Source organism: Aotus nancymaae, unplaced genomic scaffold (assembly GCF_030222135.1).
Source record: "Aotus nancymaae isolate 86718 unplaced genomic scaffold, 86718_ANA_hifiasm-v0.15.2.pri h1tg000016l, whole genome shotgun sequence".
NCBI classification, from domain to species: domain Eukaryota; kingdom Metazoa; phylum Chordata; class Mammalia; order Primates; family Aotidae; genus Aotus; species Aotus nancymaae.
In genome coordinates, this window is record NW_026988428.1 from 30,795,393 (window position 1) to 31,081,319 (window position 285,927).

General features: G+C 38.5%; 2 protein-coding genes and 2 pseudogenes across 4 annotated transcripts; 2 read left to right on the top strand and 2 right to left on the bottom strand.

Annotated features, from left to right (window-relative positions):
* Positions 1-28,860: 28,860 nt before the first annotated feature.
* MYRFL (myelin regulatory factor like) lies at positions 28,861-151,598 on the bottom strand. Its single transcript, XM_012441352.2, has 25 exons — positions 150,582-151,598; positions 123,131-123,221; positions 104,333-104,400; positions 103,975-104,233; positions 103,135-103,226; positions 96,626-96,776; positions 92,458-92,653; positions 89,791-89,867; positions 88,160-88,270; positions 86,420-86,510; positions 79,310-79,510; positions 72,685-72,793; positions 71,833-71,942; positions 55,653-55,816; positions 54,964-55,027; positions 50,338-50,423; positions 46,755-46,829; positions 46,607-46,659; positions 46,314-46,493; positions 36,587-36,649; positions 35,876-35,963; positions 32,985-33,059; positions 30,301-30,421; positions 29,950-30,024; positions 28,861-29,832 (listed from the first exon to the last, which is right to left on the bottom strand). Exons 1-25 carry the CDS (start codon positions 150,625-150,627, stop codon positions 29,746-29,748), a joined length of 2,733 nt encoding a protein of 910 aa, XP_012296775.2. The 5' UTR covers positions 150,628-151,598; the 3' UTR covers positions 28,861-29,745.
* A 1,021-nt stretch (positions 151,599-152,619) lies between these two features.
* RAB3IP (RAB3A interacting protein) lies at positions 152,620-228,901 on the bottom strand. Of its 3 annotated transcripts, none has more exons than XM_012441351.2 (11): positions 228,883-228,901; positions 204,357-204,632; positions 203,354-203,612; positions 184,249-184,344; positions 173,284-173,361; positions 172,457-172,660; positions 169,358-169,486; positions 167,991-168,103; positions 162,534-162,633; positions 162,378-162,447; positions 152,620-160,055 (listed from the first exon to the last, which is right to left on the bottom strand). In XM_012441351.2, exons 2-11 carry the CDS (start codon positions 204,605-204,607, stop codon positions 159,973-159,975), a joined length of 1,383 nt encoding a protein of 460 aa, XP_012296774.1. In that variant the 5' UTR covers positions 204,608-204,632; positions 228,883-228,901; the 3' UTR covers positions 152,620-159,972. The 3 variants fall into 3 exon arrangements, with proteins under 3 accessions (XP_012296774.1, XP_012296773.1, XP_064233064.1); XM_012441350.3 differs by lacking the exon at positions 228,883-228,901 and adding an exon at positions 228,015-228,465; XM_064376994.1 differs by lacking the exons at positions 152,620-160,055; positions 162,534-162,633; positions 228,883-228,901 and having other exon boundaries at positions 162,390-162,447.
* A 12,248-nt stretch (positions 228,902-241,149) lies between these two features.
* LOC105709396 (melanoma inhibitory activity protein 2-like) lies at positions 241,150-244,139 on the top strand (annotated as a pseudogene).
* On the top strand, positions 241,951-243,114 carry LOC105709469 (actin, cytoplasmic 1-like; annotated as a pseudogene).
* Positions 244,140-285,927: the final 41,788 nt, after the last annotated feature.

Genomic DNA, 285,927 nt, shown 5'->3' on the forward strand with positions numbered 1-285,927 from the left:
GGTGGGTGCATTAGCACATAGAACAGTGCCTAGCACAAAAAGTGCTCAAAAAGTGTTAGCTATGATCCCACAAGTGTCTGCATGTTACAGATGAGGAAACTGGGACTTAGAGAAGTTAGGTAACTTGCCCAAATTCACACACCTAATAAGGGCAGAACCAGGAGCAAACACAATTTCAGCCTCCATCTTCTATGGCCAGAGTAATGCCAGGCACACAGCAGCCCTCAAAGCAGGAGAGCCTCTCCTCCCACTCACGCCTCTTCCCACCAACATCCCATCCCTTCCACCTCCCTCCCTTGAGGAGTAGTTAGCAATGAGAAGCTCCATAAGGGCCTTCAAGTGTGAATAGAATCGTTCATGAGAGAAGAAAGCATCTAAGTGTTCCTCTGTACCGTACACATTCACACACACACAAAACGAGGAGACAGTGAGAAGGAGAAAGAACCTATAGACATTTCTGTCAGATGTAGAGGGCAGGTCATAATTATTGTAACGGATCCTAAACAGACACCACAGAATGCATCCAGGTTACTGCTGGGCACTCTGAGCCTTGTAACAAATAGTAGCGGATTTCTTAAGCTTTGTTTAAAGTTACAGGTAATTTAAATGAAAAGATACTGAGTCACTCCTGACTTTCCCTTGAAGAAACAGGAAAACTCCATTATGGTGCCTGACAATTACTACCTACTTAATCTGAAATGAGACAGAATCTAGGGTGCTGAATTATGGGTAATCACTGGAATGTTATTTTAAACAAAATAAACCCTGGGAATAAAGCAGCTCAGGAATTCTGGGGAGATGATAAATCATTTGAAATACACATACGGGAGCTTGAAACTTTTTTTTTCCTTCTTCTCTCTTTGTGCAATTTATTTCCCAAGCAAGGAAGATTTTATTCAGATAGAGTAATCTGCTTCCTGAGAGAGTTCAGGAATTCTCCTGGGGTCTCCTGAGGCTCTGGTTGGTGGTAGAGTGATTAAGTAACTCAGCCCAGATGAGGAGCCAAACGTGTTCTATCCACTTTTCCCAAGCCCCCTTCCCTGTATCTCTCCTCCCCCGAGCACTTTGAATTTTTAACCCTAGGATTTCCTTGTAACACATGGATTTTCAGGGAGTATACTAACCAGAGATGGAAAGCATTTATTTTACCAGATAGTCTAAGCATCTTGGGCTTTCAGCCAGGCATAGAAAGTCTGACAGTGTGGAAACATGCAGACCCAGGGACGGAAAAGAAATCCTCAGACACAATCTAGAGTGATTCCTGACCAGATTTATGGAGATGCCATCCGTGCTCTCAGAAGAGGCTATAGGTTTGCATCTCTAAAGAAGACTCATGCTAAAGGGAAATTGCCAAGGACTCACACGCGGAATGAAGGAAAAGAAAATGGAGGAAAATAATGGAGATGATTTAGATTGAGCGTAGTTCATACTAATGAGACACTAGGAAGGACTGAAAGAATTGCATGGGGAGTTATGAAAATAAATTTAAAATAAGATAAATAAACATGAAAGCACAGAATCTAAGGAGCTTCCATTTTGTCATGAATAAAGGTATATTTCCAGCTAGAGACAATTTTATAGAACAACTTATCAAATGAATCCTTTCCATCTCTGGTTAGGACACTCCCTTTTCATCTGAATTGCAGCTCCACCAAAAATGAAAGGTGTAGGTGTGTGTGTGTGTGTGTGTGTGTGTGTGTGTGTGTGCGCGCGCGCGCGCGCACTGAATTACTATCTAGATAAGTGTAGGCTACGTGTCATATTGATTTTCTGGTAATTTAACACTAATTCCTGGCAAAGCATCCTGGGAAATTCCAGACCTATGAATGCCTCTCTGGAAGGTCACAATCAAGATCTGTTGAAATCCAACCATATTTCAAACAATTCCTATATTCCTTATAAAACCAAGAAACAGCTTCTGCATTGTTGTTCCTAGTCTTTGAGCAAATACATTTCATTAAAGTGCTAGTATTTTAAGAATTTGACCTAATCCTCAAAATACTTCAGTAGGAAATGTGGCAAATGCTACTGCTACAATTCTCCAGAGGTTAAAGAGATGCACTCAACAAATTAGCGGTGAAAGTGAACATAAATCCTGAATTTCATGACCCATAGTTTAGTGAGGAGTTCATCACATGTGATCATTTACTTGCCTCTAGAAATCAGAAATAAACTGATTTTGCTTCAGTTAACTTTGAAAAGTTTGCTTTGCTTAGTTTTCAAACCTGTTTTCTTTAACAAAAATGATAGGGCACTATACTTGTAGATTTTTTTTTCCCACACAGCACCAAATTATTCAGGCAATTCAGCAAAGAAAAAAGAGATAATCTAATTCAGCTGGCATTAAATAGGTAAAAATAACTTAAATTTCAGTCACTTGGGTGCAATAAAGGCTTCTTTCACCTGAGCACTCTCCTTTACGCCACGTCTCCAAATGCATGTTTTCGTTTTGTTCATTTAGGCCACAGTCAATAATAAATAATAGTACTAATACCACTGCTGAGAGGAAATAATAGTCATATGAGCATGTGCCCATTCAGACTCTTTGCTTATAGAAATTAGTGTTAATATCATCCCCACTTTGCAGATGAGGAAATGGGCTTAGAGCATTTAAGTAAATCATGCAATGTCACAACACTGCTAATAAAAGTGGAAGAGCAGAGTCCAAAATTCAAATCTTTATGGTAAGCTCACAAGCTGGCCACTTGCAAACACTTCCCTCTAAATAAACTGTTCATTGAACTATGACCCCTCATGGTTCTGCATTTCAGTAAGGACTTTGTAAGAGTGTAAACTCCACGAGGGTAGAGACTTGGTCTATGTTGTCCAGAACAGCATCCCCGTGCCTAGCAGGTAGGCGGTGTCCCATAATCAGGGCTGATTTCATGGGTCTGTGAGCAGCGCAATGACACAGGGCCTCCAGTCAGAAGGGCTTCCCACTTGGATTCAATGCTCCCACTTTGCTGTCTTAAGATTCTTAAAATTTTACCTTTGAATTGTGTTTAGATGAAGTCTGATGGGACAATGGAGCCCAGGTGGGCATTTGGAGCCTCCACTCATGTGGGCCCCACCTCCTGCCCATCATGACCTTAGGTTCTTGGCTGCTCACCCACCACCCTTGGTGCCCTGGGTGGCAACCAGGTCTTCTGGGGAGGGGGCAGGACTCTGACTCTGGCCAGAGTCTGGGCGTGGAGAGGGAAGGGCTGTGTGTTACCTGTGGCATCACAGGGAGGGAGGGGTGGCCACTGTCCCGCCCTGGATTGGCAGCTCCACAGTGCACTCAGTGGGCAGTTCAGGAAGTGCAAACCTCTCACCCATGCTTGAGCCAGATGCCAAGTGCATTCTAGTTTGGAAGTTGCAGGACATATCAAGCATGGTAAAAGCTTAATATTTTGTAGTTAGAATGACTAAAACCTAATATTTGATAACATAACAGGGTGACTACAGTTAATAATTGTACATTTAAAAATAACTAAAAGAGCATAATTGGATTGTTTCTGACACAAAGGATAAATGCTTGAGGGGACAGATACCCCATTTTCCATGAGGTGATTATTATACATTACATGCCTGTAGCAAAGTGTCTCCTGTACTCCATAAAAATATACATCTACTAGGTACCCACTATTATTTTTAATTTTTGAAAGTTTAATATTTTTGTACCAAAACAGTATTTTTTCCCCTGCTTTTTGGATGGGGAGGTGCACATATTTTAATTTTGCAAAGAACTCTACAAATTATGTAGTTGATCTTGTCAATAATCATGTATTAGATTAATAATTTGCACTCTTAGAGATCACAACTTGTAGGTCTCAAAGGAATAAGGCACTAAGATCCAGAATCTTGGACTGGAAAGTTTACCTTTAGACTATATTCCCAAGGAAAAATGTAGAAGAATACATTATACACCCAAGAACTTCTTGACAATCAGCACTAAAATGGGCCACCTAGGGACATCTAGATGAAATCTCCCACAAGAGAACTGTGGCTTCAATGGACAAAGTTGGCCTTTTTTTTGTTTAACCAATCAAGTTTTTAAAAGAATCAATCTGGTTGCTTTGGGTGTGGGCGCGCCACTTTCACTGGGCCCACTTCTAGAGCTCCCGCTTGTCTCGCCTTTGGCTGTTCTCCCATTGGCTCACACTTACACGTGTGAAAACTGGCCCCTGGACTATTTGTGTTGTACTCCTGTTCTGAGCATCACATGTAGGACAATCGGTCATCTCCCTTTCAGGGCTGTGGTTCTATGAATATGGCACCAAAGAGCATTTATTTATTTATTTATTTATTTATTTAATTGCATTTTAGGTTTTGGGGTACATGTGAAGAACATGCAAGATTGTTGCATAGGTGTATACGTGGCAGTGTGATTTGCTGCCTTCCTCCCCTTCACCTATATCTGGCATTTCTCCCCATGCTATCTCTCCCCAACTCCCCACCCCCCGCTGTCCCTCCCCTATTTCCCCCCAACAGACTCCAGTGTGTGATGCTCCCCTCCCTGTGCCCATGTGTTCTCATGGTTCAACACCTGCCTATGAGTGAGAACATGCGGTGTTTGATTTTGTGTTCTTGTGTCAGTTTGCTGAGAATGATGGTTTCCAGGTTCATCCATGTCCCTACAAAGGACGCGAACTCATCATTTTTGATGGCTGCATAATATTCCATGGTGTATATGTGCCACATTTTCCTTGTCCAGCCTATCATTGATGGGCATTTGGGTTGGTTCCAGGTCAACAAAGAGCATTTATAAATACCATAGCACCATGGTGTCTCTGAGAGGAGTAATTATTATGAGGTGTGATTTTTTTACATTCCTCTCTGCCCTACTGGACTGTGGACTGTTTTCTTTTTTTTTTTAATGACACATATATTAGTCATGTCAGTCTAACAGCTGAAACAAATAAGCCTAAAATCTCAGTGGCTTAGCCCAATGAAGATGTGTGTATGTGTGTTTTCACACATGTCATAGTCCAATGGGAGTCATTTACTCCACACAGTCATTCAGGGTTCCAGGTTTCCAGGCTCTTCCATTGGGTGATTTCCTCATCCCTGAGGGCACTGGACTCTTCCACTAGTTCATCAGCATTTGGCTGACAGATGAGGATAAAGAGAGCCCACAGAGGACTGTGAGAGGGATGTTTATAAGTCAAGACTGGAAACAACAGACATCATTCCTACCTCTGCTCTTCCGGTCCTGACTCTGCCATATCACCCAACATAATTGCAGGGGAGGTTGCCAGCCCTCATACACATTACCTTCCAGTGAAGTCTTTACTGAAATTCAGGTTGGCACAGAACTTACACAGGGAATGTCAGCTAATGGTATGCTTTTGATCCTACTACCTAATTTGAACTTTGTTCTACTGTAAGTGTGAATCCTGCTCTGCAACTTTACTAGCTATGAAACCTTGGCCAACTTAACCTTCTCTTAGCCTGTTTCTGTCTAGCTGTGAGCCTAGAAAGAACAGAAAACAGAGTTTGGTTCTATATGGATATTGTCTGTTGCATTAAAGATCATATGTTATTTTGTTGTATATGTAATGGCTGGCACCTAGGAAGTGTTCAATAAATATTTGCCATGTGAATAAAATAAATGAGGTAGGTAATTAGGATGGGCTCAATTCTTGTAGCAAAAAGAAAGGTCTAATCTGGGTAGATTTGAAATGAGAGAAGGAATCTTACTTGGAGAAAATGAGAATTGAAGAAGTTGACTGGAATTACTGATTTGTGTTTGTCCTCTTATTCAGTGACTAAGTGGATAAAGTGTGGGTAAAGTCAGTCTTCTCTACCTAATTTCCTTTTTATCTTTCATTGAATTTCTTCTTTCCCTATGTTCTGCTTATATTTGTCTATTTTCCAAAGAATGTGCTGAAGATTTTCCACATTCTGACTTTGCTTTTGCTGTGGTGTCATCAATTGCCTTAAAAACACTTCCACCCTGTAAGTCATTAGGGGCTTAGCAGAGTGTAATAAACTTCAGGTTGGCTTTAGAACAAAACAAATACCACACAGACATACACTTCAATGACATATCTTCCATAAAACAAGCAGTCCCCTAAACAGGGAGAATACAAATGCCATATCCATTATTTTAGTGGTAGATATTCATCTCCATTCACAAACTTCAGTGTGCCAGAATTATTCCCTTGGTGTTGTTTTATTTCCTTTAAGTCAACTTTATTTTCTTTAAGCTCTGTTTTGCCTGGCTGGTGGAAAGAGCCTGAATCTACTTGCAGGATAAGACCAGAAAGCAAGAGAATTCTTGGGACCCAGAACCAGGAGGAAAATCTCTAATCTCTAGTTTGTCCCAGTGCCTTCTGAGTTTCTTGTTGCCCCAAAATAAGTCCAGAGTCTCTGGGCTTCCCTGCCATGCCTGTGGGTAAGGTGTCTTTGCCTGCACTCAGCACTTCAGCGTTCTAGCCTCCCAAAGACACTACCTGGCCATCCCATCTGAGGTCTTGCCCTACACAGAGGTGTTCAGGGAGCCAAGGTTGGATGCTACTGGTGGTAAAGAGTATAATCAATGACTACTAGTGAGGTTTGGTGCCACTGGCTTGATTTGCGCTAAGATGCCATCAGTTTTATGCAGGTTGCTTTTGCAACATTGTTGTGAATGTCAACACAGTGACTCTATAGGAAGACCTCAGGTAATTAATCTTGCTGAAGGATATTTTAGGAAGACAAATTCAATAGCACCAAATTTAAGTTCACACCACGAGTAAAAGCTATATAATGTTAAAGCAGGGAAATCCAATGCTGACTAGAATGCAGTAAGCTCAAGCCCAACATACAACAATAAGCCTAAAAAACATTGAAGCCAACACCCAGATAGCTCCCTCCAGTTCAATACTCCCACTTGCTTTTCTACTTGCTTTTATGCTCTATTTCTTTAGTCTGTCGTAACAATTATATTTACATAGTTACATTACATTATTGTTACCTAATCTAATTATAGTTGTCAGGTCTAAACATGAAAGTAACAGCAGCAGATTTCAGAAACTCAGATCTTACTTCAACCACAAAATACAGGTGGCCAATTCACAAAGAGTTAAACTTGCATTTCTCCATGATGTTGGAGTTTAATCTTGACCACGTGTTGTGTAAAAGTCCCACTAAGAAGTTAGATTTCACACCCTAGATCACTTGGTAATAGTAATAATAGTAGCACCTTATCTATGTAGAAAGCAACTATACACCAGCCAGTTTGATCATCATCACAGTTCCGTGTAATAGAGATAGAATGGATTATTATTAATCCCATTTTGCAGAAGAGAACAATTTCTCATTTTGAGAAATTATGTGATTTACCAAAAGTCACATATTAAAGTGGCAGAAATGAAATCATAACCCAAGCTGTTGCCTAAAAGTCTTTAATCCTCCCTCTTCTCTGTTTATGCATCTTGACTCTATTAAATTATATTGTTTTATTTTTCCCATTTGCTCAAGTACTGTTGTCTAGTGGGAGTAGCTCTGGCTTTGAGCTGTTGTCTTTGAGCAAATGGGAAACTAAGATGTTTCTTAGATGAACATCTGCATATAATATCCTTTCCATAAACTTCAGCATTTGTTCATTTAAATGAAGGATTTTTGTCAACAGTTAACCCCTTGGACTGCCTCTCAGGAAAGAAAAGGCAGGACAGTAAAGGTTTTGAAAGGATAATTTTTAGTAGCCAGGGAATAGGGGTTACTTTACGTCATTCTGTAAAATAAATCATTTCGGTCAAGATAAACCACTGGAGCAAACTTAATCTGTCCAGAAAGGAGGAGTCTGTCACTTAGGTTGCATATTTATGTCATAATCTTGACTAGGCATCAACAGGATGAAGAAGACTTAGGAAGTCAAGGATCCCAATATATTTGCAAGGCCAGGCAAAGACCTAAAGTGTGAGTATAAGATGGAGGCCAAGGAAATAAGATGGAGGAGGGCAGAAGGGCAATGCATGAACTCAAAGGGAGGTCTAAACACAGCCTGTGTTCATGGGGACGGGACAACTGGATAACGAGATTGAGTGGCACAACAGAAAAATAGCTCAAGCCAAGATCTTTATCTTGAGCTCCTTATACTCTATTAGGGAAGACATAACATAGCTAGTACGTGTTGTAGCCAGGACTGCAGCCTCAGCAATCTGGCTCCAGAGTCCCCAGGCACTTAACAGTTCAAGGCATAATAGGTAAGGATCTTCTTCTTCTTTTTTTTTTTTTTTAGACGGAGTTTCACTCTTGTTATCCAGGCTGGAGTGCAATGGCGCGATCTCGGCTCACTGCAACCTCCGTCTCCTGGGTTCAGGCAATTCTCCTGCCTCAGCCTCCCGAGTAGCTGGGGACTACATGCCCAGATAATTTTTGTATTTTTAGTAGAGACGGGGTTTCACCATGTTGACCAGGATGGTCTTGATCTCTTGACATCGTGATCCACCCGCCTCGACCTCCCAAAGTGCTGGGATTATAGGCGTGAGCCACCGCGCCCGGCCATAGGTAAGGATCTTAATTGAGGAGCCAACTGAGTAGCTGATGGGAGTAGAGTAAAGGAGGGAGACAGACAGAAATCATTTTGCTGGTAGGGAATAAGGAAAGCTTCTGGGAATGACAAAGAAGAAAGGTGTATTTAAATTAGGTTTGGAGATTGAGAACATTTTTGATATATGGAGAATAGAATGTGAATGATGGGGACAAGACCTATCTGAAATGGTGAAGGCAAAATGGAAGTATTTTGGCTTATGTGCCTGAACAATCTAGTGGGAGTAGCTCTGGCTTTGAGCTGAGCTTGATTAGGGCTGTCAAACTGCATCTTCAGAATCTGGTTTCTCACTCTGTCTTAGATCTGCTTTTGGCCCTGTTGGTACCTCCTTCAGACCCATCCTCTCCTCCTAGCAGCAAGATGGGTGCTGCAGTCCAATGGCTGGGTGAACATCTCCAGGACTGCATTCTTAACCATTGCAACAGACTTCTCACTGTGCAAAAAAGCTTAGACTGTATCCTGAAAGGAGTTTTTTTCTTTGGGGAAATAATAAAGCAATTGCCTGTATGTTTCTGTACCTCAATATGAGAATATCTATATTCAGTAGTCTAAATTCCCCTTCATATTTGCCCCAAAGTCAAGCTACTATGGCCCCTATGGGTATGTGGGTTGGTAGGAACTGAACCTTTTTGACCAGGCATTAATCTACAAATGGCTCATCAACCCCAAATGTCTTCAACAACCCCTCTCCCAAGAGAAAAACACACTTAGAGCTGTTTAATGGGAAACCAAGGATCTGTCAATGAACTCTGGGAGTGGTCTATTTACAAGGGAAATGAACTAATGTGAACTTATAATAAAGTATGGGAAAAACAATAGAGCCAGTTTCTTGAGAATTTAGATTTGATGAATTACCAAAAAAAAAAAAAAAAAACTCTGTAAGGAAGAATTCTGTAACTAGTTTCAGAATTCTTGGAATTATTTTATATATACTGCTTATTTTATATATACTGCTTACTTTAAAAAGCCAACTTAGTCAACCTGGAGGTTTTTCAAGGCCCTAATTGTTTTTTTCCAGTTGTGTAGTAGATTTTGTTTCATCTACAGAGAGGAGCACCAATGTCCCAACATTTACTTAGTCCACAAATAGGGAGCCACATAAACGTACAAGGACGCGGCCAAGTGCCGGGAACAGTCCCCGACCTCTGGCGAGAAGAAACAAAGGAGGAAAGAATAACTGCTCACTATGGAACCACAGTCAAGAGTAGCTTCAGAGGCTTAGTTTAGAATTTCAGAACATGCCTTTCTTCTTATTGTAATAAAAGCCTGTCATCTGGCACTATAGGATGAGTTCCTTTAAATGATGACCAAACAGAAGCCAGGACCCAATTCCTGAACAAACTGGTATTCTCCTTAATCTAACAATTAGAATCAAAATTCACCTGTAATCCTGGCTGTTGCAGGATTTCTGCCACCATTTTGTCCATGAAGAGTTTCAGGGACAGTAATGGCTAGAATGCTGTCTCTGGAGACCTGGATTTGATTCCCAGCTCCTCCACCACTTACCAGTTGTATAAACATAACGAGTATCTTACCTCTCTGAGCCTCAGTTTATCCAAATATAAAATGGAGGTTGTGATAGTCCCCAATTTACAAGGTATTGTTTGAGGGTTATTAATTAACATGGAAGGACTCAGAATGTGCCATCTCAGAATCTGCCACTTCGGCATAAAGATTATTTTGAGCTGAAGGCAATTAAAAAACAGTAAATGAAGGAAAAAGTTTTCTATATTTGTCATTTGCCTAAGTGGGGAATAAATTTCCCTGCATGAAGATGTCCTCCTCTCCCTCTCTCATGCCAGGAAGGACAGAACAACTTTTAATCACCAGACAACTCTAGACTTCTGCCTGCTCTGAGACGTGGGAGAGGAATCTGCATCACCAACCTTACTAAGACAACCCCGTCTTTCATCGGCTTCCTCCACACGTTTGCCTTCCCCATATTTACTACCCAGAGAAGCACAAAGCCCTTTTCTTTCTTTGTTGTCACGTCTCCACAATGTATCACTCTTTTTAAAAATGATATTAATATATAAGCTTCCAGGTTTGACTGCCTCTTTGGAGTTTTCACCTCATTTCTGTGAGGCCCCCATATGCATATGAAATAAACCTTTTTCTCTGGTTAATCTGTATTTTGTCAGGTAATTTTGAAGGGTCCCAGCCTTAAACCTAGGACTAGAGGAGAAAACTTTTTTATCCTCCCTGACAAGTATCACATATTCAAAAATCTTTACTTGTATCTTTGCACAGTACCTGGTTAATAAATGTTGGTGGTTCCTTCATGCTAAAGAAAAGCAAAACATTGGAAGGTACAAACATTATCCTAAATTCACTTCTGGTAGATGTTACTTTTTCCCAAAGGGACCTCTAAATTATCTCTATCTGTCTATAAAGCAAATCTTTATCATATTTTTCATTATATTATTTATATTTAACATTTATTGGGAGCTTAGTGTTTCTCAAGCCACTAGCGTAAAGCAAGCACTATTACTATTTCTATTTTACAGATGAAGAAACCAAGACTCAGAAATATAAATAACTTCCCCAAGGTTACAAAGCTTGAGTGGTTAACTGTTATGTTATACTACCTCCCTAGTGATAGAACTGAAGATGAATAAAGAAGAGAAGATAAGAAAGGAGGTGAAGGAAAAGAATTTGCAGAAATGATCTCTTGTTGAATGATACCTTACATACAGCAGATATTTAAATATTGGTTGAATAAATGATTGAAATAAAATAAAATTGAATGAACAGCCAAGAAAGTCAGTCTTTCCCCTGACCACACATCTTCAGCCATTTCAATATTATCAGAAAGAGCCAACCTTTCATCTCACCCAGAACTCTGCAAATATTGATTTCCCATCCACTTATCTTTAAGGCATCTCCTGTCAAGGAATCACATGAAATTGCTCTGTGTCATTATGTTTTATGTTTTTCTCTTCCCGCCTCCAACCCTCCTGTATAATATATATGATAGGCCAGCTGGCTGCATAGATGAAAGTCCTTTTCTGCTCTACAGTTAATGCAGCTCTGTGGCTTTGTTCTGTAAGCAAGACCGAATGGAGTGTATGTGCAGAGAAATCTCTTGAAACAGAATGTGGTCGCTTTTGCAGCCATTTTGCCCCAAAGCATATTTATAAGCAAGTAAATTCCACTTTGTTCCTTTCAAATTCTTGTTTCCATGAACCAAGCACAGAACTCTGGAAGACTAGATTATTCTAAAGTCATTTGAATGTCATTTGCTGACACTGTGCACGAGTCTTCCTGGGCTAAATAGTTCAAGTTCATTCAGATTAAGGACTTTTATTAGCAGTTAAGTAAAGCCTTTTCTGTCTTTGACCCTGTAATTAAGACAAGCAAGGCTGTGACCCTGGACTGGCATCTGAGGAACCTATACAAATGTTAATAGAGAGCCCCCAAAATTGCTTTCAGTTATCCGGAGAGTGATTTCAAACAAGATATTTCTTTGCTTATGGTCCATAGGCCTGAGTCAGATCCCCCTTAGACCACAGTTTGGCAAAATAAGTTCTGTTAGCAACAATTTCAGTTTTTGATAGCAGAGATAGAAAGGTCATCCAAGAGGTAATATGGTCACTCCTGCATGTCTTTGGAGTGGGGAAAGGGCGATCAGGTGAGCAGTATCACCATTAGAGCTGAGCAACCAGGTCCCTTGCCTTGAGCCCCAACCTGGCTTTGCTCTGGCTAAACTCCTCTCCACAGGGTGAGAAGTCCATAAGGCCAAGGAGATTTGTCCACCCTGAGGTCAACCCCTCACCCCCAGACCATCCTTGTCAAATGGCCTGTAGTGAGTGCTAAGTCCTGTGTGGTTCTCGGGCACCCATTGCCATATAGGCACCCATAAAGCCAAGTGGTGGCAAATGGGTGGCTTTTGGGCAGGCAGGAACTAGGGCAGAGCTAGGACTTGGTTGCTGCAGATCTTTATGCATACTCACAAATCCCCAGATGTGAAGGTTAGAGCCATTGGTGGGAGGAGACAAACGGTAAGACACAGGCCTGAGCCTTCCATTTGTATTTTTGTCCAGGGCTTCTGCAAACGCAGAAACAGACCTGCAGGGAGAAAGGGAGTAAGTTAGTTGGATCACCTCAAATTTGAAAGCTAATTTGATTTTGTTAGTGCACCAGAACATGCCAGCTCTCTGATGGTTGGGCTTATGCAAGTCCATATCTCTAGAATGTGATACCCAAACCAAAATCCAGTTCATTCACAGTGAGAACCAAAGGTACCAAGCTGGTTGGGATGTTCATGTCAGTTGATCAATACCTGCCTTCTACAGAAACTCTATATGGAAAGCCAGATTATAATATGAAGTTTTCTTGACAAATACAGGTTAGGGGCAAGTGGAGTTACAAGCAAGATCCATGCATCAGACTGATATGCTGAGATACCAATCTCCAGGTTTATTGATAACGCCCGCTAAATGGACCCAATGCTTATAACGCCAGCTTATTAACACCTTCTCCTAAGGACAATGCCAAACACTCGCTGACAAACGTTTGATCTTTGGATTTTCTGTATACCATTTCCGTTTGGTTTATGGATCACAAATTCTGTTTTGAAATTTATTAATTCCAATAATTAGTCAAACATTTCTTTTTCCATTTATTCAAGATTTAAATACATTACTAGGCTTTGTTTTATCTAGTTTTATATCATCCCTTTAAAGTAAAAGTTTTAAGAAGAAAATTCTAATCCATGCTCTAATGGACTAAATACCAGTAACAAGTCTGGAAGAAAGTCTAGGAGTCTCCCTCGATTGACCATGAGAAGGCTGACAACGTTGTGACTATTTTGAGTATTAGTCCCATCCCTAGGGGCATAAAACAGGAAAACTGAAACAGGGACATTTTCAGTTTTTATTAAAATTATTTACCAGCATTTTTCTATTCATATTCTTGGCTTACGATCTATAGTAACTTGCTTTGATTATGATAAATGTTTTTTCCATATCCAGAGTTTGAAAGTAAAAATGCAACAGGATGGTCTTCTCCAAGTTTCCCATCATCCCTTCCCTGCCAATACTTTCATCTTTTATGATCTTTTCTGTTTTTCTAGCCACAAAGGATCAGAAAAAGGATTCTGAAGTAGTTCTCATTCTCATAGACAGGAATTAAAAATGAAGTCTGGCAAATAACATTTATCAAGCAAAGTCTTCTCATACATCCCCATCTCAAAGTTTAATATGCTCTGATGTGTGTACCCAAGGTCTTAATAGAATCAGAGATGGTTAAATAAAAATCCAGAGAAGACCGACGTATGTTTATGTTTGCACTTGCTTTGATTCCTTTCGTGCTTGGTTCTTGTGTGTGTGTGTGTGTGTGTGTGTGTGTGTACGTACATGCGTGCTTTGATTCCCTTTGAGCTCAAGTCTTCTAAAGATCTGCAATACAGGCTGGAGTGAAACTGCTGGCAGGCATTTGACTTGTCTCAACAGTGACAAGAAAAGCCAAGAGGAGGACACAGCCAAAGGGGGCCTGATGGCTAAACATGTGGTGGGTGATTCCACGTTTTGTGAGTCAAATGCCACATTTCTGAATGAAATCAAGTTTTAGGTTGCGCAAATGTTCATGGCCTATTTACAAAGAAAACAGAAACCTCAACTGTGATTCTAAAGCTATCACCTAACCTGATGCTTACATACACCCTATGGTAAGATTCTATAGCACACAACTTCTAAAGATGTCAGAAAATTCTTTCTAGACGATCCCATGCTCATGCTTGGCTCTTGCCTTTAGTTATATCACACTCTTCTTGCCCTCTCTAAACCTTACTTAGGAATCTTGGTCTATGGTGGAGCCTCACATTCTGCTGCTCAATGAGGTTGGGTAGACGCCAGAGGGAATCAATCTAGAAGAGCATGCTGCCAGAACAGGTGCAGGTAGTGGAGACGTCCACTAACCACGGTGCCTGGCAAATTCTAGTCATCAGCCTAGTGAAGTAAGTAATTGTGCCTGATGAAAAATGTTTCAACAGCTGCAGGAAACAGAGCCCAGAAAATGATAACAACAACAAGTATTTACAGAAAACATAATCGTACTGCTAAGCTCAGCTATGAATAACATTTATAAAGTCAGAATAATGAAAACATAAAATATGAATTGTTAGAAAATTTTCATATAACTATATTGGAGGATGGGGTAGGAGGTAGAAGAGCTATAATATTCATTTACTTAAATATCTAAAATTTATAAACAATAGCAGCATATGCATATTATTTAGACCTACGGAGCTAGTGCAAGAATAAAGAGCTAAAACAGTAGAAAATACCACTGGAGAGTGGAAGGGTATGCTGAGAGAACTATAGTTTCATCAATAAGATTACTAGTCCTATTCAACTTCTGAAACCATGTGCATGCATTGCTCTGAAAAAAACAACTTCTTAAAATTGAGCATTGTCCAACTCCATAAATTAATACATTGGGGCACCAGTATTACAAATGTCCCATTTCTTTTCTAAAAGCAAAGAATCATAATGTCTGCTATCTCGTATACCTTGCAATTTGGAGTCCTTTATCTCATGCAATCCCAAAACACTATCTGGGGCAGCAAATTACGATGGACTAGAGTAATCCAAAAGTTTCTTCTTAACATTTCTGGGTTTTCTGCACACACAGGCTTCACACATAGGAGGCATTATGAATAGTACTGTTGAAGGAAGAATTTGTGTAATAATATCAAAATAATTTGCAGTAAGAGACAAACACTGGCAATAAAAAGCTACTAGTAATTAAGAGAAGATATTCCTTAAATTGCCAGCAATGACGTTAAATTTAGTTTTTTTATCAAGACGAAAATACAAAGTAGCAAATGTTAGGCAACTCTTGGTTTTTAAAGATGGGTAATAGCCCCGTCAGGGCTTGCATAATTTCTCTCTTAAATTCATTTGCACATTTTATTATTTGCACATACCTCACTTCATATAGGTAATAAAAGATTTTTATTTCTCTCTGTGTTTATCCTTTAGTTACACACCAGATGTCTTACCTGAAACTAGAAGTACAAGAAGAGGCTGCTCCAAACAAAAGCACGAAATCTCAGAGCCAGGGAGTTCTCTGAAGACAAATGTTTTCAAGTCTAGTTGAAAGAGAGCCCTGTAATGAGCAGGAGAGGCAGCTGTTAACCAGCGCCCCACTCCCGGCCCAGGTAACCAAATTCCTTGCTGTTCTTGGGGACAGAAATGCAAATAACACTAACTTCAGCCAGGTAAACTATGCTGATTCTCAAGCCAACAATCTCTGGGTAGGGTTGAAAACTCATGCCTGGAAGAGCAATAGCAAGCCTTGACTCAGGTTTAAGAGCACTCCTGACCTCCACACCCAGACACCTCTTTAGCCAGTTCTAGGGCACTTAGGGCTCAGTTTAAGGCTCTTTGTCTTTTATTCCGCACTCCCAGGATCCTCCTGGGATGAATGGGAAAAGAAGATAAAGTTTGATGGCTACTAGAGTCAATGGAGTCAAACGCAATGCTGCCCTTGGAACTGTTGGAAATATCAAAGAATGACTGTAGATCAAGGGTGGTAGTGAGTATGGAGACATACACTCACACTCATCATAATAGGATAGAAACCAGAGGGTTTGTGTTCGGTTATTGGCTTTACCATTTCCTACTTAAAACGTTCGCCTGATCACCAACTAGTAAACAGCTGCTATGTGATGGAAGCTCCATAATTGTTGGTTAATGAATATTAAAATCACCTAAGCTTTATTCGGTCTTTCTGGCTCCATATTAAAAATAAGGAGATTGGCCAGGTGTAGTGGCTCACGCTTGTAATCCCAGCACTTTGGAAGGCTGAGGTGGGTGGATCATTTGAGTTTAGGAGTTCGATACCAGTCTGGGCAACTCGGTGAAACCCCATCTCTACCAAAATTACAAAATTAGCCAGCAAACACCTGTGGTCCCAGCTACTAAGGAGGCTGAGGTGGGAGAATCGCTGGAGCCCGGGAAGTCAAGGCTGCAGTAAGCCAAGATCCCACTACTGCACTCTAGCCTGGGTGACAGAGTGAGATCCTGTCTCAAAAAATAAAAATAAGGTAATAATGATAGGCACTAATGTTTATTGAACACTTAATATATTTGGGGGACCATTGTGAATTAATGAAATGTATTGTCACAAAAAACATGTTATCTCCTTTTAACATACAAGGAAATCAAAGCATAGAGAGGTTAGGTAACTAGCCCCACATCATACATTTGGTTGGGCAGAACCAAGATTCAAAACTCCAAAGTCCATGTGTTTTTCCACTATGTTTTTGTCAACTTCCAGCTTATGCTATTATAATTATTCCCACTTTCATTACCTGTTACGTTTTCACTATCAATAAGATGTTTGACCTCTTACTCTGACTCTATATAGGCTGCCTGTATTACTTCCCAGAGATTAGTCCTCTGTGTATCCATCAATACTTGAGCTTTCAAACATCAATGAAAAGCCTGTACTTATATTATTCAAATAAGAGAAACTAGACATTTTATATTTACTTGTGGATAGTATAAAGTGGAGAGGGATAGCAAGTATGTTGGATGACAATCACCCTCTAAACATGCTAACAAGCAACATAAAAGAACTGATCTAACAACATATGAGTAATGGGAATAAATGCAGTGGTATGCTGATGAACTAGCTCTCTGAAAACAAAAACCCTGATTTGGAGCATCTCCCTGAGAAACGTTATGGGCCAAGATGTACGCAGAGGAGCCCACAGTTGTGTGGGAGGAAAATCACAGGACTTGGATTTAGATGTCTGAGCATAAGTTGTACCTGCTGTACAAGCCTAAGCAAGTCTGTTTACCTCATGGAACCTGCCTCTACTGCTGGAAGTGGGGATGTGTCAAGTACCTCACAGACTTGTCATGAGGACTGAGTAAGATGATGTAGGGAAACACTTACCAAACTCTTTCCAAGAGCAAGCCCTGAGGTTTAAGAGCACTCCTGACCTCCACACCCAGACACCCCTTTAGCCGGTTCTATGGCACTTAGGGCTCAGCTTAAGGCTCTTTGTCTGTCATTCCACACTCCCAGGATCCTCCTGGGACAAATGGGAAGAAAAGATCAAGTGTGATGGCTACTAGAGTCTTGCTCCTCAAGGTGTGTTTCATGACAGCAGCATCAACAGCATCCAGGACTTTGTTGGAAAGGTACATTCTCAGGCTCCACCCCAGACCCACTGAAATAGAGTCTCCATTTCCACAAGACTGCCAGGTGATTGTGTGTACATTAACATTTGAGAAGCCCTGTTCTAAAGAACAAAACAAATGCAGTCTGTTGGAACTTTGGACTCTTTTCATATTCTGCCAAGGAAATACAACACGGCCAAATTTAAAGGACTGGGCCCCTCTCAGAATTTTTCATAATCCTCCTTCTCTGGGTCCTGATGACTTCCCTAGGTGTCAGGGAGCAGATGCCCATCATGTAGCTCAATGGGTTATTCTTGGAGAGCAGTTCCCTTTGCTCAGGAATGGACCACTTGAGTAAGACATTGCCATACAAAATCCCTTGTTGTTTTCAAGGGAGGAGAACCAGTAAAATGAAAACCTACTGATAGGTTTTGACTGTGTCCCCACCCAAATCTCATCTTGAATTGTAGTTTCCATAATTCCCACGTGTGGTGGGAGGGACCTGGTGGGAGCTAATTGAATCATGGGGGTGGTTACACTCATGCTGTTCTTGTGATGGGGGGTGAGTTCTTATGAAATCTGATAGTTTTTATAAGGGGCTTTTCCCCCTTTGCTTGGCACTTCTCTCTCCTGCCACCTTGTGAAGAAGGTCGTCTTGGCTTCCCCTTCCTCCATGATTGTAAGTTTCCTGAGGCCTCCCCAGCCATGCAAAACTGTGAGTCAATTAAACCTCTTTCCTTTATAAATTATCCAGTCTTGGGTATTTCCTTATAGCAGCATGAGAATGGACTAACACACCTACATATACAAAACTGTCTCAAGCCTGGGAAAGATTGTTAAATTTGAGACTGAATGTAAGTAACAGCTATATTAGTCCATTCTTGCATTGCTATAATGAAATACCCGAGACTGGGTAATTTATAAAGAAAAGAGGTTTAATGGGCTCACAATTTTTGCAGGCTGTACAAGAAGCATAGCAGTCTCTGCTTCCAGGAAGGCCTCAAAAAGCTTCCAATCATGGCAGAAGGTGAACAGAGACAGGCATCTCACATGGGAGGAAGAGAGGGGGTGGTGCCACATACTTTCAAATAACCAGACCTCATGAAAACTCTGTCACTAGTAGAGTACCAAGGGAATGGTGCTAAACCATTCATGAAGCACCACCCCACAATCCAATCACCTCCCACCAGGCCCCACCTCCAACACGGGGAATTATAATTTGACATGAGATTTAGGCAGGGACACCCAAACCATATCAGCAGCCAAAGTGGAGTTGAGATGAATTTTAATCTTTCCTGCTCAGAGTGCCGGGGATCAACAGCTAAAGGTAACAACTTAGAGTAGGAGAGTGCCTTATCATAAATTTGTCTTTTATTACATCCCTGTTTCATATGAGAGACACATCACAGATGCTTCACAAATACCCCTTAAACAGACTTGAACACTATCAGCTACCTAACTGCCCAAAGGCCCTTTTAATACAATTAGGAACCTGTTAGGGCACCAGGGATTGAATAGATAGAATGTAAGAACTCCTTGACTTTTGGCTGGCTCAATTTCATTTTACGTGTATAGACACAATACACACACACACACAATTATTGTTCCTTCTTTTCACCAGTTATCATTTTCTCCACTTTCCATTCTCCTGATCAAAAATTAACCATCTATCAACTAAACATATAGATTGCAATAACCTGTCAGTGTCATAATAGAAACAAAATGATTCCACCTAGAAATCACTATTTACAAAAAACTTTGCATTTCAAAAGTGCTTTAAGTAGATGTCCTAAATTTGGTTTAAGAAACAGTGTGTCCCAGAAAGTCCAAGACTAAGGTGTGAATGAAAAACTAAAACCCATTAATGAAGTATTAGTGCAAAGACTTAAATAATTGTGCATTGGTCTAAAACTTCAAAGGTCAGAGACTTTTACTGAGCAGAAATGTGTCAAGGGAGAGAGAAATCTTTTAGCTGGAGTGTGTCTCACTTGGGGAGTATTCCAGTTGGGTTTGTGTGTTCCTCAGAAATAGAGGTATTTTAAGTTTTTTATTGGTTGGTTTGGCTCTTGTCACAAAAGAAAAAAAAATGAGTCTATAAAAGGGCAGTAGCACTCTCTCCTTGAAAGTCTAGCTGCTGAGCACAGACTCTCTGAGTGTGAGACACAGCATTACCTGGGACGACCCTGATCACCAAGATTCCAAGCCCAGAAACACAGGAACTAAAGTAGAGCATATGTGTCCTTGGATACATTGCTTTTCCAATATGAATTAGTTTTACTCTACTTCAGAGGTGGGATTATATAAAACACTATTTGATAACCTTGAAAAATCTGTCAGAAATTGTCCCATATAGTCACATGTATTTGTTTATATTTGGTTCTAAAATCTATATTCACCTACAATTCAAGCATGTCTGAAAATGAGGTGAGTTCCCAGGATCTTTGTACATGAAAAACCAAAAGGCTCGTCCCAGGAGAAGCAAGTAGAGGCCAATAGCTTGGCTCTAGGACAAAAGCAGCTTCTGGGAGGGAGATATTTATAACACAGTAGAGCCCAACTTTCACGTCAAGCGGCATGAATTCAATTTAGGCTGAATCCTAGGAAGAGGAGGCTGCCAACAAGAACTGCCTCAGCACAGGCCCCCTTGAGGTAGAGGCCTGGCACCGTCAGACTCAGCCATCCAGTGGCAGCGAGAGCCCTCAACACTGGTTTGGCTAAGGCTGTCAAGGCACAGACGCTGATGACGAGAACAGCAGCACCTTGAGCAGCTTTGTGACATCTTCAGTAAGTGTCAATGGGTGAGCCACTAAGTTTGGTAAAGGTAGTTACCAAAGATAATTCCCCAAGGAGCCACAAAAGAGAAAAGGAGAATGGCGACTGTCACATCACAACTAAGGGCGGGCTGCTGGGGACATTGGAACTGTTTAAGGTGGGATTTGAGTGTGGCGGGATGAGCAGGTCACATTAGAGATGCGTTCTGCAATTTGTATTAATTAAAATTATAAAAATTATATAATTCTGTAATGGTATTAACGAACATTTGCTTTCCTCTAAGTCTAGTGAAATATGAGAAGTGAAGAATAGAGTAGGAAAGTCGAAGTTTGTGGGAGCATGAGCTATAAATCTGAGACTCAGCTCTCCATATTTATAGAAGACCCAGACAGAATACTTTATGACAAGATCCATCATTCAATTGGCAGCATTTACTACTCAAACCTATCAATTAGGAATTGAATCTCCAGCTGTCTTAACTACTGCCAAAACCCCTTCAGCATCGGTGATCCACACACATGCCCCCAGCACAGGCCCACCATTATCCAACTACTTTTTCCTTTGACCTTTTCCCAATGAGATTTTCATTCTCGTTCACCTCTTCATGAATGGATAACAGCGTTTCATCCAAGATATGGTTCAGATTTTCTTCTTCGACCTTTTCTTTCTGGATCACTACTAATGTTTGATTTAAAACCATATGTTAGTGCTATTAAAACAAATCCTTAAAAATCAGGACTGGATATGTTTGTGATGCTCAAGAAAGTGAGACCACATAATTTTGCATTGACAGAATAGTGCTGAGGAAACCACTTGCAATCTGAAGTAAAGAGTCTTGGGTTTAAAATCCTACATTTGTCACTTTCTAGTAGCATAGCCTCAAACAAGCCGCTTATCCTAAATCTTATGTAAAATATGGATAATAATAATTTCCGCCTCTCAGAAATATGAGGACCAAATGAGATAAAGTGTCTGTACTGATAAATGCTTAAAATTTTCTTCTCTACTTACAGAATCTCTATCCACCACCACCAACCGTAGCCTGAAAGGGGTAGCTTTATAGAACACATTTACCTCGCCACAGCTGCTTAAACCCCACATGGATAGCTGAGCAAAGTTAAACCAGTCAGATGCTCTTTCATGGGAATTTAAAACTTGAGATACTTAGTCATTTAGCCCTGAAGAACCAATCTGGAAGTTAATGGAGACTTGGGGTCCAATACTACATTTTAGGGTGGCCATGATGGGTGCAAGCAAATGAGAGAGCAGAAGAGCTAGTCTGAGGAAAGAAGAAGGAGGCAGGCAGCCTTGCAGAGAGAAGCAGGCAGGATGGCACGTGGACTCCTAAAGAGAAAGAGTTAGTGAGATTAGCCTCTGGTGACTGTCTAGTCCTCGTGAAGCTCAGCTATATGTCCTACATTTGGTGTGCAATCCCTCTATATTCTTACATAATAAACCCACTGTTTGTTAGTTACTTTTGAGTTTTTGTTCCTTGCCAAAAATAAAAATAAAATAGGAGAGAGAAATAACTGTAGAACTGTAAAATGAAAGCACTCTACAAATACAAGATTAACTTTGTCTTTGATATCCACTTAGGACTTAGCAGCCATTAGGGAATGGAGGAGAAGTAAATAACCTGGCCTTCCAGGCAAAAGCAGCTCAGTGAGGGCTGGACTTCACCTTCCAAACCCTGAATAATAACCAACACCCTCACAAACCAGGTATCAGCATTTGGAATCAGCCATTTGGGCATCCTGTGTGCAAAATGCTGAAGGAATCTTCATAAGGGCCGGTATTCATCAGAACTCTTTTGGCAACGTGGAAAGATCCAAATTCAGCCTAACTAAAGAGAAAAATGTGTTAGTCCACCTAACTGCTAAGTCCATGGAGGACTTTCATGGGAATTTAAATGTAAGGGGGTCATATCTGGCTTAGAAACCTGCCCTTCTCATATCTCAGATCTATTTTTCTTTCTGTTGGCTTCATTCTCTGGCAGGCTGCCCACCATGATGGCAAGGTGGTCCTCAGAAGCTCCAGGCTTATTCTTGCCAGCTGAATAATTTCCACAGAGAGTACCTCTTGCCTATGGTTTCAGTCAGACACTCAAGCATGAGTGTGATCGGCCTAACCTGGGTCATATGCTAAAGCAATCGCTGTAGCCAAAGGAATGAAATGTTTTCTTTGCCAAAGCCTGGGTCATGTCTGGAGCGATGGGATGGTATCAGCCTCACCTGATTCATAGAGACTGAGCACTAGGGCATGATAGTTCACTAAAAGAAAAATCAGGGTGCTGCTACCAAAGGAAGGGAAAAGGCATGCAGGGAGGACTTAGATTCTCCCAGCCCTTCCCACCATGAGCACCTGAGACTTAAAAATTAGAAGTCAACTTTCCGTAGGAAGGAAAACTTTTTTATTTATAAATGGGTAGAGTGACCGAAAGACTTGTGGCCTTGCTCACCACATAAATGTTATCTCTATGGTAGCACAGAGAGACAGCAGTACCTGTGGATGAATCAGGCACTGTCCCCGGCTCAGCCTCCCCACCCACAGTCTCATTGCCAGCTCACTGAGTCATCCCACGCCCCACCCAACATGTCTTGTTTTTCCCACAGTTTCCTTGAATCTCCTGGGACAGATGGCTGGATTTTGGAGCTGAGGAAAGGAAGTGCTGTCTTTCAGAAATAAGAGTGCCTCTCCTGTTAGTAAAGCTAACAGAAGAGCTGGCTTAAGATGGGAGGGGGTGGGAATTACTTTGCAGTTCCTGGTGCACTTAAAATCAGTCTCTTTCGTATAAAAAAGGGATTCATATGCAACGTCTGCCTTTCTCCATTTCTGTTTAACAAAAACCCCCAAACCCGTCTCATCCTTGCAGGCCCAGATAGCTCAGGTGCCTCTTACTGCTTGTCTTCCCTTTCCTGCTTCCTCTTTCTTACTTACCTGAGAAGCGGTGATAATGACCCCTTCCCTGTTCTCTCCCAGCACGATGTCAATGCCACAGTTTTAGGCTGTTGGTATTGTGTGATGGCTGTGTGGCTGCCTGGCTAGTCCACGATGCCTCAAAAAGGTCAGCAGTGATGGATGCCACGCTTCTGTTGTATCCTAGGACCTTGTACAAAGTCTGCGCACCAAAAGTCCTCCACAGACGTTTGATAAGTGAGCTAACGAGTGAATGAGTGAAAATGAATAAACCATTACAGAGCTCAGAAGCAGAATGAATATGTGCAGGCTCATCTAGGCTGAAGTTTTGTGTGTGTGTTGGGGGGGTTGTTTTGTTTTTGTTTTTTATCTCCAAGAAGTAAAAGCCTCTTTCTTTTTATGTAACTTTGAGTAGCTTCTCTACTGTAGATAATCCCTGATACTTCTCCTGAAAGCCAAGAGTGTCCACACTTAAAAGGAAAGGTTTTTCAGTAACTGAATACAATGACAGGCCTGCAATCTTACAACTCACATCAGGGCAAAGACTACAGCAGCCTAATTACTGACATATTGCATTCAATGTTTAGATATAATATGAAACATTTATTAAAAAGCTCTACAATTAATCTGAAACTAATTTAGATACTTATGCAGTTGTGCTGAACAGAATTAAGTGCAGCAGTATAAATATAAATAATGAATAATAAGCTGTAGTTGACTATCATGGTTCTGGAATCCTCTAACAGACAAATAATGAGCCATGTGATTTTTGTAGTTTCTATAGGAAGTCATTTAGAAGTGTTTTAAATGTACTTGGGCAAGAGAACAATAACCTATTATTCCAAATAATAGTAACATAATAATAATCCTATTGTTTTAAATGGTAGCAATTAAAAAGTCACAATAAGAGTGAGAGGAATTCAAATCTGTTTTAATATATCATCTTGCCGTGCTCTCTGGTAAATAAGAGGAAAATATTTTTTTACCGACTTTTTGCTTAATAAATGTTAATTGATTATCTACTATATGTTAAGCAACATGATTTAGAGGTGAAGAAGAGCTAGAAATGTAAGTAACTTACCCTAAGCATCATGGACTGAAACTCATTAAAATAAGAGAGAATTTCTAACATCTGATTTATTCATTCAAAATAATGTCTTCTCAGGGACAATGCTTAATGATTTCTCTATTCATACAGCATCTTCCACTATGCACTATAGTAGCTTCCACTTTGCAAAGAGGTTTCATATAAATATCTCATTTAGTGTTCACAAATACCCTTAGCAGTGGTCAAAACTATTACAAATCCAATTTTGCAATTGAGAAGGTGAAACTGATAGAAGTTAAGTGAATTATCCACGACAACACCAATGAAAAGTTTTTGAACCAGTGGCCCAAATCTCCTGGCTCTGAGTTCAGTTCTCTTTCCGGTTACTTTTGAATTTAAACAGCGGGTCAGTCTGGTACAGCTAAAAATGTCTCGAGAACTCAGCTCTGGCAAAGACATGTTATCAGGAGTCTTCCTAAAATAATGGTCTCATTTTATATTTGTGTAGAGCCATAAGGAACTTGAAGGACTGGGACTGTGATCTTTGGCACTCACTTCTGCTCCAATTATATATCTTAAGGGCTGAGAAAGACTTTCCCATTCGCAGAATCCAGCCCCCAAAAATATGGGGTAGTATACTCAACACTGTTGGTCATTTGGAAATCTCTGAAGCTGCGCTTCTTCAAGCTTTAAACAACCACTCATCAAAAATTCACTAGATTCTTAATCCTTAGATGCTTCCTAAGAGTTCAACTGGCTCTTTAGAATCAGTCACAAAAATCAATGACACATGTCCTTAAAGAAATGAAAGCCAAAACACTTTTAGCTTTGCCAAGGGAAGATTTCACTGAAGTGTTTCTCAAACAGAGGTTGATATTTAGCATTCTCAAGTGAGCTGTTAAGCTCTGGCACAATAGAAGATGTGACTTAGTGGCTGGTGATAGGAGACTCCACCCATCTAGGTCCCTCTGTTCTCTCCCTATTCTGTATTTTGACAAAATGGCCTGTTAATGACTTTTCAGTGCGTCAATATGTGAGTTGGTGGTCTCTCACAAGCTCCAAAGAGTCATGAAGAGAGGAAACAAATCTCAAAGGGGAAATTAAGTAATGGAGTGGAAAGGGATGAATTAACACCAGAAAACCTGGCTCACCTCTTATCTTGCTTAACCTCCCTATGCCTCAGTTTCCTTAACTATATAATGGAGAAACATGAATACTTCCCCTCACTCCCAACATCACAGGGTTATAAAAATTAAATGAGACGTTTTTGAAAATACCTGTAAACTGTTAACTGATTGCTTTTATTTTATTTTTTGCTTTTCTTTTGAAGATCTTTAGTTTCATGATTCAAACAATACATTGTTAAGAATCTGTCACTAATGTTGAAATCCAAAAATTATATAGGGAAAATATATTAAAATAAAAACAGGGCTTGTGTGGTGGCTCATGCCTGTAATACTTTGGGAGGCCCAGAAGGGCAGATCACAAGGTTAGGAGTTTGAGACCAGACTGGCCAATATGGTGAAACCCTGTATCTACTAAAAAATACAAAAATTAGCTGGGTGTGGTGGTGGCACATGCCTGTAGTCCCAGCTACTCAGGAGGCTGAGGCAGGAGAATCACTTGAACCTGGGAGGTGGAGGTTTGCAGTGAGCCAAGATCACGCCACTGCACTCAAGCCTGGGCAACAGAGTGAGACTCTGTCTCTAAATAAACAAACAAACAAACAAACAGAAAAAAAGATGGGTAATGAGCACTATAAAGTGTTTTTATTTTTTATATGCTGGGGGTTGAGCACATACATGGCAGTTGTTTGTTGTAAGTTAATTTTTATGGTTAAATTGTTTAAAAAATTTTTGACAGAGCTTTCAAATTCTCATTTGAGTAGGTTTATTAGAACTCTTGAAAATGTATTGTAATTCTTTATGCTATATAATTATCTTAGAATACTCTAATATTTGGGGGCTAATTAGATTGAAATACAGAATCTGAACTTAAATAATTGTCAAACCTGGCAACTAAGATATTTTGAGGATCTGGAGTTAAATATAGTACCCATTTTTCATGCTTGAACTTATCCTATGTTATTACAAATGGCACCTGGTGGCAGGATGTGATTTTTTAGCCCAGCTCCTATGAATCATTTTCCAAGTTTTTAAAAAATAACCTTTTTATTTTAGAGAAGTTTTAGATTTACAGTAAAATTGCAAGGATAATTGTACACAGAGTTCTCAAGGATAATTGTACACAGAGTTCTCATCAACCTCACGCCCAGCTTCCCCTATCGTTAACATCTCACATGAGTGTGGGACACTTGTCACAATTAAGGAGACAATATTGATACATGATTATTAACTAAAGTCCATGCTTTACTTAACACTTCATTCAGATTTCCTTAGTTTTTACCGAATGTCCTTTTCCAGTTCCAAGATCCCACCCAGGACACCACATTACATTTCATCATCATGTCTCCTTAAGCTCCTCTCGGCTGTGACAGTTTCTCAGACTTTCCTTGTTTTTGATGACCTTGATTGACACTTTAGAAGAATGCTCATCAGATATTTTGTAGAATATCCCTCAGCTGGGATTTGTCTGGTGTTTTTCTCATGATTAGACTCATGTTATAAGTTTCTGGGAGGAGACTCTTATAGACACTTTAATTTACTTGAGTTTGAGGATATTACAGTGGAAAGTAGAAAATTCTCTGGCATAAAAAGAAAGCCTTTTGGCCTGAAGTAGTGTGGTCTGCAGTGAATATCTCACAACTGGAAAAGTGCTGCAAATACAAAAAGAATCTTCCAGCAAAGTCTTTTCTCCCAATAGGCTTAACTAATCCTAGCATGTCACAGGTTGTCATAAATCCATTCTCTCTCTTAAATCCTTCCTTTCTGAAGGCTTTCAACACAATTTCCTATAGAAGTTTTTCTGTAGGAAAAATACTTCCAGTTTTTAAATATAATTTAATGAGAAAATGGCACTTATTTTATAGAAATCTCTTTACAGGCAATATTTCTGAACTATGTTAGATACCTGAAATCCCCCATATTATCCCAAACTTAAGTGCATGAATAAGAACATGGGATTTATTAGCCAAAAGATCACTTGAAATTCTGCTGCTGACAAACATTCCTTTACTAGGAGAAGAGTCAAATTAATGGAATCTCTTCCATATCAACCACTTGGGATCCCACTTGGGATCCTGTTTTAAAATGGTGTTACAACTATAGTATCTAGGCCTAAGTCATGCTAGGACAGGCTGATACTACAGCTTAGGAGAACCAAGTTTGAATCTGAATCTAAGAAACTGGTGGAATACTGAAATGCTCCTCCAAGAATTTAACTACCTTATTCCATTTTCAACAAAAGCTATGCTCTTAGTAGAAATAAGAAGGAGAATAATTTTCCAAATATAGGGGGCCAAGTGCACTGGTTCAGGCCTGTAATCCCAACACTTTGGGAGGCCAAGGAAGGAGGGGAATCACTTGAGGTCTGGAGTTTGAGACGAGACTGAGTAACATAGTGTGACCCTGTCTCTACCAAAAAAAAAAAAGTTAACTGGGCATTGGTGGCATGTACCTGTCATCCTAGCTACTTAGGAGGCTGAGGTAAAAGGATTTCTTGAGCCCAGGAGTTCAAGGCTGCAGTGAGATATGATCACTCCACTATACTCCAGCCTTGGCACCAGAGTGAGACCACGTTTTCTAAAAAAATAAAATAAAAATAAATTTAAAAGAAAAAATGTAAACATTATATAATATACATATGTATGGTTTTGTCTACAATTTAGTTTTTATAGTTGATGAAGATGCCTTGATTTGTGTGTATTTACTCAATCCCTTTATAATCCTACTGTAATCTTTATAATTATCCTGTTCTATGAAGATATAACAATAACAGCTCACATTTATTTAGACCTATCTGTGCTCTACATACATTATATATTTAATCCTGTCTGTTGTAGATATTCACTGTCTTCTATAAGTGAAGAAATTGCAACTTATGGAAATTAGACAACTTGCCTAAAGATACACAGATAAAGTCATGGTTTGAACTCAAGACTAAGCTAAGACCATCAGAATCTCAACTCTTAATAACTGGATAAATGACCTTTGTGTTAATATGTTTATTTTTAAATGTCTTCTGTGAGAGCAATGACCATATCTTTTCTTAATTGTTGGAGTCTTACATCTAATTTCCATCCATATGGCACCATATTTAATAATAGCTGGAAAGAAGGAAGAGGATGTTTTATTACTGCTGATTACCACTGTGACACACAAAAAAATCAAATTTCTTACCCTAATTGACCCAGAGACCAACAGTGAGATAAGGCAAGGCCAGCCGTTCAGCATCCCTGTTACCTGGAACTGCAGTGATGGTGGCTTGCATCTCCATTTTCTAAGAAATAGCATATTAATAGAAAATCTGAGGCATAAGACCAACAGATGAGGGGATAACTGCCCTCCAAAAGATAGTTTGTTACACATAGTTCAAAAGAAAAGAGGGCATGCCATGGCAGAGGGAGTCACCTGGGAAGGCGCTAGGATCAGTTGGGAGACTGAAGGAGAAGGAGGAACTGAGGAACTGTGGGCAAGAGCCTTGATTGCGGTAATCTGAGAGAAAGAACAGGAGAGGCAGAGTAAGCAGGCTTAGGATTGGCTAGTTTGATTCATTTCAGTGAGCTCTGGGGTATAGGAGTTTCCATTTTTAAAGGGGGCATATCACACCCACACAGAAAGTTTAGTGTCCATCAAGCATTACAAAGCAGAATTGCAACGATTTCTCTAAATCCATTTCATTAGCAAGCTACATTCTGTACTCAAGTGTATATGTGTATACAATACACACAAACACACACAGACACACAGACACACAGAGGACAATTTGCCTAAATGTGAGCTCAGCATCAGATACCACCCCCCACAACTCCTCCACATACCACACCACACATTCTCAAGAGTCTGTGTTTAGTGGGCCCAAGGTGACATGGCCCTTTTGGTTTTTCTCAAAAGTCTTAAAATACATTAAAACAAAGTAGAGCTAGACCTGCTTATTTTGAGCTCACAACTTCCTTAATACCAGAAACACTACTTTCAAATTCAACAGTACTGTTTACTCCAGGAAATATTTTCTTCATAGTCATGGCAAAATCAGACACCACATTATTTCAAGTTTCAGCAAACACTTTATTCCCCTCATCATCGTCTCAGAACTGTTGGAAGCTAAAGCCTGAAAAAGTCCTTCAGCAATGAACATAAATGTTTTACAAAAAAAGAAAAAAGAAGTTGCAAGACGATGTCAGTTTCTGTTAAATGGATTCCTATTTTTCCTTGGTAAAGTCCCCATATGTGAACAAATTAGGTACAGCGTCGATAGAAGTAAAAGAAGTAATCTGTGAAGAATATCCCAGCAAAATAAGGATCAGTTGAACAGTCAGCTAAATCCTGTCAGAACAGGAGAAAAAAAGAGGATGATTAATGTAAAAATTAACTGTAGTTAAAGTGTTTTTTTTATTGCTCAATTTCTTTCTCACTGAAAAGCAAAAGAAAAAGCAAGCTTACCGGTGCAGCTACACGGAAATGGAACATGCTCTCGGAAAATGGGGCTACAGGGAGGCTCCAAATGTGCTGATATCCCTGAATAATGAATAAAAGAGGATCCCTTTCATACCCACATTTGACAGTCAGTAGGAAAGAGTACAGGCTGAAAAGCATTTCCTCAATGACTGTATGAGAAGTATCGGGATCACAGCTTTTGATGGGTGTCACCGGAACAGTCTACAGCTTTGTAAGGACACAAGGAAGAGGCTGAGCCAAGCCCTGTGACTAAGGTTGGCCAGAGAAGGAAAACGCTGGCAATTTGCTCAATGTATCCCTCTCTCGGCAGAGAACAAAGGAGACAGAAAACATTACCTGTGTCATCTCCTGGGAGATTTCTCTGTGGTTTTCAATCCCTTTGGTTTCCCTTTTACTATGGAAACATATATTTCCAAGGGTGAATTTGCACTGGAAGACTATCAATGGCTCTGTTGTGCTTCAAGAGATGAAGAAAAGAAAGAGCACATGAAAAAGCTGTTACCAGCATCTATAGGATACTCCTTGATAAGAAGAGGGTCTAATGGGAACATAACTTGGAAATCCATTCAAAGTTCACAATAGGCATTGTATTAGGCGAAGCTCACTGATGCCAATAGGCCAGATCGCATCTCATTACGACAAAAAGAAATCCAGTCTCAGATGGCTACTGAAACAGTATATGATGGTTTCTTCTTTCTTTTCTTTTTATTTCATTTTTTTATAGAGACAAGGTCTCGCTATGTTGCCCAGGCTGGTTTCAAATTCCTGGGCTCAAGCAACCCTCCCGCCTCGGGCCTCCCAAAGTGCTGGGATTACAGACGTGAGCCTGGCTGTGTATGATGTTTTCTAAAACCTAATCTCATCACTTAAATCATCTCACATAAGAACTTATCTCCATAATATTTTTTCTAATTTTTGGATATATTCCTTCTTTTTCCACTGGCACTGAGTTTGCATTTATCTGAAGCTTTCAGGATTTTCAATTTTGCGAATTCCGGTTCTGGGTAGATATTGTTTAAAATAACAGGCAAATAAATACAGATAGGAGTTTGGGAGTGAGCCCCATCAGAAATCACTAGATTTTAAAGCTGTCAGAGTTGAAAGCCTGGAGGAAAGAATGGTTCTTCTTCTCTGGAGGTTAGTCCATTAATCATCATCAAGAGGATGAGATCTATTTGTCTTTGGGAACAATCCCTTTGCACAAGTTGGGGCAACTTACAATCTCAGTTGAGTATATGTGTTATTTATTTTTTTTTTTTTGAGACGGACTACAGGTGTGTACCACCATACCCAGTTAATTTTTGTATTTTTAGTAGAGACAGGGTTTCACCATGTTGACCAGGATGGTCTTGATCTCTTGACTTTGTGATCCACCTGCCTCAGCCTCCCAAAGTGCTGGGACTATAGGCATGAGCCACCATGCCCGGCCAATGTGTTATTTTTAAATCAACCATTTTACAAAAAATGGTTTTTAAAATAAAAGACCTGAGTTAACAGCTCAAAGTGATCTGCCACTTCAGGGGACATAGCATATAATCTTATTTCCTTCCACTAAAAGCTAGAAATGAATAAGAATATGTTATTTCAGGTTACTCAAGGCGTGCTAGATAATAGTACTTTCAGTTTATAAGAATAGTACATTTAGCTTTTGCTCTGCCTTGAAATATGGTAGGTTCTGAGTCACAAAATATTAGTTGCTTGAAAGAAACCTTTCCAAGGCAAGCAGTTGGGTTGAGTGGCATTGGTTCTCACAGAGGTGAAGTTGATGAGAAAAGGAGTATGAAGCCTGAGTAAGACAGAGGAAGAGGCAGAGGGCATGTGGTGAAGGATGGAGGAGGGAAACAGATCTGGGCAAGCAGAGGGAGAGAGGGGAGGACAGAGGGAAGGGAAAGAGTGAGAGAAAAGGAAGGGGAGAAAAAGGAAATGTGGAGGGGAATAGAAAGGAGAGACTAAGATCAGGAGACACAAAAAACCATTTATCTTCATGGAAAGTGGCTCATTACATAATTTTTTAGGGGAAAGTCTTTAAATGGCATAATCATTTAAAATATCTGATAAGAATAGGTTAGAGTTTTGTGATTCGGGAGGAAAGGTAGTGCTAATCTTTACTATGTGTGAGGAAAGGGCAGTGTCCTTGCACGTCTTCTCTCACTGGGGAGGCAGGACAGGATAGTGATGGCTCAGAGGATGGACTGAAGTTGAAGCCCAGCTCCATAACTTACTACCTGTGATTTTCAGAATGTGACTTGCCTTGCCTTCCCTTTTGCCCTCCCCTCCCCTCTCCTTCCCTTCCTGAAACTCTAAACCCAAGTGCCCCCATCTGAAAAATATAAACTAGAAAAAAAACACTGTGAGGATTTTATGACCCACTATTAAAGTCTGGCATCTAGTCTGTGCTCAGCAAATGGGAGTTATTAATTTCACCATTATTAATTCTTACAGCAGCCCTATGTGTTATGGTATAATATAATACTTATATTACAGATAAAGAAACAGTAGTTCAAAGAAGATAAGTGGCGTCGGGAAGATCGCATAAGTAAGTGACAGAATCCTTGGACCCTGTTCTGTCCAATTCCAAACTCTGGTTCCTTTTTTTTTTTCTGTCTTTTGGAAAATAGGGGTGATATCTGCATTAACATTGCTACCAGGAGCTCCCCAAAATGTGCATCTTTCCATCTGGGGGCCATGTTATTACTCTTCTTCCTATTCTAATTCTCTCTCTCCAAGTGAGAGAGTCAGGGGAAGTCCATAGCTTGTGAGCATCAAACCAAAATCACCCCCACTTTGTAGGCATGGGCGTAGAGTTTAGAGCCTTCCATTCCCTGAAGAAAGCCTGGATGATCACAGCACTCATTTTGAAAACCTTTCCCTCAAGTGGCCCACCTTTTAAACCATCATTAGTTAACACAAACTGATAGCTTTTTGCCTCTTCACTTACTGACAAAATTGTGAAGTAAATCTAGACTTGCTATTCAATTAATGATAAAAATAAAACTGTTTTTTTACAGCCATACACTTACTTTATTTCCAGAGAGAACTTGACATTGGTGGGTGTGTGCTTATTAACAGGAATATTATAATTGTAATTTCCAGATCTAATTATGGAAAAAAATACCACAAATCAAAATATGCAGCAAAGTCTTCAAAGCACTTTTTGATACTCATTATATACTATAAAAACTGTGAAATATTGTATAGTAAATAATAAATACAGAAAATTGAGTTCAACCTGGTATCATTTTTTTTCCTTATATACCTGTCCAATTTCAGAGTGATCTCTTTCAGGTCTTAATATAAAATGTACCACAAAAAGTTATAGTTTTTTAGAACACACAGAAAAAGAAATGATGGAAAGTCAACTCCCAGACCAAATGCACACAGGAAATGACTTTAGTCCCCTTTAAAGAAACACAAATTTCCGAAGACAAATGAGGCAAAGGCTCAAACTAACAATTCCCCTGGAAATCATAAATATGTTTTTTCTACCCTAAATCACTCCATTTTGAGCAACAGTAGGAGAAAATACCAGGTACTTTTAGAACCTGAATCTGCTAAATTGTTATGATGCTAATTACCATTTAGTAAGGGAGAAAACTGCAAGACAAGTGCTTATACGTAGATCCCCTCACACCTTTAGGAGAGATCCCTGGATGAAAGGGAAATTACTTTGATTTGTATTGTAATAAAAAACTCCAGCAAGAAGACATATTGTGTCTAAAACAATTTCTCCTTATGACCTGACCATCCCTTGAATTACATGGAAAAGCAACTTAAAATCAGATTGATGGGAAAAGAGTCAGTCATTTCCGATTATTTTTAAGCAATGCTAAACTAAGTCGCTAAAAAGGTAAAAGCAAAAGTACAGGAAATGGAAAGGTCTTGTGTTTTGCATTGAATAGGTATATTAAAACAAAACAAAACATTATAAACCTTGAATAGAAACAGTTTTTGCCGGTCAATTATACCTCAACAAAGCTGAAAAAACAAGACTGCATCTTGCATATCAAATTGAGAACAGTGTTATTTCAGGGAGTGAATGTATTTTTTAAAACAGAATGATGTGCATTGGGATTAGGAGCATCTTGTTTCACTGGGAGAAGCTTAGATAAATGGAATTCATTCCCTAAGATGTGTCTCCCATTAGCTGCATGCTTCACAGCAACCCAACTCAGTTTTGACAGTATCCCCACCTGAGAGCTGAGAAATGGGTATTTGGGGAGAATAAACATGTTATCAAAGTTCTAGGACTTGAACTTGAATCATCTGACTCTTCTCTATGTCATCCTACCACATTAATTAATATCTGTATCTGACACTTACGGGTGATCTTAGGCAAACTTTTTCAAGTTCACTGAAATTTAACTACAAAACAGGGATAAATTATACCAACCTCATAGGGATTTTGTGAGAATTCAAAGAGATAATGAACATAGAGGTCATAAACAAATCATAAAGCACCATACATGGCACTTTAATAACTCACAGCCATCAACTTAAAGCCCAAGTTATATCAGGTTGGAAAAGAAATGAGGCTGAAAACCCACAGGATTTGTGACACTAGTTCAAATTACAGACCTTGCCTTTAATCTAGCAGGTGCCCCAAAATTAGTTTTTTGTTTGTTTGTTTTTGAGACAGAGTCTCACTCTATCACCCAGGCTGGAGTGCAGTGGTGCGATCTTGGCTCACTGTAAACTCCACCTCCTGGGTTCAAGCGATTCTCCTGCCTCAGCCTCCCTAGTAGCTGGGACTATAGGCGTGCGCCACCATGCCTGGCTAATTTTTGTATTTTTAATAGAGACAGGGTTTCACCATGTTGGTCAGGCTAGTCTCAAACTCCTGACCTCATGATCCACCCTCCTTGGTCTCCCAAAGTGCTGGGATTACAGGCATGAGCCACTGAGCCCAGCCCAAGAAATAACTATCAAATTAAGAAAATAACTTCCCCTTTGTGTGTCTTTGTGTGTGTGTGTGTGTGTGTGTGTGTGTGTGTGTGTGTCAGGGTCATACTCTGTTACCCAGGCTGGAGTACAGTGGTTCAAACACAGAGCTCACTACAGCCTTGACCTCCCAGGTTCAAGAGATCCTCCTACCTTAGCCTCCCAATTAGCTGGGACCACAGGTGTGTGCCATCATACCCAGCTAATTTTTATGTTTTTATAAAGACAGTATCTCATCATGTTTCTATAAAGACAGTATCTCATCATGTTTCCCAGGCTGGTCTTGACCTTGAACTCCTAGGCTCAAGCAGTCCTCCTGCCTCGGCCTCCCAAAGTACTGCAATTACAGGTGTGAGATACCACACCCAACCCTCCCCATTCTTAATGCCTACAACTGGCTCATTGTACTCTTTGAAGTAACTTGTACTCTCTGCTTCTAGATGTATCATTACCTTGATACAAGTGATAAGGCATACACTGGAGCTGGATGTTGCTGATAACTTTTGCCATATCTGATTTTTTTCCTCTTAACTGAAAAGCTAAGTTACATTTTTTCAGCAATTAAAATAATGATATCCCTTGTTATTAAAATATACAAATGTCAGCTCACTTGTAACTTGGAGCCATCAGCAACAATGTCTTTCTTGGCTATAAAATTAACTGGCAACTCTGTGCCCTTGATGTATGCGCTCAGAGAGTCAGCCACAGAGCTACTCCCTTGGCTTTCTGCTTTGGACTTATCCATCAAACCAGGAGACTGGAATAACCGGGGTTATGGCTTATTGACATTTGCTAATACCAACCGTTTTATGATTCTTTCTCCCACCATGTAATAAAGAGGTTTTCACTTAAGGAGCGATGTAAGCGCACATTGATTTTATCATGTCGCTTTAGCTTTCACTGCAGTCTTAAAAACCCGGAGCCATGGGTAAATTCCAGAAACAACCAGAGCATGCTGGGGAGGCTTACCCACCTGCACTGGAGGCTTCGACTGCAATACTGATGATCTATTATTTGCTGGATTTCCATAATCTGAATAGAACTGATAGTTGTATCAATCCCTAAATTGAGAAGAAATAGAGAAGAGAAAATAAACTTGTCTATAAGGGAAAAGAATATTGTATTCCAGCCACACTCCCCAAATTACAGAATGGAAAGTAAGAGTTTCCTAAAGAGATTTTATTTGCATATAAATGGAAAAAAGGAGGTAGAGAAAGGGAAGAAGGCTTTTTGGGGGGGGGGGGGCGGTTATAATAAATTTTAGAAAAACTAATAAAAACTCAGGCTCCAATAAACATCTCCTATAACATCCAAAAGAATTTCTGGACCATGGAAGTCCTACTAAATCAAAATTTATTGAAAATGGAGGGTACAACATGAAACGCAATCTGTTTCAGAAAACAGACTAAAAACATAATCAGAATAGAAGAGGAGGGCAGGAAGTTCAAATAAATTATGAAAATCCATGGAGACCAACCACAAGTTGTCTGGTAGTGAGCGGCCATTTCTAATGCCTCATTAGGGGTTAGGGTGGCATAGAATATAACACGCAGTCCCATGAGTATATGTGGCAGGCAGGCCGTAGCCTTTGTCCCTTTTCCTCACTCCAGCGATGCTCTTACAACTTGTTAGTCTGCCTGGCCCCACAAAACCAAAGAATAGTTTCACTTAAATGTCAACTTACAGTCACTCCCCCATTCAGGGCTGGTAAGCGCATTTCTTGCCAGGAATGATTTGCTTCTGTCTTCTGAAGAGGAAACAAGCCTGTCAATCTTGAAGCCTTGCTCAGGAGAAGAGATGAAACCCCACGTGTGATCTAGTTCATCTCTGTGAGTTCAGTGTTCCTCCACCCTTTTTGTCTCCCATCCTTCAACCCATCTAATCTCTACCCTATTTCAATTGCATATGGCGAAGCCTGATTTCCCAGTACCTCAGAACGTGACTGTTTGTAGATAGGGCCTTTAAAGGAGTGATTAAGTTAAAATAGGCTGTTAGGGTGGGCCCCAATACAATCTGACTTGTGCTCATGTAAGAGCAGAAGATTAGAACACACAGGGAGACCCTAGAGCTACATGTACACAGAGGAAAGACCACGTGAAGACACAGCAAGTTGATAGTCATCTGCAGGCCCAAAGAGAGACGCCTCAGAAGAAAGACCTGCTGATACCTTGATCGTGGACTTCCAGCCACCAGAAATGTGAGAAAATAAATATCTGTCGTTTAAGCCACCCAGTCAGTGGTATTCTATTATGACGGCAAAGCAGACTAAGAAACCATCCCCAACTAGGTCTGCAGCTCACAGATCCCTCCTCTACAATGTCATAGCACTTATTACTGAACCATCTAGACAGTCATCAATCAGTGATATAACTGTCACCATACTGAAGGGCATATTACCTCTGCATTATTATTTAACTTTTCATGTATGTTTGCCCTTTCCTGACAATTCCAGAATAGGGAATGTCTATTAACATTCTTTGAATCCTCTGTAACCCCTGGCATAACATCTTGCTCAGTCTATGGAAACTATTTTTCTTTGATTAATGACAAGCTAATGATAGTTTTATTTCTTATCTAGTTTGTGAATGAACATTGTTAACTGAAAGTACTGTATTTAGATTATCTGGATTCTTTTTTCTCCATCTTAGTGTTGCTATCTCAGGATTACACCTGCTAATGTAAATAAAGAAATAAGTAACCACTGTTCAAACACCTCCAGTGACAGGGGACTCGCTGCACAGTCTTCTGCTGGGCAGTGCTAAATACCAGTTTTCCCTTTTATTGAGCTAGCATCTGCCCTCCTGTTGATCCCCTTTTAATCCTGATGTTACTTCCTGAGTGAGTCTAACAGGCCCTAAAGGCAACTTCTCTGACCAACTGAAACCTGCCTGGCTCATATGAAGTTGCAAAGAGTAGGGACATACTCATTAGTCATATTTATTTTCCTGAGTGAAAGCAAAGCCTATGAAAATATAACATTTAGAAACTAGCAAGGAGAAAGAACTATTCCTGGAGATCCCAGGAGAAAGCATGGAGATTTCACTGAATAATCCCTTTGGAGTTGAGTCCAGGTAGCACCAGGGCCTAGCATCAAATGTACACTGGTGCCTATAGGTTTTTCAATCCTGCCTACTTCTGTGATCTCTCTGCTGCTTGATACATCCTTTTAAAACAGAAAATAGGTTCAAAAGCAGTAAAGAGACTGGGTAAAAATGAAGCAAAATAGCACAACTATCCCTACAGTAAAATAACAAAACATTAACTTTCTTCATACAAATAGAGTTTGTATCTCTAAAGATAAGCAAAACTTATAAAACAAATTGAGCATGTCTTCCTAATTGCTTTAATGACTTGAATATGAAATGTTAGAGGAAATTCTGTGGGACATATATTTTTGCATTGAAAGATAACAATGATAATTACATCTACTATTTGTTGATGCCTACTTGATGGAACATTGTTCTGAGTGCCTTACAAAAGTCCAAGAGGGAGATTATCCCCCCTTGACAGATAAGCCAAGTGAGGTACTAAGGACTCGTCTTGTGGGTAGGAATAAAGAGATTCCAATTCACACCATCTGATTCCAGAGTCCACAATTTTGCTATTTTGGGAATATGTGAAATATGATCCACATAGGAAAAAACTGAGCTTAAAGTCTAAGGTAGGGATGTCCAATCTTTTGGCTTCCTTGGGCCACACTGGAAGAAGAAGAATTGTCTTGGGCCACACATAAAATACACTAACACTAATGATAGCTGAAGAGCTAAAGAAAAATTTTAAAGAAAACCTCTCATAATGTTTTAAGAGAGTTTACAAATTTGTGTTGGGCCCCATTCAAAGTCATCCTGGGCCATATGTGGCCCATGGGCCATGGGTTGGACAAGCTTGTTCTAAGGTAAGACTTGAGCTGCAGCCAGCTGAAGGGAGGAATCAGATTGCTGGTGTGAGGCCAGAGCAGGCTTGTGGGGAGGGAGACCAGGGAATGGCTAGGCTTCTGTCATCACCCAAAAGGCATTATAATGCAATTTTGAAAAGGTACCCAGTCAGATGAATGTTATTAAGGCTATTTTTTGATGTATCTTTTTAAAAATAGACAGTGAAAGCAATCATTTAGTGGGTTGCTAAACACATCTAATAAAATAACTTCATGAAGTTTTGGCAGTCTTTTTTTTTCCACTAAACCAATATTTTTATTACTTTTTTGTCCTGTGTCCTAATTTTTATTATGTTTAAAAAAACGAAGAAGAAGAAAGAGAGGGGGTTCTAAGGGGTAAAATCCTTTTATGGTGGGTCCTGTATCTTGCTGCAGTACTTGACTGGGACTTTGACCAACTCAGCCAGTCTCAGCACCCTTATTTCCAACATTTAAAGTATACATGAAAGAAATTAAAATTCTATGAAGATTCTATAGTTTAGAACTCGTTCCTTCCTTTAAAACCAGACAAGTTCTGGTCAGAAAAAAAGGGGAAACTTTCAAATGAATACACAGACAGTGAAAGAAATAAAAGGGATTCTCCTATAAATCCAAAATTGAAGGTAGAATTCAATTATTTTATTTCCAGCTTTGGAATACATGTTTTGGACTTGTGCTTGAAATATCTGTCTAAGACCTGGGAAATGGTCCCACCAACAAGTAGCATCATCTTTTGGAGCCTTTTGGCCTAAACTTTCCTGCAAAGTAAATGTATATATAAGTTTAAATAAAGAAAATGATTGCACCCATTAGAACTTTAATGGGACCAACATAGAGGTGATCTAATAAAAAGTTAAGACAGTCTCTTCATTGATGCATGAAATTGATGTCTAATATTTGCTTTGTTTTTCAGAATATTTTAATATTCAATTTTAGTTTTGCAGAATCCTGCTATAGGAAAAATGGAGCTGTTTGGCACATTTGTAAAGAAAATTATGCTGGACCTAACTGTGAAAGGTAAGCCAATAAAATGCTCTATTTTCTGTGTAGGTCAAAGGAAGCTTTCTGTTTCTTACACTCAACAGCTCTGCCATACTCCTATTCAGTTGGTATTAAAGGAGATGCTTAAGAGGGGTGGAGGGACCACATTTCAAAACCCCTTAGGGAAGGTTTTCCCAAATCTCATGCCCCAGATACAGCAAATAACAATATGCTTCCCAGGGCTCCAGGTCAAGGCCACATCTCAGGATAAGCACACAGGGAAAAAGGAAATTGAGGATGTGTATTTTGAAAAGATTTTCTAGGTAGTTTTGGTAACACTCTTTAATTTTTAATTTGCAGATTTAGATCTATGTTCAAGTTTCAGTATCCAATTTGAGGATAGAAAGCAAAAGCAATAGTACACAATACTTGGGGACAATCACTCCTAAACATCCCTGACCTGGTTATAACTCCTCTCACTAGGTGGAAGGATTAGTTTACTTACCCATTCTAACTGTGGGCTCCTTGAAGACTACATCCTATTTACTGTTGTATCTCAGATAGGGTAATTCTGGTCTCACGGTGGTACTCAATGAATATGGGTGAAAGGATGGAAGGAAGAGAGCCAGGGAAAGAGGAAAGAAAAGAAGAGGGAAGGGCCAATTTAACCTTTATGAAACTATCCTCTTACACATTCACAGAGAAAGTTCGCAGGGGAAGAGTGCAGAGGGATGCTGGGAATGAATGTGGGAAGCTAGGCTCCTTTACACTATTAGCAAAAGGAAGCAAGACACAACTGGAAGGCAGGGCAAGTTTCTGAGCCCAACATGACACTTTCTATTAAGAAGAAATGGGTCCTGATATATGAGAAGTTTCTAGAAAATGGAATATTTATTTTCCTTTACATGTAAACATATTTGCTGCCAAAATGGCCTCCAGATTTCTTAGATTCTAGCTATTCCAGTAATAATTTTCAAACACATCTTCTACTATTAGTTTTGCTTAAGACTGCTTCCACGGAAGGTTGTAAATTTACAAGGCAAATGAGGCATAAAGAGAAGTGAAAACCAGAATTTCTTTATCCTGTTTTCTTTTCCTATCTTGTGTTCTACTTGTCTGCTGAATTTGCAGAAAAAGAGCTCATTATATAATTCTGGCAATAGAACTACAGATTTGCCTTATTCCACAGAACTGTGGTTTCAGGTCCTGGAAACATAGATATGATTGAGTGGGGTAAAGTTTTTTTAAAAAACAGCAATAAATAGATGGGAATGAAGAAAGATAATCCTGCAGATCAGAATTATAAGCATGATTTTTCAAATACAAGAAATAAAATTTAAATTTCCCGTAAAACACCTCCAATTTATCACTTCTCTGAAACAAGACTATCTGACTCTGAAAGGCTGGCTATAGGAAACCCATAAATCTTCCAGGAATCATATAGGAAGTCACACAAGCATAGTTTCAGTACCTTCTAGAGTTGATCTCATTTTACAAATGCCTTCCAGTGATATTCACTATAAGCTTCATATAGTACATTTCCTGTAGTTTTCATTAAGTTGGAGACATATTTCACAATTGGTGGATGAGCTCTCCCAATAAACTAAATTAGAAACTTCTGGAGAGTAAGATTTAGGATGGTACCCAACAAAAGCATACTCTTGTCATGGCAGAAGGTGTATATTGCACTATTTGTAAGACTGTGTTGGCGTCTGAGTCCAGTACAGCATCTTGGATATGTTTCTCTTCCCTTCACTGAAACAGACCCATGTGTATGAAGAAGTCAATGAGCCCCACCAAATGGCTGAGTCCTTTAACACAGGGGACCATTTTCTTTTGGCCATTCACTTTTCTCAGAGTCATGGTCTCCAAAACAAAATGAGCATGAATCCCAGATATTTTTTAAATCTTCACCAACTCTAACATATTCTGTAGAATTCCACTGCGGCTTTTCTCCACAGGGTCTTTACTTTTTAATATCCAACTCTCCTATCTACTTAAATCTTTATTGGTTCCATAGTTTAAAATCTAATTCATCACATTCAGATGGTTCCTTAGAGTAGAAGTTCAATATTCCAAAATACTTACTTTCTACCTCCTGATTAGTCTTATCCAAACTTTTTATTAAGTGAAGGGGAGAGGGAGAGGTAACCTTTCTGAAAGATACTTTACACAGATATGATCAACTTTGGCCCAAAAGAAGGATAATGATTTGAGCTCAGCATGTCATAAAAATGCTGATTTCCCTTCACTTATTTTATTGTAGTCTTACTCCTAATGGAGGAGGCTCATAAATGTGTTTAGTCGGTTAGTGAACTGTTAGATATTACTCTGCACTTAGAGCTTTTATAAGTTTTTTTTTGTTACCCTTGAATTCCTTTTTTATTTTTATTCCTTAATTTTTACTTGGTCTTTAATGCCTTAGAAACATCTGGCTGAAAAGAATAGCTTCCTAGACTTCTCCTCTTTTGTATTTAGAAGGCCTGGTGTTATACAGTGCCCTGAACAGAGGGGAAGAGTAAACCAGCAGCAGAAGAGAAGAGGCTTTGCTCAGACTCCGAAATATCCCACGTCAGGGACGTTGCAATGGCCAGAGGCACTTGCCAGGAGGAGGCAGAAGAGGCCATCAAGTGGATACTTTCTGCACCTTCTAGAGTTGATCTCGGGTGCATGCACATCCCATGTCCAAATAAATGGACGCAGGATGGCAAATGGGAAGGAACCCAGGACAGGGATACAGGGGACCCAGATTTCAATTCCAACTTTTCTAGAAAGCTGAGGAAACTTAAGCAAGATCTAGTGCCTCCATTTCAACCGCTGCAAAATGGGTAATTTGGCATAAATCAGCAGTTCTGATATTGGGTCCTCGGAATCTTAGGTGATTGCACAAAGGGGTCTGTGGTGTTGTCTGTAGACTTGAAAAGCAACATCTCTCCTACAGATTTGTACTATTTTCCAAACGCCACTGTTGGAGTAACAAAAACAATTCAGTTAAAAACTTAACTGAATTTATAGTTACATTTGCCCTTTATGTGTTTTCTCAATCACATCATTGTAAAAGTATGCTTATAGTAGAATCTCACGGCCGAAAAGTCAGGTGCCACTCACGTAGCTGTTCTCTGAGATTCTGTGACTAAATCTCCAAGAGTTTTCGGGGTTTCCGAAGACAAAAGTGAATCAAACATTGGAATCCTTTCCATTTTTCTCCAGTTGACAAAAGGAAGAGTGAACGACTTTCCCAGTGTATCGCAGAGCCTAGCAAGGCAGAACTTAAGTTGCTTTTGTAGTCAAAGAACTTTTAGTTCTGTCTAGGTGGACACAGCCTGGCACCATGGAGCAAATTTTCTTTCCTTAGGAATCACTTCTTTCTTTAGGAGTTTACATAGCTGTAGAAACAAGATAAGCAGATACTCATCTTGTTTCTAGACTATTGTTTTTAGGAGAAAATTTCTAAAAACAATAATAAATTAGTATACATTTGGAAGAATTGTATATAATCTTATGGACATGATTACACTTGTAGCTCTTAAGTTTCTATAATTTTTTTAACATGAAAATTCTGTATTGTCACAAAGAGAGCACAAGACTTGATCTGGTTTAATAAGGGCTATTCTTCCCAATACAGACATGCATTGCTTAACTACACGATTCTGTGAAACATGTCATTAGGTAATTTCATTGTTGTACAAACATCACAAAGTGTACTTCACAAATCTAGATTGTACAGCCTACTACACACCTAGGCTATTTTGCTCCTTGGCTGCAAACCCGTACAGCATGTTACTGTAAATACTGTAGGCAATTGTAACACAATGGTAAATATTCATGTATCTAAATATATCTAAATATAGAAAGAATACAGTAAAAAACAGAGTATAAAAGATAAAAACTAGTCCACCTGTATCAGGAATTTACCATGAATGGAGCTTATAGGGTAGAAGTTGCTCTGAGTCAATCAGTGAGTGAGTGGTGAGTGAATGTGAAGGCCTGGGACACTACTGCACACTACTGTAGACTTTATAAACACAGTAATTTAGGCTATACTAAATTTATAATTAACTTTAGCTTACTGGAACTTTTTTACTTTTACATTTGAAAAAACTTTTTGACTCTTGTAATAACACTTAGCTTAAAACACAAATATATTGTACAGCTGTACGAAGATATTTTCGTTCTTTATATCTTTATTTTATAAGCTTTTTATATTTAATTTTTTTTTCCTTTTAAGCCTTTTCATTAAAAACTAAAGTACAAATACACACATTAGCCTGGCCTATACAAGGTCAGGATCATCAAGGCAATAAGAATTTTTCAGCTCAGTTATTGTCTTACGGGACCACTAGTGTGTATGTGGTCCACTGTTGACTGAAACGTCATTACGTGGCAATGACTATATTCCCTCAATGTGAACAGCTGGTTACTTCAGGAATGAACTTGCTCAGGGGTCAAGAAACCCTTGAAAATGCAGAGTGGACCAGTCTACGACCTCTTCCTATTCAGGATCTTTTATTAGTACATCTCTCACAGGTGAGACGGTCTCTTCTGAGGACTGCTTTCAGAAAAGAACATCAAGTGTCCCCAGCATGGACTCCCAAGGTAAGAAAAGTGTTTACCAGCCACAAGGTTCCATGTGCTTTCACAAGGGATAAAAGCTTAGGGGATTTTTGTGATAGTTCTAGATTGTTTCATATTTTAAAATATTGAGAATATGATGACTGAAATGAATTCCTTTAAAATGAACCTTTATTTTACTCTACAGTGATACATCTGCTCCTAAGTTCAATCAAAAATAGTTTTCAGGCCGGGCGCGGTGGCTCAAGCCTGTAATCCCAGCACTTTGGGAGGCCGAGGCGGGTGGATCACTAGGTCAAGAGATCGAGACCATCCTGGTCAACATGGTGAAACCCCGTCTCTACTAATACAAAAAATTAGCTGGGCATGGCGGCGCGTGCCTGTAATCCCAGCTACTCAGGAGGCTGAGGCAGGAGAATTGCCTGAACCCGGGAGGCGGAGGTTGCGGTGAGCCGAGATCGCGCCATTGCACTCCAGCCTGGGTAACGAGCGAAACTCCGTCTCAAAAAAAAAAAAAATAGTTTTCATGAGAAAAGCTCATTGCCTCCTATTGGTATAGGGAAAGAACTCTCTGAGTCTCAGCTTCCTGACTGGTAAAAACATTGGGATAATAATGGTACCCATCTTGAAGGCTTATGAAGATTAAATGATTTCTCATGTAAACTACTTATGACAGTACCTTGCATAGAGTAATACTTCATTACATCATATAATCATGATGATGATGACAATTTGTAAAAGTTATTTAACCAAGACTAGGATATGGAATAATGTCAAAAGGGAAAGGAAATTACATTGTACCCAACATTTCAACCGCTGACCATATTCTGTACAGGTCATTAGCACACTTATAAGTATTTTGGTTCATTTCTCCAGACTCGTTAGGTCTGTTCTTCTCCATTTGTTTTAAAATTAGACATGACCAACGTGATGTGACCGGCTGTGGCCAATAAAGTATAAGCAGAGGTGATATGTGTTAACCTAGGTGGACGCTATTAACAGTCAGTACATAATTTGCATTGTTCTTTTACCACTACTACAGAGACTGTGGAAATAAGTATTGTGATGGAGACTTCATCAGCCAGATCTTAAATGACATGATGACCAATAACCCACTTTTGAGTCACATTTGATATATACAGTGAGTCAGAATTAAATTTTTGCCATAGGAAGCCACTGTTATTTGAGAATTGTTGTTATGACAGCATCCTAATCAGTAAGCCACAGTAATATGTATCCTTGTTAGCATCATCATTAATACTACTTCAGATAGTTATTAATATGTGTATACAGAATAACATTTCTAAAAACAATAATAAATTAGTATATATTTGGAAGAATTGTATATAATCTTATGGATATGGTTACACTTGAAGTCCTTGATTAAGTTTCTATAATTTTTTAACATGAATATTCTGTTACTTGAAAAACATTATATTTGTGTATATGTGTGTGTGTCCCTAGGAAGAAGAAGAAAAAGTTATTCTGAAAGTGGAATGCCAACCTTGTGCTTTTTGCTGACTTAAATCTCACCCTGAACTCTAAATTAGAGTTTCCAAAGTCTCTTACATTTTGCCCTAGTTGGTTTGGGCAGAGAGCCCAGATACCATATCATTTTAAAAATCCTAAATGAGCCAAGAAAATCCACCCACATGCATGTAATTACTTCACTTGTGCTACTATTACTATCCTTGCTGGCAATGGACAAAAGTGAACCTTTCACTTGGTGAAAATTATAAGTACTTGAATCAACCAAAATTTCATTCCTGGGCAAGGAGCTCAACATTACAGATGATTGCCAGCTTATGTGTTTGTATTTTAAAAGATTTTCCCACCCCAAATAGAAGCATTATCTGGAACCATTAATGACCATCTAAGCAAACGGTGACAAGAAAAACCACCTCAAGTTCAAAGCTCTAGTTGCTTCTCTTCGAACATCATTTACCTGACCATTGCCCCTGATGGAATTCCTTGTCTTCAGATTGTCTCTGCACAGGACTTGAAAACGCTCTTTTCATTCCCCAGATGGGGCAGCAGTAAGTCTCCTGACATGGCAGGATTTCACAGAAAGTGATTTCAGGTACTCGTAAGGAGGCCGGTGTGGTTGCCAGGGATGTATTAGGTGCTGCAAGGCATTGGGCAGAGGGGAGGGAAGCAAGGTTAACCTGAAAGGCTGGTTTCTTCTGTTGACAGTTCACATGAAACCGGGTCTGAGGGTGAGCAATGTGAAGCCTTTACCTGAGGAGGTGGCTGTGGGCAGCAGAGCTGGCTCCTGAGAGCTTGTGATATTGCTGGATAAAAAGAATGAAATGATTAAAGAAAGATGCCTGCAAAAATCCTTCTCTCCAAAGGAATTTTAGGCCAGAAAATTGAACTGAACTCTCACCTTGGAGGGAGATTTGGGGCACGTCGGTTTTGATCTTTTAAGCTAAGTATATAAAGGACGACTATCGTCAAAGCACTGTCAAAAAAAAAAAAAAGCATTATGTGGCAGATTTGTTTCCAGATATATCTCACACATCCAGCTGGCCAGAGATGTACTCTCACAGGCCACACAGATGGGAGCAGCGGGGAGGGGGTGGCCACGGCTGACAGAAACACCATAGAAACCAGCACGGTTATGCTTTCTGCCCTGGAGAGAAAAAGCCCTCGGCTCCCTGCAGCTCAGAGGCTCCTGGGTTTCTCCATGCTGCTGGATTTTCCCACAGAGCAGCCCTCCAGCCCTGGCAAGCTGTCTCAGAGGCGCCTGTCACTAGTGGAAGATTACAAAAGGAAGCGTGTACGTTGCTGGAGGCAACTGCTCCTTGCAGGAAAGAGTCAGAGCAGTTTGTATCCCACCAGCGGAGGGCACTGGCACTGTCACCCTGGGAGATGGAAGGCGGCACAGGTCTAATCAGCCGTGGATGCCAAACCCTCTGGCTGCTGCTCTGACATCTTCCTTCCGGCTGCCTGTCTCTTCAGAGCACAATACACTGAATAGGTCAGAGGAAAAAAAGAACTACAAGGAAGTATTTGTTTCCACACTGCGAGACTTCAAAATAAGGAAGATGTCTTCTCCCCCATCATCGAAACTTCCATATCCTAATGGAAGTTTTCCTTAAGGGTTCTGAGCCTTGGGAAGCTATTCCCAAAAATCCTCATACTTAGTGTTCTCCTCTTTGGGGGGCATCTTTAGAACTCTCTCACGAGTCACACAGAAAGTCTGCTGATAGCTTTACAGCTCCATTTTGTGGTAGGCTTGAAAGAGTTACCTGACTTGACTTCTTGCCAGTTTCACGTCACACCTGGTTCTCCAAACTTGACTCCTCATTATTTTGCTCCCCATCAAAGGTGCTGGATTTACCATTAGGATACTTACACACACACACACACACACACACACACACACACACACACAGCACCATATGTTTGAATTCTGCTCATAAAAAACAAATTCCCAAAGTGTTCTCAGCAGCAGCTAGTTACTGCCCAGCAGGCACAACACTGCCTGGGAAAAGTGGTGCTGAACCCCAAAGATGCTGTCAGATAGAATTTATAGTGTCATCATGGTGATTGTTTGCTGTGGTCCAGTCAACAGAGGCGGGAGACAGATAAATCCTAGGCAGACAGGGGTGGGTCCCCAGTGAAAACCCACCTTCAAGCCAAAACAGCCTGAAACCCACAGCCCAGAGTGAGAACGTCTAGTCTTGTTTTCCTACTCTCTTCTGATTGGTTCTATCTGAATAATGCCTTTTAACCAATCGAATTTTTCTTTCTCCAATAATACCTAGGGCCTACCCCACTCCCATCCTGTGCCTATAAAAACCCCAGACTCTGTCAGTAGAGACAGAGCTAACCTGACTTTGGGGAAGAGATGACCTGACTTTAGGGAAGAGATAACCTGACTTCGAGGAAGACAACCTGACCTTTCCATCCCCTCTTCAGCTCCCTTCTCCGCTGAGAGCTGTTTTATTTGCTCAGTAAAATTCTCCGCTCTCATCACCCTTCAGTCATCAGTGTGACCTCATTCTTCTTGAATGCTGGACAAGAGATTGGGACCCACTGAGTGTGGGTGCCCAGAAAGGCTGTATCATTGGCCCTTTGCCCTCGCCAGTGGAGGGCAGCTGCCCCACACTACAAGACCAGGGGTCAACTGAGCTGCTAACACAATGCTGTGCATTGGGCTGCAGATGGCAGAGCTAAAACAGCTAATTAGCACACTAACACCTTCCTGGGGCTTCAGGGTCCCAGGCACCCTTGCCTGGGCACTGCCGTGTTCCCCTGGGAGTGACATGCCTGGTCTGGCCACAGGCCCTGCATGGAGCTTGCTCCTGTATCAGTGCCTGGAGTGGCTGCCCAAACCCCACATTCACTCGCTCATGTGCTCCCACTCAGCTGAGCACGGTGGGCCAAGTAGGCAGATCAACCCTGCTGCGAGTCCAGCAAAAAGGCTGAGAAAAGTCCTGTGTCACGGTCTCCCCTTCTTTGTTCTCCTATCTCTCCCACTCTCTGTCTCCCCATTCTAACTCTAAAATACTCTTTATGATTTGTGTCCAGCAACTGCCTCAATGCATACCCCAGAAAACTTCTAGGACCATAGAATGAAATGAAAATCTACTTCATTTTTGGGGGGCAAACCCTGGTTTTGACCCTGCTCAGGTATACCACAGGCCAGAAGCAAGATAATACACCTAATACCTTCCGTTGACGGTCTTAGTGGTAAACAATATTGGAAATCATAAGATCTAAGAAGCATGTTTAAAAAGCAGTCTCTTTACCTTAAAATTAGACTTCTTATAACCTTTCCACTGGGCTGGGAATCTGTGTCTCTAGAGAATGCTAAGTATGTCCACTAAGATAGAGGTTCACACTCTCCTGAGTTGGGAGTCCCAGCAAGAAAAGACAAGCACACTTAGGAGAAAGAGAAAAGTGCAAAGGCTTCTAATGGGAATTCTGGGTAGTGATGTCAAATCCTTGGGTATCTCCCTACAGTGGGCAGTAGCAAGTCAAAAGTGAAAACACTAAGGAATGAGAAAGGCACAGATAAAGCTACACTATTTTCTCTAGCTAGGACATTGCTTTAGGTCAAGAAACTGGAAGTACCTTGAGACCACAGCTTGCTTTGCCCATGAGAATAATTGTCTTCCCTAAGACAAGCCCCAGAAGCCGTTCTTTCCCATGCTAACAAAGCATTTTTTGAGTGACAGATAAATACCCTTTCACCATATGAATAGTCAGACTAAGGACAAAACAGGTGCATTCAAAGGCCCAGAGAAGATAGGCAAGAGAACACAGCAAGATGACCAGGTCTCAAAAGCCCAGTGTGGTGGGGGAGGGGAATCACAGCAGCAGAAGGCCAGAGGCCTGAGAAAGGGCCTTGCATTCTAGCAAAGGCTGCTTCCTGCCTTTGCAGGCTGCAAAGGAGGGATGGTGTCAAAAGTTCCCCAATTTGCATAGCAAATACTGTTGTCTTCACTGTATTGGTTTGGTTTAACTCCATCACATGGTACATCTTGGTGTCCCTTTGGTAAAAGGCCTTCACTGAAGAATCCAGAAGAGTTATCATAAATATGAGTGACCAGGGGAGAGTGGATTATACCTGATTGCCTATTTACTTCTTTCCCCTAAGTCAACAGAAAAGAAAACAGAGTTTGAGAAAACTCTTCGTTTTCAAAGCTAAGAAAGATACCACACACACATGCACACACACACACGCGCACGCGCACGCACGCAAAGCATAGTTCGCTGCTGAACATAGCAGTTAATTGAAAAAAAAAAAAAAGTCACATTTAAATGCAGAAAGCCAGTGATTTTCTTCAAAATATGAGTTTTCAAGAAGGGTTCCCTCATTTTTATACTATCAAAGTTCCTTGTCTAAAGGGCTTCTTGTCTTTAAAGTAAACAGGCCAGTCCCCAGTTCATATGTGATAAAAGAAACATGGGAAGGAAAAAAAGAGCTTGACATAGAATAACAGTGAACTTTTTCTTACCAAAATGCCATCACAGCAATCAGAGTTATAACCAAGGTCTGGAAAACCCAGTTCGGACATGCCTGTCTTTTTCCTGAAAGATAAACCTATAAAAAGGTTCAGTAATGAGCAGTGATAAATTAGCAACTCTGAGAGAAGGGAGCCTGGAGAATTACTCCCAGCAGGGGTATTTGCTGCTCTCTAGGGACGGTTTGAGTGCTTGCCTCAATTTACATCTCTTTCCTCCTCCCTGCCTCTCTGAAAACAACATTCTTTCAAAGTCTATCTCAAGTCCCTCCGTTTCCTTGAAATTTTATGTTACAGCAATCCCTCTTTCCCCTGACGTCCTGCAGACGATGGTCTATGCCACTCATTGGACACTTATCTTTGCAGTTTTATGAGAAAGGGGGACCTGAGACAAGGTATTGTCAGACCACAGATGTCCAACTCTTTGAGTAGGATAGTCTTGAAAATCAAAAGATCTTCAAGACATGAAGAGATGAATCCCAATGGAACGATTTCAGGTATCATGACAAATGATAAAAAAGGATTTTATAGAATGAAATCCCACTAAATACTCCTTAAATTACAACACCAGTATTCAATTTTTCACCTATATATACAGATATCTCTGGGCCTGTGTCTCATTTATTCTTATATCCATTCAATAAATATTTATTGAACAGTATTATGTACAACACTATAGGAGACATGAAAATGAGTAAATTATAGTCTCCAGAATGTAAATGAGACAAAGCTTTAGGACTGATAGATACTGGCATAAAAGCTTGCATATGGAGAACAGGCTAAGAGCTACAGATTGACAGCTGTGGAACTGCTGGGGAATCTGGCTGAAGAGATAGGAGAGGTTTTCTGCCATCTTAAATGAGGTGCTACTTAAATATGAGTTTCCTATAAATGCAATAAGCAGTATTATGTCTGCTCCCTTCTGCCGATATAGGACAGAGTTATGCTTTTGGTCATTAGGGTATTAAAAGGTGGTAATAGTTTTAAATTGGTTCTTGGTTTAATTTATTGGGCTGATATCTGACTAAAGAAAATGTTCTTCGATGTAATATAGGGTGGGGGACTAGATTCACTATACCGTTTTTTTACCACATACACAAACCCTTAGGGTTATAATAACTGAGTTATCCTTCTGATGACCAAGAGGTCTCACAGAAACTGTTCTGAGGACGTCCTAATAGTGTACTGTACAGAGAAGAAACTCAGTGAAATTTGTTGAATTGACTGGAGTTAAATAGCATAGTCTCCTTCAGTCTACCCCCACAGCTGCTGAATTATTTTAAGTCTCCATGCTTTTGCTCAAAATCCTTTGACCTAATATAAATGGCCTAAGACCTGGAGTCAAACTTGGTGTTGCATCTTCAAGTTATCTAAATGTCATTGATCCTCATTTTTTTGGAGCTGAGTCTTCAAGTTATGTAAATGTCATTGGTCCTCATTTTCTTTATCAATAAAATAGGAACAATAAAATAATGGCTACCTACTTTTCAGAGTTACTAGGTATAGCCAATGAACAGTGTAATGACTCTCAAATTAAGGTGTGCATAGAATTACCATGGTGCTTGATAAAACCCTAACTGCCCTAAATGTAAAATTCTGATTCAAGAGGTTTTATTTCAGGGAGACTGGGGGTTAGGAAACTGTAAGAAGTAGGATAATGAAAAGTATTTATCCATGTTCATTTTTTTTTCTTAGATAGGATCTTGCTCTGTCACCAAGGCTGGAGTGCAATGGCATGATTTTGCCTCATTGCAGCCTTTATCACCTGTGCTCAAGTGATCCTCCCACCACAGCCTCCCAGGTAACTGCAACTATAGCCACCAAATCCAGCTTATTTTTAAATTTTTTGTAGAGATGGGAGTCTCACTGTGTTGCCCAGGCTAGTCTTGAACTCCCGGGCTCAAGTGACCCACCTGCTCTGGCCTCCCAAAGCATTAGGATCATAGGCATGAGCCACCATGCCCAGCCATGTTCATTCTTTCTCTTTCCTTCTCCTCCTCCAAATAGTCAGTGAATTCTTACTTGAATCCTGGGGACCTTCCTATCTCACCGTGAGTCCTACTTATAGCAAGAATGACCCACAACTCTTGGAGGTAGAGAAAGAAGAGGAGCCCTATTGATTGAATGAGAGCTACATCAAGAGACCTCAATCTTCCTCCAGAATGAACACCATCTTGGTCAGCATTGGGATCTGTATTGAAGTAAAGGCAGGGCTCAGCCAGGCTTCTTACCATCTGGTAAGGCCCACTAACTGCCCACAGCAGCAATTTGCTAATTAACAAGACCCCCCACCCTACCCCAGAATACCACCACTCCCCACTTACACACAAGCATATCAATGACCTACAGAGGCCCCAAGGAACTGAGGACACCTAGGAGATGGGTGGTGACATGGAAGGAAAAGTAAACCTCATAGAAAGAGCTGAGATCTCTTAGCAGGTCAGCACAGAGGGAGAAAGTACTTCGGTTATTTGTATTTTATTGAGCCCTCTGGACAAATCTGAAATAAGAATCGTTGACATACTGAGTTTGAACACATTAATAACACTATTAAGCAGCACTTACCATGCGCCATGCACCCTTCTAAGGGCTTTACATATATCAATTTATTTAATCCTCACAATAATCCTCTACAACCCTACGAGGCCAGTACCTTTATCAATCCCATTTTAAAAACAAGACACAGGAAGGCTAAGTTTCTCACTCAAGATCACACAGCTGATAAATCACACAACCAGCAATTTGGACCCCCTCACAAAAAAATTGGCTCCAGAATCTATGCTCTTAACCACAATGCTATGCTGCCTCCTTTTTACTGTCTGTTAAAAAAAAAGGAAACTATACAACTTAGATATTGTTATATTCAAAAGGTCTTCATGCCTTCTTTGTTTTCAGCCTTATCTTCTACTATCTTCCCTAAACAACTCCCACCTGATCCTTCAAGGAAGCCAGTTCCAGCCACCAGACTTTCATTTATGGCATTCCATCTGTAACTTCTCCTTCAGTTTCATTGCTCTCTGGCCAAAGCTTACTCTTCCTTTAAGGTTTAACTCTCATAAACCTCCTGACACTCTGAGCCTTTGCAGCTTTGATGACATCCAGGTACAACTGTTCTTTATATTTTCCCTGGCTATAATGCCATTCCTTAGAAGAGATCTGACTCATCTTTTCTGCCTCCCACACGCCCTCTACAGTAACAGCAAGAGGTCTCTGAGTCGAATGGGTGCTCTTTAAGGCCTATATGAGTCCCTGACCCTGGGAACACACCCCAGCTCATACCCCACCCACATATCCAAGACACTGAACCACTTAAATGTTTTTTAATTTCATGCGTCTGGGAATATTTTCATACTGGGCTTCCCACTCATGTATTCATTTGACAAATATTTCTTGAGTGCCTACTATATGCTATAAAGACAATCTCTTTATTTTGCAAGATGGGTGCAAGATGGGAGCTATAGAGATTGCAGGTGAGCAAACTGCACCTATCAGGGCTGCCAGGGTGTGGATGCCATTCCTTCGATCCTACTGAAAATGGTTTAGTCCAAAGGGCACCTTTCCTACACGATATTTTTAGTGTTTTGTGTTGTCACCTACTGTGTGCTGGGTGCTGTGCAAAGAGCTTCAGCTCCTTCAATCCTAATTTAAATCCTATCAACCATCTTTGTAAATACTGTAATTGTCTCTGTTTCCCAGTGTGGTTGAGAAACTTGCCCCAGAGCACTTCTATGTATGTTTTTACCTGGGTATTTGTGAAGCTTGTCAGCTGCATAATACTTTACTCGTTTTTAGTAGAAGAATTTTGAATTCTTTCTGAATTCTTTTAGAATAATTCAACACAGTATAGCATGAGGAGTACAGAGTAAACTGAGGCAGTGGCACAAATATCAGGTCAACCTTTAACAGGGTGTCAGTTAAGATCACGAATATCTTCCCCAGGGAAGGGCCACCTTTGGGCCACTGCTGGATCAGAGGGAGCAAGCTGAGTTTTGTAGCTACTTACAAAGTGCTGCTAGGAAGGGTGTTTGTAGCTTCTCCCTTACTGATACTTCTCTGTGATGGAGAGGGTATCCTTCAAGTTAATAAATGATTACTCTTCACTTTATGAATATTATCCTACTTAATAAATGCTCTATTTATTCATTAAGAAAACCATCACATTTTAACCTTTGCCAGGAAGTGAATACCTATTCTTCCATTTGCATAGTTAGTACTAAATAGCAAAGGGAAAGGAGGGATTTGAGGATTAACTGAAGTCCCTTTGGGATCTCCTGAAGCCAAAGATAAGAGGGTGGGGGTCAAGGCATGTACACAGATCTGGCAGCACAAGGCCATCTGTATGTGGAAGCTGCTGAGCTTCGCCTGAAGGGGACAATGTAAACAAAACTTGCAGGTAATAATTCTAACATTGATATATTCTGTATTCGTTTCTCTAAACTTTGCTTCAAAAAGCTGGTTAATATCTACTAGAAGGCTAATATTTAAACATGTGCAGTACATAAGGATACAAATTATGGATTTTCTCAACAAACAAATGAGAAAAAAATTCTTGACCAATTTCGGTAAAGACTTTCTAAATAGAAAATACCATCTCCTTTTATTGTAAATTTGTCTGTTTACCTTGTTGGTTTTCTTGTGAATGGCTCTTCTTGGAGAAGATGCACTAACAGCTCTGCTACATTTGCTTTAAAAGAGAGAGAAAATTGGTTACTATTCAAATACCTCTCCAGGAGACATATGGCAAAGGCCCAGGCCATCACTAACACAGCAGTATGAATTTCTTTTGCAATATAGTGATGATTTGAAAAGGAAAAGTCAGGGCAATTGAGAGCTCCTTTTGTGAAAAGGAATGTTAGTAAGCATAACTGAATGAATTAAATACTGCATTTCTTTTTTTCTCAAAACTAAACCCCAGGAAACGTGCATTTACCTTCTTAAGCAATTAAAAAAAAGACAAAAACTTCTCCCCCTGAGGACCAAACATGGTTTTCTAAATTTAGAAATGACCACTTCTCCTCATTAAAGGAGAAGCCGCCCTCGTGCTAAAATTTAGCACTTCCTATAACAAATGCTATTAAACAGATGTCTCATGGTTTTTTTTCTACTTTTAAAACAGCAACAGAAAAAAAAAATAAGAAAGTTATCACTTAAGACAATTGTGCTTCAAAATATTCTAAAAAAATGCATACTTTATGATCAGAAAATAATGGTTGCTGTTTGATCAAAAAGATCATTTAGATTGATCTTATTCTGGAAAGAGCTCACTCTCTCCTTTCCCAAATTTCTGTGGCAATCCTGGCTGCATGTACCTGATTGAGCTTGCTTCACTGGCTGAAGACTTCCAACTACTGAGCCGCTTGAGCCGGGCCAGCTTTTTGTTCCATATTTCTAACTCTTCTATTCTTTCCTCAAGGTTATTAGTTAGTTTACACAGCTGCTTCACTGCACCTACATTTTCCATAAAGATCTGGTCCTAAAACAGAAAAATCAAACAGAGTGCATAGATTAACAATGTGAGATCACTACAGAGCTGTCCACAGACCATTCAAAGACTGTTGGAATATATCATTGAAAATGGTTATAAACACACACATCTTCAAGTTTATTCAAGATAAATCTGGAGAGGTTTGAAACTTAATGCGGTCTTCCTAACCTGTTGGCTGTGTAGTAAAACTGCTTCTGTTCAATTTGCAATAAAGTGAAAATATGACCTTGTAACTCAAAAATGGAGCTGAAGGACATTGGTAAGTCTGGAATCGGGCGATTTATTTTCAATGGCCATTATTCCATATTTACACCTCTGAGGCAGAAGAATTGCTTGAACCCAGGAGGCGGAGGTTGCAGTGAGCCAAGATCGTGCCATTGCACTCCAGCCTGGCCAATAAGAGTGAAACTCGATCTCAAAAAATAAATGAAAAGAGGAGGATAGAGAGGAGAGGGGAGGGGAAGGGAGGGGAGGGGAGGGGAGGTGAGGGGAGAAAAGAGGAGTCAGAACAGGCTTCTGAATGTTAATTTGTGTGTTCATCACCAAAGTCCCTTGAAAATGACTCCAGTTCTCCCTAGTAAAATGTGCATCAAATTGCTCATGTGAAGGAAGAAGGAACAAAGACCTGGGCTTTTCTCTGAGTTCTGCCACCTACTAGATGTGAGACTCCAGACAAAATGCAATAACCTCTTTGGGCTTCCTTTTCTTTATCTATGAATGAGAAAATAATTCTTGATGTGTCAATATCTGCTTCAACATCCAATGAACTATTGTGTACTGCTTATATTGTAACCTAACTTTGAAGCAATTTTTTTTTTAAAAAGCACATAGTTCTTTCTGTTCACAGAAAGTCACTGACACATCAGAAAAAGAAAGGGGAGACCAACAAAAGCCAGAGTCCAGGCCATCCCCTTCCCCACCCACAAACTTCACTTGTCATATGAACACATGTGCCCATCTCTCAGCCATAACTAAAAGCCTGGAAAGCTCTTATCTACTCACATCCCAACCCCATGACCTCTCCTCCTATCTCTCTCTCTCTGTTTACAAGTTCAAAATCCCACAGCACTTTCTGAATTGCAGAAAGGCTGGTCCACCATTGTAAAGTGATAAGTTCAAGGTGATAAGACTGTTTTGCAGTTGAGGGTCAAACTCAGGGCTACATGCCTTTGAGATTCTTATCATGCAAACTGAAGCTTTGAGGGTTTCAAACACTGTAGAGCAATCACTCAGAAAGAATCAAAAGCTGAACATTCCAGATTCAAGGCTTAATATATGTTCAAAGACAGATGTATCTCATGATACACTGGAGAACTCTCTTAAACTCCCACAGCAGCCACACAGATTTGATGAGGCCCCCTGAAGACTCTGTACTCTCCAGTGTTTGAGACCTCATTCCCATAGTTACCTATGATAAAAATGCCTTTCCTCAAGGCCAGTCCAAATCCCATCATACCCAGTATCTCCCTGAGAGAATACTGGTCAGAGAGCATCCCGCACTCTCCAATGTCCTCAAAGTATGTTCAATCCTATCACTTGGCCATTTGTCTTGTATCAGGTGTTACCTGTCTGTCTGCCATCTGGAGCATGAGTTTGTGGAGGGCAGAATTACGTTGATTCATTTGCATATCTCACCAGCATTTAGCACATGCCTTTGCCCACAAGAAATGCTCAGCAAGAACGGACATAAGTGAATTGAAAAGTGCCATGGGTAGCAGCTTAGGAAAGCAGAAAGCTTTTGCATTTGGGATGCAAAGCAACTAAAAGTTTGATTTCTGAGGCCTATGTTTGCTTTAAGAAAACCAAAAACACACACACACAAAAACCAACACCAACAACAACAACAAAAAATCATGCTTGTATCAGCTTCTCAAATGTCATCAGAAAACCCTACATTCTTACTGAAGTTTTACCATACATCCTTCAAAATCCATCCAAATAACACAAATTGATAAAACCACTATGGAGTAGAATTTAGCAATAATCTAGCAAAATTACATATATTTTTATTTTTGAGCCTGTAAACCCACTTCTAGGAGTTTATTCCATAGATTCCTAGAGAAAGGTAAGAAATAAAAGAGACCAAAATCAAACCAAATGTCCACTGATAGAGAATTGATAATAAACTGTGGTGCATTTGCATGGCAGTATACTATACAACTAAAAAATGAAGAATATCTCTATACACTGTTATAGAGCAAAGTCTGTAGTATAAGAAGACGACAAAACATATTTATATTTTCTTACATTAATAAAATGAAGAATAAACCAAAAATTAACTAAAAATTGTTACACATAATGAAAAGGAAGAAACAAGATGGGAGAAATGGATAGAACCAGACTCTCTGAATATAACTTATTTTATAAATTCACCTTTAGAATATGTGGGTATTTTAAATACATATAAAAAATAAACCAAAATTTTAAAAACATCCTAGAAATAGAAGGCAAAATAAAACAAATTAGGTATTGAGTTTCTGATTTAACCCTACAGAGAAGATTGATATTAAGTGACTTAAAAGCACAGTAATTTGACTGCCCATTCCCAGAAAGACAAAAAATAAAACAAGCAAAATCAACCAGAAAAGGAATCTTAAGCTTTTCAATCATCATATTGCCAGTAATAATAGTGATGGATTATATACACAGAGACAGCACACATATATGTTTGGATAAAACAAATATATAGTTAATAATGCTATAAACCAAGATTTTTAGCATTTAAGAAAAGAGATGTAAACATAAAATTAAAACATTTAGTAAAAGCCTAGCAAATCTAAATTTAAATTAGAAATATTACTATGAATTCCTGATATGTTTTATTTTTTAAAAGAAAAAGACATTTTCTAGCTACATCAACTAAAAAGGACTGGAAAAAACTTCCAACCTCTTAACGATGAACACTGTTCATTGTAGCCTCCAAATACCATTCCCAGTGAAAGGACCCAGAACTTTTCCAGATTTGGGGTAGGATATCTCTGAAGTAAACCTGGAATATATTACAATATAAGAAAATAAGGAACTTATCACAGAGTACTGTGGTTGGGTCGAAATGACCCAGGAGCTAACTAAAGAAGTGCTCATTGGCCAAAGACAGAACATCAAAGGACTAATTACCATGATAGATCAAAGAATCAAATGTGCTTTAAAAGCATCCAAAATGCTATTCAATTTTTAAAAATATTTTATTATCACCTTTGGGAGATATTAAGGATGTAACTCATTTTTCTGAAATGTTATAAATAAAGAAAAGAATAAAACTTTATCCTGCCTGTCTTATATAACATCTACATATTTGAAAGTTCATTTAAGAATTCCAGATAATAAATTCTGGAGAATAAAGAAAGAAGAAATGATAGAGTATCACTGTTTTCCAACCCCTAATGAAACAACAGATCTAGGCAATGATCCTCAAACTATTACATGTGTTTGTTTCTTTGTTTTATGCATACATATGTAAAAACAATTGGGGAAATTTCAACACCAACTGGATTTGATAATATTAGGAAATTACTGTACATTTTTAGGTGTCATCATGTTATAGTGGTTTTGGTTTTAAGAGGCCATCCTTCTTTTAGAAAAAAATATTGAAGAATATATAATAAAAGAGTATGATGCTGGAGGTTGCTTTAAATAATCTAGTTGGTAGGAGAGGGTAGTTGGTGAGTGATTTAAATAAAATAAGATTGGACAAGAATTGATATTAATAATTGGGAAATTTGAGTGAGACATACATGGGGTTTCATTATTCTTCTCTCTAGTGTTTTATACATTTGAAATTTTTCATTAATAGTGTGTTTTTTTAAATCACAAAACAAAAACAAAAATCTCCTGACAAAAGTCCTTCTAAATTTCCTAATCCTGGTACAGGTTTTCTTTTACTCCTAAATTTGTCGTAATAAGGCAGAAATTATGAAGCTGGAAACAGCATTCTGTGATTCTAAATCCTGAAAAATGTTATATCATTATTTACTATATTTACCCTGTAGAGAGCCTTATACTATAATTACAGCCGTATTATTTACAGTGGATCACATGGTCAGCTGAGGCGCACCAGCAGCCCAAAGCAGATTTCCAGCCGTCCTCTCTGACCCCTCCCTGCACCCTGCTCACTGGTGGCAACCTACCACTCCAGGCTGTCAGTTCTGCATCCTAAATCTCCCGAAGCTGCCCGCTTCTCTCCATCCTCACTGACACTACTGATGTTCTTTTTTCCCCCTTGGTAACCAACTTCTTCAATAAAAAAAATTTGCTTAATATATTAATTTATGATTTAGGTCAAGCCAAAGCAGACTACGGAGAATTATAATAAAGCCCCCTCTAAACCACAGTAAGTTCTTTCTGTAGTATTTTCCTCAACAGGACTTTCAACACTACCTCATAGGATATAAGCAATGGCTGCAATTGTCCAGTTACTTGTCAATAATGATAAAAGGCCAGCTTTAATTTCTCCAACTCAAATTTGCCAGTACCATATATCTTCCAGGTAGATCCAATAGGCAAGGAGATAATTCATATGCCTTCCTATTCAAGAGGAAGTAAACTCGGAGAGGAAATTTACTACCACTTTCCTGACTGTAATTGTGGCTGGCTCTAACTTTATGGATCCATCCAATAGAAAATTACTGAAAAGTAAATTTCCAATACATATTATAGGGATTGACATTTACCGAAATATTTGGAGTTCTGAGGCCAGTATAAATATGTTCAAAACTATAATCTAGAGTTTTTCTGAAAATGCTCTTTTCTATGCAAGTGATTAGGTCTACATGAACAGATTTTAACCAGGAAGCCATGTCACAGATGCTTGAGGAGATTTTTTTAAATACACATGTCTGGATCCCATGTAGAATCTTGGATTCATGGGCCAGACACATTAGCTCACGCTTGTAATCCCAGCACTTTGGGAGGCCAAGGTGGGAGGACCTCTTGAGGCCAGTAGTTCAAGATCAGCCTGGGCAACATAGTGAGACCCCATCTCTAAAAAAAAACTCCACATATTTTAAAGAAGCTTGAATTCATTATGGCTGAGGGGCATTTTGAAAAGTCTCCCCATTTGATCCCCACCCTTGATAAAGAACTATTTTGTAATTGAACTGAGGTAATTACTCTACTTTGTCCAGCTATTAACGGTTTTAAATGGGGTCCCTACCTCAGCTGAAACACAGTTTTACAGTTGTGATGTAGAAATGATTAAACCAACTTGCCACCAAAACTTGCCAATGCGACTGTGAAGGAAAAGGTGGCAACTGCTTCAAATCACCTGAGAATCTTCTACTCACTGTTTGAGATTTGCTATAGGGTTAGGGTTCATATGCACAGAATGAGCACGTTTTCTAAATGGCCACTAGAGGCAGTCTGGCAAGTATATGTGCACATGGAAACAACAGCGAGGCATTCGTGAAATCAGAGCTGTTAGTGAGCTCAGAGCAGGGGTCCCTTGTCTAAAACTCATCTTTCACTACAGCCCCCTGCATGCTCGATGCTCTCACTATATTGAAACATTTGCCATTCACTGAACATAGCAGGATTTCTCTAGCCTCTGGATCTAGCACATGTTGCTTCCTCTACCTGAATCACACCTGTCCTCCCTCCTCCCACCTTCCTTAAACTTGGTGTCAGATTTACCTGGAGAGTAAGCTCAACTGGACAGAACTTGCATCTCCTCCATAGCTGGCTCTCCAGCACAGACTAATAACTCAGTAAATATTTGAGGATTAAATGAATAAATATCTTACAGGTGGTTCATGCCATGAGGCACTGAGAGGCCACAGTGTTGCTCTCTAGAGAAATGAAGAGAGTACCAGCTTCTAGTTTATTCTTTTATCTGAAGTTTCTCTCAGAGAAGCAAAAACCAAACAAAACAAAAACAAAGAAATCACCTAAGGTCCAAATTCCTTTTTCATGTTGGGAAATGCCCATGGAAATGTGAGTGAATTAAACACACATTAGTGTTTATCTAGGGCAATGGGCTGGTGATTTGATTATACCTAACAAACCAGCTTCTACCCAGGTTAGGTCCTTTCCTGTTTGAGAGGGGATTCGCTCAGGAAACACACGAAAGCCCTTGAGTTCTCCCTCACCCGAACCCCTTCCAGGAAACCCCTGGACTCGGCAGAACACAGCTTGGAAGCTTCTGGGTCCATTGCAGGCCTAAAGATAATGTGCCCAAGATATTGGGGCACAGCCAGGCAGAGGAGTTGATTTCTCCTCTCTTCAGAAGCTACAATTTGTCCTTTATTTAACAACACTGAATGAGGGTAACAGCCTGATGGCAAAGCAAGCTTCAAGAAGTTGAAATAGGCCCTTATTTCTTTCCTCATAAGAGAGCATTGCAGGCTTGAAAATCCCTCTTTATGGTAAATGATGCCTCTGATGTTGCATGGACTGATGTTGTATAATAAAACCATGAGAATAAAAGAGCCTGTAATCAAGCATTGTAAAAATGATTGCCAAAGGGAGAAAAACTGTCTTTAGCCAATGGGTGTGTCTGGCAATTGTTTGAGCTTTAAATAAGCTCAGCTTTAGATTTTTGTCCAGGAGTTTATTTTGTGGAGAGCATACTGGGCCCTGATATGGATTTAAAAAAACAGAATCCTTAAACCAGAAAAGCAGGCTGCTGGGATGGTGTGGAAGCTCAGACTTCCAGGTGGCTTTTCAACAGGTCTCTGGAGGACAGGCTTCCCTAGCATGCACATTTCTCTTGCAAAGAGGACAAATCTTGGACTCATTTCTCTTCTGATTTACATGGAAAGAGCACAAGATTCATAAAAGTGTTTAAAATTGTGTGCAATATTGTTGCCCTTTGTTAGAATCCTCATTTAACTTTTGTTATTTTTATTTAAGTGCAATTTTCTGTGGAAAGGGCTTGAGTTCTTTGACTGAGACAAGTTCCCAGTTGAACTAGTAAATGTCATAGTTTGTTGTAATTCTTTGATTTCCTGTCTTACCAAGATGACTAACAAGCTCCTTTTGAAGGCAGTGACTTTGCCTTGTGACTCCTCAGGGACGACTCAGTACCTGACACATGCACCTCAATATTCAATTGATGAACACAATCAGTAGTTCTTTATTAGGCACCTAAATATGCTAGACACTCACCTGAGTGCAGGGATAAAACAATTAGATAAAACAGACAGGATCTCTGCCCTCACAGGGCATATTTTCTAGTGGGAGAGATTGACCAATAACAAGTAAACCACAAACAAATAATATAGTTCAAAGGTGTAATTAGCACTTGGAAGGAAGTTAACAAGGCATTGAAATAGAAAATAAGTGTTAGTATCTTAAACTATTATTATAGATTTGGTATATTAATTTTATTTTTGAAACTAGCAGGAAATAATAAAATAATAGTCAAGTGAAAAGTTATATTCTCATCCTGAAAAAGACAAGTTAATCCAATGAAACACTGAGTCAAACCATTCATGGGAAAACCTAATAGCCAACATAAGAAAGAGATACACAATTTTATTACTAATCAGAGAAAGGTAAATTATAACAATATGATGCCACTTTAACTCAAGCAGAATTGCAAAATTTAGAAAGTCTGATAATGTCAGGTGTTGAGGATACAGAGAAACAGTAAGCCTCACGTGTTGCTGTTATGAATTAGAACTGAGCAACGATAGGTGGTACTTTACAAAATTAAGTCTGTGTGTATCCTGCACCCCACTCCTTGTATTTGTTCCAGAGAGAGTCTCACATCTCGTCTCTCTCCTCCCCATTTCCTTATCGATCCTATTCATTCACTTGACTTGACACTGTGCTTGCCCCATGTTCTCCTCCTACTCTCATCCAATCCTCTCAGCCCTCACAGGTTCTCTTCTTCCTCTACAGGCCCCAACTGGGTATGTTCCTCAAGGTGTTGCTTTTGGTTCTTTGGTTCTTTTTGTTTTTCATTCCATATAAACTCAAAAGCTCATAGGGCCAAGAAGGTAACAGGTAGCAGTGATATGAGGGCACATGAAGCCTCACTGGGGGAGCCACTTCCCAGCACAAGTGCCCAGCTCGTATCTGATATTTTTATGAAGATCTCCTAACTTTTAAATGTAAGGAACAAATCTGAAATGTTTTAAAACGCTATGGGAGAAAAAATGTCTGCATGCCAGACTTAGCCACAAGTTTGTAACCTGTGACCTACACCCGTAATCGTTCCCTTCTTAATTAATATCTTCATCCATGGCTGCAGCTTCCTCTCTACCCTAACTGCCCTCCAAAGTTCTACACTCACAGTCACCTTCTGGACATTTTTTTTTTTCATCTGAATGTTCAGTTGACATCTCAAAGCCAAAATTGACTTTATCTTTTCCTCAGAAAATCACTTCTCCTTCAGATTTCCTTAAGTTAATAAAACGACTTCTCTTCCTTTCATGGAGATTTAAAAACTCGGGTATTAATATACACAAATTTTTATCAGGGATATCCACAAGTGTCAGATATTGTACTAATCAACACAGCATTGATGAGGCAGATTCTCTGACCTCAGGAGCCTCACAGTCTAGTGAAGGAGAAAGATAATGGAACGAGAATGGCAATACAGCATGGTAAATACTCTAGAAGATGTGCATGCAGAGGCCTAAGGCGGTACAGAAACAGGATCAACCAAGGCATCACAGAATTCATTAATTCATGTTACCAATATTTGTTGAATTCCTATAGAACTTGCAGTTCTGGGGTAAAAGCCACAACAAAGTGTTGAATACATAGTTTTAAAAAACACAAATTTCTGCTCTCATGTAACTAATAGGAGAGATTGGCAAAGAAAAATCAGTGAATAAAGAAGACAATTTCAGTTAGGGACAAATACCCTCCAGGCTGCCCTGAACAAGTCTGTGGTTTGTTTACAGCACAGAGGCCCAACTGAGGGGGTGGACAGAGTCTGCACCAGCCAGAGGAGGCATCTTTTTAAAAATTAGAGCAAAGGCACTACACATTCTCACAGCGGCCTGACTTTTATAAACAAAATGAAACCAAGTGATGCAGGGACTATTTTAGATGGGTGGTTAAGGGAGGCCTTGGCATTGAGGTCCAAATGATGAGATCATTTGAAGAGTCTTTAGGGCTGAGAACCACTCAACAAAACAGGTCTGAGGCAAAAACATAATTGGCAGGATTGAGGAACAGAGAGGAGGAGGAGCTGGCAAACAAAAGGTACCTGTGTCCGGGTAAGGGGAGCAGTGGAAGCTAGAGAGAGATAAAAAGTAGGCAGTACAGGGAAACTCTGGGCTTTTGAAGGAATATGTAGGAGTTTTCAGTGCAGAGTGTTGAGCAGTAGCAAAGGCTTCCAAGGTAATGACATAGACGCATCATATTCTGAAAGAGCCCAGCTTATTTGAGAAAAGGTGAGAAGGTCATTTAGGCTGGCTACACTGAAGGCATTTTTCATGGGATTAAAAGCTTAGTGGGAGCATTCGGAAATGAGTTAGAAAGAGAAGACGCCATCCAGATTGTGGAGGGGTTAGAACAGTCTGTAGCCAGTAATGAACCAGTGGGAAAGGAAGATTGTATGATCAGAGATTTGTTTTGCTTTGTTTTTAAGAAAGATAATTCTATTGGTGGCTAGCAGGTCAGTTAGGAGATCATTATAATAATGTGGGAGAAAAATGGAAAGAATAAGAGAACAAAGAAGAGAACTGATATACAAGAGATATTGCTAAAGGAAGAAAAATAGGACTTGGTGTTTAACTGCATATCATGGATGAGAAAAAGGAAGATTTGAGAGGTCATCTGTCCTCCCTCGGCCACACTTTCAGTCCCAAGGTCTGTCATGTCTTTTTTGCTCAAGTCTTCCCCCTTCCTTTCCATCTGGGAACCTCTGCCCAGTCTCCAGGTATCGTCTCTCCTTCCTCTGAGCTGATGTGGTGCTTTATTTATGCATCCCATCATATTTCTCACATTATAACTTAGAGCTATATTACACAATATGCTACTTGGAGGCAGGAACTAAGGGTTACTTATCATTGAGTCATTCAAATAGACAATTCCCGGTACATTATGACCAAAAACAACAGAATCAATGAGTAAAAAATAGCCACATACTAAGCCACCGTCGGGTGGTGTATAGCATGCAATCTTAAATTTAAAAAACTGAACTGTCCAAGGAATAATTATTCATGAGACATACATACCTCACCTATATAAATGTTCAGTTGTGAATTACTTTAAGGCAGTACTTATATGCACTGGGTATTTTTCTTATACCAAGCACATCTAATAGTAATGCTCAAAAAATGTGATCACCTACACCTAAAGAATCACAGAAACAAAGTTGCTAAATAAAGAGACAGATGAACAAACAAAAAAGGCCAACCGGCCACCAGTCTAACGCGGGGTTAGGCCACAGTGTCTACAAGTCCCCTTGCTCTCAGTGTCACTCTCAATCCCTCTCACTCCACCTCCTGCCACTGGGCCTTCACTAGGGCACAGGGAAACTATGGGGAATTTATGAGAAGAGGCAAGTTACCCCAAATAGGAAGTTTATCTTTTAAGGTCATCTCTCTTGAGAAGGGAGAAAGAAAAGCTGCTTGTACCAACTTTGACAAAGATCACCCACGTTGGTTGTTTGCATGGACAGTCTATAAAGATCCAGCCATTCTTTTTCCTATTTTGGCATCAAGTTGTGAGGTACTCAGGGAATATATTCTCTTTCTGGGTCCACAAGGGGGCGTAGTTTTAAGGGCAAGAACTTCTAGAGCCATGCCCTGCTCCAATCTCTCTCCATCTGGGAGATGTAACGGTTTATGTTTAAATTTCGCTGGCATGGGAAGAAACTAAGAGTCAATCACTCCAGCGGAAGTTCTAAGAACTCCTTTCATTGGCCTGGGGTCTTAGAGAAGGTGGGGGTTCCTCCCAGGTTAAAAGTCCCCTTCTTCCATGCCCCTTCCGACTCCATGTTTAAATTCCCTTCCACAAACACTCCCTTCGTGGAAGCCATCTTTCTCTCTCCTGGATTTCCTCTCTGGAGTCTCCTTCCACACTCTTTTGTGGAAGCCTGTCTTCCCCTCCTAAACTCCATCTCTCTCTATTCCCTTCCACTCAGTGTGGGAGCTGCTTTCCTCTCCTGGATTCCATCTTTCTGGATTCTGTCACTCAGTGTGAGAGGAGCTTTTCTTCTCTGGTTTTGCCCCTCTGAAGACCCTTCCCACTCCGTGTGAGAGCGGCTTTTCTTTCTCTCAGTGTGAGAGTTAGCTCTTTCTCTCTCCTTCTCCTTTTTCTCTCTTTAAATAAGTCACTTTCTACAAACACTTTTAAGTCCAGCATTTACTGCGCATTGCGCCATGGTTCCCTCTCTCATTCTTGAGAGGGCAGGAGACCAAAAACCTGGAGAAACGTCCTCTCAGGGGAACTGAGGGCACCCTGAACCCATGAACCCCAATTATAGTACACGCAGAAGTGACATAGCAATATTTCAACATTTTTGTAAGTTGCATTTGAACTTCAAAGAAAATTTCTTTACAAAAAAGGATCAGGTGGTGGGATAGAGAAGAATGGAGAGGCTGTACCTTCATCTGACCTCCTCCACTTATTACAGTACATGAAGCCCAGGATGTCCTAGAAAAGTTCCATAGTACAAGCAGCTCTGCGCATGGCAACCAAAGCCACACTGCTTACATGAATAGGTGGAAGGCCAGGAAAGCAAGAGTCTCACTGTACATCCTGCTATTTTACAATTAACGAAGAACATGGGACAAGAGGAGCCACATTACCTGTATTCTTAATAAGAAAGATAAAGGAGATGCTCTGTGAGGTTTTTATAAGGTAGGGAGGCATATCCCACCATGTTGAGGGTTAAACTAGCAAACAAAGTCTATATCCTCAGAAGAGAGCCAAAGAACATTGCCGCTGGGCTTCTCCTGCATCATCAGAGTGGGGAGATGTTCATTTGCTTGTGGTGTTACATATTCTGTGTGTGGCCTTAGTGACGTCTCCATAGATTGCATCACTACGAAGTCCTGTTTTGAATCACATTTCCATCCTGGACTCCTGTGAGTTTTATCAATTTCTAAACTGAGTACTGGCTTGGCATGGTTTTCTCTTCAGTTGACATATGAATGAGTTTGACTGCCTGGAACAGGAATGCTATCCCCTACCTCCCCAGACCTCTGAGTTTGTCTTCCTAGGAATGAGCTTAGGTTGTAGCCTCTCCTGGAAGAAGGAGGATGGACCTTGGAACTCCTGTTATAAAGAGAAGATTCTGTCTCAACTATTCCCATTCAACTCAACTAGGGAATGGGAAAATACTGGAAACAAAGGAGAGAACTCATTATTTGGCTGTCACAGGAAGACATTACCTACACACTGCCACTCAGGAACATTTCTTTTTGAGTGTTCTAGTGGAGGGCCACATCCAGAGGCTATATAGCTGCCTCCAGAGGGTAACCCCAGAAGCCCCCACCTTGGCAGCCTGGTGACATGCTCCCAAGGCTATACCCTGGGACTAATAGCTGTGCTTATACTCCATTCTTTTCATGACAGAAAACTTATGAAAATAAGCTTTAATTTTAATAATAAAACATGAAAGTTTTCTAATAATTTACTTCAAAAAATAAAACATCTAAATATGCCCTAAAAATAATAAAATAGTTTCTAAAAATAGGCCCTATTTTATTTTTTAAGTAACTTAATGGAAAACTTCAGTATTTTATTATTAAAAATAAATTTCTGAGCAAAGTAGCAGGATACAAAGTCAACATACAAAAATTAGCTCCATTTCTATACAATAATAATTAATCTGAAAAGAAAAATAACAAAAAAATTCAATTTATAATCACATCAAAAAGAATAAGACTTTTATGAATTAACTTACCAAGTTGGTAAAAGATTTGTACAATAAAAACTTTAAAACATGGCTGAAATAAATTAAAGAAGGTATAAATAAACAAATACATCCCATGTTCAGGGATTAGACATGTAAAAATGATTCACTTTATACTTATATTGAAAAAGTCAAACACAATTTTATAAAAAAAAACTATGCTCAAAAAAATTGCAAATTCAATGCAATCCCTATCAAAATCCTAATTTTTTTTTTTTCCAGAAATATAAAGGCCCATTCTAAAATTCATATGGGATCTTAAGAGAGCCTGAAAACAGACAAGGAAATCCCAAAAAATAAGAACAAAGGTATATGACTCATACTTTCTGATTTTAAAACTTACTACAGAGTTACAGTAATCAAAACAGTGTCATACTAGCATAAAGACAGACATACAAACCAATGGAATAAAATAAATAGCACAGAAATAAACTCTCACATATATGGTTAAATTTTTGACAAGGATGCCAAGACCATTCAATGGGAAAAGGATAGTCTTTTCAACAAATGGTGCTGGGAAAACAGGATATCCACATACAAAAGGATGAAGCTGGATTCTTACCTAACAGAAACGTTAACTCAAAATGGATCAAAAACATGAATGTAAAACCTAAAATCATAAAACTCTTAAAACAAAGGGCAAAATCTTTACAATATTGGCTTTGGCAATGATTTCCTGGATAGAACACCGCTGGCATAGGCAACAAAAGAGAAAACAGATAAATTGGATATCATTAAAATTGCAAACTTTTGTACATAAAGACACTATCAAGAAAGTGAAAAGACAACCCACAGAATGGGAGAAAATATTTGCAAATTATATATCTCATCAAGGATTAGTATCCAGAATAGAGAGAGAATTCCTAAAACCTAACAATAGTAAACAACCCAATGCAAAAATGGGCAAAGTACTTGAATAGACATTTTTCCAAAGAAGATGTATACAGGAACAATAAGCACATGAAACGATACTCAACATCACTAATGATTATAGAAATGTAAATCAAAACTAGAATGAGATATCACCTCAGACCCATTTGGATGGCTACTGTTCAAAAAAAAAAAAGAAAGAAAATTAAAAGTTTGGTGAGGACATGGATAAACTGGAATCTATAGGCACTGTTGGTGGGAATGTAAAACGATATAGTCACATGGGTAACAGTATGGCGGTTCTTCAAAAAATTGAAAATAGAATTGCTGTATGATATAGCAATTTCACTTCTGAGTAAATATTCCCTCCAAACTGAAAACAGAATCTTGAAGAGATATTATTATATACTCACAATCATAGCAGCATGATTCGCAATAGGTAAAACATGGAAGCAACCCAAAAGTTCAACAATGTATGAATGGATAAGCAAAATGTGAATAAAAGTGAAATTATTCAGCCTTAAAAAGAAAGGAAATTTTGACACATGCTATAACATAGATGAACCTCGAGGACATTAAGCTAAGTGAAATAAGCTGGCCACAAAACAAAAAAATGCTCTAATGCTCTATAATTTTGCTTATATGTAGTTAAAATCATAGAAACAGACAATAGAATTGTGATTGCCGGGGTTAGGGAAAGTGGATAATGGGGAGTTATGGTTTAACAGGTATAGAGTTTTTGTTTTACAAAATGAAAAAGAGTTCTGGAGATGGATGGTGGTGATGGCTGTACAACATGATGAACGCATCAAGTATCAATGGCCCGTATGCTTTAAAATGGTTAAGATAATACATGTCATGTTTTGTGTATTTCACCACAATAAAAAAAAAAACCCTGGGAAATAAATATATAAATAAGTGTTTCATGACATAGCTCTCAAGTGAAATGACAGTCTAGGTCTGGGAGAGAGACTGAAGAATTGCTTTAATCGAAGACATGTTCTTGGGAAGCAGGAGGTAGTAGGTCAACCACTCCAGTTCTGCCACTCTGCTCTTGCAGCCCTGGGCTAAGCAGGCCTCCCAGACCCTGTCATCTAAGTTGCCATATGATCCAGCAATTTTGTTAGGAAACCACCCTGTTTGTGGTACAGGAGCTGGTATGTGGCAGATGGTGGTGGGGCCTAACATGAAAAGGTATCCTCTGCTTTGCTGCTCCAAATGTGGCTTCTGACCAGCAAGGTTGGCAAGATTGGCATCACCTGGAGGCTGGTTGGACTGGTAGGCTCTCTGGCCTCACTCCAGTCTTGTAGAATCAGAATCTGCATTTTAATAAGATTCCCAGTGATGCATATGCACTTTGAAGTTCAGGGAGTATTGCCTCCATTAACTAACAAATTATAAATTAGTCTCCACTCAGGCATCTCTCCCCATGACTACAAAACTCTTAAATCAATTAGTATTTTCTCTCAGCATCAACTATACTAATGTAGCATAAAACAAATCAGCATCAGAGTGCATTTGCAAACCTTGCAAAAAATGCAAGATTTCGTAGAATCAATAGATGTGGTATTAGGGAACTCCTCAAATCATACACATAGCATAGACAAGCAAGAAACTGGCAGATTTAGACCCATTACCAAATGAAAAGGAGCTAATCTACAGGCATAATGGCATTCCTTCAAATGAGAATGATTTGAATATCAAAGAATTAAGAGAGGCCCTTGGGAAAAAATGATTAGGCCTATGAATATCTTTGTAAAAATGACCCACTTTATGATGATACTGTAAAAGTTAAACACAATTTTATTTAAAAAAAAAAACTATGCTCAAAAAAATTCAACACTTCACTTAATCTTTAATCATCCTAAGAAAAAGCACATTGTGTAATTATAATTTAAGTTGCATTACATAAAACATAATGCATTTTCATAAGTTTATTACCATTTTAAAAGATGAAGTCTAATTAAAACTTTTTCTCAGTATTTATCATGATGTTTGGCCCTTGTTTAAAGTGCATTCATGCTAAGTGTACTTTCCTAGTTCCAGCTTTTCTCCAACAATAAGACCTGCTGAACTGGAGTCCTTACTATTGCATGTGCATTTTTCTTTTTATCATACGGAACTTCTTTTTGGTGCTTATGATCAAATTGAGTATCAATTATAAGATAGTTAATACCAACTCACTCCACAACTCAGTGAAGAATTCTTTTAATGTCCCACTTCCTGGTTGGATGTTTCAGCCCATTGTACTACCACAGAAGGGGGTTTATCCCTAGAGCGATAGCGATAGCAGCTGATATCTTTTCAAGGTAATCACCTTATCAACCATGAGGAAGTTCTCCAAGGTCTCTCCATTGTCGCAGGTGACATCGCCAACCTCTTTTACTGCTCTGGGCAGGATTTCTTGCACCTCCTGGGCAATCATTCCTATAACAAAACACTCCAACAGGTTTAATCTTCAAAGAAAGATCTTTCTGGAGAAAATCCTCACTAAGCTTTTGCTTTGATCTACAATACATCAGTGGCAAAGAAGGAATTTTGAGCCAAGAACCACTATAGAATTAAAAGTGGGAGTGTTGTTTTCTCTGCTTTTTTTTTTTTTTTCCTTTTTGAGAGTCTGGGCCAAATGTTGGAAAGGGGGAGGTAAGTGCCTTAAAATCCCTGTCCATACAAGCAAAGGTGAGGCATTAGCTGGATTTCCTTTCTTTTCCCATATGAAGCCTTTGCCCCTAAAATACTTCTTTCTTCTTTAGGTTTCTTGGATTGGAGTATAAACACCACTTGGCTTACCCCTTCTCTTATCTAGATCCACTTACCCTGCCACCTTCTCCCTCCATCTCCCCACTGCCCAATGCCGGTCCTCATATAGGTTGAGCTGCCATCTGCCTTGAACCCTCAGCCCATGAGCAAGAGGACTCCAGTGAAAAAAACTATATATTCAACCCACCCCACCAGTACAGTACCTTGGGGTGGAGGAGTGGGACATTGAATAAAAAATGACACAGGAATTCTTTAACCTCTCCTGTTCTAGTGACTATGAGTTTCACAGAGCACAGGTTAGATCAACATAGTGTTGTCAAATGCCATAGTACAGAACCTCAAAATAAAAAGGAAATTAAAATTTTAACAGTTGACAATACAAAATTAAAAGGGGAATTTGTGTGTGTACCTGTTTGATGGGCAGTGTTTATTCCCATTGCAGATGCAAATTCAGGTTTGTAGTCATATTCAACAATTCTCATTTGGGCTATTCTTTTCAGCTGTTCAGTTGTGTCAACCTAATTTAATTAAAGAAGAGCAGATTTTACTAGCACAGATATTTGCTATTCAAATTTATGCCCAGAGTGACCCAGAGACATCACTGAATTGCTTTTGGATATTTTGCTGGAGATAATTTCTTCAAGTGGATTTCAAGCCAGGATTACCCAACTGCTGGCCCTTCAGGACCCAGCAATCCCCCTTCTCCTGGACACCCCTCCCTCACACCATCCCAGTCAGCCGGGTATCTTCCACCTGCAGTCACTGCTCTTACATAGTTAAAGCCTGTCCCAACTGTCACTACGGGGTTCCAGCAAAATGATAACAATCAAGACAGTACAGTGAACTTTCCCTAAAGCTAAATGTGTTTGATCCAAAGGATTCCTCTTTAAATTTAGAGATTTTATAAATGAATTGATGGTAATAGCAGAATCTATTTTTTTAATGTCTTTATCTGACAAGTAAAAAGTTGGCAGCCCTCTGTGGGTACCCTAAATTTTCTTTTGAACCATAATAGGATTGTGAAACCAGCGGTGTCTTGGCAGTTAAAAATAAACTTCCTGGGCATTCATCCATGTGATAGAGGAACCAAAAATGCTTTTTGTTGTTGTTGTTTTAAGAAAACTACCGTCATGGTCCTCAGCTCCTCCCTTGACAGTAGAGCCCCTCCACCATCGTTTAGGATTCTCAGCCCTTCACTAGTTGGGTTGGTTGTGAAAGATGGTGGCTAAACCGATGAGCTTTACTTCAGGAAGCTGTTCCAGAGCATAATTCTGAGCTTCCTGCTATCATTCATTCTTCGTTTTATTCAACTAACATTTACCAGTCACTTCCAACATATCATGCACTGCTAAGTGCTGGGACTTAAAAAGTAATTGCCTTGAGCTGGAGGCCATTAACCTTAGCAAACTAACACAGGAAGAGAAAACCAAATACTGCATGTTCTCACTTATAAGCGAGAGCTAAATGATGAGAACACATGGACACAGAGAGGGGAGCAACACACACTGGGGCCTTTTGGAAAGCGGAGGGTAGAGGGTGGGAGGAGGGAGAGGATCAGGAAAAATAACTAATGGGTACTAGGCTTAATATCTGGGTGATGAAACAATCTGTACAACAAACCCCAATGACACAAGTTTACCCATGTAACAAACCTGCACTTGTACCCCCGAACTTAAAAGTTAAAAAAAAAATGCCTTTTAAAAGCTTATGGTCTAGACAGGAAGAAACACCTGGTATATATATACGTAATCATATATGATTTTATTACAATGTGAGAAACACAGGGCAATGGTGGAATTACACACAGAGAATCATTACAGCTCTGAGGAAAGGTGCCTAAAATATTCTTAAGGAAATATAAAGGAAGGATTCCTAGAGAGGATGAAGCCCAAGCAAGATCTTGGCTTCTTCCAGTTCCTCAGACAAACTCTGCTCCTTTCACTTCCAAGCCTTTGCTCATGCTGTTTTCCCAGACTCGAAAGTTTCCTCCCACTCCCCTACCTTCTCCTTCTGCAATGTGAGCACTGTTCCTCAGAGAAGGTTCTCTTGACTTCCAAGTCTAGGCAAGGTTCCTCTGCTTCCTGGGCTCATAGCACCTGTTCTTCTTCATAGCATGCATCACATTTACCACAAGACAACTAATTGTGTCACCTTCATTCTTCTTCTTCCCCTACATAACATATACCCCGTGAGCATGAGGACATGTTTAAGGTCATGGTTCATCACCACGTCACCAGTTCCTAGTATAATTCCTTGCATGCTGTAGGTGCTTAACTAACAATCATTAAGTACATTACTAACCTTAAGATAAGAGTTAGGGAAAGATGTAAGGTAAGAAGGGAGGGAGAAAGGATGAGACTAAGGCATGAGTACTAAGCAGAGAGAACACCATGAACCAAGGCCCGAGGCAGCAAATGCCCTGAATGATATCTGCGCAACCAAGGCAGAGTTTGGCATTACTGGACTAGAATGGTTAAGGCCAGAGCAGGGAGGGCCTTGCAAGTCACACTGGGAAGAAAGTTAAAATCTCATTTTGCCCTGTTCATGTATCTATCACTGTGAGCACCTTCACTCAGTCACCAAATATGTATTGAGTAGCTACTATGTGCCAGATGCTCTCCTAAGCACTGGAGATTCAATGAGTGTTTCTTATTTGGAGCTTAAATTTTAGTAAAAGTCATTCTTGGGTCTTATTCATCTCAGGACCTGCACAGTACCGAGCAAAGTATCTGACATGTAATAGGCACCCCAAATTTTTGATGGAAAAAAGAAGAAATAAAAGAATGAAGGTATTGAAATGGGAGGACAATCCCTGATATGAACAGAATTGAAGCGAGAGGGTCAATCAGGAGCCAGCCTGGACTGGCCTTGCACTGCCTAGGCCCTACCCAGTTCCTCAGCCAGCTCTGGTTAGCATGCGCTCTTAAAGAATAAGAAATTGTAGCCAGGCGTGGTGGCTCATGACTGTAATCCCAGCACTTTGGGAGGCTGAGGCAGGTGGATCACAAGTCAAGAGTTCAAGACCAGCCTGACCAACATGGTGAAATCCCATCTCTACCAAAAATACAAAAAAATACATAGGTTCCTGGCAGTCCTGTGACCACTTCCTATAACCCCTTGGTTCCTGCCCCACCTGCAGGGCCCCCACTAAAGAAGGAAGCAGAGGCAGTGTTGGTTTCTTTGCTGCAGATGAAAAGCAGAGGAGAAGGTGCCCTCATGCAGGCTGTCCAGGTTGCAGAGAGGGAAATGGTCCCCGGTTTCTAAACTGGATCCTTGAATGTATTTCCCCAAGACATACTGCTAGACATAGCATTAGGTCCTCTAGTACTACTACCATCCTCTAGATAGATTTTCGGCCAAGAAAAATGTTGAGGGTTAACTTAGAGAAATAAACATTTTATATGACAAGATTTGTCAAACAAACTGCTCTTCCAATTTCTGGATCTGTAGACTTCTCAAAGCCAAATATAAATAGCAGCCTGTACTGAGTGAGCCCTATGTGTACACGTGGACCGGGGAAAACAATTGAGGCAAAGGCTGTGCCTTCTCTGAATCCTCCCCTGGGACCCTACATAGGCCAGCGCTTACTGCTGTACCTTGCTCTTCAATGCCTGTTGAGTAAGAAACTGAAAACTGGATTCGAGTGTCTACTTTGACCTTGCCCACAGCAGTTATTGAAAGTTTGGACCATGAATGCAAATTGCCATCAGCATCATGCTGCCTCACACCCAAGGTTTCTATATCACTAGCTCAAGAATTGCATCACAGAGAACACCTTCCAATCCGTGGGACTCAGTTTGTCCAGAGAAGGCTATCTGTCATCTGGTGATGGCCCATAGCCCAGGCACAGTCTGGAATAGGAGCAGCTTAAATGACACCTGCTCACCCTGAGCAGAGGAACTTCTGCATTTGGCTCCTGGCCCTGAGGGAGACTTTGCATGTTTGACTTTCTTGAGTTTTTCTCATGTCTACTTTTGTTTTCCACTAGCACACGGGTGGTGCGGTTAGGAGAAAATCAAAACAGCCTTTGATCATTTCATCGTCACGATTTTCTTTTCTGGCTGGAATTTTTAAATATCTTGCTGCCTTTTTTCAGCCTTCACCGCAGAATTTGACTGATGCATTTAACTCTCAACTTCCTCATGTTTTTGGCCATTGACACTGACGTTCTTCATGTGCCTCTGGTGTTCCTTTCCCCCCTAGTTTTGCTCAGTTTTCACTATCAGAGCTGCATTTCCTTCCGCAGTCTGCAGCCGCATCAGCAGACATGATGCCATTGGCTGGGCAAGTTAAGCTGCTCCTCTGCCCAGGACCTCAGTTGCAGAGGTTTCAGTCATATCTGCATCATCATCTCCATATCTTGGATCTGTGTCCCTGTGAGCATCAAAGGTCTCCCCTACCAGTACTTTGTAGATAATCATGTGCTTAATATCCACAAAGCAATCTGTGTCTCCTGAGTGAGGAAACACATAGCCAGGGCAAAGCAGCAACCTATATCCATTTTCCCCAACTGTAGTATTAGGCAACATATTTGACCACTGTATTTTGTAGAAGCTCATCCAACCAGAAGCCAGCTCTGGTTAGCATGCACTCTTAAAGAATAAGAAATTACAGCCAGGCAAGGTGGCTCATGCCTGTAATCCTAGCACTTTGGGAGGCCAAGGCAGGTGGATCACGGGTCAGGAGTTCGAGACCAGCCTGACTAATATGGTGAAGTCCTGTCTCTACTAAAAATACAAAAAAATTAGCCATGCATGGTGGCACATGCCTGTAGTCCCAGCTACTTGGGAGGCTGAGGCAGAAAAATCACTTGAACCTGGGAGGTGGAGGTTACAGTGAGCTGAGATTGCATCACTGCACTCCAGCCTGGGCAACGGAACAAGATTCCATCTCAAAAAAAAGGATAAGAAATTGCTTCCAGTCCTACATGTGCCATCAAATTGACCAAGGGTCAGATTCCCAGAGTATTTGAAAGAAAGGCTCTCTTTTTAAAAGTTGCAAAAACTAAGACAGAAAGAGGTGAAGATGAAATTCACAAATCAACATTACCATCATCTCCCTCATCTCAGTAATAAATAGTGGATTGGGACAGACAAGATTTCTAGGAATATATATCTCAAAACTGTACATAGACCTATTAAATCAATTAATATGAAATAATTTAATAAGTATCATCTAACTTTCATTTTGTATAAATAGAAAATAACATCTATTTGTTTAGACTTGTCTAGCTAAAAAAACACTTTACATATATGAGCTTAGAAGAATCTCTTAACCTGGGTAGAACAAATAAGAGCATTCCCTGTTCATGGACAGCAAAACAGAGTCTTAGATCACCTCTGGGCCAAAGTTCCTGGGCTGGCGGTTGCTGGAGTCAGGACTAAACTCAGTCTTCTAACCATGGACCAGGATTTTATTTTTATTCTATTATGCTGCTGTGAGCAGGAAGGGGATACAGAAATTTCACATTTAGAGCCTGGATTGAAGTGACATTTCATCTATACAGAGAAGGCTTTTTAGAAGGGATGTGAGAAGTTCTCCAGAAGCTTGTTATTTTAAGACACTATTTTCTTCAAACCAAGGAGCAATATTTGAAGATGTTTGGTAAACGAAGTTTTGTGTTTAGCCTGGTGGTAGCAGGAAAGATTGTACAGGACTCTTCTCACTTGTTATATTCAATTTACATTTTAATAAGACTTGGTAGTGAATTGTATAGTCAATCGCAAGGATAAATTGGAGTCGGTATGATCTGAAATGCAGACAGATGATCTCTCTCTAAAGTTCAAAGGCACAATATCTAGGACCGATATCTGGAAATGTATGTGAGAACTCTCTATCTCTGCATTCCCATCTGGCTAGTAGGTCATAGGTCTTCTATCATGAACCACAGCTTCACAATCAGTATAAAAGTCTACAATTACAACCATTCTTTGGAATCCTCTAAGCAAAGGACGACATTCCTTGGCTAGTTTAGAAAAACCAGTGCAGATTTGCACTGAGAAAGGAATGCAGTCTGGAAGAAGGGCTAATGGTGAATATATTAGGACTCCTATTAGCTTAAAAGGAATAAGGAAGGGAGGCAAAAGGAACTTTTAGAACATAGCCTCACAAATGCTGTCAAGAGAAGTAGTAGAGTGAGATGACTGGGGAAGTGGCAGAAGGAATGAATGGGAAATCATTAAATGGCAGAAGAGTTGGAATGAGGTGTTAATAGCTGGCTAATGGATTGGAATCTTAATCCTCATCTCCATGGTATACATAGAGTTGTAGCTTTCCAAGGTGATTCAGTTCAACTGGTTAAAAAATTAAAAAGAGCCAAGTGTGTTAGGCAGGCAGGCACCATTTTCATCTTATAGATGAAGACACTGAGTTCAGGGAGATTAAGCATTTTATTGAGGGTCACAATGCTGGGGAGAGCCCAGAGCGGAAGAGCCCTCTCCTGATGTCTAGGGCTTTTTTCTGGTTTTCTCTCCACAGAGGGAAAAGGTTTTCACCCAGAACTCTTGGTGATGAACTGACCAAGTAAGGGATAAGGAGGAGGAACTTCTCAAGAGTTCCTCAGAGAAAGATGATGCCTGGGGAAGATAATGGCCAGTAGGACTGGTGCCAGGGACCTAGGAGGAAGAGGCTAGAGACGTCCAAGAAAAACATGATCAGGAACTGGACTGAGACAGGGCTTGGAAGATGAGTGGGGAGATGGAAAGGAAAAGGCAAGCTCTGGAAGCAGACAAAGTGTGGAAGGAAGGGCAATGGCCTGTGGAAGATAACTGAGACTTGCTGCTTGTGAAGCCAATGACATGTTGTCCTTGCCCACTGCTCCTGTCAGGTAAATCCATTCTCTCAGGTAGGAACTGCTTTACAATTTCAGCAGAGATGCCCAGCAGCTCAGTCATCACGCTTAAGCAGTGTGTTCATCTCACACCAGTGGGTGACATGTAAAGATGCGTGGTGCAAGGTGTGGCAGAGGCCAGGAGCACTCAGCACATCCTACTGGGGTGTCAGAGGAGGGGCCCAGGACCTGACTCTGTACTCACCTCCTGGATATGCTGCTTTGCCCGGCTGTCAGAGGGATGCATGATGGTCCCCATCACTTTCATGTTGCCACAGACAACCAGGGCTTCGTCTGGCGCATCTGTGTTGATTCCTACTCGACCATGACAGACAACAGATTCTGGAACTTGTCCTCGCTGCCACAGTGCATCACTGTCATTTTCAAATTGCCCAGGGTTAGAGGCCTGGAAAAATACATAAATATTTTATAATTAAAGTTACAGTAACAGGAATAGATGATCATGTTAGTGTTCAGAGCAAAGGCAAACTGAATATTATCTAAATATTTTACAAGAGAATCCTGTATTGAGTGACATATCCAAGTAACTCTGGGGCCTAGGAGAGCCAGGGAGCCTTCCCTAACTGCTCTGCCTCCCCACTAGCAGGAGCTCTGTATGCCATGATTTGAAACATACATCTCTATTGCATCTATCTGGAATTAAGAATGTAATCAATTATATTAGGTGGGTGATAAAGAAGAAAACTAAAAATGACTATCATTTCAGGAATAATCATGATCATCATGATTTGAAATCAGAACATTACATCAGAAAATATTACAGGTGTACCAAAGTCAGGTAAATAAACATACCTTTATAGTTTCAAAATGCTTTTATATTTATGATTTCATACACAAGTGACAAGCAAATGATAAACAAATATATTTAATATACCTCAACTATTCCCTAACACAGAGGATGAGGATACAGAAGGAAGAATAATAACAGCTACATTTGTTGTGTGATAATTCACAGTGCAATTCTATGAGATATGTACTATTGTCCTCATTTTATTGACACTGACACCCTGAAAAGACAAATAAATTGCCCAAAGCCACAAAGCTAATAAATTCTGGAGCTGGAACTATAAGTCCTCTGATTATTAAATAGTGATTTGCCTACTTCATGCCATTGCTTAGAAGTAGTCCTGGCAATCTTCAAAGAAAATCCAAGTGAAACCATTGGACTAGACAAAGTTCTGGAGATTTTACTCTTAAATAAAATTATTTGCCAAAGAATGTTCCACTGCACTGCCTTCCTTCCTCCCTGCTTCCCTGTAGCCACTGAATTGATTCCCAAATACTTTAAAGTAGGCATCTCTAAAGCCCTCAAAATCCTCACAACAAAATTAATTTGTTTTTAAAATTATGACTTATTTTCATGATTGAGACAGGTTGTCACAACTTTAGGCAAACAGTCGTGATCCCGATTACCTAAAAAGTCAGTGCTAATACTTGACTTTTTGCCTTTCTGGTGGTATATGATACATTGCAAGCTCAGCACCTGAATATGCAGATTTTCTCAGAAGACTACTCAGGAAACCAGTAACAATGGTTTCCTCAAGGACAGAGTCTGGGAGATGGAGAAACAGTGGTGAAAGGGAGATTCACCTTTCACTGTATACTCTCTTGATATTGAGTGTTTTGCCATATGCATTTGTTACAATTTTTAAAATAATTAAAAGGAACTACAAAGTTTATTTCTTAGTTTGGGTTCAGTTAAAGAACTTTTTGATGACTTCAGTTTCCTAATTCAATCCCAAGTGTCTGAACCCTGAGCTGCTTGGAAGATTCAACCATTGACACTTGATGGACAAAAGCAGTGAAAGAGGCCGGGCGTGGTGGCTCACACCTGTAATCCCAGCACTTTGGGAGGCTGAGGTGTGTGGATCACTTGAGGTCAGGAGTTCAAGACCAGCCTGGCCAATATGGTAAAACCCCCATCTCTACTAAAAATACAAAAATCAGCCATGCGTGGTGGCATGCTCCTGTAGTCCTAGCTACTTGGGAGGCTGAGTCAGGAGAATCACTTTAACCTGGGAGGCAGAGGTTGCAGTGATCTGAGATCAGGCCACTGCACTCCAGCCTAGGCGACAGAGCAAGGCTCCATCTCAAAAAAAAAAAAAAAAGGCAGTGAAAGAATGTAATATAAAGTAATGGGGTGGGAGGCTAGTGGGGAGTGAGGGACGAATATAAAGTTAACAACTTTGAAGATTATTTTGTTCAAATTTACTTGAACAAAGGGCTTTTCTGCAAGGTCCCTAGAGCCCCTTGATTGTGAATGGCAAATTGGCTTTGACTCAAATCCTTTAAAGCAAGCAATCAACTAAATCCAAAGGTATGCCATGTAAGATGGTGATGTATTTTTCTCTATTTTGAAGATAATGAGCCATTTCAAGGAAACAAAATAAGACAGTGATGGATTTTTCTGTAATGAGCTTTGGGATAGTTATTATCATGTTGGTAACTTGATACTGAAACAGCAGATATAAGTGGATTTAATTTTTTGGAACAATTGCAACATTCTCATTTAGCTTTCATCAGATGAAAACTCAAATCCCTAAAATATGTTCACATTATTTTGGAAAGGGCCACAAATTCACAACGTTCTAAATATATAGCCCTAGGGAGAATTCCTCATCAGTAACGGAAATGTTCTCATAAGATCTGTGAACTTATTTCTCTTCTCTGGAATCCACAACCTTCACATGTCAAAGCAAGCCGAAATATACTACCTCTTTCTGGAATTATGAGTTTGTATTTACACGTGACCCAGTAGTGGATTATGGATACCAAACACCAAAATAAATGAATTAAAATGTCTAAAATACTTTTATTATTTGTCTCATAGCCTTTTATTTAGGGAAGAGACCTGAGTATTCTAGTCTATGTTATAACACAAACTAGCTGTGTGACCTTGGGGCAGTCCCTTAATCTTTCTGTACTGTGTCCTCCTCTGATAAATAAAGAATCATGTCTCCTTTACCGACCTCCAAGGGTGATTGTGGGATTAACTGAAATCATGTGTGCATGAACAGTTTGTAAAAATGAAGACGAAAAGCCTCAAAGTTATTCTCAACACACTCTCCTGGACACAGCAGCAGCTATTTACCCTATAATTGCTTCATCTGCTCTCCTCAGCAACACACCTGCAGAGTTGCAAGATTCCAGGGGACGCCTTTCATAAAAAATACAATGTAAATGCGCCCCCTGCAGGTTGCTGGAATAGAAAACAGCATCAGCAGTAATTTGAGGCCTACTCTTGAGTTGGAAATGAAAAGCTGGAATTTGTTTTACTATCGTTTGGGATTCAAAAGCAGCAGCCAAATAACAAATAGAAGAGCTTGACCTGAGGAAGGCAGCTCTTAGGAAATCCATTTTTGCACCTTTTGAAAGGGTTACAGAAAATGGACCTAGAAATACTCTGCTGGTGCTACTCAAAGCATGGTCTGCAGGCTAACAACATCAGCATCTCCTGGAAGCCTGTTAGAAATGCATATTCTCAGGCATCCTGACCTATTAAATAAAAAACACAGGTATCTGTGTTCTTACAAGCTCTCTGGGGATTCTTATTCATAATACAAGTTTGAGAACTACTTATTTATGCCATGTACTCTGGTCATAAGTTGCCCTTCTATAGTTGACAGAAAGATCTGTTGAGTCCAAAACAGGTATTACTCCATAAACTGTTTTTTTGTTTTTTTTTTTTTTTGAGACAGAGTCTTGCCCTGTCATCTAGGCTGGAGTGCAGTGGCGCAATCTCGGCTCACTGCAACCTCTGCCTCTCAGGTTCAAGTGATTCTCCTGCCTCAGCCTCCTGAGTAGCTGGGATTACAGGTGTGCAGCACCATGTCTGGCTAATTTTTGTATTTTTAGTAGAGACAGGGTTTCACCATGTTGGTCAGGCTGGTCTCAAACTCCTGACTTTGTGATCTGCCCACCTTGGCCTCCCAAAGTGCTGAAATTACAGGCATGAGCCACCATGCCCAGCCTCATAAACTGTTTTCTTTGAGTAAATAAAAATTCACCTGAACTCCAAAAGAGGGATGTGTGTTTGTGTGTGTGCGCGCGCGTGCATGTATGCACATATGCATTATTATATTATCTTCCCCAACCCTAGGTTTGGTTTCCCACCTCACACAGTGCGATTTGTAGAGCAGTAGAGGAAGAATTCTTGGGGACATGCCCATTTCTAGTCTTCTGGAAAAGAAACTGGAATAATTTATTACTTTCCAAAATGAAGAAACCCTAGAGTGTCTTTGAATGGCAGACAGAAGTAATCATCCCTCCTGCTTGCAACATTGCACTCCAAACCAGGTTTAATTAAGTATTTTATAAGGAAAGTGGGCCTGAAATAGAAGGGGAATCTGAAGGAATTCCACTGAGAAATTCTCCCAGAAACAAAGACTCAAGAAATAAATCTGTTCTTTGGAGTAAGCCTTAATTTCCATTGGTCAATTTATGCTAAAGGACCATAATATACTTCTTGAGCTGTTTTGATTGACAACCCAGATGAACAATTACTGGGTCCTTCCCACCATTCTCTCTCCAAGCAGAATTCTGACAAGCTTGGTCTCCTGGACCCTTCCTGGAGGCCTGGAACTCATCTAGGCCTCATACATTCACCCTTACCAAATAGTAAAATGTCAATCTCTGCCATTAGGAGGAGTCATTCTTAGGCCACAAAACAAGTCTGCATTTGTTTAAATGCAGTTTTCATTTCTCCATTTAATGTGGTCAGGGATTGTAGTATCTGTGTCAAATTTTTTTTCCCATTCTTCATTCTGGAGCTCAAACTAACAGAACCAGGCTATGACCTAAGTGGCCACATCTGGCTCTTTTGTAGAATGTTGGCTGGTCTGCCCTCTACCCAACCTATTTGTATGCACCATATAGACTCCTCTAGAATCTCAGGTGGCAGAAAATGTATTCTGTGGACATTTCTAAAACTCACTAATTCAAACAATAATGTCATTTCTTAAACAATTAAATGGACTGAAAAGTCTGCATTCATTTTCACTTCTGTGTTTTAGAGTTTGAGTGAAATAATATCAATAAGGTATTTCTAGTGCGGGGATGAACAGTTGATATTAGTAATCCTTTTCTTCTAATTGCTGTTAGGGTGACCTTTGTGTTATCCAGCACACTTGTAGAATAGGGTATTCTCTTTAACCAAAATCGTATCTGGCAGAAAACTATCAGATCTGGAATACAATATTTTTTTTAAATAAAAATTCAGTGAATAGCATGAAACTCAAACTATGCTGAGTAAATTTAATATTTTGGGTATTCATACTGAATCTGAATTATGGAACTTTCAGCTTCTCAAAGTCATCATTATGAGCTCATTATCATTGTGCTTGGGATTTAAGGAGGTGCCAATTAACAGAGAGTTTTTGGTAAACAGGAGGCTAGAGAGTGGAGCTCTCTCCCTCTCATGTTGCTGTTGTGTGGAATTGCATGGAAGCTGCGTATAGCTTTGCAGGAGCTGTCAGCAGCAAATGGAGAAATCTCATCACTAGGTAAATTATTCCAAGTATGCAGGTGGCTAGCAGACTATGTCTCAAGCAGAAGTTACACTGATCAGGAGAGTACTGTCATCATATCTAATCTATGCTAACTCTGAAAAGAATGGCATTATCTGTCTTTATTCCTTCCAAAGAGAAACAACATGCAACCTAGGTTTCTAGACTTGACTTTAAACCAGATTTGTTAGCATAGCAAGGCAATTCCAGATAACATCAAATGAGATGTCAAAGATGGCTCTGGCCCCTGCAGAGGGATGGACAGGTACCTCTGTGATTGGCTTATGATGCAAGGAGAGGCCACACCTGCCTCTGCCCCAGAGAATCCTCATTTGCTGCAGGTTATGTCAGCAGCCTAGGGTGTGCATGCCCTGGGACTGCTGAACACATAAGTGTTTTACCTCATTTCTATCATTACTTCATCTGCATTAAAACATTGAGATATAGTTAAAGGATTTCCACTAATAGGAGGCTTATTAATTTTCATTGACAAAAGGAATTACAGAGGGCTCTTTGTTTCAGAACGGTTCGTCACAGGCAAGGAGAGATGCCATTTCCCCAAATGGGCAGATCTTTTCCTCCTCCTCAGGGCCTCAGGTTAACAGCCACATACATGGGCAGGCCCACGGTGAACACTGCTCTCTGTTGGAGTTTGCATGGTCCCCATGTATCGCTTCAAAGATCCATAACAACACAGCCCCTCCCAGGGCTGCCAGGGCTGCCAGGCCTGTGGCTACCTGTTACTTCATGCCTCTGGTATTTTCAGTGGTGGCCAGCCTGAACTCACACAGCTGCAGCTGCAGCTGCCAACAGCTTTATGTTTTTGTGGCTGCCAAGACTCCCCTGCACAGATGTGACCAATCACTCATTCAGCAAAATGTGCTGAGCCAGCCATTCCTATGTGCTAGGCAGTGGCCCAGATGCCCTGGCACCACCAATCACTTTTGGCCTGGAATGCTTTCCTACCACTTTCCCCACCCTGCAGGCTTTAGGGTCAGAGAGATCCAGGATCCATCATTTATAATTTGTGAGATCATGGATTAGTTACTTAGCCTCTTAAGCCTCAGTTGTTCTGGGTATAAATAATGTAATGTGAAAGTATAATAATGTAAAATGATGTCATATGTAAATTATTTAGCTCAGTGCCTAAATCACAGTGTAAAAACCAGAGTGTCTCGACCTCAGCACCACTAACATTTTGGGAGGCATAATTTTTTGTTGTGGAGGTTGTCTCATGCATTGTAAGTTACTGAACAGTATCCCTGGTCTCTACCCACTAGATGCCAGCTGTGACAACCAAAAATGTCTCCAGACATTTCCAAGTGACCCTTGGAAGAAAAAATTGCCCTTGATTGTGAACCACTATGAGAAAACTCAAATAAGAATTTCTGCTATTCACTTTGGGAGGCTGAGGCGGGTGAATCACGAGGTCAAGAGATTGAGACCATCCTGGTCAACATGGTGAAACCCCCTCTCTACTAAAAATACAAAAAATTAGCTGGGCATGGTGGCGTGTGCTTGTAATCCCAGCTACTCAGGAGGCTGAGGCAGGAGAATTGCCTGAACCCAGGAGGCGGAGGTTGCGGTGAGCCGAGATCGAGCCATTGCACTCCAGCCTGGGTAAGAAGAGCGAAACTCCGTCTCGAAAAAAAAAAAAAAAATTCTGCTATTACTATAATTATCATTGAAATAATCAGTATCATCGAAAAAGCACATCATTGAAAATTCCAGTTCTGCCTACATAGGAGGAAAGCATGTGGAATCCAGAAAAGTCAGAGAACTGAGCTTACCCTTACAATGATCCTTTCAGAGATGTGGGCAGACAACAGATAGAACTGGTCTTGGTTAGCAGCATACAGTCCAACCACCAACATGAAGTATCTAATTCAGAGACAGTAGACCAATGTCAATGCATCAGGAATGGAGACACACTTCATACAATCAAATACCACCCAACAGTTGATCAATAGTGAACTTATCGAGATGAGTTTGCTATTTAAAGACTTCCTTTTCCTTTCTACTCTAAGTTGTCCCCCCAGTGAAACAAGAGAGTAGTTGATTTACTTGCTATTGTTCTGGGTCAGCACTTTGCCCAGTTGGTGGTATTTGTGAGCTGTTTTACAGGCTCCAAAAGAGCAGGAAAGCAGGCTGGCCCAGGGAGATATCCCAGGAGGGGGCTGGGGTCAGCCTGTCTCCACGCCGCAGTCCTGGGCCCTCAGCACAGCACGGTTCACAAATACAACAGGAAGCCACCTTAAAGGTCCCTTTGCTCAGAGCCACAGAAGCCACATGGCCTGGGCCTTAACGGAGGCTGACTCCATAGGGTCTGTGCCACCACACCGGATCCTTCCCAGTTCAGCCTGCCCTTGGCCATGTATCCTGTGCCTTCAACATTCTCAGGGCTTGACTTTAGCCAAAGACTCAGACCTCCCCTTCAATTGCTCCCAAGGCAATTTTTATCACTGTTCCTTCAATTGCCTTTTCATATGTACCACTGATGAGACAGTTTTAAGACTAGACCATTTCTTGAAAGTCAAAATTAAAACTATCCTCATCAAAGAAGCTTTTATCCTAAGAACTGCATGAAAAAAAACTTTACCAACTTCCTCTATAACACTCCTATTCTCCCAGAGAACAAGAGTTTCCCTCTGCATCTAAAGTAAATCAGTAAGAGTAGTAACTGATATCATTATTAGTATTAGCTACTATCAAGAGCTCAGTGTGTGATGTACCGGGCTAAGCAGTTTACCCACATTAGTCTATTTAGATTCTCAAAACAACTTTACCGGAGTAGAATATTGTTACTGTCTCTTATTTTATAGGACAGGAAAATGAATTTCAGAGAGGTTAAGTTTTCTGCCCAAGATCACTCACCTAGTAAATGCCAGTATAAAATAGTCAAATTCAATTCTATCCAACTCCAAAACTATGTTCTAAAACCAGCAGTTCTCAAACTTGGGCATGTATCAGTGTCACCTGGAGGGTTTGTTAAAATACAAATTGCTGAGCCCCATCCCCAGAGTTTCTGATTCAGAGTTTTCGATTCAGTTTTTGATTCTTTGTTAAGGCCCAAGAACTTGCATTTCTAACAAGTGTCCATTTCTGATAGTCCTGGAACCACACTTTGAAAGCCACAGGTCTAAATCATGAAAATAAGTTATTTTCTTTTTTAATCAAAAAGGTCACAGCAGAACTTCAGCTCTAGAGGCCAGCACACTGGTTAAGAAATGCAGTCAGTTCTCAATCTTTGGATGGCAATGAGACATAAACACGTGGCCACTCTAGAAAACCATGGAGGGAAGTGAGCCAGGCAGAGTTAGGGCTAGGCAGGAAAGTGGGCATTGCAGGGAATGAGGGTGGAGAAGAAAGATGTCCATGGGTAAAGGAGAAATGTTAATAATCTGAGAGGCAGAGAAAGGAGGCAAGTGGCTTAGGGAGGCCCCGTGTGCTGGCTGGTATCAGGAGGATCAGAGGCGCCCAGGAGGGCACTTCCTACCCAGATACTGCCATGCACACAGTGACACCAGTACCTCTGGTCTGGATTTGGTTTTCCCTTTTTTCTCATATTATTTGCTGTGGTTTCACTGAAGTGTAATCGTCCCAGCGTTACTTTGGTGACCTGGTCAGCCAATAGCTCGATTCTAAAACAAACAGCAAAAATCCAAGAGACTATAAGAGAACACGAAATCTCTGATCATATCGAATTCACTTTTAAACTCTCAACTACGTTTGGTTCCCAGTTCTCATCACACTGGGAGAACAGTTTAATCTAATTGCCAGTTATTCACTGCTATCCACAGCGTGGTCTGGAATGGCTGCCAGGAAGGCCATGGAATACCTTGAAGGGTAGGAAATGCTCAGTCAGCAGAAGCTCAAGCCTGGCGCTCCCGACTCACAAGGGCCGTATGCTCCATATACCCGGTATGGATCCTTTTACCTCCACAATGGGAAGAGAAAGCCTTTCATTTGTGCTGCTGCCACTGTTGTGATAGCACTCATCTCCTGACTGAAGCAGTTTAGGTCTCGCATGAATGCCTTTGCTCCCTCTTCATGTGTTTGCCTTCTCCTAGTCTAGCAGTGGGAGGCAGCTTCCTCCAAAGGAGGGCCACATACACCCTTCCCAGACAAGGGAGACCCAGATGTGCCACACACATTTAGTGCTGCGTTTGTACAAGTGGCTTCTGGTCTGTCCAGGCCATGAGACCATTTTCTTTGCAGCCCAAAGGCGGTTGACTCAGGGTCAAAACCCTGAGATGTCTCCACTGCATCCCAGTCAAACCAGTCAAAAAGCAAATCCTATTCACCCTAAGTCATCCTACAAAGAAGACTCTAACTTTGCATACTACCAGCTATATATGCTTTCTATATTGGAATCCATTCAGCCAGCTATCAATGCAGCTTTAAAGAATAAGAAAAAATGACCTCTAAGCACAGCATGGATATACAATCTTGAAATTACTTCAATCAACATTATACTGATTTAAACGAAAAATTAAAAGAAAGATCTAGCCATAATCTATCTCAAGAAACTAAAGTTGTTAGTAAGGTTGTTAGCAAAGCTTTTAGCAATAAATAATATAAAAATAATAATAGCTTTAAAATAGATCTTTTTATAAAGAATTTTTACAATGGTGTCAATCCATAGTACAACTTTATTTTTGTTGATGGACATCTAGTCATAATATTAACATTAATACTACATTAACCGCTGGGCACAGTGGCTCATTCCTGTAATCCCAGCAGTCTGAGAGGCTGAGACAGGCAGATCACCTGAGGTCAGGAGTTTGAGACCAGCCTGGCCAACATGGCAAAACCCGGTCTCTACCAAAAATACAAAAATAACCTGGGCATGGAGGCAGGTGCCCGTAATCCCAGCTACTTGGGAAACTGAGACAGGAGAATTGCTTGAACCCAGGAGGTGGAGATTGCAGTGAGCCAAGATTGTGCCACTGCACTCCAGCCTGGGCAACAAGAGCGAAACTCAGTCTCAAAAAAAATGAAACAAAAAAAACTACATTAACATTATTAATTTGGATTCTATGGTAGGCTTCATTTTAAATAAGCAAAATAAATTAGGTAATAAAATTATATATATATAATAAAGAAATTAGGTGTTTATTCACAAAACACTCACAAAAGAATTCAGAAAGTAAATTCTTACTTAACAGGATTGAAAATGTTTTTGCTCCTATCTGCCCGGGACTGTTCAATAGCAATTATTTGATTGGTGGCTTCTACCTGTATGGAACAATAAAAAGTAGATTAATTAATTATTTAATTTATTTACTTATAAAAATGTTAATTAGTAAAGAATTTTTGAGTACCTAAAAAGTTTTTCAAGGCATCATCCTAGGCAGGAGGGACAAGTCACCGAAAAGACACATAAGACAACAGTCCCTACCTTAACGCAGTGTGCTGTTGATGAGGAGAGAAAGAAACACCTGTGAAATTAAACAATGAGAACACAAGACAACAGAGTATTTCAGGGAAGTAGTGAATACAGAGCGGGCTAGAAGATGACTGAAACATCAGGAGCAAGGCAGCTTTTTATTTATTCATTCACTCTAGAAGTACTTATGGAGCACCCACTATGTACCAGGAACTGCTTTAGACATTAGAGATGAGAACTAAACACAATAAACAAAATTTCCTATCCTTGGGGAGCTTACATTCTACTGTGAAGAAACAATGATATACAATATAATAAATAAAACATAGGAAATAACATTTATTCAGCATCTGCTACAAACTCTTCTTGTTCTGTGAATATTGGAAAGGGCTTGTGAGACCAGCCCTGTAATATACAATTGGTGTAATTTTTCTAGAAAGATTGTAAAAAATCTTTCTAGAAAGCAATTGGTGGCCTATATCAAGAGTTTTAATAATGTTTGTATTCATGTGTAAATTTCCCTTCTGGAATGTATCCTTATGCAAAGGTAGGTTTACATGGATGTTCACTGCAGTTTTATTAACAATAAAAAATTGAAAATAAACAAAACTTCTAATAATAAAGGAATTAATATGATGCATCCATACAATGGAAAACTACACATCTTTGTGAACAATATTTTTATGGGGTTCTTAATAATATCATATAATGTGATGTTCACAATATAGTATTAGCAATATAAGATTAATTTTAATAACAAAAAAATGAGAAAAAAATAGGCTACTGAATGGTGGATCCCAAATAAAAATGAATTTTATCTCTTTTTCATATATTTCTATTATGTTCCAAAATTTTCACAATGAACTCATATTACGTTCATAATAAAAAGAATGTGTTTTTGTTGCTGGTTTGTTTGATGTTTATATGTATTTTTGTATTTTTTGTTTTGTTTTGTTTAAGAGCTCAGTTTGATGCAAGAGCAGTTGATGTGTGCAGCAGCCAAGCCTTAGTGCCTAAGCCCAGGTTAGCTATCAGAATAAAATATGTAGGCCAGGCACAATGGCTCATGCCTGTAATTCCAACACTTTGGGAGGCAGAGGCAAGAGGATTGCTTGAACCCAGGAAGTTGAGGCTGCAGTGAGCTGTGATAAAGCCTTGCATTCCAGTCTAGGTGACAGAGTGAGACCCTATCTTAAAGAAAACAAAACAACAACAAAAAACAATAAAATATACAGATAATGAATGCTGCTCCCTCTTAGGAACTGGATATAAAGTTATAATTTAATAAATACTTTTTGATCACTCAGAAGTCATATTACCTGCATTCTGAACCCAGCTCTACCATTTTACTACCTTGAATGAATTGTGTAACATTATTGGTTCTCAGCCTCCCTTCTGTTAAACTGTAGAAGAGGGGTATTGACTAAATTACTAACTCCTTGACTTTTTTTAAGTCACAGATCTCTTTGATAATCTGATGAAAATAATGAATCTACTTCATATGAAAATGCATAAACATGAATAAAAATTAAATAATTAAGAAAACATTTAGTAAAATAATTGCAAGAGTATTCACTAAAAACTATAAAACTATAGTTTGAAGTGATGCTGTGCCATTTTCTGAGCCCAGGCTTATGAAATCGGCATCTTGGCTGGATATAATGACTCATGCCTGTTATCCCAGTACTTTGAGAGGCTGAGGCAGGAGGGTTACTTGAGCCCAGGAATTCAAGACCAGCCTGGGCAACATAGTGAGACCTCATCTCTACAAAAACAGCTACACTCCTGTGGCATGAGCACTTGGGAGGCTCCCACGTGAGCCTGGGAGGTCAAGGCTGCAATGAGCCATGATCATGCCACTGCACTCCAGCCTGGGTGAGAGAGCAAGACCTTTTCAGAAAGAAAAAAAGAGAGAAAGAGAAAAAGAAAGAGAGAAAGGGAGAAAGAGAGAGAGAAAGAAAGAGAGAGAAAGGGAAAAAGAGAGAGAGAGACAAAGAAAGAGAAAGGAAGGAAGGAAGGAAAAAGGAAAAGGAAAGAAAGAGAAAGAAAGAAATTGACACTTCACTTGTCTTGCAATGTTTATTCTTAGAACCCACCCACCATACTAGGAAGAAACACAAGCTGTCCCATACAGAAGTTCACATACAGAAGAGTTAAGCCTTGTCAGTTAGAGCCCCATTTGAGCTCCAGCTAATGGCCAACACAAACTCAACAGGCATCTGAGTGCTTCTTGAAAATGGCCCAGTTAAGCTGCCCCAGTTGATGACTTCTGAACAGAGATAAGTTGTCATAGTCATACCCTGACCCAGTTGCAGATTTGTGACCAAAAATAAAGGATTGCTATTATTTTAAGTCATTTTGGGATAGTTTGTCATGCAGCAATAGATAACTAGAACAAAATAAATGACTTATGTAAACTGAACTAAATAAAAGACATACCTTAATGCCAAAAGTTTTCAAGTAAAACATTTCTATTGGCTTTAGGCCCATCTGGGTTTCAACAAATTTTGGGCTTCCCCAAACTTGGATGTGGATGGTTATCTGAAAATGATTCTTTTTTTGGCAAACAAAAGCTTCATCTGCTGGCGAAAAATTAAATCCTTTGTCTGTTACAACTTGATAGCCCACATCAGGTCTATGAAAAGAGAAACCAAGAAACCAGTTTTACAAATGTTTTCTACATATTTCTTTTCATTAACAATACTAATTGTATAAACATTTCAGGAAAGTGCCCTATGAAAAATGCCTTTTGCTGTATTTAATCAATTGATTTCTTGAATTTTTAATGAAGAAATAAAAATAACATTTCCAAACACAGCTGACTGTTTCCAAGCTTTTTATCTTTTTATTTTCTCACAAAGAAGTACAATCCTTTTTTTTTTTTTTTTTTTTTTAGACAGAGTCTTGTTCTGTTGCTCAAGCTGGAGTGCAGTAGCACAATCTCTGCTCACTGCAACCTCAGCCTCCTGGGTTCAAGTGATTCTCCTGCCTCAGCCTCCTAAGTAGCTGAGACTGCAGGGGTGCATCACCACACCTGGCTAATTTTTGTATTTTTAGTAGAGATGGGGTTTTGCCATGTTGGCTAGGCTGGTCTCAAACTCCTGACTTTAAGTGATCCCACCTGCCTCGGAATCTCAAAGTTCTGGGATTACAGGCGTGACCACCGCACCTGGCCAGAAGTATAATTCTTGCCAAATGGAAGCATTCTTTTTTCAGATGGCTTTTCCCCTTTGTGCTTTCTAGACTTTTAATTTGACTCCATAATACTATAGAAAGATGTAGGCTAGATGTTGAGAAGTCAACATATTATTCAGACTTGTGAAATATCTGAGGTAAAATTAATCTCTTTTCTCCTTTACAAAAAAAAAGTCTCTAAATTTCACCAGCAACAACATATTTAAAAAGTCACTCAGATGAAAGAATATTCAGCCTATTGATGATCACATGGAAAAGCAGACTTCGCAGAATTACCAGGAATAGCTCTTAAATCAACCAGAGCCAGTTATGCAATTGATTGGAAACCTGTTTTCACTAGAGTATGGTCATTTCCTTTTTATTCTCACAATTTGGTAAAAGCACTGAAAACCTACTAGGGCTGTTACTTCTGCAGAAAGAAATGGGATAGTGGTGAGGTGGCTAATCAAATTTTTCTTTATTTGTTTTATCTCTGGTATTTCCAATAGGAATGCTTTGTATATATAAGTTGAGCATCCCAAATCTGAAGTGGTCCAAAATCCTAAACTTTTTTTGTGTGTGAGATGGAGTCTCGCTGTGTCACCCAGGCTGGAGGAGAGTGGTGTGATCTTGGCTCACTTCAGCCTCTGCCTCCAGGGTTCAAGGAATTCTCCTGCCTCAGTCTCCTGAGTAGCTGGGGCTACAGGCAGGCTCCAGCACAAGCAACTAATTTTTGTATTTTTAGTAGAGATGGGGTTTCACCATGTTGACCAGGATGGTCTTGATCTCTTGACCTCGTGATCTGCCCGCCTCAGCCTCCCAAAGTGTTGGGATTACAAGCATGAGCCACCATGCCTGGCCAATCCTAAATTTTCTGAACACCAACATGATGCTCTAAAGAAATGCTCACTGGAGCATTTCAGATTTCAGATTTTTGGATTGGGGCGCTCAACTGGTAAGTAGAATGCAATCTTCCAAAATCCATATAAGTTCCCAAATCAGAAATACTTCTGATCTCAAACATTTCAGATAAGAAATACTCAAACTGTAATAGGTTTAACGAAATAATTCTAAAATGTTAATAAAAAGAAAACATTAAGTGTATATTATCAAATAGAAAATATAAAAGTTGAAAACTTTGATGAATTTTTCCCATGCATGTTGAAAATATGCAGCAGGATTTGTAATACATCAAGCTTCCTAAATGCGGGTTTCTTCTCTCTACAAGCAGAGGAGCGCAGTACTCACTACTGTACAGATCTTTGCATCCTGGGATCTCAATTTGGACAGCTGCTATTATAATGAATAACACAGAGTTTCTAAATTTTCCTCTAATTCTGGAAACAGAAAATATTACTGGGTCTCTGGGGAGAAGAGTGTTCATGTTCTTTGCACCTCCCCAATGGATCAAGTTATTGAGTCATTGATTACCCTTAAGAAGCCAATCAGTCAAAGGCTTCACAATCACAGTGCCTGCCAGCAGCAAAAATAAAATCCACTGAATGAAGAATTTGATAAAGACTACATGTCTTATGCCATCTGGAAACTTCTTGTTGACTCAGGTTTCTAGAATTAATTTGCTAATTTGTCCATATAAAGGCTAGATGGATAGAACTATATAGATTTTACTACAGAGGGTAATAAGAACTGTCTTGGTTGAGGAAAAAAAGGAGATTTTTTGGTGATGTTTCATGCTTCACCATCAAAAACTCTGAAGAAAAAAGTACAGCTAAGATATGCGCATCAGCCTGAAATTTAGGGTAGCTGTAATCAGAAACAGAATCAAACAACAAGAATTATACTGTTGATGATTATTCTGAACCTTAAACATCAATCTCTGATTATAGAAATCTGTTTACATAAGAATGGCAATTCTGCTTTTGTTATCAAAAGTTAAGTATAAAATCAATTAAACTGACTTTTTAAAAGTTCTTTGATAGCACTGAAACATTATTTAGAAAAAAATTAATAAAATTCTAATGTCCTAACTGTAATGCTTTTAGGTAACTTAAGAAAATGATATTTTTGGAACAAATTAGACCTGATTATATAAGAAAAGACAGGCGTTTTTCTGTCTCATTGATAAAAGCAGTGAAATTAGGAGGGCCTGAATTCTAATTCCTGAATTCTAAAGGAAGGTAAATATTGCCTTCCTTTTTTGCTTAGAAAAAGTGAATTATTGCTAAATATTCAACATAAATCTGCCTCTATACTTTTGAGTTGATATCATCTGTGTTCTCCTTTTTTCCCCATAACCTCTGTTCTCCATTTTTTTCTAGATTATTGGAGTCGAGATAGGCTGTTCAAACAAACTTAAAAATGCTTTTAAATAAGAAGAGAGCTAACACTTACCTTGAAATCTTGATCAACTTGATGCATAGAGCCTGGGAAGCAGTTAAGTTTTAATTAAAACATTGAGCCTGCGTGTGACAGCTTCATACCTCGGTTATCGTATTTCATATAGAACATGGAATGTTCCCCAAAAGATAATGAAGGCCAAGCCTCAAAGCCAAAACCCATGAACCCCTCATTTCTTCTTCTAATTATACACAGTAGAAAAGACACAAAGTCATGATATTTCAATGACACAATGAGCAATGAGCTTCCTTTAGCTTATTAAACACACTAACTCCCAAAGTCTGTTTAACTCCCTAGATTTTGTTTTAAGGAAAATATTTCTTCCTTCTAGTACATCCAATATAAAAGTCCTAGTGATAAGCTTTACTGTATTTGAATTTGGAAAATTTTTTAAAGCCCTCAAGTTATAGCCCAGTGAAAATTCTGGAAGACTTAAGTAGGTAAATTACATGCTAGGAAATAAAAAAGTTTAGAGGATGTTTAAGAGTAATAATTAGGAGTCCATATTTATTTCTTGAAACTATATTATGTCATAAAAATAGGGTGAAGCTTTTCCATTTTTTTAGTATGTTTTGTATTATTTAACTTCAGACTCCTTAACACGAAGAAACCACCTACCACAATTCCTGCAGGATATATTGTCAAAAAACTTGGTGATATTCATTCACAGCATATATGATGGGGGTGGTCACTGGCTCACAATTTAATGTGGCCCTTAGAAAAATATTTTATAGCCTTGTAAATTAACTGCAGGATTAAATGTTGGGGATTTGGGGAATTTCTATATTCCAGTTTTTAAACTGGTATGTGAGCCCAGAAAGATTCCTTCTTTCTCCATCATTTAATGGTTAAATTATCATCAAATAGAATTATAAGTCTGGCTTTCTGAAGGCCAGAAACCCATGTCCCAACTATTTATTTGTTAGGATGCAAAAACTGAGGAATAAGACAGACACTTTCTCATTGACTTGCCCCACTTGAGCAGAGGTGCTCAAAGCTCCAGTGCTTGAACTCAGTACTGAGCTTTGGCACTGTCTTTCTCCCCTCACTCTCCAGCCCACCCAAGGCCACTTACAGTTTTTCATAATGACTGTTTAATAAGCTGTGCCAAGGAACACTATGGTATGGCTGCCACTTCAGAGCACGAGAGCACTGGTCTGTAGGCATCCCGTTCTGTCCCTCACTGTCAGGGTCCTGGACTTCACTGCTGTGACTCCTACTTGTCACTGCAAAGAAACAGGTGGGTCAGAGCCTTCCTTCCAGGCTGTTTTTCCTAGACTCACAGCTAGCAGCATGGTGCTAATGAGCGGGTCATGTGTAAGACAGAGTGGCTGGGGAAGTGTCATGTGCTGGGGGTAGAAGGTGTGCTGCTGACCTCATTTTCTCATCTGTAAAAGGAGCAGCCTAGGGTCAGTGATGTCAAAGGGTGGAGGTGAACACTTGTTGGGAACTTTGTCCCTAATATCTATCTACCCTACATCCTGCATAGCTTCTCTTCATTTTCAGTCTGTGTGGTTGCAGTGAAGTCCACTCCCAGAGCCAGGAGGGTAGGTGACCCAGTTCAATCAATCAAAGCACAGCATTCGGTCCTCGCATCAGTAATTGCATCAGTGGTGGACGTGTGGCCTATCCCAATTCAAGCAGAGTGGATCTCAGCACTTTGGGGATGCTCACTCTTCTCCATGGGGTTTGAACCTGCAAGATACATCCCCAACAGCTGCTGGCACCATTTGGGGACATGAGGGAAAGGCATATGGGAATGATGCCAGCACAGCAGAAGGCAGAGTTAAAAATGAAGGGCACCCAGTCCTGATGATGTCATCTGAGTTCCGGGACCCAGTTCTAAACCTTTGGGTTACAGGAGCCAATAGATCCCTTGATTTTGTTTTTTATTTGTTTTGTTGTTGTTATTTTGCTTTTTTTGCACAAGGCAGTTTGAAAGTTTGCTTTTTTTTTTCAATATTGTGTTGCTTTTGTTCATTGCAACCAATATATTTTGATTTTGGCAGGTCTTTTGTGGCTCTAAGATCCTGTGGTCCAACTAGATTTTTGAACTTAGAGCAGTTATTCACTTGGAGTCTTATTTCCCTCAACTGCAAAATAGAAATTAAAAACATGTGTCATGCCATCTTTACACATTACAGCATTACACGAGCAGAGAGAACGACATAATGGAAGTGAAAGCACTTTCAGAAGCTAGAACCAAGATAAAGTAACAGAGAAAATCTTGTTAGTGTGCAATGTCAACTGTAGAAAACTGCCACTTTTCTATGTCAAAAATGGTCAAATAACAGCAATTTCACATGTGCAACCTCCTATTTTGCATAATCCTTGCAACTTGTCTTAATTTGAGTATGCCTCCTGAACCATATGGATTCAACCTCAGATAATTTTATGTAAAATGGTATTGGCATGGTTGCTGTTCCTTTTCTTTTAACTCCTCTACCATCACTCATGCTTGGCATCAGGAGGGAATGGGAAATAGTGGGTGTTTGTGAGACCAGGTTCAGGCTGTCAGTAACAATGTACAAATAGGACATCAGCTCCTATTGAATGTATCCACTTAGCCCACAGCTTAGAGAATACAGGAGAAAGGAGCTGGGTTGTTTTTTAATCATCAAACTTTTCCTTTCTTTATACTTCCATTGAGGACTTCCTAAAACAAATAAATAGAGCTACTTTTCATCCCAAATGTCAAAAAAAAAAAAAAAAAAAAACGATTTCTCTTGGGGTATTGCTATTAAATGTCACTTAAGCAAAATATGCATTTTTTTGTTTTCATAAAACACCAATTTTAGGAAGATTTCTCAAAACCCTGAAAAACTTTTTTCCCAGCTATAAACACATGAAGTGGACAATGCAAGGAGCTCTTCATGCTCTCACTCCTCCAAAAGCTACCTGGTCTAAAATATTTTCAAAAAAACAAAGAAAGAAAGAAAGAAAAGAAACATCCTGCTTACACCAAATGAGAGAAAGAGAGAACGTAATTCTTTCTTTCTTATCTTCCTCTCTCCTACAATGGAGAAAGGGCCAAAGAGCTTGGGTGTTTCAAATCAAGACAGTCCTGGTTTGAATCACAACTCTACACTTAAGGGCTAAGGCAATCTTACAAAAATGATTTAAGCTCTGTCAGCTTCAGTGTTTTCATCTGCAAAATGGGACGAATTATGTTACCTCCCAGGGTTGTTAAAGGGTTCAAGGAGGCCATGACTGCAAAGTGCAGAGCAGTGTCTGCCACTGGTAAGAGTTCAAACAACGGTGCCTTCAGCTATGACCAGTGGCACTGTCATCATCACTGTCCTTGTTTCAACGTACGTAGCTCAGTGTTTCCTAAGAAGTCTTGGGAAATACTTCTGTTCTTGGCCTCCATGGTAGCTCTATCTAATGTGAAATAACTAACCCATGTGCCTGACTGAATACTGGCTAAATCATGCCCTTTCCTACTCAAGCATGGCAGCAAGGTCAATGTTCCCAGGCATGCAGCCAAAAGTCAGCTCCACTCCTCCAGACAGTGATGGGGAAGGTGGACAGGGTCAGGGGAGATTGTCCTAAAAAATAACAGCATTTCCTGCCCTTTGTCATCACAACAGTAAGGGTGTCAGAGCAGCCGCTCCAGTAGGAGTGACACAGTTGTGGCTTCCCTGGAAGATGGCTATCAGCTGGGAAAACCCTAGGGATCAGAATCTGGGATTACAGGCCCACACTAAAACCCAAGGCATACATGTGAGGCTAGCTAGAACTTATTCATAGCAATATGACTAACAATGTCTGCTACTTTGAGGGCTTTCTACACCACAGGTGCTTTCCCAGACACTTTACACAGTATTCCATCAGCTCCTTAAATTATCTCCCAGGTAAGAATCTTTTGTTTCATAAATGTTCTTTTTTGAAGGACACTGTACATCAAGAAGAGTACACAGATCATGAATACACGATTTTATAATTTACAAAATGATCTAATGGTACAGGACCCTTTTAGCCCTCCAGGGGACACCCACATGTCCCCTACCAATAATTAGTCTCTCCTGCCCAAGACTGACCACTACCCTAAAATCTAACACCATAGCACAGTTTATAGAAATAGAATACTATGACATAATATATAATCTTATATGCTGAACTGATCTCTTTTTTTTGTTTTTAAGACAGGGTCTTGCTCCATTGCCCAGGCTGGAGTGCAATGGCACAATCATAGCTCACTGTAGCTTCAACTTCCTGGGCTGAAGCTATCCTCCCACCTCAGCCTTCTGTGTGGTTGGGACCACAGGTACGTGCCACCACATTAGCTATTTGGGCTCAAGCAATCCACCCACCTCGGCCTCTCAAAGTGCTGGGATTACAGACATAAGCCACCATGCCCAGCCTCACTGGCCTCTTTTGCCCAACAGTATGTTTATGGGATTCATTCATTAGTGTTGCAAATGGCAGTCCTTTGCTCATTCTCATTGCCGTATTGTACTCCATTGTATAAATATACTACAATTTATCTTGCTGTTGACAGCCATTTGGGATCTTTTTAGTTTGTGGTTGTTGTAAGTAATGCTGCTCTGGACATTCCTATGAATGTATTTATTTGGTGGGCATATGTGCACATCCCTGCTAAGTATACTTCTAGGTGTGGAATCACCAGGTTGCAGGACATGCTTTAGTAGATACTGCCAAAAAAAAAAAAACATTTCTAAGTGGCTATGAGATAAGGTTTCTTAATCTTATTTAACCAATGTGAAAACTGACTTTCAAAGACCTGAAATAACTTTCCCAGTGTCACAGCTGTTAAGTGGAAGAGGTGGGATTCAAACCTTCCTCTTCACTTCATGCTAGACTGACGATCTCTTGAGAAAATCTAACAGAAGTGAGAATGTAAAAGTAGCAAACTGCCTGTCCAGACTTTTTGGAGAAAACTGATAGCTTGCATTTGAATGCTTTTCAAATTATGTTTGCATAACTTACTTTAAAAAGTCTTAGGAATGAGTAAAGTCAAAATTATTATTCTCATTTTATAATCAAGAAAAAGAAGGCTCTGAGAATCCCAGATTCCTGGAGAGACAAGACAGGTACTTTTTCAGATGCTGCAGTGTGAATTCAGCCAGTGTACCTCTTACTGTGGGCCGCTGGCCATGACTCTAGGTCTGGAAAACCTTTCGTTTTTAAGCTTCAAAATAACAGAGGGTTGAAGCCTCCCAGGGAGGTCATGAACCCTTTTTTTATTTGGGGTTAAGACCAAGTAGGGCCAGGAACCAGCTGGTAGGAGCCTGCCTACCAGCACCTCCTCTCTCAGCAAAATTTTACATTTGCCCACACTAACCCAGTGATTCCACATTTTCAGGCCTATAAAGGGGGATCTTGGAACCTTTGGGCAAAGTGTTCTACTTGGGAGGACGGCACTAGAAAAGCTTTATTGATTAATTTAAGACATTTCTGATCAAAAATCAGTGATCCTTCTGTCTGTAACACTGGCATAACCTCCTCCTTTTTCTAGCAATGTGCTGCTTCCTCAGGACCTTTGTAGAAACCCTTGGCCCCTGCAACATCAAATAGGAATTATTGACTAGAAAACTTTTGCTAAAAATACAAAATGTAATAAGAATGTGGCATTTGGATTAACTACATGCTTTATTTTGTGTCTTTCTTATTTTTTGTGTTTTTTCTTTTTTTTGGTCCTGAGAACATACTCATTTTCATTCTGGAACTGTTGTCTGGAATCAGTTATCTTTACTCAGCTTTTCAGTGAATAGGACTTAAACAAGGGATATAGGATTTCCTATCTGTTGGAAATCCTAGTAATTTCAGTCACTCTTCCATGGTTGTTCTCTGAAGACGGTGAAGAATCAATGGCCTTTCTGGGGCAGGCAGCAGAAAACCATCACAGGATGGAGCTTAACTCTGAGATGGCCAGGACAATTTGAGCAGCAATCTGGTTTGACGAGGAAATTCTTGGATGACTTGTCCTGTATCCCTTAGTGAGCTAGTACATCTGCAGGAGAATGAACAGATGGTTCCCCCGTCTGGCTAGGAATTTACTCAGCCTTTTATGTTTGAGAATAATTAAAAAAAAGCTGCAGGCTAGATGTGGGGATCCCTGAAGAAATTAGGGTAGCCTTGCATGGGAAGGTGGATGGAGAGTTTTATCTTATCCACAAATGGGGCTTTAATTAGCATTTTGTGTTTCTAAGGTTGGAAAAGAAATGGTGAGCAACTGCTGACCATGTTGGATGCATATTAAAAAAAAGGAGGCAGTTTGAGGTTTAGTTGATATGAGGGATGGATGACCAGTGCAATTCTGAGACCGCACTCCCAGGAGATGGGTGGGACTTGACTGACAGGGTGAAGTCATCATCCACAGAAGGCCTCCACAGCCCATGCTGGAGCTGACACCAGAGGTCCCTCAGAGAATTGATCTTACCATGGGCTGTTAAAGGCAAAGGCAGCAGCCCCAGCTGCAGAGATTGTGTTTTTTCCCACTCAGGTGAGGCCACACACATCATCTCCTTTCTGGACAGTGTAAGCCTCTAGAGTTTGGGGACAATGGTGGGATGGGGGGCCCAAGAAGGAAATCTTCAACCTCTTGCCAAGCTGACAAATGCAGATAGAAGAAATGGGACTTGGTATGGTGAATTTGTTCACACTGCCCACATTAGCCATTTACAGTGGCTAATAGAACTGGGTTGAGGCCAGACATGGTGGCTCTTGCCTGCAATCCAAAGACTTTGGGAGGCTGAAATGGGAGAGTCACTTGAAGCCACGAATTCGAGATCAGCCTGGCCAACTTAGCAAAACCCATTTCTACAAAAACAAACAAACAAAAACCGGCCTAAAGTGCCATTCTTTACCCTTAGTATGCGCCATAGCATTTACTCTAAAAATTTTGAAGTTCAAGTCTTTAGACTTCAAAAGCCTACTTTGTTTATCAGGTCTTTTAGCTCAAAACATGACATGTTACACGTTATATAAGCCAAAAAAAAAAAATAACAACAGGTAGGCTGACCGCTTGGGCATTAGATGACTTGGTGAAAGACTGCTAAAATGATTTTACAAAATTTCAAACATCCACTGGGAACTTGCCAATTTGAAGTCAGTTTGTGGAAGAGTTCAACTTTCCACCTCCCTGTTCTAGCTTCTCAGAGTGCCTTCCATGAGCCCGCAGCGTTGCCATCACCTGGGAGCTTGTTAGAAATGCAGACCTCAGACCCTAGAGACTGAATCAGAGTCTGCACTTTACCAACATCCTCCAGCTATTTTGTGCACATTAAGGTTGAGAAGGATTGCAACATTGCAATGGGCACAGCAGCAGGCTCTTAAAGGCGCTGCCACATCACACAGCTTTCACAGGCCTGGAGCCTGGATCCTCTGAGACACACTGTCCCTGAAATTGAAAGATAAACCACATCTCTTCCTTGGAGGACCTGTGTGACCCTGCCTGCATGAAAGGTACGTCGAGAGGAAAGAACCAAACTCCCAGAGCCTATCACTGCTCTTCTGTGAGAAGGAAACTTTTGTAGGGCTGCTCAAAGGCTGGTAAAAAGCCTTGATTTAATGCAGAAGGCTTTGATGGCATTGCCCTTGTCCCCGCCGAGGTTTGCTCACTTGGTCTGCAGTGGTGGGCCCACACTCGGCAGTCCCCGGAGTCCTCCAGTGCCTGCGTGCACTTTCTCTTCTTGGTTGGAGGCAATGAGGCTCTAAAATCAAGACACCAAAATGAAGGTTAGGATTCTTCCTTGCGCACCATGTTATATTAAATAAAATGTAATCTCCCAGGTCACTGCTCTCTGCTTTTCTAAGTTTAATTCCAATTAGTTAAGGTTCTTTGAGCCCTACTAGGCTGAAACTCAGTTTTCCTTGATCAAGTGGACCTGAGATTCACCAATATGAAAGATAAATTGACAGTGTTTACAATGGCAGAGTACTCATTGAGACAGAGAAGATACAGACTTAAAATATAGGTATACATTTTACACACGACAATTTTTTTTGACGTGGAGTTTTACCATAAATTTTGATGGCCCTTACTCTTTTTAGCACCCTCTAGATCCAGAAGAGGGAATAAAAGAAAGAAAAGGAGAGAAGACAGGAGAAAAGAGTATTCGTTAATGCTTAATTAGCAGATATTTCTTTAAGAGTTCATTCACAATTCCCTTCGATAGTCTAGCTGCGGCTGCACACGCACAAACAGTGTTTCCTCCATCATCCAGAACCTCACTGACATTTTAGCTTTTGGTTGAATGAGGACCTTGGATTTAGAGGGTTTTTAATTAAAAGATTGTCTAAACCAAAAACACTGGGACCTCGCGACATCCTATGTACGTCTCAACACTGCCATCTCCTGGACAGGTCTCCACTGTGCAGTCTTTCTACGTCCCTGCCAGAGGCAGGCTGCTCCGAGGCTATCTGCAGAGGTCTTTGATGACTAAATATCTTTTTCTTTACCCAGGGCTATGGCACAGAGGCTGCTGATGGTAAGAACAACTTATCCCCATATGGGAGGACACGGATTGGTCCAGGGGGGTGGCAAGATGACTGGCGTTTGAGTGGCAGCTGTGAAAGCCTCCGTGGATTTGGCTGGAGTCGCCCATTCCAGAGGTGACCTGCAGCGGGTGCACGGGCGGCATCGTAGGGGCAGCTGCGGGGTGGAGAAAAGGAGCTGGAGTCCTCCCAGCTGTGGGCCTAGGGGTCCGGCAGCACGCACCTGGGGAGAGACACAAGCAAGAAGTGCCCCTTTCTCACCGCCCAGAGTCCAGGAAAAAGAGCAACAGTGCAAGATGTGCGGAAGGTGGGTCCCACTCACCTTTGACCTGCGGAGGAGAGCAGGAGTCAGATGCAGAATAGGGTGGGGTGACTGGGAGCTGCCGTTGCCTGAAGATTAGAGACATGCATTGCATTTTTGTTTCACTCTATTATATTTTTGTCACAAATAGGAGGCAGCCCTCAGTATACAGTCCCCACAATGATCGTTCCAGGTGCTGGGCATGCAGGCACCTGAGGGGCTTGGGAAGTGAGGGCCCATCAGATCATGCCCAGGGTCATGTCCCGGTTAAGTGAGCGGACTTTGGGTCCCAGTTCTTCCACTTCCTAGCCGTGTATCCATGAACAAGTACTTAACCTCTCCAGGCCTCCATTTCCTCACCTACGAAATGGAAATAATCATTACATCTACCTCCTAGCATTGTTGTGAGAATTAAATGAGATCATGTATATAAAGCCCATAACATAATGTCACAAACATATTCAATGTCCAACAAAGTTTAATGTTATTGCTTCTTATAAAGACAGGACAAATATCTAAAGTGACAGATATCCCAATGGCACTGATTGGATCTTTACAAATTACATGAATGTCTTAAATATCACATTTACTCTCCAATATATATACGTCTATTATCTATTAATACATTTTTTTAAATAATTACTTCTTAACACTCCTATACCAGAAAAAAAAAATGGTTGTACATACTGTTTGGGCCAGGACAATGTAAATTTCTGTCCCTATAGTAATGATTTTCCATTTGTGTTCCAGGGGATCCCAAAGCTCCTGAAAGGAGCTGAGGAGTTTTATAACAAAAAAACTTTAAATGGCTGGGAAGAAAACAACTTTTTCTGTTTTATATATTGAAGTGCAAGTAAAATTTTATTTCATTCATTCATTTATTTATTTGAGATGGATTTTCACTCTGTCACCAGGCTGGAGTACAGTGGCATGATCTTGGCTCACTGCAACCTCTGCCTCTCAGGTTCAAGCAATTCTCCTGACTCAGCCTCCCAGGTGGTAGCTGAGATTACAGGTGCCCACGACCACACCTGGCTAGTTTCTGTACTTTTAGTAGAGATGGAGTTTCACCATTTTAGCCAGGCTGGTCTTGAACTCCTGATCTCAGGTGATCTGCCCACCTTGGCCTCCCAAAGTGTTGGGATTATAGGCATGAGTCACAGCACCTGGCCAGTAAAATTTTATTTTTAAAAAATGTGTACTACCACTAAAGAAGTGTAAAAATCTCTTTTCCAAAAGACCTACAAGTTGCTTATAGCTCAGCATCTCTATAATGCTGCATCATACTTAAGCACCCCAACCTCTACTTGACTCTCTTGCTTGGAGAGGAAGCTTCAAGTTTAGTATGTTGTTTAAAAATCCAACATAATGTGATGAAAAGTTTGCTTTTATCATTTACCAGAAAAGTTATGTTTTGTCCTTAAATTAGTTCCTTATAATTCATTCACTTCCTATTAATGAGAGAAAACACATCTACCCTCCTCCAAAAACCCCACTCAAATGAATGTAAAGAAATAGAGACGTAAATACCAAAGCATATAGAGAACATGAGCAAAGACCCCAGAAGACCAAATTTCAATAGCATGGCAGCAGACAGAAATAGGATGGATGGTAACTGAACCAGTAGAATGGAAAAACACACACACGCACACACACAACCAAGACTGCCTGGAAATGGTGGAGAAACAGAGGTAGCCGACAAGAAGTTTTCCAATCAAAACTCAAAAAGCTCAGGACACAGAAGTCACCATGACCTTCTGCCTTCAGGGGTAAGGGTGGAGCTGAAAACAAAGGATTGGTTAAACATCTGAACAAGAAACAACTGGACCCTTAGATCAGCTTCCCCACCCTATAAAGCTACCTCCATCGCCCCAGCAGAAGTTGGAAAGGTTTACTCTCTAGAGAAAGGACCCCAGGGAAACTGTGGTACAGGGTTACCAGGCACAGTTAATGCTGTAGCTGAGCTACTGGGCTGAAAAATGGAAGAATTCATTAAAAATCTGAACACTAAACTCTGAGTCTCTTCCTTAACTCTGCTTTGCATGCATCCAAGCAGATTTCCCACAAGTAAGAAATTGGAATACTGTTCCCAAGAAAAACTGAATGTACTCGAGGAAAACGTAGTATTTTGAAGTTACCAAGGAAATACCCATCACCTGCCTGATCACTCTACCAAGAAATTTATCCTTTGAGAACAATGGTTTGCACACAGAACTTCTTAAACAGGAACAAATAAAGGACCAGACATTTTGAGAAAGCCTTTAACATTAAAGACAGAGAACAAAACCAGATAAATAGGGAATGCTAAAGAATCACAAAGAGCTCTTTCTGTTTTTTTTCCTTCTTATATAATGGGTAAACTACTACCAGATTTGACCCTCCCATAGAGAAACACTCCAAACGCTGGAAATACTTAAAAAACAAAAATAAAACAAAACGAAAAACACCACCTACCCAAAGACACTGGAAACTGGACAAAAGCAAGGAGATTCTGGAGGGCACTGAGCTTGGAGAAGGTACTGGCATACAGTGAGTTTCTTGTTTACAGCATTTAGTCTGAGGGCTGGTTGAAGTCAGAGCCACAGGACAGCTAACCTCTGATAGAAATCCACAGCCTTTCTGGCCTAATAACCAGAAAACAGATCTTGGGGCAAACTCAGCTTATGAAAAGTGATAGAGAATCTTGGAAAAGAAAGATAAGAGCAGGGGACCCCCAGATTCTGTGTATAACTCTGCCAAGTCTTTTGCTGATCCCTGAGCCACAACGTATGGGGCAGACTGCACACAGCCCAGCCAAAGAAAACAGGACTAAAGAGGACTTGAGTCTAAGCAAAGTGATTGACTACTAAAACAAAAGTATACATATTCTTCTGAGGAATATAAAAGAATCCAGCCATTCCCAATCCCAGGTAAAATAACTACTCTACACCAGCAATCCTCAACCTTTTTGGCACTAAGGACTGATATGATGGAAGACATGGATGTAGTAGGGGTGGGGATGGTTTTGGGATGAAACTGCTCCATCTCAGATTGTCAGGTGTTAGATTTTCATAAGACGCATGCAACCTAGATTCCTCGTATATGCAGTTCACAGCAGGGTTCCCGCTCCTAAGAGAATCTAATGCTGCTGCTGATCTGACAGGAGGCGGAGCCCAGGCAGGAATGCTCGGGCAACCCAGTTCCTAACAGGCCGTGGACAGGTAGCTGTCTGCTGCCAGGGGTTGGAATCCCCGCTCTACAAAGAACCAGAAAAATGTGGCCTAGATTGGAGGGACAGAACAATCACTGAACACTAACCCAGAAATGATCCGATACTGGATTAGCAGACAAGGATCTTCAAAGAAGCTACTCTAAGAAGGTAAATGGAGCAGATAAGCACATGCTTGTGAAAAAATAAATAAATAAAATCTCAGCAAATAAATCAAAACTATACATGAAAAAATTAAACAAATTCTAGAATTGGAAAAATTCCAGAAATAAATTTTTTTTAAATTACTAGATGGGTTCAAAAGCAGAACTTGAAGATACATCAAAAGACATCATCAGATCTAAACAACAGAAAGGAAGAAAAATGAACTTTAAAAAAGAGAAGAAAAAGATTTATGAACCTGTAGAGAGGATGAAATAGAAAAAAATAAAGATATAACAGCCAAAATCTTCCCAAATTTAGAAAAAGATATAAATATATACGTCAGCAAAACAAATACATCTACCGCATGAGAGTGAAGTCACTGTAAACCAAAAATAGAGAGAAAGTCTTAAAAGCAGCTAAAGAAAAGCAGCACATTATGTGCAGGGTCATAGTGATTCAAATAATCACTGACTTACCAAAATCTCCAGAGGCCAGAAGACAGTACAAAAACATCTTTTTTCTTTTCTTTTCTTTTCTTTTTTAGATTGAGTTTTGCTCTGTTGCCCAGGCTGGACTGCAGTGGCTCAATGCAACTTCCACCTCCTGAGTTTGAGCAATTCTCCTGCCTCAGCCTCCCAAGTAGCTGAGATTACAGGCTTGCACCATCATGCCTGGCTAATTTTTTTTGTATTTAGTAGAGATGGGGTTTCACCATGTTGGTCAGGCTGGTCTCAAACTCCTAAAAAAAAATCTTTAAAGTGCTACAAAAAACAAAACTGGTAAGCCAGAATTTTACATCCAGTGAAAATAGTCTTGAAGAATGAAAGCAAAATAAAGATATTTTGAGATGAAAGAAAACTAAGTGAATTTGAGAATAGACATGTACAGTAAGAAATGTTAAAGACAGTTATTCAGGCTAAAGGGAAACAGCTGTAGATGGAAATTTGAAACTATGGAAAAGGATGAAGAGAATAAAAAAGATTATGTTTGAATATAAGTTATTTTTTATCTTAATTTTTTAAAAACACATCTGAAGCTGGGCACAGTGGCTCATCCCTATAATCCCAGCACTTTGGGAGGCCAAAGCAGGTGAACTGCTTAAGGCCAGGAGTTTAAGACTGGCCTGGGCAACATAGCAAGACCCTGCTTCTACAAAAAATACTAAAATTAGCCAGGCGTGGTGGCATACACCTGTTCTTCCAGCTACTTAGGAGGCTGAGGCAGAATGATTGCTTGAGCCCAGGAGATTGAGGCTTGAGTAAGCTATGAGTTGCCAGTGCTCCCAGCCTGAGCAACAGGCTGACCCCATTTCAAAAATAATAATAAAATAACAAATAAAGTACATCTGAGTGTTTAAAGCAAAAATTATGACATTATTTTGTGAAGTTTATAATGCACATAGGTATAATACTTAGGACAACTATAGCATAGGGGATGCGACTTGGGGACAAATGGAACCACATTGTTGATGGTTCCACATTTTATGTAAAGTGGGTACAATATTAACTCATTAAGTAAACTGCGAAAAGTTAAATAATGCAAAGAAGGAGAACTAAAGTCGATAGATAAAATGGAATCCTAAAATTATTCAAATAATATAAAACAAACCAAGAAATGAGTTACAGAAGAATAAGAAACAGGAGCCAGAGAGAGAGAGAGAGAGAGAGAGAGACATGGTTTCACTTTCTAAGATTTCAGTTGCCCACAATCAAACTTGGTCCAAAAATATTAAGTGGAAAATTCCAGAAATAAATAATTCATAAGTTTTAAATTGCACATCATTCTGAGAAGCACGATGAAATCGCACACTATGAATCATCCTTTCTTCCAGCATATCCACACTGTATCCACTACCCACCCATTATCTTAGTAGCCTAAGACAGACAGATTGCCTGCCATGCTATCACATTGCTTGTGTTCAAGTAACCTTTATTTTACTTTAATAATGGTTCCAAACACAAGAGATGTAAAGATGGCAATTTGGATATGTCCAAGAGAAGCCGTAAAGTGCTTCTTTTAAGTGAATATTTGAAAATTTTTGACATAGTAAGGAAAGAAAAAAAATTGTGTGCTGAGATTGCTAGAATCTACTGCAAGCTTGTTCAACCTGCCACCCGCAAGCTGCATGCGGCCCAGGACGGATGTGGCCCCACACAAATTCATAAACTTTTTTTTTTTTTTGAGACGGAGTTTCGCTCTTGTTACCCAGGCTGGAGTGCAGTGGCGCAATCTTGGCTCACTGCAACCTCTGCCTCCCGGGTTCAAGCAATTCTCCTGCCTCAGCCTCCCGAGTAGCTGGGATTACAGGTGCGCGCCACCATGCCCAGCTAATTTTTGTATTTTTAGTAGAGACAGGGTTTCACCTTGTTGGCCAGGATGGTCTCGATCTCTTGACCTCGTGAGCCACCCGCCTCGGCCTCCTAAAGTGCTGGGATTACAGGCGTGAGCCACCGTACCCGGCCTAAAAGAGTGATTTTTTAGGAAGGCATAGCAATCATGATTGTTTATGTACCTAATAACAGAGCTTCAAATATACAAAGAAAAAACTAGTGAAACTAAAAGATGTAGACAATTGTATAATCACATAGCTAAACATTTTAACATTCCTCTTTCATCGACTGATAGAACAAAACGGGTAGAACAAGTTGATCAAACCAAAAAATCAGTAAAGACATATATAGATTGAGGAATTTATTTAAGAGGAAAAGAACTGATTTTTTTTAACACTGAGAAAATTTTTCAGCTCTTTTTAGAGAAGTGAGGGAATCAAAGCCAAACAAATTGTAAAAACAAGGCGATGATTCAAGCAAAGCAAAAAGAAAATGAAAATTATACATGACACATCGTGATAATAATGTAAGCCCTGGGTATTGACATAACTAAAAAATTTTAGACAACTTTATGATATTGGAAAGCTGAGTGTAGAAGTGAATGTAGAATGTGATAAAAGAAAATTAAATCTTCCCAGAAGATTATATTATGTTCTTTAAGTGTATACAGCAAGAAAGGAATATAAAAACAATATTTAGATATAGGGCAATGGATATCTCCAGAAAGACTAGAAAAGTAGCTGCCTCTGGGGAAGCCAAATTTAAAGACAAGGGTAGAGCAGGGGATTGCTGGTAATTTCCTATTATACGCTATATATAGTATCATTCGACTTCTTAAATTCTTCACATGTATCACTCTGATAAGTCTAGAAATTAAATTTTGTAACTGACTCTGTGGTCTCATAATTCCACATTCAAGGCTCTGGGCAGTTGTTTAGTTACCTTACAGTACAGGCATCATTGAATTTAATAATGTTAACAAAAACTGAAAACCACATGTAAATGATCCATCTACTCAAAAAAATGTGGCTTGGCATATTGTAAACAGGAATGCAGGCTCCATCCAGCAATCCCTTAGGGAGCACCAAAAGTCCCTGCGTTGAGTGACAGTAATATGTGTTGGTAGGTTTAAGATGAAGATTTTAAAATACTAAATGCTGTACTTATGGTTCCTTTCCCTTCCAAAATTCACCACAGCTATTCCCGTATTTCATTGTATTTTATATACTTCCACGCTCAATGCATTTTAATATATTTAGAGAAATGTTGCACTTCCTTTCAGAGAACTTGAAGGGAGAATTAATGACAGCTACCTTCAAACTGAGCAAATTGTTAAAACAAAAGCAAAGATTAGCTCCAAGTAAAACACTTGTTTGGGATTTTTTCTTTACTTCTTAACTCCCACCCTACTCACAATCATCATGTCAAGAATCCCAGAAATGCACTTCAGACTGTGTTTCAGTCTTTGTGCTCCCAATTGTCTATTATACCAAAAGGATTTCCATAAAGCAGACAAACACCAGAGAGCAACAGACACTGTGAGTCACACCTCGAGTGGCCAACTCTCTCTAGCTTCAGCAGGAAAGAGTTGTAAAAATCAAGAGATCTGGGAGGCTGAGGTGGGCAGACCACCTTTGAGATCAGCCTGGCCAACATGGTGAAACCCTGTCTCTACTAAAGATACAAAAAAAAAAAAAAAATTAGCCAAATGTGCTTGCTTGAACCCAGGAGGCAAAGGTTGCAGTGAGCTGAGATCTCACCACTGCCCTCTAGCCAGGGCGACAGAGCAAGACTCTGTCACAGAATTAAAACAAAAAACAAAAAACAAGAGATTCTTAGCAGTTGATAAAAAAGAGAATAATTTGCCTTCTAAACCCCTTCCTCTCAGACATGCAACTTGTTTTTGTCTTTTGGAGAATGAATGGAGAAACAGTCTCCCAGGGGTTGAATCTACATGAACCAAAAGAGGGCATACAAAATAGGCTTTGCCCTCCACCTTGTTGAGGTGATATGTACATCCGAGACATCCACATGTCGCCCTCAGTGCAGCCAGTATTTCTTTCATATTCCAAATAGGCTTGCTCAAGTCTTTACTGAGTGCCTACTGTGCTCATGACCCTACCAGATACAAGGCAAGACAAATACACAGTGTGTCTTCATGTGAATATCTAGGTGGGATACTTATGACTGAGCCATCCAGTCCTAGCTTTCTCCAGTGAATCCCCCAGTACCTTCACATAACACCAACAGCCCCTTCTCTAAAGCTCTACTGCACCTCACCCAGAGCTCGGCTCAGCACAGTGTCCCATACAGAGGTGGTGCTTAACAAATACAAACGACTGTGTTAAACTACATATGACCATGAATATGCTGTATATATAAATCCACGTATCAAGAGAGAGTTTTCCTGACCACCCAGTCTAAAATGGGAGCCTCTCCTCCTTGCCTTATTCTTATTTGTCTTCATCTTACTGAGTGACTCTAGACTACCTGCCATTGTCTTTTTCTTCCCACTGGAGTGGCATGACAGCAATGGCATGCCAAGGATGAGGGGATGGGAATAGTTCACCCCAGGGGCAGGCAATAAGGAAGTGCATTATCTGTAGACAATTTGAAAACAATACTAAGCCTACAAAGAGTCAGTCTGCTTTTTATTATCAACATGTATCACCAATTCTAAGAAAAATGCCTGGGTGCCCTGCCGGGGCAGACTGTTCCCACCACACTGCCCTTGGTGACTTACTGGCAGGGATTTCACTGTTTTGTTCACTGTTTTACCCCATCCTCCAACTATAAAAATGGTTGTTATTAAACTTATTCCTCCAATTTCATACATATGATTTATCTTTCCACATGAACTTTCATATTAAAATTATGTCTTCTCTGTGTGAGTGCATGTGTGTGCATCTGTGTGTGCATGTGTGTGCATGCATGAGTACGTCTGTGCATGTGTGTGCATGTGTGAGGTGTGTATGTGTGTGTGCATGTGTACTCTATAGTGCTCCAATGGGGAGACTGTGACAGGCACTCAATAAATACTTGATCAAGGTCAGGCAGGGTTTGTAGCCACCATCTAGAAGTTGATATAGGAAAGGGTTTTGGCAGAAATGTTGTCAATGTGTATGGTTGCCCAAGAAAACCATTTCATGATAGGGCAGCAAAAAACAAGGCAAAGAAGATGCCATTCTTCCCCTCCAGCTGTGTGCTGGCAGACTGCAAGCATCTGACCCTTTCACACCCTCTACTGCTGCTTTAGATGTAGAGAAACTTTTTTGAGAACCTGCTCTGAGCCAGGCACTATGCTAACCCTTTGCATGTGTTGTCTCATCTAATCTCCACAACTCTCATATGAAGAGGTACCATCATTGTCCTTAATCCTCAGGCAATGAAACCAAGCCTTGATGAGGTTAAATAATTCACTCATGAGTATTTATCTAGCAGTTAGTCAAGCTGGAGTCAGATGGTCTACTACCAGAGTTTAACCTCTAAATAACAGGGTATTTTAAATACAGACCATTCTAATCAAATTCTTTATTACAGGTTATTTCATCTTGCACACATATCATTAGAATCAAGGAGTATCAGATAATGTTTTAGCCTAGTCTTCTTCTTCAGGCTTTCTCTTATTATATCAGTTCGAACTCAGAAGTCAGACCAGTCACTGAACTCAAACAGTCTTTAACAAGCTTTTCTCACAGAACTCCATGTACTCTCTCACTCCCTTTCACATCACAGTAGAGCTTATCAGGCCCACTATAGCGATGGCAGAACCAAGACATGCAGCTGGCAATTGACTCCTAATTCATCTTGCCATCCAAACCCAATAAGCCAAGTCCTAAGTTAAACCCAGAATATTAGATGCTTAAGCTCAAACATTAGAATGAAATAAAATGAAACCTGCAGTTGATTCCCTCGCAGATCTAACATGTCTCAAGTCTCCCCTACTGTGAAGTCCCCTATTCAAACATCAGCATCCTCAGCTAGTTCTCTCCTACCCCTATACCAGACCTCAAGGCCTAAAGTTCATTATATCTACCCCTATTAAGCACACTGACTCAAACCAAACTGCATTACTCAGCCTGTCTTGAAGATTTACTAGTCTCTTTTCTAGAGCCTTGCCTCCTCTATACACACATACATATAATGCTTCTTTTCCTTTTTCAATGCAATTTCAGGGTTTTATCCTTCCCCTAAGTCTCTCAAATCTCCTTCTCTTGAAGCAGCAATGCATGCCTGTACATTTCCTAGTATGTCCCACCACCATAGCTCAACTGTGTGCCAAGTGGGTAACTGCCTGGTTAACCTAGGAAATCAGAGAGGACCTCAGCCTGCTCCTCCTAAGCAGACAGCTATCCCAAACTCGACCACACGAGGAAATAAAGAGTTAAGGGCAATTTACAGAAGCCTTCATACGTTGACAGGACTGGCCTCAGCTCTGCATGCATGCCTTACATATGCTCATACATGAGTACACATGTCCCAAATGGGGCCCGTGGCCAAATAAGTTTGAGGAACACTTCATTCCATTTCTCTTCCTTAGTTGCACATTAGTGCATCAAAGGCACTGAGAAGTACTGCAGTAAAAACACTCGTGATTTTTGTTTAAGTCAGTGAGTCACAAGCTAATTTATTGACCATGGAACTTTTTTCCCCACAGCATCTAATGGACAAGTTTTTCATAGAGCATTTGGTCCTTTTACACAAGGCCAATAATTCAATGTTTTAATATATTTAAGATCTGAAAATCTGCCTATGAGATTTGACCAAGCTCTCAGAAGTGTTAAAGCCCAATGGTCCCTTACATTTTTGAGATAAAGGGTTGTCACAAATATCTTTTGAGTACACACATTTTAGGCAATATGGTAGAGGGGAGGTAACATGATTTGTAGGAAACCCAGGTCTGAATCCCACCTCTAGTACCCAGGCAAAAACAAACAAACAAACAAAAAAAAAACACCCTACATGCCAGGGCTGTTGTGATATGAAACTATGAAATGAAATGAAACTAACCTTCATAAAGAGCCTGGTACTTAGAAATACTTAAAACTTGGAGTATTTGAACACATTGTACAGATCTAATGATCACTGAACTAGCCCAATGTCCTTGCAGTCATGGACTAGACATGTTTCTGCTTGTTCTCACTCAGATTTTATTGCAGTTCCACTTAACTGCATGCCTCTGAGCATTTTTTTTTAATCAAGTAATGACAGGTTGTCTGATCATAGGGCTCTCCTTTAATGAAAGTGAACTCTGACAGTCTTTATGAACTAAGGCTCAGATGTACTGTGAGTCACACCTTTTGGTAGATAATTTTAGACATAGTTCATATATTTCCCTGAGATTCATATTCCTCTAAAATATCAATTAATCTAAAAGCTTCATATAGAAGAAAAGGCATGTTTCTACAGCCAGGCAGATTTTTATCTCAGCTTTGCTACTTATTGACCTATGAAGAGTTACTTAACCTCTCTGCACCTTACCCTCCTCATCTGTAAAACATGGATAATATACTTATTCAGAGGAGTTAAGAGAGCGAGATGTGTTACATCAAATACACAATTAAATAAGTGAATATGTGAAGTGCAAAGAATGCCCAACACTTAGTAAATGCTCAACAATAGTAACTTCCTCTTCTACCTCACCTGCAAGCCCCACCACCATCCTCAAAGGTAGAGAGTGAAGCCGCTTGGACAAACCAGTCCTGAAACTCAACAGCAAGGGGGAAGCCTATAGGTAGAAATTTCTGGTCCTGTAGGAAGGACCATTATTATCATGGAGACTAAAATATAAGACAGATTTCAGACCTCCCAGGTAGCTCAGAACACAATACCCCAAAGTATGGTGCCTTGGCATGCTGAGTACTTTGCAATGAAGGAGACTGGAAGGACCTCAGAAGTAAGGTATCTCTGACCTTCCTCGTCCTCTGTCCTCCTGTCTCTCATGCCCTTTTCTCCCTCAAAGCAAGTCACAGAAACCATAATTCTTTTTCCCTAAGATGGGTCCTATATACTAGAACTCCTCCCCCTAAATCAAGCCATAAAACCCAGAAAAGTCACTCTCTCCCTTCTCTCTCATTCCAAGGAGACTCTCATTTCAAAGGGACCCTACCCCATACCTTGGAAGAAGCAATGCTACACAGAGAAGCCAAGAAAAATCTGAATAGACAGGCCCTTCTGGGTTTCCTCCCTCAGTCTATTGCCATTAGGTCACACCCTTTTGTCCAGTAACATTTCTGCATAGCTGTTTGTTCTTCATTGAACCCAAGCATAAAAGTAAAAATGGTTTTCCCTGAGTCTCTGGGTTTCATTTCTGAAGGCTCCTGCATCACATAAAATTTTAATTAAGTAAATTGTTTACACTTTTCTCTTGTTAACCTGTCTTTTGTTATAGGAGTGTTGGTTGTGACCATTATGATGAATGAGGGATGGTATCACACATTTCCATCCCTATAAAAGACAACTCTTTGATGAAGATCTTTGTTCACTTTTCTCTCTAAACAGCTAAAGGTCTTTCTGTTAGTTACAAAAAGTAGTCTAGATGGTTATACAAAACCCAGGTGGAATCAGCTGAGCCTTCACTTAAGGTTAAGACACTCAGAGGAGAGAGACTAGACAACTTCTGGAAGGTTGCTTCCAAGCCAGAGAAAAGAAGGATATATCCATTGTCCACAATTCATACCAGTTACTGGGATGTAGTGAGAGGAATGTGAGGGCAGGCACAGGGGCAATCACTATCTGACTTCAGCCCATGCAGTGCCTAGAACAGAAGAGCCAGCTCAGAGTGTAGGCTCAGACATTTGGCAACATACTAGTTGTGTGTGTGTGTGTGTGTGTGTGTGTGTGTGTGTGTGTGTGTAACTTCCTCGAAAAATGTTGAACTCACCTTCTTCCCACAATTTGTTGCCCAGGAAGTTTCTGTTGGCAGAGAGCAATAAGAGCCAAGTACCAGAAATATCTGCATACAAGTTTCTCCATTCCTATTGAAGATTCAGGCCTGGTTTTACTCTCTGTCTTAGGAGGGCAGGGACATCTGAGGTGGGCTCAATAACAGAATGGAGATGACAGTGACAGATGAGGGGCAGTGAACTTGAAGTCATATCAATAGAAATTATCCAATATAAGCAACAGAGAGAAAAAATATTGAAGAAAATGAACTGAGCCTCAGTGACCTGTGCAAAATATGAAAGGTCTAACATTTGCATTTTTGGAGTTCTAGAAGGGAAAAAGAAAGACATTGGTACAGAAAAATAAATGTGAAAAAAAATGGCTAAACATTTCCCAGATGTGGTGAGAACTATACATTTACAGATTCAAATTTGAGCAAATCCCTAACAGTATAATCTAAAAAAAAGAATGCTCATACCTAGAAACATATCATCGAACTGCTGAATACCAAAGATAAGAAAATATCTTGCAGATGGAGAAAAAAAGGTGTATTACATACAAGAGAACAGTGATTCAAATAGCTAATTATTTCTCATCAGAAACCATGGAAGCTGGAAGAGAGTGGGTCAAAATTTTTTAAATGCTGTGGGAGGGAAAAACCCTAATGACCAAGAATTTTATATTCAGCAAAAATGTCTTTTAAAAATGAAGTTGAAATAAAGACATTTTCACTGGAGGAAAACTAAGAAAATCTATCACCAACAAATCAGCTCTAAATGAAATTCTAAAGGGAGTTCCTAAGGTGGAAAAAGAATGATACCAGAAAGAATTGTGGAACTTCACAAATGAAGAAGACCAACAAAAATGGTAAATGCTTAGGTCAATATCATAGCCTATTTTTTCTCTTCTTAAGTTCTTCAACATATACAAGAATGTTGAAACCAAAGATTATAGCATTGTCTCATAGAGTTTTAAATATATATAGATGCAATACACATGACAGTTACAATATAAAAGGTAGAGATAAAGGGGATTTTTATGGCTATAAGCTTTCTACATTTCATATGAAGTGGTAAAATATCTCTAAATTGACTGCAAGAGGTTAGGCATGTAGATTATTGTCCCTTGAGTTACCACTGAAAATAAGTCTACATAAAGAGTTTAAAAGACAATCAATATATTAAAATGGAATACTAAAAACCTTCAAAAGAGGACAGGAAAGGGAGAAAAGAAGTACAAAAGGTAGAAGGAATGGAAACTTTTTTAAGAGAAAAGGACAGACTCGAATCCAAACATATCAATAATTAATTTAAATATAAATTGCCTAAGTAGTGACAAAAATTGTTCAATTAGGGAAAAAATACCCAATGATATGCTGAATAAAATAAAACTAATTTAACTTTTGTGATATATATAGGTTAAAATCAAAGAATGGCAAAAGATATATAACACAAACACTAATCAAAAGAGAGCCAAAACTAATCACAGTAGCAAAAACATGGAATCAACCTAAGTGCCCATCAATGATAGAATGGATAAAGAAAATGTGGAAATATACACCATGGAATACTATACAGTCATAAAAAGAAATGACATCATGTTCTTTGCAGGGACATAGATGGACTTGGAAGCCATTATCCTGAGCAAACTAATGCAGAAATGGAAAACCAAACACCACATGTTCTCACTTAAAAGTGGGAGCTGAATTATAAGAACACATGAACACAAGCAGGGAACAACATACACTGGAGTCCATTGGGGGGCCCAGGGGTCAAGGAGCAGATGGAGAGTATCAGGAAGAACAGCTAATGGATGCTGGGCTGAATACATAGATGATGATGGGATGATTCTTGCAGCAAACCACCATGCCACACGTTTACCTAACAAGACTGCACATCCTATATATGTATCCCTGAACTTAAAAGTTGAAGAAAAGAAAAAAAAAGAGAGCTGGAGTGGCTAGATTAATATTGGACCAAATAGACTTCAGAACAAGAAAAAGGAGGTAAAAAGGAACATCACTCTGATAAAAGACTAAGTTCACCAGAAAGACAAAACAATACTAAATGTGTTTGCACTTAACCACATAACTTTTCAATTCGATTCCATTTGCTTTTGCAAAATCCAATAGAATTGAAGGAGAAGTAGAAACATTCACAATCACACTTGAAGACTTCAACATTTCTGTCAGTGTCATAGATAAAGTAAGTAGAAGGCAATCAGCAAGGATATAGAGGACCTGAACAAGAGTGTTAACCAACTTGACCTAACTGACATTTATAGAATATTATCTAACAACAGCACAGTGAGCATTCTTTCAAGTGCATATGCAACATTCACCAAGATAGATCATATTCTGGGTCATAAAGCAAACCTTAACAAAATTTTAAAACCTACAAAGGATGTTCTCTGTTCATAATGGAGTTAAACTAGAAACCAGTCACAGAAAAATATATGGAAAATTTCCAAACATTTGGAAGTTACATAATACATTTCCAGCAAGCCATGAATCAAAGAAAGTCAAATAACATTTCTCAAAAGAAATTTGAAAATATTTTGAACTGAAAAATATTACATATAGTATATCAAAAACTGAGTGAGGCAACTAAAGCCACATAGACAGGAAAATATATAGCACTGAATGCTTAAATCAGAAAACAAAGAATAACTGCAAATCACAAACTCTTTCCACTTTCCACTCTAAAGAACTAGAAAAATAAGAGCAAACTAAACCCAAATTAAGCATAATGAACAAAATAATAAAGGTAAGAGTAGAAGTCAGTGAAATTGAAAACAAACAAAATAGAGAAAATTAATAACATCAAAAGCTACTTTTTTGAATCAATCAACAAAATTGATAAAAGTCCAACAGACTAATTAAGGAAAAAAGAAAAAAGAAACAAACTACCAATATGAATAACAAAAGAGGGACTAACACTACTGACTCTTCAGAGATTAAAAGGTTAATGAAAAATACTATTAATAACTCTATGGCCATAAATTTAATAACTTAGATAACATTGATCAATTCCCTGGGAAAAAAAGTAAAACAAGTTACCAAACTTACTTAAGTAGAATGAGATACCATCAATAGTCCTGAACCTACTAAGTAAATTAAATTTGTATTTAAGACCCTCCAACAAAGCAAAAGAACAGATTCTGTTGCTATGACTTCTACCAAACATTTAATGTTTAATGTTACATAAATTAAATTTGTATTTAAGACCCTCCAACAAGCAAAAGAACAGATTCTTTTGCTGATGAAGTCTACCAAACATTTAAGCAAGAAATAAATCCAACTCTACACTACCTCATCCAGAGAATTTAAGTGGATGAAACATTTCCTAACAAATTTTATAAGGATATAGTTGTGATGATACCAAACCCAGAAAAAAATACAACATAAAAAAAATTGCAGATCAATATTCTTATAAACATAGATGCAAAATGCTCAACAAAATTTTACCAAATTAAATCCAGCATTATATCAAAAGATAACATCACAATTAACTGAAGTTTATTCCAGGAATACAAGGAAGTTTAATAGTCAAAAACTAAGCAAATTAATCCATTATATTAACATATGCAAAATTTAACATCCATTTATGATAAAAATTAACAGCAAACTAACAGTGGAAGAGAACCTCTTTAAGCAAATAATGGGCGTGGCAAAAAATAGCAAATAATGGGCATGGCAAAAAAAATATATCACTAGCATTACACTTAATGATAAAAATTAAATGCTTTCCCATCAAGCTCAGGAACAAGCTTGAGCTATGTCTATTCTCACTACTTCTTTATTCAATACTATACCCAGGTTTTACCCAGTTCAGTAAGTGTCAAAAGGTATATAGTTTAAAAAGAAAGACATACAACTGTCTCAATTTGCAGATGACATGACTGTCAACATAGAAAATCCCAAGAAAATATATTTTAAAAGCTATTAGAAGTAATAAATTACTTAAGAGTGCAAGCCCAATATACAAAAATCAATATTTGTATATACTAATGATGAAAAATTGGAACATAAAAGTTGAAAAAAAAATCATGTTCAAAGACAAACAAGAAGTATTTAGGAAAATATGTGCAGTATTTTCATGTTGAAAACTATAAAACACTGATGAAAGAAATCAAAGAAGCCCTCAATAAATAATGGTATACATGAGATATACCATGTTCATGGATTAAAAGGCTCAATTTTGTTAGAATGTCAAGTCTCTTTGGATAGATCACTAGGTATAATAAAATTTTAATAAAAATCCCAGAATAACTGTTTAAATATTGACAAGCTAAGTTTAGTATTTATGTGGGAAGTCAAAGAAACTAGAATAGCCAAGATGATATTGAAACAGAAGAAAAATTCATAAGACTTACATTATATGATTTTAAGACTTATAATAAAGTACCTATGTACAGTAATAAAGATCATGTATAACAATCAAGATAACATGGTATTGGCAAAATGATAGGTACATAGATCGATGGAAAGCAATAAAGAGTCTAGAAATAGACCCACATATATTTTGTCAATTGATTTTTTTTACAACAGTGCAAAGGCAATTTAATGAAGAAAAGTTATTCATCAAATAATTCTGAGATAACTGGACACCCATATATAAAGAAACTACAATCAATCTATATCTCAAGCCTTATACAAAAAAAAAAAAAAAAAAACAAAACAAAACTCAAAATGAGTCATAGACCTAAATGTAAAATATAAAACTCTAAAACTTTTAGAAGAAAATATTTGGGAACTTGGATTAGATTAAGTGTATATTTCTTAGCTATAAACCATAAGCCATATACGAAAAATTCAATAAACTGGACATCTTCAAAATTAAAACTTTTGCTCTGAGAAAAACACTGTTAAAATTATAAAAACATAAGTGACAAATCACTTATGAGAAAATATTCACAAATAATGCATCTAACAAAGTTCTTATTTCCAGAATATCTAAAAATTTTTCTAAACTTAAAACAACCTCAATTTTTAAAATGAGCAAAAGATTTGAATAAACACTTTGCCAAAGAAAATGTATAAATGGTGAACAAGCATATGAAATGATGTTCAACATCATTAGTTACTAGAAAAAATGCACACTAATACATGGAATGTCACTAAAAAACAATGAGAATGACTATAATAAAAACAATTTTAAGCTCCTAATACCCAAGAACTGGCAATAAAGAGAAGCAACTGGATATCTCACTCATTGATAGTAACATAAAATAGTACCATCACTCTACAAAATGTGGAGTTACAATTAAGCTTACACTTACAACATGATCCAGCAGTTCTTATCCTAAATATTTATCATAGAGAAATTTAAACTATTGATCACACAAAAACCCATACATAAATATTTATTGAAGCATGATTCATAATTGCCAAAGATGGAAATAATTCAAACATCCTTGAACAGATAAATGGCTAAACAAACTGTTATAACCATTTAAAGGTATCTTTCTCAGTAATAAAGAAGAAATAAAATATTGATCAAATCATTATGCTAAATGAAAGAAGACAGACTCAAAGGGTTATATACTGTATGGGTTCATTTACGTGACATTTTCTGAAATAAATCAAAACCATAGGAACAAAAACAGACCAGTCATTACCAGGGGTCAGGGTAGATGGTGAGTTTGAATTTCCGTAGACGTAAATGAAAAATTTTTAAAGGCTAGAGTGCCTATATTAATACCAGAAAATAAGAGCAGAAATCAACAAAATAGAAAACAAAAAATTAAGAATTTAAATCTAACCAAAAGCTGATACTTTGAAAGATTAAGAAAACTGATAAACTTCATGCCAAATTAATCAAGAAAAAAAAAAAGACACAAGTTACTGACATCAAGAACAACAAATGAATCAACACTATTGATCCTACAGACATTAAAAGGATAAGGGAATATGAAGAACTTTATGCTGATGAATTTGACAACTTAGTTGAAATGGACAAATTTGTTGAAGGACACAAATTGCCTAAGCTGATTACTACCAATAGATAACCTGAATAGTCCCATATCTATTAAGTATACTGAATTTACAGGTGGAGGTGAGGACCGAGTAGAATTTTCTACTCAGAAAGAAAATTCTGCACTGGTGATATGTGTCAAAGATTCATAGACATAATAATATCAATTCTACCCAAGTTCTTTTGGAAAACAGAAGAGGAGGGAACACTTCTTGGCTCATTTAATCATTTTATAATATTTTAAACATCAACTAGAGAGCAGTACTCTCATACTTACAAGGCTCCCAAATCAAAGTCATTGCCCAAGAACTCCTCCAATAGACTTGTATCCAGGGCTGGGTTCTCCAGAGTACCACTGGCTCCCTGAGCTGCAAAGGTAAATGGAAAATCTTGAGAACCATGAAGATCTCAGAATGGCTAATGGCTAAAAACACTGACAAATCTTTAAGGACAGGGACTGTGTCTTCCTTATTGTATCCACAAGGATCTATAGCATGGAGGAGGTAAAAAGTAAACATTTATTCAACAGGTGGATGGATGGAAGATGGATGGATGGTAGTTTTGTCGGTCAGCCAAATTATTTCCACTTAAGTTCAACAAGAAGTTCAATATCATGTTTCACACTTTTTTAGATCTGCCAAAATGTAGCAAAATAGTTCTGTCCTTTTCCTTGTTTACAAAATGAAAATAAATTTACTGGTTTCTTACTGACTATAATAAATATGTTGATATTTTTACAGAACAAAATATAGGGCCATATACAATAAAAAAGACAAAATTTTTTATCTGCAGATAACACGACTCTATACAACTGACAAACAGAAATAATCAGAAACTTAAATAGGGGTTGTAGGTGATGAGTACACTAAAAGCCCAGACTTTTATCAGTATGCAATATATGCATGCAAGAAGCCTTCCCTTGTACTCCTAAGTACATATAAATCAAAAATGAAAAATAAACTGGCCAGTCATGGCGGCTCACGTGAGTAATCCCAGTACTTTGGGAGGCTGAGGCAGGCAGATCATTTGAGGTCAGGAGTTGGAGACCAGCCTGACCAACATAGTGAAAACCCATCTCTACCAAAAATACAAAAAAATTATCTGGGTGTGGTGGCATGTGCCTATAGTCTTAGCTACTCAGGAGGCTGAGACGGGAGAACTGCTTGAACCCAGGAGGCAGAAGTTGCAGTCAGCTGAGATCACGCCACTGTACTCCAGCCCAGGTGACAGAGTAAGACTCCATCTCAAAAATAAATAAATAAATAAAAAATAAAAATAAACAGCCTGTCTGCAACCCTTTGAACTATGATTTAAAATAAATAAATAAATAAATAGGGTAGTTGGTTAAAATTAAATATGAAAACTAATTGCTGTATATAAAAAAATAATAGCCATTCAATCATGCAGATACATATAATGGGAAAAAAGATTTTATTCAAAATAACAAAAAGTATATCTAAATATATATTTAGAGACAATTTTTTTCACTAAAAACTCTATGAAAGGCCTTAAGAAAAGATTTGAATAAATAGAGAGACCTACATTGTTCTTAGGCTCAAATATAATATTGCAAAAATCTTACTACACATTATTTAGGATGTCTGCCAACCCTACATAGTTGCTTTCTGTGACTTTCCCCTTACAAAGATAGTCTCCTGCAGCCATAATTGTAATATATAATCTCTACAGGCATCTGAATCAGGGAAAAGCAATCCATTGGTTGGACAGTGACCAATTCAACTATTTCTCCCAAGAATTTAAACTCATGGACTTTAAAGCTGTTAGTTGAGATTAAGTCATACAATAGCTAAGGCAGAGGACTAGAGTGATAGTCTAAATATTTCTGATCCTGGCTGGGCACTATGGCTCACACTTGTAATCCCATCATTTTGGGAGGCCAAGGCAGGCAGATCACTTGAATTCAGGAGTTGGAGACCAGCATGGACAACATGGCAAACCCTATCTCTACAAAAAAATCTCCCCCAAAATTTGCTAGGTGTGGTGGTGTGTTCCTGTAGTCCCAGCTCCTCAGAAGGCTGAGGTGGGTGGTTCACCTGAGCCTGGGAGTTTTAGGCTGCAGTGAGCTATGAGTGCACCACCGCACTCCAGCCTGGGCAACAAAGCAAGACCTTGTCTCAAAATAAAAAAAGTAATATATTATGTAAGTGATATTGTGTCCTTCTCAGTGCCTTACATCAGGAGGAGAATAATGTCCTGTTATGACTGATATTAATGTTGATTCCTTGGTTAAAGTACTGTATGCCAGCTTTCCCCACTGTAAAAGCTCTCCTTTTGTAATCTGTGGGGAGATACTTTGAGATTCTTCATATATACTGTTTCTCATCAAGTTTTTACCCAATAGTTTTAGCATCTTTTGATGATCATAAGTACTTTAATACAAAAACTGAAAAACAAACTGAAATATTTTATTTTTTTGGTTTAAGCCTCAGCATTCAGGAAAATTTTTTTTTCAACTTTGATTTTAGAAATAAAGGGTGCATGTGCAAGTTTGTTCCATAGGTATATTGCATGATGCTGAGATTTAAAGTATGGATCCCATCACCCAGGTAGTAAGGATTTACAGCCATTTTTTTTTTCCAGGCCAGAATCTAATCTAGAATAACAGAATGCATTGGGTTATCATGTATTTTTAGACTTCTCAAAGCATACAGGCTGTTTATAGAATGTCCTTCAGTTTTAGTTTGCCTCCTATTTTCTTACGGTTAAATTCAAATTATACATGTTCGACAAGAATATTACATAAATGAGGTCCGTTCAATGAAATATTATGTACCCATTTAATAAATTTTACAATATCTCAAGAGAAAAAAATGGGTTGCAAAAATCTTGTACCCAGTTAATTTGTTTCCCAATATAAAGGCAACAGATAGACAATTCCAAAATGAAAAAGTTGAGGGTATAAGACTCCCTTAAGTCCCCCTTGAAAGTAGCTCCTTAATAAAGTTCAGCCAATCAAGAATGACTAACAAGAAAAAAAAAATACAGAAACTGAGGTGAAAAACAACCAGGGATGAAGAGCAAATTCATACAAATAAAGGATTTAGGCTGAATTTCTAAGGGAATTATGGCTGCAAATCAAAATGTAAAAGTAACAAACCCTGATAAAGGAAAAATAATACAAACAACAAAAATTGAAAGGTGGGGAGATGGAAGGTGGGAAGAGATGTAATACTAACTATCTCATCATTCATATCTCAGAATGCATCTTTACTACCTAAACCTGTACCATTTGGTTAAAAAAAAATTCTTTTCAGTGATTTTTAAATCCCCTTTCTTTAATCTTGGAAGCATCCTTTAGAACCGATACCTTTAACAGCAAAGAATTACTTTTTTCAGAATTACAATTCTGTAACTCCCTTATTTTTCTTCAAGTTCTTTTTATTCTGTTAAATTCAAGTAAAATTAATATTTTATATTAAATTTAATATTTTATGAAAATGGTGCATATAAGATCATTTCTTATAAAACTATTTCTTATGGTTAAATTCAAATTATACATCTATCTACTTACCCATTGTATTAGTCCATTTTCCTGCTACAGATAAAGATATACCAAGACTGGGCAATTTACAAAAGAAAGAGATTATTAGACTTACAATTCCACATGGCTGGGAAGGCCTCACAATCATGGCAGAAGGTAAAAGGCACATCTCACATGGTGGTAAACAAGAGAAGAGAGCTTGTGCAGGGAAACTCCCATTTTTAAAACTGTGAGATCTCGTGAGACTCATTCACTATCACAAGAACAGCACTGGAAAGACCTGCCCCCATGATTCAATAGTCTCCCACAAGGTCCCTCCCATAACATGTGGGAATTATGGGAGCTACGAGATGAGATTTGGGTGAGGACACAGAGCCAAACCACATCACCCATCCATCCATCCACATATCCATTGTAGATATTCACAGAAAGATGATGAACTAACATCCCAGAACTTTTAACACTGCTTAGATTATAGGATTGAGAGCAACTGATCACTGTTTTCAGGTCCTAATTTTAAACTTTGGAAAAATATTTTATACAATTTTGGATAAAATTATTTTCTAAACAAAAAAAAAAAAAAATCAAATTGCCAAAATCAACTCAAAAATAAAGAGGAAGTCTGAAATGACAAATAGCCCTGGAATAGTGAAAATTTTCACCCATAACTTTCACTCTACTCCTGCATAAACAAGCAAGGTTCCAATATCATGGCTCATGCTTCTAAAACTTCAACAACATATCTTCCACCATTTTCACAATTCTAAAACAGAGAAAGAATAAAAGCATCCAAAGTATTTTCATGACATTAGCACCAAATGAATGCCAAAATCTGGCAGAGATGAAATACATAAAGAAAACCATAGACTAATATTATTTGTGAATAGTATACTGAAATCCTAATTAAAATGTTGTCAAATGAAATTCAACATTAAAAGAAAAATTTATCATTAAGAAACACAAAGATGACTCAACACTAGAATTCATATTATCAAAGGTAAAATAATATTTGACCTTCTTAATGCTAAAAGGCATTAAAAACTCAACATTGATTCCAATGAACACATCCTTAAGATTATATATATATATCCATATGCACATATATATCGTATGTATGACAGAAAACTAACGTCAAATAAGAGCCACTGGGCGCAGTGGCTCATGCCTGCAATCACAGCACTTTGGGAGGCTGAAGTGGGCAGATCACTTGAGCCCAGGAGTTTGAAATCAGCCTGGCAAAGACGGTGAAACCCTGTTTATACTAAATATACAAATACTAGCTGGGTGTGGTGGTGGGCGCCTATGGTCCCAGCTACTTGGGAGGCTGAGGCATGAGACTCGCTTGAACCTAGGAGGTGGAGGTTGCAGTGAGCTGAGATCACAGCACTGCACTCCATCCAGCCTTGGCAACAGAGCAAGATTCTGTCTCAATTATCAAAAACAGAAACAAATAAGAGCTGGTGTCATGTTTAATGATTTAAAAAATTAAAAGTACTGTATATTCATTATGGTAAAAATAAAATAAGTATTTTAGTTACCATGTTATTACACAATACATTGCTAAATGCACTAGCATCCCATTTAATCAAGAAAAGGAAGAGAGATATGAATGTCAGAAAGGTGGTAATAATTTGCATATGACATATATTTTAAACGTATAAATCAAAGAATATCAACTAAAAAAACTTCTTCAAAATAATAGGCAACTTCAATAAAAAGACCATCACAAAAGTAATGTACAAAAAATAGATTTCTATATTAAAACAACAGCTACTGAGAAAATATAATGTAGAAAGATCCATTTATAATAGGAATATGATTTTTAGGAATAAAATTAAATCAAAAGAAGAAACTCTAAAATTCTAATATAATTAAGAGAAGATTAATAAATTCAGAGCATATTTTGTTTGCATAAAAAAGGCAATAGTATAAAGATGTAAATACTCCTGAATTAATTTATAAATTTAATATATCTACAATCAAAAATTTCTTAAGGAAACAAACTGATTCTAAAGTTTATCTCAAAGAATGCTAATGTGAAAATATTCAGGAAAATAAAAAACGTGAGTAAAAAAAGGATATTCACCAACAAGATGTACAAAAGTAATATAAATATTGTGTTGTAACAATAAACAGACCAAACTTTTGAACATAATAAAGTCTAGAAGTAAATCTAAAGTTATTTATGAGAATTTAGTTTGTGATAAATGTATCATTTTATGTCCATGAAAAAAAAGCTAAGTTCTATACTAGAATCTCACTTCTACACCAAATTCCTAGATGTATAGAAGATTTAGACAAGCCGTAATATTACTAGAAGAAAACAGGCATATATGTCTGTATGTTTCAGAAGGAGAAGAAGACTCTTAAACCATGATGGGAACACCAAAAAAAATACAGAAAAAAAAGGTCTATAAATTTGACTACATAAATATGGAATTTTTGAGACTACATAAAAAGCAAGGTTGAAAGCAAATGATGTTTCTAAGGTTTTGGACTAATAAATCCCAAATCAAAGCTTCTTAATGATTGTCTGTATCTTACTAAAAAAGGTTCATGAGGGCAAAAATCATAGTTGTCTTATTTGTCACTGTAACTTCGTAGTGCTAAAGCTTTTTTTTTCCCCCTTTTTTAAAGAGAAAGAAAGAGAGAGGTCATTTGAAGAGTGAGGTAAATATTTTCTAGGACTTCAGAGCCAGCTAATGAGGAAGTACATGTGTCTGGATAACAAATGCATAGAAAAGCCAGAAAGATGGAATCCAAAATGTTCACAGTGATTACCTTCAGTGATCGTGCTTTGTTTTCTCTTCTTTATACTTGTTTTATTTTTTAAATGTATTACTTTTGTAATCATAAAGTTATAGAAGAAGTTCATCTCAGAGTAAAAATAAAATAAACTTTTTCTTTGAAAAAAACAGTATTTGTTGAATGGATGGATGAATGAATGAATATCTTCACTAGCAAGAACTGGATTGATGATCCTTAGTAAAGAGGTGTCAAAACTAGGGCATATGCTCTCTGTTCTGTACGCCCTCTTTCACCCCATCCTTTCTGCAGTTTCTGAGCAGAAGAATACATTAGCACCCAACAACAAAAGGGCCTTGAAATGTGAGTTTCCTTTAGAGCCCTCTGACTAAATCTTTGTCTTACCGTAGCAGTTTGAGTGGCACAAGAACCTCCCACCCCACCAACTACCAAAGAATGGTAGCTCCTGATTGCCACTAGTTGGTAGTCAATAGCCAATATCTAAGGGTTAAACTAAGGCAAGGAGTTTATTTGTACTAAATGCAGAGGAGAGCCAGTTTTGGGGGAGTCAATTGCTCTCTAAGCTGCCACAGAAAAACAAATGCACCAATCCCATCATTTAGAAGGGTGTCAAGAGCACCGCATGATGCAGGTATTATCTTTGGCAACTCCCAATCTCCATTCTGTGAGGTAAACTTTGCATCATGCTTTGCTTTGCTAGAGGATTATAATATTCACATCTGTAGAATCTGAAATAACTAGGGTTTTCTTTTCCCAGCAGTGGAAATTCACACTGTTGGGAAAAGTGAAAATCTGAAATAGGCGATAGATAATTTAATGAGGTCTTAATAAATTTTGTGGGTGGGTTTTTTCCAGGTACAATTTAAATAGCTCATAGTTCAGCTTTCTATCCCCCACGTCAGTACTCCTCAAGTTTTATGCTAGATTCATACAAAGAATTTGGAGGCTTTTCTTCTTTCTCTACATTCGAGAATTGTGAAGATAGTGCAGGAGAGACATCACCAACTCAATTTGTTGACAAGAGCTAAGAGGAAAATGAGTGGAATATATCCCACATATCTTCTGGATTCACAGGAGAGATTCCTAGAAATTTAAATGGAAAGAAATGACCTCATAGTGGAGTTGAGTCTTGAGCTGGAATTTGAAGAAAGGCTAGGATGGGCAAAACATATTGATTCTTTCATTGATTCAACCACAATTTACTAAGTACCTACCATGTGCCAAGCATTGCCCAAGGGTCTGGGGACATAGCTGTGAAAAAGAAGAAGATAAGAACCCTGTAGAGGGATTGCATTCTAACAGAGGGAACGAAGGCGATACTGTGGGTAGGGTAGAAGACACACATGACATATAAGAAATAACAAATAAGATATTTTCAGAGAGTGAGGAAAACAAAACAGGTTGGTGTAATAGACTGTGATGGAGGGAGCGCTTTTCTATGTGGATACCTCTCTCAGAAGGGAACCAGCCATGCAGAGATCAAGGGCAGAGTGTGCCAGGTGGAGAAAATGGCATGGCAAGAAACAGATCATCTAATGGGTTAGGGCACAGGAGCATGGGAGTAGGACAGGAGGGCAGAGCAATAGGAAGCCTTTGGAGAGTGACATCATATGCTTTATGTTTTTGAGGGTCATTCTGGTTGCTTGTGGGAAGATTATAAGGGGAGAAGAAGAGAAGAAGGGAGATCAATTTGAATATTTCTGTAGTTATCTAGGGACACTCAGAGTTTGAATTTCTCACTCTGGGCCAAGCAAAAGAACAAGCACTTTGCTTACGTGATCTTATTTAATCTTCCTAACAGCCCTAGGAGGTGGCCGTCAATATTACTCCCAGTTTACAGAAAAGGCCAAGTGATTACACAGGTTAACCAGCTTGTCCAGAGTCACACAGCTTGAAAGCGACACACAGGAAAGCCAACCCAGGCTTCTGAGCATGCTCTCACCACTGCCCGTGCTCTGCTGCTTCCCCAGCAATGCCAGCCAACTGCAGGGAGGACTGACTTGCTTCTACTGCTTCACTGGGCTTTGGGCAAGCCAACTGCTAAGAGAAGCAGATGGAGGGAGGAATCTGTTTCCTTTTCCACTGTAGCCCCTGCTGGTGTCCCATCTGCTTTATATAGTACCCTCCCTTCCCTACCCCCCCACAATTCCCCAGGTAGAAATAGGAGGTGGCCCATAGATTCTAAGACCTGACTCTTGTGTCACTTGCTTTACATCACCCACCCACCCCCACCTGCTCCCCCAGGTAGAAATAGGAGATGGGCCACAGCTCTAGGACCTGCCTAATGTGGTTTGCCCGAATACCTTAATGAATAAGGAGAGATGATCCCTGCAGTGGCTGGCTTCCTCTTCGACTCCAAGGGAGTGTTTTTCAAATCCAAAGGAAATTACTCTACAGAGTAAATCCACAGTGTCAGATAAAATTGTTGTCAGGAGGTTTTACACACAGAGAACAACTCTCGAATGGCTCCTAAAATAAATCTCAAGCTTTTAAAAATAATCACTTTGCTCTAAATGTTTTAAACACTGTTTATGACACCCAAGCCTGCCAAGAGGGCATCCTTAGGCATCCGATCCCCTGTCAGGGAGGCTCAATTTGAAATCAGATTCCACTCTTTACTTCTGTGGCTAGGAAGGGCTGCCACAGTCTTGCTCACAAAGGGAGAAGCTACCTAGGCCTCCTGGGTGTGTCAGAGAAGCTGTCCCTTTATTGCTTTTGTAAAGCAAAGCGTTCCTCACCCTAATTCTCTGCCTCCCTTTCCAGGCATAGCAAGAGCGGCAAGACAGTAACACGTCCTGCTGCCCTTGGCCTTAGGCAGACAATAAAAAGGCACTTGGTTATGAAGATCAGTCCATCAGGGAGTACTACAAGCAAACCCAAGTCGCATCCACCAGGACCTACTAAAAAAATCTACATATGCTTTTGCGGCTTCTCCAAGGGTGTGAGCAGGGAAGGCACAAAAAAGACCTTGCTTTCGGGAATCCCCGCCTTCTCTGCTCACCACCTGCCAGTACTATATTAAGATCTTTTCTTATTTCTATCCAACAGCTTTCTTCATTACTTTCTCCAACCCTAGTGTGGCCTTCTTCTTAATTTATTCTTTCGCACTTGGTGCCACATAATAACACCCAGAGTATTCAGACAACTGGCAACATGACAAAATTTCTCCCAACAACTCTAGTTATTTAAAAGATTTAAAAAATAATAATGAGGGTCTCCCAAATGGTTACTTTCTGGATTTAAACATAAAGAGAGTTTCCCTCTGACATGCCAGTGTTCATGAGTGGAAATATCAATAGATATTTCAAAGAAGGAGAGGAGAGGAAGAAAAGAAGATGGAGGAGAGGAAGAAAAGAAGATGGAGGAAAGGAAGAGAAATAAAATACTCCCCTTCTCCATTTGCTAAGAATACTTTTCTCCTGAAAATCCATTAAATGTAGTACTGGATTTAAAATGTAATGCTGGTGTGTAGAGACACAACCAGTCCGGAGTTAGAGAAGAAAGGATGACATTTTCTTAGAGATATTACCAATTATTAATTGACTAACTGCTTTACCATTTACTTACACATTTACTTAGTGTTCACTCTGTGTCCTGAAATAAAATCAGAAACAAGCTCACAGTCCAGTGAGAGGGACAAGAAAACCAGCTATAGCAATTAATGATGAACATGTGTTTGGATGCTATGGAAGCCTTTCAATTAGGCTGGCCTGGGGTGAGCCAAGGACTTCCTGTCAGTGACACTTGAGAGGGCTTTTTAAGGTTAAGTAGGGATTCACTAGGTAAAAGATGATAAACATCCTGGGAACAAAAAAGGCATGTGCAAATAAATTCAAATAATCAACAGCAGGACTATGTGGTAGTCTGACCACAGCCAGGAGGCAGGCAAAGAACATGGCAGAGACTGAGGGCCACACCCCTCCTGGACCCCACTGCCAGCTGTCCATGCTTTTATTTCAGCCACTAAAGCAATTATGTGTTGTGCATCTGTTTTTTTCTGTACAACTTTAAGCCTTTCTAGGGCAAAAATTATTTTTTATTATATAAATCCTAAGCATCCAGAACAGGACTTAGAACATGATAGCTATTCAATAACTGTTGACCTTGTTAGATGAGTAAATAAAGCTTTGAATGAATAAATGTAATTATGAATGGTGGAAAGTGTATTATGGTAAGAACTTTATCTTGAAAGTGATAGAGTCATTGAAAAACTTTAAGTAGGGAAGTGATGTGATTAGATTTATAGTTCTGAAAGATCATTTAACCTGCAGTTGGCAGATGAGACTGAAGCTGGGCAAGACTAGTGCAAAGAGACTAGACATTGCCAACATTAAACTCCCCACACTGTATTTCTTTTTTTTTTTCATATAGTATTTCTTAACACAGTGGACGTGTTATATGGGCCAGGCACAGTGCTAAGGGTTAGGAACCCAAACACAAAGGAGCAATAGTAGTTAAGGATTATGGTTCTATATTCAGGCTAGGGCTTACAGCCTTGCTGAGATTTAGCTGTACAAGCTGGGACGTTAGCTAGCCTCTCAGTGTCTCACTTCCCTTATTTACAAAATGAGGCTAACACGAACATCTACCTCATAGAGTTGTTGTGGGAATTAAAGGAGATAATACATGCAAAGTGCATAGCATAGGTCCCAGCTCAATAAATGCTACCCTTTGTCATTACCATCATTTTCTGTGCTCAAGAAGTTGATAGACCAGTAAGAAAAACTGACATAAAAACAAATGATAGTGAAAATGTGACAACAGAGATGCACACAGGGCATTGTGGGGCACTTTAGTGACTCAACAGGAGCAAAAAGTGCCAGGAAAAGCTTCCAGGAGCAGGGGCCAACAAGGCTGCCACTATCAACAGAAACAGATCCTAGGGTCTTGAATACCATGAAAGTCTGACCTGGTGAGGTGTGGTCAGGAAAGTGGAACACTGTGCAGCAATGTGCTGGAGCCAGGTTGTACGTGCTTGTGCACATCGCTTCCAACTTCATATTTAACACCATGTAAGTAGCTTGAAATCAGCTACAGTGAGAGTATTTACACCATGGAAATTAGCAAATGCTATAAATCAGGGCTGCTTCCCGACTTTCCCTTCCCCCAAACCTAGAGAGTTGGTTATTAAACATTTACCACATCACTGTATGTGAGTAGCATTTGGGAGGACAAGTCATTGAATTTTGTGACTGACTGTACAAAATCTAGGTGATCCCCCAGTCCCTGTCTTGATGGTCATGCTGGTGACTTGAAATAGGAAACACAAGAGAAGTGGATGAGGAGCCAGGGAAGGAGCATGAGGAGTTTACCTGCATGGGGCCATGTACTCTTTCGTACTCCTGGAGATAGAAGTGAACAGCAGGGCACTGCCCCCAAGAAAAACTCCACCTAACAACCTGGAATCCTGGGAATCTCCCAGTTTCCTTGTACAGATAGTCTTACATTGACCCAGGAAGAATCTAATCAGTTATTTCAAACGGAAGTAATGTGACCCATTGTTGGAAATAATAACTGAATCAGAAGACTGTCTCTGGGTGGACTTTAACATGACATGAATCACCTGGAATTTATGTGCCTGATAACTGAGAGAGAAAATAAAAATTAACCTTTATTCAACTTGAGTAAATAAATAGTTCAAGTACACTGTGTAACAGGATGGCAATCCCTACATGGGTTTTCTAAAACTGTCACACATGCAAAAATCTGGCAAGGATTGATAAAATCTTGGTTGGTGAACTCTGAGAACAGCAGAAAACATCCAGGAGCCTACATGTGTCTACCAAGAACTAGCCATGCAAATGGACTTCATTGCCTTTCCTGTTCAGCTGCCTGACTGGCAGAGTAGGAGACTTTCAATGGAAATGTGTATCTTTACTTCAACTAGAACTTACTCATTCATTCAACATTCACCACGTAGGTAATGAAGAGTGGTGTGCTAGGTGCCGAGGATACATCAGTGAGCAGCACTAAGGCAGGAGAGGGGAGCACAGAGAGGTCAACATGCAGGAAGTTGGGGAGTAGAGAGGAGAGGTCAAAAATGGCTGTGTTTGTAGCTAAGATGGAGAAATGTAGAGGGAATTATGTTAGAATCAGGTGAATTTGTACCTGGGAGAATAACTGTCCCCCAGCAAGCTAACCTGGAGAAAATCCTAAAATTCAGCATAAAATTGCCTGCTTTCATCCTTCTCAATAGTGTTATTTGTAATTCGGATAAATATAGAGAAGGCAAACTGGACACACATTCAGACAGTCTGAAGAAAGTGGGCAGGGTACAATATAGCAGAAAGCGTCAGATTCTAATCTTGACTGACTGCATTCATGGCTGACTTTGACAGGATGAGATTTAGCAGGTTAAGCATACAGGTCTGCATTGGTTTTTCTAATTATGTAAATATAATATGGGGAAATTTGGCTTATGAATAAATAGATGACAAAGACGTGGGTCTTCTAGTTTTGTTACAAGTTTTAAAAAGACAGGGAAACTAATGTAGAGTTATGGTAATAAAAGTACTGAGTACAGAACTAGGACAGTGTGATTCCTTTCCTCTGTGCACAGGTCAGATCTTGAGGATGTGGGACCCAGGTTTTAAAAGAAATGCTAACAAATAGTAGGAGATCCAGAGGAGTTCCAGTAAGGAGCAAAAGAAATACAAGCTAAGCCATTTCAGAGACACTCAATGGAGAAGATTGGTAACACTTGGTAAGTTTAGCAAACATTTATTATGTACCAATGCTATGCTAAGAATTTCACATTTACTTTCTCATTTAATCCTCACAACAATTTTATTCTATGAGATAGGTACTATGATCATCCCCATTTATCAGAGAAGCTGTCTTAGCTTAAATATTGCTCAAGTTGCAATAACACAATTGTCACTGCAGGGGCTCAGGTGTTTTCTACTATAACATAATGTACATGTTCCTGAACAACCTTGCTTTCTGCAGAGTTTAAAAAAAAAACAGTAGAAGAATGTACATTCTTGTACTAGTCTCTACATTCCCCTAGAAGAAAAACACTAAAAGTTAATAAAAACAATGACATGTCTAATAAAAATTTAAGACGTTAAATTATTATTGTTAAGTGCTTCAGCAAATAGCAAATATTAGCATTTACCCTAGAAATACTAGAACCAGTTGTAAATAAGAGTTGCAGTGCTGAATTATGAAGACCAAGGAAAAAGAGAGAGGAAAACTGAGATAATGATAACTGGCTTAAATCAATTACAATCTATCTGATGGAGCTGGGTCAGAACTTGTTCTTTCTGGGTTCAAGGACTCTCCTCCTCTATCTGAACAGATTTGGCTTCCGTTTGCAGGAAAGAAGGTGGGTGTGCCGCTGATGGTGTCAGCCATATGAAACTTTAAAATGTTATGGATCTACGTTCCTTTAGCATTACTGTTACTAAAACGCCATATGAATCCATCCTTCATTGCTTTTTCACAAACTTAGCAATTACTCAGGGTAAAGAATAAATGATTGCTGGTTGGCTTATTGTCTTTAGAGAGCTGCCCTTGTGGCTTTGCACAGCTTCTCAGTGAATAATCTAAACATTTTAATGGGATTCAAAGTAAGAAGGGAAAGTGACTAGTTCATTGCATCACGTAACCTCTATCATGGTGAAAGTATTTCAGGGTCTTTAATAGTACATTATCAAGTTCACACTTGTCCTTTTAAATTAGTGATTTGAAATATAAGTTAAGCATGATCCTCTGGACTTTCTGGGAGCCTGGGAATCAATTTTTCCAGTAGTTTGAGAACCTTACAGCTAAGCCTCCTCCCAGTCCTATGATGTGAGGATTAAACTTTCATATTACATCCATTTTTCCTTCAACAATACACATTAATGTTAATATATACAAGAATAAATAAAACAACAACAAAAAGAAATAAAACACAACTGACTGCATGTTAAGCAATATTAACTTTAGCCATAGAAGATAAATTTGGGAAAGAGAAGCTGACAATTTCTTTTAAATGACAGGAACATCTCTCATAGAAATGAGTAATCTCATTGATTTTACAACCAAGGTTTGGAAGAATTATTGTTCTGGTTTGGCCTATTAGGAAGTCTAATTTTGCCCAAGGCCAAAAAAAAAAGAAGGAGGAAGATGAAGAAGAAAAACAGAAGGGAGAAAAGGAGGAGGCAGGAGAAGGAGGGAAAAAGCCTTTCAAAAAGAAGGACAGTTAAGGAAGAGACACCACCCACAGGCTCTACAAGTGAGTTGGCTCACCTGAAATGTACAGTGTTAAATATTAAATCAATGTCCCCTGGCTGACACTACATGGCACAAGTTCAGAAAGATGTGACAAGAAAACTGCTCACCTATGGTTTTCAGGGTGCCTGCCCTGCCTCAGCAATGCCTTTCTGTCCTCCCAAGTCAGGCAGAAAGGGAAAGGACAGTCCAGTAGAGCACTGTCTGTAGACCTAGTCTTCAGCCAATTGCAGGATAAAGAAGGAAATCCAGAAGACTTGGAATCCTGGAAAAAGGATTCGAGTTTTTTATTTATTGACTCAACACATACATTTGAGTGACTGATATATACCAGTCCCTAGGCGCTGAGCCTACAGGAACAAAGAAGGCATAGTTCCCTCCTTCCAGGTGTGCATAGGAGACAGACACAGAAAAAAGGCATTCATTACACGCTTTGAAAGGTGAAGTGCAAAGTCCTGTGGAAACACACTGGGAGCCCCTGTGGGAATGACGCCAAAGCCAGAACCTTGAATGAACAGCAGTTAACCAAGTAAACAAAGCAGGGAAGTGAGCTCCAGAAGGAGGGAGCCCCATGTGACCCAGAGGTAAGAAGAGCATGAGACTTGGAAAACTGCAAGTCAGGCAGATCTGGGTTAAATTCCACTCTTATTTAACTTCTCTGGGCCTACTTCCTTATCTGGATAAAGGAGATGGGTTTTACCACCTAAGAGAGTTGCTTGCAGATGAAACATGATAACATACATGAATCCACTACTGGTGCATGGCACACAGTATGTGCATCCCTTTCCATTTCCTCCCCTGGTCCTTGCCTCCACGCCCCCGGAGACAGCGTTCAGAACAATAAACTGATGGTTGAACTTATGATAAATCAGTTACATCCAAGCAGGGGGTTAGGCAAAGTCCGAGAAGATAGAAACTTTGACTCTGTCCTGGAGAGGGAGTGGGGTTGGGGAGCCAGTGGACAGTTTGTGAGCTATGATACAATGGCTAGGGGTGAGTGAGTGAGAGGATAGAAGGGAGGCAATTTTCCCAAATGCTATATTTACTTAAGTATTTTTTCTGACATCTCGCTCTAGAATATGGAAGCTAATGGGCCAATACATGTCTTTCCCCGCTCTTCTCTCTGGGTAGGTGGAGTGGTGTGCAGATGAAAAGAGTATTGGACTTGGAACAAGAAGACAAGGGTCTTGCCTGAAACTTATCAATCTGATTTTAGGCATATCTGTCAACTTGTTAAGGCTCAATTTTTTTTTTTATGTGTGACGGACCAACGAGTTGATGCCAATGCAAGAGTCTGTAAAACGTCAAACTCTATAAACAAGCATAACACAAATGGCAGAGTGAGAAGGAAACTTTGAAGTTGGGTTAAGAATGAATTGGCAACATAAACACATGTTAATGTTGGTGGCCGTCTATAGATTTTTGTTTTTTCTAACATTTTCACAAAAAGCCAGCAAAGGGGAGGACAGGTCTTGAGCATTGTTTCACAGACCTGACCTCCTCACAATCATTAGAAGTTATTTCAGATTCTCACACAGAAACTTGCCTCTCTTAGGGAAAGGAAGCAAATTTTTGTTTGTCTTATACCTTACAAGGATAAAAAGAGCTAATAGTAGTTCTTCAAATGCTTCTTAAGGAACATTTGAGATGGATGGATAATAGATTTTAAAGTATCCCTTTTCTGATTGACTGGAATTAGTCTACTTACAGCTAGATCTTACTCTTATATTCACACAGAAATATCGTTCCAAGGAATATTTACTCTCAGCAGAAGAGCCTTGACTTAGCTGTTATCTTGTGGAATTATAATAATTTGTAAGTGTCATTTCTGCCTCTTCCTGAACATAGGACTGATATGCGAGTGCTGGGTAGAGGAGAGTGTAGTCCCTAGCTAGGGCTCCACCCCCACGGACCTAGGTGAGGACAGGCATTTTTGTTGCATTTCCCAAGACCACCCTGGCCTGCCACGCCCTCATCCTGTGCCTATAAAAACCCAAGACCCTAGCAAGGCAGAGACAGAAGCATTTGGAGGTCAAGAGGAGCACATCAGTGGAGGGGCTGCTGGATGTCAAGAGAAACATACCCGCACTGGCATGCTGGCCGGCAGAAAGACAGAATTTGGCCAGGGCAGTCGGAGGAGAACCCAGGCTATGCCACCAAGTGGCCCAACTCCAGGGGAAAACCATCTCCCTTCTGGCTCCCCCATCTGCTAAGAGCTACTTCCACTCAATAAAACCTTACACTCATTCTCCAAGTCCAGGTTTGATCCTTCCAGTACACCAAGGCAAGAGCCTGTGATACAGAAAGCCCTCTGTCCTTGCCACAAGGTGGAAGGTCTCATTGAGCCGGTTAACACAAGCCTATACATGGCAAAACTAAAAGATCACACTGTAACACATATCCACTGGGGCTTTAGGAGCTATAAGCACTCACTCCTAGACACTGCTGTGGGGTCGGAGCCTTGCAGCCTACCTGTCTCTACATTCCCCTAGAGGTTTAAGGAGCAGGGCACTGAAGAAGCAAGCCACTCCCCCTGTCACATGCCCTGTGAGGGGGGGGCAAGGGAACCTTTTCCATTTCAGGACCTTTTATGAGACTTATCAATAGATTTGTTTCAAAGCAACAAGCTTCCTAATTCAACAATGGAAGAAAAAAGAGGATCACTGGCTCCCTCTTTGCATCTATAGAATCCACTACATATACAGAACACATATAGGAAAAGGGGCAGTAAAATTCCACAGATGTCTAATCTGCTTTTGCACTGTTTTAAGACAGCTCAATAAAAAAAAAAAAAGCTATGCAAATTAAAAAATTGTTTCCCATGCATGCTTTTATGAGCGGTTAAATATGAGTTGTACTGGAATTGTTTATAGGATATTAAATAGTAATATATCCTTCTGGATTATAAGAACTTTCAAACCTTTACTTCTGGTTTTTCATAAACAAAAACAAAAACAGCAGAAGCAGATAAAAACTTTGATCCCTTTTAAGGAAGTAGAGAATTTAGTTCACTTCTCAATCAGCTTCCCCAAACCCTGCCAAGGCATGGCTGAATGACCTATTTGAGCTCAGTAATTCACAAGGTCAGCAGATAACATTTTTCTGTATGAATTTTATACCACCCCAGCCTTTCCTGAAAGACAGTTGATAGGTAAACAAACCAGTTCCTTTAAAGTTAGAGCATCACAGAACATAGGTAACCTGAAAAAAGTTATCTCTTTAAAATGAATTTGCAGTTTCTCAACTTCAGAACTTCTTACAGATTTACTATAAAATTAGAACAAAATGCTTTAGACTATTTAACAACAGGACAATAACAACAATGTATTTCTTTCAGCTTTGAATCCATCCACAAACAAAGCCAAATAAACTTTGGAAAGATGATATTAAGTTTCACTGTTCTGTATTTTCTGAAAAATGTTGATTTCAAGACCAACATGGAAAAGCCAAACCTTTTGCAATAAAAGGAAATACTCAGTACTTTGTCCTTTGTTGCTTAGCAACTAAGGGCTATAAATGGATTTTGTGATTATAAATTCTCTGGAATTAATGTGAACATGTAAAACTTGTAATAGCTCCCTGGAGATAGGAGTGTTGCTTTGAAAAATAAATGTATGAATCTATGTATGTAGCTCTACTCGTTTTTCTTGTTTCACAATAAATAAAGCTAGCAATTTGGTTCCTTCACACTTGCAAATATAATAAAATCCACTACCATTTATTCTATAATTTCAACATTTTATCGTTAATCCTCACAACCCTAAGAGGTAGGTGTTGTTATCCCCATTTGACAGATGGGGAACACTGAAACTTTAAAAGGTCACACAACTCAGATGCAAAGAAACCAGGATTCAAAGCCATGTCTGCCTGAAGCAAGGCATACGCCATTAGCCTGCATACCACAGAGATTCCTAGGAAGCTTATTTCTCAGCTCTTAATAGTTGAGCTATTGATAGCTTTAACCCTATGAGAATGACACTAATTCTCAGTATCAAGTTACATGATGCTCTCTTCAGAACACATTACTTCTTATTGCCATATATGACATGTGTTTCTTATACTGTTAATACCAGGGTATCAACTATTGGGGTCCCATCCTGCTGGACTTTTTGTCCTGAGTCACGTTACCCAAAATTACAAGATTAAGAGTTAATATTTATACTACACTTCTGAGCCTCTGTATATTTTTGTTATGCACAGAGCAGTACTAGAGAAAAGTTACAGTGTTCTGATAACTTCGTATTTTTATTAGTGAACTTACATTTTGAGTTTCTGGAGCTGCCTGCTCTATGAACATAAGCCATTACCTTTTTACCACTAACACCTCATCTTATTGTGCTAGAGCTGGGATTTGCAAAGGAATAATGGCAGATGGCAGTAAAGTGCCAAGAGCTCACAGTTCAGAATAATTTTACATGCAAATTGTCCAAAGAAAGAGAAAGAAAGCCCTGGTTATTTTAACAGGAGACATGAGTTCTACAACTATCTCTATAGATGTTCCCTGTGACCTGTTTAGAAGACAATGTGCACAGTGTCTAGGGACACAAGCCTTCAGAGCCAGACAGACTTCTGACCAGATCTAAGCACTTCACATATGTTAATAGCTGTGTTACCTTGGGCAAGATACATAACTTCTCTGAATCTGTTTCCTCATCTCTGAAATACTGACAACATTACCATTCATCGTGTTGTGCAAATTAAGAATTAATACAGCTAAAGTTTTATGTCTAACATAAAGTTAAGTATTCATCAAATAGCAGTGGTTTTCCTTCATTATATGGTAGTGGTTTTCTTATTGATCACAGGCTGCTGTCTTCAACCCATTGACTGGGCATCCTTCCCCACTGCACAGAAACTTCTTTTCAAAGTCACACACAAACTTCTTTCCCCCAGATTCTATGGGCAATTGTCTGACATTTCAGAAACATTTGAAATGTTTGACCGTGTTCTTGAAATACCTTCTTTCCTAGATTAACAACCACATTCTCCTGGTTTCCCTCCTACCTCACTGAACATTCCTTTGCTAGTTACCCTCACTTGGATCCCAAAATGTGATCTGGAACCCTTTTCTCTATCTGTACTCTTCCTGGTGATCTCAGTCTCATGGCTTTAAACACTACTTACACGCTGATGACTCCCAAATTGACATCAGCAGCCCCAACCCTTCCTTGGGTTTCAAATTCAATAATCCAACTGCCTCCTCATTGCTTCCACTTGGTTGTCTAAAAGATATCTCAAATGTAAAATGTCCCCAGTGAATTCTTAATTATACACACACACACACACACACACACACACACACACACACCCCTACCGGTTCTTCCTCACAGTCTTCCACATCTAAGTACATTGTATTACCATCCATGAATTGTTGACACCAACACCTAGGCATTATCCTTCACAGATTCCTCTGTCTTCCTCACCCCCACATCTCACAGGCCATCTGCCCTGCCTGTTCTCCTGCTTAAAACTCTCCACGCTGAGAATAAAAATCCAAACCCTCATGTCATCTTCTACCACCCTCCCCACTGTCACTCATACACTTCAAGCACTTCCACCTTACTGTTCCTTTCCTGCCCCTCTCCCAACCACTTCAAGCTCAGGGACTGCCCAGGTGCTCTTTTTACTTAAAATGTTGTTCTCCCAGACAGATGCATGACTTGCTTATGGTCATCTTCAGGTCTCAGCTTGAATGTTACTTCCTCAGACACCAGTCCTGATTGTCTTAGTTCAAGTAACTCTCTCTTCATCAGAAGCTCTGTACCACCATCTGGTTTTATTTTCTTCATAATTAATGACATTTTGAAATCATCGTTTTATTTATCTATTGCCTTCTTCCTTTGTCAAGAGTAGAAGCCACTATAAGGCAAGGTCTGCTTATTCATCACAGAGTCCCTGGCCCTTAGGAAAGCAGCAGGCTCATGAGAGATACTCAAATATTTGTTGATTGTGTCAAGGTTGATCATACAAATTGGGTCATTCTTGTCATACCCAATAAAAGAGAGTCATGGGGTCAGGGGGAAAAAGCACTCAGGGCATATAACATTGCTCCAAAAATGTAATTCTCTACAAGTCTGGATGCTGAAACTGCTTGCTATATAACCTTAGACCAGTTTTATATCTAATTGTTGCTAAAACGACCTGCTGCAACTTTAAGACTAGTTTTACCTACCACTGTCACTTACCAACCAAAACTTGCCAGCTTCCTAAACTTTAATAGTACCAATGAAGTCTCAAATAACAATACATCACATTTCTCCTTCCTATAAAACCTCCAGCCTCCTCTTTGTTCTTTAGACATACCAAAGACCACCTAGTCTGCCTGTATGCTCCAAATTGCAATTCTTTCTTCCCAAATAAAACATTAAATTTAGAGATTCATCTCTACATTTTTATTTTGACTTTGACAACTGACTGAATAAACAATGTAAGGAATAAATGACCTTGCAGCTATTTACTACCTGGATTACCTTCAAGCAAGTTACTTAACCTCTGTCAGCCTCATGTTTCTCATACAAGAATGGAAATCCCCCAGGGCTTCCTTGAGGCTAAATGGAGAAAATAAGAATTAAGGAACAATAAGAATAATAACTAAAAATTATTGTCTCTCTGTACCAGGCATAGTGCTTCACAACCACATTTTGAGATAAAAGGATTATCCCCATTTACAAGCAAGGAAACTACGGCCTGCAGAGCCTTATAGGCCCATCCACAGTCCCAGAAGATGTCAATGGCAGAGCTAGGATTCACACCCAGGATGACTGACTCAGAACCCATGTTCTTAAGGATGATTATGCACTCAGAAAATAGTAAGCGCTTGACAACAGTTATTATGATTATTAATTAGGTTGTAGATCAGGGTTGGTGAACTTCTTCTGTAAAGAACCAGATAGTATTTTAGGTTTTGCAGGCCATATGGTCTCTGTTGCAACCATTCACCTCTTCCATCACAGCATCAAAGCAGCCACAGACAACGTGTTAATGAATGTGTTCCAATAAAACTTTATTTGCAAAAACAGGCTGCAGGCCAGATTTGGCCTGTGGTCTATAATTTACTGACCCATGTTGCAGATGAATAACTAACAATAAGAGATGCTTACTGTATGTTTACTAAAAAGCACAAATTACATAATCCCACTTTTGTTTTAAAAAGCACATAAGATAGACACCAAACTGAACATAGTTAGCACTAAATAGTAAAATTACTGGTGATAATTATTTTCTTCTTTTAAGTTTTCTTTATTTTCCACATTTGTCCATGTATTGAATGTTTAGCTTCCAAGACATTGTGGAGTCTTCCAGAAACCCAGTTCTAACTCCAAAGTTGAAAGATGACAGTATAAATAACACAAAAGAAGGTGGGTGGGTCCTCCACGCAGAAGGGTTTGTTTGGGTGATTTTGTTCCAGGGCTCCCCAAAGATGGTGATAAATCTGACAGGTCTCAAAGGTGGCGTATATGCAGGTGACCAAAGTCAGCTCTGATCTCCTTATAGTACACTTCAAATTCTAATTAAATCACCTTCATTTCAGAGATCCCAGAATGAAAGAAGAAAGGTATTTCTTAGAAACCTTCAGCTAATCCTAAATTCCTTGCATGATCTGGCTAGTTCTTCCTTGGCATGCTCTTGTTCCCAGTCTCCTGGGAAGTCCATGCTGTTTCCACACAGAATCAGAGGCTACCTGCACAGATGTACAAGAAACTCCTGCATCTCTGAAATTATCCCACAGGTTCAACATAATACCTACAATTTCACCGTTAGAGATTAACCAGACCTGCTCCTGGAGGAGGTATCCTTTCTGCTGCTTTTGAACAAGACAGCTTCAATGTTCTATGAAAACACTTTGAATACAAGACTCTAAAGACGTGTAAGGTGGTGTTAGATCATTTACCATTTGCTCCTTCTGTGCAAGCTTAGGTTTTATTGGGACAGAAGGAAGAGGGCATAGGAAACTGGTGTCTGAGAGAGTGGGAAAGCGGTGGCCCCAAAGACACAGAACTGAGAGACTGGCCTGAGGCCAGAGATACTCTTTACCCACAAGACAGACTTGCCTGGTGCCAGCACTGGGCAGCTTCTGTCCTCTACACTGCATTTGGCTTTCAGAGCTTCTGATTCTTCTGTCAGAAATTCAGAAGCCAAAGTTCTTTTCACATTTTGGAGAAATAATATACAGGGACCACGTAAGACATTTATCATTTTATCTCTGGTAATAATGGAACCTGAGGCATTCTATCAACTGGCAACACTTTGTCTCAACTACCTCTGTTTGTTCTATTCGCTGGACCATTCTGCTACTGGGTGAGTTTTCCCTCTTCATACAGTTGAACTTGCTGGGTGCCCCAACCCTAGTTGGAATTCAATATCTGCTTGTTGAATGGATTAGTCTTTTGCATTGTTCTTTCTTTCATTCATTCATTCTGTATATATCAGTAAGTGCCTACTACATGCCAATATCATATAGGCACTTTTTCCAAGCAACAGCTCTCCTCTACACAGTAATTCTGCTTAACCTCCATGAAGTCTTTCTAGATTAATCCTATATGGGTTGAGCACTTCAGTAGCTGCTTGTCTGCTCCAAAGCCTTCAGCATTTCCCCCATCTTTCTGAACATGGGGCACTTCCATGGTATTCCTATACAGTTCATGGGCAGTAGATGTTTCTGCCTTCCCTGCATCCCCACTGCCCTCTTTTTTTTTTTTTTTTTTTTTTTTTTTTTTTTTTTTTTTTGAGACGGAGTTTCGCTCTTGATACCCAGGCTGGAGTGCAATGGCGCGATCTCGGCTCACCGCAACCTCCGCCTCCTGGGTTCAGGCAATTCTCCTGCCTCAGCCTCCTGAGTAGCTGGGATTACAGGCACGCGCCACCGTGCCCAGCTAATTTTTTTTTTGTATTAGTAGAGACGGGGTTTCACCATGTTGACCAGGATGGTCTCGATCTCTTGACCTCGTGATCCACCCGCCTCGGCCTCCCAAAGTGCTGGGATTACAGGCTTGAGCCACCGCGCCCGGCCCCCACTGCCCTCTTTTGATAATAGCTCCCTGGAGAATTTAAATTTTAAGCATAGAGACAGGTAGAAAACGTTCAAAGCATTTTTGATGGCAGCTTCCAGAACAGACTGCTCTTCCTCGTAGATTTCAGGAGTTGCCTGGTGGTTACTGTTCCTCCACAGGTTCTAGCAGCTACTCACACAAACCTCGAAAAGTGAGCTGGAGTTTCTGCCAGTTTTCTTTTTTGAGCCTTTACTTGTGATCTACTCTTAGTATGTAGTTTTTCCCAAGGCATACTTTTTCCCACTCTGCTCAATCTGAGCAGGAATCTCCTCTTTGCTTTCAATGATAAGCAAACAAACCATTTGAGCACCTACTTCAGGATGAAGAGTATAAATAAATAACTTCTCAAAAATTTCTTCTTTAGAGATTAAATATAATGAACAATACTGTTTTCAAATCATTTTTAATAAACTATTTTTAAGAGCTTGGAAACAAATAATGAGTCATCTGATATCAAGATAGTACACATTAAGAGTCTAAGATTATAGCTATCAAAGATAAATGAAGTAAAATGAGGAATGGGATTTACTGTACTTCATTTTTCAATTCCTTTTTATCCAGAAGGTTGTTGTAAGAATAAAATGATATGATGTAAAGTAAATAGCACGGTGCTTGGCACATGGTAAATGCTCAACAGATGTTGCTAATCTGGTTCAAACTTGAGGTGAAATTGACAATGTTTTCACGTTAACTACCTTAAAACTTTGCAAACGTTAAAAGATATAGATTTCTAAAGATAAAACCATGACTCTCATAGAAATATAACATGAACACATGTCAGAGATTGTATTTAACTACTTAATTAATGAAGGGACCAGGAAGATGTTACAATTGTCTCAAAGGAGAATTCAAACATCAGATACCCACATAATACTGTAGAGAATGAATTTATAAATAAATGCAAAAATGGCTTTTACTGAAACTATTGAAGCCCCTAAGAATGTTTCATTTGTATCTCTCTATATAAAAAATCATTTGCATCTATATCAGTTACCTGCAATTCACAGAGTTTTAAAATAGCTCTACTACACTGAAAGGTGCAAACACCATAGAATTCCATAGCCCAGAATGAAGTGATTTAGGCATAGTTTTCTATGGAAGACACCAGTAATCCTTTTAATCCATGCCAAAATCTTTCACAACTTTTCTTGATACATCGATCTTAAGCAGAAGTGTTTTGCTGAATTAAACCTATTCTCCTTTACGACAAACTCTTCCCTGATTATAATATTATACATTCAAATTATAAAGCACTTAGATAGTAAACTATAAAGAAAATAAAAATCTTCATAATTCTGTCACTCCAAGGTAACCACTATTAATGCTTCAAGTATATCCATCTGTTTTTTTCTAAGTATTTGTATGTGCACAAATGGAAGTATGTTAACTGTTTCCAACTCAGTTTTAATAAACTTTGTTATAGAAAGTTATCTACATATTATCTAATTGTGTTTTTATATTCCACATTGTAATTCGCTCTTTTCCTTAAGATCAAAAACATTTTCCCTTGTCATCATTTTTAATAGCTACAAAATATTTCATTATATGTTAGAACCATAACAAATCCACTACTATTAGAAATTTAGGTTGTAACCAGTATTTAGTTATTATAAACAAAACTATGTACCCATCTTCTGACAACCTTTTTCTTGCAGTGGTACCGTTTTACTGAAAAAGCCAAACATTTCACATGGCATCTAAGTTACCAGAGGATGCTGCGATCCCTAGAGTGCCTGATGTGCCTCTTCTGCTTTAGCTAACAGGCCTACCTATTGCATCAGTGGCTGGCAGACAAGGATTTGAATTAGAACTGGGATTACCCAGAACAACCACCCTTGTCATTTTCATGAGACACCATAAAGACTTAGTCACGTTTGGAAGTTTAAAATACAAACTAAGATCATGAGCTTTGACAGTCAAGGCCATTTAATTCAAGCTGATTTAATTCAAGATAATTTTTTAACACAGAAATGCTTATAAGGAAAAATACATTATTTAGGGCTTAGTTTCTTAGAATGAAGAGCCTGAGGAAATGGAGAAAAATAGCTTTCGGGTGGGTAACAAATTGTCAAATATTTTCCTTGAATTTTTTTTTAATATGAGATGGTATTGGATTAGAAACAGTAACGTATCAATAGGAGCATGACATGAAACAGCTGGTTCCTCTCATTAAAATATCAGATTCAAGGAAAGGGTGTAGCTCAGAGGTAAAGCACCAGACCGCTAACCAAGAATATCAGCTTCAGTTCAGCTGTCTTCATTTTAAAAATTTGAAAGGGTCCAAGGAAAGGAATTATTAAAATGTAAAACAAGGGATCCAAAGTGCTACAAGCTACCATTTAAAGGAAGTGGTTGTTGAACTTGACTCAGAGTAGGTGCTAAATATTTGCTGAATAGTAGAGATAATAAAAAATTGACAATTAGCTGTGTGATTTTCAGGGGGATGGGAATCACTTAAGCTAGTGCCTTCATTTTAATTCATAAAGTCTACCACTGTTTTCCAACTATTCAAAGATAAAGTAAGAAAAAACACTGACCATTTTATTCTCTTGCAATAAAGAATGGACTTTTTCCCATCAAAAAGGCTTCAAATGGAGCCACAGAGTTCGGTTTGGACTAAGAAAAATACTATTATAATAATGATCAGATAATTGCAACAAGCTGCAGAGGGGACTTTTAGAAACAATATCCATAGAGACCTCCAAAAATAGTACAAACAAGGACAGTATAGGGATCTCATAGAAATAAAAGATTTTTCAAAAAACAGAAGGTAGACCAGATTCAATGTTCAGGTCTTCTCCAGCTCTAGAGGCAAATTGAGTAGATTTTTGCATGTATACAATAAATTGCTGATTTCTCTAAAATAGATGCAATGGTAGATTGAAGCTTGCTACCTACTGCTCACACAAAAGTTGTATATGATATAAAATCAGGCAATAACAATCTAGCAACATTAGTGTGCCTACCATGTGCCAAGCATGAACCAGGTAGGCAATACCAACTTGGCACTGTCAGAAAGAGAACACTCAATGGGATGGATGGCAGGACTGAGATAACACGATAATTCTTTTGGTCTTATATTCCTTCTCACCACTTCTGGCAAAATCCAAGCCACAGAAACTATCCTATGGTGTCGATTCCTCCCAATAGTGACAGAGAATCTTACTATTTCTTTGGCAGGCCCTGTCACTCTTTAGTGTTCAGCATTGTTTGCTATTCAGTCCATTCCATTCAACCTTTAAATATATATTATTTGTCAGGCACTTTACAAAGCACAAGAAATACCAAAAGCACTTTTCTCAATGTGCTGCTGACTGATTCCTAGATTCTGTAAATAAGCAGGTCTGCCCTCACTTCTTCTCATACTCCCTCAGGCAAAATACCTTAACGTGTAAAAATAATGGCCACGTTTCCCTTCACATGGAATCTGAGCATGGCTAACTGACAGAGAACTGAAGCCACAGTGATGTGGGGTCTCCAAATGGCACACCTAAAAGGTGACACAAGAGGAAAAGTCTTAACTAACATTTTCAACAGACCCACCCTTTGACTATTATCTCAATTAAATATGAGAAGCTGTACTGTCATTTTAAGTGTTTAGAAGGAAAAAAAACCCATGTAACATATCTCATAGTATACGTTCCTTGAAGAAAAATATATTCAACTTCAAAAACAAATCAGTATTCAGTTACATATTTTTTAAGTATTGTGAAGAACAGAAAGATGGGAATAGGGTGGTTTAGACAGAGGTGTCTTGCTGTTTTAGGTTATCTTGTATTTAATTATACTAAGAGAAAAAAATGTTTTAAGTAAAATCTTTCATTTTTTCTTGTGCTATACTCAATCATTTTACAGATAAGACACATCTGTAGTTTTTTTAAACATAGGATATGGGAAAAAATAAAATCTAGCACAGGACAGGGACAAGTAATAGTAACATAAATATGCTGACTCCTTGATTCTAACAACCAAACTGTAAGATGGAAATCCTGTTTTGTTTAAAATCTCTATCCATACCATTGATTTTTTGCTACCAATGTAGCAAATAACCCCCACTTTTGATATTAGGAGAGTTACCTAAGTATGATAGCATTTCTTTCAAAACAAAGTTTAAGTGAACACAGAAAAGATGAAACAGGAACAGTGAGCATTTCTCAGAAGCAGCAACGTCATGTTGGAAATTGGCCTCTTACCTTCAAAGAACTGCTGCAGGGCCTCATTTTCACCCACCACATCCATGGTGCTGTGATCCTGGTACTATTTCCTCATAAAACAACGGTTATCAGACCTCAGGAAGTAAGTGTTGTCCTTTTGATTCAAAGCCTACGAATGCTCTTGAAAAGTCTTCATTTTCTTTTTATTGGAGTGAAGCATATCTTTGGCTATCAATTTGTTCCCAGAAAGATGGTTGAGTTTTCAAATGTGATTATAAAACTGGAAGAACATGCAGACATGCATTTAAAAAAAAATTCATAAAGGAAAGTGGTAGCAAATTCATCTATCTTAATATAGGGAACTGTGTCTACTCTGCCTTTCGTCTTTAAGGACCTTTGTCCTTAGTGACACATGTAATTACATAAATGGGCAATAAATACATAGTCTTATCTCTTATTTGTCCTTTTACACCAGTATATCTCCACCTTTATCAACTAGATCCATTGAGCTACCACCAAGAAAAGATACTTATTTTTTTTAACATAGAAAAAAGGAATAAATCAATATAATCACTTTTGTAGATACCTACAATCACAAGTAATTTTAAAAGGCTTGTGATAATGAAAAGTTAGAATTTGTTCAATATTTCCAAATTTACAGCAAAAACTTAAATACCTTAATACAAACCTGGTTTATTTCCTCTACGGCTTATTTGCTTCCAAAGCATAAACCATAAAGTATGAGAAGTCCCTCTAACAAGCAACAAAAACTGCATTACCAATTTAATAATTCTCACAGCTGAGTCACTAGTAGCTGGATTCACTCCTAAATATAAAACCATACTCAAATAAATGCTTTGTTTTCACTGCTTACCTATAATTTATTTAATCATGGCCTAAGAAAATACAATTAGGAAATTAAATTATCCTTTCAGCCCCTTCGTTTTCTCTTTTTTTCCCAACTATTTGGAAAAAAAATAGAATAGTACCATAAAATATTCATATACTCTTCACCTACACTTACCAATTACTGACTCTCTCTACATATTATATACATAAAAAATATATTTTTATATAAAATATATATTTATAAAATATGTATTTATATATCTTTATATATAACATATATTAAAAATATATATATTTTATAAAAGTATATAACTTTATAAAAATATATAAAATATATATATTATATATAATATAGAGTATTTTTATGTGTATATATATATATCATATATATATATGACTTGTCTTTATCGATCTGAGGCTCAGTGTGACCTTCAAAAGAAGCTCCTAAACTTTTTTTCTAAGCTAAACTTAGTTTGCTCATTTTCAAGTAACAGTAAATGTGTAATTTTAAAATACATGTTTGAAATTATGTCATCTACTAATTCTAATAATGAAACAATAGACAAATTTGGAAAATATTATCATCTCATATATAATTTCTTCCAGTCTCCAAAATATTTTTTATGGCTTTTTGATTTCTGATTAAGGATCCAATGGATGCCCACGCACTGTCTTTGGTTATGTCTTTTTAAAATATAGAACAGTCCCCTTGTCATTTTGGTTGGTTTGTGCTCTTCATGATTTTTTTTTTTTTTTTTACAGTCCAGGCTCAATGCCTTGTAGAATATCTCATTTTCCAGATTTGTCTGTTATTTCATTATTAGAATTAGTAGGTGACATAATTCCAAACATATATTTTTAAATTTCACACATATATGTTACTTAAAAATGATTAAACTGAGTTTAGCTTAGAAAAGGTTTAGGAGCTTCTTTTGAAGTCACACTGAGCCTCAGGTCTATAAGGACAAGTCATCAAGTTGTTTAAAGAAATGAATTTTCAACAATTGTGTGAAGCTGTCTGCTGGGTGCAGGAAATAAAAAGATGAATATATAACACTCCCTGCCCTCCATAACTCAAATCTAGGGCATGAGAAAAACACAAGTGACTGTAACTCAGGGCTGACTGACGCGGGGACAAATGTCTCAAGAGAACAGAGGAAGGAGAGTAATTTAATCTGGGAGGAATTGGAAAGGTGCCACAAAGAGCTAGGATGTAAATACACTTAAACAGTGGGTAGGGTGGTTTTTATTTTTTAAATTAACAAATAATAACTGCTTATATTCATGGGGTACACAGTGATATTTCCATACATATAATGTGTAGTGATCAGATCAGAATAATTAGCATATCCATCATCTCAAACATTCATTTCTTTATGTTGGAAACATTCAACATCCTCCTTCCAGCTATTTGAAACTATGCATTACTGTTAACTACAGTCAACCTACAGTGGTACAGGATATACTAAACAATAAGTATGTTTCTTGCAACATGAGCAAAGCCTTGGAAGGCAAAGAGCACAGGTACAGAGATTGTGTGCTTAGTGCAGTGAGAGAGGAGATTGGAAAATAGGCTGAAGAAAGATGGTGGTAGTTTATTTCCAATTTTTATGGATATATAATAGTTTTACATACTTATGGGGTACATATATCTTTGATACAAATATACAATGGTAATAATCAAATCAGGGTAATTGGGGTATCCATCACTTCAAACCTTTATCATTTGTGTTGGGAACATTTCAAATCCACTCCTTTAGTTATTGTGAAATATACAATAAATTACTGTTAACTGTATTTGACCTGTTGTGCTACCAAACACTAGATCATATTCCTTTTATATAACTGTATTTTTGCACCCATCACCCAATCCCTCTTTATCCTCTCACCTTCCAAACCCCATTACCCTTCCCAGCCTCTGCTATCCACCATTGTATGTACTTATGGTGGTAGATTCTGAATGTAATTTGATTACATGCATCACATTCATTCTAAATGTATCTATTGATAGTTTCTATCTGGGTGGGTGTGGGGCATGATACAATCCCAACTAACTCAGAGAGATTTCTGTGTCAGAATGTGTTGGCTGAGGCAATAACCAAAGTTTAAGCAGTTAAGAAGCTACTGCAAAATCCAGGTAGGCTGTAGTCAAGCCCGAAGTAAGGTGACGTAGAACAAAGCACTGGTTACTGACTGGATATAGGCAGCAAGGATGAAGTCAAATGATTCTTTTTAAGGATTTATATGCCTTTAAGTAAAATATGAATTAAGATGCCTAAAACATGTAGTCTCTGGTTAACTCTAGACTCCAAGGGAAGCTCCCAGCCAAGTTTCCTGGAGGCCACTGGAAATAAGACATGACACTATAATCTACTGCCAAGTGATGATTCTGGATCCTGTCCGCCAGTTCACCCACAGACTTCATGTTCTCACCAGCACAGTGATGTGGCAGGAAGCACCACAGAGAAATAAATTAGATTTCATTTAATGGCCCGAGAAGCTAAGGTTAGAATTGGGGTTCCAAACTGAAATACCTCCAAGGCCCAGCAGATAAGTGAGTAAAGTGGGTCTCTTAGCCTTGGTGTCAGGGAGACACTCCAGGATGGTGGGTCATAGAGCAAACCAGGAGTGCATGCCCTGTGCAAGGGTGTAGCCAACCAACAGGTGGAGTCACTCAACTTCACCCAAGTGTTGTCATTCAAGAATGCAGGTTCAGTGTTGTCAAAACAGCAAATTTTAAAAGAGCAGCTTGAAATGCAGATTTTAGATTTCCTCATTTTTAAATGTTGGCAATTGTTTAAAAACAAGATGGACAAACAGAAAAATAAACCAAAACACTGTCAAGGACAAGTAACACATCATGTGAAAACAGAGCCCGCAAAATACAACCTTTGTGCCAAGATCTGCGGAAAGTGAAGAGAACTGAGAAGGAAGTTGTTGGGGGGACTAGAAAATCTCTATTAATCAGAGTCCAGAGCACTCCACCGAGAGCACAATCCAGCTGGTGGAAATGGGATTTAAGTGGAAATTCCTCTGTGAATAACAAATATAAGCGTATTTCCCTGATTACGGTCTTTATGTCTTTTACATTTTCCAACTCTCTTGACAAACCCCATTTTGCACAGATTCAGTGAAGAGTTGTCCTCTTGAAGAGTAATCTAACCTAGTTGTGGTTTAGGTTTGCTTTGGTATTGACATTTCCTAGAGAGCTCCAACAGATAAACAGATAAAAGCTGAGCTACTTCAGTTAAATCTGGGGATGTGGTGATGGGAGCCTTGTCTCCCTCTCGAGACTGTCCCTGAGAACTGTAGTTCTAGAATCTAATCCTCATGACCTCAAGACGTTCCTCTGGAAGTAAACTGTGTGTGAACTTGTTCTCCCTTAAGAAGCTGCCTTGAAGAAGGGTTTCAATTCTTTAATATTTCAGCAAATTTGCTCTTCTACAGTTTTTTAGTTTTGCAGATTTTCATGAAGTTTTTTAAAGCTAACGTTCATATTATTTCTCTGTTAACAACTACCACTATGAAAACTTTTCTATTGAGTTTGGATTTTTTTTCTAAGTGCTATGGCCAGCCACCAAAAGGGCTTTAAGCAGGGAAAGGACATTATCTGATTTTTGTTTTATGAAGATTCCTGTGGCTGCCATGTCAGTGATTGTAGGAGGGCATGAGTGGATGCAAGGATAGCAGACATTAGTGCAGGAGCTCAGGTGAAAGATAATTGCTTGGACAGAGTGGTAGCAGTGGATATGGAGGGAAGTGGATAGATTTAAGATGTTTTGGAGACAGCTGATGGAATTTGCTGATAACTGGATTGGGAGTGACAATGACAAATAAAGGAACCCAGAATAAGCCCCAGAATTTTGTTTAAGCAACTGAGAGTTCAGCCATGGCAGATTTGTAAGCACAAAAGTTAAACACAGATAGAAATTCATACTGCATTGGACTCTTTCAAGCAGTGTCTTATTTTAAAAAACAAACATTTTATCTAGGAAAAAAATGCAACAATGAAAACCTTTGAAAACAAAAGCCTATGAATAAAAGCAGACCCATTTTAGACTCTGGATGCACAGAACAAAAACACATAGGATTCTTGTGGTGGTGATGGGAGTAAGCAAAGAGGTAACAGGTTGCAAGTTATTTTAAGGATTAAGATCCAATGTTCAGAAACCAAATCTTGTTCTTCCAGTGTGGATCCTTAGTCAAAGGCTGTGAATTGTCTTCAAGCCAAGAGAAACCATGAAGAACACTTGATTCAGTCTTTATTGGTGGCCAGAAAGGAGTGGCGACCTACCTGACCTTCCCTGTTTTCGGGAGCCAAACCTGGACCAGAATGCAGGTCTGAGTGACTCTCAACCCAGAACTGTCTCCATTAAGCCAGGCTCTCACCCTAGCTCTAAACCAATTTTCAAAAACTTGTCCAAGAGTCTTCCTCTTTTGAATTGGTAATCTTGGCAATTAAATTCTGTGTAGAAACACTCTCCTGAACATAATCAGCACACTGGTTCTTCCTTTTCTGTTGCTTTGCTCTTCCTAACAGTTCCTCCTTTCGTCTTTGCAGGCTTCTTCTTCTCTGTCATAGTAACTCAGAGCCCAGTGCTGTACTTCATCTCCAAAATGTCCCTAAAGCTCCCATCTGATCCCGTGGCTAACTACTCCCAAAATTATCTCCTGGACTGACCTTATTAAATTTATACTTGTATATCCAATACCTACTTAACATCTCCACTTTGATGCTCAGTGGGCACCTCACACTTGATGTATTGTCCAATGCTGAAATTCTGTCTCTGTTTTGCACATACCCCAATTTTCCCCCACCATATATTTCCCCATCTCAACAAACTGCAATAGCTCAAGCCAAAAGCCTAAGATTCTTTCCTTTCTTTTCTTCTCTCTCAAATGCAATTCATCAACAATCTTGTCAGCTTTTATTTTTTATTTTTGGAATGAAGGCACATATAATTGGGCTAATAATGCTTGGTTCATAATACACCACCAATGTTCCATGCATAATTCTTATTCATTTGTTTGTGCATTTATTTTGTTTTTAAAAATTTTTAGAGGGGGGGCATGCTCTATGTTGCCCAGGTTGGAATATAGTAGCTATTCACAGGTGAAACTATAGCACACTAGAGCCTTGAACTCCTGGCCTCAAGGGATCTTTCCACCTCAGACTCCCAAATAGCTGGGACTATAGGCACACACCACTACACCCAGCTCATGTACTTACTCTTAATGACAAATGAACCACCCCAAAACCCACCAGCTAACCCAGCAACTAAAACATTACCAGTGACTTACTCATAGATTTGCTCCTCCTCTACCTCTCTCACACCCAGAGGTAACCACTATCTTGAACTTTATTACTACTTTTTAAGTTCTGTCACATGTCAATGCCTAAACAGCTGTTCAGTTTTAGCTGTCCTTAACTTTTATGTCATAGTTTTCTCAGAATTGCTTTTTCATTTTGAATTATTGTGCTGCATGTAGCTGGTATTCATTCATTTTGCTGCCATATAACAATCATTCTGTGAACACATTACACCCTCTGACACATAAACATTTTAATTTATTCCAGAACATTCTTACATGTGTGTTCTGGGGAACTTTGTGCAAGCATTTTTCAAGTATATGCTGAAAAGTGAAATTGCTGATTCATGGATATACAATTTTGTTTTTTTGGTCAGGATCTCACTGTCACTCAAGATAGAGTGCAGTGGCACAATCATGATTCACTGCAGCCTCAACCTCCTGGGCTTAAGCAATCCTTCCACCTCAGCTTCCCGACTAGCTGGGACCACAGGCATGTGCTACTATACCCAGCTAATTTTTAAAATATTTTGTACAGATGAGGTCTCCCTATGTTGCCCAAGCTGGTCTTGAACTTGTGGGCTCAAGTGATCCTCCTACCCCAGTCTCCCAAAGAGGCATGAGCCACCAGGCCTGGCCCAACTTGTCCAGTGAATGGTTTTTCACAGTGGATATACCAATTGATACCCCTATCAGCAATATGTGATACTACTGACTAAAACCCTCTCCAAAAACTTGACTTTGTTGTGTCTCTTCATTTTCACCAAATGAATTTGAACATGTCACTGTCATCTTCATTTACATTTTCCTGATTAAGAGATGAAAATCTCTTAATATGTTTATTGGCCCATAAGGCACTTCTAATTGTGTGGAAAAACTGGTTCAGTCTTTTGCCCATTTCTGTGACATTGTCCTTTTTTGTTGGTTTGTAGAATTTCTGTATACATTCTTGATACTATTACCGGTTATAAATGTTTAGTATCTTCTCTCAGTTTGTAGTTTGGCTTTATTTTTTAATTTTATTTTTTAGAGACAGGGCCTCCCTATGTTGCCTAGGTTGGACATGAACCCCTAGGCTCAAGCAATCTTCCCACCTCAGCCTTCCAAGTTTTGATGGAGAGAAATTTTATTTTTTTTTTTGTGGAGACAGTCTCTCTATTTTGCCCAGGCTCATCTCGAACTCCTGGGCTCAAGCAATCCTTATGCCTCCACCTCCCAAAGTGGTGGGATTACAGGCATGACACCATGCCTAACCACTGATGCACAATTCCTAAGTTAAGAATTTATAATACAGCATAACTTATTTTATTTTATGGTTATCTTTTATGGTTTCTTTCTGCTTCCAGTCTACAAAGTTCTTCCTAAAGGGAATAGGATCAGGAAGATAATCATTTATATTTTCTAAATATAATTCAATTACATTTTAACCTATAATTCCAATATATTTTCTACATCATCATCCTGTCTCAATTTTAAAGAGCGTGCTTCTAGTATATCAGGTTGAAAAGTATTCTTCCCTTTATAGATTACTGAGTTATTATTAATAGGTATACTAATTTTCTTTAGTCTTTTTATTTATCTTTTTTAAATCATCAACAAACTTTCCCGAGTATTTGATTACCTTTCTTTCAAATCTCTTACAGCATCTACTGGATTTGTTTCTCTTTTTATTTAGGTACTTTCTCCAAAAGTGGTTTTAGTTTGTTTGGAAAATCTTCCGAAGCCTTGATGGCACATGTTTTTATTAATGCCCTCACATTAGAATAACTATTTTCAGAACATAAAATTCTAGGTTCAAAGTTTTTTTCATGTTCAATTTCACATTCTTGAGCTGGGCATGGTAATGATGGTTTTTACTATAACATACTCCAATGTCCTTTTGTCTGTGGGCTCCCATCCAGCTAGGTGGCTGAAGTCATCTACAGGTAAGATTGACCAAATCTCTTCACAGGACTTCAGAAAACCAGCTCTCTCATACACTGCTCCTGTGAATACAAATTGGTTAACTTTTCTGAATGGCAATCTAACAATACAGATCAAACACTTAAAAATACATATATATATTGACTCAACAATTTTATCTCCAGGCATCTACATGAAAGAACTCAACAATGTCCAAGTGTACAGATAAGGCAATATAAAAAATAAACTGAAACAACCTCATCTCCAAACACAATTAAATTATGTTAAAATTCTATAAACAGGAATTAGGCTGTATAGGATTACCCACAGGGAAAAAGTATTTAATGTTTAGATTTAAAAAGCAAAAAAGTCTACATTTTGTTTCAAAAATATGCATATGTAAGTAGAAAATACCTGAAAGCTGAAAGGCTACTCTCCAAAAATATTAATAACAGCTTTCTCTAAACAGAGATTGAAGTGATTTTTCACTTTTTCTTTTTGCTTTTCTGTACTTACTATATTTCTACTGCAAACCCCTTTGCTATAATTTCTCCAGTTGAGTCAGTTTTACAATTTGGAACACAGAGATCAAGTGGTTCTATAATCAGTGTATACTTTGCATGTACCATTCTTTCAACCCACACCCCTCTAAACCCTTTTGACACACATCAAACTCATTTACATCTATGTTCCTCCAATATCATTATAATGGTCAACATATATAAAACATGAATACACTACACCAAGACGCTCAGGAATATCTCTCTGGGATAAAATTTGACTGTCTATCACCAAAATAAAGGGATTCTTTCAATTACAGAGAGCAGAATAATTAGAACAGTAACTTTCAAACTTCGTAGCAGCAGAAGTATTTCTTCAAATAAATTCTTTTTTGAAGCCCAATATATAAAACAGACAAAAATAAAGCCATTCTAGAGGTGGGGGCCTTGGAAAATGAGTAATGTCCACTCAGCCTTCTTCCTTGCCTCTCACAAGGAGGGAAACTGCTGGGTAGTTTGAAAATTACTATTTAATACATTCTGCTAACCCTAAATGCCATGTCAGAGCTAGAAGAGAAAACGTACACACATTCAATCTAACATTTATTTATTTCCGTTTTTTTTTTTTTTTTTGCAACTGTAAATTACATTCACTAGTACACCTGTAATTCTTCATAGTGTGTTCAACTAAAGAATAAGCAAACACAGCATAGGTCACTTTAAAAGAAATCATAGTATTTCTTAGAGCAATTTTCAAAAGAGGAAAAAGTCTTAGGCCCACTCTCTGGAAATAAATATCAAGTAACCATAAAAATATTCAGCCATTTTTCAGTTATTCAAGGAGTTCATGCATGGTCCCACGCAGAGCATCAGAGTTCCTCTTTGAAATAACCCAGCTTTGCCAATGACATCTCTTTTCTCAACTGCATAACTTCCCAAAACATCTGATCAACTATACAAACAGAAAAGAGAGATATTTAAATCATAAAATACCATCTTTATTATTTTTAATGTTTTGCGGGAAACTTGTTAGCTGAAATGTCAATTGTGCATTTCCTAAAGATGTACCTACATTTTTTCAATAATTCACATAAACTTTTCCACAGACTTGTGACCATCCCAGTTTTATCAATAAATAAAGCAAAAGTCACCAGTTTTGTCACAATTATTTGTTAAATACATCAGAGACTATCATTTTAGCTCAAGAAAAGGTAGACTTTTCAGTGTCCTGAGTAAATGTCAATGCTGTTACCTTAAGTTAGTATATTCAATGCTCAATTATTCGAGTTATTCTCTAACTTATGATTCTTCTTGCTCTACTTTGCTATATTGTGGCCATTTTACTCTTCATTAACACTAACAGAGGGTGAAGAAGAACAAAAGCAAACAAGACAATCCAGAAAACTCAGTAGCATTGTTTGTGAGTAATAAAAAGGCTTCAGATAAGGCTCAAAATTAGAGCATCTTCCATGCATGTGGAAGATGAACTGTAAATTCAATTACCTGTACTTTTTTAAGTTCCCACTCTAAGTGGAAAAACATTGGTTCCTTATTTCAGACAATGAAAGGTCTCTGTTTACATGATCAGATTATATCCATTTAGATTAATGGTTCTCAATCATGAAAGATTCCAGTACTACCACTGCCACCACTACTCACCCCCTGGCCACCCGAGGTCCATTTGGCAATGTATAGACAACACCTTTCACTGTCCCATCTGGGGGGTGCTACAGGTATCTAATGAGCAAAAGCTAGGGATGCTATTAAACATCCTACAAATGCACAAGACAGTCCCCACAACACGGAATTATCCAGCTCAAAATGTCACCAGTACCAACGTTGAGAAACTCAGCTTTAGATTTAGCTGCCCTAAATCCTTTGTTAGTATAAGGCACATATATGTAAACAGATTTTAAGACTTGTTTACAAGTAAACAAGACTTGTTTAATACTTGTTTACAATAAACACACATAGTAAATGATATGTACTAAATAGCATGAAGTGGAAGAGTGACAGAAACCAGAGAAGATACTACTTTTATTATCATCACCCTCACCATTCATTACTCGTAACTTTCTTCCTATTTTCATAAAGTAAATTATCTTTCATCTTTCCTACAAACTTCTTATTTAAACAAACAAAAACAGTCTTGACAACTATACTTAACATAAATTTTCTGTTCTCTAGCTTAAATGATATTATTCACCAAGAGGTATTCAAAAAGATTTCAGTTTTATTAAAGTCAAAAAAAGTATTATACAGTTTAAAGACTGCTTTTATGTTACCAAGCCTTTTAAAATTCAACATTAATTAGGTTATTAGGTTAACAGGTTTTTATCCCTATTGTTTTAGGCATCAAAATCTAACTATATGGGATTCTAAAGAACTATAACATTTTTCAACATACCAAACCTTGAGAAAGGCTAAACTAAGTTTTTACCAGCATGACTAATTTCTCCATAGATTTAAGATTCACTGGTCTACATGATTGAAAGATGGTAGGCTTCAACTAGTGTTTAAGCAAGATAATATTTTCAGTGCCTAAAAAATATAAAGAGGGAAATCTCGCAAAACTTTAAATGCAAACTGGCATAGACTTGTCCCTAGCCCACTATCTGCTATTTTTATTTTTATACAATCATTTGTACTCAAGAGACACTCCTTTGGAGCTGTCAGGTCATACTAGTTTTTATGCCTGATATTTAAGATATGTAGCTATAAAACCATATAAAACTGTATTACAAAATATTAACACACTTGCATGAGGTTGGTTCTCCTGGATATATCACCTGCACATTTCTGCTGATTTAGAATATGATAATCTTTATTCCATTAAGAATTATCCTCATGACTGCTTTATTAACTCACACGTGAAAGCAGAAAATACAGGGAAAACTTAATTGTTAGCTCCATCTTGGTTTCCACCAATTAAATCAGACCACTCTGTGGGCTTGCTCATTTTCATCTCTTAAAGAGTCGATTCAATGAGCTTGGAACTCTCTTCACATTTACCATCTGGTTTATCATATACCCCTGATGAGTTAAAACTAATCCTGCTTAAAATTCAAAATTAAGAGTAAAATGAGGCAAATAATTAAACTACAATATTTGTTTAAAGACATTTGTTCCCAAATGCTCCACAAATTTTTTTAGAACTATAGAAGGAATTCAATATAAATGCACCAACAATAAAGTTGATATGTGCATTACTACTACATCCTACATTTTTGCTGAACTTTTATGTAAAGATTTATAATTAATCAAGAACACTCACCATCCTGCTGTTTCACGAGTCCCTGCTGAATGTATCGAATGTATGTAAAAAAGTTACATACAGAAGTGATCTAGGCCAAATGGAAAAAATGTCATGAATGGTCAAATGTATCATGTCAAAGCAAGCTTTATTAAAATTCATGGTTAAGTCACTTACCCTGTATCTGCAAAAAGGAGAAATATAATAATAGTTGCTTGAGTCCCCTAGTTTAATTCTGTGTTTACAGGACTTACTCTGGCCAGTAAGAGCACATTTTCTGTAAAATAATGATAAATTTCAGTTTTTTGAAATTAAAAGCATTTGCCCCTACCTTCTGTACAAGTTGCCTACTCATTCAGTTAGATAACAAATATTTAAGAATCTGCCATGTACCAGGCACAGTTCTAGATGCTGGGCTACAGTGATGAAAAGGACGAAGTCTCCGCCCTTGTGAGACTTACATTCTATTAATAGTATAAGTTTAATGCCATAACATTAACCACAATTCTAGAAACAGAAACTAGGTGTTTTCCATATATGTCCCATCTTGGAACAAATTTACAAATAAGTAATCAGCTGCAGGACAGCTCTCAGCTTTCCATCAGGATTTCAACTTCTCAGTTGAAAATATCCTTATGATGACTGTTCAAGTCTCAAAGCATGTTGATAGCTTGCGGGGTAATAGTTTCCACATGGGGTATTTGTTTATTTGGTTGGTTGGTTGCTATGTATACATTTAATGTGGGACCTAGGGAGAAGTACAAAGGAATAAGCCACCTTATAAAAATACTGAATCTTAACAATCGTATAACAAGTTCACTAAATTTCACACCACCCTTTCTATTTGCATATGACAAAAAGCTAAAATTTTATATGAGGGCTTCCTGGCTGGGGTTAGGCTATCAGCCTCTTGAGGGCAGGGACTTTGATTCATCTTTAAATGCCTGGCACCAAGCATGTGCCAAGTACACAGCACACGTTCAATGACTGCTGCATAAGTAATGACTCATCTGTTACTCTATGGCTCTGTGAGGTAAAGCTGGCATGTCTATCAGGCTGGACTTGCAGCAGCCCAGCTGTCATCCTCCTAAGCTAGAAACCTGGCTTAATACAACTATCACTCCCCATCAATGCAAAATTAGCATAGCTCCAAGTAAAGTGAGTAGCCAATAGCATTTTATGTGACAGTACAAATTATATAGTAAATATATTAAATAACAATATGTTTTAGCGATACTTAAAACAAATATAATACAAATGTGCCTCTATATTAAGAAAACACACAACAATGTGTATTTGAAATAGGATAATTTTTGAGGTGGCAATTAAAATCATAAACCAATTCCTATCTTTCTTCAAAAAGCTATTTCTCTATTGTTTCTTTATTAGCAATTCCTTTAATGATCTGTAACAATATTTAGAAGCACTAACTACTAGCTTGAGGAGGATAGAAGATCTAGAAATTTAAAGCACAAAGTGTTGGAAATCTGTGGAACTTCCAAAAGTATAATTTACACAAGAGGAAAATGTGCCATCAAGCTGCTAAAAATCATTTATACACTATTCTTCTGGAAACAGATATATGCCTGCTGGTCTACGATTTAGTTTAATTTTGAAATGGATCTGGTAAGGTGGCTTTAAGTATCAACTTTTAAAATAATAAGTGTTTCTTTTTTTTAACTTCTAAGTTCAGGAGTACACGTGTAGGATGTGCAGGTTTATTACATAAGTAAACATATGCTATAGGGGTTGTTGTATATATTATTTCATCACCCTAGTATCCATTATTCTTCCTGTTCCTCTCCCTCTTCCCATCCTCCACCTTTCCATAGGCTGCAGTGTGTGTTGTTTCCTTCTATGTGTCCAAGTGTTCTCATCATTTAGCTCCCACTTGTAAGTGAGAACAGGCAGCATTTGGTTCTCTGTTCCTATATTAGTTTGCTAAGGATAATGGCCTCCAGCTCCAGCCATGTCCCTGCAAAGGACATGATCTCATTCTTTTTTATGGTTGCATAGCATTCTATGGTGTATAGTGTTTCTTAAAAGATCTCATTTCTAAGCCATTTTGTAAACTGCACACACTAATATATTTGTAGTTAAGCCAGGATTCAAGGCTAACAGACCTCTAACCTCCAACTCCAATTTTTTTCCCAAATATACTACACTACATTAATATATCTCTTTAGACCCAAGATTTCAAATCCTTGTTTGGCCATTTTCACGTGAGAATGTCAACATGTCTACATCTAGACCTGTAATCTCCTTCCATAAACCAAAGCCTTTCCTGTTAATTTCCACAATCACTTCAAATCAATCTTCCAGTCAGACATCTCTAACTCCTTTCTCCTTTACCCATCCCCCACCCCAATCTAAAACTTTTCTTTCTTAAAATCTCTCATATCTTCCCTTTCCTCTCCATATACTCACCATCCTTTGAACACGCTTTGATTTGTTTCTAGGCCTTCAGTTATATGTACTGCTCTTTATCCAAATTCCCCTTATGCTTCAAATACCTAAACCAAATCTCTCTCCCTTCAAGAAGAGTACCTAATCATAGCTGGAATGATCTTGTCTTCTCCAAAACCCTCAGTGTTGTGCCACTGATTTAGTCAATATCTTCACACTCTAGCTCACAAGAGCCATGGCCAGAGCCATATTTCACATTTCACAAAAGAAGACACTATCTTCCTTCAGTTTTTTCCACATAATATGCATCACAAATGCCTTGATTTCTGGCCCCATTCCCACAAGCACAGTATCCTTAAACTTTGTAGACTGTTCTCTAAATCTAAACTAATAATTATTTTACTAAAGATACTATAAATCCACTTTAATTTGATATCCCCATTTATCATTTGATGATATGTGCACATGTATGATGTGTATGATATATAATGCAAGTACAAATTTTAAATTCTACAATAAAAACTGTCATATGCTATATTCAAAATGAGGTATAAATAGACTTTAAAAGTACAAAAACTGCTATGATTAAATTTAATTCTCCATATTTGAGGTGGAAGGATCAGAAAAAAAATACTCTTGTGTTTGTAGAATTTAAGAATGTAAACCCTTTCCCTAAAATTCAGAGGCCACTGTGGTACAAGTGTGGCACTAGGGGAGTGAGGTGGACATGTGGCTTACAGAGCAAATCAAATATATGACTAGGAACCCTCCAACAAATGGTCTCCTCAATAACAACATTCTGTAATCTTGCAGAGAATGTAACGAGCATTAACAGGAAACAGAAATGCATACACAATTCCCACAACAGCTTTAACACAGACCTATTGGTCCATCTCAACCAGTCTTTTCCTCTTCTCGCTTCAAAATAACCCTGACAGTAGTCAGTTATGCTTTCTACGAGCGCTCTCAGGCTTTCCAGTCCCCTATATTGATCTGGCTCTTAGCACTTAATAAGCATCTTTCTCAAAAGCTTTCAAAGTCATTTTCTAAACAGAAGGCAAGACACAATTATGCTGTGGTTTTAGGCAAAACCTTTCACCTTTGCCAGATGTGTTAAGCACTGTTGGTTTCAGTTATTCCTCCTCAGAGGACTGGATAGGAAAAAAGTCTGTCCTCTATGAAATGTGGGAGTCTTATCTCTGAAGGTTTTTAATTCTCAAGTAAGACTCACATATGAAAGATAAAACTGATTGTTTATTAAAGTGAGAATCCTTTACAAACACAATATGAAAGGAGAGGACTCAGCAAGTCTTTTTGGTATATTGTGTTCATGATTGATATGATTTAGTCTAACTCAGTATCTTCCCAAACTATTTTTGATGGTCACCTTCAGAGAGAAGTATTTTATACAGAAACCCAGGACACATGGCTATATTATGTGTTACACGTGTAATAAACAAAAATTCTGCTTATGACCCACTAAACTGATTTCACAATGCACTAATAGGTCACAATATGAGGTTAACACACACACACTCAGGTTTCTATCTCTAGTTCTATCATATATATATATATATATATATATATATATATATATATATATATATATATAATTGTATCAGGTTGGTGCCAAAGTAATCATACTTGGTGCCATTAATTTCTTTCTTTCTTTCTTTTTTTTTTTTTTACTGGTAAAGCTTGAGGTACCAGTTTGAAAGATGCAAGAATGGAGGGTCAGGACCCTTTCATCACATGAGGGGCATGGGATTTCCCAAGAGGGAAGGTGGGGACACTGGATTGAGGGATGACTTGAAGACAGGATGTGGGAGGAATCAGACAGGGAGAGATTGAAGAGTCAGAGAAAGATGGGAAATAAATACGTGTTCATGTGGATGGCAGGGCTGGCTTCACGAACCTGAGACCTGGGCAGTTAACCTATGAGACTAGACCACTACCTTTGGAAGAAAGTTAATGTTTGCAGTGGTGAGGGGGGTTGCCCTTAGGTAATTCAGCAGAAATTACCTTCTAAGCACAGCGAAAGATTTTCTGTGCTTAGAAGTTCCCTATACTTGGTTTAACCCTCTAAGGTTGCTATCTTTAAAATGTTTCATAATTTTTTTTTTAGTATAGACGGGGTTTCACCATGTTGAATGGTGAAAAAAATGAGACCATGGGGTCTCATTCTGTCATCCAGACTGGAGTGCAGTGGTGCACTCACTGCTCACTGCAGCTTCAACCACCTAGGCTTAAGCAATCCTCCTACCTTAGCCTCCAGAGTAGCTAGGACTACAGGCACATCCCACCATACCCAGCTAAGTTTAAAAAAAAATTTTTTTCATAGAGACGTGGTCTCACTCTGTTGCCCAGGCAGATCTCAAATCCTAGCCTTAAAGGATCCTCCTACTTCAGCCTCCCAAAGTGTGGGATTACAGGCGTAAGCCACCGAGCCTGGCCTGTATTATCTTAGATAAATTATTAACTTCTCTGCACTTCGGTGGCCTCATCTGCAGAATGGAAATACTAATAACAGTAGCTATCTTATAAGGTTATTGGGGGGATAGTAGGAGATAATCCATAATAATGTTTTGAGTAGTAGCTGGCATGCTGTAAATACTCAACATAAACCACCTATTACTGTTATAGAAAATATGCAGATGTAGGGTTAGCTTGGAAAATGTTTACAATGCAACAACAAATGCAAAAAAAGCCTACTAACTACTGTGTATTTTATGACTCCAATTTTGTGAAAACTATGCCTGCTTATGGAAAAAGATTTGAAGAAAATATGCTTATATGAAAAGAATTTGTTACAGGGATGGGATTATGTGTAGCATTTTTTTTTTTTTTTTTTTTTTTAAGACAGGGTTTCACCATGTTGGTCAGGCTGGTCTTGAACTCCCAACCTCAGGTGATCCACCCACCTTGGCCTTCAAAGTGCTTGGATTACAGGCGTGAGCCACTACGCCCAGCCTAGGTACCATTACTTTCAATGGCAAAGACCACAATTACTTTTGCACCAATCTATATTTAAAAGGGCTCTCCTTTGATGCTAAATCTGAAATACTATATTCCACACTGTCTCGGGGATTCGTCTTTGGGCTACGTGGACTCTAAAGAGAAATATGAGGGAAATATAACTACATTTAAAACCAGAAAAACTAAATAACTGCAACCCAAAACATTTCAAAAACTCAGTCACTTTCACAAGTTATGCATGGAAAAACCTACTTTGGTCCTCCACATTCAACTGCAGAAGCTTTCACAAACCGGATAGGTTGTAATCCCACTGGTTCAATGCTTAGAGTATTGTTTTCCACAGCCTCCAGAACAGCAGAAGCCAACTTAAAAAAATATATATTAGATGTTATACTGGCAGAAAAATATCAAAATTGTATTCTACAGTAAACTAATTTTATAAATTCTTCTTCTCCCAAGTTCCACTAGCTTGGCTTTAGCAAATGAAAAAGGAAAAAAAAAAAATCACACAATTCTGGTTTATTTTCTAATCCAAACACTGTTATGAAAGGCAATTCACTTATGGTAAAATAACTTTCCTCATTATCTGGACGAGGATTAAAGGCATTAATTCCAGTCTCTGTTCACTTCTTACCCACAATTAATATCTACTGTTAATGCCACTTCAAAATTAATATCCTAAAGCTTTATTCTGCTAAATGTATACAATATTTTTAAACACTGGTCATTTATAACACACTAATATATATTAATTAGCTATATATTTTCTGAATTTGTATTTATGTGCACAAGAGTGAGTCTACAAAAGAATTAGCTGAATTATCAAACATTAAATGCCCAGATGAAGATGGCAGGAATTGATACCAGACTTGAAACAGGCAAACTTCTGTAGTCTGTCAAGGTTACTAATACTGAATGGCCTACCTGAAAGCAGATACAGAGCCACAATGAACAACACATATTCATATCAAAAGTGTGAAAAATGTTCATCTTAACTTCTGATAAGTAACATTAGAATTAAATCCTTGAAAGGCTTAACATAAGACTCTTAGGATTAAATTTCTTATACTTTAATTGACAGGATATTTGTAAAAAAACCTTTCAAATATAAGAACAAATTAAAATTATAGCTTTAAATTTTTATACTGCCTTATTTTTCTAAGTTCTTTGTATCTACTTAATCTACTTCATTTTATCCTTTTAACAATCCTGTGGCACGGGCAAAGACATTACTTTTTCTGTTTTAAAGTTAAAAAAATAAGATTTTTAATCATGTACAGATAGACACAACAGATGCCTTTAACAGTGTGTGTAGAGAACTTCCCTTACACTGAACCTTAGATTGCAAATCAAGAAATAAGCCCTATCCCCCCATATCTAGTTAATACCTGACTCCAACGCAGTACATGTTAGCGTGAATGAGCCTCTGCTTATATAAGGATGTTCAGTAACTGAATGCCAAGAAATTATCATGATTCTAATATGGAATGGCAAAAATAGTAAAACATGACATTTTATAATAACTTATTTATGTAAGAGATATTAAAATATATAACATGATTTAGTTTAAAAAAGATAGAAACAACTATAATGTATTCCTAACATGAAAAAAAAGTTACCTCGCTTTTTGAGAATGTTAAACATGGAAAGATATCTTCCTGGTAGATTTTGTCTAAAAAAGGACACGTCCTGTCCATTGTGGGCTCATCCTTCCACGATCGGAACTCATTATACAAGGATAAGTCAGCCTATCAAACAAACCAAAGGAAAACACAAAAACACTTTTTAAAAAGTACAAACATAACTACTTTACAAAACTAAAACTAATTTAAACATCACTGAAAAAATGCTCTTCATTTAAAATAATAAATTGAACCACTCCTGATTAGTTATAATACCTGGTAGCAGTTTTTCTTTTAAAAAAATGACTCCCAAATAGCCAATTAGCCTTTTTCCATTATCATCCACTACCATGTTCAATAATGCTAACATTATCCTCACCCTGAGCCCCTTCTCCCATCCCCACAAAAAAAGCTGGAGTTCCTCTTAAGACACAAGTGGCACTCTATTCAGAATATAATAAATGATGACAAGTCTTACTTTTTCATTATTTAAAAATAATAAAAAAGTAATCTGGAACCTAATTAATTGAAGTATCTGAATAAACTGAGACTGGCTGAACTGTGAAACCTAGTTTGGGATCAAAAATGACAATTGTTCTACTATCACTGGAAGGCATTCCCAAAAAACTGTTAAAACATCTACTGCAGAAGCAACAGGATTAAAAAAGAACACACAAAGCCTCCTAAACTGACTACCTTAAAATATAACATTTATTTAGATATTTTTGGCATCCAGCAACCACCATGTTAGGCATCAGTAATAATACATTGCCGGCACCTGCCTTCCTATTTACTCTTCCAGCTTTCCCTCTCTTTCTCACCTCTGTAATAAATTTTCCCCAAGTATTCTTCCTTACAGATTCTCAGATTCCCTAAGTCCAGCTCAATACCATCTGCTGGAATACAAAGTTCCACTGACATCAGCCACCCAAACTAGAGCAGTCTCCTTCATCCTATAGCTCTAAGCCACTCTTGTCCAGAAGCACTGGACATACCATAAATGATGCACTCACTACAGCTACAGCCTGCCTTTAGTATAGCTTAATCAGATGTGCAAGTAGTCTACAAGAATGTAACAAAGGGCTGAGGGTAACCAAGCTTTCCTACAGACTTCCTTTTAGGGTGTATAAGGGCAATTTCCATGAGAATTTTTTTTCAGCCCAATTCATAAATTCCTAGAATCAAAGCTAAAAGCAAAAAAATATATAATATTAGCATATAAGCAACACTTACATTTTCAAATGCATTTTCTTTCTAAAGTTACTGAGAAAATGGACATAAACCCCAAAGCAGGTAAATGGTACTCTAAGGAAAGATTCTAGTTCAAAGGCAGTAATTTAAACCATTTATTAAGAGCTGACTTTGTGCCAGGAACTACTACAAGCACTTTACAAACATTTAATCCTCACAACTGTGCAAGACAGATATTATGATCCCCATTTGTAACTTGCCCAAGATTGCATAGCAAGAAAGCAGTAAAGTCCAAATTCAAATCTAAGTGGCTTGATCCCAAAGCCTTGCACTTGGCATCTACGTCTGCAAGCGTGCATGTGTATTTTAAATGTTACAGAAGATAAACTGTTGCTTTTGTCATGACTGAGTACCCCACCATATTTTCTACAAAAACATAGACATGCATCATTTTCTTCCAGATTGTTACATATTTTTATAAGACTTACACAGGTCAAATTTATGTAATTCCTTTGTCTAGTAAGACTTTTTGACAAGCTTTTTATGAAACATCAGAATATAACTCATACCTGGAAAGCAAAGGTTATTATTTTGAAGTTATATGCTGCCTACACACATTTTAAAAGATTTCAAAAACTTAAAAATGAACCTTTACGATGTTCCATGAGAAGACATTCAAATTTTGTTAGTGTAAATGGGGGGAAGTACATAATTACTTATCCATACTGAGCGAGAAACAACAAAAATACAAGTTGTACCAGGCAATTAAAAAGGCTATCTAAATTCCAAAGAATTCAAATTAAAGTCAGGACAAAAAAAGTTTCTTAAATATTTCACAGAAACCAATGTAAATTTTGGATTTGGTTACATTCAGATTTAACCAAGTATTGAATTTCTCTCTTACCAGCATCTTTTTTATTAATTATTAGTCAAAATGCAATTCAATTAAAACAGGTTAACAACATTGGTTATTCCATTTAATAAACTCCTGGTTTCCATACAAAAATTTAACAAGCACACACATTTCTTCAAGATTAATGATGGACTTGAAATAACAATGTAAAAGATGGCTTCTAAGAAGAAATGGGAGAGCTTCATAAATTATTGATCAATCCTCTTAGAAATGCATTCTCATAGTATGCAATGATTAAAAACAATTTTTACTCTAAACAGCTCTAAATATTTATATATTATTTCAGTTATCTTTATAACACATCTTTTAAAATAATAAGACTACCATTATTTCTTTTTAAAATTTTTAATTATTATGGATACATAATGACAGTAGCCTTACATAGTCTGAATAACTGAGACTAGTTGAACTGTGAAACCTAATTTGGGATCAGAAATAACACTAATTGTTCTACTCTAACTTGAAATTTCACTTAGCAAAATGTCCTCAGCATTACAGAGTTGTAAGGCTACCATTATTTCTATTTTTTGTTGCTTAATTATATGAATTAACTCTAGGACTCCCTTACTGATATAAAATTCCTTCTTCTCTCTGAATTTAAATAAAAATGTACTGATCTTTAAGAAAATCATCTTATTTTCACATATTTCTTATGTTCATATTTTGTAAGAGCACTGTAGCAATAAATTTTGACTAGTCAGATCACTAAAGCCACCCACTATCTTCTAGACAACACGTAACAGTTTCCTCCCTTAATGAAATATTGAGATTAAGAAACTTACCAAGTTTCCAGCAGGTACTCCAAGGTCAGTCAGGTAGAGAACGGAACTGAAGAATCCCTGAAAGCAGCCAGCTCTAGATAAAGCCTCCCCCATCTTAATACTGCATATTTTGTACTAAAAATTTTGCTGGCCAAAACGATAACTGACACCTCAGTGATGAGAATTAACAAGTATCAACAGAGTCAGAGGGGACAGTCCTTGACGAGTTACCTCTTTGCAGTCTTTTACAATTGGCTGTATCACACTGAGGTCCTGATGACTGCCACTCATAGCACTGCTTGTGCTTTTATTTCTTGCATGCCCCTTTTTAAAAGGTGTCTTTCCACCTGGCAGAGGCTCCTGCGTAGGTGAGGTTGGAGAACTCGACAATACAAGTGTCTTCAATGCAGCTACTTCAGCCTGAAGTACATCAATCTTGAAAAAAAACAACAGTCACATACATTAAATATGTTTTATAACAGATGCAGCTAAATATTAGCAATCTGGTCAAAACACTATCAGAGATGAAAAGTAACTTTAATTTCTATTTCCTGTGGAGCAATAAAGAGAATGTAAAATCAAGTTTTTTGATGTTTCCATATGGTTTGAATTCATCTATTACTTCACAATGTCAAATGAATTTGTGAAAATTATCAAAATATCTAACATTTATGTGAATTTTTAAAATTTTCAAAATATAATAGCTTATGATTAGTTGTAGAAGTTCAATCCTAAAAGAGTAAAATCTAGTAACATTTAGGTGGCTTTTCTCAGTGAATTTTAAAACTTAAGTATTAACTTTAAAATGTGATTCTATAATCCTTTGGATAATTCATGTGATTTACAAGGCTTTAATCATTTGGTTATCATATAAACGGACACCAAATGTTCACTATTAATTATATCTACACAGTAGTTATTTTCTTCTATTATTCTGTAGTTTCCAAATTGAAAACAAGCACTATTTTGTGATCAGAACAAAAGCCCACAGATGTTAAGGTATCTTTAAAATAGTTATCACTAATTATTTTATAGTATTAAGAGCAGCAAAAACTTACTTTTCCTTGTGCTTCTTTTAGCTGTTTTTCTGCTGTTGCCTGCTTGATATTTGCTTCTCTCACCATTTTATGAGCTTCCTGAAAAAGTTAACATCTCAAATTTTGGAAACAAAGTAGCATTTGTTTTCAAAAAGCTTTTGCCAAGTGTTTATGATTGAAGCAAGAATATACTACCAAAGTTTACCCTGAAAATAAGTATTCAATGTCAACTATGGAAGCAGCAGTTGAAAACAGAGAGACAAACTATGAGACATCAGGAATAGGTGCCTTCTTTCAGGACCTATTACCACTGAGGCAGCCAAGTTGAGATCAATCATCCTGATTAATGCTTGTGTAAAGACTGTGAATGTGATGAAGGCAAACAAACAATGACCAACATGTCAAAGCCAACTCCTTTGCAGTCACAAAATTTTTATAATGTCATCACTATATATGTTCTTATTAGTCACAGCAAAGACATACAGGAGGGATAAGTAAAAACATTAACACACCAATAATGTTGCAGTTTACAGTCATGACAGCTAAGAAGCCTTAGGGCTTCCAATAAAAACATTCACAAAATTATATTGACAATTTTGTGCAGAGCAGCCTAAAAAGGCAAATCAGAGTTTACCCTTTAATAGAGTTTTAATCTTCTAGTTCCACAAGTATGAAACTCTAGGTATATAATTCCTCTTTATTTATATAATGTTTATATAAATATTCATGAAACATTTAATCATGTCACCTCCTTGTGAGGTACTGCTCCAGATATTGATTACATACTGGGAAAAAACAAAGTACCTGCTCTTAAGGAGCTTACATTCTGATTATATGTATTAATCAAATAAAATATCAGGGTAAGAATTACAAGTTTTATTCTAAATGCAATATGAAGCCTTACAGTTTTTTTAAGGAAGGAAGAGAAATGATCTTTTTATTTTTAAAAGATAATACTCCTGTATAGAATAATCCCTATAAGGGATTAAGAATGGACTGGAAGCCTACATAGGGCACCTGAGCTAGTGTCCTGGGATTTAAGAACTTAGGTTTTACAACTTCAATTTACAGTTTATGAAAGAAGGAAATGAGCTTCAAAGATATTTAATGGTTTGACAATGGCACCCTCATTAGGTCTGTCAAAATGCACAGTTGTAGAAAGGAAGGGTGGAAGTTCTTTACATCACAGTTTGACTGTTTCCCATTTGTTCATTTGCTTTTACAGTACTGTAATGATTGCAGTTTATGTGTGCCCATGAATGTGAATTTGCAGCTTACATTAAAAAGGAGAATCTTTATTATCAATGATTTATAACAAAATGATATTAACCATGAAGATATTCCATGCAGTATTATTCTGGCTACCTTGGCAAAGTCCTCAAGAGCTGTCAAATTTAGAGTTAAATATTCTCCTTTTAAAAATAACAAATGTTTCAGATTTGCTGTATTTCTTCTGGCATAAGTGGCTGTCAACAGAAAAGTATTTGGTGATATTTTAAAAATAATAAACACAAGTAATCTGACTCTTCAAGATAAGCAATATTTTAGTTATAAATGCAAAAGTAATTCATACTATGGAGAGAATAGTTGATTAAGTTTTTGGAAATGGACCTTGTTTTCATTAATAGTGAATTATGCAATTTGGACCAAACCTCTAACGAAGAACAATTAGAAAAGCTAGATAAGTTTTTTGTTTGTATTTAAAATGCGCTTGAAGGTATTTGAGAACAAAATAGCAAAGTAAACTTAGAAGTGATGTGAAATTTTAGGTGACTTTTCCCCTAGAGACATAAGGATTACAGTGAAAAGATACAACATACACGTAATTGGAGTCCCAAAAGGAAAGACGAGCACTAGACTGGGACAGGATCGGCATCTAAAAAGATAACATGCAGAATTTTTACAGAATTTTAAAAAAATTGACAAAAAATCAAAAGGTAGATTCAAAAAAAGTTTGAAACTCTTTTCATCACACTGTCCTTCCAAAGCTGAAAATGATATAAGTATCACCTATACCAGGAGTCAGCAAACTTTTTCTGTAAAGAACCAAACAGTATGTATACATATGCAGTCTGAGTTGCAACTCCTCAGCTCTGCTGTTGCAATGTGAAAGCAGCCATAGACAATATACAATTTAGTGTGGCTGTTTTAATAAATATTTATAAACACTGAAATATACATAACATTTTATTTTTCTTTTAGCATATCCAGCACCTCTCAGTTACCTTTTTTTGGAGGGGAGGTGGTGAGCACACAAGATCTACCTTTTTATCAAATTTGTAACGTACAAAGTAGTCATTATGCTGTACACTGGGTCTTCAGAATTTATCTATCCTGCATAACTGATACTTTGTACCACTGACCAAAATCTCCCATTTCACCCACTTCCCAACTCTGACAACCACCAATCTAGTCTGTGCTTCTATGAGCTCGGCTATTTTAGATTTCACATATAAGTGAGATAATGTAGCATTTGTTTTTCTGTGTCTTGCTTATTTCACTTAGCAAAATGTCCTCCAGGTTCACTCATGTTGCAAAAGGCAGAATTTCCATTTTAAGACTGAGTAGTATTCACATAAACACACAAACCCCACATTTTTTTATCCATTCATCAATAAACACTTAAATTGTTTCCATAACTTTGCTACTATGAATAATGCTCGAATGAACATGGAAGAACAAATAACTCATCAAGATAGCGATTTTCTTTTGAATATATATACCTGGAAGTGGAATTGCTGGATCATACAGTAGCTTTAATTTTTTGAGGAGAAACTTCCATACTGTTTTCCACAATGGCTGTACCAATTTGCATCCCCACCAATAGTGTACAAGGGTTCCTTTTCTCCACAGATTTGTTAACATTTGCTATCTTTTGTCTTTTAATAACAGCCATTCTAACAAGTGCAAGGTGCTATCTCATTGGGGTATGATTGGCATTTACCTGATGATTAGTGATGTTGGGTACCTCATCATACACCGGTTGGCCATTTGTAGGTCTTCTTAAGAGAAATCTCTATTTAGGTTCCTAGCCCATCTTTTAATTGGGTTGTTTTTTTGCTACTGCATTCCTTATATATTTTGGATATTAACTCCTTATCAAATACATGGTGTGCAAATACGTTCTCCCATTCAGTATGTTGCTTTTTCATTTTGTTGACTGTTTTTTTCTGGGCAGATCTTTTTAATTTGATGCACTCCCACTTCTCCACTTTGCTTTTGTTGCCTATGCTTTTGATGTCACATTCAAAAAATCACCGTCCAGACCAATGTCAAGAAGGTTTTTCCCTGTTTCTTTTGAGTTTTACAGTTTCAGGCCTTACATATAAGTCTTTAATCCAATTTGAATTGATTTTTCTTTATGGTATGCGATCAGGGTCTAATTTCATTCATTTGCATGTGGATATCCAATTTTCTCAGCAGCATTTATTGAAAAGACTATCTACACCCCACTGGTTGTCCTTGGCATCTTTGTTGAGGATCAGCTAACCATAAATGTGTTATTTCTGGGCTCTCTATTCTCTTCTATTGGTCCACATGTCTGTTTTTGTATCACTGTCATACTGTTTTGATTTCTGTAACTTTGTCATGTATTTTGAAATTGGGAAGTGTGATGCATCCAGCTTTATTTTTCTTGCTCAATATTACTCTGGGCATGGTGGCTCATGCCTGTTATACCAGCACTTTGGCAGGCTGAGGCAGGTGGATCACTCTGGCCTCCTGGCCAACATGGTGAAACCCTGTTTGTACTAAAAATACAAAAATTAGCTTGGTGTGGTGGTGCACACCTGTAATCCCAGCTACTCAGGAGGCTGAGGCAGGAGAATCACTAGAACCTGGGAGACGGATGTTGCAGTGAGCTGAGATCATGCCATTGCGCTCCAGCCTAGGCAACAGAGCAAGACTCCATATCGGAAGAAAAAAAAAGATTACTTTGGCTATTAACGTCTTTTGTAGTTCCATATGAATTTTCTACTTCAGTAAAAAAATGCCATTGGATTTTGATAGGGATTGCACTGTATTTGTACATCACTTGGGTAGAACAGACATTTTAACAGTATTAATTCGTCCAACCAAAGAACACAAAGCTCTTCCCACCTGTGTCTTAATTCCCTTCATGAACTATATTATAATTTTCATTATACAAGTATTTTTGCCTCTTTGGTTAAGTTTATTCTTGAGTATTTTATTCTTTTTGACACCGAAATCACGAGATTGTTTTCTAAAATTCCTTTTCAGATAACTGGTTGCCTGTGTAAAGAAACACCATTAATTTTCATATCCTGCAACCCTACCAAATTCATTTGTTAGTTATAACTTTTTTGATGCTGAATTTTGTCTTTAGAATTTTCTACATTTGTGATCATGTCATATGCACACAGATACTGTTTTATTTCTTCCTTTCCAATTTAGTTGCCTTTTCTTTTTCGTGTCTGATTGTGCTAACATTCCAATGCCATGCTATACAGAAATGGTGAAGAGTGGGCATCCTTGTCTTATACCAGATCTTAGAGGAAAAGCTTTCAATTTCCCCCATTGATTATGATGTTGGCTATGGACTTTTCATATATGGCCTTTATTGTCTTTAAGTTCCTACATCTATTTTGTTGAGAGTTTTTACCATAAATGAATGTGGAATTCTGTCAAATCCTTTTTCTGCTTCTATCAAGATGATAATGTATATTATATCATTCGATTGCTGTGGTTTATCACATTGATTTATTTACCTATGTTGATGCATCCCTGCATCCCAGGGACAAATATCATTTGGTCATAATGTATAACCCTTTTAATATGTTATTGAATTTGATTTTCTAATATTTTACTGAGGGATTCTACACCTATGTTCATTGGGAGTATTGGGCTTTAGATTTTTCCTTGTGGTACATTTACTGGCTCTGGTATCAGAGTGATATTGGCCTCATAAAATGAGTTTTGAAGTGTTTCCTCTTCAAATTTTTAAGTGTAAAAAGAATTGGCACTGATTCTTCTTTGAATGTTTGGTAGAATTTACCTGTGAAATCATCTAGTCTTGGGCTTTGTTTCTACTTCTTGATTCCGTTTTCTGGAATTTGATTTCAGAAAACGGATTCAGTTTCTAGGAATTTATTTCTTCTAGATTATCCAATTGATTGGCATGTGGTTCATAAAAGTCACTTATAATCCTTTTTATTTCTGAAGCATCCATTGTAATATCTCCTCTTTCATTTCCAATTTATTTGAGTCCTCTCTTTTCTTGGTTTGTCTACTAAGTGTTTTTATTTTTTCAAAAAACAAACCTCAGGTTTTCTTAATATTTTCTGTTATTTTCCTATTCTCTATTTATTTCTACTCTTTGTTATTCCCTTCTCTCTGCTAAGTTTGAATTTAGTTTGTTCTCTTTCTGATTCCTTGAGGTATAAAATTAGGTTGTTTCAGAGCGTTCTTCTTTTTTAATGTAGCCATTTACCCCTCTTACTACTGCTTTTTCTATATCTCATAAGTTTTTCTACATCGTGTTTTCAGTTTCATCCGTCTCAAGAAATTTTTCAAGTTGCCTTTTGATTTTTTATTTGATTCAAAGTTTGTTAAAAAAAAAATCATTATTTAATTTCCATATATTTGAGTTTTCCTGTTTTCTATTATTGATTCCTAATTGTATTCCACTGTGAGCGGAAAAAGATTCTGAGAATAATTTTGATTCTCTCAAATTTAAGACCTGTTTTGTGACCTAACATGAACTATAATGGAGAATGCTTCATGTGCACCCGAGAAGAATGCGTATTCATTTGCTGTTGTGTTAAAAGTTCTATGCGTATCTGTTAGGTCCATTTGGTCTATATTGCGATGCAGTTCTGTTTCCTTATTAATTTTCTGCCTGAATAATCTATTAGAGAGACTGGAAGTACCTATTGAAGTCACCTACTATTAATGTCTTGCTATATCTCCCTTCAGATTTTTCAGTTTGTTTTATACATTTAGGTGCTTTGATGTTGGGTGCACACATACAGTCATGCACCACATAACATTTCAGTGAACAATGGACTGCATATATGACAATGGTTCTATAAAATTATAATACCATATTTATTTTTACTTTACCTTTTCTATGTTTAGATACATAAATATTTACCATCATGTCACAACTACCTACAGTATTCAGTATAGTAACATGTTGTACAGGTTTGTAGCCCAGAAGCAATAAGCAATACCATATAGCCAAGGTGTATGATAGGCTATGCAATCTAGGTTTTACCACATCTAGGTTTGTGTAAGTAAGATATTTGCATAATGATGAAATCTCATGACAAAATTACCAAACAATATATTTTTGAGAATATATTCCCACTGTAAGTGATGCAAGACTGTCTTTATAACTTTTATACTTTTCTGTTGAACTCTTTTGTCATCATATAATGACCTTTTCATCTCTTGTGACTATTTTGACTTATAGTATATTCTGGCTGATATAAGTATAGCTACCCCTGCTCTCTTCTGAATATCATTTACATGGAACTATTTCTCCAGTCTTCACTTTCAGTTTGTATGTATCCTTGAATCCAAAGTGTCTCTCTTACAGACAGCATACAGTTGGCTTTTTAAAACAACAAAGAAACAGGGTCCCATTCTATTGCCCAGGATGAAGTGCACTGGCGCAACCATAGTTCACTGTAACCTCAAACTGTGCTCAAACGACCCTCCCGTCTCAGCCTCCTAAGTAGCTAGGACCACAAGTATGCACCATCACGTCTAGCTAATTTTTATTTTTAATTTTTTTAGAGACAGGGCGTCACTATGTGCCCAGGCTTGTCTCAAACTCCTGGATGCTCCTGACATCAAGCAATCTTCGTTCCTTGGCCTCCCAAAGTACTGAGATTAAAAGTATAAGTCACCATGCCAAGTCAGTTGGCTTTTTAAAAATCCATTCAGCCACCTTATTTCTTTTGGTTAAGTCCATTTACATTTAAATAATTAATGAAAAGTAAGAACTGTTCTTACCATTTTGTTAATTTATTTCTTGTGGCTTGATGATTTTTTGTGGTAGTGTAGTTTCTTTTCTCTTCGTCTTTTGTATATCTACTCTACCTTTTTTGTAGTTAGTATGGGTTCACATTAAACATTTTATAGTTGTAGAAGTCTCTTTTAAGCTGAGAACTTAATTTCAATCACATGCAGATACTCTACACTTTGATTCCCCACACACACTTTTATGTAATGTCAGATTTTACTTCTGTGTTGTATCTCCATTAACAAATTTCTGTGGTTATAGTTATTCTTCTACATTTGTCCTCCAATTTATATAATATCAAATTTTTCATATAATTTTCATGTCACAAAATCTTTTTTTTCCCACAACCATTTAAAAATGTAAAAATCACTATTAGTTCACAGGCTGTGCAAAAGTAAAGATAAGCTAATTTTACCCTGCAGGCTGTAGATCCTTACATTTATGTACACACTCTTACAAACTTTGAAAACACATTATTTCCTATCTGGTTAGCAGTGATTCAGATGAAGGTTTTCTCTTTTTCAAAAATACTGTTTAAATGTAACATCTTCTGATTAATTTGTAGAAATAACTTGTTAGTATTAGAGAAGACAGAAATTTGCTAGAGGATTTTTCTTGAAAAACGTTCACATAACTGGTAATGGAACTGAAAATTTAGTATAACGATTTAAAATAGGGAAAGATGTCCTTCTTCTATTACAATAATAGATGTGTGAGTTATAAACAGCATTATATGTACTTTTGAAAATGGAACTCAGACCAGACCTTCATCTGGATTATAAACTGTTGAAATAAGATTTTCTAAAATAAAGTAACATATTAAATCACATCCCTGTCACTTAGCATATATAAAACATGTGTACTTATAACTAATGTTTTAATGAGAATAAAGTATTTTTGTACCAGAATAAAAATCTTAAGCATTTTTGTCTTATCTTTTAAAACTTGTATTTATAATATATGTTAACACATTAGTATGTCCATTAGCAAGTGTGTATAATTTATAAATATGTATATATGTTCATATAGAACACTGTCTATATGTGCCTAGCACATAGGGATCTCTCAATAAATATTAGGTATCTTCATCATAATGGAGGTACATGCTCAAATTTTTCTTGTACTGATCAAGCAGAGGATCAAAAAGTTTGGTATCTATTGGTTTAGCTAACAAATGATGGTGGCTTGGAAGGTGATTTGCTCTTTGTCCTAGAGGTAGCATCAAAAGACTTAACTGATCATTTGAGTATGAAATGAAGAAATAAGAGCCCTCAGTGATGACTTCTTTTCTGTGGTTTGAGACAAACAGAAATGCCACTTATGATTTTCACAGTAGGTAAGGCAAGAATCATGAATATGATTACCTGCAATGCTCATTAGCCTCTCTATGCCTCACTTTTCTTCTCAGATAAAATGATAATAATCTGCCCTCTATGCATCATAGTATTGCTGGGAGAGAACTAGACTTATCATAAACACTTACTAAACCGACTTATAAAACATCAGCATCTTAAGACTTTATTCCCCATGTGAGATGTAGACTGCTTTGTAAAGTATTCTTTCAAACTGATCTAATTTTATATTATCTGAAAATTGGAGGTATTAGAAGAAAAACATAACTTTTGAGGTTTGTTAAGTATTTGATACTTTTAAAACTCAACATTGTTACATACAAAGTGTAATTATAAAGGAGATTAGGATAATAAACTCCTAATTCGAATATATATGTCAGGCTTACCAAAAGTGTGCATATTCAGTTTATTCAGAATCATCTTCAATTATTAAAAAGTTATGCACACATACACACACACATATAAAGTGCAAAAAAAGAGTATCTTTTCATAAGACAATAGTTAACAGATCATGAAGGCACAATTAAGACCAAAGAAAAACTTTTAGCACCTTTTTCACAATTCATAATTGGTTCAAATACAATTTTCTTCATTACCAAAATCATCTTTAATCAATGTACTCTGTTTTCCAGAAAGTAGCCACAGTGTCAATACTAACCCAATGGCCACCGCTGGGTTAGAAAAGGTTAGAGACTCCAAACTGTATTTTTCTAGATATGCTTTTTCACTAACTGCACAAACTGCATTTCTGGCCCTTCACATCCTGCTACTAACAAGCAGAAGTTTCCTTCTGTTTTTTCTCCATTTCATGTAACTGAACATACATACATGTACAGATGGGTAAAACTGAGCAGGGCTAAAATTAAATGTAAGTAATCAGGAAATCAAAATTAACATAAACAGCTTAATATATTTGCTTTCTTACCTAGTATCCATATATCACTACAAAATTTTCCTCCAGTCGGACAATATTGGAAGAAAAATCTGTTTCTGTATAACCCTCTATATACAGAAATGTAACAAGTCACATAGCTTCTATTCTATCTCTTTAACTTTCCATTCTTCCTATCCTTAAATTCATTTTCCTCTCATATCTGATGACTAGCTAGTTAAGGAAATAAACAAATTAGTTTTAAAATGTTCATGAAAGAAAATGACCCCAAAAAGACAGAAAAGAAGGCAAAGAGGTATGGTGCAGAGAAAGCACGAAAGGTCCTACATGTCCAAAGACATTCAGTGCAATGTTACTTGTAATGATAAAAGTTGTGCAACAGGCACCTGGTAGATTATGACTATCATTACAATTAGTGATGGTGTAGTAACACTGAAAATGTTATTTAAAAAAACACAAATATTAAATTACAACTATGTAAGTATACGTACCTGAGACTGAAATAGATTATGAATAAATAGTAACAAAAGGTGATGGAATTTCACAAGTTTATTATAATAAAAGTTTTAAGAACAAATCTTTAAGAAAAAAAAATATATATTGTTAAGTGATAATGGCATTAGCCATTCCAGTAACACATCAATGTTTTGTTAAGGAACTTCTAAAGACTCAGGTCTTAACCCAAACAAGACACTTTATGGCAACAGTCCTTATCATGGAAGTATTACCCTCATCTCACCCCCCAGAGATATTTGTAAGCTGTCAAAATGATTAGGGAATATTACTAGCACTTTTTGAGCAAAGCCTATTGTGATGGTTAATAGTATATGTTAACTTGACTGAATCACAAGGTGCTCAAATATGTACTCAAATATTATCCTGAATGTTTCTGGATAAGAACAACATTTACACTGGTAGACTGAATAAAGTAGACTGCCCTCTAGAATGTGGGTGACCCTCATCCAATCAGTTGATGGCCTGAATAGAACAAAAAAGAGTGACCCTCCCCCAAGGAAGAGTTTTTTTTCTGCTTTCAGAGTCAAACTGAAACTTTTGCTCTTCCGAATTCTCACACTTTCAAAGTTGGAATGGAAGTGCACCATCAGCCCTCCTGGGCCTCCAGTTTGCTGACTCCCACTGCAGCTCCCTGAGACTTGCTGGCCTCCATAACAGCAAGAGCCAACTCCCTATAATAATGAGTGCCTCTGTCTCTCTCTCTCCTTCTCTGTATCTCTCTATATATGTATATGAATAGGCTCTGTTTTACACCAAGGACACTAAACATCCTACAATGTCAGTGGCATCCCTATGGAGAAATACTGCTCCAGTTAGGTAGAAATTTTAGTCCTGGTGGCAGGCTGGATATAAAAAGTATGCCTTCATACAAGAAGATGTGCCTTCTAATATTTCTCCAATCATCCCATATAAGATGACTATCTCAAAGAATTTGCCCTCTTAGTTGTACAGTCTTATGTAGTTAATCTAAAGTAGCCCATAAATACTTGGTAAAATAAAAATCAATACTAAAATTTACCTTCTTTCTTTGCACACATACATTTTTTAACAACCGGATAGTGGTAGCCCATAGTTGTTTTGTAAACTCTACATTGCTTAAAGATTTTCTCTTTTGCTTAGAACACTTATAAATATGTATGAAGCTAAGCAAATCTTTTTCAAGATTCCCTCAAAAAAACAATTTTGTCAATATATAAAAGTCAAGATGTTGCTGTTGGCCAAGATGTAAATAGACCAACCTCAAATAGACTAGCTGTGAGTTCTTCCAATTCCTGTCCGAGTTGATCTCGCACTTTTGAAAGCCTCTCACATTCTTCATCTTTTAACTTCAGTTCCTAAGAGAAATTGACAATTTTATTTTGGATCTCCATAGTTTGAAGTTAGGTTCAGCAGACTATATAATCTTTACTAATAAAATATAAAATATGAATACTGTCGCTTCCTACAATGTTCACATTGAAAATATCTCTAGCACCTGCTATGTGAAAGACAATCAGGCAAGTCCAAAATTACAGAAAATCCCAACTAACAAATTAAATTTTCACATTTCTTTCATAAAATATCAAAAATTAAAAATAAATATATATGACAGGTGAAAATAAACAATAAAATGATTTAATTCTTGTTTTAAATTGTTCATGAAAGAAAATGACCCCCAGAAATATGTATTTTGCTATATTTACTTCCATCAAGCAAGAAATTTAATTATGCATATTAATTTCAATAAAAATTCACTTGTTTTCATGTTTACTTTAAAAGCTATTTATTTATAGGTAACTTCATGTACCATACTGCAATTAATCTAAAATATCTATTAGGAGACTATACCTATTAAACAATATAACCAGATATAAATGATGCATATTTGCATTTAAAATCAAGAAAAATGTTAACAAAAATCACATTCTATATTTATATTCAACTCCTCACCAGGTCACATATAGATTCCTTTATTCAGGTATTAAAAACAGGCAATTATGTAGGCTGAAAAGTAGCCTTAAACTAACCTTTCAAAAATAGGGAGGAAAAAAAAAATCTAAGCTTCTTACATATTAGTCACAATTAAATTAATAAAACAACGAGTTAGTGGTGTTATAATTGTAGTGGCAGTATAGTCTTTTAATCCCCCAAAGATAACTCCTAAAAACCAGATATACCAAGAAGGATATGAGACGATCTCAATGAAACTAGGTAAAAGAAAATCCCCAAAATTCTCAGAATATTAAGAGAATTTGGATAAACTGCTCACAATGCATGATCAGTAGCTACACAAAAGCAGCAGGAAATTAAAGCTACAACAGAGGTACCCTACAAAGCAACAAAACCCCAAAATCACTAATATATACTCCACAAGCACAGGACTCTATCCTTGGAGAAAACTGGGAGAGCAAATCTAAGAATAAATGGAAAGAAAGGAAGAGGTTTTCACAGGCTCCAAGTTGCAGGTGAGTGTAAAAACCTGTATAGCCAGTCCTATAGGCAGCAAAGAGGGCTATGAAGCTCTAAACTCTCAAGCATCTTAGGAGTATGTAACAAAGAGCCCTCACCAGAAAGACACAGTCTCACCCTAATGAGAAAAAACTCTGAAATCTCAAACAAAACTGCAGGGCAATGAAGACAGGGAGAAAGAAGGATCAGATATAAAGAGGGAAGGGACTAGCGAAGTTCCAAAGGAAACAGTTCAGAGAAAATACCGTAAAGAGAAAATAAGTATCTTATGATGGGATACTAAACATGTAAAGCTCTCAGAAACAATGTAGAGAAAAATCCTTTTGACCAAGGCTTACCTAAGAGACAAAAGTGGCTACACACACACTACATTAACAACAGAGAAGACAGACTTTGAAATGTAAACTGACAAAGCTATCCCGATTTATTCTTTCACAGGAACCTCTTCCTAACAGTCCAGGGAAATCCACATCATTTAAACACAGGAAACAAAAATATGCAAAGTTATCACAATAGTAAAGTTAAATACAAAGACAAGTCACCTACAAGGGAAAGAAAATAAGATTGGTACTAAATTTCAACAGCAACATTTACATTAGAAAACAATGAAGTAACATTTTTAAGATACTCAAAGGAAAAAATGTGAGCTGAGTATTTTTTTTTTTTTGAGACGGAGTCCCACTCTGTTACCCAGGCTAGAGTGCAGTGATGCGATCTCGGCTCACTGCAAACTCCGCCTCCCGAGTTCAAGTGAGTCTCCTGCCTCAGTCTCCTGAGTAGCTGGGACTACAGGCACACGCCACCATGTCTGGCTAATTTTTTGTATTTTTAGTAGAGATGGGGTTTTGCGATTTTGGGCAGGCTGGTCTCAAACTCCTGACCTCAGGTGATCCTCCCACCTCAGACTCCCAAAGTGCTGGGATTACAGGGATTACACCACGCCCAGCCGATCTGAGTATTTTATATCCAGTCAAGTGTCCTTCAAGTGTACGACCACAAAATCATACCTTCGAGAACTTAGAAAATATCTCTCCTATGAGCTTGCCTGTGTGGACCAGAGAATTTTCAGATTGAAAAAAAAAAAACTGGAGAAGCTGTAACATGATGATGGACTGGGGTAAGAAGAAAATACATCTAACTTTAGAACTACAACTAAAACATGAGAGTATCAAGAGAATAAGAAGACAAGACACAAATTGAGAAAAACTATTTGCAAATGACGTATGTGATAAACTACTGTTATCCAAAATATACAAATAACATTTAAAACTCAACAGTGAGAAAAAAACAACCCAATTAAAAACTGGGCAAATGACCACAACAGACAATTCACCAGAGAAGACAGATACACAGATGACAAATAGTATGAAAAGATGATCAACATCATATCTCACTAAGAAACCACAAATTAAAACAATGAGATACCTACATAAATACTAGAATGGCCAAAACTCAGAACACGAATTAGTGGTGTTGTAAACGTGATGGCAGTATAGTTTTTTAATCCCCCAAAGGGGGATTAAAACTGGTAATACCAAAGGCTAGAGAGAATGTGAACCAAAAGGAACTTTAACTTACTGCTAGTGAAAATGCAAAATGGTAAAGTTACTTTGGAAGATAGTATGGCAATTTCTTACAAAGCTAACCATACTCTTACCATGGGAATCCAGCAATCACACTTCTTGGTATTTGCCTAAATTATTCAAAAACATGTCCACATAGAAACCTGCAAACATACATTTACAGCAGCTTTATTCATTCATAATTGCCCAAACTTAGAAGCAACCAAGATGGCCTTCACTATGTGAATGGTTAAATAAACTGTGGTACATCCAGACAGCAGAATATCATTTTGTGCTAAATGAACTATCAAGCCATGAAAAAACATAAAAGATTAAATGCACATTACTAAGTGAAAGAAGTCAATCTGAAAAGGCTACACACTATATGATTCCAACCATATGACAATCTGGAAAAGGCAAGACTACAGAGACGTTAAAAAGATCAGTGGTTGCCAGGGTTTACGGGGAGAAAGGGATGCGCAGGCAGAGCAGAGGATTTTTAAGTCAGTGAAACTATTCTGTATGATAGTATCATGGTACATTATGCATTTGTCAAAATCCACAGAATGTACAACACCAAGAGTGAACCCTAATGTAAACTATGAACTTTGGAAGACAATGTGTCAATGGAGGTTTATTAATTCTAAGAAATGTACCACTCTGGTAGGAGATGTTAATAGTAGGGGATGCTGTGCATGTGTGGGGACAACAAGTATATGGGGACTCTACTTTCAATTTTGCTGTGAACCTAAAACTGCTCTAAAAAAGCATCAATTTTTTTTAAAATGGAGATGAAACTGACAAAATGTATAAATATGATACAAGCTCAAGGGATATAAAAATAACACATTATTAAAAAAAAAAAAGCTACAAGAAAGATGAAACTAAGTGTACTAACTTAAGTATTACCCTGGAAAAAAAATGAGTCAAAATTTGAAGCTCTCAAATCAACTAGGATAAACCCAAGTACATTTATGAACATAATGACTGGCATTAAGATAATACTTGTAACTAAAATTAAATGATACAAGAAAAGGAAATAAACAATTATTTAGTATTGTTTACGGAAGGAAATAAAGGTAGTATATAAAGAAGTTTTAAGATATATAAATATATATGATTAAAAATAACAAAACAAAAATCAAACCTTCTAAAATACTAACTAAAAAAAAAAGAGAGAGAGATCTAGGAGGAATCAAGCACACTAGTGCCTAGGCAGGAAGTTTCATCTGCCCACTGATAGTGTTCTTGGCAGCAGACCTGAAAGTAACCCTGTAAATTGGCTCCAATCCCTCTGCAACCCAGTCATCGGCCCAGCTTATTACTGTTTGCACAAGGACCCAGAGGAAGATTTAACCATATCCCACAATGCAGGAATGATTTATCTGTCTGAGCCTCCTTGAAGGACCTGCCAGCCTTTGTCCCAAGCAGATCCTAAAGGATCCCACTCCTCGCTCCAGCCCCTCTCACTGCAGTCACGGAAATGTCCTACCTGTGCAGGGAGCTTCTGGGGGAAGTTTGCCTGCCTGGGCTAACTATGGTGGGTTTGCCTGCCTCTGTCTCAAAGCAGTGAAGGAGCACAAACTCAGCTCCAGCCTCTCTCACTGCAGGTAGTAAATTGTCTCGTCCACGTAGGAAACTGCTGTGAAACGTGCACGTGGGTCACAGGGGCAAGCTCGCCAGCCTCCATCCTACAGCAGAGTATAAGGGGACCTAGTCTCAGCTCCAGTTCCTTTTGCTGCAGTTGGGGAACTGTCCTATCTGTGCAGGGAACTGCTGGTAAACACGCATCTGTCTAAGCCAATGGGACAGGATTCCAGGTTCGGGTCCTTGTCCAACTTTTTCACAGGGTACTCCTACCTTGTGTCATCATCAGGTATATCCTGGCTGGAATATCACGTCATCCTGGAAGCCCTCGTGAGACTAGTGGTAAACATGGGCTTAAGGCGCCCTCTACCGCTGAAATGGCTGCAGCACTAACAGGCTTGACAACAGCCAGTCTATGCAGACTTGAATAAATAATTTGCTAATAAGCAGACATCAATGTACATCCACACGAATTAAGAACAATCAGGGAATTATGACTTCACCAAAGAGACAAAATAAGGTGTCAGTAAATGCGTTAATAACAGACCCTAAAAAGATGGAGATGTGTGATCTGTCATAAAATAAAAATCAAACTAGCTGTGTTAAGGAACTTAACAGTGCACTTCAAGAAAATACAGATAAACAATTCAGAAATTTACCAGAAAAATTTAACAGAGACCTTGAAAAAATAATAATAAATATTTACTAGCTGGAAAATGCAGTGAATTCAGTGAAAAATGCAATAGAGAACTTCAACAATAGCCCTGACCAAGCAGAAGAAAGAATGAGAGAGCTCAAAGGTAGGATAAGTGAAAAATATACAGGCAGAGAAGAAAAAAGAAAAAAAGACTAAAGAGGAATGAAGAAAGCTTGCAAGATTATGGGATAGCATCAAAAGAGCAAATGTTCTAGCAACTGGAGTTCAAGAGGATTAAAGACAAAGGGGCAGAAGGCACATCCAAAGAAATAATAACAGAAACTTCAAAACCTGGAGAAAGATAAAATCCAGGTAAAGGAAAGTCAAAGATCACTAATCATATTCAACTTAAATAAGACAATCCCAAGGCATATTATAATCAAGCTCTCAAAGATGAACGACAAGGAGAAGACTCTGAAAGCAGCAAGAGAAAAGAAGAAGTTAACATATAAAAGAATTCCAATATGCCTGGCAACATACTTCTCCGCAGGAAACTTGCAGGCCAGGAGGAATTAGGAGAATATATTCAGAGAGCTGAAGGAAAAAGCAAACAAACAAAAACATCAAGAACACTGTACCCAGCAAAGCCATCTTTCAGAAATGAAGATTAAAAGTTTCCCAGAAAAACAAATGCTGAAGGTATTCAATACCATCAGACCTGTCTTACAAGAAATGCTAAAGGGAGTTTTTCAGTCTGAAAGAAAAGAATGCTAACATGTAACAAAGAAACTTCAAAAGGTATAAAAATCACTGGCACAGTAAATACACAGACAAATTCAGAACACTCTAATATTGTAATAGTGGCATATAAAACACTCCTATCTTTAGTATTAAGACTAAAAGACAAAACTATTAAAAACAATAACTACAATACTTTGTTAACAGACAATATACAAAGATATAAATTGTAACATCAAAAATTCAAAATGTGGGAAAAGAATAAAGTGTACATTTTCTTTCTTTTCTTTGACATCAAAATTAAGTTGTTGGCAGTTTAAAATAACTGGTTATGTTTTTTATAAGCCTCATGGTGACCACAAAGCAAAATCCTACAATAGATACACTAAAAGTACGCAAGGCATCAAAACATATTACTAGGGAAAATCACTTAACCACAAAGGAAGACAGTTAAAAGAGGAAGGAAGGATTTACAAAACAACTATAAAAGAAGTACCAGAATTGCAGTAGTCTTTACTTATTAATAATTATCTTGAATGTAAATAGATTAAAATATCCAATAAGAGACAGAGTGAATGAATGAATTAAAAGACAAGACCCAACTCTATGCTGCCCACAAGAGATTCAAATCCTCTGTAAGGACATACAGAGACTGAAAGGGAAGACATTCAATGCAAATAGAAAAACAAAAGAAAAGCAGGAGGAGCTACCTTACTTATATTAGATAAAATAGACTTTAAGCCAAAACCCGTAAAAAGAAACAAGAGTATTATGTAATGAAAGGGGGGCCAATAAATAGGATATAAAAATTGGAGCACCCAAATACATAAATATTAATAGACCTAAAAGAATAGTCTGTCATACAATAACAGTAAGGGAATTCAGCACTCACTCCCAAAAACTGAAACAACTCAATGGCAAAAATACAAATAACATAATTTTAAAATGGGCAAAAGACCTGAATAAACATCTCTCAAAAGAAGATATACAAATGGCCAATAGGTATATAAAAAAATGCTCAACATCATTAATAATTAAGGGAATGGAAATTAAAACCACCATGAGTTACCAGCTCAACCCAGTTAGAATGGGTCTCATCAAAATGACAAAAAACAACAAACACTGAGGAGGATGTGGAGAAAGGGAAATTTTATACAGTATTGGTGGTACTATTAATTAGTACAGCCATTACAGACAACATTATGGAGATTACCCAAAAAATTAAAAATTGAATTATAATGTCCAACAATTCAATTACTGGGAATAAAATCCACAGAAAATAAAATCAGTATATCAAAGAGACAGCTGCACTCCCAAGTTTACTGCAGCACTATTCTCAATAGCTAAGACATGGAATCAACCTAAGTGTCTATCAGTGAATGAACATTTTTTTTTTTTGAGACAGGGTCTCACTCTGTAACCCAGACTGGAGTGCAGTGACATGATCACAGTTCACTGCAGCCTCAACCACACAGACTCAAGCAATCCTCCCACCTCAACTTTCCAAGTAGCTGGGACCACAGGCCTGCACCACCATGTCTGGCTAATTTATTTTTTGCAGAAATGGGGTCTCGCTATGTTACCTAGGCTGGTCTCAAATGCCCATGCTCAAGCAATCCTCCCACTTTGGCCTTCCAAAGTGCTAGGATTACAAGCATGAGCCACCAGACCTGGCTGGAGTATTTTAAATGCGATATACATACACAATGGAATACTATTCAGCCATAAACAAGAATGAAATCCTGTCATTTGTGACTAAATGGATAAGTCTAGAGGACATTATGTTAAGTGAAATAAGCCAAGTACAGAAGGACAAATATTGCATGATCTCACTCATATGTGGAATCTAAAAAATTTGACCTCATAGAAATAGAGCATAGAATAGTGGTTATCAAAAGCTGGGAAGAGTAGGGAGAAGTAGAATGGGGAGAGATTCGTAAACAGATAAAAAGTTACAGTACGGGAGAAATAAGTTCTGGTGTTTTACTGAACAGCAGGGTGAATAGTTAATGATAATGTATTGTATACTGTGAAATAGCTAGAAGAGATTTTTAATGTCTTATCATAAAGAATAAATATTTGAAGTGATGGCAATGCTAATTACTCTGATTTGATCATTATACAATGTATGTGCATATATATGTGTATGTAGATATATACATGTATGTAGATATGAACACACACACACACCACTGTGTCACATAAATATATACAATTACTATCTGTCAGTTAAAAATCACACTTTTTTAAAATGGTAACTTGGACATTATGGCTAGGTTAAAAAAAAACTGGAAAAAGACAAAACTAATCACTGCAATATTTTAAGCATGAGGTATGGATTCAGAGTGGTAATACTGGAGAAAAAACATTTGAGAGACACAGCCCTCTGTGTACACAGGTTCTGCATCAGCAGGGTCCACATCAGCATATTCACTAAACCACAGATCAAAATAGAGAAAAAACAATAAAAACACAAATTTGTATAAAACAATACAGTATAACAACTATTTACACAGCATTTATATTGTATTAGGTATTGTAAGTAACGTAGAGATTGATTTAAAGTATACAGGAGAATGTGCATAGGTTATATGCAAATACTACGCAATTGAGGATCTATCGATTTTGGTATTCCTGACAGGGTCGGGGGGTGGGTTTGGGGGGCTGGAACAAAACCCCCCATGGATATCAAGGGATGAGTATACTTAGAACACAGAAGACTATGAGGACTCTATAATCAAGTGTATTTCATCAAATTCAAGACTTCATCATTTTTTTAGAAAAACATTTTGGACATCAAAAATATACTACTGATGAATCTGTATCTTCTTTTTTTCCAATTGGAATTTTTATTTTAAACTTATAAGAAGACTCTTTAAAACTGGTGAAGATACAGACTTTTATCATATGTAACTGTGCTTTTTTTGTGCCCTTCTGTTTTGATGTCATATCACAGTGAAGATATGAAGATATTTAACCCGGTAATTAAAATCACAAATATGGAACCCAGCTCACATAATTCAATTAAATTTATAATACAGCTATGACAAGTTCACACACAAGAAGGCAATGACAAATGTCACGATTAATGTCTAGCTGGCTGAAATTTTAAGACCTATATTGATTTCAGAGATGTCAGTTGAAAAAAATGCACAACTCAGAATGAATGAAAGAAACATCACCATAAAATACATGCTGCTTCTCCCCAACTAGTAAACTCCTTAAAGAGAGAGTCATATCTATATTATTTCTTCCCCCTACACAACCTAGTATAATGCTCTGAGTACTTTGGTTATTCAATAAATATTTGCTTTTGGTTTTCTGCTTCCCCAAGATGGTGATTAGAGGATTTGAGGATGCTTCAGCCACTTGGAAATCACAAGATAGGGCATAAAGAGAAAAGAGCAATCCACCAGAATCATAAAAGACACCCCAGATCCCAAGGAGGAGAATGCTGACAAACAGCCCCCATGATAGTGTCTGGCTGATAAAAGTGAGTGAAGCCCGAGTATATGAGAGGCAGAGAACTTCCCTCTGGGATTCATCTGTCCACTGGGGTCCCAAGCTATCCTGGCTGAAGGAGAGCACTTTATTTCTCCCAATCCCTAGAGTTAACTTGGGGAGAGGCTTGGAGATGCTATGAGGAAAGGACACTGGGGAAAGCTGCAGACATTTTCCCAAACCCAGGACAAAGAGCAGAATACCATTTTTAATCTGGGCATGTATTAGTCTGTTTTCATGTTGCTGATAAAGACATATCTAAGACTGGGCAGTTTACAAAGGAAAGAGGTTTAATGGACTTACAGTTCCACATTGCTGGAGGCGGGGTGGGTAGGCTCACAATCATGCCAGAAGGTAAAAGACACATCTCACATGGCGGCAGACAAGAGAAAAGAGATTGTGAAGAGAAACTCTCCCTTATAAAATCATCACATCGATTTTTATTTGAGAGGTGGCTGGCAAGATGGCCGAAGAGGAACAGCTCCGGTCTGCAGCTCCCAGCAAGATCAACGCAGAAGGCGGGTGATTTCTGCATTTCCAACTGAGGTACCACGCTCATCTCATTGGGACTGGTTAGAGAGTGAGTGCAGCCCATACAGGGTGAGCCAAAGCAGGGTGGGGCATTGCCTCACCCAGGAAGCGCAAGGGGTCAAGGAACTCCCTCCTCTACCCCAGGGAAGCCATAAAGGACTATGCCATGAGGAAAAATGCACTATGGCCCAGACACTACGCTTTTCCCACGGTCTTCACAACCTCCAGACCAGGAGATTCCCTCAAGTGCCTACACCACCAGGGCCCAGGGTTTCAAGCACGAAACTGGGCAGCCCTTTGGGCAGACACTGAGATAGCTGCAGGAGTTTTTCTTCGTACCCCAGTGGCACGTGGAATGCCAGTGAAACAGAACTGTTCACTCCCCTGGAAAAGGTGCTGAAGCCAGGAACCCAAGTGGTCTAGCTCAGCAGATCCCACCCCTCATGGAGCCCAGCAAGGAAAGATCCACTGGCTTGAAATTCTCCCTGCCAGCGTAGCAGTCTGAAGCTGACCTGGGATACTCAAGCTTGGTGGGGGAAGGGGCGTCTGCCATTACTGAGGCTTGAGTAGGGTTTTCCCCTCAGTGTAAACAAAGTTGCAAACAGAGTTGCCAGGAAGTCTGAACTGGGCAGAACCCACCACAGCTTGGCAAAGCCACTGTAGCCACACTGCCTCTTTAGATTCCTCCCCTCTGAGTAAAGCATCTCTAAAAGAAAGGCAGCAGCCCCAGTCAGGGGCTTATAGATCAAACTCCCATCTACCTGGGACAGAGCACCTAGGAGAAGGAGCAGCTGTGGGCGTAGCTTCAACAAACTTAAATGTTCCTGCCTGCTGGCTCTGAAGAGAAGGATCTTTTCCTCTGAAGGATCTCCCAGCACGGCACTGGATTTCTGCTAAGGACAGACTGCTTCCTCAAGTGGGTCCCTGACCCTCGTGCCTCCTGACTGGGAGACACCTAGAAGCAGGGGTCAATAGACACCTCATACAGGAGAGCTCCGGCTGGCATCTGGTGAGCTCCCCTCTGGGATGAAGCTTCCAGAGGAAGGCAGCAATCATTGCTGTTCTGCATGCAGGCTCCACTGGTGATACAGGCAAAGAGGGTCTGGAGTGGACCTCCAGAAAACTCCAGCAGACCTGCAGCAGAGGGGCCTGTTAGAAGGAAAACTAACAAACAAAAAGGAACAGCATCAACATCAACCAAAAGGAGGGCCACACAGAAACTACATCCGAAGCTCACCAACATCAAAGACCAAAGGTAGATAAATCCACAAAGATGAGGAAAAAGCCAATGTAAAAACGCTGAAAATTCCAAAAACCAGAATGCCTCTTCTCCTCCAAAGGATCACAACTCTGCAACAGCAAGGAAACAAAACTGGATGGAGAATGAGTTTGACAAATTGACAGAAGTAGGCTTCAGAAGGTGGATAATAAAAAACTCCTCCAAGTTAAAGTAGCATGTTCTAACCCAACACAAAGAAGCTAAGATCTCGAAAAAAGGTTAGACGAATTGCTAACTAGAATAACCAATTTAGAGAAGAACATAAATGACCTGATGGAGCTGAAAAACACAGCACGAGAACTTCGTGAAGCATACACAAGATTCAATAGCCAAATCCATCAAGCAGAAGAAAGGATATCAGAGACTAAAGATTAACTCGATGAAATAAACCGTGAAGACAACATTAGAGAAAAAAGAATGAAAAGTAATGAACAAAGTCTACAACAAATATAGGACTATGTGAAGAGGCCAAACCTATGTCTGATTGGTGTACCTGAAAGTGACAGGGAGAATGGAACCAAGTTGGAAAACACTCTTTAGGGTATTATCCAGAATTTCCCCAACCTAGCAAGACAGGCCAACATTCAAATTCAGGAAACACAGAGAACACCACAAAGATACTCCTCAAGAAGAGCAACCCCAAGACACATAGTCTTGAGATTCACCAAGGTTGAAATGAAGGAAAAAATGTTAAGGGCAGCCACAGAGAAAGGTCATGTAACCCACAGAGGAAAGTCCATTAGACTAACAGTGAATCTCTTAGCAGAAACCCTATAAGCCAGAAGAGAGTGGGGGCCAATATTCAAAATTTTTAAAGAAAAGAATTTTCAACCCAGAATTTCATATCCAACCAACCAAACCTTCATAAGTGAAGGAGAAATAAAATCCTTTACAGACAAGCAAATGGTGAGAGATTTTGTCACCACCAGGCCTGCCTTACAAGAGCTCCTGAAGGAAGCACTAAATATGGAAAGAAAAAACTGGTACCAGCCACTGCAAAAACATACCGAATTGTAAAGACCACTGACACTATGAAGAAACTGCATCAACTAATAGGCAAAATAACTAGCATCATCATGACAGGATCAAATTCACACATAATATTAACCTTAAATGTAAACAGGCTAAATGCCCCAATTAAAAGACACAGACTGGCAAATTGGATAGAGTCAAGACCCATTTGGTACGCTGTATTCAGGAGACCCATTTCATGTGCAAAGACGTAAATAGGCTCAAAATAAAGGGATAGAGGAATATTTACCAAGCAAACGAAAAGAAAAAAAAAAAAAAGCAGGAGTTGGAATCCTAGTCTCTGATAAAACAGACTTTAATTCAACAAAGATCAAAAAAGACAAAGAAGGGCATTATATAACGGTAAAAGGATCAATACAACAGGAAGATCTAACTATCCTAAATATATATGCACCCAATACAGGAGTACCAAGATTCATAAAGCAAGTTCTTAGAGACCTACAAAGAGACTTAGACTCCCACACAATAATTGTGGGAGACTTTAACACCCCATTGTCAATATTACACAGAACAACGAGACAGAAAATTAACAAGGATATTCAGGACTTGAACTCAGCTCTGGACCAAGCAGACCTAATAGACATCTACAGAATTCTCCACCCCCAACTGACAGAATATACATTCTTCTCAGCACCACATTGCACTTATCTAAAATTGACCACATAATTGGAAGTAAAACACTCCTCAGCAAATGCAAAGAATGGAAATCATAACAAACAGTTTCTCAGACCACAATGCAATCAAATTAGAACACAGTATTAAGAAACTCACTCAAAACCACACAACTATATGGAAACTCAACAACCTGCTCCTGAATGACTACTGGGTAAATAACAAAATTAAGGCAGAAACAAATAAGTTCTTTGAAACCAATAAGAACAAAGACACAACGTACAAGAAACTCTGGTACACAGCCAAAGCAGTAGAGGAAAATTTATAGCACTAAATGGCCACAAGAGAAAGCAGGAAAGATCTAAAATCAACAACCTAACATCACAATTAAAAGAACTAGAGAAGCAAGAGCAAACAATTCAAAAGCTAGCAGAAGACAAGAAATAACTAAGATCAGAGCAGAACTGAATGAAATAGAGACACGGAAGACCCTTCAAAAAATCAATGAATCCAGGAGCTGGTTTTTTGAAAAGATCAACAAAACAGACAGACTGCTAGCCAGACTAATGAAGAACAAAAGAGGCTGAGCACAGTGGCTCATACCTGCAATTCCAGCATTTTGGGAGGCTGAGGTGGGTGGAGCATGAGGTCACAAGTTTGAGATCACCCTGGCTAAGATGGTGAAACCCTGTCTCTACTAAAAACACACACACGAAAGCATTAGGCAGGCACGGTGATGACCACCTGTAATCCTAGCTACTCGGGAGGCCGAGGCAGGAGAGCAAGACTCCATTTAAAAAAAAGAAGAAGAAGAAAAGAAGGATCAAAAATGATAAAGGGGATATCACCAGTGATCCCACAGAAATACAGACTACCATCAGAGAATACTATAAACACTTCTACAGAAATAAACTTGAAAATCTAGAAGAAAGGGATAAATTCCTAGACATATACACCCTCTCAAGACTAAATCAGGAAGAAGTCAAATCCCTGAATAGACCAATAAGAAGTTCTGAAATTGAGGCAGTAATTAACTAGCCTACCAACCAAAAAAGGCCCAGGACCAGACAGATTCACAGCCGAATTCTACCAGAGGTACAAAGAGGAGCTGGTACCAATCCTTCTGAAACTACTGCAGACAATGAAAAAGAGGGAATCCTCCCTAACTGATTTTATGAGACCTATATCATCCTAATACCAAAACCTGACAGAGACACAGCAAAAAATAAAAATTTCAGGCCAATATCCTTGATGAACACTGATGCAAAAATCCTCAATAAAATACTGGCAAACTGAATCTAACAGCACATCAAAAAGCTTATCCACTCAAGCCTGTAATCCCAGCACTTTGGGAGGCTGAGGCAGGTGGATCACGAGGTCAAGAGATCGAAACCATCCTGGTCAACATGGTGAAACCCCGTCTCTACTAAAAATACAAAAAATTAGCTGGGCATGGTGGCGCGTGCCTGTAATCCCAGCTACTCAGGAGGCTGAGGCAGGAGAATTGCCTGAACCCAGGAGGCGGAGGTTGCGGTGAGCCGAGATCGCGCCATTGCACTCCAGCCTGGGTAACAAGAGGGAAACTCCAGCTCAAAAAAAAAAAAAAAAAAAAAAAAAGCTTATCCACCATGATCAAGATGGCTTCATCCCTGGGATGCAAGGCTGGTTCAAGATAACGTAAATTAATAAATGTAATCCATCACATAAACTGAACCAATGACAACAAACACATGATTATCTCAATAGATGCAGAAAAGGCCTTTCATAAAATTCAACACCACTTCATGCTAAAAACTCTCAATAAACTAGGTATTGACTGAACGAATCTCAAAATAACAAGAGCTATATATGACAAACCCACAGCCAATATCATACTGAATGGGCAAAAACCGGAAGCATTCCCTTTGAAAACCGGCACAAGACAAGGATGCCCTCTCTCACCATTTCTATTCAACAGAGTACTGGAAGTTCTGACCAGGGCAATAAGGCAAGAGAAAGAAATAAAGGGCATTCAATTAGGAAGACAGGAAGTCAAACTGTCTCTGTTTGCAGATGACATGACTGTATATTTAAAAAGCCCAAGCCAGTAAGTAACCTCAGCAAAGTCTCAGGATACAAAATCAACGTGCAGAAAGCACAAGCATTCCTATACACCAGTAAGAGACAAACAGAGCGCCAACTCGTGAGTGAACTCCCATTCACAGTTGCTACAAAGAGAATAAAATACCTAGGAATACAATTTATAAGGAATGTAAAGGACCTCTTCAAGGAGAACTATAAACCACTGCTCGAGGAAATAATAGAGGACACCAATAATGGAAAAACATTGTATGCTCATGAATAGGAAGAATCAATATCATGAAAATGGCCATACTGCCCAAAGTAATTTATAGATTCAATGCTATCCCCATCAAGTTACCACTGATTTTCTTCACAGAATTGGAAAAAAACTACTTTACATTTCATATGGAACCAAAACAGAGCTTACACAGCCAAGACAATGTGAGGTAAAAAAGAACAAAGCTGGAGGTATCATGCTACCTAACTTCAAACTATACTACAAGGCCACAGTAACCAAAACAGCATGGTACTGGTGCCAAAACAGATACATAGACCGATAGAACAGAATAGAGGCCTCAGAAATAACACCACACATCCACGACCATCTGATCTTTGACAAACCCTGACAAAAATAAGCAATGGGGAAAGGATTCCCTATTTGATAAATGGTGTTGGGAAAACTGGTTGGCCATATGCAGAAAGCTGAAACTGGATCCCTTCCTTACACCTTACATAAAAAAGACTTAAAACCATAAAAACCCCAGAAGAATACCTAGGCAATATCATTCAGGACATAGGCATGGGCAAAGACTTCATGACTAAAACACCAAAAGCAATGGCAACAAAAGCCAAAATGACAAGTGGGATCTAATTAAACTAAACAGCTTCTGCACAGCAAAAGAAACTATCATCAGAGGGAACAGGCAACATACAGAATGTGAGAAAATTTCTACTATCTATCTATCTGACAAAGGGCTAATATCCAGAATCCATAAAGAACTTAAACAAATTTACAAGAAAAAAACAACCCCATCAAAAAGTGGGCAAAGGATATGAACAGACACCTCTCAAAAGAAGACATATATGCAGCCAAAAAATATATGAAAAAAGACTCATCATCAATGGTCATTAGAGAAATGCAAATCAAACCCACATTGAGATACCATCTCATGCTAGTTAGAATAGCAATCATTAAAAAGTCAGGAAACAACAGATGCTAGAGAGGATGTGGAGAAATAAGAATGCTTTTACATTGTTGGTGGGAGTGTAAATTAGTTCAACTATTGTGGAAGACAGTGTGGCGATTCCTCAAGAATGTAGAACCAGAAATACCATTTGACGCAGCAATCCCATTACTGAGTATATACCCAAAGGATTATAAATCATTCTACTATAAAGACACATGCACACATATGTTTACCACAGCACTGTTCACAATAGCAAAGACTTGGAACCAACCCAAATGCCCATCAATGATAGACTGGATAAAAAAAAGTGGCATATATACACCACGGAATACCATGCAGCCATAAAAAAGAATGAGTTCATGTCCTTTGCAGGGACATGAAGCTGGACACCATCATTCTCAGCAAACTAACAGGAACAGAAAACCAAACACCGCATGTTCTCATTCATAAACAGAAGTTGAACAATGAGAACACATGGACACAGGAAGGAGAACATCACACCAGGACCTGTGGGGGGTGGGTAGGGGGCTAGGAGAGGGATAGCATTAGGAGAAATACCTAATGTAGATGACGGGTTGATAGGTACAGCAAACCACCATGGCATGTGTATACCTATGTAACAAACCTGCACGTTCTGCATATGTATCTCGGAACTTAACATTCTTAAAAAATCAGATCTCGTGAGATTTATTCACTATCACAAGAATAGCATGGGAAAGACGTGCCCCATGATTCAATTAAGATGGCAGATTTAAATCAAACTATATCATTATCCATTAAATGTAAATGTAAATGGTCTAAACACCAATTAAAAGACAGAGATCATTACAAAGGATAAAAAACAAGACCTAACTATACACTGTCTACAATAAACTCATATCAAATAGGAAGACACAGTTAACCTAGTAAGTAAAAAGGATAGAAAATGGTCTCTTTTAAGATAGTAAGACTAAAGAAAATGGCTGTTGACATAGTTTTGATTAACAAGTTGTCACAATTCAGGAAATATTTTTATATTCAAGAGTCCTTTTCAAGCCTTGAGATCTAAGTAAATATTAATACTACCTTATACTCTTCATAATAAAAGTCACCATATGTGTTCACACATCATCATTTCAACTATCTCAGCAGTATCTCTAAATACAGCAAATTAAAGATTTCAAAAGAAATTCTCAAGTGAGATAAGAGATTAGCAATCTGTTCTGATCAATAAATAACCATAATGTTCTTAAAGATATACATACTCAAAATGTTACCTCTACATAATGTGTGATTTTACTAAAATACCGTCTATTAAGACAACAAGTCTGAGCCAGATGACAGAAACAAAACGTAACCACACCTTATCACATCCCTTTTCTTTGCAAAGGAACTGAGGATTAAAAAAATGAATATATTACACTCATGAGAGACAAGTATGCTAGGGAAAGAGTGGAAATACATGGTTGCGAAATGTCACACTATGCTGGAAATTACACCTGTAGAATGTGTGCCCTATCTTCTCAATTTTCTAAATGTGAACTGGTATTTCACCTAGGTTGTCAGGTTTATATATGCAGTGTTTCATATCATTCCATTATACTTTTGATCTCTGTGACACCCTGCATTTCACTCCTGCTACTGATAGTTTTCTTTTTATCAGTCTAGCTAAAGGTCTGTCAATTTTATTAATATTCTTAAAGAATCAACATTTTGTTTCACTCATTTTCTGTTACTTTTCTGTTACCAATTTCATTGATTTTTGCTCTTATCTTTTTTTTTTTTTTTTTTTGAGATGAAGTTTCGCTCGTTACCCAGGCTGGAGTGCAATGGCGCAATCTCGGCTCACCGCAACTTCCGCCTCCTGAGTTCAAGCAATTCTCCTGCCTCAGCCTCCTGAGTAGCTGGGACTACAGGCACGCCACCACACACTCTATTTTTAGTAGAGACGGGGTTTCATCTTGTTGACCAGGATGGTCTCGATCTCTTGACCTCGTGACACCCGCCTTGGCCTCCCAAAGTGCTGGGATTATAGGCGTGAGCCACCACGCCCGGCCTGCTCTTTATTGTTTCCTTCCTTCTACTTGCTCTGGTTTTATTTTGCTATTGTTTTTATAGGTGTTTTTTTTTTTTTTTTTTTTTTGAGACAGAGTTTCGCTCTTGTTACCCAGGCTGGAGTGCAATGGCGCGATCTCGGCTCACCGCAACCTCCGCCTCCTGGGTTCAGGCAATTCTCCTGTCTCAGTCTCCTTCTTTTTATATGTTTTTAAAGTGGAAGCTTAGATTGTCCATTTGAGACTTTTCCTGTTTTCTTTTTTTTTTTTTTTTTAAAGAAAGAAAAAAAAGAATGAAGAAGAGGAAGAAAAAGGAAGAGAAAGAGAGAGAGAGAATGGGAGTATTGCTTTCTTGCCCAGGCTAGAATGCAATTTAGTAATGGGTATTGAAAACCACTTTTATATCAATACTTATATTTAATGATGTAGACAGGAAGGAATAAGGGAAGAAAATAACAAACAAGCAGCTAACCAATATTTCATTTAAACCTACGAAATGCTATGCGATTACTGAGGAGTGATTTACTTCCAATTATGTAGTCATCCTGTTTTCTAATGTATGTATTTCATACAATAAATTTCCCTCTGAAATTTAACTGCAGACTCAGAAAAAGAATAAGATATGACCCCAAGTTTGGAAATAAATAGCAGAAACTTTAAAGATGACCAAATGGGAAACAGAACAATTCACGAAGAAAAGAAAATTCTACAAGGTAAGATACAGAAAATATTCAAACTCAGCTGAAACTCCTGAAAACAAAATGACTTAGACTGAATGACTTCAAGTAAATAACCATCTAGTCAGCCACGCGATAAGGAGGGAAAACCCCGCATGCGGAATATAAACCACTAAATCTGCATTATAGACAATGCAAAACAGGCAGCAGGCAATGCAGCTGGGGCACGAAGAGTTAACAGAACCACATTTTTCCAGTTAGTAGTCTCAGATGAACTTCTTTACTACCCAACCAATTTCACGAATTCCTAATTACTACCTAACAGGAGCTGAGGCTGGGCATTATGTGAAGGATAAGTTTACAACTGTCATGATTTCATTTCTGCAGGTTGCCCCACCCCATGAAGAAATACTAATTTTTAGCATAATATATGGAAGAATAAAATATCTTCTTCTTACCCTCTGAGCTTTTGCAAGTTCTTCTTTTAGTCGTTCATAGCCCTTTTCTCTAACTTCCAAAACAGATGGGCTTCGTAAACGAGACAGACTATCAGTACTCAACCCAAAAATATCATTGCTGCCATCGCAAACCTCTGTTATAGTAGCACCCTGTAAAAACTCTCTCTCTGCATTATAGTTGTCCTTTCTTGTAGATAATTTAGTTAACCCAACTGTGACTCCAGAGGTAGAACAAGGTGCTGGGTCTGTAACATGAAAGCTGTAAAGGAGAGAAATATTTTTCAGGAAATACCAGCATATGCTCAAATAGAACTGTCTTACACACACAGCTCTAGACTGTACTACCCAATTTGGCAGTCTCTATATTTAAATAAATAGTATGTCCTCAGTCATATCAGCCACATTTCAAGTGTTCAACAGCTACATGTGGTTAATGCCTATCATCTATATTAGATAGCACAGAAACAGAACATTTTCATCAACAAAGAAAGTTCTACAGGACAGTGCTACTCAAGAACAAGGGTTAACAAACTACAGCCTGCAGGCTAAACCAAGCCTTCCACCTGTTTTTTATAAGGCATCAATGAGCCAAGTATACTTTTCACAATTTCAAATAGCTGAAAAGAAATGTATGAAAGAATATTTTGCAACATATGAAAATTAAATGACATTCAAAATTCTGCATCCATATATAAAGTTTTATTGGAGCACAGCCACTCTCATTCATTTACATACTGCCTATGGCTGCTTTCAAACTCTAAAGGCAGAGGTGAATAGTTAAAACAGAGACTGTATGGCTTGCAAAGCCTAAAATATTTACTATCTGGTCCTTCACATAAAAAGTTTGTCAACCTCTATTCTAGAACATTATCATGTATTTCTTTACATAGGCATACTTATGGTATTTAAATTTTCTAAAAATAGTAAAACTTAAAATACAGTAACTCAGCAAACTGTCCATTTAAAAAAATAATCCAAAATAAGTGATTTAATTATTTCCTACCTGATATTAGATATTTCTGCACAATTTAAACGTCTGGGGGATGAATACACGGGTTGTGTAGGAAGTTCAGAAACATCTAACGCATTTGCCTGGATAGGTACAGAGCATAAAGCTGAAGGGTGTGGCCGGTAGATGACACTTGGTGAGGTAGTCTGCTCTTGAGTTCCTGATTCACACACACCAAGAAGGTCCGGAGAAGTAGGTGAAGCAAGGTTTACTTCATGGAAGCCTTCCAAGGGATCATTAGCCATAGCAAAAGCCTCATCATAAGATAACCTATGTTAAAACAAAAAGCAGATACTTATTTTTAGATAAGATTTAAAACTAAATTCAAATGTATAAATTATAAAATGTGTTTATAACAGCTCATCATAAATTATAAGCTTACAATAAATGAGACTTTTTTAAAAAAACCACAATCACATGGTGGTACACGCCTGTAGTACCAGTTACTTGGGAAGATGAGGTGGGAATATTGCTTGAGCCTAGATGGAGGCTGCAGTGAGCCATGATCAGAACCCCGCACTCCAGCTGGGTGACAGAGCAAGACCTTGTCTTCCCAAAAAAACAAAAACAAAAACAAAACACCATAATCACTTAACATTAACTTAATGATCTCAGAGTATAACTGCTACAAAAGGCAAATAATCTAATTTAGAAGAAACCTGAAAGTGATAAGTAATGCTATTAATGTGAGAATAATCAATTAATATGAGGAATAAAATTTGCTTAATTTAAAAAAATATTTTAAAATTATTAAATGTTCATATTAAATTCTCTCATTGAGTATACTATTTATGAAAATATAACAAACAAAATCTAACAGTATTATGTAATCTTAGACTCAATAACAATTATATTATGCTGTGAAACTCTTAAAACAATTTTTTTAACAGAGAACACTTTATTTATCATGTACATGTTTGAAGGTACATACACACTGTGAAATTGGCTAACACTAGTTAATTAAGAATTACCTCACGCCATTATTTTATGATGAGAACACTCAATATTCACTCTGCATTTTTCAAGAATTTACAATAAATCATCATGAACTATAGTCATCCTGCTGTACCACAGATCTCTTGAATTTATATTTAACTTTATTATTATACATGACCTTGGTTAGAGTAAGTAGAAAGGCAGTAAAGACACACACATACTCTCTCATACCTGTCACCCAGATCATGAGACTTAATATTTTTGAGCCATTTGAGAATGTTTCAGACATGATGCCCACTTAATATCTCAGTGTATACATATACACAGTGTGTGTGTGTGTATCTGTGTATGTGTGTGTGTGTGTGTGTGTGTGTGTGTGTGTATCTAAGCACAAGGATATTCTCCTATCTAACCACAAAATCATCATCAAAATCTGGAAGTTAACGTTGATCAAAATTAGTAACTAATCAATAGGCCCCATTCAAATTTCACTAATTGTTCCAATAATATCATTTATATGTACAGTATCCAATCCTGAATCATGTGTTTCATTTCTATAAGCTTTAAATTTCTCCTCTGATGGTCTTAGAATGGGGATAACACTAGTCTCTCCCTTGTCCTAGTTGCTGTGAGGATTAAAGGAGACAATCCATGTAAAGTATTTTGTAGAATACTATGTACCTGGCAGAGAGTCTGGCCTCAATAAACCTGAATTATTATAGCACAGTCATTAACAATACCACATATGCTTCAGCTTCTCCATAAAAAAAAAAACAGTTCATGTAACTATTCAACTACATCACAAAGTTTACATGGAAACGAACAAGTGTACCACTCAAGTTTTTCCTTTGAAGAATTCAAAGCCAAATGACATATAAATTCTTCATTGATTTTCCACTGTCTGCTGAATACAGACCAAACTTATTAGCCTAAAAAGTAAGGTCTTCTAGGATCTGAACCCAATCTCTCTTTCCAATTTTTTCCTTCCTACGATAGTGCTTTGACAGTTGTGAATGATACCTTCCTGGAACTTAAAAAATGCCAAACAGGCCAGGCTTGGTGGCTCACACCTGTAATCCCAGCACTTTGGGAGGCCAAGGCAGGAGGATTACTTGAGGTCAGAAGTTCAAGACCAGCCTGGCCAACACAGCAAAACCCCACCTCTACTAAAAATACAAAAATTAGCTAGGCATGGTGGCGCACACCTGTAGTCCCAGCTACTTGGGAGGCTGAGGCCGGAGAATCATTTGAACCCAGGAGGCAGAGGTTGCAGTGAGCCCAGATCATGCCACTGCACTTCAGCCTGGGTGACAAACTGAGATTCTGTCTGAGAAAAAAAAAGGCAAACGAAACCACTAATACAGCACATCATTTCTTCCATAAAATACAGAAGTATTCATTTGTTAAACTAGCTGAAAAATTTAACTCTCAAATCCTTAATAAAAGGTGCTAAAAATAATACAAGTACTGTAATCCCAGCACTTTGGGAGGCCGAGGTAGGTGGATTATGAGATCAAGAGATCAAGACCATCCTGACTAACACAGTAAAACCCAGTTTCTACTAAAAATACAAAAAATTAGCCAGGCGTGGTGGTGCACGCCTGTAGTCCCAGCTACTCGGGAGGCTGAGGCAGGCAGGAGAATCACTTGAACCCAGGAGGCAGAGGTTGCGGTGAGTCCAAATCATGCCACTGCAATCCAGCCTGGGTGACAGAGCAAGACTTAGTCTCAATAATAATAATACAAGTAGAGAACAAAAAGATTTCAGTAAAGTTGGAAGATGGCTGATTCAGTATCATTTCAAAATTACAAATTAGTATGTGTCACAGACTTTCTAGCATATAGACAACCCAAAGCGCAACAATTCAATCAACAAATGACAAATTTCAAATCCAATGAACTGTTTATTAATAGTAAATGGTTTATGCCTCAAAATGAAACTAGTCCTTGTTTTTTTCACATAAAATATTCACTATGCCAAATGAAAGATGAGATTAATAAGGAATGTAAGGTGTTTTTCACCTACATTAAATAAATTTATTATTTTTTCATCCAAAAGAATTTTCATTTATTCATAATTCATATAACTACATACACCAAGAAAACAGTTATATATTCAAAGTACATAATTCATTTTCACTTGAATATAGTTCAAGCAAGTACACTAACCAACTTATTAGCATAAAAACCCCTTGTATTACGTTTACATTAAACTTTGACATTTTAATCAGTAACTATTTATGATTCTTTCTTCTATCCCATATACTTTGAATTCACCTCTCTATATCCTGAAGGTTTACTGAATCATAAAATGTAAAAGCATTTGCATCTCTGGAAAAACAAAATAGTATAAATCCTATGCAGGAAAATTTAGCAATAACTGTAAATGACATTGAACCTGTGACCCAAATGCCATTCCTGGGTCTTTATCCTAAAGATAAACTGGCAAAATGACAAGCAGCACTCTTTGTAACAGCAAAATACTGACTTAATGAAGCACTGCACAGATATAAAATACATATCCATATATCGCTATGAAGTGACCTTGAAGATATACCAAAAATTAGCTGGGCATGGTGGTGCATGCCTGTAATACCAGTAAGTTAAAAAACAGGATAACTGTGTACAGTATACTACCTTTTATCTTAAAAAGAATAAAAATATGAATTTATATGCACGTGTGTGTGTGTGTGTGTGTGTGTGTTTTAATGGAAGGGCTGGGGTTCAGTGGATCACACTTGTAATCCTAAAACCTTGACCCACAGAGGCAGGAGGATAGCTTGTGGCCAAGTTAAAGACCAGCCTGGGCAACACAGTGAGACCTTGTCTCTACAAAAAGTTTTAAAATTAGCTGGGTGTGATTGGGCAGTCCTACAGTCCTAGCCACTTGGGAGGCTAAGATAGATGGCAGAATGGCTTGAGCCAAGGAATTTGAGGTTACAGTGAGCTTTGATCATACCACTGCACTCCAACCTGAGTGACACAGCAAGACCCTGTCTCAAAAAAAATAGCAAGCAAAAGAAGAAGAGATAATAGAGTGAAAAGACATGAAAGTTAGACTTTCTTCTGAAAATACCTTGCTTTACAGATTTGATTTTGAGCTTAGAACCATGTAAACAATAAAACAAAATTAAAGTTTAAAAAATAATCCCTAAATATAAAGCAAGTAAATTTGTGTACTGAGATGGTTGCTTAACTACACAGAAAAGAACTACTTCAAGTGATTTTCAAACATAACAATATAAATATATATCCCTAATGGAATGTATTCTAAAACCAAAAGGAAGTGAAAAAAGTTATAAACTATTTTCAATGTTAATAATAGTAGCAATATTAATACTATTATTCTAAAATTGTGTTATAAGATGAAGCAAATAAGTTATGCTAATGTCATCTGGAACTAAGATTTTCAGCAAATTAGAAAAACTAAAAAAAAATTTAAAATCAAAGAATTAAATCCTGGAAGCCTAAATTTAACTCAGAAACACCAGAAAAAAAATTCTAACTTTATCCAATGAAAAGGCATAGCAACACTGACCAATTCAGGAGCAATGAGCACCCATGTACTCAGAGTAATACCACATCCTCCAAAAAAGAACACAGGCTCCTAGAGAAAATGGCTGATTCTAGCCTGGGATAGAAATGTACAAAAGGACCCTGGAACATCTTGTTATACCAGAAAGCAAGTACACTATCAAAAACTACTGGACTGATATCAAAAGGACTCCCACTAACCAAAGATGGGACAATCTGAACATCAAAAAGGATAATATCTGCAAAGAAATGAAAGGCAAAAATTTTTTAATCCATGAGGTCATAATGACACTAAAAATAAAGCAAAGTACCTCACTGGCCTTTTTTGATTAATGCTATGCAACCAATTCATTATTTTCAAAATAGGTAAATAAAATGAAGAATGAAGTATTTATCTTGCTTTCCTGTACATCAAGGAACTGAATGGCTCATGAGAAAAAGTTCTTTTTAAAAGTTCCATTTAATAAATATAACTTTGGAATCTTAATGAAATAATGGATTTAGGGCAGTAATGATTTAAATAACTATTAAAACCACAAAGTAAAAGGTTGTTTTGTTTGAGGAACTTTAATGAATCAGAATGACAGTACCTGAACTCACTGATCACATCTTGTCACAAAAAGGGAGAAAATCAGACATTATGTATTTATGCGGTAAATAAGAAATGAACATCACTGACATTAATGAAGCATTTGGCCCCTCTAGGGAAAAAAAAAAAAGAAAGACCCCAAACCAAACAAGTCTCTTGATTCATCAGTTTATAGTAAATACAGAGGAGAAAGGAACATGTTAAATAACACCACAGGGAGAAAAAAAAAAAAACAGCGGAATCTAGACTTAAACTCTCCTAAACAAATCTCCTGGTTTTTCCAATAAACTGTAAAAAATTTAAAAAAAAAAAAAAAGAAGTAAAGAGAATTTATAGACTTAAGAGAAATAATTAAACACAAGAATCCTTGTTTGGATTCTTCTTTGAATAAACCAACTGTAAAAACAAATTATGTTATTAGGAATTACAGTTAATTTTAGGGGTAACAATGGCATAATGGTTATATTTTTTAAATCCTTACCTTTTAAAGATATACATTGTAGTATTTATATATGAAATAAGAAGATTACTTGGATTTGCTTCAAAATAATCCAGGGAGAGAGGAAGGGAACGGGAGCCAAGCAGCTGAGTCATTCAACTACCAGCCCCAATCTCACAGGAAATTAAGGTGGCTTCCCCCATAACAACTAGTGTTTGTTGAGCACTTACTGAATTTTAAGTATAGTTCCAGTGCACCTACAGTTGAGGAAACTGCAGCTTAGAGTAAACAGAAGGAAAGCCTGCAGTTATTAGACCCTATCGACCAAGCTCTTAATCACCATCACATACTTACTACTGTAAGTAGAACTGCTTTGTCATTCCATTGTTCCACTGTTCTACTGAAAATGTTTCTCTTAGTTTTGAATTAAAATCCCTCATGCCTGCAACATTAACCCTATTTTTCCCACATATAAACACAGGATTTCAGCCCTTCTTTCGACAAGTATTTACTAATGACCTAATCTATGCGAGTCTCTGGGGAAAGAAGATGAACAATCTACTCTGCCTTCAAACAGCCTAATAGAGTAGGAGACTGACAAATAGAGGCAATGATACATGATAAATGCCATGGAAGAGTCAAACAAGCTCAGAGACCACATGGGAAGGACAAATAAATCAGAGGCAAAGAATTCCCGAAAAAATAAAGACAAAGAAAAAACTTAAATAACAAGCAGGAAATGTGAAACACAAAACCTTTATAAGGGCTTTCCAGACATGTCCAATGTGTGAAAGCAAAACATTTATAGAAAATGCAGATACTCCATTAGCTGGAGCACAAGCTATGAATACAAAGGACAAGCCTCCAAGAAAGGCAGGTTTGAATCCTGCTTCTGTCAAATTACTGAGACAATCTGAGCCTAGGTTCTCTCATCTGGAAATCTATGCCTTTATTTTGCTACCTAACAGGATGAAAATTAAGAGAGATAATACTATATAACAGCAGTCCCCAACCGTTTTGGCATCAGGGACCAGTTTCATGGAAGACAATTTTTCCACAGACAGGGCAGAGGGTGGGAGGGGATGATTCTGGGATGAAACTGTTCCACCTCAGATCATCAGGCATTAGTTCTCCTAAAAAGCATACAACCTAGATCCCGCACAGGTGCAGTTCACAATAGGGTTCGCACTCCTATGAGAATCTAATGCTACTGCTGATCCAACAGGAGGCGGAGCTCAGGTGGGAATTCTCGCTGGCCGGCCACTTACCTTCTGCTGCTTACCTCCTGCTGTGTCACCCAGTTCCTAACAGGCCACAGACCACTACTGGGCCACAGACCACTACTGGTCCACAGCCAGGGAATGGGAGCCCCTGCTATACAGCACTCAGGACAAAGCCTCTAAGCAATGTTTCTAACCTACAATTTATTTAAATACATTTAAATAATGTTTAAATTCAAATCACTTCTGAAAAAAGGATTATTTTGAGATTAAATTTAATCCCTATTTCAAGCATGTGAAATTTCCATAAAATGTAATTTAGCTGGTAATGAGCAGCCAATCTCACTGGTCTGAAAACCTTTTGCCCTTTAAATATATGGAAGCTTTGGAGAGATCCAAGATGGCCGAATAGGAACAGCTCTGGAGCGCAGTTCCCAGGGAGAGCAATGCAGAGGGTGAGTTACCATGGCATTTCCAAACGAGGTACCAGATGCATCTCAATGGGACTGTTTGCACAGTGGGTGTAGCCCAAGAGGGGCGAGCAAGGCAGGGTAGGGCGCTGCCTCACCTGGGAAGTGCAATCATGGAGGACCCTTCTCCCTACCCAACAGAGGCCATGTGGGGCTTTTCCATCCTCTCCAGCACTCCGGTTCAGATACTGTGCTTCTCCCAGTTTTTGCCACCCACAGATCAGGAGATTCCTGGGCTGAAAAGTGCCACCAGGTTTCCAACATGGCTGTTTCAGCCTGTGCCCTGGGTTTCCGCACAAAAACTCACACAAATCTCAGTGGCCGTTTCAACTGGCGCCTACAATGCCTGGGAGACAGAGCTGCCCATTTAGCTGAAAAGAAGGGGGCTGAAAGCAGGGGGCCAGGTGATCTGGCTCAGTGGGTCCCATCCCCACAAAGACCAGCAATCTGAAATGCTCTGGATTCAGAGTTTCACAGCAAGCACAGCTGGACCCAGGACAGTCCAGCTCTGTGGGAGAAAGGGCGTCTACCACTACTGAGGCAGTGTATCACTACAGAGGCAGTCTGTCACTACCAAGGCAGTTGTAACTGTACTTCTGTAAACAAAACCGCAAGGAAGTTTACAAAGCAGCTGGGAAGAGTCCACGGCAGGTCGGCAATGCCTCTGCTGGCAGACTGTGACTAGACAACCTCCTTGCTGAGCAGGGCATCTCTGAAAAAAGGTGGCAGCATGTCAGGAACTTATAAATAAAGCCCCTCCTTCCCAGGACAGAGCACTTGGGAAAAAAGGCAGTTATGAGTTCCGCTGCTGCAGACTTAAAACGTATTTGCCCAGCAGCTCTGAATGGAACAATGGAGCTCCCAGCACAGCATCTGAGCTCTGATAAGGGACAGACTATCTCCTCAAGCGGCTCCCCGACCCCCACAGATCCAAAGAGGTACCTCATAAAGGAGAGCTCTGGTTGACATCTGGCGAGTACCCTTCTGGGATGAAGATAACAGAAGAAGAAACTGGCAGGAACCCTTACTATTCTGCAGCCCTCGCAGGTGATTCCCGGGCAAGCAGGGTCTAGAGTGGACTTCCAGCAGTCCTGTAGCAGAGGGGCGTGACTATTAGAAGAAAACTAAAAAACAGAAAGAAATAGCTTCAACATCAAAAAGAGGACATCCACTCAAAGATCCCAACTGAAAGTCACCAACTACAAAGACCACAGGTAGATAAATCCACTAAGATGGGAAGAAACCAGCGCAAAAAGGATGAAAACACCAAAAACCAGAATGGCTGTCCTCCTCCAAGGGATCACGACTCCTCACCAGCAAGGGAACGAAGCTGGATTGAGAATGAGTCTGATGAATTGACAGAAGCAGGCTTCAGAAGGTGAGTAATAACAAACTTCTCTGAGCTAAAAGAACATGTTCTGGGAGGCCGAGGCGGGTGGATCACGAGGTCAAGAGATCGAAACCATCCTGGTCAACACGGTGAAACCCCGTCTCTACTAAAAATACAAAAAATTAGCTGGGCATGGTGGCGCGTGCCTGTAATCCCAGCTACTCAGGAGGCTGAGGCAGGAGAATTGCCTGAACCCAGGAGGCGGAGGTGCGGTGAGCCGAGATCGCACCATTGCACTCCAGCCTGGGTAACGAGAGCAAAACTCTGTCTCAAAAAAAAAAAAAAAAAAAAAGAACATGTTCTAACCCAACGCAAAGAAACTAAGAACCTTGAAAAAAGGTTAGACAAAATGCTAACTAGAATAACCAACTTAGAGAAGAACATAAACGTCTTAATGGAGCTGAAAAACACAACACGACAACTTTGCGAAGCATACACAAGTTTCAACAGCTGAATCAACCAAGCAGAAGAAAGGATATCAGAGACTGAAGATCAACTTAATGTAATAAAATGAGAAGGTAAGATTAGAGAAAAAAGAGTGAAAAGAAATGAACAAAGCCTCCAAGAAATATGGGATTATGTGAAAAGACCTAATTGACATTTGATAGATGTACCTGAATGTGACAAAGAGAATGAATCCAAGCTGGAAAACAGTCTTCAGGATATTATCCAGGAGAACTTCCCCAGCCTAGCAAGGCAGGCCAACATTCAAGTCCAGGATATAGAGAACACCACAAAGATATTCTCAAGAAGAGCAACCCCAAGGCACATAATCGTCAGATTCACCAGGGTTGAAATGAAGGAAAAATGCTAAGGGCAGCCAGAGAGAAAGGTCGGGTCACCCACAAAGGGAAGCCCACCGGACTCACAGTGGATCTCTCGGCAGAAACCCTACAAGCCAGAAGAGAGTGGGGATCAACTTTTAACATCTTTAAAGAAAGAACTTTCAACCTAGAATCTCATATCCAGCCAAACTAAACTTCATAAGCGAAGGAGAAATAAAATCCTTTATGGAAAAGCAACTGCTGAGAGATTTTGTCACCACCAGGCCTGCCTTACAACAGCTCCTGAAAGCAGCACTAAACGTGGAAAGGAACAACCAGTACCAGCCACTTCAAAAATGTACCAAATGGTAAAGACCATCGACACAATGAAGAAACTACATCAACTAATGGGCAAAACAACCAACTAGCATCAAAATGGCAAGATCAAATTCACACATAACAATATTAATCTTAAATGTAAATGGGCTAAATGCCCCAGTCAAAATACATGGAGTGGCAAATTGGATAAAAAGTCAAGACCCAACAGTGTACTGTATTCAGGAAACCCATATCATGTGCAAAACACACATAAACTCTAAATAAAGGGATGAAGATTTACCAAGCAAATGGAGAGCAAAAAGAACCTAGTCTCTGACAAAATGGACTTTAAACCAACAAAGATCAAAAGAGACAAAGAAGGGCATTACATAATGGTAAAAGGATCAATACAACAAAAACAAACGATCCTAAATATATACACACCCAATACAGGAGCACCCAGATACATAAAGCAAGTTCTTAATGACTTAAAAAGAGACTTAGACTCCCACACAATAATAGTGGGAGACTTTAACACTCCACTGTCAGTATTACACAGATCAACGAGACAGAAAATTAACAAGGAATCCAGGACTTGAACTCAGATCTGGACCAAACAAACCTAAAACATCTATAGAACTCTCTACCCCAAAGCCACAGAATATACATTCTTCTCAGCACCACATCATACCTACTCTAAAACTGACCACATAATTGGAACTAAATCACTCCTCAGCAAATGTAAAAGAATGGAAATAATAACAGTCTCTCAGACCACAGTGCAATCAAATTAGAACTCAGGATTAAGAAACTAACTCAGAACCACACAACTTCATGAAAACTGAACAACTGGCTCCTCAATGTCGACTGGATAAACAATGAAGTGAAGGCAGAAATAAAGATGTTCTTCGAAACCAATGAGAACGAAGACACAACAAACCAGAATCTCTGGGACACATTTAAAGCAGTGTCTAGAGAGAAATTTATAGCAATAAATGCATGAGAAGTGAGGAAGTATCTAAAATCGACACCCTATCATCAAAATTGAAAGAGCTAGAGGAGCAAGATTAAAAAAAAAAAAAAACTCAAAAGTTAGCAGAAGACAAGAAATAACTAAGATCAGAGCAGAATGAAGGAGATAGAAACACAAAAAAAACCCTTCAAAAAATCAATAAATCCAGGAGCTGGTTTTTTGAAAAGATCAAAAGAATAGACCACTAGCCAGATTAATAAAAGAGAGGAAAATCAAATAGATGCAATAAAAAACAATAAAGGGGATATCACCACTGATTCCACAGAAATACAAACTACCATCGGAGATTACTACAAACAGCTCTATGCACATAAACCAGTAAACCTGGAGGAAACGGATAAATTCCTGGACACTTGCACCCTCCCAAGACTAAACTAGGAAGAAGTTGAAACCCTAAATAGACAAATAACAAGGGCTGAAGTTGAGGCAGCAATTAATAGCCTACTAACCAAAAAAAGTCGAGGTCCAGACAGGTTCACAGCAGAATTCTACTAGACGTACAAAGAGGAGCTGTTACCACTCCTTCTGAAACTATTTCAAACAATACAAAAAGAGGGAATCCTTCCCAAATCATTCTGTGAGACCAACATTATCCTGATATCAAAGCCCGGCAGAGACTCAACAACAAAAAGAAACTTCAGACCAATATCCATGATGAACACAGATGCAAAAATCTTCAATAAAATACTGGCAAACCGATTGCAAGAGCACATCAAAAAGCTTATTGATCACAATCAAGTAGGCTTCATCCCAGGGATGCAAGGCTGGTTCAACATATGCAAGCCTATAAACGTAATCCACCACATAAAAAGAACCAAAGACAAAAACCACATGATTATCTCAATAGATGCAGAGAAGGCCTTCGACAAAATTCAACAGCGCTTTATGCTAAAAACTCTCAATAAACTGGGTATTGATGGAACGTATCTCAAAATGATAGAAGCTATTTACGACAAACCCACAGCCAATATCATACTGAACAGGCCAAAAATGGAAGCATTCCCTTTGAAATCTGGCACTAGACAAGGATGCCCTCTCTCACCACTCCTATTCAATATAGTATTGGAAGTTCTAGCCAGAGCAATCAGGCAAGAAAAAGAAATAAAGGGTATTAAATTAGGAATGGAGGAAATCAAATTGTCTCTATTTGCACATGACATGATTGTATATTTAGAAGATCCCATCGTCTCAGCCCTAAATCTCCTGAAACTGATAAGCAACTTCAGCAAAGTCTCAGTATACAAAATCAACGTGCAGAAATCACAAGCATTCCTATACACCAATAAAAGACTAACAGACAGCCAAATCAAGAGCAAACTCCCATTCACAATTGCTACAAGGAGAATAAAATACCTAGGAATACAACTAACAAAGGACGTGAAGGACCTCTTCAAGGAGAACTACAAACCACTGCTCAAGGAAATAAGAGAGGACACAAACAGATAGAAAAACATTCCATGCTCATGGTTAGGAAGAATCAATATTGTGAAAATGGCCATACTGCCCAAAGTAATTTATAGATTCAATGCTATCCCCATCAAGCTACTTATGACCTTCTTCACAGAACTGGAAAAAAACACCTTAAACTTCATATGGAACCAAAAGAGAGCCCGCATAGCCAAGTCAATTCTAAGCAAAAAGAACAAAGCTGGAGGCATCACACTACCTGACTTCAAACTATACTACAAGGCTACAATGATCAAAACAGCATGGTACTGGTACCAAAACAGAGATAATGACCAATGGAACAGAACAGAGGCCTCAGAGGCAACGCCACACATCTACAACCATCTGATCTTTGACAAATCTGACAAAAACAAGCAATGGGGATAGGATTCCCTGTTTAATAAATAGTGTTAAGTGGCTAGCCATGTGCAGAAAGCAGAAACTGGACCCCTTTCTGACACCTTACACTAAAATTAACTCCTGATGGATTAAAGACTTAAACATAAGACCTAACAGTATAAAAACCCTAGAAGAAAACCTAGGCCAAAACATTCAGGACATAGGCATAGGCAAGGACTTCATGACTAAAACACCAAAAGCATTGGCAACAAAAGCCAAAACGGAAAAATAGGATGTAATTAAACTCCAGAGCTTCTGTACAGCAAAAGAAACAATCATAGAGTGAACAGGAAACCAACAGAATGGGAAAAATTTTTGCAATCTACCCCTCTGACAAAGGACTAATATCCATAATCTACAAAGAACTAAAACAGATTTAAAAGAAATAAAAAAACCCATTTAAAAATCGGCGAAGGATATGAACAGACACTTTCAACAGAAGACATATATGAGTCCAACAAACATGAAAAAATGCATATCATCACTGGTCATTACGGAAATGCAAATCAAAACCACATTGAGATACCATCTCATGCCAGCTAGAATGGCGATCATTAAAAAATCTGGAGACAACAGATGCTGGGGAAGATGTGGAGAAACAGGAACACTTTTACACAGCTGGTGGGAATGTAAATTAGTTCAGCCATTTTGGAAGACACTCTGGCGATTTCTCAAGGATCTAGAAATAGAAATTCCATTTGACCCAGCAATCCCATTACCAGGTATATACCCAATGGATTGTAAATCGTTCTATGATAAAGACACATGCACATGTATGTTCACTGGGGCACTGTTCACAATAGCAAAGACCTGGAACCAACCCAAATGCCCATCAACAATAGACTGGACGAGGAAAATGTGGCACATATACACCATAGAATAAATACTATGCAGCCACAAGAAATGATGAGTTCATGTCCTTTGTAAGGACATGGATGAATCTGGAAACCATCATTCTCAGCAAACTGACACAAGAACAGAAAAATCAACCACCACATGGTCTCACTCATAGGCAGGTGCTGAACAATGAGAACACATGGACACAGGGAGGGGAGCATCACACACTGGGGTCTGTTGGTGGAGGTTAAGGGAGGGACAGCAAGAAGTGGGGAGGTTGAGGAGAGATAACATGGGGAGAAATGCCAGATATAGGTGACAGGGAGATAGAGGCAGCAAATTACCTTGTCATGTATGTACCTACACAACAATCCTGTATGATCTGCACATGTACCCCAGAACCTAAAGTACAATTAAAAAAAAAAAAAAAAATATATATATATATATATAAATGTGGAAGCTTTAAGATTTATTTCATATGCAATGTCTTTATATGAGTAAAATAAACTGCTATTTTTAAGCAGTACTTTTTGCAAAAGCAATGAGTGATTCAAAAAGAACTAATTTCAACTGAAGATTATCCCAATTAATAAATCAAACTTGGCAAAGATCAATATGTAAAAAAGATGATCACGTTAAATTCTACAGGTGAATTACCAACACAACTTGGCTGGTCTTATTCCTCAGCCCCAGGTAACAAAGCCAACTGCTGATCACAAGAAAAAGCTGATCAAAACAATTCGCTTCTGATCCCTAATAAGCATTTCCTTTTATTTTTTTCTTTCTGGAAGTCAGTATTATCACAGCAAAAACAACAGCTAATCTTTACTGAACTGAACGCTAACTACATGTCAGATAGTGGTGCTAAGAATTTTATACATATTAACGAATTGAATGAATGCCTATAAAAATCCTAAAAACTTCTTATAAAATTTTTTTCTAATTAAATAAATTTATTTTTTTCTATTTTTAAAAAATGTTTCTTGAAAACAAAAGGCATCCCTAGACAACTCAAGAAATCAGGATGAATTACTGGGAAAATATTTTCAATGAAACATCTGAAGAACATGAATAAAATGAATATACGTATTTTAAATGAAATCTAGCAACTTAATTTATATCAGTAGTCCAAAAGAAAAATAAAATCCATTTTTCCACAAAAAGCACATTCCCCTAATTTGGACTTACTTGGACAAATGGGAATCATAGGGGGATTATACTTTTAGAAAAAAACTAAAGCTGTGATTTTTATCTTTTTTCGTATTAATTTAATACACACATGAAAATTAAATAATTTTAATTCTATGTTTACTAAAATTCCTCAAAGCACTACCCTCGGAAAATAAATTATTTCCAACAAAGGAGGTAATATGGCAACAGAGCAGAGTAGAAACATCAGTACCTGCAGAAGAAAGCTAAGGCTCTTGATCAAGCTCTGAGTTCTATCTATGAACCTGGGCAGGTAACTTATCTGAGCCCAAACATCTTCATCTATTTCATTATAGAACTGGATCAAATAATCCTGGTAGATAAAGGAGTGTACTTATGTACTAGAAGGCAGGCCAACAGGGTGACTTAAACAATATTCACTACCTCACCAAAAAGCTTGTACTCTAGAATCAGCCTCAAATCTTGGCTTCACCAGTTACTAATAAAGTGACCTAGAGATCTAAGTCTCAATTTCTCATCTGAAAATGGAAATGACAGGCCGGACACTGTGGTTCATGCCTATAATCCCAGTACTTTGGAAGGCCAAAACAGGAGGGTTGTTTGAGCCCAGGAGTTTAAGCAACAACAAAAAGCAAGAGAGCAAGACCCCATCTCTATAAAAAGTGGTGACATACACCTGTGGTCCCAGCTACTTGGGAGGCTGATGTGGGAGGATAGCCTGAGCCAGGGAGGTTGAGGCTGCAGTGAACTATGATTGTGCCACTGCACTCTATCCTGGGCAACAGAGAGAGACCCTGTCACCAAAAAAAAAAAAAAAGAATGGGGGAGATAACTGTACCTATCTCCTAAGGTAGTCATGAGAATTAAAGGGTTTAGCACCATGTCTGACACTTATCAATTAAGACTGGCTGTTACTATCATAATGATCTCTAAGGCATTTCCCAATAGTTGCCAAATATTTTGATCATACTGTATCATCACAAACACTATCACTAAGAACAAAAGCAGTAATTGTTGTGTTTGGGTTTAAATATAATATTAAAAATTAAAAGCTTATTGTTTGAATGATTTTTCTCAAAAAAAGTAAACATCTACATATTATACTGTAGTATAATTTTGTTTTACTTTTATTATCATAATAGAAATTACCAGCACTTTGGGAGGCCGAGGCGGGTGGATCACGAGGTCGAGAGATCGAGACCATCCTGGTCAACATTGTGAAACCCCGTCTCTATTAATACAAAAAAATTAGCTGGGCACGGTGGCGCGTGCCTGTAATCCCAGCTACTCAGGAGGCTGAGGCAGGAGAATTGCCTGAACCCAGGAGGCGGAGGTTGCGGTGAGCCGAGATCGCGCCATTGCACTCCAGCCTGGGTAACAAGAGCGAGACTCCGTCTCAAAAAAAAAAAAAAAAAAAAAAAAAAAAAAGAAATTAAATATTCCAAGGCATGTCAAAAGAAAAGGTTTACAGATTATGTAAGCAGTATTTTCCTCTTTCTATTTGTTCACAGACAGTTGTGGAAGGGGGCAGGGAAGAAAGTCCAGATGCTTTTTAAATTCCCAAATGACTTCTTAATTTAACATGAATTATGAAAGAAATAGTTTCTGAGATTAAAAATGAGACTGCTACTTCAACAGCATATAATGAATTGAACTGATATAAATTCCATCAATGAGTTACAAATTCTATCACTTCTTTAAAAACCTTCAACATTTACTATATATATTTAATATTTATTTTATACATACATGTGATAAATTACATTTATTCTTGTTGGAATGGAAGAATGATTGCCAGTTTCAACTCTTCAGGGCAAATGCTGTTACTAAGTTCTAAGAATACAGGTACACATGAACTAAAGAGATTGTACACAGCCTCTACAAGCCACTGCATGATTATTCTGAGAGCTGTGGGGAGGGAAATGGGGAAAAGATAATGTTTCAAGGAGAAGTAAAATACAAGTCAGATTATAAATGCTGAGTACAAGTCCAGGAGATGGGCAAGGGGAATAGGATAGGACAGTCAAGGAATAAGGGTCTGACACTAACGAAAGAGAGAGTAGCAGAAAAGCAGGCTAGAGAGGCAGACATGTGACAGACCATTAAAAGCCTCCTTTAAAAGAGAAAATGTTCCTTAAAGTTTACCCTCAAGGGATGGTGAGATCTACATTTTAGAAAGTATACATGTATTGTAATGTAGTTATTTAAAAATGACTCCCAAGGCAATAAGAAATTTACTAGAGAGACTAGAGGCTGGTTAAAAAATAACTGTCTGATCTAATGCCAAGGTCATGCACTGGGACTAAGGGGATGGAAGCATATATACAGATGGAAAACATTCAGAACAGTTTCATTTATATTTATCCACAAATACACAATTATTACAGTTAATCTTCAGAGCATTCATTTGAAATGGTTCTTATCCCTATTTTACAGATATAAAAAACTAAGGCTCAGAGAGATTAATTTTGTCAAATAACCAAAAAGTAACAGAGCTAGTATTCAAATCCTGGTGTGTCTGACTCCAACACCTAACTCCACTACATCTAAGATACACTTAGAAGGTTAAATGGATAGGGAGTAGGGAGATGGGAATAAAGGTTAAATCACAGCAAAGGATCTCTAGGAAGTGAACAATCCTGGGTGCAACAAACCACCATGGCACGTGTGTACCTGTGTAACAAACCTGCACGTTCTGCACATATATCCCAGAACTTAAAAGTTTTTTTTTTTTAAAAAAAAGGGGAGGGGAGTGAACAATACAAACAGAATCATGTTTAATCTCTGAACCCTTCTTTTACTTTCACAAAGACAAAACTGAAGTTTCTCTAAAGCACTGCTATTGAAATGAGCATTTGCTACTGCTTTGTGTTCTTTCTATTCTTTTCCCTTATATTATTTTTGTTATTATTTCCATTTTGCTACTCTGCCAGAATTTAAGAATACTTATTCAGCTCCCTACAGGACTTGGGGGAGGAAAAAAAAAAAAAGCATACAAATCAAAATAAACAGAAACTTGTATTTACTATAGTAGCCATATTCCTGTGTATTTTTTTAAGTGTAGATATTTTATAACCAAGGAATTAGTGTTAATTTTTTTAAGTTTATAATAATAAAATCAGGAAATGTAGATTAAAATGAAAAAATAAATAAAAAACAAAGTTTGTAATAGTACTGCAGTTAACTGCTCTTATCTTTGGGAAATACATACTGAAATATCTACAGGTAAAACTATATAGGACCTGCAATTTGTTTCAAAATAATATAGAAGTGAGAGAAATAGATGGATGAGGACCTATCATTGCTGATGGTTACTGGGCTACATGATGGAAACTTTCAGGTTCATTATACTATTGTGTCTACTTATCTTACTTGAAACTCTCCATAATTATAATGCTCTCAAAAATAAAAGCTGAAGATCTGTTCAAATACTGTATAATAAAGGAGGAAAAAACAAAACAAGTATATAAAGTCATTTTTTCATTAACTTTTGTAATAATTTTAAAGTTGGCTTCCCAAACTAGCTTTTTAGTTATGACCAAAAAAATCACATTTATCTTTTAAGAAGCGTTCTGTGTTTATAAATGCAAATGTAATCGATAGCCCAAGGGCAAAATTAGTCAAACGGTCAATCAGGCTACACAACTTTCCCATTTTTATTAAACTAGACCACAATTAAATTTCCACTAATTCCACAACACCCTTTTTTTTTTTACATGCAGTCTCGCTATGTCATCCCAGCTAGAGTGCAGTGGCACAATCTTGGCTCACTGCAACCGCTGTCTCTGGAGTAGCTGGGATCAGAGGCGCCCACCAACACAGCCAGCTAATTTTTTGTATTTTGAGTAGAGATGGGGTTTCACCATGTTGACCAGTCTTGTCACGAACTCCTGACCTCAAGTAGTCTGTCTGCCTGGATCTTCCAAAGTGCTGGGACTACAGGTGTAAGCCACCGCACCAGCCTAATTCCATAATACTTCAGTGTACAATCTGACAATTGTAGATATGTTAGTTATTGCAGAGTGTTATGTTGAGGGCTTTCAGAAAATGCTCTAAATATATGAACTAATATTATGTTGTATTTAATTACAAATTTGTAATTATGCTAACATTCTTCAACTGACCATCCATCACCAAACAGCACGGTACCTATCAGGCCCAATGTTAAAGCTGTAAAATAAATAATTTTCATTCTTTTTTATATTTAATAAATTTTTGTAATTAAATATTACAAATAAATATATATGTAATTAAATACAAATATTATGTTGTATTTAATTACAGATATTAATAATTATTTGTAATTAAATATTAATATTTGTAACTAAATATTTAATTATAATATTATTTGTAATTAAAAATGTACTTAAAATTTAACAGAATTTAATATTTAACAGAAATATTGAAAAATCATTTTCCACAGGGACATAGTTAAAGCTGGAAACCATCATTCTCAGCAAACTAACACAGGAACAGAAAACCAAATACCACATGTTCTCACTCATAAGTGGGAGTTGAACAATGAGAACATATGGACACAGGGAAAGGAACGTCACTCACCCAGGCCTGTTGGGGTGTGAGGGGGAAGGGAAGAGACAGCATTAGGAGAAATATCTAATGGAGATGACGAGCTGATGGGTGCAGCAAACCACCATGGCACATGTATACCTATGTAACAAACCTGCACGTTCTGTACATGTATCCCAGAACTTTAAGTATAATAAAAAAAATCATTTTTGAAATTTTTCTTTCTCAAAAGTGGAAGCCTCATTTTGTATATCCTCTTAAGAATATATGTCAAGTAAACATTCAATAGGCACTGAAGTATGCACTGATTGAATAAATAAACAAGTCTTTAGAGAAGGAATGCATGGCAAAGCAGTGAAGAGTGGAGACAGTCAGGCTACATTTTTGCTGAAAAAGATAGAAATGAAACAGTAAGTACCTTGCAAGAGTATCAAAACCAGAGAAACGAGTTTCAGAAAACCTGAGCATTTTAACAGACTAACTTCAGAAAACCTTCCTTCTAGTTTTTCACTGACAAGCTGTGTGAACTGGTGCAAGTCATTTACTATCTCCAAGCTTCATTTTTGACATCTACAATGGTAGTGATATTATCTCCCCTGCCTACATTTGAGAAAATCAAATGGCATATCAATGTAAAAATGTTGTATACATTGTAAAGCACAATACAAATGTATTTTATAAAGATCTAAGAAAGAAGAAAAAAGTAATGGGGAGAAATAGCAAAAGCATACTGAGGGGTTTGTCTTATAAATCAGAACGGATCTTTATTTATCTTAGATAAAGGGGAAAGAAGAGGAAAACTAGTCTTTCTGAGGCCTATAGTTCAAATATTATTTTCCCCACAGGGAATTGATACAAATTTGCTTGTTTTTTCAAACTTATTTTGGTTTTTCTTTTATACTTTATCCTTGTCTGACAACCAGGTGCCCCCAAACAAATATTCAATACTATCACTCTTATCTGGGCATATCAAATTACAGTTCACTTATTTAAGCGGTTCTAAGCTATCATCTGTATGCTCCTTTGTGCTTATAGGGCATTCTCACATTTTTGAATAGAATTTCTTTATACTACTGTCAATTCATATACTTATTTGTGTATGCATCCATACCCCTCAGAGGAATTTCATCAACTGCCACTATGCTTATACGTACAATCCTATTGTTAACTACAAGCATTAATCTTTCATGAACTTGAACTAATTCAATAATTTTCATTCTTTTTCTTCTAAGTAATACCAGTTTATGGTTATAGTTATCTAATTTTGTGTTGTCTATATTCTAAGATAAATCAGGTTACTTTTTCCACTTTTCTCTAACCATGACTATGTATGATGTAAGCTTATAAAACTATCTCATTTAGTTGTAAGTTGAAAAAAACAAAAGCAGAAGGGAAAATAGAAACAGCAAGTTAATACTACCAGTTGTAGAAGTATCCCCTTTTTCCCTTCCTTTGTCCCTTCATTTCTCACTCAATGTTCATTTCAATTTCTACTGCTAGATCAGCTTCAATACATCCTAACATTCTTCAGCTGACCCACCATCACCAAACACAGCACAGAACCTATCAGGCCCAATGTTAAAGCTATAAAATGATGTAAGCCCTATTCTCAAAGCACTTGCAGACTAGAGGAAGAAACCACCTTGTCAACTAACATGGTTCTATGGCCCTAGAAACAGTTACAAATACAACACAAATATCAAAGCTCATTAATACCAAAAAAGAGGTATATACTAAGTATTATAAAAGCATAAAATTTTGAAACAGAATACTATCTGGTACAACTAAGGATAGTAGTACAAAAAAAGAGAAACTAGCTAGAAAGCAGTTTTCAAAGGCTCAGATTTTTTTTAGGATATCATATGCATAGTAGCCAATTTACTATCTTTTGTTGAACTACATCTTAATCAGAATCATACTGGACAAAAGCTTAGTTTGAAAAAGTGTACTCCTTCAGAATATCCTCAAAGCTTTCTCCCTCATTACCTCAATGCACAAATATCTCTACCCACTACCCATCTGTCCTTCCTCTCCACTACTCAACTATCCTAGTACTTTGTCTTAGTTGACATTCATTAAAATATATAAACTGCCTTCTAAATTTTGAAGAACTTATGAAAGACAGGGAATGGTTATAAGGTCCTACTTTCCATATTCTTTATAAATAGTTTCCTTTAACCCCTACTGTGACTTGCAGAGTAGATGCTCAATGAATATTTGATTTAAAAAATCTCTGGTGACACAATGAGAATTACATGTTACATTAATATTACGTATCTCATAAAAGCTAAATTAAAAACAGTTCTTGAGCATTATAAGCTACACATAAACAAGTGATAATGTAGTGATTATGAGCACACGATTCTTCCACATTACCACTTAAGCCATGAAGAAATGACAGAGTGTAGTGGTTAAGAGCACAGACATGGAAGACAAACTGTCTGACATCTAATCTAGACCTGTCACTTAATTAACTATGTGACCTTGGGCAAACTACATAAGGTCTCAGCATCTCAATTTTCTCAACTATAAAATAAGGATGAAGTATTATCTCCTGGCTCACTGTGAGAGTAAATGAGTTAGTATAATGCTTAGATGAGGACTTGGCATGATAAGCACTAGACTTAAAAGTAACTGTAGTAGCAATGCTGCTATCACTGTCATCAGAAAACCTGGGTATTTTTAAACCAAAAATACAAACGGTAACACTTGTTATCTGTGTGCCTCCTTATAGTTACAAAGCTCTTTAACAGAAAGTACACACCAGGAATGTAAGAAACAAGAGCACCAAGTTCCACTTTGGGCAGTCAGATACAGTTTTTAATAGTGGCTCTGTCACTGGCCATCTCTATGACCACTGACAACTAAGTAACTACAGACAAATTATTGCAACTTCCTTTTGTTGACTGAGTCTCACTCTGTCACCCAGGCTGGAGTACAGTGGCACCATCTGGGCTCACTGCAACCTCTGCCTCCCAGGTTCAAGCGATTCTCCTGCCTCAGACTCCTGAGTAGCTGGGATTACAGGTACACACCACCATGATCGGCTAATTTTCCTATTTTGAGTGGAGACACGGTTTCACCATTTTAGTCAAGCTGGTCTCGAACTCCTGACCTCGTGATCCACCGCCTCGGCCTCCCAAAATGTTGGGATTACTGGCGTGAGCCACCGCGTCCAGCCAAATTATTGCAAATTTCTAAGCCTCCATTTCCTGATTTGTAAAATTTGATAAACTTGTATCACAGGAATGTCCAGAGGACTAAAGAATCAAGGTACCGAAAACAAGCACACACAGTGCCTTGCACACAGTCAAGCTCATGTTTGTTCCTTCCCCGCTTCCCCTCATCTCTAATGGAGTATCTTATTAATTCCTCATCTCACTATTAGGAAGTTCATATTAGTTGAAACATAAACAGCAGAATATTAGCGATTTCAATCTAATAGTATTTCCATTGACAACTGGAGAAAATAAGCTCAAAGAGGTTAAATGATTTACTCAAGGTTTATGCATAGTAAGTGATGGAGCTGAACCTTAAATAATTTTTCATTCACCCAGCTCACTAATTTGTTCACTGAGTCCTGCTGAGGAGAATAAAGTATACTAACTACCATAATGCATATAAAACTACTGTAATCTACAAGGTTTTTTTCCTGCCATGTTTAAAAAATGTGGTGAAAGATTTCTAAGAACCTTTCAATTTTAAAAATTATTTGTAGAGGATGTGTGTGTGTGTTGGGGGAAGATGAGAGTTTAGGGAAAATAAAAGATAAAGTATATTAAAGGAAGCATATGGTTAACTACACTAATTCAAAAAGTACAATAGGATCTATTCAGAAATCCCACAAAGCAGCTAAACATCAAATAGCCATCCTGGTGAAAGGTTACAAGTATTCAATACCACAGAAAAGCTGTTTGCCAAACACACAAGGAAGAGTTATATTAAACACCTTGGTTCACAACATTACTGTAATGGAAAAAAAAATGCAAAGGCTTTTCCTCTAATCATTAAAAAAAATAGACTACTTAATTGCCTGTTTATTTCTATAAATTCCACAAGGGCTTTAGGATTAAATCACATAAACTGTATCTGGAATATAATGTCTGTCCAAACACGAAAAGTCCTATAGAAATGCACAGTACTAGTAAATAAATAACAAATGGTAACAGAACAAGGTTCCATAAAACTGGTGAAATATTTAACAGTATCAAGTATTTACTATGATTGGTCTACAACCCTGTTCTGCCTCTTTTCTCCTTGATTTGTCATTTACCATTAAAAAAAAAAACCTTCATGAACAACAAAATGAGAAAAAGGATAATGAACAAGAACTGGGTCTTTCAGTTGATTTACAATGGACCAGTTTTGCTGTAATCCTCTTATGGGCCCCTCCAATTATGCAATTATTCCACTGCAAGAGATTACAAGGCTGTTAACCCGACACTGAAAGGAAGAGGTTAGGGGGAGGGTAGCAGGAGAGTGTATAACAGGTAGCCTCCGAACAGGCAACATTTCCACGAAACTAAATTGCCTCTAGGGAATCAGTACTAACTCAGCGCTCCTGTCTTTCAAGACCTTACCCCTTAGCCATTGCAGAGATCTCTTTTTTAATCCCATAACAACCAGCAACTCTTCAGTTGCTGCGGCTTCTACCCAGCATCATCATCACTTCTGGAGCCAGGAAGCTCGCGCTTTACCGGACGGTCGAGACGAGTAGTCAATGCTGGGAGGGCAAAGCCGGTGCAATCCCACCCGTGCAGCTCGTCTCAACTCCCCGGAACACGAGGCGGGCTGCACGGAGATCCTCGGCGCGACTCCGGGCACCTGCCCGTAATTTCCCACCAGGTTTCACCGAAACCTCCCGAGGGTGACCTCTACGCCTCGGCACGGTGCCTCGCGCGTCGTTTCCTAAGACTGGGGCACGAAACCACCACAGGTCCACAGCCACTGCCTCGTCCACAACCCTGCCGCGCGGTGGCCGATGTTGTGAGCGGCTTCCGACTTGCTCGGGAACTCTCTTCACCCACTTCGCGACCCCGGCCCTCCTCTCTCGACCGCGCCCGCGCGCCCGCCTCCAGGTAACCCGCCCGGCTCTGGCTCCCCGCCCCGGGCGCGCGGGACCACGCAGTTAATGAGTAACGCGCCCTTGCCCGGGGGAGAAGCCGCCGAACGACGCCAACTAGCAGCCCAGAGGGTGGCCAGCTGACCCGGGGCGCCGAGGCCCCCACACGCCGCCCCCAAGGGCCCGAAGCCCGAGTGCCCAGGCGGACAGCGCGCTCGCCGGGCCGGGGCATCCCGCCGAACCCCCGCCGCCTGCGACCTCCACGGCGCCGGCACCTGCACCTGCCGCGGCCGCCCCTCCCGGCCGACTCGCGGGAGGCGGGCGCGCGGGCGCCGAGGGGGTGGTGCTCCACGCCCCGGGCCTCTCCCTCCCGCGGCCCCACTCACCTGACTAACGCACCGCGGCCGCCGCCGGCGCTCAGGGCCGCTCGCAGAGCCGCAGAGAGCGCGCCCCGAAGCAGCGAGAGACGGAGGACGGAGGCGAGCCCTTCCCGCTACACTCCGTGGCGGCGGGCTCAAGGCGCCGGCAGCTGCTAAGGGAACACAGGACTGCGCCTGCGCCGGGAACGGGGCCGGGACCGAGAGCGGCAGATCCTCACTGAGGGAGGGCGGGGAGGAGGGGGTGTGGCCGGCAGGGGCGGGGCGATCCCTGCTTGGGGCCTGGGGGCGGACGCGTTTCCGCGCCCCCTGGCGCCAGGCGGGGCTCGTCGCAGGTGTCACGGCCCTGGCCCCATGTTCCTCCGCGGGCGATTTCCCTGGGAACGAGCGCGGGCCGGAGAGGCGGCCTCAGGTTTACTTCAAGCATGTTGGGCTCCCCAGGAAGGAGAAGAGGCACCTTCGCCGTGAATTGAGGACTCCTAGAACCAACCTGAGACTCCGTGGCCATATACACCTTACGACGTGTGTGTGGCGGCGGATGGGGGGGAGGAATCCTGTAGAACCCAGATCCCACCATTCCAGCAACTGCCAGAGCGTTCGAGAATGTCTCGTCTGTACCTAGGTGCCTTATCTCATCTTTTCTGTCAACTGTTTTATCAAACTTGCACCCCACTTTAGGTCCTCCAGGAAGGAAAAATACAGAAAGAGCCAAGCTCCCAAAAATCAGAAAATAAAGAGGCAGTCATCGTATGAGTTTATGTTTAGCAAAAGAGAAACGTGCAATTTATGTGATACACATATTGAATAGGACTATCATTCTGGGTATTAATCTCATCTATTAGAGGCAGTAAAGAAAAGTAGACTATGTGTATGGCTGTTGGAGTCAGAATTATTGGGTTTGAGTCTGCCACCTGCTAGCTGAGTGATCTTGGGCAAGTGAATCTCTCTATAGCCCCAATTTTCTCATCTGTGAATGAGTATATGAGAACCTGCCTCACTGAGTCATTGAGAGTTTAAATGGCTTAATTCATGTAAACACTTTGTGTACTTCGTGACACCGAGTGCCTAATGAATATTAGCTGTTATCATACTATTATAACTATTGCCATGCATCTATAATCCAGAAACCTTGAAAGTCAGTTTTTCTTATTTTATACCCCATCATCAATATATCACCAAGTCTTATTTATCCTAATTTCTAAATAATTCTTAAATCTATCTTATCTGATACTCATTGCCACTAGAAATGACCCTTCTCATTAATGGACTCCTAACTATTCTCCCTTACACCACATAGCTGGTCATTCATTCATCAAACATTTTACTGCACTCCATCTGTGTGCCTCCTGTTAGACATAGGGACAGAGAAACCATTACAAAGTCCCCACCATCCAAGGACTCAAACCTACATAGGGAGACAAGTATGTCAATAATAGCTATGTGGAATGAATAAATTAAATATACAGCAAACCACTTGGGCTCCCCAGTCTTGCCATACTTATATACATCTCTGTATTTTCATATGCTGTATCTTTTTATGTCTTGATCTCCTACCTTTTCCTTGGCTTCCTAATTATTTGTTATCCATTATTTAGCCTAGACATCAGTTCTATTGTGAACCTTTCCCTGCTGGCCACTCAGCCCTATCCCACCCACTCCAGTACGGGCTAAGTGCCCCTACCAGTGCTTCCATAACACCTTATCGCTTTGTAACACTTACCACATAGAGTTATAATTGTAGCTATATTTCTCCATTTTCCTAGACTGTGAGCTTCTTGAGAACAGGCACGAGGTCTGACATGCAGTAGGACTGAATAAATGCAGAATGAATGAATGGCATGCATGTAGAGGGCAGTCTTGGTATGTGAATGTTTAGAGGACAAGTCCTGTGATATATTCTACATAAGACCTAAGACATCATGATCTACAGGAAATAGCAGTAACCATATGCCCGAGTCCTATTTGGTCCATTTACAAATCACCTACCATCCATGAGGTTTTTTGGAATATAGTGAAGGATGTTTCCTCTTGAATACTTAACCTGCTAGCACTGTTTGAGATGAGTGATATAGATTGTTACCTATAATAATACTTCAGTGTTCTTGCAGTACAGAGACCAAGATACATTACAGAATGTTAGACATTCAGAATCACAACCTACAAAATATATAAAGTACTGTGAGCATCTTAAATTTCATAGCTTACCCATATATAAAAAGGACAGCTATTTCACAAAATTTAAAAGTGTGAAAGATTATTTGGATGGGCGTGGTGGCTCATGCCTGTAATCCTAACACTTTGGGAGGCCAAGGTGGGTGGATCACTTGAGGTCAGGAGTTCGAGACCAGCCTGGCCAACATAGTGAATCCCCATCTCTACCCAAAAAAAAAACCAAAATACAAAAATTAGCTGTGTGTGATGGTGCACACCTGTAGTCCCAGCTACCTGGAAAGCCGAAGTAGGAGAATCACTTGAATCCAGGAGGCAGAGGTTGCAGTGAGCCGAGATCATGCCACTGCACAATAGCCTGGGTGACAGAGTGAGACTCTGTCTCAGAAGAACAAAACAAAACAAAAGGCCGGGTGCAGTGGCTCATGCCTGTAATCTCGGAGGTGAGCAGATCACTTGAGGTCAGAAGTTCAAGACTAGCCTGGGCAACATGGTAAAACCCCCTCTCTACTAAAAATAGAACAATTAGCCAGGTGTGGTGGCAGGCGCCTATAATCCCAGCTGCTCGGGAGGCTGAGGCAGGAGAATCACTTGAACCTGGGAGGTGGAGGTTGCAGTGAGCTGCTCACGCCATTGTACTCCAGCCTGGGCAGTAAGAGTGAGACTCCATCTCGAAAAAAAAAAAAAAAAGTGAAAGATTTTATAGTGTGCTCAGTGTTGCTTTTTCTCTTTATTTTTTCTTTTTATTTTCTAAAAATGTAAATTATACAATTAATGTCAAATATAACATATAAAATAATATTTTTTTTAAATCTTAAGATTTTCTCATTTATACCTTGGGCCAGAAACGAAGGAGATGGGTGCAAAGATACAGAAATATTAAATTTAACAACCCATTCTAAGGTTATTACCCTTAGTTATAACTTTTATTACTTATTTGCCTATGTTTTGTTTTTAAAGTTAAGAAAATCTGTGTTTTCATGGTATTTTCCAGTTGCAAACTGACTTCATGTTAATGATTACATGAGTACCGTACAAAAAACAATTTGATGCAGGTGGAAAGGTAATTATTCTTCATGTTTGTGGATGGGAAGCTTAGGTCACCAGAGAACCCTACTTCTGTTGTTTGGAATACAGGTTAATATCTTACAACCAAATGAAGTGAAAACTCTAAAAAGCATGTTGGACTTTTGTGTCTAGTGGTATGGCAGACTAGAGACTGGCTGATTCTTCCACCAAAAGCAACTTAAAGTGCTCATAAAATATGTAAAACGTCCTATCAAACATATCAAAGAGCTGGCAAGAATATAAGAAACCAGGAAGGGCAAAAACTAGGTATAAGTGAGAACTCAGACGGTAAGTAATCACAATGCAAAAATGAAATGAAAACAGGAGACAATTATAGAGAAAATGTACCAAAAGTGATCTATCACTTCCTTGTCTAGCAACATAGTTGCTGAGTGCCAATGCTTGTGTTCTTATAAAAACTGGCTTTTGCAACTTCTGGACAAAAGCAGAGCAATCTCGAAAGTGTTATCATGATATTAATTATGAACAACCCTGTATTTTGGGCCCCTTTTCTGATGTTAGAATAAGCGACTGGGAAAAATTGAGAGAAAGGGTTTAACAGCTTAGATTCTAAAAAGTATGATCCCTCCTTCAAAAGAATCACTTTAACAAGCTACATACATATAAGAAAACATTTTGAGAATCGACTTTAGATCCAGTTTATCACACACACAAATTGCCATCCATCAAACAAATATTTATTTGTTGCTTCTCTGTGCCAACTATGTAAATAATTTTTAGTAAGAAGGAAGAGAGGTGAGATGAGACACAATAAGAGGGCTTCCTGGTCTCCCCTTAGTATTTTAATTCCAGCTACTAATCTATTACTGAGGCTTCCTTCATCCCTTCCCATAGGTTCCGTAAGAAAGCCTTCTGTCCTTCTGTGGCTGCTCAAGCTCCAGCCATTACATCCTTTTTCCAGTGAACAAAAAGGAGGTAGGGGCAGAAAGGAACACATGCCTTTGTTCTAGACCACTTGCAAAAGTTGTATACATCACTACACTATTCTCTCTTGGTCAAGTGCAGTCTTTATTGGGTAACCATGTGCCCAGCTAAAAATCAATGGTTCTAACACTAATGAAGAAGGAGAGAACAGATACTGAAGAAAACTAGCAGTCTCTAGTTCATCATCTGAGATGAGACTTGGGATGAGAGAAATGGCAATGGGGTAGGACATACAAATAGAGCAAAGGCAGAGTTGGGAAAACATGCTGTGTGTTCAGAGATGGTAAGCAATGCAGATTAGTTGGTCATGGAACAAGTGCAGTAGATAGATAAGCCTGGAAGGATACACAGGAGCCAGATTGTGGAAAGATCATAAGTGCCAGACTGAAGAATACAGAATTTGAATAGAAGAGGGTTTCTGAAAGATTTTTTCAGCTGGATAGTAAAATGATAAAAACAATGCTTTAGGAAGACTTGTGTTGGCAATGCCTGGAATATATTTGAGGAGAGAATCACTACAGGCAAGGAAATTAGATAAGAAGCTACAATGAGATAGTTGCCTATACTTCATCAAAGCGGAGAAAAGGAAACATTTCAAAGGATGTTGTCTAATGCAACAAGTGATTAGATGTCTCACATGCTCTCTGTCTCTGTCTCTCTCTCTCTCTCTCTCTCACACACACACACACACACACACACACACAGAGCTTACTTGGCGTCTATTATATCTTTTTGAGATCAGCACATTGATGTTACTTGGAGAAGCATCTTTCCACCATATTCAGTCCGTATGATTCCAGTGGAACTGAATTCCCCCAACTCTAGGGGCGAATATGTGACCCAGGTATGACCAATCAGAGAATACACCTAGACTCTGTGATGGATTCAGTGATAAGCAAATGACTCAAGCAGAGCCAATAAGAGTCAGTTCTGGGACTTTTGAGTTAATGTTGGGAAAAATCTCTATGTAGATTGCTGAGAAGATCAAATGTAAGCTGCTGGCAACAATCTTTCCCCTATTGGAGAACATGCCTAAAAATGGAACTAACATGGAGAAGGCAGATCTGAGAGAGAAGAAAACCAAGTGTGAGTCCTAATGACATCATTTTACTTCCTGGATCAACCTGTGACTGAAGCCAGTACCCTGGACTATTTAATAACATTAACCAGTAATTTTCTCTTTGCTTATGACAGATTATGTTGGGTTTTCTGCCACTAGCAACTGAATATACAGAAATAAAGGTGAGAAAGGAATCAATGAGAATTTCAAGTTTTAAAGTTAGTATCACCTACCTTTGCCATAGGTAGTATAAACCAGACTTGGCTCCAATCAATTTTATCTGTTCCAAAAAATCAAATCTACATTCAAAGAGAGGGTGTTTGGGGCCGGGCATGGTGGTTCACACCTGTAATCCCAGCACTTTGGGAGGCTGAGGTGGTCAGATTACCTGAGGTCAGGAGTTCAAGACCAGCCTGGCCAACATGGGGAAACCCTGTCTTCACTAAAACTATAAAAATTAGCTGGGCATAGTGGTGGGTGCCTGTGTTCCCAGCTACTCAGGAGGCTGAGGCAGGAGAATTGCTTGAACCTGGGAGGTTAAGTTTGCAATGAGCCAAGATTGGGCCACTGCACTCCAGCCTGGGCAACAGAATGAGACTGTCTCAAAAAAAATAAAGGAACAAAGGATGTTCAGTATAATCGGGAATATTCACAGTAATGCCATGAAAACTCTGAAAAAGAATTAGAGTCATAGATTATTGGAGTTGGAAGAGATCTTTAAGGCATCTCCCCTCACCATCTATTTTCACAAATAAGAAAGCTGAGACCCCAGAAGAGGAAGTGATTTATCCAAGGTCACACAGCTAAAATGTGCCAAAGCTGAGTCTCGAACCCAGGTCTTTGGAATACTAGTCTATATATTTCCATTGTATCATCTGACACTTCAAAACAGGACATCTACAAAAATGTTGTCAAGTACATTTGAAATATATATAACACAAATACAGACAACTTCCTATGAAGCAACTATTTTGAAAGGATAATATTTATTTTGAAAGCATGGGAGTGGCAGCAATGTTCACCACATTCTTGTGAGGATAGATGATCTTCTGTACAATGTTGCTGTGACTCATGCCATTGTACATTAAGTGAAACCAACCATGCTGTGTTAACCACTAATAACTGGACCTGGATAGATACCTGAGCCAAAATCAACCCTGTGTGGCTAGATTGAAGATGAGAAAGGTCAAACTTGTGAAGTGGCATGAAGCTCTCCCCAATAGGGATTCTCCATTCTGCTGATGGAAATCAACCCAGTCAGTCCCCCTCCCTTTGAAAATATAAATGCTAAGTATACACACAGAAAGTAGTCATTCAAGTTCAACTGGCAACTCAAATCAAGATAAACTATTCTTCTTTAGGCCTACTACATCCTCATTATAGGAATACTGGGGTCCACATATCTCGTAATACCTAATATCTATGTTTTTTCAATAATTATGCATGAATTCCTTTACTTATTGAGTGTCCTTTACCTGTCAGATACTTTTCAGATACTTGGAAAATGACAGAGAATAAGATAATATCTCTGCTGCTTTTTAATGTCTCTTACATTTTAATGGAAGAGACAGTCAATACAGGCATAAATATATAACATCATGTCAAGTAATAATATGTACTGTGAAGAAAAATAAAGCAGGACTCATTACTTCATGAGAACTTTATCACATAGCCAAACACGGCTATAAGGGAAGCCAGAAAATGTGGTCTCTTCATCATCAGTCATCTGCCCAGGAAGAAAGAACTAGCAGTCTGCTGCCAAAAATAATAATAATAATAATAATAATAATAATAATAATAATACGGGGAGAAATCGGGAAGATGTTACACTTTGATGTATCTAGCACATCCACAAATTAATGAACCATTCATCTTTTGTTTAAATTAACCTTAGGGTAGTATTTGCCTGGTTATTCACATAAACACATAGATAACCTGTATTTCTTGGGTTACTTTGGGGGAGTCTTGTCTCTCAGTGTTTGCCTAATTTTGATGCTGTCATTTATCAGTGATTTATTGTGTATCATTAGTGGGCTGATATTCAATTAAACAGATGACAGAATATTTCTGAGATAGAAAAAAATGTTTCTTTATTCTCCAAAAAAAATCCCTGCTTCAGTCCCCACTCTATTGCTGCATATTTTATCTCAGCCAGTGTTTTTTATTTTTTAAAGTGACAGATAAAATTGCATGTATTTACTGTGTACCCTCAGCAAGCCTTATTTATAAAAACAATATCTACTCTGTTTCCTATACCAAGCATTCTCACATAAATACCCATGCCCTTGTAAGTCAGTCAGTTGATTATTGAGTGGCTACTATGTATAATGTGCAGTTGGTGAACCACTAGCATCAGAATCACCTGAAATGCTTATTTAAACAGGCTTTATGAATCAGAAGCTTTAAGAATTGGGCCTATCTGAAATTTTTCAAAAAACATTGGAAGCAATTTTTATGACACTTAACTTTAGGAATCAACAGTAAAGAATGCATGGTACAAAGTAAAGCAGAAAATTCTCCCAACTACAATCTAGTTGGGTTAACATAATATATACATAAAACAGTGATTTTAAAAATGTATCCAGAGAATAAAGAGAGCATCCTCTACTCCTCCACCTCTCAAAAGTTACTCAGTAGTAGCGAGGATAATGACAACACCACAAAATTTATTCTCATTGAAAACAGTAGAGACCTGAAACCCTGAACTACAATATATGTGAAACAGAATGAAAGGCAGAAATACTTCGATAAAAGATGTAAATGCCTATAGACTGCGAAAGACATCATCAACATCAACAAAGCACATTTAACAGAAGTGACTTACCTTAGAGACAAAACCAACAATTTTCATTTGAAATAAGTAAATCAAGTATGTGGATGGGCAGCAGTGCCTTCCCTCAACTTGGTTTATTATAAAAAAGAAGGCGGTAAGGCGCCACTGAAAGAAGAATCATTCAGACATACCACATATGTAGAAAGCATTGTGTTGGTGAGGCCAAACAGAAAAAAAAAAAATAGACTGCGATGTGAGCAGCCCTGTGATTGCCAGTTTCTCTTAGTTAAAAGTAGAAGCTAAAGGAACTCATCTACACAACGTTTGTGTCATGAGCAGAATTCCTATTAGGCTGAAACATGGTCCAGGCCTCTCAGCACAAACCTTCTGCAATTAGCATGTCTTGGAAAACCTCTCCTCCAAACACGAGCAATCAATCAAAAAGTAATCAATCATCCAGGAACAGTGGTGCAGGCCTGTAGTCCCAGCTACTTGGGAGGCTGAGGCAGGGGATCTCTTGAGCCTAGGAGTTCAAGGCTAGCTAGGGCAACATAGCAACACTCTATCTCTAAAAAACTTTTTTTTTTTAATTTTTAAGGTGCATATATAAAAACCATGCACATTTTACAAAAAAATATGCAAACAAAAAGATACATATTTAATGCATTTGCATGATTGCTTATCCAGGGGATGATAGGAATAGGAATTAAAAGGAAACCATAAATTAAAAAAACTAGGCTTGCATGAATCGATTCTGAAATGTGTCATGAACTAATAAGTATGACTAACTCAAATTTCTTAAGTCCCTTCACTTGAAAAATTTTTTAAAAGCAGCAGAACCACAAAAGGAACTTAAATATGAATTGAAAAAGGAGAGGAAAAAAATAACTGTTTCAAAAATGTAGGCAAAATTAACACAAACTTGGAATAAACACTTGTTAAGGGGGAAAAAAGCAAAATAAAAATGTTTAAAGAATTGCAAGCAAGTTAAATGAAATGAAAATAAAAAAATGTTTTAAAAATATTAGAGAGAAAATTATGTAAATGGAAAGAGACAAAAGAAATCCAGTATGTGCGTAATCTAACAAAAGAATCTAGAAGTTGGAACAGAAAAAAAAAAGCAGATAAATATTTTGAGACACTTTGTAGAAATAAAAGACCTAAATCTATAGACTGAAAGAGCATGCCATATCCCAAAGAAAAAAATGGCAATAATAATCAAGCCAAGACCTAGTCTAGTATAGCTACTGGATTTCAAAGATAATGAAAGAATCCTTGAGGTATCCATAGCAACGTAATCAAGACATCTATAAGGGGAAAAAATTAAAATACAATTCTAAAGATTTTATACCCAAGGATTTCATACCAGAGAAACTTATTCAAATAAAAATGTAATGAACAAACTCTTTTGAACATGCCAGCAATATGATTTTCATATTACCCTTTTTTATAGGATATTCCAAGAGAATGAATTTCAGCTATGAAAGAAATAAATTCAGAAATATGGACAGTGGGAGGAGACTGGCAGCAACCATTAAATCCATTTATCTGTGGAAGTAAGTCTAAAACAATATTGAGAACTATGGTCATAGAACAGAGAGTAACTGTTGTAAGTCTTAGCAATATCACATGAAATAAACAACAAAAGCTGAAAGAGAAAAGAAATAAGGTAAACATTACAAAAACAATATAATTAGGGGGTGAAGAGGCAAGGAACAGGAAATATACTGTTCAATACTTTTAATAATTATAAAAAATAATTTCAAAGTTATTAAGATGACCACTGGAACAAAAATGCAAACTTTCAAGTTCAAAAAACATACATACACAAAGACTATACAGGCCATGTAGTGACAAATACATAAATGAGCACTGCAAACAAAGCCTAACAACGACAGCAGAGATAGGTAAAGTAAAATAAAACATGACATGACTTTCTTTTCAATAAGCACTGAAAATTTTCAATTAATTATCTCAGCTGGGACATCAGGGCAAATCTGAGCCTTGTGCTATATACATAAGATACAATGAAAACAAAATAATTTAGAAAGGTGGAAAATAAAAAGATAGGTGAAGGCATACCAAGCAAATAAAGCCAAGATCAAGATTTTATCTCAAAGTTAAATTCAAGAAAAAAGCATTAAATGAGAAAAAGGCACTTTATAAAACATGAGATGCAAAATTAAGATTTCACACATAAATTTAAATACCAGTGTACCAAATAACATAGAATTGAAATTTATAAAGTAAAACTACATTAAATAAAAAGAAAAATCCACAGAAAATATGACTGGTTAATTTATCTCATCCAGAACAGATCAAGGGCTCAAAAATTAAGGATATAGAAGACCTAAATAACGTAATTAGCGAGGTAGACTGCATATGTACATTTATGTATTTATAAGTTTATATAAATATGTGAGCAAGAATAATACATTTTCTGTTCATGTACCATAAACTAGTTACAAACATTGACTAAGTATCTAAAGGTGCTTCAGATAGACCTAAACATTTTGTCTCTAATGGACAAGGGAAATGCTCCTTTATTCTCAGCTCCCTTTATTATTTTTTTAAATACGGCTCTTTTTTTGAAAATTTAAGTAAGTACAAATGAAGAAAAAGAATGAAATAAGATCATACACACTCATTTCCACTTTTAACAATTATCAGTTAAGTACCAAATCTGTTAAGTACAAATGAAGAAAAAGAATGAAATAAGATCATACACACTCATTTCCACTTTTAACAATTATCAGTTAAGTACCAAATCTGTTTCTATACCTCCAACAACTTCTTGCCATCCTGCATTATTTTATATTTAGTTTTTTTATTAACTTTATTAAGGTATAATTTACATACCATAACATTCACTCATTATAAGTATATGAATCAATAATTGTCAGTAAATGTATAGAGTTGTGCAACCACACTACATTCCAGTTTAAGAACATTGCCATTATCCTCGAAAGATTCTTCATGTTGCAATAAGATTCTCCATTTGAAATAATTTCACTCTTAGCCCCAGTTCTAGGCAACCACTGGTCTACTTTCTGTCTATATATTTGCCTCCTGAGCTTAAGTGATCTTCCTGCCTCAGCCTCCCAAGTAGTTGGGACCAAACACACCTGGCTAATTTTTGTATTTTTTGGTAGAGATGAGGTTTGCCATGTTACTGAGACTGGTAATTAAAAATTTCTTTTTGTAGATGGAGATGGGGTCTCACTATGTTGCCCAGGCTGGTCTCAAACTCCAGGCTTTAAGTGATCCTTCTGCCTTGGCCTCCCCAGGTGCTGGGATTATAGTCATGAGCCACTGTCCTTGGCCTTCATTTTACTGCGGACTAAGATGCAACATTATTATTATTATTTGAGATGGAGTCTTGCTCTGTCGCACAGGCTGGAGCACAGTGGTGTGATCTCAGCTCACTGTAGCCTCTGCCTCCTGGGTTCAAGCAATTCTTGTACCTCAGCCTCCCGAGTAGCTGGGACTACAGGCATGTACCACCACACCTGGCTAACTTTATTTTGGTAGAGATGAGGTTTCACCATGTTGCCCAGAGTGGTCTCGAATTCCTGAGCTCAGGCAATCTGCGTACCTTGGCCTCCCAAAGTGACAGGATTACAAGCATGAACTGCTGCTCCTGGTCTAAGATGCAATGTTTTTTATATTTTAATATCTCTGAATTAGGATGTGTCTTATAAATTTTTATGGCTAAAAACATCATGTCTTTAACCAAAACTATTTTCTTTTTTTCTTGGTAGTACACTGGGTTTTATAATCAACAGTATCTTGGATTTGATGAAATACAATAACTTTTAAGAAAGTAGTTTCTGAACAGATTTTAATTTGTTACATGGTGCCATTCTGTGGTACCATGTACCACAGTACCAGATACTGTGACTCATGCCTGTAATCCCAGCACTTTGGGAGGCCAAGGCAGAAGGTTTGCCGGAGGCTAGGAGTACAAGACCAGCCTGGATAACATGACAAGACGCCATCTCTAAAAATAAAGTAAAAAGAAAAAAGAAAAAGGCAGCATGGGCCTGTGAGGCCTGTGGGTGCCTGCATTCCCCACATCCCCCTGCGTCCCCCAGCTAGCCTCCATGTCCCCCAGCTCCTTGCGGAGTCAGCTCTGCAGTAGTCTGCCCTGGTTGCTCCCTGCGATTCAGGTTCCAGACAGAAGGCTGCCTGTTCTCTGCCCTTTGTTGTGGCCCCCAGAGGCCCCAGTTACTGCAGTGACCACCAGAGCAGCCTCAGCTCTATGGAGGAGTCCCGGGCTACTCCTCAGCCACACTTGAGGCTGGTTCTGGAGGTGCAACACAGGGTTGTGGCAGCACTGCGTCAAAGTATGGGAGCAGATTGTAATTCTTATGGTTTTCCATGGGAATGGGTGATATGGGCAGCTATGTTTGGATTTTTTTGCTGTTCTCTTTTTTTTGTGGAGAGGTTTTAGATCTGTTAGGAGTCAGCTTTATGTGGGAAGAGAGAAAAAGCTTGCTGAAATGCTGTCTAGACTAATTGAGGAAAAATGTCAACTACTTGAAAAACTGAGCGTTGTTCAAAAAAAGCATGAAGGCCAAGAAGTAGAGTCATCTTTACAGGATCCCAGCTTTGAGAAGGAGGCAACAGAAGCACAAAGTTTGGAGGCAACCTGTGAAAAGCTGAACAGGTCCAATGTGGAACTTGAGGATGAAATACTCTGTCTAGTTAAAGAGTCAGAAGAAGAGAAACTGAAACAGTCTGAACAAAATGAACTGATGGTGGATATTTCAAAAAGGATACAGTCTCTAGCAGATGAGTCAAAATCCCTCAAATCACAAGTAGCTGAAGCCAAAATGGTCGTCAAGACTTTATTTCAAATGACTGAAGAACCACTGAAGATAGCAATAAAAGATGCTTTGGATGAAAATTCCCAACTTCAGGAAAGCCAGAAACAACCTTTTCAAGAAGCTGAAGCATGGAAAGAACAAGTGAGTGGACCGCCGAGACCGCGTCCGCCCCGCGAGCACAGAGCCTCGCCCTTGCCATTCTGTGGCCCATCCACATCCGCCGCCAGCTCACCATGGATGATGATATCACTGCACTTGTCGACAACGGCTCTGGCATGTGCGAGGCCAGCTTCGCGGATGATGATGCTCCCTAGGCCGTCTTCCCCTCCATCGTGGGGCGCCCCAGGCACCAGGGTGTGATGGTGGGCATGGGTCAGAAGGACTCCTACGTGGGTGACGAGGCCCAGAGCAAGAGAGGCATCCTGACCCTGAAGTACCCCATCGAGCACGGCATTGTCACCAACTGGGATGACATGGAGAAGATCTGGCACCACACTTTCTACAACGAGCTGTGTATGGCTCCTGAGGAGCACCCCATGCTGCTTACTGAGGCCCCCCTGAACCCCAAGGCCAACCATGAGATGACCCAGATCATGTTTGAGACCTTCAACACCCCAGCCATGTATGTGGCCATCCAGGCCGTGCCTTCCTTGTACGCCTCTGGCCGTACCACTGGCATCGTGATGGACTCTGGTGATGGGGTCACCCACACTGTGCCCATCTATGAGGGGTATGCCTTCCCCCACACCATCCTCCATCTGGACCTGGCTGGCTGGGACCTGACTGACTACCTCACAAAGATCCTCACCGAGAGCGGCTACAGCTTCACCACCACGACTGAGTGGGAAATCGTGCATGACATCAAGGAGAAGCTGTGCTACGTTGCCCTGGACTTTGAGCAGGAGATGGCCACGGTGGCCTCCAGCTCCTCCCTGGAGAAGCGCTATGAGCTGCCCGATGGTCAGGTCATCACCATTGGCAACGAGCGGTTCCGCTGCCCTGAGGCGCTCTTCCACCCTTCTTTCCTAGGCATGGAATCTTGTGGCATCCATGAAACTACCTTTAACTCCATCATGAAATGTGATGTGGACATCCGCAAAGACCTGTATGCCAACACAGTGCTGTCTGGCGGTACCACCATGTACCCTGGCATCGCTGATAGGATGCAAAAGGAGATCACTGCCCTGGCACCCAGCACGATGAAGATCAAGATCATTGCTCCTCCCGAGCACAAGTACTCCATGTGGATCAGTGGCTCCATCCTGGCCTCGCTGTCCACCTTCTAGCAGATGTGGATCAGCAAGCAGGAGTACGACGAGTCCGGCCCCTCCGTCGTCCACCGCAAATGCTTCTAGGCGGACTGTGACTTAGTTGCGTTACACCCTTTCTTGACAAAACCTAACAAACAAGATGAGATTGGCATGGCTTTACTTGTTTTCTTGTTTTGTTTTGTTTTGTTTTGTTTTGGCTTGACTCAGGATTTAAAAACTGGAACGGTGAAGGTGACAGCAGTCGGTTGGAGCGAGCATCCCCCAAAGTTCTACAATGTGGCCGAGGACTTGATTGTGTACATTGTTTTTTTTTAAGTCATTCCAATATCGTGAGATGCATTGTTACAGGAAGTCCCTTGCCCTCCCAAAAGCCACCCCACTTCTCTCTAAGGAGAATGGCCCAGTCTTCTCCCAAGTCCACACAGGAGAGGTAACAGCATTGCTTTTGTTGTAAATTATGTAATGAAAAATTTTTTAAATTTCACCTTAATACTTTTTTTATTTTGTTTTATTTTGAAAGATTTTAGCCTCTGTGGCTACCCCTTTTTTTGTCCCTCAACTTGAGATGTATGCAGGCTTTTGGTCTCCCTGGGAGTGGGTGGAGGCAGCCAGCAGGGCTTACCTGTACACTGACTTGAGACCAGTTGAATAAAGTGCACACCTTAAAAAAAAAAAAAAAAAAAAACAAGTGAGTGAACTTAATAAACAGCAACTAACATTGGAAGACTCCAAAGCACACACAGAACAAGTTCTCAGTGATAAAGACAATCACATCAAGACTCTGACTGAACGTTTGCTAAAGATGAAAAATTGGGCTGCTATGCTTCTAGAAGACAGAACGGATGGTGATAACTTGGAGTTAGAAATGGACAGTGAATCGGAAAATCATGCTTACTTAGATTATCCTCCAAAAGGAGCTTTGAAGAAACTGATTCATGCTGCAAAGTTCAATACTTCCTTCAAAAGATTAGAAGAAGAAAGAAACCAAATTTACATTCAGTCATCTGAAGTTGATAAAATGAAGGAAGAGCTTACAGAACATATTAAAAATCTTGAGACTGAACAAGCATCTTTGCAGTCAGAAAACACGTGTTTTGAAGGTGAGAATCAGAAGCTTCAACAGAAACAAAGTAATGACTGAACTATATTAAGAAAATGAAATGAAACTCTACAGGAAATTAACAACAGAGGAAAATTACCGGGTAGAGACAGAAGAGAAACTTTCTAAAGTAGACAAAAGGATCAGCCATGCCACTGCAAAGTTGGAGACCTACAGAAAGTGAGCCAAAGATCTTAAAGAAGAATTAGAGAGAACGATGCATTATTATCAAGGGCGCACTATTTTCTATGAGAAAAAAAATCATATGATAATTGGTTCGCAGCTCAAACTGCTGAAAGAAATCTCCATGATTTAAGGAAAGAAAATGCTCACAACAGACAAAAATTAACTGAAATAGAGCTTAAATTTGAACTTTTCAAAAAAAATCTGTATGCACTGGATGCTCCAAATACACTATTTGGCAGAGAACCTTCCTCATATGGCCCCTCACCATTGGGTCGGCTTTATCTGAAATGAGAGCTTTTCTGTCTCCTCCAACTTCATTGGAGGGTCCACCCAGACTCTCACCTTCACTTCCAAGGAGAGGAGGAAGAGGCTCAAGAGGCCCAGGGAATCCTCTGGACCATCAGATTACCAATGAAAGAGGAGAATCAAGCTCTGATATGTTAACCGATTCTCACAGGGGTCCTTCTGACACGGGGCCCCTGTCACCTTTGTGGGAAAAGGGAGCTTCTGGAGGTGATTTTCCACCAAGGGATTTCCCAGGTCCACCACATGCTCCATTTGCAAGTAAGCTTGTTTTTTAAAAATGTTTTTAAAGCTAAATATATGTTTTATTAATCAGAGATATTAATTTTACTATCTGTTCATGTAGTTACACAGTGGAGGAAAAAATTTTCTAGCATTCTGTGAGTGTACCTTTACTTTTCCAAAGTGAGAAGGCAGCCATAAGTGAACTGTAATAAAGTTTCAAATGGATTCATTTTAATACTATAGAATTATTTCTGTATATTGGTAGTCAAAAGATAATTGACTTTTTGCAGGTCTTATAAAACTAAAATTATCTGCATCATATTGGTAGCAACTGGTTATTCTGGCCGTTAGTTAAAATAATTAAAATTTATATTCTAGCATTAAAATTACTGGCTAAGGTATTTTTTAGTCTTTTTCATAAGTAGTTCTGATGTTGTACTACTTATTTAAAACTTAAAATGTATTTATTATGTTTGACCTAATTGTTGAATTTATTGAATTCTTTTAAAGCTTCACATAAGAAAAGGGAATAATTGCTTTTCTATTCATACTTTACCGTTTTGAACTATAGGGTTCTGCAGAATAAATATGTGGTTACCAAATACTAGGCTTTACCTACAAATGTCTCATCTAGTCATTCCTTCCCTTGTTTCTCCTCTCTTTTTAAAGTTTAAAGTGAATTAAAATGAATTTTGTTTGGGGGAATTTTAAGGTGGTCTTTGATATAACTGGAAATGTTTTAGTAAAATATCAAATCAGAATTGGGAATCACTGATGTGAATTGTAAGTTTGGTGAAAATTATATTATATGAAATGTTTTTTGAGAAGGACTTTGATAATAAAAGAAAAAATATTTTTTACAGTAAGTTTTATATATTTTAAAATACTTTCTCTTGTTTTAAAAAACAGGTATTAAGATAGGACAAAAATTACATTAAAAATTAATGATATTTCCTTTAATCATCTGTATTTGAAGAGGTACTTTTTTCTCAATTTTGTAAAAATTAATTTGTTAGATCAAGTAATTATTCTGGTATCAATTTTCAAATTAAAGAATAGGTAATGGGGGCCGGGCGCAGTGGCTCACGCCTGTAATCCCAGCACTTTGGGAGGCCAAGGCGGGTGGATCACAAGGTCAAGAGATTGAGACCATCAACATGGTGAAACCCCGTCTCTACTAAAAATACAAAAAATTAGCTGGGCATGGTGGTGCATGCCTGTAATCCCAGCTACTCAGGAGGCTGAGACAGGAGAATTGCCTGAACCCAGGAGGGGGAGGTTGTGGTGAGCCGAGATCGCGCCATTGCACTCCAGCCTGGGTAACAAGAGCGAAACTCCGTCTCCAAAAAAAAAAAAAAAAAGAATAGGTAATGGAAGTTATAAACTTAATGATTTATTAGGACATAGTACAGGTTCTCAAAGTTATAAACTGTCTTTTACCACTCTCTTTGAACAGTGAGAAATGTATATCCACCGAGGGGTTTTCCTCCATACCTTCCCCCAAGACCTGGATTTTTCCTCCCCCCTCCACTCCAGAAGTGAGTTCCTTGAGGGTTGATTCCACCTTCAAATGAGCCTGTTACCGAACATTCAGAACCACAGCAAGAAACCTGACAAGATTTTTGCCCTCTTCAAAAATTATTTTGACTGATCTCATTTTTGAATTAAAGTAACTGCTATTACTATATAACTTTTACTTATACTTACCTTACTTATACTTGTGCTAAAATTAAAGCTTAATGAAATTATAAATCTCAGAATAGTATTTTGTAAATAAAGATGATTTAAATATGAATCTTATGACTAAATTACTTCCATTGTATTTTATTCTAGATAGTATAACTATTTTAATTTGCTTAATCCACTATTATAAAAACAATAGTGGGAGTTTTATATATGTAATCTTGAAGGTGGAGGCTTTAAATTCTAAAGTCTGTGTCTTTATGCCAAGAACTGTTTTTATTGTGGTTGTTGACAAATGTGAAAGTTAACTTTATGCTGAATTAAATACATTTTAGTTGCTTTAAAGACTTGTTTGGCATTGATAATAATAAAATGAGTTTTTCTATTAAAAAACCTCACAGCATATGTAATGTGAACCTAATACAAACTATGAGTTTAGTTGATATTAATGTATCAGCATTGACTCATCAATTGTAACAGATATGCCACACTAATGCCAGATGTTAATATTAGGGGAAACTGTGTATGTGGGTGGGGCAGGAAAAGGGTATATGGGAACTCTATCTGTTCAATCTTTCTGCAAACCTCAAACTGCTCTAAAATTCACTGAAGAAATAAGATGTAAGAAGGAAAAGTCAGTGAAAAAATAAAAATACTAAAGCAATAAAAATGGAAGAAAATATAAATTAATATGTAATTTAAGAATAAACTCGGTAGGAATATGTCAAAAAACATGAATCAAGAAAGAAAAGACTAATACACCACTAGAAAAATGAGCAATAGATATTAATAGATTTTTTTAAAAAAGAAGAACCATAAATGTTCAATGAAACTATTAGAGAAATATTCAGTCACATTAATACTAAAACTAAAAGTGATGAGATTTCATTTTTATCTATGAAATCAGCAAACATTTTTAAAAGAGATAATAGTAATCAAGAGGGGCCAAATAGGCCCTTTCACATATGACCATCGAGGACTGTAAATTGGGAGAACTTTGGTCAGAAAAATAATTTCCAAAACTTGGAAGGCAAAATATGATTGCATAATTTGTTTTCATGTTAGGGCACTGCCTAATTAGCCCGTCTAAGGTGAATTGAATCCTGACTTGTTATTATTGATTTGCACATTTTACAACTGTAAATTCAGATGTTAGCTTGTAGAAAATTGGTAAGATGTAGGGCCGGGCATGGTGGCTCATGCTTGTATTCCCAGCACTTTGGGAGGCTGAGGCAGCCGGATCACGGTCAAGAGGTTGAGACCATCCTGGCCAACCCAGTGAAACCCCGTCTCTACTAAAATACAAAAATTAGCTGGGCATGGTGGTGTGCACCTGTAATCCCAGCTACTTGGGAGGCTGAGGCAGAAGAATTTCTTGAACCCGGGAGGTGGAGGTTGCAGTGAGCCAAGATCATGCCACTCCACTCCAGCCTGGTGCCTGGTGACAGAGCAAGACTCTGTCTCCAAAAAATAAATTAATTAATTAAAAAATTTAAAAAAAAAGAATATTGGTAAGATGTTAATATTTTTGTCCAATAGAGGTATAACAGAGAAAAATGATTTCTGCTCTGTAAAGAAGATTGCACCAATATATATACACATTATTGGATGTATATATAATATATACATTATATATGCATACATTATGCATATATTTTTATAGTTATATACATAACACATGTACATAATATATGTATATAGATATATACACAGATATCTATGCATATATATATAGATATATGTGCATAATATACATATATACTCATGGATATACATAATATATGAACATACATAAATAGATAGATATATATAATATATGTGTACATATAAATAGATATACAGAAAACCTAGGCAATACCATTCAGGATATAGGCATAGGCAAGGACTTCATAACTAAAACACCAAAAGCAATAGCAACAAAAGCCAAAATAGACAAATGGGATCTAATGAAACTTAAGAGCTTCTGCACAGCAAAAGAAACTATCACTAGAGTGAACCTGCAACCAACAGAATGGGAAAAAATTTTTGCAATCTACATATCTGACAAAGGGCTAATATCTATAACCTACAAAGAACTGAAACAAACAACCCCATCAAAAAGTGGGTGAAAAATATGAACAGACACTTTTCAACAGAAGACATTTGTGCAGACAACAACATATGAAAAAAGCTCATGATCTCTGGTCATTAGAGAAATGCGTCTTCCGTGGCAGGCTGGGCGTTACCTACCATTGCTCTGTGTAACACAGATTCTCCTCTGCACTATGTGGACATTGCCATCCCATGCAACAACCAGGGAGCTCACTCAGTGGGTTTGATGTGGTGGATGCTGGCTCGGGAAGTTTTGCGCATGCGTGGCACCATTTCCCGTGAACACCCGTGGGAGGTCATGCCTGATCTCTACTTCTACAGAGATCCTGAAGAGATTGAAAAAGAAGAGCAGGCTGCTGCTGAAAAGGCTGTGACCAAGGAGGAATTTCAGGGCGAATGGACTGCTCCAGCTCCTGAGTTCACTGCTACTCAGCCTGAGGTTGCCAACTGGTCTGAAGGCGTGCAGGTGCCCTCTGTGCCTATCCAGCAGTTCCCTACTGAAGACTGGAGCACCCAGTCTGCCACGGAAGACTGGTCTGCAGCTCCCACTGCTAGAGAAATGCAAATCAAAACCACATTGACATACTATGTCATGCCAGTTAGAATGGTGATCACTAAAAAATCAGGAGACAACAGATGCTAGAGAGAATGTGGAGAAATAGGAATGCTTTTACACTGTTGGTGGGAGTGTAAATTAGTTCTACCATTGTGGAAGACAGTGTGGTGATTCCTCAAGGATCTAGAACTAGAAATACCATTTGACCCAGCAATCCCATTACTGGGTATATACCCAAAGGATTACAAATCATTCTGTTACAAAGACACATGAACATATATGTTTATTGTGGCACTGTTTACAATAACAAAGACTTGGAACCAACCCAAATGCCCATCAATGATAGACTGGATAAAGAAAATGTGGCACATATACAGCATGGAATACTATGCAGCCATAGAAAAGACTGAATTCATGTCCTTTGCAGGGTCATGGATGAAGCTGGAAACCATCATTCTCAGCAAACTGACACAAGAACAGAGAACCAACACCATATGTTCTCACTCATTAGTGGGTGTTGAACAATGAGAACATATGGACACACACAGGGAGACGAACATCACACACTGGGTCCTGTCAGAGTAGGGGGGCGGGGGCTAGAGGAGAGACAGCAGGTGGCTGGGGACTAGGGAAGGAATAGCATTAGGAGAAATATCTAATGTAGGTGATAGTGTGATTGATGCAGCACACCACCATGGCACGTGTATATCTATGTAAAAAACCTGCACGTTCTGCACATGTACCCCAGAACATAAAGTATAACTTAAAAAAGAAAAATATTAATGGTAAGAAAGTGGTCAAAATATTACATAAAAATATTATCTAAATATTAAGTAATATCTATGTAGGCCCAGATTCCAGTCAGGAAGACTTTCTCTGTCCTTTCTATTTCCTTTACTTACCTTGCAGGTTTTACATTTCTCTGACCTCATTTTCACCAAAAAATAGTAGAAGGAAAAAGAAGAGAGGAAAGAAAACAAGACAAACCCCATGTCTAGACGTGTTTCAGGTAGAAAAAATTTAAATAGCAAAACAGGCGGCATTATGGATCCCTAGCAAAGTAGCTGGGATTGAGAATGCCAAGCATGAAGAAAGTTCTGGATAAGGCAGGTCAGGCCTGGCCAACAAAACCTCCAGGCGGGGCCAGACACATTCTTCTGGGCTCCTCAAGGCTGCTGGCTTCACCTGTTTTTTCCTGAGAAGCATACACAGCTCACACACAGGCACACTGGGGAACAATTCCCAGCAGCAACCGTTCCCAGCTCATTTCTTACACATACGGATTTGCCTTGAAAGTTAGACAATGAACATGCAGGACAGCTCTGCCACTGGACAGGACGGGCCCTTTCTTAGCTACAAATTGTGGAAAGCAGAGACTATGCAGGAGCCCTAAGGTAGGGGTAGGGGCTGTATCTTGGACACGAGAGAGGTTTGGATGCTGCCCAGACCTGCTGCCTGTCAGTTGTGGTCTATGCTTATTTATGTTCCCTGGAAACCTGACAGAAAGCCGCCCAGGCACAAAAATACCAGCTTGTGCAAGATTACCTGAAAGCTTGTGCATCCAAAGTGACCATTAGAGAAGACACCTTTGGAAGTGGCCTGCATGCAGAAATGCACGCTGCAGCTTGCAACTGTTGGTAGGGTCAGGCTAACCAGTCTAGAAGGGAATGTTTTCGCCTGAGGCTGGAAATCCAGTTCTAGTCTACCATCTCCCCTCCTGTCCTTCCACCCTAGGTCCTTCCTACCCCAGGTTTCTGTTTATATTAGTCCCTCTAATAGGAATATCTCTCTGTTGGGCGCAGTGGCTCACGCCTGTAATCCCAGCACTTTGGGAGGCTGAGGTGGGCGGATCACAAGGTCAGGAGATCAAGACCATCCTGTCTAAGATGGTGAAACCCTGTCTGTACTAAAAATACAAAAATTATCCAGGCATGGTGGCAAGCACCTGTAATCCCAACTACTTGGGAGGCTGAGGCAGGAGAATCACTTGAACACTGGAGGCAGAGTTTTCGGTGAGCCGAGGTCGTGCCATTGCACTCCAGCCTGGGCAACAGAGAGACTCTGTCTCAAAAAAAAGAAGAGGAAGAAAAGAAGAAGAAGAAGAAGAAGAAGAGGAAGAGGAAGAAGAAGAAGAAGTCCCTTCTGTCCCTTACCTGGCCATCTTATTCCAAGGGTGAGAACTGGGGGCCTTCCTCCCGCTGTATCCTGTCTGAAGAGCTCTTTTGTTGAGCCTGCAAAATGGCTTTAAAACCATGATACTTCATGTACAAATCCAGCTTCTTTTTACAAACTGCAAGATCTGGGAGTATTGGCTCCCGATGGTTGCATGACAATAATTAGCTAGATCTAGTAGCAGCTGTCCCTGTTAGATGGTATGTCAGCATTACATTTCTCCAAGGTCTTCACTACTCCCTATTGTATTCTGGCTTTGTGCACCCTTGGGGTACACTGCACCTTTTCTAAATCTGTTTTTATTCTACTTACACTGCTATTATGATTACTTAGTTGCATGTCTGTCTCCCCTATTCAACTCCAGGGTGAGCTGTGTGTCTTGTCCATCTTTCCTGGTACAGTTCCTGGCTGACAGTAAGCAGAAGCAAAATAAGCATCTGAATGAATGAAGGAGGTCCTTGGTAATAAGGAACATGTCTGAGATTCTCTCAAGTGATCAGTCACCTCCACTGCTCTTATGATATTAGCTGATAAGGACACAATGAAAGTCTTATTGTGCCTAAAGGTGTTTTAACCACTGCTGGATCAAAATAAACCAGCTGGCACTTCTGGGTGAAATCAGTAAGGAGAATGGAAGAAATGAAGAGAAACTCATCTTGGAGTGGATACCAACAGTAGCCATTTGTAACACCATTAGGAAAGTTCATTTTGTTTTTACACTCGTCTCCTTTCTTCATGTTGGGATTTCTTGAAGCATAGGTATGTGCAAGATATTGAAAACATCATCATCGGGAGTTAAGCGTCCTGCCTTAGCCTCCCAAGTAGTTGGGACTACAGATGTGCACCACCACGCCTGGCTAATTTTTGTATTTTTTGGTAGTGATGCTCTTTTCATCATTCATTGGGTGTGTTTTTGATTTGAGCTTTGTAAGAAAGCTTTTCCTGGTCTGAGAATAGAAGTTATCATGGTTGTACATTCTTCATAACTGTGCTCCTAACCATCACCAATTTGGGCAAAGACAAAACAGTATATGCAGTCTGAGTTTATTTTAATGCATCAGAAGTGTAGGTTGTTAAAGAGATATTTTGAGGTCAAGAACTTTGGGGAATTAAAGAGCTCTCACAGGCCCAACTTATTCACATTCAGGGGCCCAAGAGATTGTGCTTTCTTGTTGTTCTGATGAAACAACTGAATATACTGAACCTGAAACCACAGGGGAAAGGAAAGCGTTTTGTTTCAGAAAGTAAAAATCTCAGGCATAAACCAGGCATATGAGTGAGCTCAGGTCAACTGCCCTGAGCTTAATGCAATTACAGATTTTGAGGAGTTGCTGTACTATTTTGGTAGATATAAGTTCCAAATTTTAGAACACATATTCTGATGAACATGAATCATACTTTAAGTTTTGCAGCTGCTTTTGGTGTGCAAACCCCAAGATGTGTTTGAATTACCAAGTGTCTCCCCTATCTGTGTAGTTTGATTGCAAGAGGAATTTAATTTCACAGACCTGAAAGGGAAACATGCTACCAAAAATGACAAAATTTAATTAGAATTTGAGTAGTGGTATATGAATCACAAAGTTATCCTAAATTTTGTTCTTCCATGAAATTACTGAAATCCAGACTGATGGCACCCATACCATCAGGAACAAAAATTTGGAGTAGAAATTCAGTTATATACTGCTTGAATACAGTCTAGACAGTTAAAGAATTGTTTAGTCACATGTATAACTGTATTATCATTGACATAATCAAAATTAATTAACAAGTTTCTGTTTCAGGTAAATATATTTCAGGACCAAAAATACTCTGAAATCATCCCTGTATGAAATTATTCTTGCCAGATAAGCAGACACTTTAGGCCGCAAGAAATGAGCATCTTTTCCTGATTCAATGCCAGCAATGCCAAATTAGGGCCCAGATGATTCAGATAACCTAACTTTGAGGTAAAGAGTTGGAAACAGTGTTAGAAATATCTGAATATTGCTTAGCCTGACATTTTATAAGAAGTAAATGAACAATATATACTCTTAATTGGTCTGTCTCTTGGGGCCCTGAAATTTCCAGCATATTGCAATTATGAGGCTTTTTTCTTTTGTTTGAGATGGAGTCTCACTCTGTCGCCCAGGCTGGAGTGCAGTAGCACAATCTCAGCTCACTGCAACCTCTCCCTCCCAGGTTCAATCAATCTCATGCCTCAGCCTCCCGAATAGCTGGGATTACAGGCACCCACCACCATGCCCAGCTAATTTTTTATATTTTTAGTAGAGATAAGGTTTCACCATGTTGGACTATGCTGGTCATTAACTGCTGACCTCAAGTGATCTGTCCGCCTCAGCCTCCAAAAGTGCTGGGGATACAGGCGTGAGCCACCACTCCCAACCCAATTATTAGGCTTTGAGTAACACCTAGCCAAGAAATATGAGTCATACCTAGTTTTGATAGGCTACATGTGCATTTTTATTAAATTTTCAAACAATTTTGAAACACTGTTTTTATATTATTTTAAACATCTGTAATTTTGAATAGAATTAGGAGAGATTTCAGGCCACATGCTTATAGATTTCTAATTATTCCTAAAATGTGGACGTTACTATTCTAACGAGCTAGAGAAGACTTCTGGTGTGAACGTGAGTGTGTATATTCATATTTTGTCTTTTCTATCTTTGAAAATCATTTCAGAGATAAAAAGATAAAAACAGAAACCCCACCCTTCAAAATCTGTAAGCCCACTTTTTTTCTTTTGCAGAGTAGGACATAAATATACTGCCCAGGTTCTAAAACATGTATAAGAGTTGACAAAATCAACTGAGATTTAGCGGAAATTGCATAGGAAAAAGTAGAGAGGAAAAATGCAGAGCCCAATCTCAGCTACAATTAGGCTCATCTAGACTCTGCTAGCAAAAGTATAACTCCTGAAGGTAAGTGACACAGCCTGAGTTACAGAAGTTTTATCCTTGTTTACAAAAGCGGGTGTGGGAACAGAGGAAAACCATGCTGACAACAAAAGTTCCCTGTACCCAGACAGTGCAAGTGAGACTACACTAAGAATCACACAGAAGCCATATTCACAGGAAGCAGTCTGATCATGTGTCAGCAGAGAAGTGAGTCTGTACTTAGTCAAAAACAGCTTCTTCCTAACCTTGCTCCCATCCATACTAGAACCCTTGCAAATAGTTGGTCTAGGAGAACCCAGTTGACTCAATGATGATAGATAGGAAAGGAAGTAGCACACCACCAATACAAAGAAATGATAACAAAATTTTAGAAAAAGGAGCAAAATCTAACAGATGAAGAATGCTTTACAAGTGAAATGGTAGCTATGGCAGATGAAATTTTTTAAAATATCTTTCCCTAAATTAGAGAAAAGAATTAGAACATAACCTCAATAAAAAGAAAATTATACAACATAAATATAGGAATCTGAGGAAGATTTAAAGATGCGAGGTGATAAAATGCAATGGAAGAACTCAGAAAAGAAGTGGTAGAAAAAACAAAACTATCACAGAAATAAAGACAAAATTAGAAGGGAAATCAGAAAGAAAAGAAACATAAAGGAAGATGATAAGAAGTATGGAGAAAAGAAATGAAAAAAAAAAACAAGCAAAATGAAATGAATAAAAGCCAGAAAGTACTAGAAACAAAATAATATATACAGAAAACAGGGAAAGGAGGTTTTTTTAAAAACGTGTAACTAGTGCCCCCAAGGAAAAGATCCAAAATAATGGAACAAACAAATATTTAAAGATATGATTGAAGAAAACTTTTCTCTATTAAAAAAAAAGTACACCTCTTTATTGAAAGGAGGTAGTATATGCCAGAGACATTTTACCTGAAATAATTACTGACTACAATGAAAAAGAAATAATCCTTTGGGGAGGTTGCAGATAATCAGTCAAATCCTTCGTAGAGGTTGCATATAATCAAATCACTTATAAAGGAAAGTGCCAGACTGTCCTTAAATCTCCACACAACAACATTCATTCCAAGAAGACACTGATCAATGTATACAAGATATTCAAGTAGAGAAAATGGACACAAAGTCTTTATGTCAAGCCAAATTGTCTTTCAAGTATAAAAACTACAGACAAAGAGTTTAAAATATGCAAAAACTCAGGTAGCATTGTTTCTATTAGCCCTTCTTAAGAAAACTACTAAAGATGAACTTTAGGTAACAAAAGATAATTGGCAAAAGTACAGCAAAAGGACTGCTTGTGAACGTTGAATCATTAACGAATGATGTCTTTCCTTCATGCCCTCTGGAATTCATCCATCACCAGCCAAATCTCCTATATCCTTAGCCTCTTCTCTGAACATTTCATTCACCTTCTTGATCTAGAAAACCAGGTCTCTCCTGAGGATATACTTCCCCTGAAACCATCTTACATAGTGGCTGCTTCTTTTCTTCCACTATCCATATATATCTGGGCCTACATCTGGGGAAGGCCACATCTTTGCTCCTCATTGCCACTTTCAGACTTTTCTCACTTGCCTCCCTAAAATTCTATCAAGTTAAATTGCATGTTATCAAATTAACTCACCAAAAATGTTCATTTTTGCTGTCATTTATTGATACCTGGGTCAGTCTCTTTCATTTCTCAATGCATCTCTCTCTTTAGTCTTAATTCTTAATGATTTCAATAACTATTGTAGGAGATCCTTATAACACCATAACTTGTCAGTTTTCTGAACGTCTTTGCTCAAATAACCTTGTTCTCCACCACATCTCAGTCACTCACTCTTACTATGCTCTAGATTGTGTCATTATCAATAACTTAATATATTATCTTAGTTTCACCATTCTATCCCCTGACATCTCACTTTGTTTCTTTCCAGTTTACTCTGTTTGACACCCGTGATGGTTAATACTGTCAATCTGATTGGTTTGAAGGACACAAAGTATTGATCCCAGGTGTGTCTGTGAGGGTGTTGCCAAAGGAGACTAACATTTGAGTCAGTGGGCTGGGAAAGGCAGACCCACGCTTAATCTGGGTGGGCACCATCTAATCAGCTGCCAGTGAGGCCAGAATATAAGCAGGCAGAAAAATGTGAAAAGAGAGACTGGCCTAGCCTCCCAGCCTACATCTTTCTCCCATGCTGAATGCTTCCTGCCCTTGAACATCCAACTCCAGGTTCTTCAGTTTTGGAACTTGGACTGGCTCTCCTTGCTTGTCAGCCTGCAGATGGCCTATTGTGGGACCTTGTGATTGTGTGAGTTGATACTTACTACACTCCCCTTTATCTATATATAAATATAAATATATTCCATTAGTTCTATTCCTCTAGAGAACCCTGACTAATACACACCACAACAATCCTTTGAGCCCTAATCAAGGGGAAAAAGTGACATATATACAAAGTTATTTATTGCAGTATTATTCCTGATAGAATATTGTAAACAACCAAATGTACATCTTTAAAGTCTAGGTTAAAAAATTTATTTAAGGGCTGGGTGTGGTGGCTCATGCCTGTAATTCCAGCACTTTGGGAGGCCAAGGTGAGTGGATCACTTGAGGTCAGGAGTTCAAGACCAGCCTGGCCAATGTGGTGAAATCTTGTCTTTATTAAAAATACAAAAATCAGCCAGGCACAGTAGTGGGCGCCTATAATCTGAGCTGCTTGGGAGGCTGAGGCAGGAGAATTGCTTGAACCCAGGAGACGGAGGTTGCAGTGAGCCAAGATCACACCATTGCACTCCAGCCTGGGCAATAAAGTGAGACTCCGTCTCAAACAAAAAAAATGTATTTAAGGAAGGGAGCAGTTACTTGAGCCAGGAAACAGAGAAGTATATGGAGAGGGCTGCCTGACAGGAGCTGTCACCTTCAGCCAGGAGGTGCAGCCAGCCTGTAGTGGTGACACAGCAAGGGAGGAACCTTAGAAATAAATACCCAACCTCCCTCTTATCACTCTGTCTTGTTTTCTGCCATTGGCTCAGAAACTGAATAATAATTATTAAATTACCTTTTTTAGGTCACTTTGAAAAGATGAGGCCTCAAACAGCCACTACTATTAAGCAGGGTACAAGTATCACAACACTAGTGTCATCTGAGAATTCATATCAACCCTTAGCTAAGGAAGTAGCTCCCAACCTGGGGATCTCTGGGTCCTTGAGGGCTCTTAAAGTAGTTATGGAGCTCATGGAACTATTTTCAACATTTCAAAAAGATGTCACGTAGCAATTGTACATCCATCCTGGATAAAACTGCACAAGCAAACTGAAATGTTATGTTTTCTAGCTCTGAGTTGATGTATTATTAACTCAATGCTGATCAGAAGTGTGATAGGTTTTATACAACTTTAATTAATAAAGAAAGGCGCATCATTTTAAAAAGAAATGACCCCAAGTGTAGATTCATAGAATAGGGAAGTTCTAGGTCTTTCTCAATTTTAGACAGTCACTAAATCTAGGAGGTACTGTTTATAATTTATAAAATTATTTTACCACTAAAAATCACAAAACATATTCCATTATAAGGATATCATAACTAAAAGATATATATTACTATTCGTTTACCTGGAATTATTGACGATGTGATAAATAACAGTGTAACATGTTTACATTAAAAATAGTCAATAATATGTAAAATAGAAACATTGTTCTGATCCTAAATTCAGTGGTCAGATTATATATATATATATAAAGAGTCTGGAAGCACTCTTTGGTTCACTCAACATTACTAGTCAAGCACCTTTCAGGGCTGTATTACATATAATTTTGTCCTGTCTATTTGGTCTGATCAATTTTTAAACAGTTTCATGCAGAGCTTGCCTTTTGTTTTATAGCAAAGTCTTATGTTATTAAGCTTTTCTGAGAAATAAATCAAAAGGGTACTAGAAGAAAGAATATTTTGTATTTTGTAATACAATTACTTCTCAAGGAGTTAGTTGACTTTTAAAATAAAGTAAGAGCGTTTATTAAAGTCAGGAAAATTTGCATGTTTCAGAAATGCTATAGTTAAATATTTTAGGGTAATTGGGGGAAGGGCAACAGAGTGATCTTCAGAGGCTTAGCGGTGAATTGAAAACAGAGAAGGAAGAGCTGCCTAGGAAACAGAAAAAGCAGATGGAATTTCTGTTTCTTCCCATAAGGGATCATTAAGTTCAAAACTGTCAAGATGTCAAAGCATTAACAAGATTAAACACAAAAGATAAAAGGTTTTCCTCCCAAACAAGCCTAAAAACTGAGGTGCTTTTGATAGAAGACATGTAAAATTTCCCATGTGGTGGTGGTTGTCTTATCAATGAACACTTGAAACCCCTTGTCAGGGAATGCAGCGTGATCTGTCTCCCCAAGGTCTCACCTTTTAGCCATTGCCTGATTAATTTCATCTGCCTCCACCATCGGGTTCACAAAACCAGGCTGGGCAAAGTCTCATCCATAGAATTCTATTTCTCTATCTATTCAAGACACTTATTCCCTAACAAAATAACTCAAATAGAAAAGCTTTGGTAATACGCAAAAATAAAAAAGAATCTCCTCTCAGGGTTCAGAGTCTCCTGGGAGAGTAGCATACCTTATCAATGTCACAGACCTCCATTTAGAAAGCTAGGAGATCACCATCAGGGACATAAGTTCAACTGCCAGAGCCAGGGCAAAGTGCAATGGGTCATCATTAACGCAGTCACAAATACCAGATCAGTAAAGCTCCAGACAGGCGTGGTGACTGATTTTAAATAAGATCTTTCTTTTCAAATTATTCTTGTACTTTAAAGTTGTCTACCCTAAAGACTCGTACAATAATGTAAATTTTGGGGGACAACCTGAATGCCCATCAATAGGGAAATGGCAAAATAAATTACAGCATATCCATTCTCTTGAGTCTTAGGTGTTTGTTAAGAAGGATAAGTTTGATCTCAAAATACTAACATGAAAAAAATGGAGCTTTTAACAAATAAGCAAATGGAACAGGAATATACAATTCAATTTTGCAAAACAAATGTATTGGATGCAATCTTCGTGTACCTCCTCAGATCTTCTCTACTGCCTTTTTTTTCTGAAAGTAATCTCCACACCCCTATTGCACCCCTACCACAACCACTGCCTTTACCAAGTTCCCAGGTCTGGCTGGAGTTCAAATTGGAGCCCTGGGGCTGCATGGCCCTTAGTCCTGACATACTGAGCCCTATCAGCATTGTCACTCTTTTTCTAAGTTTAGGTGAAATGCCACACTATGGAGCGGCGAGGGGGCAGGGGAAGGGGCGTGGGGATTTGCTTCCTGAGTGTCTGCCAAGGGCTGGAAATATAGGAAATTACCTTTTTAGGGGATGAAATTTGGCCCACGGGATATGAAAGGCAGGAAGATACCAAGGAGAAAAAAAAAATCCCTTCCCTTTACTCCTGCAGTGGGCTACTCTGAAGTGTGGTTTCTTCTTGAAGCTTTTCCAGAGGGGTCCTGCATGCTGAGTGGGCATGCCTGCAAAGCATCTGCTATGTCTTTGCCAATCCCCTTGTAAAATGGTGGTCTTAAGACTTCTCAACAGAGAAGAGCAGAGTCAACATGAGGATCCTTCTAACTTCTTAAAACTGTTGTTGCCTCCATACTTGTGGGACTATTTCTCTCCAGATAGAATTTTAATTATTTTTATCACGTTTAATTATAATAACACTATGGGTTAAAATGCAGAGCTCCAGAGTGGGATGGTGGAAAAGAACACCTGAAGCAGGTGTGTCTTTGGTATCTTAAATCAATTAGATAGATTTTCTTTTCCACCTTCAGGTACAGCCAATGCTGTCAGAATCACTTTCAAGTAATAGATATGTGACTGATTAGACTAAGTAATACCGCTGTGGGCCAGTGTTTGCAGGCAACTAGGGCACTTTCTGGTATAGCTGCAGTTCTTTCTCTCTGCATGCTGGCTGTCAGCAGCCAGCTGTCCCCACCCTGCCCCTCTTCGTCCCCACTCCAGAGTCAGCATCCAGATCATACGATTTGCTTCCCCCCTTAGCCCCATATTATCTGATATTGCTAGGGTGACCATGTAACTATTGTCTTGGAAAAAGGAGAGAAAAAGGAGGCACTATTAAATAATTACACCAGGACAACAGGTGTAAACCAGGACCCTACATATCACCACCGAATAAGGGGTGAAAACTTTAAAAATAAAATAAAATAACAATAATTGATTACAGGGCCAGGCGCGGTGGCTCACGACTACCCTGGCCAACATGGTGAAACCCCATCTCTATTAAAAATACAAAAAAATTAGCTGATCATGGTGGCACACGCCTGTAATACCAGCTACTCAGGAGGCTGAGGCAGGAGAATTGCTTGAACCCAGGAGGCAGAGGTTGCAGTGAGCCAAGATCTCACCATTGCATTCCAGCCTGAATGACAAAGCAAGACTCCATCTTGAGAAGAAAAAAAAAATGAAAAAATGACTACAAAAGAAGTCCTGAAAAGTTGCATGTTACATAAATGAAATTTCAAATATATAAGAAGGCTAGTTAATTCAGGAAATTGTTTTTTGTTTGTTTTTGACATTAAAAACTCTCCTCTCCCTGAATGTTTGGGGAGACTGATCTGAGTAATATAATTAAGGAAATTCTTAACTGTGAATTCTTGGAAATGTAAGAAAAAAAGTTTCACTAAACACTTTACTATCTCTTATATAAGGCTATACAATTTAAATTTTCTGTAACAGTTTCTTAATACATAGCAATATATATTGGCTGCCGCTACACATGGTAGAATATTTAATTCTCACAGAAAGCCTGTGGAACAGTGTGCCTTGTTAGGACATCATGCTAGAACAGATACTACTGTCCACCAATAAAATCCTTATTCAGATCATTTGCTTTGTTTTTTAATATTATAAAATAATAAATGCTCATTATAAAAGAATTAGAAAAATACAGAAAAGTAGAAAGTAAAAAAACACCCTGAATCATCATCTCACCAACAACCATTATTAACATTCTGACATATTTTTTCAAGTGTTTGCGTTTGTACAACTATTTTTGACTTAGTTGTGATCGTACTATGTTTAAGTGTATTCTGCTTTTCACTTAAATTATATCACATGTATTTTGCCATGCCATTATGAATTATTTATAAGCCTAATTTAAAATAACTGCACAGTAATCTATTATGTGGGAAACATCTTGTTTACTTAACTATTCCCAGTTTGTAGGGCATTTGGGTTGTTTCCAATTTCTTATTATAAATAATGCCACAATGAACACTTCATACTATAAGCTCATTTGGTAGTTCATTTTGTTTCTTGAAGCTAGATTTCAGAAACTGAAATTATCTTAAAGTAAATGAAAGTATTTAAGATTTTTGTTTCATATTTAAAATTGCCTTCCAACAAGTTTTTCTTCAGCTTATATACCCATCAAAAATAAATACAACTCTCACCAGCACTGAATATTTTCATATATGAAATATATGGTTTTTGTTTTGTGTTTCTTTGATTTCTACAGAGGCCTAGCAGTTTCCCATATACTGAGTAATCTAATTGTATTTTCTATCTTTTTGTTCATATTATCTGTACACCAGTTGTTACTAAAAGTACAAATTCTAAATATCTATAAAATACCTTAATGAATTCTTCATGTTTTGACTAGATACAAATTATAAGATCTGGCTGGGCGCAGTGGCTCACACCTGTAATCCCAGCACTTTGGGAGGCCAAGGCAGGTGAATCACCTGAGGTCCGGACCAGCATGGCCAACATGGTGAAACTCCATCTCTACTGAAAATAAAAAAATTAGCCAGGCGTGGTGGCGCGTGCCTGTAATCCCAGCTCCTCTGGAGGCTGAGGCAGAAGAATCTCTTGAACCTGGGAGGCAGAGGTTGCAGTAAACCAAGATCATGCCACTGCACTCCAGACTGGGCAACAGAGCAAGACTCCGTTTCAATTTTAAAAAAATTATAAGATCTGATAAGAATTATTACATGGATTAAGGAATGAGAAAAATATACAATTTTCCATATGGCGTTAATTTCCATCCTCATTGAGAATTGGTAGAACCCTGAACCTAGGAGGCATCTAAGGCAATGTTCTCAGTCCTGGTCAGTGAGGGTCATATTCTGTATTCATAGTCTGAGTTTCCTGATTACCTTCCTCTGTGTTTTCATGTTTAGCTATTTCATGCCTCCTCTTGTAGAAGCTGAAGCAGATATTATTACCATCTTAACAGATAAGAAAATAAGGGTTCAGAGAGCATGTGACCTGCACAAGGTCAAACAGCTGGTAAAGAGTGGAACCCTTTCCGATTTAAAAAACCTCATGTTCATTCCACTGATATTCCACCTGAAGTCAGGTGTTTAAGAACATTCAGGAAAAGGAGGAAGAAAGGGACCTGAAAAATTTATTCAAATAGCAGCCACTAAGTATTAGAGGTGCCTTAGCCAGACTGTACTGAGCATTAGCAAGATAAAAAGCACTCATTTCATATGCTCCAGGTTTTACTTTTCAGTTTCAAAAAAAAATTCCTACTTATCCACAGCCTGGCTCTTTTAAGTGTTACCTTACCTGAGAGGCAGTTAGCACAGTGGGCGAGTGCGGGCTCTGAAATCCATCTGCCTGAATTTTAATCCCAGCTTTACCATTTGCTACCTGTTGTAACCTACATGACTCAAATGCTCAGTGCCCCCAGTTCCCTGCACAGTACAGAGAAAGGGATAGTAATAATAGTACTTACCATACAGAGTTGTAGGGAAGAGTACATGAATTAATACACATAAAACACGAGAGTGTGCCTAGCCTGTGGAAATATGCGAGTAATGTTAGTTGTTGTTGCTGTCATTATACCACTATACGTATGGATTCATTTCACCTCATGACAACCTTATAACCCTATGACAACCCTACTGTGATCCCCCTTTGACTCATGAGAAAACAGAACTTATACTAATTATAAACACATAGCATAAGATGCTATTCAAACCTAAAAGAGAATCTCTGTGTGAACTAGATTTGAAAAACACATCAATGAAATACTAAAAGCTAAGGGAAATAAGTTACATTTTACATCAAAAACAAAAATAAGTAACATTAGACGCTAACATTAAACTTTTGTCAGCACCGAATGTGCAAGAAATATTGTAGAGATTTTTTTAATGTTTTTATTTGTATCATGAAGAAGCCTTAGAAAAAAAACTGTCTAGCCTAGAAGCATAGCAGGATGCTGACACGTTACAGCCATCCTCCATTGTACTATTTAAATACCATGGAGTCTATTCTTGATAGACTCAAATGCTTGGTTTCAGATGCCTGTGACTCATATTTGTAAATAATTAATACATATATTAAAAACATATCTTATGCATCAACATATACTTTCATTTTGACTATAAAGTGCACATCCCAAATGTTTTCTTTAAAAAAAAAAAATCTACCTTTTTTGAGAATAACCATGAATCAAAATTCTAAGGGAAATCAACATAACTAAAATATTTGTATGAGTACTGTCCTTAAGAAATAAGAGACTGGGAGAAGTAGTGACACTCACCTTCTTTCTCTCATTCCCAGATACAGGAAAGACCTTAACTGAGGGATGGTTTCCTGCTGTGTCCTCGGAACCCCAGGGCCTGGCTCAGAGAGACAAGTAAGCAGTGGCTGAAGATTGTTGCAAATGTCAAGACCTAGAATTTACCAATGAATGACAATTCGAACGTGAGCAGCTTAGAGAAACAGAAGATGGTGTTGTGCAAGGGAAGAAGAAAAATAAAGACATGGGAAAAAATGGGTATAGGTAGAGGATCAAATGGCATCAAACTCACAGCAGATAGGTTGGATTTACCTATTTAAAAAGGAAATTGTTTCTAGCATAAAGAAAAGATAAATATTTAAGGTGATGACTATCTCAACTACACTAATTTGATCTTTGACTCAAATTATATGAATGTACTAAATTATCACATATACCCTGAAACTATGCACATGTATTATGCATCAATAAGTAATTTTTTAAAAAAATAGAAATGCTAGAACTGAAAAACTCAATAAAGACATTAAAAAAAAATCAAGCTACTGAAGAGATCCCTGGGCTGTGACAAAAACAATTAAAATGGCTTATTTCTAAGGGCACTCAGCTAAGGAGTAAGTCTGAGCCAAAAGGTATAAAGTACAGTACACCAAATAATAATGGTAATAGCCACAAAAATAAGTTTCTTAGCCTATTGCTTTGTGGTTATAATAATTACATACTCCACTGGACAGCAAGCAATCTACTTATCTACGTATGCAAATTTGGCCTGAAGTTTCTCCTACTTTTCATCTACTAGAGTGACTCAATTACTAGGGCATCTATATTTGCAAATCTACAAAGTGAATGTTGTCATCAAACAGCCTTGCTACATTGCCAGATGTGTCCTGAGTACTTCTTATACTCTTTAGCTTCCTAGATTCCCTTCAGCCATCCTATAAATTATTGTTTCAAATTAGATTAAGTCTCCCTGAGAAGTAAAATAAATATTGCAGCTGAGTGCAGTGGCTCGCACCTGTAATCCCAGCACTTTGGGAGGCCAAGGTGGGTGGACCACATGAGGTCAGGAGTTTGAGATCAGCCTGACCAACATAGAGAAACCCTGTCTTTACTAAAAATACAAAATTAGCCTGGCATGGTGGCGCATGCCTGTGATCCCAGCTACTCAGGAGGCTGAGGCAGGAGAATCACTTGAACCCAGAGGCGGAGGTTGCGGTGAGCCGAGATCATGCCACTGCACTCCAGCCTGGGCAACAAGGCAAAATTCCATCTCAAAAAATAAACAAAATGAATGAATGAATGATGAATGAATGAATGAATATTGCATGGAGAGAAGGAGAGAAGATTCAGATGGGTGGGGTTAAAGAATGAGCCATGTGAAGGGAGCTGGTTTGCTAATAAACCTCACAGAGGATGACCTGAGCACACCAGGCAGTTTCAAACTTTTGTCTTAATGGTGCACGTTATAGCCAACTATAATCTCTCCCTGCCTGACAGTGATTTGTCTATGTCTGTTCCTCCACCTAGATCTCGAATTCCTTGAAAGCAAAACCTAGTCTTCATCTGTGTATCCCCAGCTCCTACCATCAGGACTGGAACAAAGCTGTTACTCAGTATCTTTTAGTTAAATGAACCAAAGACTCAAATATATTTTTTTATATTTTTCACCTTATGAAACTTTTGGCCTCATGAAACTTTTTGACTTATGAAACTTTCTTAAGGGCTATGAAGTAAAGTTGAATGCATTGCTTTGTGTTCAAAATCCATTCAGCCCCTGTGGTGATCACTGGAAATTTATATAATCTGATTACTTATTATATCTCCAAACCTCCAGAGTTGGACACAGACTGGAGGGTGAACCCACCAATTAAAAGAGGCAGAGGGACACATGAGCATTTATAAATAACATAAATTAATTTAAAGGTTACTTAAAATTCACATGTCTTGGAATGCACCCTAAAGTAGCAGTTCTTAATTTAGGGCTCATGGATCTTTAGCAAGTCCAAGGATGAATTTTAGGGGGCATATTTATGAATCACAAAGACAAACGAACTAACATCAAAGACAAAATGACTTATATGAAGATGTGTGTTTTGGAAGGGAGGTGATCTACAGCTCTCATTAGATTATTGAAGGAACTTATGATCCTAAAATAATGTAATTCATAACTTCAAACAGATATTTGCAGAGTATGAAAGGAAATATGCACAAGGATATTCATCATGGCATAAAGAGAGTGGAAAATTGGAAGTAATCCAAATGGATTTCAATAAAGGAATGATGAGCCCATAAATAAAACATAAGTAATATGCTGCATATGGATTACACATTGTTGAGGGAAAGGGCAGGTTATTGCACAGCATGTGTAGAATGGTCTTATTTATGGAAATAATATGCATGTGTATCTAAGCAGAGAATGTGTCTAGGCACAGAAAGACAGTCACCAAATGTTAACAGTTACTGTTGATTGGTCAAATTTGGGATGTTTTTGTCCTTCCTTTTTATACTTTCTAATTTGTTTGAATTTTTAGTGAGCATGTTGTCATTTTAACAAAATAATAGTATTTTCAAGAATGGAGGGATTATTATAGAGAAATATAAGGAAGGCAGAGTCATAATTGGCAAGTAACAGAAACTCGAGAAGGGCAGATTCAAGACAGCTAAATAGGAACAACTCTGGAGGGCAGTTCCCAGCGAGAACAATACAGAGGGTGAGTGAACACCACATTTCCAAATGAGTTATTACTGCCTACAGACCAGGAGATTCCTGGGCTGAAAAGCACCAAGAGTTTCCAGCACAGCTGTTTCAGCCGGCGCAGCAGGTCTCTGCACAAAAACTCACACAAATCTGGGCAACCATTTCAACTGACACCTGGAATGCCCGGGAGACAGAGCTGCCCATTCAACTGAAAAAAAGGGGCAGAAACAGGGAGCCAGGTGATCTGGCTCGGTGGGTTCCACCCCCGCCCCCGACAAAGACCAGCAATCTGAAATGCTCTGGATTGAGAGTTTTGCAGCAAGCACAGCTGGACCCGGGACAGTCCAGCTCTGTGAGGGGAAGGGCATCTGCCATTACTGAGGCAGTCTGCCACTACCAAGGCAGCCTGCCATTACCAAGGCAGTCTACCATTACCAAGGCAGTCCACCATTACCAAGGCAGTCCGCCATTACTGAGGCAGTTCTAACTGTACCTCTGTAAACAAAACCACAAGGAAGTTCACACAGCAGCTGGGCAGAGCCCATGGCAGTTCAGCACCACCTCTGCTGGCAGACTGTGACTAGGCTACCTCTTTGCTGGGCATGGCAGCTTTGAAACAAGGCAGCAGCACATCAGGAACTTCTAAACAAAGCCCTGCCTTCCAGGACAGAGCACCTGGGAAAAAGGCAGTTATGAGTTCCACTGCAGCAGACTTAAATGTACCTGCCCAGCAGCTCTGAACAGAACAATAGAGCTTACAGGTAGGCACTTGAGCTCCTATAAGGGACAGACTGTCTATTCAAGCAACTTCCTGACCCCCATATATCCAAAGAGTCACCTCATAAAGGAGAGCTCAGTCTAACATCTGGCAGGTATCCTTCTGGGACAAAGATAACAGAAGAAGAAACTGACAGCAACCTTTACTGTTCTGCAGCTGCTGCAGGTGATCTCAGGCAAGCAGGGTCTGCAGTGGACCTCCAGCAGTCCTACAGCAGAGGGGCCTGAATGTTAGAAGGAAAACTAAAAAAACAGAAAGAAATAACTTCATCATCAACAAAAAGGATGTCCACTCAGAGACCCCATCCAAAAGTCACCAACTACAAAGACCACAGGTAGATAGATCCACAAAGATGGGAAGAAACCAGCGCAAAAAGGATGAAAACACCAAAAACCAGAATGCCTCTCCTCCTCCAAGGGATCACAACTCATCACCAGCAAAGGAAAAAACCTGGATGGAAAACGAGCCTGATGAATTGACAGAAGCAGTTTTCAGAAGGTGGGTAATAACAAACTTCTCTGAGCTAAAAGAACATGTTCTAACCCAACACAAAGAAACTAAGAACCTTGAAAAAAGGTTTGACAAAATTCTAACGAGAATAAACAGCTTAGAGAAGAATATAAATGACTTAATAGAGCTGAAAAACACAAGAACTTCGTGAAGCACACGCAAGTTTCAATAGCCAAATCAACCAAGCAGGAGAAAGGATATCAGAGATTAAAGATCAACTCAATGTAATAAAATGAGAAGTCAAGATTAGAGAAAAAAGAGTGAAGAGAAATGAACAAAGCCTCCAAGAAATATGGGATTATGTAAAAATACCTAATCAATGTTTGATAGATATACCTGAATGTGACGGAGAGAATGAATCCAAGCTGAAAAACACTCTTCAGGATATTTTTTTTAATTGCATTTTAGGTTTTGGGGTACATGTGAAGAACATGCAAGATTGTTGCATGGGTATACACATGGCAGTGTAATTTGCTGCCTTCCTCCCCGTCACCTATATCTGGCATTTCTCCCCATGCTATCTCTCCCCAACTCCCCACCCCCCACTGTCCCTCCCCTATTTCCCCCCAACACACCCCAGTGTGTGATGCTCCCCTACCTGTGTCCATGTGTTCTCATTGTTCAACACCCGCCTATCAGTGAGAACATGCGGTGTTTGATTTTCTGTTCTTGTGTCAGTTTGCTGAGAATGATGGTTTCCAGGTTCATCCATGTCCCTACAAAGGACATGAACTCATCGTTTTTGATGGCTGCATAATATTCCATGGTGTATATGTGCCACATTTCCCCTGTCCAGTCTATCATCGATGGGCATTTGGGTTGGTTCCAGGTCTTTGCTATTGTAAACTGTGCTGCAATGAACATTCGTGTGCATGTGTCCTTATAGAAGAACGATTTATGATCCTTTGGCTATATACCCAGTAATGGGATTGCTGGGTCAAATGGAATTTCTATTTCTAGGTCCTTGAGGAATTGCCACACTGTCTTCCACAATCACCCTTCAGGATATTATACAGGAGAACTTCCCCAACCTAGCAAGATAGGCCAAAATTCAAGTCCAGGAAATACAGAGAACACCACAAAGATATTCCTCAAGAAGAGCAACCCCAAGGCATATAATCATCAGATTCACCAGAGTTGAAATGAACAAAAAATGCTAAGGGCAGCCAGGGAGAAAGGTCAGGTTACCCACAAAGGGAAGCCCATCAGACTCACAGCAGATCTCTTGGCAGAAACCCTACAAGCCAGAAGAGAGTGAGGGCCAATTTTCGACATCCTTAAAGAAAAGAACTTTCAACCTAGAATTTCATATCCAGCCTAAGTTTCATAAGCAGAGGAAAAATAAAATCCTTTACAAACAAGCAATTGCTTAGAGATTTCATCACCACCAGAGCTGCCTTACAAGAGCTCCTGAAAGAAGCACTGATCATAGAAAGGAACAGCCAGTACTAGCCACTCCAAAAACATACCAAATGGTAAAAAGCATCTATGCAATGAAGATACTACATCAACTAATGGGCAAAACAGTCAGCTAGCATCAAAATGGCAGGATCAAATTCACACAAAACAATATTAACCTTAAATGTAAATGAGTAAATGCACCAATCAAAAGACACAGGGTGGCAAATTGGATAAAAAGTCAAAACCCATCGGTGTGCTATATCCAGAAAACCCATCTCACATGCAAGGACAACATATAGGCTAAAAGTAAAGGGATGGAGGAAGATTTACCATGTAAATGGAAGGCAAAAAGAAGCAGGAGTTGCAATCCTACTCTCTGATAAAATAGACGTTAAACCAACAAAGATCAAAAGACACAAAGAAAGGCATTACATAATGGTAAAAGGATCAATGCAACAAGAAGAGCTAAGGATCCTAAATATATACGCACCCAATACAGGAGCACCCAGATACATAAAGCAAATTCTTAATGACCTACAAAGAGACTTCACAATGATACTGGGAGACTTTAACACTCTACTCTCAATATTAGACAGATCAACGAGACAGAAAATTAACAAGGATATCCAGGACTTGAACTCAGATCTGAACCAAGCAAACCTAATAGATATCTACAGAAATCTCCATTCCAAAGCCACAGAATATACATTCTTCTCAGCACCACATCATACCTACTCTAAAATTGACCACATAATTGGAAGTAAATCACTCCTCAGCAAATGCAAAATAACTGAAGTCATAACAAACAGTCTCTCAGACCACAGTGCAATCAAGCTAGAACTCAGGATTAAGAAATTAACTCAGAACTGCACAACTTCATGGAAACTGAACAACTTGCTCTTGAATATTGACTGGATAAACAATTAAATGAAGGCAGAAATACAGACGTTCTTCTAAACCAACAGAAACGAAGACACAACATACCAGAATCTCTGGGACACATTTAAAGCAGTGTCTAGAGGGAAATTCATAGCAATAACTACATGAGAAGCGAGGAAAGATCTAAAATGGACACCCTATCATCAAAATTGAAAGAGCTAAAGGAGCAAGATCAAAAAAAAAACCTCAAAAGCTAACAGAAGACAAGAAATAACTAAGATCAGAGCAGAACTGAAGGAGATAGAGACACAAAAAAACCCTTCAAAAAATCAATAAATCCTGGAGCTGGTTTTTTAAAAAGATCAACAAAATAGACCACTAGTCAGATTAATAAAAAAGAAAAGAGGCCAGGCGTGGTGGCTCACACCTATAATCCCAGCACTTTGGGAGGCCGAGGCAGGTGGATCACGAGGTCAAGAGATCGAGACCATCCTGGTCAACATGGTGAAACCCTGTCTCTACTAAAAATACAAAAAAATTTAGCTGGGCATGGTGGCATGCACCTGTAGTCCCAGCTACTCGGGAGGCTGAGGCAGGAGAATTGCTTGAACCCAGGAGGCGGAGATTATGGTGAGCCGAGATCGCGCCATTGCACTCCAGCCTGGGTAACAAGAGTGAAACTCCAACTCAAAAAAAAAAAAAAGAGAGAGAGAGAAGAATCAAATAGACGCAATAAAAAACAATAAAGGGGATATCACCACCGATTCCACAGAAATACAAACTACCATCAGAGATTACTACAAACAACTCTATGCACACAAACCAGTAACCTGGAAGAAATGGATAAATTCCTGGACACTTGCACCCTTCCAAGCCTAAAACAGGAAGAATTTGAAACCCTAAATAGATAAATAACAAGGGCTGAAGTTGAGGCAGCAATTAATAGCCTACCAAACAAAAAAAGTCCAGGTCCAGATGGGTTCACAGCCAAATTCTACCAGACATACAAAAGGGAGCTGGTACCACTCCTTCCGAAACTATTTCAAACAATGCAAAAAGAGGGCCAAATCATTTTATGAGACCAACATCATCCTGATACCAAAACCTGGCAGAGACTCAACAGAAAAAGAAAACTTCAGGCCAATATCCATGATGAATGCAGAGGCAAAAATCTTCAATAAAATACTGGCAAACTGATTGCAACAGCACATCAAAAAGCTTATCCATCACGATCAAGTTGGCTTCATACTGAGGATGCAAGACTGGTTCAACATACACAAGTCTATAAACGTAATTCATCACAGAAACAGAACCAAAGATAAAAACCACATGATTATCTCAATAGACGCAGAGAAGGCCTTCAACAAAATTCGACAGCCCTTTATGCTAAAAACTGTCAATAAACTAACTATTGATGAACGTATCTCAAAATAATAGAAGCTATTTATGACAAACTCACAGACAATATCATACTGAATGGGCAAAAACTGGAAGCATTCCCTTTGAAATCTGGCACTAGACAAGGATGCCCTCTCTCACCATTCCTATTCAATATAGCATTGGAAGTTCTAGCCAGAGCAATCAGGCAAGAAAAAGAAATAAAGTGTATTCAATTAGGAAAGAAGGAAGTCATATTGTCTCTGTTTGCAGACGACATGATTGTATATTTAGAAGACCCCACTGTCTCAGCCCAAAATCTCCTGAAACTGATAAGCAACTTCAGCAAAGTCTCAGGATACAAAATCAACGTACAGAAATCATAAGCATTCCTATATACCAATAACAGACTTAAAGAGAGCCAAATCAAGAACGAACTGCCATTCACAATTGCTACAAAGAGGATAAAATACCTAGGAATACAACTAACAAAGGACATGAAGGACCTCTTCAAGGAGAACTACAAACCACTGCTCAAGGAAATGAGAGGACACAAACAGATGGAAAAACATTCCATGCTTATGGTTAGAAAGAATCAATATTGTGAAAATGGCCATACCGCCCAAAGTAATTTATAGATTCAATGCTACCCTCATCAAGCTACTTATGACCCTCCTCACAGAACTGGAAAAAACCACCTTAAACTTCATATGGAACCAAAAGAGAGCCTGCATAGCCAAGACAATTCTAAGCAAAAAGAACAAAGCTGGAGGCATTATGCTACCTGACTTCAAACTATACTACAAGGCTACAGTAATCAAAACAGCATGGTACTGGTACCAAAACAGAGATACAGACCAATAAAACACAACAGAGGTCTCGGAGGCAACTCCACACATCTACAACCATCTGATCTTTGACAAACCTGACAAAAACAAGCAATGGGGAAAGGATTCCCTGTTTAATAAATGGTGTTGGGAAAACTGGCTAGCCATGTGAAGAAAGCAGAAACTGGATTCCTTTCTGACACCTTACACTAAAATTAACTCCAGATGGAATAAAGACTTAAACATAAGGCCTAACACCATAAAAATCCTAGAAGAAAACCTAGGCAAAACCATTCAGGACATAGGCATAGGCAAGCACTTCATGACCAAAACACCAAAAGCATTGGCAACAAAAGCCAAAATAGACAAATGGGACCTAATCAAACTCCAGAGCTTCTGTACAGAAAAAGAAACAATCATTAGAGTGAACCAGCAATCAACAGAATGGGAAAAAATTTTTGCAATCTACCTATCTGACAAAGGGCTATTAACCAGAATCTACAAAGAACTAAAACAGATTTACAAGAAGAAAACAAACAACCCATTCAAAAGTGGGCAAAGGACATGAACAGACACTTTTCAAAAGAAGACATTTATGAGGCCAACAAACATATGAAAAAATGCTCATCATCACTGATCATTAGAGAAATGCAAATCAAAACCACATTGAGATACCGTCTCACGTCAGTTAGAATGGTGATCATTAAAAAATTTGGAGACAGCAGATGCTGGAGAGGATGTGGAGAAATAGGAATGCTTTTACACTGTTGGTGGGAGCGTAAATTAATTCAAGCATTGTACAAGACAGTGTGGCGATTCCTCAAGGACCTAGAAATAGAAATTCCATTTGACCCAGCAATCCCATTACTGGGTATACATCCAAAGGGTTATAAATCATTCTATTATAAAGACACATGCACATGTATGTTCATTGCAGCACTGTTTACAATAGAAAAGACTCAGAACCAACCCTAATGCCCATCAATGATAGACTGGACAGGGAAAATGTGGCACATATACACCATGGAATACTATGCAGCCATAAAAAAACGATGAGTTCATGTCCTTTGTAGGGACATGGATGAACCTGGAAACCATCATTCTCAGCAAACTGACACAAGAACAGAAAAACAAACACTGCATGTTCTCACTCATAGGCAGGTGTTGAACAATGACAACACATGGACACAGAGAGGGGAGCATCACACCCTGGGGTCTGTTGAGAGGGAATAGGGGAGAGACAGTGGGGGCTATGGAGGTTGGGGAGGGATAACATGGGGAGAAATACCAGATATAGGTGACGGGGGGATGGAGGCAGCAACCCACATTGCCATGTATGTATCTATGCAACAATCCTGCATGTTTTGCACATGTATCCCAGAACCTAAAGTGCAATAAAATATACATATTAAAAAAAAAAAAAGAAACTTGAAAATTCTTAACCTTAAGATGAGCATCAAGACCACTGCTGCTCTCCAAATAGACAAGAGTGGGACACATCATACATAAACCTGACCCAGTGTGGCAATTGCTGTGTCCTAGTTTAAACATATTCAAAGGGAAGTAACAACAGGTCTCAGAAACTCCTGGCTCCAACTAGTGCATTATGAACTGGTTTTTCTGTGAAGACAGAGCACTATACAAGAATAAAATCATGTGTATGAGAGGTAGAGATAATTACATATTATCACTCCTGGTTGCGCCAGTCAGCCTGGCATGTGGCACAACCAGTTCCTGGAAACTGCTCCTCATCTGAATCAGATTAGAATCTTCCTTCCTCCTAAATGAACAAAGACCTACTTCCAACCTTATGTTTGAAATGTGGAAGATTCGTTTGTGAGATACAAACCCTTCTCAGAAAGACCATGTTCCAATGCACATTTGCCACGAGTGAATGCTGCCCCTTTCAGTATTTCTTAATTGAAGTTGTCGGGTGTGCTGTAAGAGGAATCTGCCTCAAAAGCTATGCATTTTCAAAATGCCCCTTTGGCGTCTCAAAATGTTCACACCTTGGGGTAATACACTTTGGTCATATGTGTGATAAATGGGAGGCATGCTTTTCTTGTGTCAAGTGGGAGAAGGACAATTATGAAGGGGAAAACAGATTAATTTTAGAAGAGAGTATATGTAAGAAGCTGTGGGTCTGGAAAATAATTCACTTAAAATTATCCATGCCCTATACCTCCTACAAATTCCTAAGTAAACTCAGATGTATGGATACCCCAGTTTGAAGACCATTGCTTTAGTCTGCCTCCATTCATTCATAGATATAGAAACTAAAGCCCAGTGCAGTGGCCATCCAAGACTAGAACCTGTCTTCCAACTTGCAGATTAACGGGTTTCAATTCTACCAAACTGCCTCTTACTGTGACCTTGAGTAAGTCTCTTATTTGAGGCTTTTTTCATCTGCAAAATGAGAAAAGTAGACTAGATCATCTTCATGCTGGTTACCTTACCTTCATTTCTCCAGATCAACTCTCCAGTCTTCTCCACTCTGCTCTGGGCACTAGAAGTAGATATGTTTAAACTGTATCAATGGGCTCCCTCATCCTGTGACTTCTGATTGGGTGCAGTTAATGGAGGCCCTGGCAAGAGCATGGAAGGCAGAAAAGAAATAAAATTGGATCTTTTTTTTTTTTTTGAGACGAAGTCTTGCTCTGTCGCCCAGGCTGGAGTGCAGGGGTATGATCTCAGCTCACTGCAATCTCTGCCTCCTGGGTTCAAGTGATTCTCCTGCCTCAGCCTCCTGAATAGCTGGGATTACAGGCACGCGCCACCATGCCCGGCTAATTTTTGTATTTTTAGTAGAAACAGGGTTTCACCATGTTGGTCAGGCTGGTCTCAAACTCCAGACCTCATGATCCACCTGCCTCGGCCTCCCAAAGTGCTGGGGTTACAGACCATTCATTTACTTGCTCCAGCTGCTTGGTTACCATGAGTCGCTCATGTCCTGACCCTGAAAGCCATGAATCCTGCCCAGTATTCTTTTCATGCAGCTAACCTCTCTGGGTTCCAGTAACTTCCCCTCCCCTCTCTCATTCAGGCATAGAAGTGACAACATTTTCCCAGAAAATTCCATTCCACTGGATCCACCCTGAATCCTCCACCCACCTACTGCCCCACCATTTCCCTGTTTAGATTAAATCTTGTCTCCAGGAAGGGAGAGGGCCAGAGGCAACTCAACATTCTCGATATCCTTCCTTAATCCCATTAAAGTATTCTAAAAGGAAAAATAAATGATGTCACTCTAAATATATCTTTAAAATCTGGATCCAGTTAAAAAATCAAAGCAAGTAAAATAAAAAAATGTTTAAGTGAAAAAAGACTTCTTTATGTTTTCAAATTTTTATTTTGAAAAATTTTAGACATAGAGAAAAGTTGCAGAGCAATACAGAGATTTCACATACCTATTGTCCAGCCTCCTCTAATATTAACATCCTACTAACCACCGTACAATGAGCAAAACCAGGAAGTTAGTATTGGGATAATTCTCTTAACCAATCTGCAGACCTTATCCAAATGTTACAGTTGTCCCACTAATGTCCTCACTGGTCTAAGGTCCAACTGGCACGTCTCCTTTGTCCTCTCCAATCTGTGATGGTTCCTCAATCAATCTTTTATTACCTTGACACTTTTGAAGAGTACTAGTCAATTATTCTATAGAATGTCTCTCAATTTATGCTTGTCTCATGTTTTCTTATGGTTAGATTGAGGTTACGCATTTTGAGCAAGATTATCACAGAAGTGATATTATGCCCTTCTCAGTGCATCATGTTAAGAATCCCTGATGTCAATATGGCATTACTGGTGAAGTTAACTTTTGCCACTTGATTCTGTGGTAATTAACAGGTTTCATTTCTATAAGGCTACTACTTTTCCCTAAAAGCATCTTATGGGGAGATAATTTGAGATCAAGCAAATACCCTGTTTCTTAACGTGACTTCTCTCACTACTATTGATTCCTGTCTTTGCTAATAGTGACTTTCTATTTCCATCATTCCTTCTATATTTATTAAAGAACAGCTGGCCCTTCACTTCATTTATTTATTTACTTATTATTCAATTACTTATCTTTATGTCAGTATGGACTCAGGAACATGCATTTTATTTTCTGGGTTAAAATCCATTACTATGATTACCCATTTTTAGCACAGCTTGTCCCAAATTTCACTGGGACCTCCTTCAATATGGCTCCTGTGTCATTTTGACATACTCCATCATTTCTTAGTACTTCCTTAGTTTCTGCCAACACAAAACATTCAGGCTCATCTTATATATTTCCTGGAATTGATTATTTCTCCAAAGAACACTTTACTTATTTGCTCAATCCTAATATATACATAAAGTAGTCTCAGAGTTGCTAACCCATACTTCTGTCTGTGAAGACGAATTTACTAACTAGAGTATATGTTTTTGTACAGTTCTTTATGTCTTTAGCTTTATACTGTACAGTCAAAACACTGTTTTCCAAACATAGCTGGTTCTTCCCCAACTCTTTAAGTATAGTTATGATATTCATTTGTAATACAGTTAGATCCACTTGTTACTCTTTGTATTCTAATTGAGGTCCTTTCACACCCTGTAGATTATAATTATTTGGACAGAGTAGGAATCACTATGTGATTCATTACCTGGTTCTAAGGGTCAGAGCTATACACGAAGTATAACGGGTCAATGTCACCCCCCAACCACTACCCCATTCCACTTCTTCCTTCTTTCCATCTCATTCTCGGACCCTAAATAACCAAAGCTCACACTACACCTATTCTTTTAAAAAGTTATTTTGCACAAATGAGCAGATACACATATATTTTGTCTCTCTTTTTATTCTTCCATGAAAAGTAGCACACTATCAATCTTCTCTATCTTTTGAGGTTCTGTTTATATAACATAAAATTAACCATTTTCAAGTGTACAATTCAGGCTGGGTGCAGTGGCTCATGCCTAAAATCCCAGCACTTTGGGAGGCCAAGGCAGGTGAGTCGCGTGAGGCCAGGAATTCGAGACTAGCCTGGTCAACATGGTAAAACCCTATCTCTACTAAAAATAAAAAAAATTAGTCAGTCATAGTGGCACACGCCTATAGTTCCAGCTACTTGGGAGACTGAGGCACAAGAATTGCTTAAAACCAGGAGGCGGAGGTTGCAGTGAACTGAGATTGCACTACTGCACTCCAGCCGGGTAGCAGAGGGAGACCCTGTCTCAAAAAATACATAAATAAAATAATGAAGTATACAATTTGGTAGCATTTAGCACATTCTCAATATTCTCCAACCTCATGTCTCTCTAGTTCCACAACTAGAACTAGAGAGTTCTAGATGTTTTCATCATCTCAAAAGAATCCCCCATATTCATCAAGTAATTACTCCCATTTCTTACTACCTATAGAACCTGGCCATCAGGTCAATGTCACCCCCAACCACTACCCCATTCCACTTCTTCCTTCTTTCTATCGCATTCCCAAACCCTAAATAACCACATCTCACACTACATCTATTCTTTTAAAAAGTTATTTTGCACAAATGAGCAGATACATGTATATTTTGTCTCCCTTTTTATTCTTCCATGAAAAGTAGCATGCTATCGATACTCTCTTTTGAGGTTCTGTTTGCATAACATAAAATTAACCATTTTCAAGTGTACAATTCAGGCTTGGCACGGGGGCTCATGCCTATATTTCCACCTAAGTTTGGAAAACAGTATTTTGCCTGTTCAATATAAAGCTAAAGACATAAAGAACTGTACAAAAACATATACTCTAGTTAGTAAATTCGTCTTCACAGACAGAAGTATGGGTTAGCAACTCTGAGACTACTTTATGTATATATTAGGATTGAGCAAATAAGTAAAGTGTTCTTTGGAGAAATAATCGATTTCAGGAAATATATAAGATGAGCCTGAATGTTTTGTGTTGGCAAAAACTAAGGAAGTACTAAAAAATAATGGAGTATGTCAAAATGACACAGGAGCCATATTGAAGGAGGTCCCAGTGAAATCTATCTGTACAGATTCACCTGAGTAATTTTATATAGATGGAATCATAATAATATGTGACCTTTTTCTATTTGGTTTCTTTCATTTAACATAATGTTTCACAGTTCACTCACATTGTAGCATGTGTCAGTACTTCATTTCTTTTTATGGCTGAATAATATTCCATTGTATGGATATACTACATTTTGTTTATCTTTCTATCAGTTGATGGGCATTTAGGTGGTTTCCACCTTTTGGCTATTATGAATAGTGCTGTTATGAACCTTCATATACGTGTCTTTGAATATCTGTCTTCAATACTTTGGGGTAGATACCTAGGAGTAGAATTGCTGGGGTCATATGATAATTTTATTTAACTTTCTGAGGAGCCACTGAACCATTTTCCACAGTAGTTGTACCATTTTACTTTTTTACCAGCAAGGTACAGGATTCCAATTTCTCCACATTCTCACTAAGACTTGTTATTTTCTGTTTTGTTTGTTTACTTATAGCCATCCTAGTGGGTGGATGTGGCATCGCATTGTAATTTTGATTTGCATTTACCTAATGATTAATAATGTTGAGCATCTTGTCACATGCTTATAGACAGAGGTTTTATTTTGTACTTTTTTCACCCATCAGTAGACCCTGGAAATCACTCCATGTCAATGCATAAAGGTCTTTCTTATTTCTTTTTGCAGCTGCATAGTACTCCATTTTGTGGATGTACTATAGTGTATTCAACCACTCTCCTGTGTAGGGGCAGTTAGATTTTTTCCAACATTTTGCAATTACAAACAATGCTGCTATTAATAACTTGGTGCAAATGCACATTTTTTTTTATTGTTGGAAGTGTGCTTTAGGTGGATTCCTGGAAACCAAATGGCTGGGTCAAAAGGTAAGTTCACATGTAATTTTGTTAGATATTAATGAAGTTAGCAAGGAACAACCCTGGCTCTCTTACTCTAATGATAAATGTAAAAACAAACTCTTTCTACAAGGGCTTGCAGAAGGGAAGCCCAAGAGACACAACCACCTGGTGTTTTGCTTTGAGAGAATAGAAATATGTATACAACTTACCTTTTTCTTTGGTTTCTTATAACAAGATAATGCCATGCTAAGGAAAGTAGCCCTGTCAGCACTCAAACACATCTTATGTCCCTAAAGGCAGGATTAAATGTTCTGATAGAATGCCATCAGCTCTAGTAGAAGATGAGTCCTATGATTTTTGTGTTTTTAATTTAATCTAATCATGTACCTGTGAGAAAAAAACAGGATGAGCAAGAACACAAGTCATCCCCAAATTACCAGGTATGAGAAGACGAGGTATACTCAATTCTCAATTTACTTCCATTTTTCTCTCATAGAAATATTAAAATATATCAGAATGTGTTCTGAGACACCACCTTAGCAGTGGATCTGAACATCTGTATCTCTTATATACTGTTACCATGCTGTTGGAATGTAGTCAGTCAAATTCCACTAAAGAATCTTTATAATTTAATCTTCACCAAAACTCTCCTATACTAGAAGGGCATTCAAGGTCAAGAACCCTGAGGCATCTTATGAGCCACAAGAATAATACTGCCACCACCTAGACCATCATCAAAGAACATTTACTGTGTTCATCCTTTCATTGTTATTGCTTACTGCTATCTTAAGGGGTGTTCAATGCATTTATCACTCACCATGTGAGTGCCCAATCCAATGCCTGTAACATAATGATATTATGGAGTAATCAGCAAGAGGTGGAAGGAATCAATTTATTTCTGCCTCTATCCATTCAAATATTATATTGCAATTTAATGTGCAGTAGTCTAGTTTAAATCTCCTTGAGGTCAATAAAAAAAAGGGAAAAAAGAGATGACAGGCCATGTTTCTGACAGATTGGCTAAAAGAGGCCACTCACATCCCCACTCTTAGTTCCTGATTTAATTTGCTCAGGATACAGAAACTCAGAAGAGAGGTAACCACACAGAACGCAGATAAAGCATTCCACAATGCAGACAGAATACAAAGACGGTACTCAGAGGTCCCTGAATAATGCCTGTCCTTAGCTTTCTGGAATGCTGTAAAACCCACACCTCCAGAGGAAAAATGCTGAGATTTAAAAAAAAGTATTCAATAAAAACCACTTAAATTGCTGGGTGCGGTGGCTCATACCTATAATCCCAGCACTTTAGGAGGCCGAATTGGGTGGATCATCTGAGGTCAGGAGTTCAACACCAGCCTGGCCAACATGCTGAAACCCCTATCTCTACTAAAAATACAAAAATTAGCCAGATGTGGTTGTGGGTGCTTGTAATCCCAGCTACTTGGGAGGCTGATGCAGGAGAATATCTTGAACCTGGGAGGCAGAGGGTGCAGTGAGCAGAGATCGTGCCATTACACTCCAGCCTGGATGACAAGAGAAAAACTCCGTCTCGAAGAAAAAAAAAAAAGAAACCAAAAAAAACCCCACCATTTATATTAAAAAGATGGGCTAAACATCTGAATAAAAAATATATCCTCACTTATTCATTTCACAAACATTTATTAAGTGCCTACTAATGGCAGAAAATTTGCTGGGCATTGAATATAAAGTAATTAACAAAATAGTCACGGAACCGGTCCTCATGACACTGGCATTCTCATAAGAGGAATAGTGGAAACCCCTCTAGGCTGTTTTTAAATTTTCATTCAATAAATATTTCTTGAAGTAGGCAGTATTCAAGCCATTTTCATCAGTGAACAAAACAGACAGCTCCCTACCCTTGTGAAACTCCCATTCTAGTAGGGAGCAAAAGACAATAAACACAACAAATGTATCAATTACATGGTATATACAAAAAAGAATAGTGTGGAGAAAGAGCACAAGTGAAGCCAGGTGAGGGCATCAGGAGTGCTGCGGGAAGGGAGGTGTGCAGGGCAGTATGAAGTTTTAGGTAGAGTCATCAGCTCATTGAGAAGATAATCTGAGCAAAGGCTTGAAAGAGGTGAGGGAGACAGTGCCTCAGGTACCTGGAGGAAGAATATTCCAGGCAGATAGATTCACCACTACTGAGGCTGGGGACATGCCCGTGTGTTCGAGGAAAGAAAGGAGACAAATGCAACTAGAGACGAGTCCACAGATGAAAGTAATAGGAAATGAGACCAGGGAGGAAATGAGAGCAGGTCATGTAAGACCTTGGCTGCTACTGAAGGACCTAGGCTTTTCTTATGAGAAGAGCCGGAAATGAATGAAGGGTTTTAAGCAGGAGTGACATGGCTTACCTGAATTGTCTTTTAATAAGATTATTCTGCCTTTGTGCCAGAACAGACTGCAGGGAGCAAATGCAAACACTGGGAGACCTGTGGGACTCTGCTGGAGTGACCCAGGAGAACCACAATGGGGGTTCTGAAGAGTAGGGGCAGTGGAGCTAGCTCCCTGTCTGCGATAGTGAGATGACAGATTCTGAGTATATTTTCAAAGTGGAGCCAGTAAGATTTGCTGAAAGACTGGATTGCAGTATGAAAGAAAGAGAGGAGCTGAAGTTGACTCCAGGGTTTTAGGCCTTCTGGAAGGAAGGAACGTTATCAGTGGAGATGGGAAAGGTTACAGATGGAGCATGTTTGTGGGAAAAGACCAGGAGTTCCATTTGGGGCATGTTGGGTTTGACATGTGTATGGGAATATCAAGGTAAGTCTGGAGTTGGGTGGAAGATCTGAGCTGGAGGTATGAATTTGGAAGTGGCATTAAATCTGATTTTTATTGCATATGATTAAATATTAAAATACAGATGTTATTTTAAAAATATAAAATTATATGAAGCAAAACTTGAAGTTTTCTTCTTCCCAAACCTACTACTCTTCCCAGCAGTAACCACTATTAAGGAGCTGTTATACGTTAAGAGCCTGAAGTGATGTCTGAAGAATGCTCAATACACCATATTAGAAAACCAGAACCAATATGGGTTTTTCATTTCCACATCCATTTTACTACACGAGAAAAGATATTTTAAAATTACCCACATATTTATGCACAGCATTTTTCTATTTACCTATATCTTTCCTTTACCCACACAGTAATATAATTTCTACCTTCTGCAATCACAGTGGTAAAGTAATAGAATTTCACAGCCGTTTGGAATAAACAATATTCTTGGATTTGTGTGCCTTCTCTTGTAATATTAAACTGATTTTTAATTGATTCTATGTTGAATTTTTTTTTCTTTAGCAATCTGGAATGTATTTGAGATGAACAATATCATTCATTTTAAAAATTTCATCGATTATAGAATACAGGATACACATTCAGCACCATAATAATTCTCTAGACTCTAAGCTTTCATCTCTAAAATAGAGCAAAGTTTCCGTACCTTCCATTAGACACAGATGACCTTCAAAATTTGAACTAATGCATTTCTGTTTTGTTGAGTTAGCAATTACTCTATGCTAGGAAAGTAATGATGACTCCTCAAATATCCAGTCTCTTATGAGCTTAGAGCTTCAGCTGTAATAAAACTCAGTCTTTCTAGTCTGAGGAGTTCACTATATCTCCCCTGAACTCAAAAATAATAAATTAATTGAAGAGGTTTTCCACCCTCTTTGGTTTGATTTTTGGCAGAGTTCTACGTCCAATGACATGTACAGAAACCTCTGCACACCTGGAATGCCACATGATTTACCCCAAACAGTGCTTGTTATGCAGCTGTTCAATCCGTTGTTGCAGCCAGTAAATAGAAAACAAAACACACACACACACACACACACACACACACACAAACAAGAAAGAGTAGGATGAGTTCTCAAGAAGCTCACCATCCAACTTGGCCACTAAAAATTTACCTGTAGGAAAAATGATCACTATAATTGGTTCTGAAACTAAACAAACCAGTGTATTCTGCTGTGAAAAAACTTGGACTGTTTTCTATATTTTACTCTGAATTTTTCTTGAACTTTTACCACTGTTTACTATCTTTTTTCTAGAGAGATCCAGCACATAGCAACATAAGTTCCAGAAAGGAGTATTAACAGGAAAACTGACCACAGGCTCATCGTACTTAATTCAACAACTTTATTTTTTATGGGCACATGAGCTCCCACTTGTGACTTGACTTTGCATCGATTTTTGCTGGTAGAATGTTTCTATTTGCAGGATAAAAGAAAATATATCAAAAGTTCATGGCACGTCACCAACAGCATACCTGAACAAATTTGAAAATCATGCTCCGTAATGTTTATTCTTCATGAGCAAACAGGCTCAAAGGACACAGGAAGAGTCATATGAGACGTCTCTTTCCTCCTCCTCCTCCTCCTCTCACCTCCTCCTACTCTTCTTCTCCTCCCTGCAGTAGTAGTTATCCCTTGGGCTCTCTTCCATCATCCTTCCTCTGCATTGCAGCCACCCACCATCCCAGTTTATTCCAGAACAACCAAAATAACCTTCAAATTGATTCCCCTTCTATAGTCCCTACCTACTCCAGTTCATCACACACTCTTCCCATAGACCCACCTTTCTGCAGCATAGATTTTTTTCAAACCCTTTTTCCATCAAAAGCATTTATTAATTCATTATTCCCCACTTAATAATGTCCCAAAGTCTTAGGTTCAGAATCAAATCCTCCAAAATGCAATGTCTGGTTTTTGGTTAATATTTGAACACACGTTTTGTCTGCACACGACTATGTTCAACTAATCACTCAGAAGAAATTTGACGAGAAATTTCTCATGTCAATGGGTAACAAATCCATTTAAAACGAATGCGAGGCTTTTTAAATAGCTGATTCTCATGTAGGAGGTGGTATTGGCTACATAAACTTTTCATTGTTGTTACTATATCCTGTTTCCTTAAGGAACAAAGATATTTATTTTGACATCTATGGGTGAATATCAGGATTCTAAGTGGAAATGATCACTTGTTCTTTTCTATGAAGTGTCCTGTCATTGGAGGTTTAGCAAAGACGAATATGTTTCTTTGGGCTGCTGAAAATCAGAGTGGTCAAAATCACATAACTTAATGTTTACTGTCAGGGGAAAATATGGCTGGTATAGTTATTTCATAGAGCCCTGAAACTACCTAAGGGTCTATCATATTGTTTGCTATTAATTATAGGGTTAAAATATTTTCCACAAAAGTCTAGCAAGATTAACTTTATCCCAAATGATACCACCCCTCTAGTGCGGCAGGATAGAGTGACACTGTCTCTTTATGTGTTGTTTTTCTTTTTATTTTTTCATAATATTTTACTTTTAGAACTGGAAAAAATATTTCTTGGAAGAAACTTTAAAATTCTCTTTAAAAAGTGATATGAACCGTAAACTTTGCAATCTGGTGTTTGTTGGATATTTTGAAATAAGCTTTAGTGGCTTTTCTCCTCTAAGCGAGGCTATTTCTACAAGACCTTTCAGTACCTGTTAGAAATAACCACCAGATTCAGAGCTCAACAATGGGAGTTTGTTCATTCAATCTGATCATTATTGACTAATTTGCATTTAGAATGCTATCTCCAACTATTAATTAGTCGTTCCTCAAAACAACCCAATGGGAGAGAGGAACATAATTATCCCTGTTTAAAAATGAAGCCAACCAACAGTGCATACAGTACCCCACAGAGGCAGATCTCCTAGCTATGTAGTCATGGCTGCTGGGAATTATACCAGCTGTCAGGGCTATCACAAAACCAACAGGAGACGCAAAATATCTCCAATGTTTCTATTTCATCAGCATTTGGGTTTAGATTTGCTCCAATTTGGTAACATTGATTTGTCTTGCAAACTTTTATAAATATAACATCAGATCTATCAGACCACTTTTCATGGCAACACAAAAGATGTGCAACATTGTATATATGCTTTTTAAATGTTCACAAATTCCCTTAAATAACAACAGAATTATAATAGTGAAGGTAAGGGATAATCAAACAGCAAATACATAATGAATATTCATTATTCACAGGGCTCCATATTGGAACTATGAGCAGGGGTGGGGCAAGAAATTAAGAAGATACCTACAACCCTAGCTTTGCTCTAAGGTACCTAGAATTTGATAACGAATCCAGCCAAATGCATATAAAATGGAATACTTTAGAAAAAGGTTAATTTTATGTAACCTCAATTTTAGAATAAGCATTTTTTTCTATATCTTTCTCCACAAAAATACATTTTCTTTAAGTTAAGGTTCAGGTGTGTACAAGTTACTTTAGAAAGTCTGGAAAGTCCCAAGAAATTATTTATTTTATTCCTTAAAGAATGCTGGTGAATTCTCTCTTTTAAGAAAGAAAATATGTAGGCATAATCAAACTAAGAGGAAACATTGAATAATTTTTAAAATTTCCTAACTAACCATCAAAGAATAACTAATGTGATGAATCTGGCTGGGTGCAGTGGCTCACGCCTGTAATCCCAGCAGTTTGGAAGGCCAAGGCAGGCGGATCACTTGAGGTCAAGAGTTTGAGACCAGCCTGGCCAACATGGTAAAACCACATTTCTACCAAAAATATAAAAAATTAGCCAGTTGTGTGGTGTGCACCTGTAATCCCATCTACTTGGGAGGCTGAGGCAGGAAAATCGTTTGAACCCAGGAAGCGAGGTTGCAGTGAGCTGAGATTATGCCATGGCACTCCAGCCTGGGTGACAGAGCAAGACTCCATCTAAAAAAAAATATGCATATATATATATATATACACACACACACACATATATGATGAATCCATGTGTTATTATTTCCCACTATACTAAGCCATCAACATATCGTGATTCTCTGTGCTCTTCTAACATACACACACTAA

Bases quoted from the DNA above. Each gene is read 5' to 3' on its own strand.
- RAB3IP (XM_012441350.3), bottom strand. The intron at 203,613-204,356 runs GTAGGAAATAAT...TCTCCTTTACAG, and splicing joins GCAGAAATATCTAATATCAG to CTTTCATGTTACAGACCCAG. The intron at 168,104-169,357 runs GTAACTTTTTTT...TATTTTTTTAAG, and splicing joins TAACATTCTCAAAAAGCGAG to TTGGCTTCTGCTGTTCTGGA.
- MYRFL (XM_012441352.2), bottom strand. From the start codon at position 150,627: ATGGATGTGGTGGGTGAAAATGAGGCCCTGCAGCAGTTCTTTGAAG. The intron at 86,511-88,159 runs GTACTGGTGTCA...TCTCTGAATTAG, and splicing joins AAACCAAATCCAGACCAGAG to ATACTTCATGTTGGTGGTTG. The intron at 29,833-29,949 runs GTAAGCTTGCTT...CTGTTCTGACAG, and splicing joins ATTTCCGTGTAGCTGCACCG to GATTTAGCTGACTGTTCAAC.